At 42.5% G+C, this 227,271-nt stretch overlaps 6 protein-coding genes across 59 annotated transcripts; 1 reads left to right on the forward strand and 5 right to left on the reverse strand.

Annotated features, from left to right (window-relative positions):
- Positions 1-18,138: 18,138 nt before the first annotated feature.
- LOC110505660 (XK-related protein 6) lies at positions 18,139-27,959 on the reverse strand. The gene is made up of 7 exons (XM_036962916.2): positions 27,835-27,959; positions 26,710-26,825; positions 25,553-26,103; positions 24,898-25,347; positions 21,314-21,519; positions 20,808-21,225; positions 18,139-20,657 (listed from the first exon to the last, which is right to left on the reverse strand). Exons 3-7 carry the CDS (start codon positions 25,747-25,749, stop codon positions 20,165-20,167), a joined length of 1,764 nt encoding a protein of 587 aa, XP_036818811.1. The 5' UTR covers positions 25,750-26,103; positions 26,710-26,825; positions 27,835-27,959; the 3' UTR covers positions 18,139-20,164.
- A 1,260-nt stretch (positions 27,960-29,219) lies between these two features.
- LOC110505661 (bridge-like lipid transfer protein family member 1) lies at positions 29,220-119,641 on the reverse strand. 50 transcript variants are annotated; one of them, XM_090220926.1, is made up of 89 exons: positions 119,453-119,641; positions 105,842-105,971; positions 105,337-105,453; positions 105,054-105,132; positions 104,888-104,952; positions 104,484-104,740; positions 104,172-104,365; positions 103,969-104,048; positions 103,705-103,852; positions 103,420-103,576; positions 103,177-103,255; positions 102,249-102,340; positions 101,817-101,934; positions 92,485-92,640; positions 92,262-92,359; positions 87,953-88,146; positions 87,706-87,812; positions 86,804-87,015; positions 86,446-86,664; positions 86,154-86,291; positions 84,940-85,116; positions 84,740-84,868; positions 84,463-84,582; positions 79,395-79,714; positions 78,957-79,207; positions 78,518-78,752; positions 77,889-78,371; positions 77,449-77,722; positions 77,129-77,266; positions 73,722-73,792; positions 73,451-73,621; positions 73,098-73,218; positions 72,834-72,977; positions 72,544-72,674; positions 71,664-71,866; positions 71,283-71,480; positions 69,985-70,196; positions 69,541-69,843; positions 69,144-69,296; positions 68,744-68,990; positions 68,407-68,555; positions 68,034-68,238; positions 67,691-67,858; positions 67,381-67,571; positions 67,096-67,271; positions 64,436-65,021; positions 64,109-64,307; positions 63,723-63,989; positions 63,522-63,615; positions 61,942-61,992; positions 61,147-61,353; positions 60,623-60,858; positions 60,179-60,423; positions 57,374-57,479; positions 57,180-57,277; positions 56,872-57,060; positions 56,612-56,780; positions 56,294-56,505; positions 53,109-53,192; positions 51,979-52,177; positions 51,614-51,673; positions 51,196-51,419; positions 47,991-48,191; positions 47,288-47,418; positions 47,064-47,187; positions 46,825-46,937; positions 46,612-46,702; positions 46,174-46,227; positions 43,354-43,625; positions 42,968-43,183; positions 42,605-42,785; positions 42,229-42,418; positions 40,283-40,444; positions 39,983-40,122; positions 39,608-39,806; positions 39,288-39,491; positions 37,022-37,198; positions 36,690-36,830; positions 36,214-36,459; positions 35,194-35,347; positions 34,735-34,892; positions 34,327-34,516; positions 33,919-34,136; positions 33,527-33,778; positions 33,019-33,222; positions 32,718-32,912; positions 30,886-31,020; positions 30,483-30,642; positions 29,220-30,233 (listed from the first exon to the last, which is right to left on the reverse strand). In XM_090220926.1, exons 2-89 carry the CDS (start codon positions 105,936-105,938, stop codon positions 30,008-30,010), a joined length of 15,537 nt encoding a protein of 5,178 aa, XP_090077052.1. In that variant the 5' UTR covers positions 105,939-105,971; positions 119,453-119,641; the 3' UTR covers positions 29,220-30,007. The 50 variants fall into 50 exon arrangements, with proteins under 50 accessions (XP_090077052.1, XP_036818661.1, XP_036818663.1 ...); XM_036962766.2 differs by having other exon boundaries at positions 64,424-65,021; XM_036962768.2 differs by having other exon boundaries at positions 68,401-68,555.
- Positions 119,642-121,358: 1,717 nt separating this feature from the next.
- Positions 121,359-137,285, reverse strand: c9orf72 (C9orf72-SMCR8 complex subunit). 4 transcript variants are annotated; one of them, XM_021585039.3, is made up of 11 exons: positions 136,622-136,827; positions 136,368-136,500; positions 130,412-130,868; positions 129,412-129,507; positions 126,539-126,603; positions 125,733-125,805; positions 125,328-125,444; positions 124,767-125,002; positions 124,515-124,572; positions 124,281-124,390; positions 121,359-124,164 (listed from the first exon to the last, which is right to left on the reverse strand). In XM_021585039.3, the coding sequence occupies exons 2-11, from the start codon at positions 136,409-136,411 to the stop codon at positions 123,978-123,980; spliced, it is 1,443 nt and encodes a 480-aa protein (XP_021440714.3). In that variant the 5' UTR covers positions 136,412-136,500; positions 136,622-136,827; the 3' UTR covers positions 121,359-123,977. The 4 variants fall into 4 exon arrangements, with proteins under 4 accessions (XP_021440714.3, XP_021440713.3, XP_090077106.1 ...); XM_021585038.3 differs by lacking the exons at positions 136,368-136,500; positions 136,622-136,827 and adding an exon at positions 136,988-137,285; XM_090220980.1 differs by lacking the exons at positions 136,368-136,500; positions 136,622-136,827 and adding an exon at positions 136,988-137,271 and having other exon boundaries at positions 130,412-130,834.
- A 9,238-nt stretch (positions 137,286-146,523) lies between these two features.
- On the reverse strand, positions 146,524-184,432 carry LOC110505663 (leucine-rich repeat and immunoglobulin-like domain-containing nogo receptor-interacting protein 2). The gene is made up of 2 exons (XM_021585041.3): positions 183,880-184,432; positions 146,524-149,809 (listed from the first exon to the last, which is right to left on the reverse strand). Exon 2 carries the CDS (start codon positions 149,736-149,738, stop codon positions 147,903-147,905), a length of 1,836 nt encoding a protein of 611 aa, XP_021440716.3. The 5' UTR covers positions 149,739-149,809; positions 183,880-184,432; the 3' UTR covers positions 146,524-147,902.
- A 5,560-nt stretch (positions 184,433-189,992) lies between these two features.
- On the reverse strand, positions 189,993-200,684 carry eif4eb (eukaryotic translation initiation factor 4eb). Its single transcript, XM_021585046.3, has 7 exons — positions 200,495-200,684; positions 193,049-193,152; positions 192,374-192,469; positions 192,130-192,193; positions 191,845-191,958; positions 191,552-191,691; positions 189,993-191,347 (listed from the first exon to the last, which is right to left on the reverse strand). Exons 1-7 carry the CDS (start codon positions 200,567-200,569, stop codon positions 191,233-191,235), a joined length of 708 nt encoding a protein of 235 aa, XP_021440721.1. The 5' UTR covers positions 200,570-200,684; the 3' UTR covers positions 189,993-191,232.
- Positions 200,604-219,005, forward strand: metap1 (methionyl aminopeptidase 1). 2 transcript variants are annotated; one of them, XM_036962981.2, is made up of 13 exons: positions 200,615-200,726; positions 201,035-201,225; positions 202,540-202,591; positions 203,099-203,205; positions 203,470-203,530; positions 212,047-212,070; positions 213,350-213,441; positions 213,552-213,635; positions 213,766-213,904; positions 215,628-215,759; positions 217,241-217,384; positions 217,548-217,613; positions 217,752-219,005. In XM_036962981.2, the coding sequence occupies exons 2-13, from the start codon at positions 201,112-201,114 to the stop codon at positions 217,916-217,918; spliced, it is 1,182 nt and encodes a 393-aa protein (XP_036818876.1). In that variant the 5' UTR covers positions 200,615-200,726; positions 201,035-201,111; the 3' UTR covers positions 217,919-219,005. The 2 variants fall into 2 exon arrangements, with proteins under 2 accessions (XP_090077110.1, XP_036818876.1); XM_090220984.1 differs by lacking the exon at positions 212,047-212,070 and having other exon boundaries at positions 200,604-200,726.
- The last annotated feature ends 8,266 nt before the right edge of the window (positions 219,006-227,271 follow it).

Here is a 227,271-nt window from a genome sequence, read left to right on the forward strand (position 1 = left end):
GCCACATAACTCACCACGCACTATCAACTTGAGCTCTAGAACAGGTTTGTAAAGTTTCAGAGCTCTAGGTCTGACGGTTCTTTGATAGTTCGAATGAAGGTAACTATTGCAGGCTCTGTGTGTCTGTAAGCCACTCTGTATGTCACTCCATCCTTGCTGTGTGTGTGTGTGAGCTTTTCATGGAAATCTAATGGGAGAAATGACTGATTTACAGTTCATGGGGGTTACCTAGTCACATATATGAAGTTTTGGAAAGATGTGACTATTTTAACCCTTCGGCCCCAATTTAAGGCAATTCCGGTTGGCACAGGAAGCTAAAAGTAAACATATATCCTCATTGGGGTAGGCTTTTACAGCATTCTGAGTTTAAAGTCTTTACGTTAAGAACTGACTGATCTACACAGGCTTGAATGCACTATTTCTCACAAACTGCAGGTTGGGTATGGCAAAACAATTTTAGTGGGATATTAATCACTTCCGGTTGCTCCAGGAAGCTTAGAATCAACACAAGTAGTCCTCATAGTGTCCTGATGGATTGTCATCGAACACAGTTTGATTTGGCATTCATAACCCACATAGGCTTCAGGTTGAATTTAGGGGAGCAGGCAATGTATTCCTATGGGGAGAGATGTCATTGTAAACTGTTAGATGATAAAACCCTGTTTTCACTGTTAAGGGTTAATGCCAAACGGTCAAGGTTAGGCTTGCACAGATCGGGAGGTCCTTAGGAACATTCACGTGGTTGAATTGTCCTTCTAACCCTAACGGTTCCGCCACTGTCCCCCAAAAGCACCTGAAATTTAGGGACAGGCTTCATTTTTGGCCTACTTTTTTTCACGGTCGCTGCGCTCAGAGCGAGCTACAGTCAAGTGGGGCGTCTCGTTGAACTTGGCACGGCCTAGAGACTATGGTGATGGCATTTTTAGTGTTGATTTCAGTCTGTCATTTTGGTGATGGTTCATCACTGTTTAAACATATTGCAAATATACAAAAGTCAGCCAGCAAGTCACCGTCCATCAGTCAATTAGATATCATTCTGACACCAAATCCACTTTTTCCAACTCGTTTAGAAGCCAACTATCATATATTTCAGAGCAGGCCCATAATTCACAGTGCCTTCAGTTTAAATGATAATAAAAACGTAAAACACAAAGTTACGTTCTAGCTGCGGGTCCAGATCTGACATTATGTGTAGGCCTATGTGAGGTGACCCCAAATCCCAAGTTTCGGCTCGATAGGTCATTCGGTGCCACAGCAACAACCTTAATTGGTGCTGAAAATCAACTTTCTCCAACGTTGTGGTCCATCTTTATGGGCCGAGGCGGTTTCAATGCACCAGGTCTTGCGACTCTGGGACTTTTCTAAATGTCGTCATTTTCGTCATGGTCAAAATGAATTGAAGTTATTGCAAATGTACGAGGCTGTTTCTTGGTCTTAGAACCTTCTTGAGGCACATAACTCACCACGTACTATCAACTTGAGCTCGAGAACAGGTTTCTAAAGTTTCAGAGCTCTAGGTTAGACGGTTCTTTGATAGATCGAACAAAGGTAACTATTGCAGGTTCTGTGTGTCTGTAAGACCCACACTCTGTCACTTCGTCCTTGCTGTGTGTGTGTGTGAGAGCTTTTCTTGGAAATCTGATGGGAGACACGACTGATTTACAGTTCATGAGTGTTGCCTAATCACACATATGGAGTTTTGGAAAGATGTGACTATTTTAACCCTTCGAAACAGCCCCTATAACCCCAATTAATGGCACTTCCAGTTGGCACAGGAAGCTAAAAGTAAACATATCTACCCCCTCCTTGGGGTAGTCTCTTACAGAATGTTGAGTTTTAAGTCTTTACGTTAAGAACTGACTGATTTACAGAGGGTTGAATGAGTGTGTGTGATTTCAGAAAATCACAGAAATCTCGCAGAGCTCCGAAACTCACCTTAACGGATTATTCTGAACACGCCACAACTGGATCTGTAATTTTTTGAAAAAAAACAAACATTTCTTTGACCTTCACCAATTGTACATTGTACGATTTCTCGTAAATTACAATAGATAAATGTCTGGTTCTTTTTTTCCTGACACCGTAGGTTCATGTACTTTGACGTGAAGTGGTCAAATTAGCGCTTTATTTTTGTTTTTGACCTTTAATCCCAGAAAAATGGCCTTAACTCAAAAAGCGTTGAGGCCTCGACACCATCTTGTTTCTGGGCTAACAGCCCATTAGTCCAAACCTATGCTCACCAAGTTTTGTCTTCGAAGTCTTTTCCGTTTAGGAGAAATGGCCATGGTGGCCATTGGTGATGTTTTGTACATTTGCAATAAGATTCCAATTGCCATCTGGTGGAATTTACCCGGGACAGCGGAAAAAGGACCAACATTTGAAAATGAATGTCGGTTTCCCGGAAGATCTGGCCCCGATAAACGGCCCGCCGCCGTGTTTTACAAACATTCGTGGACGTTTAGTAAGGGACCGTACATTTGCAATATGGAGATTTTCATTGATCATACAGCAAATGCAGAAAAGTGCCCTTCATGTATGTAATGACTAATTTCCCGATTTTCTAGTTAGCTCCATTAGCTTAGCAGTTGTCATTTGATTTCCATTTTAAACCCTAGCCTGCAGGCTTTGCATATGGGAAATTCACTGGGACTTGTTTGACAATAACCACAGGTGTGTTTGTGTGTGTGTCACAGTGTGTGTGTGTCACAGTTTCACAGTATGTTTGTGTGTCACAGTGTGTGTGTGTCACAGTGTGTTTGTGTCACAGTGTGTGTGACACAGTGTGTGTGTTTGTCACAGTGACACCGTGTGTGTGTGTGTCCTGTGAGCCCTGCCAGATCACACCAGTGGTAATTCAGTATATTAAGGAGATTTCACAGACTTGTAAAATATCATAGTCCTCTCTGTTCTCCTTAGTAAGATGAAACACAAACTCGAAAATGACATTTGGACATGGGAGAGTGTCACGTTCTGACCTTTATTTCCTTTGTTTTGTCTTTATTTTAGTATGGTCAGGGCGTGAGTTGGGGTGGGCAGTCTATGTTTTGTGTTTCTATGTCTTTCTATTTCTGTGTTCGGCCTAGTATGGTTCTCAATCAGCGGCAGGTGTCGTTAGTTGTCTCTGATTGAGAATCATACATAGGTAGCGTGTTTTTCACTGTTGGTTTGTGGGTGATTGTTTCCTGTGTCAGTGTTTGTGACACATGGGACTGTTTCTGTTTGTTCACATGTATTGTTTTTGAGTTTTGTGTTCATGTTGAGTTTTTCTTATTAAAACATGTACACTTACCACGCCCCATCTTGGTCCGATCCTTGCTACACCTCTTCAGAGGAAGAAATCAGCCGTTACAGAGAGTCTCCCTCAGGGAGAGGAAGCTTTTCAGAAAATGTCATCTTGAAATACATGTATATTATACGTCTTTATAACAATATATTATAGCTAAAGGATTTATTGGTATATACTCCACAACCATAATTTGGTATTTTTCCATCACAAAGTTTGTTTGGACTTTTAGTTGAAGCATATGCACCTCCCCCGACTGCAGTCATCGACTTCCATCTGCTTTTGTAAGTCACCTTGAACACGGCCATATAAAGGCTTTATTGGTTTTAAAGCTAGAATAGTTAGTTGTTACATACATTTTTTTTAAACTTCTAAATGAATGACAGATACCCATTGATTCTTGAAGAATATAACTTATAAATGCCTCAAGGTTAGTCAAAATGTTACCCAAAATATAAGCTTGTTTTACTCCAATGCTTGTAAACAATGTAAACAAACACTTTATAGCCTCAAAACATTGTTAAAACTATAATTTTGATATCATGTATGGTTAGTCCTTGCATTCATAGCTCTATCTATGAATTTGAGTGGTCACATTTCTCCAGCCCCATCCATCAGCTTTGTACCAAAACAGAGGTGGGGTGATCGCTTTATATTTTCAACTAAGGACTCTAACCTTAGTGTGTACTCCACATGAATTTGGCCTCACTGACTCACTCACTCACTCTTAGAATGTTAGCGCTGCTGTACTTCCTCTTTAGCGTCGCCTCATTGGCTGCTTCGTTGGGAAAGACAGAAAGTGGCGGCGGTGTTGTTGGTGTCGTTTGACGGTTTCAGAGCTGACTATCTCAGACGGTTCCTTCTATCCAACCTAAAGCTTCTGTACTCACAGGGAGTCCTTGTGGAACAGATCACTAATGTCTTTATCACCAAGACCTTCCCCATCCAATACAGCCTGGTTATATACAGTGCCTTGCAAAAGTATTCGGCCCCCTTGAACTTTGCGACCTTTTGCCACATTTCAGGCTTCAAACATAAAGATATAAAACTGTATTTTTTTGTGAAGAATCAACAACAAGTGGGACACAATCATGAAGTGGAACGACATTTATTGGATGTTTCAAACTTTTTTAACAAATCAAAAACTGAAAAATTGGGCGTGCAAAATTATTCAGCCCCTTTACTTTCAGTGCAGCAAACTCTCTCCAGAAGTTCAGTGAGGATCTCTGAATGATCCAATGTTGACCTAAATGACTAATGATGATAAATACAATCCACCTGTGTGTAATCAAGTCTCCGTATAAATGCACCTGCACTGTGATAGTCTCAGAGGTCCGTTAAAAGCGCAGAGAGCATCATGAAGAACAAGGAACACACCAGGCAGGTCCGAGATACTGCCGGATTTGGATACAAAAAGATTTCCCAAGCTTTAAACATTCCAAGGAGCACTGTGCAAGCGATAATATTGAAATGGAAGGAGTATCAGACCACTGCAAATCTACCAAGACCTGGCCGTCCCTCTAAACTTTCAGCTCATACAAGGAGAAGACTGATCAGAGATGACGCCAAGAGGCCCATGATCACTCTGGATGAACTGCAGAGATCTACAGCTGAGGTGGGAGACTCTGTCCATAGGACAACAATCAGTCGTATATTGCACAAATCTGGCCTTTATGGAAGAGTGGCAAGAAGAAAGCCATTTCTTAAAGATATCCATAAAAAGTGTCGTTTAAAGTTTGCCACAAGCCACCTGGGAGACACACCAAACATGTGGAAGAAGGTGCTCTGGTCAGATGAAACCAAAATGGAACTTTTTGGCAACAATGCAAAACATTATGTTTGGCGTAAAAGCAACACAGCTCATCACCCCGAACACACCATGCCCACTGTCAAACATGGTGGTGGCAGCATCATGGTTTGGGCCTGCTTTTCTTCAGCAGGGACAGGGAAGATGGTTAAAATTGATGGCAAGATGGATGGAGCCAAATACAGGACCATTCTGGAAGAAAACCTGATGGAGTCTGCAAAAGACCTGAGACTGGGACGGAGATTTGTCTTCCAACAAGACAATGATCCAAAACATAAAACAAAATCTACAATGGAATGGTTCAAAAATAAACATATCCAGGTGTTAGAATGGCCAAGTCAAAGTCCAGACCTGAATCCAATCGAGAATCTGTGGAAAGAACTGAAAACTGCTGTTCACAAATGCTCTCCATCCAACCTCACTGAGCTCGAGCTGTTTTGCAAGGAGGAATGGGAAAAAATTTCAGTCTCTCGATGTGCAAAACAGATAGAGACATACCCCAAGCGACTTACAGCTGTAATCGCAGCAAAAGGTGGCGCTACAAAGTATTAACTTAAGGGGGCTGAATAATTTTGCACGCCCAATTTGTCAGTTTTTGATTTGTTAAAAAAGTTTGAAATATCCAATAAATGTCTTTCCACTTCATGATTGTGTCCCACTTGTTGTTGATTCTTCACAAAAAAATACAGTTTTATATCTTTATGTTTGAAGCCTGAAATGTGGCAAAAGGTCGCAAAGTTCAAGGGGGCCGAATACTTTCGCAAGGCACTGTATATATGACAGGACTGTATGCAGAGTCTCATGGTGTCGTAGCTAGCAATATGTTTGACTTCACCACCTTCAATGAGACCGACCCCTTCTGGTGGACGAAGCCACGGCACTCTGGGTACAAGAAGCCGTGGCACTCTGGGGAAGGTGCATCTGCGACAGCCTAAAATCAGACACTGATGTAGTTTTCCAACAGCAAGGCTCAGTGCAACATGACACACACCCTTGCTTTTCATTGGAATGTCAAAATAAACTCCCCCATATCACACACTCACAAACTGTAAATATATGTGTACATTGAACTATCAAATGGTGAGAGAGAGAGAGACTCAAATTTCACATTAATTTGTACATATCCACACTGTATACAATCACGTCAAAGTTCGTTTCAGTCACGTCTTTGGTCACGTTCGCTTGGGTCAAACAAAAACACTAATGATTGGTTGACAATAGAGCCTCCCACAATGCAGGGTGATGCTGCAGGGTGAAGTTGAGGAAGAGCAACTTCAAAAACTTGCAGTCGACTCACGTAATGACGTTTGATCACATGGTTATTGTAAAGCTCAGGCAGTCGTAATGTGGCACAAGTCTGACAATTTTTATCCACATAATGCAACACACTTTGAATGGCGGTGACCAACATTGGTCATCGACTCGACAAAATTGATCAACTCAAACATTGACAATATTACATTGCATTATATTGTGCTCAGTTCTGCTGATTTTTTTGTGTGTGTGTTAACAGGTAGATGACAATGTGGGTCTGCTGCTGTCAGAGCTGAAGCGGTTGGGGTTGTGGGGGCGTGTCAACGTCATCGTCACCAGCGACCAGGGAATGGCCCAGTATTACACTGATCGCATCATCAGACTGGACGAATGTCATCACCCTGACAACTACTCAGTAGTAGACCTAACCCTTGCTGCTATCATACCCAATGGAGCTATACACACACACATATACTCACTGTGAGTGAGAAGTTTATGACTAGTTAAAGGAGATTCTGGTTAATGTGTCAGCTGCTGGGGCTGCCACTGGCGCCAAACAACTGATCTCTGTCCCAGGCACGCTGCTTCCTGGCTGGGGAGGGCTGTGTCAACACCTCCCTAATGGTGGGACTGGTGGTGGAGGTACTGCTGGTTCTCACCACACTCACAGGTCAGTCTGCCTTATTGTTTTTTATTACATGCATTACATTATTATCATGTTTCTATTGAAATATGTTGTTTTTACTATAGCTGAAAGACAGGACATTTAAATGAGCACTACAGTCGTGGCCAAAAGTTTTGAGAATGACACAAATATTAATTTTCACAAAGTCTGCTGCCTCAGTTTGTATGATGGCAATTTGCATATACTCCAGAATGTTATGAAGAGTGATCAGATGAATTGCAATTAATTGCAAAGTCCCTCTTTGCCTTGCAAATGAACTGAATCTCAAAAAAACATTTTCACTGCATTTCAGCCCTGCCACAAAAAGACCAGCTGACATCATGTCAGTGATTCTCTCGTTTAAAAAAAATATGTTTTAAATGTTATATCCGTTATTTTACCAGGTAAGTTGACTAAGAACACGTTCTCATTTACAGCAACGACCTGGGGAATAGTTATAGGGGAAAGGAGGGGGATGAATGAGCCAATTGTAAACTGGGGATTATTAGGTGACCGTGATGGTTTGAGTGCCAGATTGGGAATTTAGCCAGGACACCAGGGTTAACACACCTACTCTTACAATAAGTGCCATGGGATCTTTAATGACCTCAGAGAGTCAGGACACCTGACCCTACACAGGGCAATGTCCCCAATCACTGCCCTGGGGCATTGGGATATTTTTTAGACTAGAGGAAAGAGTGCCTCTTACTGGCCCTCCAATACCACTTCCGGCAGCTTCTGGTCTCCCATCCAGGGACTGAACAGGACCTTCAGAAGCAAGCCAGCAGTGGTATGCAGGGTGGTATGCTGCTGGCATAGGTGTGAGTGTTGACGAGGACAAGGCTGGAGATCACTCTGTCATGCTGATTGAGTTCGAATAACAGACTGGAAGCTTCAAAAGGAGGGTGGTGCTTGGAATCATTGTTCTTCCTCTGTCAACCATGGTTGCCTGCAAGGAAACACATGCCGTCTTCATTGCTTTGCACATAAAGGGCTTCACAGGCAAGGATATTGCTGCCAGTAAGATTGCACCTAAATCAACCATTTATCGGATCATCAAGAACTTCAAGGAGAGCGGTTCAATTGTTGTGAAGAAGGCTTCAGGGCGCCCAAGAAAGTCCAGCAAGCGCTAGGTCCAGTAAGCGCTAAAGTTGATTCAGCTGTGGGATCGGGGCACCACCTGTACAGAGCTTGCTCAGGAATGGCATCAGGCAGGTGTGAGTGCATCTGCATGCACAGTGAGGTGAATACTTTTGGAGGATGGATGGCCTGGTGTCAAGAAGGGCAGCAAAGAAGCCACTTCTCTCCAGGAAAAACATCAGGGACAGACTGATATTCTGCTAAATGTACAGGGATTGGACTGCTGAGGACTGGGATAAAGTCATTTTCTCTGATGAATCCCCTTTCCGATTGTTTGGGGCATCCGGAAAAAAGCTTGTCCGGAGAAGACAAGGTGAGGGCTACCATCAGTCCTGTGTCATGTCAACAGTAAAGTATCATCCATCATGTGTTGGGTTGCTTCTCAGTGGGCTCACTCACAATTTTGCCTAAGAACACAGCCATGAATAAAGAATGGTACCAACACATCCTCTGAGAGCAACTTCTCCCAACCATCCAGGAACAGTTTGGTGACGAACAATGCCTTTTACAGCATGATGGAGCACCTTGCCATAATGCAAAAGTGATAACTAAGTGTCTCGGGGAACAAAACATCGATATTTTGGGTCCATGGCCAGGAAACTCCCCAGACCTTAATCCCATTGAGAACTTGTGGTCAATCCTCAAGAGGCGGGTGGATAAACAAAAACTCACAAATTCTGACAAACTCCAAGCATTGATTATGCAAGAATGGGCTGCCATCAGTCAGGATGTGGCCCAGAAGTTAATTGACAGCATGCCAGGGCGGATTGCAGAGGTCTTCATAAAGAAGTGTCAACACTGCAAATATTGACTCTTTGCATCAACTTCATGTAATTGTCAATAAAATTCTTTGACACTTATGAAATGCTTGTAATCAAACTTCAATGTTCCATAGTAACATCTGACAAAAATATTTAATGACACTGAAGTTGCAAACCTTGTGGAAATTAATATTTGTCATTCTCAAAACTTTTGGCCACGACTGTACTACCCTTCTCTCTCTCCCTCTCTTCTCTCTCTCTTCTCTCTCTTCCTCTCCCCTCTCCCCTCTCTCTTCCTCTCTCCTCTCTCTCTTCCTCTCCCCTCTCTCTCCTCTCTCTCTCTCTCAGGTTTGTTCAAGTTGTGGAGGCCACGGCGTCAGTCTGCCTCTCGTCCCTTCCAACACATCTCGATACAGGACGATGATGTTGATGATGCTGACCCTCTGCTAGACTAAATTAATCAATCACAGCTCTCATCCCGACTATACTGACCAACCACAGATCATAACAACAAACCATGCAACAAAACAAGCAACAAACCAAAGCTCACCACCATGCTCCCAACAACCAGTCAGAACTCAAATGGGAATAAATAGGGAATAGTGTCATTTCAGACACAGCCATACTCTTTTACAAGAGTTACAGAGCGGTAGTCAGATTTCAGATTTATACACTCCTCATTCTCTGTGGTACAATGCTTACAGTATGGAGTATTCAAATAAATATGTACACTATAAATAAACATATTGAACCATAAATAGATCAAACTAAAGAAATAAGACACTAAAGAGAACAGTCAATTAGTAGAAACAGACTGGGGTTACTTGAATTTGTCTGTATACAGAGAAACCATCTAATATGATATAACACGTGTTTATATATTTGAAGAAATGCTCTGTTAATTGTTTTGCAAGACAATCCTATAAAGAAGAATACACGTTTGCTAGGAGAGCTTCTGGTAAAGGGATGTACATTTGTATTTTGAAGGGTTTATTTCCTAAAGAGTACCGCTATATTGCAGAAGTAGCAGTAGTAATTGTTTGAACAGCAGTGATGGGTTTTGTTAGCTACTCTGTAGACTGCTGAGCCAGGGAGTGGAGTCAGAAACAGGACTGAAGCTATGTTTCTGCTGTTTATTAGTCAGTTAATTTGATTATATTTAGAAGTGTCATGTATTGTCATGTTGTGTCCTGTTCCTGTTCTTTCTCTTCACCCTGTCTCCCTCTGCTGGTCGTATTAGGTTACCTTTTCTTCCCCTCTTTCCCCCAGCTGTTCCTTGTCTTCTCTAACTACCTCGTTCACCCCTTTTCCCACCTGTTCCCTTTTTCCCTCTGATTAGGTCTCTATATCTCTCTCTGTTTCTGCTCCTGTCTTTGTCGGATTCTTGTTTGTGTTATTCATGCCTGAACCAGACTATCGTCATGATTGCTGCAACCTTGTCCTGTCCTGTCGGAATCTGCCGGTCCATCTGAGCCTACGTTTGTTTTGTTATTAAAGAAGCTCTGTTTACGTTAATTCGCTTTTGGGTCCTCATTCACGCACCGTAACAGAAGAATCCGACCAAGAATGGACCCAGCGACTTCGGATCCTCTCCACTCAGCCGTCGAGATCCAGGGAGCGATGCTAGGCAGACACGAGCGGGAATTGTCTGCTGCTCGACATGCCGTTGAGACCCTGGCCACCCAAGTCTCCAACCTCACAGAACAGGTTCACCATCTCCGCCTCGATCCACCGGCCACTTCCAGGGCTTTCGAATCTCCGGAGCCCAGAATCAATAACCCGCCGTGTTACTCTGGGGAGCCCACTGAATGCCGCTCGTTCCTCACCCAGTGTGATATTGTGTTTTCTCTCCAGCCCAACACTTACTCCAGGAGCACTGCTCGTGTCGCCCACGTCATATCTCTCCTTACTGGACGGGCTCGTGAGTGGGGCACGGCAATCTGGGAGGCAAGGGCTGAGTGTACTAACCAGTATCAGGACTTTAAGGAGGAGATGATACGGGTTTTTGATCGATCTGTTTTTGGGGAGGAGGCTTCCAGGGTCCTGTCTTCCCTATGTCAAGGTAATCGATCCATAACAGACTACTCTATTGAGTTTCGCACTCTTGCTGCCTCCAGTGGCTGGAACGAGCCGGCTTTGCTCGCTCGTTTTCTGGAGGGTCTCCGCGCAGAGGTAAAGGATGAGATTCTCTCCCGGGAGGTTCCTTCCAGCGTGGATTCCTTGATTGAAGTCGCTATTCGCATTGAGCGACGGGTTGATCTTCGTCACCGAGCTCGTGGAAAGGAGCTTGCGTTCTCCGTTGCCCCCCTCTCCGCATCACTACCATCTTCCTCTGCCGGCTCGGGTGCTGAGCCTATGCAGCTGGGAGGTATCCGCATCTCGACTAAGGAGAGGGAACGGAGAATCACCAACCGCCTCTGTCTCTATTGCGGTTCTGCTGGTCATTTTGTCACTTCATGTCCAGTAAAAGCCAGAGCTCATCAGTAAGCGGAGGGCTACTGGTGAGCGCTACTACTCCTATCTCTCCTTCAAGATCCTGCACTACCTTGTCGGTCCATCTACGCTGGACCGGTTCGTCAGCTTCCTGCAGTGCCTTAATAGACTCTGGGGCGGAGGGCTGTTTTATGGACGAGACCTGGGCTCGGGAACATGACATACCTCTCAGACAGTTAAGGGAGTCCACGGCCTTGTTCGCCCTGGATGGTAGTCCTCTCCCCAGGATTCAGCGTGAGACGCTACCTTTAACCCTCACTGTTTCTGGTAATCATAGCGAAACCATTTCTTTTTTAATTTTTCGTTCACCTTTTACACCTGTTGTTTTGGGCCATCCCTGGCTAGTTTGTCATAATCCTTCTATTAATTGGTCTAGTAATTCTATCCTCTCCTGGAAAGTCTCTTGTCACGTGAAATGTTTAATGTCTGCTATCCCTCCTGTTTCCTCTATCTCTTCTTCACAGGAGGAGCCTGGTGATTTGACAGGGGTGCCGGAGGAATATCACGATCTGCGCACGGTGTTCAGTCGGTCCAGGGCCACCACTCTTCCTCCACACCGGTCGTATGATTGTAGTATTGATCTCCTTCCGGGAACCACTCCCCCCCGGGGTAGACTATACTCTCTGTCGGCTCCCGAACGTAAGGCTCTCGAAGATTATTTGTCTGTAGCTCTTGCCGCCGGTACCATAGTCCCCTCCTCCTCTCCCGCCGGAGCGGGGTTTTTTTTTGTTAAGAAGAAGGACGGGTCCCTGCGCCCCTGCATAGATTATCGAGGGCTGAATGACATAACAGTGAAGAATCGTTATCCGCTTCCTCTTATGTCTTCAGCCTTCGAGATCCTGCAGGGAGCCAGGTTTTTCACTAAGTTGGACCTTCGTAACGCTTACCATCTCGTGCGCATCAGGGAGGGGGACGAGTGGAAGACGGCGTTTAACACTCCGTTAGGGCACTTTGAATACCGGGTTCTTCCTTTCGGCCTCGCTAACGCTCCAGCTGTCTTTCAGGCATTAGTCAATGATGTCCTGAGAGACATGCTGAACATCTTTGTTTTCGTTTACCTTGACGATATCCTGATTTTTTCACCGTCACTCCAGATTCATGTTCAGCACGTTCAACGTGTCCTCCAGCGCCTTTTAGAGAATTGTCTTTTTGTGAAGGCTGAGAAGTGCACTTTTCATGCCTCCTCCGTCACATTTCTCGGTTCTGTTATTTCCGCTGAAGGCATTAAGATGGAGCCCGCTAAGGTCCAAGCTGTCATTGATTGGCCCGTCCCTAAGTCACGCGTCGAGCTGCAGCGCTTTCTCGGCTTCGCGAACTTCTATCGTCGTTTCATCCGTAATTTCGGTCAGGTGGCAGCTCCTCTCACAGCCCTTACTTCTGTCAAGACGTGCTTTAAGTGGTCCGTTTCCGCCCAGGGAGCTTTTGATCTCCTCAAGAATCGTTTTACATCCGCACCTATCCTTGTTACACCTGACGTCTCTAGACAGTTCGTTGTCGAGGTTGACGCGTCAGAGGTGGGCGTGGGAGCCATTCTTTCTCAGCGCTCCCTCTCTGACGACAAGGTCCACCCTTGCGCGTATTTTTCTCATCGCCTGTCGCCGTCGGAACGTAACTATGATGTGGGAAACCGCGAACTGCTCGCCATCCGCTTAGCCCTAGGCGAATAGCGACAGTGGTTGGAGGGGGCGACCGTTCCTTTTGTCGTTTGGACTGACCATAGGAACCTTGAGTACATCCGTTCTGCCAAACGACTTAATGCGCGTCAGGCGCGCTGGGCGCTGTTTTTCGCTCGTTTCGAGTTCGTGATTTCTTATCGTCCGGGCTCTAAGAACACCATGCCTGATGCTTTATCTCGTCTCTTCAGTTCTTCAGTAGCCTCCACTGACCCCGAGGGGATTCTCCCTGAGGGGCGTGTTGTCGGGTTGACTGTCTGGGGAATTGAGAGGCAGGTAAAGCAAGCACTCACTCAAACTCCGTCGCCGCGCGCTTGTCCTAGGAACCTTCTTTTCGTTCCCGTTCCTACTCGTCTGGCCGTTCTTCAGTGGGCTCACTCTGCCAAGTTAGCCGGCCACCCTGGCGTTCGGGGTACGCTTGCTTCCATTCGCCAGCGTTTTTGGTGGCCCACCCGGGAGCATGACACGCGTCGCTTCGTGGCTGCTTGTTCGGTCTGCGCGCAGACTAAGTCCGGTAACTCCCCTCCTGCCGGCCGTCTCAGGCCGCTTCCCATTCCCTCTCGACCGTGGTCTCACATCGCCTTAGATTTTGTCACCGGACTGCCTTCGTCAGCGGGGAAGACTGTTATTCTTACGGGTGTCGACAGGTTCTCTAAGGCGGCTCATTTTATTCCCCTTGCTAAGCTTCCTTCTGCTAAAGAGACGGCACAAATCATCATCGAGAATGTTTTCAGAATTCATGGCCTTCCGTCAGACGTCGTTTCGGACAGAGGTCCGCAATTCACGTCTCAATTTTGGAGGGAGTTTTGCCGTTTGATTGGGGCTTCCGTCAGTCTCTCTTCCGGCTTTCACCCCCAGTCTAACGGTCAAGCAGAACGGGCCAATCAGACTATTGGTCGCATCTTACGCAGTCTTTCTTTTCGCAAACCTGCGTCTTGGTCAGAACAGCTCCCCTGGGCAGAATACGCCCACAACTCGCTTCCTTCGTCTGCGACCGGGCTATCTCCTTTTCAGAGTAGCCTCGGGTACCAGCCTCCGCTGTTCTCATCTCAGTTCGCCGAGTCCAGCGTCCCCTCCGCTCAGGCTTTTGTCCAACGTTGCGAGCGCACCTGGAAGAGGGTCAGGTCTGCACTTTGCCGTTATAGGGCGCAGACTGTGAGAGCTGCTAAGAAGCGTAGAACTAAGAGTCCTAGATATTGTCGCGGTCAGAGAGTTTGGCTCTCCACTCAGAACCTTCCCCTTAAGACCGCTTCTCGCAAGTTGACCCCGCGGTTCATTGGTCCGTTCCGTATTTCTCAGATCATTAATCCTGTCGCAGTGCGACTTCTTCTTCCGCGATATCTTCGTCGCGTCCACCCGGTCTTCCATGTCTCCTGTGTCAAGCCCGTTCTTCGCGCCCCCGCTCGTCTTCCCCCCCCCCCCCCATCCTTGTCGAGGGCGCACCCATCTACAGGGTCCGTAGGATTTTGGACATGCGTCCTCGGGGCCGTGGTCATCAGTACCTAGTAGATTGGGAGGGGTACGGTCCTGAGGAGAGGAGTTGGGTTCCCTCTCGGGACTTGCTGGACCGTTCGCTGATCGATGATTTCCTCCGTTGCCACCAGGTTTCCTCCTCGAGTGCGCCAGGAGGCGCTCGGTGAGTGGGGGGGTACTGTCATGTATTGTCATGTTGTGTCCTGTTCCTGTTCTTTCTCTTCACCCTGTCTCCCTCTGCTGGTCGTATTAGGTTACCTTTTCTTCCCCTCTTTCCCCCAGCTGTTCCTTGTCTTCTCTAACTACCTCGTTCACCCCTTTTCCCACCTGTTCCCTTTTTCCCTCTGATTAGGTCTCTATATCTCTCTCTGTTTCTGCTCCTGTCTTTGTCGGATTCTTGTTTGTGTTATTCATGCCTGAACCAGACTATCGTCATGTTTGCTGCAACCTTGTCCTGTCCTGTCGGAATCTGCCGGTCCATCTGAGCCTACGTTTGTTTTGTTATTAAAGAAGCTCTGTTTACGTTAATTCGCTCCTCTATCACGCACCGTAACAAGAAGTGTCTGTGTGTGCTGAGGTAAGCTATAGCTCTGGTACTGTATGGTTTCCTCTAGTGTTAAAAGGAGACAGACGAGCTATACTGTTCGATTCAGGTCCTTTATCTGAAAATAAGTTATTGAAGGAAAACAGTTTCAGTTTGTCTGATTCTCTGGTCAAGCCACTGTGTGTGCGTGTGCCCGCGTGTGTGTGTGTGTGTGAGTGAGTGAGTGAGTGAGTGAGTGAGAGTGTGAGTGAGTGAGAGTGTGAGAGAGAAAAAGAAGGGGAAAGAGTATGTGTCATTGGAACCACCAGGAAAAAAGAAAAGAACACAACCACACATGTCGGGTATGAATAGTTTATATATTCTTAATTTCAGTCACATTATAATGTATTAAAATGCAAAGATATAAAATTAAATAGATACTGACTCATGTAACATTTGTATATTTTTCTGATGAAACTACATGTTTTAAAATATGGGTTATCTTATCTCTTATTACCAATATCGCTATAGATACTACTACTATCTCTGTGGTATCTCATAGTATGTCTGAATTGTCACAGGTTAATAGTCTTTTCAGGAGGTAATGTTACAGTAATAATCCATCACACAGCATCAACTTTAGTGCAACAATCTCCAAACATTAGCATCAGAGGGGTATGTCACCAAGAAAGATCAATAAGTTAGCCTGTCAAACGTTGAACCCTCCAGAGGGGTATACTACAAAGCTAGATCAAGGAGTTAGCCGGTTAACTTGCCTGAATATTTTTTAAATACCTTTGTTTTTTTTGGGGGGGGGGGGGGTAAGCTTAAAATGGGGCAGACCCAGGACAACAACACAATATCAAAGTCCTATAAAACACTATTTTCATCATTCTCATTCAGTTTGGACATTCTAAATGGAAGAACATAAATCAGCAGTACATAACTAGAATCAATATTGCTAGGGGCAACAAGAGATATGTCCAAGCTGAGGGACATGGACACATCAACATTAGAAAAATGTAAACCCTCACCAAATAAAAACACTAATATATTTATTTTTTAAACTCCTTGAGATGAACCAACTATGTCGTTTTCAAGGGGGTCCTGTGAGTTCAAAGGAAGTAATGACTTATGTCATAACTTCTATATCACACCTGTACAATACATCCATGTTAAGTTTGGTTAAAGGTAGATTCAACAATATGACATCATCATTTCTGTTAACTGCAGAAATTCATTTTACTGTTGATTTCTGTAAGTAGGAAGTTGACCCATATGATGATGTCATATTGCAGTGTACCTTTAACCTGCTCTGTGCTTATAAGAGCTGGCTCCAGCTCAGCCTGATGCCCTGACTGACTTTATTTTTTATAAAACTAGTTTCTGATATGAACCTGGAACAATACAGCCTAATCTCTGAGCCGATTGCGTCTCAAACTTTGGCTACAAAGTTCAGACCCTTTACCTGCTGTTACTTTTGACCCAGAACAGAAACAGAGAGAGGTTAAAGGTCAAATGTAGAATGCTGAGTCCACTTGTGACTCCAAATGCAGACGCTCAAGTGTATTATTGCTTTTATAAATAAAGTTAATATATATTTGCACCATATGAAGTTCATATATGTTCATATATATTTGCCAAAAAAATAAGTTCATATTATGTTCATCTATATTTGCACCAAATAAAGTTCACATATGTACAGTACCAGTCAAAAGTTTGGACACACCTACTCATTACAGGGTTTTTCTTTATTTTGTACTATTTTCTACATTGTAGAATAATAGTTAAGAAATCAAAACTATGACATAACACATGGAATCATGTAATAACCAAAAAAGTGTTAAACAAATCAAAGTGTATTTTATATTTGAGATTCTTCAAAGTAGCCACCCTTTGGCTTGATTACAGCTGTGCACACTCTTGGCATTCTCTCAACCAGCTTCATGTCACCTGGAATGTTAATTTGTGGAATTTCTTTCCTTCTTAATGCATTTGAGAAAGTCAGTTGTGTTATGACAAAGTAGGGATGGTATACAGAAGATAGGCCTATTTGGTAAAACACCAAGTTCATATTATGGCAAGAACAGCTCAAATAAGCAAAGAGAAACGACATTCCTTCATTACTTTAAGACATGAAGGTCAGTCAATCTGGAAAATGTCAAGAAATTCTAACGTTTCTTCAAGTGCATTCGCAAAACCATCAAGCACAATGATGAAACTGGCTCTCATGAGGACCGCTACAGGAAAGGAAGACCCAGAGTTACATCTGCTACAGAGGATAAGTTCATTAGAGTTATCTGCACCTCTGAAGTTGAAGCCCAAATAAATGCTTCACAGAGTTCAAGTAACAGACACACCTCAACATCAACTGTTCAGAGGAGACTGCGTGAATCAGGCCTTCATGGTTGAATTGCTGCAAAGAAACCACTACTAAAGGACACCAATAAGAAGAGACTTGATTGGGCCAAGAAACATGAGCAATAGACATTAGACCGGTGGAAATTTGTCCTTTGGTCTGATGAGGTCAAATTTGAGATTTTTGGTTCCAACCGCCGTGTCTTTGTGAACGGATGGTATCCACATGTGTGGTTCCAACCATGAAACACGGAGGAGGTATGATGGTACTTTGCTGGTGACACTGCCAGTGATTTATTTAGAATTCAAGGCACACTTAACCAGAATGGCTACTACAGCATTCTGAAACGATAAGCCATCCCATCTGGTTTGTGCTTAGTGGGACTATCATTTGTTTTTCAACAGGACAATGACCCAACACACCTCCAGACTGTGTAAGGGCAATTTGACCAAAAATGAAGGTGATGGATTGCTGCATCAGATGTGCCTCCACAATCACCCAACATCAACCCAATTGAGTTGGACCGCATAGTGAAAGAAAAGCAGACAAGTGCTCAGCATATGTGGGAACTCCTTCAAGACAGTTGGAAAAGCATTCCAGGTGAAGCTGGTTGAGAGAATGCCAAGAGTGTGCAAAGCTGTCATCAAGGCAAAGGGTGGCTACTTTGAAGAATGTAAAATATAAACTATATTTTGATTTGTTTAAGAATTTGTTTGGTTACTACATGATTCCATATGTGTTATTTCATAGTTCTGACATCTTCACCATTACTCTACAATGTAGAAAATAGTAAAAATAAAGAAAAGCCCTGGAATGAGTAGGTGTGTCCAAACTTTTGACTGGTACTGTATATTCATATATATTTGCACCATATAAAGTTGATCGGTGGAAGGCTTAGTGTTGATTGGTGGAGGGATGGTCAGACGTAGTCAGGTAAAGGTCTCTGTCACCATGACGACCTCAGGGATGAGTTCATCAGAAAGAGAATCACATATCCGTATTCTACATGACAGAAAATCTTATCTGTTCTACACAATTCATGTCTATCTTAACGTTCTGTAATGTTGTGCCTTCCTGAGCAAACAAACAAGCAAACATAATTTACTATGACTCACAGATCAGGCACAACACACACAGTACACACACACATCTCTGTACATATAAATATATACACATTCAGTTAAAAATTAAAGAGACCACACACCCAGTTAACCAAACTAAAGAGAATAAACACCCAGTTAACCAAACTAAAGAGAATAAACACCCAGTTAACCAAACTAAAGAGAATACACACCCAGTTAACCAAACTATAGAGAATACACACCCAGTTAACCAAACTAAAGAGAATACACACCCAGTTAACCAAACTAAAGAGAATAAACACCCAGTTAACCAAACTAAAGAGAATACACACCCAGTTAACCAAACTATAGAGAATACACACCCAGTTAACCAAACTATAGAGAATACACACCCAGTTAACCAAACTAAAGAGAATAAACACCCAGTTAACCAAACTATAGAGAATACACACCCAGTTAACCAAACTAAAGAGAATACACACCCAGTTAAACAAACTAAAGAGAATACACACCCAGTTAACCAAACTAAAGAGAATACACACCCAGTTAACCAAACTAAAGAGAATACACACCCAGTTAACCAAACTATAGAGAATACACACCCAGTTAACCAAACTAAAGAGAATACACACCCAGTTAACCAAACTATAGAGAATACACACCCAGTTAACCAAACTATAGAGAATACACACCCAGTTAACCAAACTAAAGAGAATACACACCCAGTTAACCAAACTATAGAGAATAAACACCCAGTTAACCAAACTATAGAGAATACACACCCAGTTAACCAAACTAAAGAGAATACACACCCAGTTAACCAAACTAAAGAGAATAAACACCCAGTTAACCAAACTATAGAGAATACACACCCAGTTAACCAAACTAAAGAGAATACACACCGAGTTAACCAAACTAAAGAGAATACACACCCAGTTAACCAAACTAAAGAGAATACACACCCAGTTAGCCAAACTAAAGAGAATACACACCCAGTTAACCAAACTAAAGAGAATAAACACCCAGTTAACCAAACTAAAGAGAAAACACACCCAGTTAACCAAACTAAAGAGAATAAACTCCCAGTTAACCAAACTAAAGATATTAAACTCCCAGCTAACCAAACTAAAGAGAATGCACACCCAGTTAACCAAACTAAAGATAATAAACTCCCAGCTATAGGAGACAGCTTTCAGGCCGCTGTTTAAATTACATTCACATTTTTTCTAATTTCATATTATCTTTTAGTATTATTCATGAAGATGTGAAAATAACATGACATGCTGTCTTCTGTCACCATCCAGTATTCTCAGCAGAGTGAGGAATACAAAACAGAGATGAAGAGATAAAAACAGAGAGAAGAGTCACATTTGTGTGTATCAGTGTCGCTTCCGTCCCTCTCCTTGCCCCAACCTGAGCTTGAACCAGGGACCCTCTGAACAGATGGACAACCATCACCCACAAAGCATCGTTACCTGTTACTCCACAAAAGCTGTGGTCCTTGCATAGCAAGGGAAACAACTACTTCTAGGTCAGAGCGGATGAGGTCACCGGTTGAACACTACTAGCGAGCACCACTAAATAGCTAGCCATTTCACATCGGTTACATGTGCGCACTTGTAAATATGTGTGTTTGTCTATGTGTGTATGTGTCAGAAAGAAGACTCGTACTGCAGTAGTTCATAGAGCAGAGGTCTGTCCCTGTATCGTATGCCTGCAGCTGCAGGCGTCAGGTACTGTAGTAGGTTGATGGTCCTTCGCAGCCGTCTGTCCACGTAGTGAGCGTCCCAGGCTGGGTAACGTTTCCTGGGCATGTCAATCTTTATCAGAGGACCTTCGAAACGCCTCGAGGTGGGGGGCTCCAAACGCACCTGGAACACCGGCAGACAGCCTTCTGCGATGATGTCATCACTGTGAAACGGGGCAGCAAGGTGGGCTGGGGTGGGCGGAGCTGAAGGGGGCAAGGGGTTACCCCACAGCAGCTCATCACACCAGGTCGATGCCGGGGTGGGGTGTGTGTGTGAGGGGTGAAGAAGGCCGTAGTACAGAAGCATCACCAGTACTCCACCCGTAAAGGACAGGTAGACACCACACAACGCTGGAACCGCGTAGCTGTCTGTCTCTTCATGGTCACGATACACATACCTGTAACACATACGCACACACACACAACTGTTATGATATCCATGCACACACATTTGTCTCTGTACAATCATGAGAGATACACCTATTCGAAGATAAAACACATACTGTAGGTGTGTGCCTGTCTGTCTATCTGTCTGTCTGTCTACATACCACAGTCCAGTAAGCAGTGTGTTCTCAGCCAGTACCACAGAGTAGTAAGCCACCATGCGTCCCCTGGTGTGTCCCTCCTTGACGTTGAACCAACAGAAGATGTAGACGATGCCCACCACCATGTTAAACAAAACCTCCTCCCAGCGAGACATACAGAAGTCTGTTCCGCCATGCACCACCCACAGGGCCATGCCACACCAGTGGAGCACCACGAAGATGCCAAAGTACAGGTGGAAGAGGGATGCGAAGAGGGCGAGAGAGAGAACGCGGGAGGAGATGGTGAGGAGGCGCCAGAGAAGGTGGAGGAGGGCACCGCGATAACTCAGACTGCGCTGGTCGTCTCTGGAGTCGCGCAGGAGCTTGTGGTACGAGGCCAACACCCAGGATAGAGACAGAAGAGAGCCTAGACTAGATATACCTAGGGAGAGAGATGGAGTGACTCATCTTGATAGCTGTAATACCAGTTGACCAGTGAGTGTGTGTGTGTGAACTGTGTGTATACGTACACTGTAGAGTCTCAGCCCTGTTCTGCTGTATCATAATACAGAGCTGTAGTACTAGTTGAGGAGCTGACTCCAGGAAGGTCTCCAGTAGCCGCAGCATGTTGACGTCTGCGTACTCAAACATCATGGCCCAGTAGAACCTCCTCTGTGCCTCCTTATGCTCCTTCATACGGTGGGACTGGATACCCAGGTATAAAGTACGGATATACCTGGGGGTCAGAGGTCAATAATTATGGCAGAGAGTGAGAGAGACGGTTTGTGTAGAATTAATCAGATTAAACACTGAGTGCCCCAGGCTGTGCTTGTGGGGTGTGTGTGTGTGTCTGTGTTTCTCTTGTGTGTTTGTGTATGTGTGAGCATGTGCGTAGACATGCTCATACGACCATCTGGGCTGCATCATATGGGCTAATTTCATACGACATCAATAATTCACTGGTCACATACAGTAGAAATACATGCACGCACGCATTTCACCAGATAAACCTGCAAGATGCCGCATCACAACAGAGAGTTTAATTTGGCAATTTTTTTTGTCGCTATCCATCATTCCCCTTCCCCCTTCACTTCTGTTCTGCGTGTTCAAGCTCTTTTTTTCTGTCCATTCTACTCCCTCCCTCCATCTCACAGTGATCTAACTCAATCAGACTGAACCATTCCACACACACCACTCTTTGGGAAAGACTCTATTAGGGAGATTGTTACAAACGTACACACACACTAGCTCTTAAGCCCACTCAACATCTCCCTCAGGCACCTAGGCCATGAAAGATTAGTCTGACAGAGAGAGGGAGAGAAGGAGAGAGGGGGGAGCGGGGAGGGGGTACATACAGGATATCCGAGTGGAGTGGCATGCCTTCGACCTTTGGTGTTCAGTAAGGATGTTTTGATGTAGTGTTTTGCCAGTTTTATGGCTAACTAGCCTTGTGACTATCAGCTCCACTAGCTAGTTAGCTATCCAGCTAATTGTCTAGCTGTGTCAGACACAGACAGTGGAAGTGTAGAGAAAACACAAGAGAAGATGGAAATCGATTGAGCCCAAATAGGTTCAAACTGTTTTTACCGAATAAAAAAAAAAAGAAGCTTTATTCAGGTCAGTGCTGGTTCTGCATTTGTGCCCTTCCTTGCTAATTATATAGGCCATTAGTGTATGGTTTGAGTAGCCTAGCTAATACAGCCAATCACATCCTAAATATCACCTCCTTCACTGACTTCCAGTGTGTGTGCGTGCAATTTTTTGTGTGTGTTTGTGTGTCAGCGGCAGATACTCTTTCTTCTTTGTTCTCCACCTGTACACACACGGTGAGGTTAACACGTGATCTAGTACATGGACTTCATTTGATAGTAGAGAATGGGAGAGGAGAACAGAGGAGAGAAGAGGAGAAGGACCTAAATGGCCAAGTACTCCTTTTGTCTCCACCAGGCACAACCAGACTGGCCACCGCTCACAGCCTGGTTCCTAGCCACTGTGGTTCCGCATTGCTTGCTCTTTGGAGTTTTAGGCCGGGTATCTGTATAAGCCAAGGGGAAAATTGTGGTGTAGATATTGGGGGATGAACAGTAGACGGGTGGTCCTGGTGGTCCACCCCAGATTTTCTTTTTTACATTTTAAAACGCATTCTCTGCAATTCTACACAGTTTGAAATTACTTATTATGCCTCTCTTGAGTGGTATTTTGAGGGGTATATGGAGGGGTATTTTGAAAACACAGCACAAGTGGAAGGATAAGTAGAAGGCCACCTAACCCCCCCCCCAAAAAAAAATATATACATATAAATATATTCTTAGGAAACCAGCTAACTTCCTGCATTTCAACACCTTTTGTCATGGGGCAGAGAGAAAAATGTGCAGTTTTATAATGCTATTCTACACATGTTCTCATGAGTCTGAGAACATTTAGCAGTTTTAAAGCAAATTTCCTGCCATTCTACAATTCCTTCCATGTGGCAGAGACAAAAATGTGCTGTTTTCTAGTTTATCTCATGGTATTATTCACATTTTGACATTGTCACGCCCTGACCTTACAGAGCCTTTTTATGTCTCTATTTGGTTTGGTCAGGGTGTGATTTGGGTGGGCATTATATGTTCTTTATTTCTTTGTTTCTGGCCGAGTGTGGTTCCCAATCAGAGGCAGCTGTCTATCGTTGTCTCTGATTGGGGATCATACTTAGGCAGCCCTTTTTCCCACCTGTGATTGTGGGTAGTTGTCTATGTGTAGTGGCCTGCGAGCACTACGTAGCTTTACGTTTGTTATTTCTTGTTTTGTTGGAGACATTATAAATAAACTCAAATGTACGCTGACCACGCTGTGCCTTGGTCCATTCATTTCGACGAGCGTGACAGACACGAGGCAGAGAATTTTGCAGTTTTAAAGTAACTGTCCAGTGTAAATCTCACTTTTAAAAGTTAATAACTCATACCCAAATAATGATGTTGACTCATCCTATACTTGTATTTGTGGCCAAAGCATAAATTGGAGAAACAAACACTTAAAAAAAACCCCATCTCAAACAGTCCTTCAAAAATAATTCCTATTTCCTCATAGAGGATGATGTCATCCTCCTGAGTAGGCTGAGCTGGCCAATCAGCATTTTTAATGATTGGTATATGCCCACACCATTCTGTTGTTGGGGTACACCCACACCATTCCAAAGCAGAAAAGCTGTGTTTTAACATATTCATTTTCCTTCCAAATTAAAAAAAACCTCATATTGTAATTCATTCTAGGTCATATTTCATAGAAATCTGGAAACACTGGACAGTTAGACTTCGGGCAAATACACAAAAATAGTTCCTTTAAACTGTATAACCGATCAATGCACCATCACACCAGGTCATTTAATGCTTAAGAAAATAGCTGAATAAGATTTTGGCTACAGAAGTGGCATTTCGTACCAATCTCTGCAGCTTACGTCCAAAAACATATCCTGTGAAATGACAAGTTACTAGCTAGCTACAAGTGGCTAGCATAGCTAACTTTTTTGTGCCCCAAGTTCACAGTTAAAGCTAATTTCCTGCAATTCTACAAATTTTGACATTGCTTTTTGACATGTTCATATGCTATCTGGGGGCCCCACGACCCAATTAATAAAAATAAAAAAAGAAGTATTTTAAAGAAATTATTGGGGGGAATGAATCAACCTATTCTGAATATTGGGTAGGACATATTGGGTGGCAAATGTGTCCTACCCAATATGGTATAGGCACTTTGTGACAACTGCTGATGTAAAAAGTGCTTTATAAAATACATTTGATTGATTGAAGAAGAGAGGGGAGAACAGGGGGGCATGCTCTGTCCTTACCTCCAGACCTGCCCCAGCTGTAGAATGTGTATGGTGATCTGTCCTTACCTCCAGACCTGTCCCAGTTGTAGAATGTGTATGGTGATCTGTCCTTACCTCCAGACCTGTCCCAGTTGTAGAATGTGTATGGTGATCTGTCCTTACCTCCAGACCTGTCCCAGCTGTAGAATGTGTATGGTGATCTGTCCTTACCTCCAGACCTGTCCCAGTTGTAGAATGTGTATGGTGATCTGTCCTTACCTCCAGACCTGTCCCAGCTGTAGAATGTGTATGGTGATCTGTCCTTACCTCCAGACCTGTCCCAGTTGTAGAATGTGTATGGTGATCTGCCACAGCCAGACTGAGGCCACTCTGACCCGATCTGTTCCAGGATAAACCCCCCTGTGGCCGGTTGGCCCTTGCCTGGTCAGCTTTTCTCTCTCTCCTCCCCTGCTGCAGTCCACCGTCCCCAGCCAGGTGGTCAGACACTCTCCGCTGTAGTCCTGGATGAACCAGCGGAAGCTCAGTATCTGAACTACAATCGACGGCACCAGCACCAGGAAGAGCGTCAGGCCAAACCACAGATAGTCCTGTCTGTCATAGTAGTCTGCAGCGAGAAGCAGGTCTGTTCCCACATCCCAGAAGAAGACGAGGAGAGCCAGGATCAACCAGAGACAGTCCAGCCACAGTCCCTCCTCTGGTGGGCAGCGAGTCTCCCTCAAACTCCTACCACCTCCAACTCCGGTATCCCCGATCCTTCTATAATAATGATGATAATAATGGTAAAAGGCTCAAAATGAGAATAGCAGAGACAATTATCATAATTATTCTCTCTCTCTCTCTCTCTCTCTCTCTCTCTCTCTCTCTCTCACTCACTCACTCACTCACTCACTCACTCACTCACTCACTCACACTCTCTCTCTCTCTCTCTCTCTCTCTCTCTCTCTCTCTCTCTCTCACCCACCCAGTAGTGTCTTTCCCCAGCAGGTTTCCCAGACAGTTGGAGCGACAGCCCCAGTAGCAGACAGCAGAGTGACAGCAGAGGCAGATGTGGATAGCTGCAGAGTCCAGAGGCTGACAGTCTTCCTCTGTGTCTCCATCAAACACCCCCTCCCCCACTCCTTCCTCCATTTCTCCCCCTCCATCAGACTGCGCTGCCATGTTCCTCCCCTTTCCTCTCGTCCCGAACCAAAACACACCCTCCTCTGAACCCACGTCACTTCCAAAATACCTCCTGTCCCTCCCCAGCCGCGGTGTTTCTGTCTCTGACTCTCCCGGGGAGCCATCAGAGCCAGTCACCGCACGAAGGCGGCTGCCCCTCTCCCTCCTCCTTCTCTCCCTTCCTCCTCGCCCTCCTCTCTAGGAAACACTCTATCCCCTCTCCTACCAGGCGCTCCTTGCGACCAGTGGCAGCGGTTGAATCCGTTCCTATTCCTCTCCTCCTCCAGCCAATCTTCATCTCCCAGTCTCTCGCTCCCTCTGCATCTTCTACATGGCTGTACTCACCACGGTCATCTAGGGAGACAGTGGCTTGTTATGACGTAATGCAGCATCTCCCAGCTAAGAGACGTGTGTGTGTGTGTGCTGAGACATGAGTGTGTGAAAAGCCAGTGAATTAATCCTCATCTATGCGGAACTGTGGTAGCGTTTCAGCCTTCCCCAGCCTGTCTCTCAACCTGTCACACATACACCACAGCAGCCTATGAGCTGTCCGCTCCACCTCACTGCTTGAGCCCTCTGCGCTGCTCAGCTCAGGTCAGAACGCACTCACACACACACTCCGCCTCCTAGCGGCAAGACTAGACACAACATCTGCACATCTGTACATACACTCTCTCTACCAACCCCCCTCTCTTCCCTTCCTCAGCAGGCTTCAGGCCAATAGCTCAGCCAGCCTAATCACCCAGAACATATGTGTGTGTGTGTGTGCGTGAGCCCTGCCAGAGGAAGGAGAGGGGAGAATAGATGGAAATAGAGAGAGAGGAAGGAGAGGGGAGAAGAGATGGAGATAGAGGGAGTGAGGAAGGAAGAGGGTGTGGGAGATGGGAGAGATAGTGGGTAGGGGAGGAGCAATTATAAGGATTTAAGAAGAGGGGGATGAGAGAGGGATAAAGCACAAACCAGCCTCTTCACTCTTTCATTCTCTCCCTCTCTCTTTCTCTGTCCACTGGAGATTAGCCTCTATGTTGCCATGACTACCATCCCAGGGTGGCTGAAGGGGAGTCTGGTAATTTGGTCTGTGAAGGAAAGAGAGATGGAGAGAGAGCGAGGTAAATCAGTTGTAATTTGTTCTATAATCAATTCTCCTATTTCTCCATGTTTTTCCTAATGTGTATCAGATACAAACCACACTAGTCTACTGGCTACAGGGACTCTTATGCACGCTTTATATTAAATTGGACCGAGTGAGAGAGGAAGATGTACTGCTCACTTGAGATTAAAATAATAATAGTTTTTTAGAAGCGGGATTGTATGTGATTTTAATTGATGTGACACTTGGTGCTCTGCTTTGAAATGTAGTCATGTGGACTGTTAGATAACTAGTGTGTTTCTGAATGCAGACATCTTGGTTGGGTTTCCCAAATTCAACGTTTTTTTACGAAATTGTTGGTTACTAAAGTGCAATATTAGTAACCAGTTTCAAATAAGCTGATGAAAATATATGATAACGGTGCCCCATAATAACAAAAATGCGTCAGGACTGACAGTTTCAATATCGTTTATATATACTTTTTTACCAATTACATTTTTGTTTTGTTTTATTGTTATTGTTTGTGTGTGTAACCTAGGCATCTTGCCAGATTCTCTTACCTAATCTTGGGTTTGTGTGTGTGAGGCTGCAAAGGGCCAGGATTCCACTCTAGAATCATTGTTTCGACTGATCCTACAGTTTTGTTTCGGTACTGCAGTTTAACTGTTGCCCAGCTCAGAAAGACAATTTCCACAGATGGCCACATAGAGAAGTCAGATTTGAAAATTCCTAATAAGACACTTTAGTCATCACCTTTGTGCACAAAACATCCATTGAATTATTCAAATAATTGTAGCTGGCGCCAATTTTTTAAAATCATTCAAAGATATTAACGAACATATAAACATTTTATATTCATCCAATGTCTGCCATGTTTCTGGATGACGTCGTCGCTGCTGAGTGCTAGTGTGCATGTGACGTTGGTCCGTATAAACCGGATACAACCCGAACATAGACGGTCTATGAATCAGTATATGCGAACGTGAGTAAATTACCTTGAAAACAACGGTCCGACATCTTGGATCTTAATACACCTCAGAATTGTGATGTCAGTGTGCATGTGTGTGAAGGCTTCCCCCGGTGGTCAGGGGTATGTGTTGCATGCTGAGCTCTAGCAGGTCATACACCAGGCTGCTCTCCTTCAGCAGACTCACCAGCAGCTGCTCTCTTTCAGCAGTCCTACCAGCAGCTGCTCTCTTTCAGCAGTCTCACCAGCAGCTGCTCTCTTTCAGCAGTCTCACCAGCAGCTGCTCTCCATTTATTGGACCAGGTCTCTCTTGGAAAAGAGATGTTATCTTAATGAGAAAAAACTGTATAAATAAAAGGTTAAAAAAATAAAATAATTCAGCAGTCTCACTCACTGCTCTCCTCTAGCAGTCTCACCAGTGGCTGCTCTCCTTCAGCAGTCTCCGACAATGCTGAATAAATGTTTTGCCTGCGATACTGATGGTTATATCAAGACTAGTAAAGGCCAAGTGCACTACTTTTGTGAAAAAAATATTTTGATTTGTATTTTATTTGGAATATTTCAGAAAAATATTGTGGTCTGTCAAAAAGCAGTGTCACTTGCCGCATCATTTTTTCACACTTTGCTTTTTGAAAGACCAGTATCTTGAAAACTTGACTGCTGACATGCAAAACATTTTTGGGACTGTATCAGAGGCTTAATAAAAAAAGAATCATAATTGGTTAAAATTAGCCACAAGAGGTCTGGAGTACCCACAAGAGGTCTGGAGTATAGTAACCTTCCCATTGCTCGCACACACAGCAACCAGGTTAAAGCTTTTCTCTGTTGAGAAACACACAACTGTCACTTGACTCAAATCTAGAAAATCTGATAAATAACAGTGTACAAAACATTAAGAACATCTTCCTAATATTAAGTTGCAACTCAACCTTTTGGCCTAAGAACAGCCTCAATTCATCTGGGCATGGACTCTACAAGGTGTTGAAAGCATTCTACAGGGATGCTGGCCCATGTTGACTCCAAAGCTTCCCACAGTTGTGTCAAGTTGGTTGGATATCCTTTGAGTGGTGGACCTTTCTTGATACACATGGGAAACTGTTGTGTGAAAAACCCAGCAGTGTCTTGACACAAACGGTGCGCCTGGCACTGACTACCTTACCCCGTTTAAAGGCACTTAAATATTTTGTCTTGCCCATTCACCCTTCATGGCACACATACACAATGTCTCAATTATTATTATTATTAAAAATCCTTCTTTAACCTGTCTCCTCCCCTTCATCTACACTGATGGAAGTAGATTTAACAAGTGACATCAATAAGGGATCATAGACTGACCAGGTGAAATCTATGGTCATGGAAAGAAGTGTTCATAAGGTTTTGTACACTCATTGTATATGACAACGAAGTCAGATGTAAAATTGGATGGCAATGATTTTATTATATTCAGAAATCAACACTTAAGAAATTCACAGTCATTTTATATACACTGATCTATTGCACATATAAAAAAAAAAAAAACAGGCTTGACACACCCAGCTCACATGTGTTTTAGACTATACATTTCTGATCCCCATTAAATTAAGATACAAACCAAAAATAATTAACCATGGTTTAGCATTACAATACATTATATAAGTGGATTTAAACCATCCAATACTTTTTAGTTTTAATTTTCCAAAAACGGTTGTCATTGGGATGAATTTAGAAAAACTGACACTTAAAATGAGATTCCTCATTCCAACTTTACCATTGGAAACATAGAAAAGGCAATGATTTAGAAGTAACCCCCACACTCATCAGAAAAAAGGTAATGAACCATAAAAGAAGTATCATAAATGATGACTTCAACGTGTTTGTTCTGACAACAACCATATAAAGCATGTATATCATATAATTCATGTTGGGGTTTTTCAGGGTTATTATTTTAAGCTGCCAAATAATAAGACTTACTATTTTGTTCAAAATACACATAAAAACAGTGCACATTTTTCTGTCAAAACCCATAGTGGCATGCACCACAGTAAACATCTATGCTGAAATTCACACAGCTTAGCGGTAAATGTGCCTATGACGCTATCCACTGTACAGCAAGTCAAGGAACTATCCAGTGTTTTCCAGTTATCCAGTGTTTTGTTTGTTGACGATTTACTGTCTGACCTCCAGTTTTTAAAGTGTTGTGTTAGAAGGTATGGATGTTGGTGTTAGTGCTCTTCCTTGTCTCGTCCTATCTTCTCCTTCTTCTCTTTCTCGTCCTGCAGGGCCGTGCCCAGTTTTTTGATGAGGACAGAGAGGACCTTGTCCAGGGGGTCCATCACTCCCCTCTGGAGCCATTTGGGAATTGTAGTCCTTGCGTGGTGGAAGCCTAGCTTCTGGAGAATGTAGTCCACGCCGACAGGATCGATCTTCCGTCCCGTCCAGGAGATGAGCCTGTGGAAATGAATTATTAAGACTGTGTCAAGAAACCTCAGAGATGTATGACAAAAGGGTTTAGGGTTAGTGTATAGGCCTAAAAATGGGCTTATGGAGTAGTTGACATGCTCAGGTGAGGGGTTAAGGAGTCAAACACAGGGATCATATACACATACTACAAATGTATGCACTTACTGTACTGTTAGTTTGGATAAAAGTCTCTACATAGTGGCATATATTGGGTCTGAGGGAAGGGGTCTGGTTTACCTGAGTGTGGGCTCCAGCTGCCAGGTGTTGCACATGAATTCTCTCCAGTCCACCGTAGTGTAGTTGATGCCATCCTCCTTGTCTGTGGAGTTCTCATCATTAAGGGCCGTTGGGCTCTTCTGGCCAGGCCGAGTGACAAACATCCGGGGGTTGAAAAGGGCTTCAGACCAGGGAAGGGAGAGAGGGAAAGAAACTATAAAGAGTGCCTTGGTTCTCCTTTCTTTTGACTACTAGTTCTGAAATCAAACAGCACCTTCAACTGAAATTCTATTTTAGTTGTACCTTTGTTGCTCTTATTGTCTATATAAAGTTCAGTACTATTTATCTAATTTAAAGTACAGTTAATTGTTCTAGGTTGCGCAATGTAGTGTGCTGCTGCTGTTGACATTTCAGGTTCTCTCACCCTTCTCTTTCTCCTTCAGGTAGGCAGAGACCAGGTCATGCAGGAACATGATGAGCTCTGCGTCCATGGTGACACAGATGTGGTCGGTGAATTCAGTCACCAGGCTGCACTCCACCTTAGGCTTACTGTTGGAGTCTGAAACGGACGGGAAACAATAGTGTCGTTACCTTGCTTTCCAACAAAGATAGATATATATCTATATATATATATACACATATATACACACACACAAACGTATGTGGACACCTTCAAATTTGTGGAGTCTGCAATATCAGCCACACTGGTTGCTGACAGGTGTATAAAATTGAGCACACAGCCATGCAATCTCCATAGACAAACATTGACAGCAGAATGGCCTTACTGAAGAGCTCAGTGACTTTCTATGTGTCGCCGTCATAGGATACCACCTTTCCAACAAGTCAGTTTGTCAAATTTCTGCCCTGCTAGAACTGCCCCGGTCAACTGTAAGTGCTGTTATTTTTTGTGAAGTGGAAACGTCAAGGAGCAACAACGGCTCAGCGGTAGGCCACACAAGCTCACAGAACTGGACCGCCGGGTGCTGTCCTCGGTTGCAACACTCACTAACGAGTTCCAAACTGCCTCTGGAAGCAATGTCAGCACAACTATTGTTTGTCAGGAGCAGTTGTACACAAGCCTAAGATCACCATGCACAATGCAAAGATTCAGAGTGGTGTAAAGCTCACTGCCATTGGACTCTGGAGCAGTGGAAATGCGTTCTCTGGAGTGATGAATCTCGCTTCACCATCTGGCAGTCTGACGGATGAATCTGGGTTTGGTGGATGCCAGGAGAACGCTACCTGCCCCAATGCATAGTGCCAATTGTAAAGTCTGGTGGAGGAGGAATAATGGTCTGGGGATGTTCTTCATGGTTCGGGCTCAGCCCCTTAGTTCCAGTGAAGGGAAATCTTAACACTACAGCAAACAATAACATTCTAGACAATTCTTTACTTCCAACTTTGTGGCAACAGTTTGGGGAAGGCCCTTTCCTGTTTCAGCATGACAATCAAACACCTTTGGGATGAATTGGAACACTGACTGCGAGCCAGGCCTAGTCGCCCAACATTAGTGCCCGACCTCACTAATGCTTGTGGCTGAATGGAAGCAAGTCCCCGCAGCAATGTTCCAACATCTAGTTGAAATCCTTCCCAAAAGAGTAGAGGCTGTTATAGTAGCAAATAGGGGACCAACTCATTATTAATTCCCATTATTTTGGAACGTGATGTACGATGAGCAGGTGTCCACACATACTTTTGGTCATGTAGTGTCTCTCAGATACAGGTCAGACACTTCAGAACAAACTTCCTTTAGATATTTTGGGGACTGTTGTTCCATGCAGTGAATCTGTTATTCAATATGGGCTAATAAAGGCCTAACATAATTTTCAAGGGGTATTAAAATTCAAAATCAAATAGCTAAATGATCCTTGGGATGACCTTCTTAAAACAATTCCATATAGCTTAGTAGACCCCCCCCCTCGACTTAGACTCTTATGGGTTAAGTGCCTTTGAACAGGGTATGGTAGTAGGTGCCAGGCACACCGGTTTGAGTGTGTGAAGGACTGCAACGATGCTGGGTTTTACATTCAACAGTTTACCGTGTGTATCATGAACAGGCCACCACCCAAAGGATATCCAGCCAACTTTACACAACTACTGTGGGAAGCATTGGCGTCAACATTGGCCAGCATCCGTGTGGAACTCTTTCGACACCTTGTAGACTCAATGCCCTGACGAATTTAGGCTGTTCTGAGGGCAAGGGGGTGGTGCAACTCAATGTTTTGTACACTCAGTGTATAACTCAACTGAGCCTACCAGTCAAGGAGGGTTCCTCAGGATCCTGAAAGTTTTTGGAGCTGAAATTCAGCTGCATCCTAGGAAGGGCGAAGATTGTCTCCGTCTCGTGGTTGTAGCTGGAAGAGCCGCTGAAGCTGCTGAGCAGGCTTGAACTCTTGGCGGCCGCCCCGCTCTCTGGGTTGTTGGCGTGTACGTTGCGCAAGAGGTTCAGTTCTGGGGAACAGGATACATTAGAATGAGGCAGATGTCTTGAATAACATTGGGTCAAAGGAAACAATAGACCTTGAATTTGACATGGGTAGTATTTAGTACCCTTTACCCTCATTCCTCATGGCAGTTACGTAGTTGAACCACTCTTTGACCGTGGCTACTCCGTGAGGTGGGTTTTCGTGCCTGCGACGGGTGATTTTGGTGATGGTGGCCATGGGGCTCTCTAGCGCCCCGCAGGGTTTGGTTTCCATAGTGTTGTGACCCAGATTAAAAGCCAACGTCTGCACGATGTAGGTGGACTCATCAGTGGAGCCTGATTGGATAGAAAATAGGTTGAGGTTAGAGGTATTTTGGGCAACTTGCTTAGGGATGATGTGCCACTTCGTTTGTATGCCTATATGAATGTAATGTGGTTGTTCATTGTTCAATTCTTTTTAGTTTTCGATCATTAGATGTTTGATTTATTTTACCATTGAGGACCACTTTGGAAACAAAAGTATCAATTAAAACACTTAAGTCCTATCCTCTGGGAAGACACTGTACATATTGTTGTATAGTTTTTTACCCAAATAAATCCAAATTCCCCATCCCTCCTCTCAGTCTCTTGAAAGCCTTACCGTCCTCCAATATCTTCTGAGCCTCAGTCAAAAAAGCTATGTTGGGCTCTTCCAGGTGGAATAAGGCCCAGGACTTGGAGCGGAAGTTGGGCCCATGGAAGCAGGCCAGGGTCATGTGGTTGCCATGGAGACTAATGGAGCCACCCAGTTGCACTGCGTCTTCTGGAAGAGGCATCTGGAAGAGGGAGATGTGGCACCCGGCGATCACCTTCAGAACTCCAGGCCAGTGTCGATGGTGGGCCGCATCCATGTCTAGGAGAGAGGAAGGGAGAGATCCGTAAGGTGCAATGACAATAGAGGGGGAAAGGGACGGAAAGAGTGGATGAGCATTTAGATCGAAACCAGTCCATTTACTTGATGAACCCGGGAACCCAGTCATAATGGATACTTACACAGCTCTGCAGCACCTTTCTCAATGTTGATGACCGGCGCCTTGGGGGGCAGGTAGGGGACTGGACCCCATGTGGACAATGCTCGTTTGCTTGTGTCAAACTGCTGGGTGAAAAACTCCTGCAGCTTCATCCCAATCTTGATGAGGTCGGGGGTAGTGGAGCGCGAGATGATCACCTGGAAGATATCCCACTGCAAGTCCCCTTGGACAAATATCTTACTGGAGAGAGGGAGGGATAGGTAGAAAGAGAGGTAAAAAAAGAGGAAAAAAGAATGAGAAAGAGAAGAGGGGGAAGGGACAGAGGGAGAAAGGGGCCACAAATGAGAGAGAATGAGAACATACAAGAATGTAGCTTCCAGGGGGGTTATAGCTATTCATTTTCTCTGGTAGGCTCGGCTAGCTTATTTACCTTTTCTCTGATAGGCTTGTCTCCACAGTGCACAGGTTGACCTTCCACTCATCCTTAAGCTTCAGGTCTGCGTTGCTGAAGACGCCCATGAGGATGCTGGAGCCCATGTAGTCCACACGGGCCTCCGTGGAACCCATGGTGATCTGGATGTTATGGCTGGGCTGCTGGTTGGGGTGCTCCGAGATGTGGGCTTCAACAAACATGTGTTGTTAGGATCGGCAGAGGGATTTCAAGTTCTACTCGTTTGACAGGGATATTTAAGTTAGAGGTGGATGCATTTATCATTTAAAAACACCAAGACCCGAGGCCAGAGTTCAATCTTTGACATCCATAACAATGTATTTAGGAATTGCACAAAAACAGTACATGCCAGTGGCATAATACATGATTCCCCATCCCTGTACTTACAGACCATCTCCAGGGTGTTGACATCTATATTGCCCCCCACCACGCCGCCTTTAGAGTCCAGTTTGGAGCGGCCCAGACCCACGGACATGCTGATTTCTCTGTCTCTGTTACTACCCACTGACAGACGACCCTGACTCTTCAGCCCACTGGTGGTCCAACTAGAGGTAAACAAGAGCAAAGGGGGAAAAGTTAGTTCCACCCACCTCCTCATGAATAATCAACATCTGCTTTCTATGAGGCATGGTTTGTTTCAACAGAAATATTTCAATGTTCAGAATCATAGCTTTGGTAAGGGTTATATGTCAGATTGTGTTATGTTTTTATAGGTAGTCAGATATAGACATTAAGTCATATGCTGATATGAATTATAAGGAATAGACTTAAATCTGTGTCTGGGAAACTGGCTCCTAGTGTGTAGAGTATAGTGTGTTGAGTGGGAGGGGTAAAAGGAAGACATACGTGTTGTTGCCCATGACATTGCTCATGTTCATCTGAACGTTGAGCTGCTTCAGGTTGATGGCGAACACCACTAGTGTCTCCCACGGGGTCCCCTGGGGGCCGGCTGCCTTGCCGCTCTTATTGAACGATGGCGTGGACGTCTTGGTCACAGAATCTGCATGGGAGGGAAATACATTACCGTTCAAAAGTTTAAGGTCACTTAGAAATGTCCTTGTTTTTGAAAGAAAAGCCTTTTTTTTTACCATTAAAATAATACAACTGGCCTTATTTGGACTAGTTGAGTATCTGGAGCATCAGCATTTGTGGGTTCGATTACTGGCTCAAAATGGCCAGAAACAAAGGACTTTCTTCTGAAACTCGTCAGTCTATTCTTGTTCTGAGAAATGAAGGCTATTCCATGCGAGAAATTTCCAAGAAACTTCCTGCGGGGTTATAGCTATACATTTTCTACTCCCTTCATAAGAACAGCGCAAACTGTCTCTAACCAGAATAGAAAGAAGAGTGGGAGGCCCCGGTGCACAACTGAGCAAGAGGACAGGTACATTAGAGTGTCTAGTTTGAGAAACAGACGCCTCAAGTCCTCAACTGGCAGCTTCATTAAATAGTACCCGCAAAACACCAGTCTCAACGTCAACAGTGAAGAGGCGACTCCAGGATGCTGGCCTTCTCGGCAGATTTGCAAAGAAAAAACCATATCTCAGACTGGCCAATAAAAATAAAATATTAAGATGGGCAAAAGAACACAGACACTGGACAGAGGATCTCTGCCTAGAAGGGCAGCATTCCGGAGTCGCCTCTTCAGTGTTGACGTTGAGATTGGTGTTTTGCGGGCAAAGTTATTACGGACAAAGTTATTCCCAGTCTTAATGAGGGATAAAGTATTCATTCATCATTCTAACTGCATTTTAAGTCTAGCTTGTGAAAACAATCTCCATACTAAGCTAAAATAAACAACATTAACACAGTTTTAATTAGATAGTGTTCCTTGATGATGCTGAGCACTCATTTTTGAGTTGGTACCTCTTCTGGGGGCAGAGGAATCAGAGACACTCCTGGTGCGTCCAGGGGCCGGGGATTTGAGGTGGGAGGACAGGCCCCCGGGGGACATGTTGCTCCCAGTGGAGTGGTCTGAGAACACGTTGGGGGACTGGGGAATGTGCTGCCCAGTGCTACCGTCCCAGGTCCTCCAGTAGGCTTTACGGCTGGACTCTGGTGACAGGTGTTGGGCCATGTTTTCTACAGAGTCTGGGGTCGCTGGACCCGAGGCTGGAGGAGAGAAGCAGGTTCAGGTAAAGGGCATGTTCTGAAACAAACACAGGTTTGGGGAAAACATCCCTAAGGTTTTAAAGGGACTGACATTAACAGAGTCGGAGAGTGAGAGAAAACAGAGTAAATAGGAAATAAACCCAGTCAGAAGTAAACATTTTGATCATTTATTACACAAGGAAAATTACACTCACAGGGCGCAAAGGCCTATCGAGGAGTTGTGTTTCTACCTGTTGGCATGTTGATGGTCTGGTCTCCTAGGAAGAGGCGTCGGGCGATGCTGCGGCGGTACCAGGCTCTGGGGAAGGCCAGGATTTCACTCAGCCTCCGCATGTCATACTTGAAGGAGGCAGAGCCGATGTCACACACAGCTAAGAGAGAGAAAACATTCAAAGTTGGTCAGGAATACCAGTGTCTGTGGATTCAACCATCTTGGCAGGGGAATTGAAATGTCAAAATGGATCAGCTTCATTGTCAAGATATACATGACATTCCCATTTTGAAGACCAAAGATTGAGCTCAGGTTAGACAGTGTCCAACCATTAACCCCGTTCCAAGGCACCTGAGATATTGATGAGGGTGGTGTCCATCTTGCCCCCCTTGCCAGGTATAAAACTCTCGATAAAGGTTGGTCCTCCGGTGCGTCTCATTCTGGACAGGCTGACCTTGACGAACTCCAGGTTGATGCTGAGGGAATCCTTCCTCCCAGTCACAGAGGACGGCTCTTCATCCACTGTACCTTAAAGGAAAGAACAGCTATGAGGCGACACTTCATAGCGCTGTTTTAATGCTACACATTGAACTGATGGAAGACTGAACAAGCCTGCTGTGAAAGTACACTATCACTCTGAGGCATGCTGTACAGCGTAGTTGGTAGACTTCACTGCAATATAATGCACAGTACTAAACATAGGCTATAGAACAACATCGGCGGATGCGGTGGATTGAGACACCCGTATCCAATACAAAAAAAATATAGATATCCCTAGTTTAAACTGACAGATTTTTATGGGGAATGTATGATGCTAATTACAGTGTCTTCAGAAAGTATTCATATTCCTGGACTTATTCCACTTTAAAAAAAAGTTCTCACCCATCTACACACCAAAGTTTGGATAATTTATTGAAAAAGAAATACAGAAATATCTCATTCTCACCACTGAGTCAATACATGTTAGAATCACCTTTGGTGGTGACATACAGCTGAGAGTCTTTCTGGGCGAGTCTCTAAAGAGCTTTGCACACTTGGATTGTGCAATATTTGCAAATTATTTTTTTAATGTATTCTTCCAGCTCTGTCAAGTTGGTTGTTGATCCTTGCTAGACAGCCATTTTCAAGTCTTGCCATTGATTTTCAAGACGATTTAAGTCAAAAATGTAACTAGGCCACAGGAAAAGTCAATGTCATCTTGGTAAGCAACTCCAATATATATCTGGCCTTGGGTTATGGGTGAATTTGGCTCCCAGTGTCTGTTGGAAAGCAGACTGAACCAGGTTTTCCTCTAGGATTTTGCTTGAGCTTAGCTCTATTCCGTTTATTTTTATCTTAAAAAACTCCTAGTCCTTGCCAATGACAAGCATACCTATAACATGATGCAGCCACCACCATGCTTGAAAATATGAAGACTGGCACTCAGTAATGTGTTATGTTGGATTGGCCCCAAACATAAGAGTTTGTACACAGGACATAAAATTAATTTAAATGTTTTTGTTTTGCAGTTTTACTTTAACACGAACAGGATGAATGTTTTGGAATTTTTAAAATTCTGTACATGCTTCCTTCTTTTCACTCTGTCATTTAGGTTAGTATTGTAGAGTAACTACAATGTTGTTGATCCATCCTCAATTTTCTCCCATCACAGCCTTTCAACTAACTGTTTTAAAGCCACCACTGGCTTCATGGTGAAATCCCTGAGCGGTTTCCTTCCTCTCCGGCAACTGAGTTAGGAAGGATGCCTGTATCTTTGTAGTGACTGTCTATATTGATACACCATCCAAAGAGTAATTAATAACTTCACCATGCTCAAAGGGATATTTAATGTATGTTTTATTTATTTATTTTTAAACCTACGAATAAGTTCCCTCCTTTGCAAAGCATTGGAAAACCTCCCTGGTCTTTGTGGTTGAATGTGTTTGAAAGTCACTGCTTGACTGAGGGACCTTACAGATAATAGTATGTGTGGGGTACAGAGATGCTGTAGTCAAAAAGCACATTAAACACTATTATTGCACACAGAGTGAGTAACTTACACAGAGTGTAACTTATTATGTGACGTGTTAAGCACATTTTTCCTCCTGAAGTTAATTATGCTTGCCATAACAAAGGGATTCAATACTTATTGACTCAAGACACTTGTGCTTTTCATTTTTTATTAATTTGTAAAAGATTCTAAAAACATAATTCCACTTTGAAATGCTTGGGTATTGTGCGTAGGCCAGTGACACAAAATCTCAATTTGATTCATTTTAAATTTAGGCTGTAACAACAAAATGTGGAAAAAGTCAAGAGGTGGGAATACTTTGAGGGCACTGTCTATATTTTTTTAGGATTTTAGTTTTAGGTAAATAAATAATAAAAATCACCAGGAATTCAGTTAAGAATACGTTTCATTTAAAAAAAATCTGCTCCCAAGTATTACCATGAATAAATAAGGAAATGTGATCGTGTCTCAATGTAATAAAGGAATGAAATGGGCTTAGTTTCAGGTCAATGTTCCGGCACCCGACCATCCACTCAGAAAAAAAACCCCATTCAAATTGCTATAGAATATTAGAATATACATGAGAAATGTTGAAGTTGAGAAACTTTCCACTACACTTTTCCATACCTAGAGGTCCTGAGCCTGGTGCCTGCCCTGTAACAGCAGACTTCTGTTTCCCTGCCCCGTAAGGGTGGAACACGTAGAGGGAGAAGTCTGACATGCAGGCAGTGAAGCTGAGCCCTGAGGAGTTGCTGGGGGGGGCGGTGAGGTCTGACTGGCTGCTGCTGTGATGGGTCCGGCCCAGAGGGCTACCCAGAGATGGAGAGGGTCCTGGAGATTAGATCAAATAGGTTTTATTATGGACCAGATAGGCTTAGAAAACAAAATGAATCCACTCACACACCTAGAAGTTGCTTTACAGGTGCTTTGGGTGTTGCTATCTATACCTCCTTTGCCAGGGGGTGGTTTGAGGATGTGTTGGCTCAGGGGGGTGGAGGAGGGTGTATTTAGGCCGTCGGTAGGTTGGGTGCTGGATGGGATCTCCAGTTCACCGCGATTAGAGGAGAAGACCAGGTCTAGAGATGGCAGTTTCAGCATACACTCCACTCTGGACATGGGCAAGCAGCTGAAGCGGATCTGAGAGGGCTAGAGACATTGAGTCAGATTAGAATAGAATTTGAAAACGTCATTACTTTGAGTGTGGTGTCTCAGGGATTGGACATTACGACAGCAAAACATACTCATATTGTACAATGGAGAACAGAGTTACAAGAACTGAGCTATGGGGACCACAGTAAGGCGGGCAGACAGAGGTAGGTTACCTGTACTCTGACATAAACCACCACGTCCACAGGAAAGGAGGAGTAGGCAGAGGTGGATGAGGACACCAGGGATGTGGTGGACTCCTCCAGGGGCTCCACTGGATCAAACTGGCCTAAGTCCTCCTCCTGGGAGTTCAAATCTGAGACACACAGAGACAAAAAGGGGTCAGCTTTGAGCAACAGTTTTGTAAGTTGTTGATGTTTTAGGTCCAGCAAACATTTATGGATTTTTTGCACAATTAAAATCCAAAGAGGTGAGGTGAACAGGTGATCTATTTGCAATGGAATGACCCTACATACCAGTATAGTTCCTTTCCACCGGTGTGATGGGAATGGTCTCCAAGGCTTTCTCCAGGAAGTCCAGAAGACAAGGGCTTATGACCATCTCTTCTGGGAGGGTCTGGAGGGCCACCCAGGCATACAGCTTGGCTGTCTTCACCCCACCACTGCCCTTGCCTTTGGCTGCAGGGGAGACATGATCGGAGTTTGGACAGGGTCACATATACAAGGCCTACACCCACCAACATTGGTAAGAGAGTGAAAACACAAAGTGAAACAGATATTGGGACAGATTTAACAAATGTTTTTCGCTCCCAAGGAAATGAAACAAAAAAGGTAAGAAATAAGATCTTGTGCTTTCATTTACTTTTTGGGTCTACATGTTACAGTGTCAAGAAAAAGTGTGAACCCTTTGGAAATACCTGGATTTCTGCATAAATTGGTCATAAAATTGGATCTGATCTTCATCTAGGTCACAACAATATACAAACACAGTCTGCTTAAACTAATAAAAAACAATTATACGTTTTCATGTCTTTATTGAACACACCGTGTAAACATTCACAGTGCAGGGTGGAAAAAGTATGCAAACCCATGGATTTAATAACTGGTTGACCCTCAGCAATAACCTCAACCAAACATTTCTGTAGTTGCGGATCAGACCTGCAAAACGGTCAGGGAGAATTTTGGATCATTCCTCTTTACAAAACTGTTTCAGTTCAGCAATATTCTTGGGATGTCTGGTGTGAACTGCTCTCGAGGTCATGCCACAACATCTCAAATCGGGTTGAGGTCAGAACTCTGACTGGGCCACTCCAGTATTTTCTTCTGTTGAAGCCATTCTGTTGTTGATTTACTTCTGTGTTTTGGGTCATTGTCCTGTTGCATCACCCAACTTCTGTTGAGCTTCAATTGGAGGACAGATAGCCTAACATCCTCCTGGAAAATGTCTCGATAAACTTGGGAATTCATTTTTCTGTTGATAATAGCAAGCTGTCCAGGCCCTGAGGCAGTAAAGCAGCCCAAACCATGATGCTCCCTCCACCATACTTTACAGCTGGGATGATGTTTTGATGTTAGTGGGCTGTGACTTTTTTCTGTAAGTCTTTAGCTGACACTCTAGGATTAGAGATTAACCTCATTGAGCATTTTGCGCTGTGCTCTTGCAGTCATCTTTGCAGGACAGCCACTCCTAGGGAGAGTAGCAACAGTACTGAACTTTCTCCATTTATAGACAATTTGTCTTACCGTGGACTGATGAACATCCAAGACTTTTAGAGATACTTTTGTAACCCTTTTCAGCTTTATGCAAGTCAACAATTCTTAAGTCTTCTGAGATCTCTTTTGTTCGAGGCATGGTTCACATCACGTCTCATTGATTGGAGTCCAGGTTAGCCGACTGCTGACTCCAATTAGCTTTGAGAAGTCATTAGCCTAGGGGTTCACATACTTTCCCCAACCTACACTGTGAATGTTTAAACTATGTATTCAATGTAGACAAGAACAATACAATAATTTGTGTGTTATTAGTTTAAGCACACTATGTTTGTCTATTGTTGTGACTTAGCTGAAGATTAGATCAAATTTGATGACCAATTTACACAGAAATCCAGGTAATTCCAAAGGGTTCACATACTTTTTCTTGCCACTGTATGTTTTCTTTCCTCTGGAGAATATCTTTGCAACAGCGTTTAGAAAAACAGCCACTCTGCGTCTATCCACCCACCCCCTAAGTGTTTAAAACGGAATGAAATCAAACCGGATCTTAAAACATTCCAACACAGAAATCACCGGCGTCTTCAACATTCACAGATCAAAGCCTTGGACAAGACAAATTGAGCATGCACTAGATTTTAATGGGTGGGTTGATTAAGGATGTCTATGGGCACGATGGAGACGTGACGCTCTACTGCAGGTAAACACAGAAGGCGAAAGGGCATGCAGGTAATGATGAGAGCTCTCAGTACCTGATGGTAGAGGTGGGGATGGGGGAGGAAGGAGCGAGTTAGTCTTGCTTTGGCCAGCATTGGGAGGGTTGTGAGGGCCGCTATCATTCATACCATACAGCTTGGACTCTTTGGAGAGGGTGCGGGGAAGGGAGGATCCGCGTGAGGCATCAGGCGACTCGGTCTTTATGGTCTTGGAGTTGTAGTGCAACTGGGGTTGGAGGAAATTGAAAAATGGTTTTGCATCAGAATAGTTGAACTCTTAGGTCATCAACAGCAATATAGATCCTACCATTTAATGCATCCGATTGATGGGTCATTGTTTAAACTCATTATTTACACCATTCCATAGCTAGAGGGAAACAAATCAGTAATGGCTGAAAGCAAAATAACCGACCTTGACATCTACTCCCGGAATGTAAAAGACAGTGGTCTCCAGGTCACTGGATTTGGTCTGCAGAGAGGAGGGCACCTTCTTCCCGGCCAGGAGCTGGGTGGTGGAGGTATAGGTGGGCTGGAGCTTCTTCTTCTTGGGTGGAGATTCCTGGTCCAGACTCCTGGAGCTGCGATCACAACTCCTACAGTACAGGAGGAGTAGGAACACTTTGGTTACATAGCATTCTTTGACAAAGAAACTTTGGTAACACTTTACTTAAAGCCTGCAGCTATAATGCTTTATAACTTGTCTAGATTATAATATGGCATAGGTCTCTCTATATATCAAAATAGTTAGAAGATCCCTAGGGTTCAGGTGCCGTACCTTCTGAAGGAGACATCCTCGTTCTCCGGCTGCTGGGTAGTGGGGTGCAGGACACACTTGCCGCTGTCAATCTCCACGCGCACGTCCAGCTCAAAGTCGATGTTCCTCTCGGTGACCGAGCTCATGAGGCTGCGGTTGGTGGGCGTGCTGGGCCAGCGCTCACTGAACAGCTGGCTGACAGCGGCGAAGCCCGATGGCTTCCTGTGTGGTGGTTGGCTGTGACACAGAGAGGAAAGCAGGGTCATCAGCAGGCACAAAAACAGGAGGAATAAAATAATAAATAGTTTGAATTATTATTCTCCATTGAGCATGTTTTTTAGTCCAAGAGTAGGCTTAATCTGGGTCCAAGAAACAGGCCAAATAAACAGTAATGAGAGCGGACTCACACAGGCCTCCTGAAGTAGCAGGAAGGCCTCTCGCGGTCAAACTCTTCCTCCTTGTCGGAATCCTCTGAGGAAGAGGAGGAGAGCTCGTCGCGGCGCATGTCGTCGTGCTGGAAGGGAATGCCAGGTGAAAAGACAGCAGGGGTTGCAGGGGCACTGAACACTGAGTGGGGCCCTTCGCTAATGGATGGGAAATCATGAAGATGATGAAGATGAGGATGGAGTCGCTCATCAATGGTGATAGACAACAGATCCATTTCTGTCTCCTCCGGAAACTTCAGCAGAGGACAGATGGGAGGTGTTGAGAGGGGGACAGTTAGACTCTCTCAATTAGAAAAGGTCAAAAATGTTTAGTGATATAAACTCTGTAGCAGATAGCATCCTGCTCAAAGGAACTGTATGCACGTGTAGTACTAATTCATTTATCACGATTGTGGATAGAAAATTGTCATAACCAATGTGTGTGACTAACATCTACTCTAACTTAGCATATATACATACATACAGTACCAGTCAAAAGTTTGGACACACATACTCATTCAAGGGTTTTTCTTTATTTTGGCTATTTTCTACATTGTAGAATAATAGTGAAGACATCAAAACTAGGAAATAACACATATAGACTCATGTAGTAACCAAAAAAGTGTTAAACAAATCAATATACCTGGAGGTGTGTTTTGGGTCATTGTCCTGTTGAAAAGCAAATGATAGTCCCACTAAGTGCAAATCAGGAGGGATGAAGTATCATTGCAGAATGCTGTGGTAGCCATGCTGGTTAAGTGTGCCTTGAATTTTAAATAAAAATCACTGACAGTGTCAACAGCAAAACACCTCCAAACCTCCTCCTCCATGCTTCACGGTGGGAATCACACATGCGGAGATCATCCGTTCACCTACTCTGCGTCTCACAAAGACAAGACGGTTGGAACCAAAAAACTCAAATTTGACCTCAGACAAAAGGACAGATTTCCACCGGTCTAATGTCCATTGCCTGTGATTCTTGGCCCAAGCAAGTTTCTTCTTATTATTGGTGTCCTTTTGTAGTTTGTAGTTTCTTTGCATTAATTCAACCATGAAGGCCTGATTCACGCAGTCTCCTCTCTGAACAGTTGATGTTGAGATGCGTCTGTTACTTGAACTCTGAAGCATTTATTTGGGCTGCAATCTCAGGTGCAGTTAACTCTAATGAACTTAACTCTGGGTCTTCCTTTCCTGTGGTGGTCCTCATGAGAGCCAGTTTCATCATAGCGCTTGCTTGATGGTTTTTGTGACTGAAGACACTTTCAAAGTTCTTGAAATTTTCCAGATTGACTGACCTTCATGTCTTAAAGTAATGCTTTTTTGAGCTGTTCTTGCCATAATATGGACTTGGTATTTTACCAAATAGGGCTATCTTCTGTATACCACCCTGCCTTGTCACAACACAACTGATTGGCTCAAGTGCATTAGGAAGGAAAGAAATTCCACAAATGGCACACCTGTTAATTGAAATGCATTCCAAGTGACTACCTCATGAAGCTGGTTGAGAGAATGCAAAGTGTGTGCAAAGCTGTCATCAAGGCAAAGGGTGGCTACTTTGAAGAACCTCAAATATACACTTTTTTGGTTACTACATGATTCCATACGTGTTATTTCATAGTATTTCATGTCTTCACTATTATTCTGTAGAAAATAGTAAAAAATAAAGAAACCCTGGAATGAGTAGGCGTGTCCAAACATGACGCACGCACGCACACACACACACACACACACACACACACAGCCAATGTCATGACTATTGCTAGATATAATATATATTACTAGAGGAAACAATGTCCTGTAATACAGGTTGCTATGTGCAGTCAGTTTTTTCCCCCCACAGGAGGCTCAGAGATCATGCAATGCTCTGGGAGAGGACATAGGAGAGAGATACAGAGTGGGAGATAAAGAGGATGAAGAGGATGTTAGGATGAAGACACCTGGGTAGAAAGAAGCTGCAGGACAACATCTGGTTCCAGGACAGTGGATGAAACTGACAAACTCCCAAAACAGAAAACATTAAAAGCCCTCACAAAAGACAGTATTAGTCATAAACAACCACCAACTAAGAAAGAAAGAAAACTCAATGTCACCTCTAGTCATGGCTTTGATGCACACTTATTCTGAGGTTGGCCAACGTAAGGGTTTACAGTTTTAGGCTCAAACTATACATCCTAAGGTTTTGAAGTTGGCCATGCATAGCTGCGGTGATTAGGAAAAGACATCTGTGGTTGAAGGAAGTTGATTAGGAATTCCATAACATGGAACATGGAATTCCATAACAGGATGGGAAGGTGTGAATCAATTGTAATACTCAAATATAATTCTAACCACTTAGTACCTACATGCATAGCATACTATGCATGTATACTACAATGAACACGCATAGCCTATCCATATCTACGTAGCAGCAAAATATTGTCAATGACGTAGCAATGCAGTGAATAAATCGTTTTCTTTGTAACACATAACCAGAGGCAACGGCTGGTTGAAAGCCTTGTTATTCCGAGCATATTATTCCCTACTGACCATATTGCAATTAGAGTTGTATTTGAATGCGTAAAATGATTAACTAGAGTGCACTTGACTAGCTCATCTCTAGCTATTATAGATGGCAAGGAATGACTCAAACCAAGATATGACAATCAAGCATTGATTGATAGTTCTAGCCTATATCTCACCATCCTGTTTGGAATGTCCATGTTTTCAGTTTTAACCAATTTATTAGAAGAGAGGGAAAAAAAAACTGGTTATTTTGGGATTTTCATTTGTTCGGGATAGTTTTTTGGGGGATTTTACAAATACCTTGAAGACTTCTCCTGGACTGACCGGTCGGTTTGTAGAGTCCTGATTATTAATCTTCAGTTGAACAGAAAGAGAACAATGGAATCCATCCAGAAAATGAAAGTATGGCATGTTCAGGATGGGATTTTGCGCTCAAAAAAGGCACACTTAACTCTCCCTCAAGCTACAAGCAAGCGAAAAAGCTAATACTTAGCTTCCGCTGACATAGAGCGTTTCCACAATGTTTAGACACACACAGTCAAGAGGCCTGTCATAGTGATAAACAAACAAGGACATGGAAGATGAAATGATGCCATAACTCAGGGATGCACATCTCCAGTTCTCTTCAGCTGCTGTACAACTGCCACCTTGGAGAATTCAATTGTTTACAGCCCTATCTCAGGGTCTACATGGTAATAGCTACCATGAAGACTATTGTGGACTATTTCAATACACTACCATGTCCTGGATGTTGAAGGTGACTCTCGGTCCTGGGGAGGACGCATCAACTCTGATGTCCGGTAAGTCATCAACGTCTCCTATTCTGGAACTGAAAGGGAAATAAGAATAATAACAATCCAACCTATTGGAAATTCAATTCACTTCCTGAATTCCTGATTGATCCCACGACTGCTAGGTTCCGGCTGCAAGCGAAGATTCCTCTACCAGTACCTTTGGCGTTCAATCCTTTTGAGTGGAGGCCTCCCTGCTGCTGTAGAGATGCTCTTGGAACGGTTATAGCTGGGTTTGTATCCCAGACCCCACTTGTCCTTCAGAGACGCAGCCTGGTAGAAAAGCAATGATCAGGGCTCATCAGTCATGGTGTCCTTTCCATTTCAGCTCAGGTTAATGACATTTTAGACCGGAAAATGCCAGTTGAATAAAGGGTGGTATTAAATGAGTTGTCTCACCCTCATGCTGGAGCGTCGTAGTTTCTTGCGCACGTCTCTTCTGATGTCGTTGACGGCCACAGACTCCAGCTGCTGGTAGCGCTGGATCTCCTGGTTGATTGTGCCTTCACTTGCTCCCAGTTTCCTGTTGAAGGGTGGGGAATGGAAACATGATTGATCCTTGTTTTAGGTGATAAAATATACAACATGAGGTTATAATTGCATTTGACAGGAAGAACTCTTACTTGAGGTCATCAATGACTTTGGCCTGCTCGTTCAGCTCTCTGATGTCCACTATTCTTTTGTTTAACTTCCCCCTTCTGGGATCCAAGATCTGGTTGCCCACTGCCGTTTGCCGCCTGAGGTCTATGGTCTCCTGTGGAGTATAGAGGACAAATGACACCCTGTAATTCACATATTACACCACAGAATGTTTGGTTATTTATATAACCTAAATTACCAACATTAAATAACCTGAATTAGATTACACCTCCACCAACCGGGGTTACTGTATTACACCACAAAAAAAGTATTAAACCAAGCATGAATTATTACACCAAAGTTACATAGCTCACCACCTAATCCACATTTTATACTCACACCAATAATCAAGTTATACACACACATAAACAGCAGAGAAATACACAAAATGGAAGTCACCATCACCATAATCCTTGAGACCAATTGATGACCCAATTCTCAGAAAAGGAAGTAATCACAACATGTGTAACCAGGTGACAAGGGAACCAAAAGTGCTTAAACCCCACGAAGTCAATTGCTAAGTGATAGAATTTTGTTTTCCCTCTGAGATTACCACATTTCATGGTGTAACTTAGCAATTGAAATCTATTCTGCAGCTTGAAACATGGACGATAGAGTCTTCATGCCACCCTAAACGTGATTGTGGGGCCCAGAAGACAGGAGACTAGAGGGTGGGGCAGTACATACACATCCCCAGGATATGGGTCTGGGAGCCCTGGCCCTGTTCCCTCTGGACTGGGGAGGAGAATAGTCGCTTAGGTAGTCGGCTGGTACCGAGACGCTCTGGACACTGGGGCTTTTCAGGCCCAGGATGCTGTTTACTAGCCGCTTCCTGAACGTGAGCCTGGGACTGAGCCTTGGGCTGCTGCACTCTCCCTCTGGGCTCCCCTGCAAGCAACGGTAAGGATACACCCAAGGCAAGGTTCAACTGGGTGCATGGACTTAGGTAGCTTGGATAGCTTTTAGCGCTGTCACAGTGGCTGGATGGGGTTGACGTGGCTTGAACAGATATGCAAAGCCTTAACACTCACAGTGGATTTTTACATTTTTGACACAGACTTAGGGTGTTTACACACACAGAGCTACAATAATCTCTTACACAAACAGTCTTTTAAACCGTCTCGTGGTTGTACTGCAATAGAATCACAGGTATTAGCAAACTCTAACAGCGTATTAAACACACTCAGACTTACGCAACAATTCCAACTATTTTACGGAGTTACAGTTCATATAAGCAAATCAGTCAATTGAAATAAAAATTAAACCATGGATTTTATGATTGGAATACAGATATGCATCTGTTGGTCACAGATACACTATATATACAAAAGTATGTAGACACCCCTTCAAATTTGTGGATTTGGCCATTTCAGGCACACATGTCGCTGACAGAAGTATAATCGAGTACACAGCCATGCAATCTCCATAGACAAACATTGGCAGTAGAATGGCCTTACTGAAGAGCTCAGTGACATTCAACGTGGCACTGTCATAGGATGCCACCTTTCCAACAAGTCAGTTTGTCAAATTTCTGTCCTGCTAGAGCTGCCCTGGTCACCTGTAAGTGCTTTTATGGTGAAGTGGAAAAGTCTAGGAGCAACAACAGCTCAGCCGCAAAGTGGTAGGCCACGCAAGCTCACAGAACTGGACCGGCAAGTGCTGAAGTGCGTACAAATCTTCTGTCCTCGGTTGCAAGACTAACTACAGAGTTCAAACTGCTTCTGGAAGTAATGTTAGGAGTTTCATGAAATGGTTTTCCATGTCCGAGCAGCCGCAAACAAGCCTAAGATCACCATGCGCAATGCCAAGCGTCGGCTGGGGTGTGTAAAGATCACCGCCATTGGACTCTGGAACAGTGGAAATGTGTTCTCTGGAGTGATGAATCACGCTTCACCATCTGGCAGTCCGACGGACGAATCTGGGTATGGCTGATGTCAGGAGAACACTACCTGCCCCAATGCATAGTGCCAATTGTAAATTTTGGTAGGAGGAATAATGGTCTGGGGCTGTTTTTCATGGTTCGGGCTAGGCCCCTTAGTTCCAGTGAAGGGAAATCTTAACGCTACAGCATTCTTGACAATTTTTTGGCAACAGTTTGGAGAAGGCCATTTTCTATTTCAGCCTGCACAAAGCAAGGTCCATACAGAAATGGTTTGTAGAGATCGGTGTGGAAGAATTTGACTGGCCTGCATAGAGCCCTGACCTCAACCCCATCGAACACCTTTAGGATGAATTGGAAAGCCGACTGCGAGCCAGGCCTAATGCCCAACACCAGTGACCGACCTCACTAATGTTCTTGTGGCTGACTGGAAGCATGTCCCCGCAGCAATGTTCCAACATCTAGTGAAAAGCCTTCCAAGAAGAGTGGATGCTATTATAGCAGCAAAGGAGGGACCAACTTCATATTAATGCCCATGATTTTGGAATGAGATGTTTGACAAGCAGGTGTCCACATACTTTTGGTCAAGTAATTGTACCTTAAAAAAAGAAGTAGGAGTGTGGATTAGAAAACCAGTCACTATCTGGTGTGACCACCATTTGCCTCAAAGCAGCGCAACATCTCATTCGCATAGAGTTCATCAGGCTGTTGATTGTGGCCTGTGGAATGTTGTCCCAGTCCTCTTCAATGGCTGTGCGAAGTTGCTGGATAATGGCAGGAACTGGAACACGCTATCCAACACGTCAATCCAGAGCATCCCAAACATGCTCAATGGGTGACATGTCTGCTGAGTATGCAGGCCATGGAAGAACTGGGACATTTTTAGCTTCCAGGAATTGTGTACAAATCCTTGCGATATGGGGCCGTGCATTATCATGCTGAGTTGATGGCGGTGGATGAATGGCGCGACAATGGGCCTCAGGATCTCGTCACTGTATCTCTGTACATTCAAATTGACATCAATAAAATTAAATTGTGTTCATTGTCCGTAGCTTAAGTTTGTCCATACCATAACCCCAACGCCACCATGGGGAACTCTGTTCAAAGTTGACCACTCGCTCACACTACGCTGTATTCCATCTGCCCGCTACAGTTGAAACCAGGATTCATCCGTGACGAGCACACTTTTCCAGTGGCCATCGAAGGGGAGTATACGCCCACTGAAGTCGGTTACGACACTGAACTGCAGTCAGGTCAAAACCCCGGTGAGGACGATGAGCATGTAGATGAGCATCCCTGATATGGTTTCTGACAATTTTTGTAGAAATTCTTTGGTTGTGCAAAATTCTTTGGTTGTGCAAACTGGTTGTGCAAATAGTTTCATTATCTGTCCGGGTGGCTGGTCTCAGATGATCGTGCAGGTGAAGAAGCCGGATGTGGAGGTCCTGGGTTGGCATGGTTACACATGGTCTGCGGTTGTGAGGCCGGTTGGACGTACTGACAAATTCTATAAAACGATGTTGGATGAGGCTTATGGTAGTGCAATGAACATTCAATTCTCTGGCGACAGCTCTGGTGGACATACCTGCAGTCAGCATGGAAATTGCACGCTCCCTCAAAACATGAGACATCTGTGGCATTGTGTTGTGTGACAAAACTGCTTATTTTAGAGTGGCCTTTTATTGAACCCAGCACAAGGTGTACCTATGTAATGATCATGCTGTTTAATCAGCTTCTTGATATGCCACACCTATCAGGTAGATGGATTATCTTGGCAAAGGAGAAATGCTCACGAACAGGGATGTAAAGAAATTTGTGCGCATAATTTGAGAAATAAACTTTTTGTGTGTATGGAAAATGTCTGGGATCTTCCATTTCAGCTCATGAAACATGGGACCAACGCTTTACATGCTGTGTTTATGTTTTTGTTCAATATACAATTCACATGTTCAAAGTGATTTATACAAATATTCAGCATGGTTATCATGTTTAGGCAAAGACTGAAAGACTGACCATATGGATGGTGGGCGACATGGTGTCGGCCTCATCCTCATCAGAGTCCACCATGTTGATGGAGTTGAGGTCAGCGATGTCGTCCACGTCCTCCTCGCCAGTCAGCGAGGTCAGCGTGTTGCCCAGGGCGTTGAGCCGCTTGCCGATGTTGGGGTCCATGTGGACATCGATACCACACATCTTCCATAGCACGTTTAGTGCCCAGGTGCCCGCACTGCTGCTTTCTGAGGGTCGTAGTGGGAGAGATAATATTACCCTACACTAAATCCATCTATCACTCAATACAATACAAAGATCTTGTTCACAGAGAAGTAGAAAACAGCTGTGCTGTGTCTTGGATAACAGCTTGACAATGTTCACACGGACCCCTTTCATAATAAACACAAGGTTCGATGCTCATTATCAGCGCAGTACTTACCTGCTGACAGCTGGCCTGTGGTTCTGGAGCAGACTTCATATGTGCCATCAGGAACAACACCTACAACAGCAAAACAAACAAAATGACATCAAAAAGGGGAACAGCACAGTGTAGGGAACCACACTGCAAGAAGTAGGGCACAAATAGACCTTAATTAGGGTGGAATATCAAAAGGTATTGGTCCGTTTGATACACAATATTTGGGTGAAGCCCTTCCCTATGTAATTGTATCTACTTATTCTTAAACTTCAAAACTCAGCTTTCCCAGGCCCAGCTCTAAATACAGACAAGCCATCCTATTTTCATGCTTTTTTTCAATCCCAGTCTGTATGTAAAAGTCAACATCTCGCGGTCCAATCACTCACAGGCGTTCATGATCATGTCTCCTCGGATCTCAGGCTTCCAGTCGTCCCAGGACGTCTCAAAGCCCTCGGCGAAGCGGATGCAGAAGTTCTTGAAGTGGCCCTTGCTGACCAGCGACTCAGAGGAGCAAGCGGTGATCAGCGTGCTCTCGATGGTTAGCACCAGGGCCGAGCCTGTGTCAAAGTCAATGCTGTGGTTTGCCTGTGAGAACGGAGGTTTAAAGGTGGAGTAAGATGTTACAGTTAGGCCATCAGATAAGTCTAACACATGGATAATATTTAGGCTTAAGTGTCAGTCGTTTGTTGGAAAAAGTGGTAACATTTTATTTGACGGTCTGCCTATAAACACTATTAAATAGTTTAACAATTAAATGAAGTCGACACACACACACACACACACAAACACCCCAAATAATGTAAGAGGGGCGTTGCGCCACCTTGTTGTTCGCACTACACCACTATGTAAAAAAATGAATACAAATAATTCATATAATTTTTAATATATAATATAATTTTTAAAATATTTATTATATTATATTTGTTATCAAGGCCAGGCACCACACCCTAATAGTATTTTTGTTGCTTTAGATTGCAGGAAATGTCAATTAAAAGGTGTTTAAAAATGCACAAACCCCCTTAATAATATAACGGTTTACAAATGGTTAAAAACAATGTAATAATTGTTTATTGGCAGACCCTCAACAAAAGTAGGTTACTGAGAATAGGAAACGTGCCTGTGTGTAATGTTGAAAAACGCATTGCTCCTTGGAAACACCCATTTAGTTGCAGCCTGTTATAAAATTATGCAAAGTTGATGCAAGTGTGACATTGTGCGTGCCATACCACTCCATGATACATGAAAACAATAGAGCATCTGTTCCAATTGAAGGTAATCATTTAAGATTCTTGAAATGGTGAGAAGTTAAACCAGTCAAACCATTTCAAGCTTAAATGGAGTTATCCCAGTAGTATCAATAAAATGGTTGGTTGTAAACGGCCATAACCTGTTATGTCAGCATTGTATCAAGACTGCATCATAAACACTAATGACAGGTTGTTACAAGTAAAGCAGTAAGACCACTGAATAACATCACACAAGTGTTCAAAAGAGATTGAATAGGTTGTAAGGTTACTTTTCGTGCATATTTTTTCTGGCCTACAGATCTGCTGGCCCCAGCTTCAGAGCGGATGCCTTCGAAACCTGGTATATGTCCTTTCTATGGAGATAAGGGATAAAATTATAACTTTAACTAACTTGTAGGAGAACTCACCAGGGACAGTGGATGTAGTCATCAAATTCTAACTTTGATTAATCCCCAATATCTATTTTCCTATATCAGTCAGTCATTCACCAAGTCACAAAAGCAATCTTTAGCATTTATGAAGACATTTATCTCGGATACATTTTGTAATTTGCTGCGAATACAAAGTAGGTCACTGCACTGACAAACCTTTCCCCACCATTCCCATGTTTCCTACATTTCCAAGTTTATCAAGGTAGGTCTAATTACATATATACAGCTACATACTACTGCAGCGAGCTATATATTTATATACAGTGCCTTGCGAAAGTAAGCCCCCTTAAACTTTGCGACCTTTTGCCACGTTTCAGGCTTCAAACATAAAGATATAAAACTGTATTTTTTTGTGAAGAATCAACAACAAGAGGGACACAATCATGAAGTGGAACGACATTTATTGGATATTTCAAACTTTTTTAACAAATCAAAAACTTAAAAATTGGGCGTGCAAAAATATTCAGCCCCCTTAAGTTAATACTTTGTAGCGCCACCTTTTACTGCGATTACAGCTGTAAGTCGCTTGGGGTATGTCTCTATCAGTTTTGCACATTGAGAGACTGACATTTTTTCCCATTCCTCCTTGCAAAACAGCTCGAGCTCAGTGAGGTTGGATGGAGAGCATTTGTGAACAGCAGTTTTCAGTTCTTTCCACAGATTCTCGATTGGATTCAGGTCTGGACTTTGACTTGGCCATTCTAACACCTGGATATGTTTATTTTTGAACCATTCCATTGTAGATTTTGCTTTATGTTTTGGATCATTGTCTTGTTGGAAGACAAATCTCCATCCCAGTCTCAGGTCTTTTACAGACTCCATCAGGTTTTCTTCCAGAATGGTCCTGTATTTGGCTCCATCCATCTTCCCATCAATTTTAACCATCTTCCCTGTCCCTGCTAAAGAAAAGCAGGCCCAAACCATGATGCTGCCACCACCATGTTTGACAGTGGGGATGGTGTGTTCAGCTGTGTTGCTTTTACGCCAAACATAACATTTTGCATTGTTGCCCAAAAGTTCAATTTTGGTTTCATCTGACCAGAGCACCTTCTTCCACATGTTTGGTGTGTCTCCCAGGTGGCTTGTGGCACACTTTAAACAACACTTTTTATGGATATCTTTAAGAAATGGCATTCTTCTTGCCACTCTTCCATAAAGGCCAGATTTGTGCAATATACGACTGATTGTTGTCCTATGGACAGAGTCTCCCACCTCAGCTGTAGATCTCTGCAGTTCATCCAGAGTGATCATGGGCCTCTTGGCTGCATCTCTGATCAGTCTTCTCCTTGTATGAGCTGAAAGTTTAGAGGGACGGCCAAGTCTTGGTAGATTTGCAGTGGTCTGATACTCCTTCCATTTCAATATTATCGCTTGCACAGTGCTTCTTGGGATGTTTAAAGCTTGGGAAATATTTTTGTATCCAAATCCGTCTTTAAACTTCTTCACAACAGTATCTCGGACCTGCCTGGTGTGTTCCTTGTTCTTCATGATGCTCTCTGCGCTTTTAACGGACCTCTGAGACTATCACAGTGCAGGTGCATTTATACAGAGACTTGATTACACACAGGTGGATTGTATTTATCATCATTAGTCATTTAGGTCAACATTGGATCATTCAGAGATCCTCACTGAACTTCTGGAGAGAGTTTGCTGCACTGAAAGTAAAGGGGCTGAATAATTTTGCACGCCCAATTTTTCAGTTTTTGATTTGTTAAAAAAGTTTGAAATATCCAATAAATGTCGTTCCACTTCATGATTGTGTCCCACTTGTTGTTGATTCTTCACAAAAAAATACAGTTTTATATCTTTATGTTTGAAGCCTGAAATGTGGCAAAAGGTCGCAAAGTTCAAGGGGGCCGAATACTTTCGCAAGGCACTGTATACACTGAACAAAAATATAAACGCAACATGTAAAGTGTTGGTTCCATGTTTCATGAGAGGAAATAACAGACCCCAGAAAGCACAAAGAGCTTATTTCTCTGAAATGTTGGGCACTAATTTGTTTACATCCCTGTTAGTGAGCATTTCCCCTTTGCCAAGATAATCCATCCACCTGAAAGGTGTGGCATATCAAGAAGCTGAATAAACAGCATGATCATTAGACAGGTGCACCGTATGGCCACTCTAAAACGTGCAGTTTTGTCACACAACACAATGCCACAGATGTTTTGAGGCAGCGTGCAATTGGCTGACTGCAGGAATCTCCACCAGAGCTGTTGCAATAGAATTTAATGTTCATATCTCTACCATAAGCTGCCTCCAACATCGTTTTTGAGAATTTGGCAGTACACCCAACCAACCAGCTTCACAACTGCACACCACCTGTAACCACACCAGCCTAGGGCCACATCCGGCTTCTTCACCTGAGGGATCTTCTGAGACCAGCCACCCGGACAGCTAATGAAACTGAGGAGTATTCCCATCTGTAATAAAGCGCTTTTGTGGGGAAAAACTCATACTGACTGGTGTGCCAATGCCACCCATGGATGCGCCCCTGCCCAGTAATGTGAAATCCATAGGTTAGGAATTTAGGTAATGCATTTATTTAAATTGACTGATTTCCTTATATAGACTAACTCAGTAAAATCATTGAAATTGTTGCGTTTATATTTTTATTCAGTATAGCTAACTATATTTAAATAAAATCAATGAAGCTCAAATGAAGCATTGTGAGAATGGTTGAGAAAAAAACAAGACAATTTGGATCAGTTCTTTAGGGAATGAAATTACCTATGATTTGATGACTACTCACAGAGAGTGCCACTTTCAGACAATAAAATGTCTTTCAATTTAGCTCATATCAATATAAAACACACAAACAGTTCCAGGACAGGATCTGAAACAGAATTGATCTATGACAAAATGGGTCTAAGTGTATAAGACAAAATGGAGCACTGTCAGGGTTGGGGTAAAAAATATCCCACACCATTTTAACATGCCGCATTGCAAAGGTTTTCTCCTTAAAACATATATGCAATCTTTGGTTGCAAAAATCATTGTTCAGATCATCATTCTCCTCCTACCAGTGAGGTGTTGGTGATGGGCAGACAGATTCCCAGGTCGTTGACGGTGAGCTGCAGGAACAGGGTGCTGAAGGCCTGGGCAGAGGTCTGCTGGATGCCCGGCAGCTTGTCCACCACCTCCTTGGTGGCCATGTGAATGTCTTTGTTCAGTGCCAGACGCTGCTCATTCCAGTTGTCATAGGCCGCCTTGTAGTTCAACCAGAAGAGTACAGCTGCAATGAGAAGGGAAAAAGGGATGACGTTTCACTATAGAGGTTATATGATTTAGACATTTTTATTTTGAGAATTAGAAAACGTAGTCTATTATCAAGGCCTGACCTCTGTCAAAAGCCACAGGCTGGGCAAAAACGATTGGCCGGTTGAGTGTGATGAGGACCGCCTCTTTGTCTGAGGAGCCACTAATCTCCTCCTGAAGGGCGTTCCGTAAACCAATACGAGTGCGGAAGTAGGCCACCTGGTGAAAGTCTGAACCTGCCTCCTCATAAACCTGTGGGGAAAAAAAGGGTTATATCTAACAAAACCTGATTGCAGCAGCCAATAGAAACTAACACAACCTATATTGATTTTCTGTAGCCTACCTGGTGTTTGACTATCTGGCCCAGGGCGAGGTTCAGATCCACTTGGCACTTCCCAAACAGTTTGAGATAGCTGCTGCTGCCGCCGGCCTGGGCTTTACACTGGATCCTGTTGGAGAGTTCCAGCTCTATCAGCCCTGTCTCGAAGCGCACCGCTCTCATGGACGGAGTGGTGGCCGTCATCTGGATCCCCTGCAAACCACAAGTGTTCAGGAAAGTCAATTTATTTCATTTTCAAATGATTAGGCCACGTGACGATAGGTGGGTATATATGCATATTGCAGGACTTTTCTTGCTTCTCATACTGGTACCTTAAACATCAGACTGAGTGAGTAAAGCAGAATCTTGGGCTTGTCAGCATCTGTCGAGATGTCGTGCTCATTCCATAGAGGGATGGGCTGCTCTCCTCCTGCATAGACACAAACAAGCATTTACCCAAAGTGTCTAAGCAAAATACTGAAACAGAACAACTTTCAGTGTTCTTGTGTTATACAGCGGGACAGACCTGATACTTTCTGGATGACCTCGTTGACTTCCTTCATGAAAACCTTCTGCAGGAACACCAGGTGGTTCAAGAGGTCCGTTGTGAGGTTGTGCTCAAAAGAACCAATCTAGGTGAAGGGGGATGGAAATCAATGAAAATAACAAAGGCCTGCAAACTGAATATGCTCATAATTACCACATTTCAGGGCTCTACAGTGTGACCATTTTACTCGCATATGCGCCTAAATATTTTGCTGTGTGACCTGACATTTATATTTAGGAGCACCAGTGTACCTAGAAAAATTAAGGATTCTATCTTTATTAACACAAATATTTGTAATTGTTCCCCTAAATTTATTTGTGTGGGCCTACATTCTTCAACATAGGTGCACACGTGCTCCTTGCAAAAAAAGGTCAGCGTAGAGCCATGGCTGTATTGACAATGTTTCAATCCACAAGGATCTTCATCAGGTCAAACGGAGTGCTCACCACTCCAAATACACTGAGTATACAAAACATTAAGAACACCAGTGTCAAGAACTGCAACTCTGTTAGGGGATTCTTCAAAGTAGCCACCCTTTGCCTTGATGACAGCTTTACACACTTGGCATTCTCTCAACCAGCTTCACCTGGAAGGCTTATCCAACAGTCTTGAAGGAGTTCCCACAAATGCTGAGCACTTGTTGGCTGCTTTTCCTTCACTGTGAGGTCCAACTCATCCCAAACCATCTCAATTGGGTTGAGGTCGGGTGATTGTGGAGGCCAGGTCATCTGATGCAGCACTCCATCACTCCACTTCTTGGACAAATAGCCGCTACACAGCCTGGAGGTGTGTTGGGTCATTGTCCTGTTGAAAAACAAATGATAATCCCTCTAAGCACAAACCAGATGGGATGGCATATCGCTGCAGAATGCTGTGGTAGCCATGTTGTTTAAGTGTGCCTTTAAAATGAAATAAAATAAAAATTGTAACATTTTTTGGGCGGTTTTGGAGCAGTGGCTTCTTCCTTGCTGAGCGGCCTTTCAGGTTATGTTGATATAGGCCTAATTTTTACTGTGTATATAGATACTTTTGTACCCGTTTCCTCCAGCATCTTCACAAGGTTGATTTGCACTTTTCGCACCAAAGTACGTTCATCTCTAGGAGACAGAACGCGTCTCCTTCCTGAGTGGTATGACAGCTGTATGGTCCTATGGTGTTTTACTTGCGTACTATTGTTTGTACAGATGAATGTGGTACCTTCAGGCATACAGAAACTGCTCCCAAGGATGAACCAGACTTGTGGAGGTCTACAATTATTTTTCTGAGGTCTTGGCTGATTTCTTTTGATTTTCCCATGATGTCAAGCAAAGAGGCACTGAGTTTGAAGAAATACTTAGGTAATTAATATGGTCGAATCCGGAAACTATCATCTCGAAAAGACGTTTATTCTTTCAGTGAAATACTGAACCGTTCCGTATTTTATCTAACGGGTGGCATCCATAAGTCTAAATATTCCTGTTACATTGCACAACCTTCAATGTTATGTCATAATTACGTAAAATTCTGGCAAATTAGGCGCAAGAGAAGTGACACAATTTCACCTGGTTAATATTGCCTGCTAACCTGGATTTATTTGAGCTAAATACGCAGGTTTAAAAATATATACTTCTGTGTATTGATTTTAAGAAAGGCATTGATGTTTATGGTTAGGTACACATTGGAGCAAAGATACGCACTGCATCAATTATATGCAACGCAGGACACGCTAGATAAACTAGTAATATCATCAACCATGTGTAGTTAACTAGTGATTATGATTGATTGATTGTTTTTTATGAGATAATTTAATGCTAGCTAGCAACTTACCTTGGCTTACTGCATTCGCGTAACAGGCAGTCTCCTCGTGGAGTGCAATGTAATCAGGTGGTTAGAGCCTTGGACTAGTTAACTGTAAGGTTGCAAGATTGAATCCACCAAGCTGACAAGGTAAAAATCTGTCGTTCTGCCCCTGAACAAGGCAGTTAACCCACCGTTCCTAGGCCGTCATTGAAAATAAGAATGTGTTCTTAACTGACTTGCCTAGTTAAATAAAGATTAAATAAAGGTGAAAAAAAAGAAAAAAAGGCCAAATCGGTGGCCAAAAATACCGATTTCCGATTGTTATGAAAACGGTCTAATTAAATCGGCCATTCCGAATAATCGGTCGACCTCTAGTATGTATGTATGTAAGCATGTATGTATGCATGTACAACATACAAAGTTGCACAGAAAAAGCCATGTGTCAGACTTGCCAATAAAAAGAAAAGATCAAGATGGGCAAAACAGACACTGGACAGAGGAACTCTGCCTAGAAGGGCAGCATCCCAGAGTCGCCTCTTCACTGTTGACGTCGACTGGTGTTTGCGGGTACTATTTAATGAAGCTGCCAGTTGAGGACTTGTGAGGCGCCTGTTTCTCAAAATATACACTCTAATGTACTTGTCCTCTTGCTCAGTTGTGCACCGGGGCCTCCCACGCCTCTTTCTATTCTGGTTAGAGCAAGTTTGCGCTGTTCTGTGAAGGGAGTAATACACAGCGTTGTACGAGATCTTCAGTTTCTTGGCCATGGAATAGCCTTCATTTCTCAGAACAAGAATAGACTGACGAGTTTCAGAAGAAAGTTTTTTGTTTCTGGCCATTTTGAGCCTGTAATCGAACCCACAAATGCCGATGCTCCTTTGAAATTGCTTCTTTAATCAGAACGGTAATGTAATTAAATGTAATGTAATGTAATGTAATGTATGTATGTATATAAAGTATAGTCAGGAAAACTGGAGCTACTCTACTTGACTGTGGCAGCCTCACCTCAGCCACACAGCGCAGGTAATTCCCCTGGAGGTAGTTGCCCTGCTTCATGGGGATAGGGAAGTCGTCGGTGAAGTCCGAGTGGCCCTCGTGGTCCTCCATGATGTACTCTCCGGACATGGTGACTGGCGGGAGGTTGAGGCTGGCAGAGGGGGGCATGGCGGACATGGTGTCCACCGGAGACACCTTGGACTGAAAACATAGCTTGTGGTTGGGCAGCTCAAACGTGAACCTTGTCTGGGCTCCTGCACAGAGAACAAACAAGGATGAGTCCAATTGAAGTCCAATTCAAGTCCAATTGAAGTCAATAACTTTATCAATCAACGCAGAGGAAATTAAGAAAACATTGCCATATCACAAATAGTAACATCATGTACATACACAGTAATACAAATACAATATCCCATTACCTAAGTCAGGGGTTAAAGCTTGGTGCTACGCTACCTGTCATGCCGTGGCTCTTCATACGGCCCATCTTGTACTCAGCCTTGAGGGAGGGCAGCAGGGCCGCTCCTATGGTGATGCCGTCCATCATGGCACTGAACTTGAGGACGATGGGCTTCTTCTCCAGCCCCTCCGGCAGCTGGGGGAACTCGTTGGCCTCCACAGGAGTCTGGTTGATGCTGGACGCCTTGTCAGAGGGCTGAGGGGTGGGAGTATCCTCCCTGTTGGAGGGTGGCCTACAGAGAAAAGAACGTAGTTCAGAATGAAAACAAATATTGCTTAGTCCATGAAGGAGATACAGAGGAAAGGAAATGGTTTCATCTCTAAATGTTACGATTCACGGAAGTGCTTTCCTCTCATACAAGATCCTTTTGGTGAGGACCACACTGAACAAGCAGTTCTGCCTACTCAGCACCAATTCATGGCAGGGGCTCTCCTAGGAGATACCTTTTGATTTCAATGGGACTCAAAGTATATATAATGCAACTTATGAATAATCCAACCATTTCCTCCCTGAGACTCACACGTTGGATGGCTGGCGGATGAGGTCAGAGATCTGTTTGGAGAGCTGGTGGGAGCTGCGGACCATCATGCTGTGCAGCGTGGCTGGGTGCTGGGGGATGTTGATCATGATGGCGCCCACCTTGAACACAGCGGCGTTATTGTTCTTCAGGCCCCGCTGGGCGCTGTACAGGGCCTGGGACTTCGCTATGTTGCATTTCACAACTGTTCTGGAATGGTAGAGCAGAGTGTCAGCGTTCCAAATATGACTGTTTGACTACAGGTTAACACAGGACAACGTCGATAGAACAACAATGTACAAATATGACTGTTTGACTACAGGTTAACACAGGACAACGTCGATAGAGCAACAACAATGTACAAAAATGCTCGTTTTGGTCATGTTAGACAACAAGCACACTAAACATTAACAGGCACACAACGTCATCCATGTTATGGGGGCATAAGAACTACAGGGTTCTATATGACCTTGCATTACATTGCCAAAATTATCAACAAAAAAACAAACAAAATAATAATATTGATCACGATTACAGGAGGAATCGCTGTCATATGGCTGATCTATAAAGATGATCCCGCCATACACTTAAAGGAAGGGACACAGGAACAGAGGAGAAAAGGAGTGGGTGATTATCAGACTAACATGAAGAGGGAGAATAACATAACTAGAGCTGTACACTGACGAAACACTGCGTTACCACAGACTCGAGACAAAATGAAAGCTGTGCCTAAACTTAGTACTACAGTACTGTGGCATTGCTATGATGTGCCAAGGTGCAGTAGTTATAAACACATACAGAAACTCTTGTTTGGCAGTGCTGGTAGGAGATGTAGGGAAATCCTCCAGTCTATTCAAGACGATGGAAGAGAAAGCCAGGGAAAGTAAAAAGAAAAAAAAAAAAGAGAGCAAATGAGATAGACTATTCACGCATAGATATATGGAGACAACAGACTAGATTAGAATACTTATTCACCATCCTTCAACTGCCAAAAGTACTTCCAGTGTTGCCAGCCGAATATGTGCAGTCCTTTGAATATTTATAGGATTTGTTTAGAGTGAAGTAACTGTAGGAATTACTCACACAGTAGGTTGACATGCAATCAGTAGGCAGGTTTCCATTGAACAAGATTGATTTGACAAACGCAAATGTCTCAAAAAATAAAATCACTGCGACATGTGTAATGGAAACGGCAGATATGAGACATTTCTAAAGACAGACAACATTTTTATCCATTAGATAGGGGTGGATGTGATGGGCACGTGATGTGATCCCGCAACTATAAAGCGCCACTTTAATTCTACATTTTTACTGTCGGCAAAATCAAAATTTTCAACTACAAAAAAAAATATATGTTTCTTTGCAGGATAGGTATTGTCCTGACGAAACACTTCACTTCGCTTCTTCTCTGGTTGGCTGGCAAGTTTCACTATCCAATCATTTTAGATCTACAGGACTTCAAGTTTCAACATGGGACAGACTGTGGCGATACATTGGCATGAGAATTATTACAATATGACATTATTGCATTCTATCCACGCTGGCTTTCGCGGGCTATTTGAGACATGAAACAGATTGGTCTGACGTCATTACGTCGAGCTGTTTTTATTGACACAAGGGGTGCATTCGTAAATTCGCACTGGTCATTTACTCCAATTTCAGAGCACTCGCGTCTGAATGTACCAGATTGCAGAATAACTGATGTATTTACGAACTCTCAACACCCGTTGAATATGGCCATATATGGTCAGTAAACATTGACAAAACAGCGTAATTAAATTGTTACCAGCATCAGTTGCAGTCACCAACGCTCTGGATAACCAGCTCTGCTAGGGCGAGTAAAATGGTCAGAGTGAGGTGTTCTCTCATTTTTGTAGCGGGAAAGCTAGCCAACGTTAGCCAGTTAGCTTGGGTGCATGACTGCCGTTGTGAGGTTAGAACGCTCGGATCAACCCTACTCCTCGGCCAGAGCGTCCAGTCAGTGTGCGCTCTGAACGCTCCCAGAGCGGAACGCTCTGAATTTAAGAAAGCCCAGAGGGCACTCAGCTCACTCTGGCACTCCAGATTGGCTTTACAAACGCACCCAAGATAGTGAAATAGAAAAGCACCCAATTGTCTATTTTCTATATTGAGACAAATGTTAAATGTCGACAAAATTACTGGACAAGTCAAATCGAAACATAGCTACAGACACAGTGGGGTAGGGAACTCAAACGTTCATAATTCATCTTACTGGTTACCAAAATGACAGGCAAACAAATTAGAAACGGAGTGTATTTTAGGTTAATTAACAGACCAAATGCACAGTATCAAACTTCAATCCTCAATGTGACAATTCAAATTAAACAGTTATCAACTTAAATTGGAGCAGTCCTTACTGAATGTCTGGGGTTATACCCTCCAGGAGCACAATGTTAACTCCTCCTATGTGGGCTGATGCACAAGTCTCTGTCATCTTCTGGTGCAGTATGTCTGAAAAACAGATTTGGGAATTATAATCCAGATATGGCACTGAATAACGTAATACAAAGAGGCGGTGTATTGAACTAGTGACATAACCCAAGAGCTAAGAGCCTCACCCTTCATCTTCTCCTTAAGTGTGAAGCTGCCGTGGATCTTCTTTAGCTCTGCCTCCATGGTCAGGCCCCCGATGTCTGCCTCCAGGTGGGTGCGGTTCACAACGCCGATGCCAAACACGATGAGGGTGACGTGCTGTGGCTCACAGCTCACCAAGCTACGCCGTCGGCCCCCTGCTCCGAGCCCGGCCGGAGGCTTGTTGGTGGGGTCCTGCTGCTCGTTCTCAAACATCACCCTGCACAGGGGCTCCGAGGGGCTGCGGCCACCGTCTGTACAGCACACATAACGCACACACACAAAATGATTGAACGATGAGTGTGAGGCTTTCTTAAGAGCCTAGGGGGTAGGGGCAAGAAGTGGCTAAGTGGAGGGAGAGAGAGAGCCTTACCCGAGAGGCAGTTCTCAGGGGAGCTCTTCTCCAGGATACCGGTGGGGTCGGAGATGAGGGAGTAAAAGTTGAGCAGCTTGTACATGTTCTGCCAGCACTCTGCAGAGGGCTCGCTCTGCTCTGACACTGTGATGGAGTCTGAGTCGTCCATCTGGATGGTCATGTGGTCCGCCACATCCCGAGAGCCCTTCCGCGACACCTTGATCAATTGGATTGATTGAATTTATTAGATCCCAATTAAAACAGAGCATACATCATTTGATAGGTCACTTAGAAATATAGTCTATATGATTATTGTGAAATAAAGATACATACTGGTTGGTGTACCTTGGAGGTACGGCGCTCCGAGCGACCAAGCGTGTTGCGTCCCCGGGGCTCCCTCCTGCCCAGCGTGTCCAGTCCTGACTGGGGGCCGTTGGGCAGTTGACCCCCCCCTCCACCTCCCCCCCGCTTGCTCTTCTGAGCAGTGTTCCCGCCGCCGCCAACCCCACTCCGCCCGGCTCCGTTGACGCTTCCCCGCGAGCTGCGGCTAAAGTCAGAGGAGCGGAAGTGGCGGTAGGGCCGCACCTTAAAGGTGGGTGTGGGGGAGGCAGAGCCGGCGGTGTAGCGACTCAGCTTGATGTCTGTCTGTGTGGCCTTGATGTCGTCCACCATGGTGCTGAACTGGTGGATGAGGCGCACCAGGGCCATGTCCACACGCTGGCTGATGGCCTGGCAGGCGATGGTGAAGTCGCAGTGGAAGGTGTTGTAGTGGCGACGATTCAGGTCGTGAAAGGCGAGGGGAGCGGCGGCAGCCGTGGAGTTTGGCGGGCCAGTGCTGGTAGACTTCTCCATCACCACAGCGTTCAGGCTGAACGTCTCGATCAGCAGGGCAGGCTTGAACTCCAGCAGAGGGAGGTTTGGCATGCCCTGTCTGGAGAGGGAGAGAAGATTACCTTTACATGGCAGGATATCTTAGAGCAGGGATCATTAACTAGATTCAGCCACGGGCCAAGTTTTTCTTTTGTCAGAACATACTAAAAAATACATTTTTAGACTGCAAATTGACTGCAATAAGCACAAAAATGTATGCTATTTGTCTAAAACATAATCATTACAAAACATTGATTACATATGGGGACATTGCCCAGCGTAGGGTGCAGTCTTTTGGATGAGATGTTAAAATGGGTGTCCTGACTCTGTGGTCATTCAAAATCCCATGGCTTATTGGAAGAGTAAGGGTGTTCACCCCGGTGTCATGGCTAAATTCCCAACCTGGACACATTTCATCATGGCCACCTAATCATCCCTCTAACGGGCATATATCCCTCCTCACCTCTCTAGCTGATGTGATGAGCGGTCTGGTACAAAAATGGTCGCCGTGCATCACTGAGGTGGGTGCTACACATTGATGGTGGATGAAGTCAGTTTCCCCCTACTACAGTGTGTAAAGTGCCTTGAGAACCTCAGTTGGCAGAAAAGCCAATTATTATAAATTATTTGTATTCGATCAAGTCTCTCTATTATGCAAAAAAAAAAAGACCCCTTACTCAGTACTTTCTTGAAGCATCTTGGCAGCGATAACAGCCTCGAGTCTTCTTGGGTATGATGCTATAAGCTTGGCAAACCTGTTTTTGGGGAGTTTCTCCCATTCTTCTCTGCATATCCTGTCAAGCTCTGTCAGGTTGGATGGGGAGCATCGCTGCACAGCTATTTTCAGGTCACTCCAGAGATGTTCGATCGGGTTCAAGTCCGGGCCACTCAAGGACATTCAGAGACTTGTCCCGAAGCCCCTCTTTCGTTGTCTTGGCTGTGTGCTTAGGATTGCTGCCCTGTTGGATGGTGAACCTTTGACCCAGTCTAAGGTCCTGAGCGCTCTGAAGCAGGTCTGTACTTTGCTCTGATCATCTTTCCCTCGATCCTGACTAGTCATCCGGTCCCTGCCGCTGAAATACTTACACACAGCATGCTGCCACCACCATGCTTCACCATAGGGATTGGTGCCAGGATTCCTCCAGATGTGACGCTTGGCATTAAGGACAAAGAGTTCAACCTTGGTTTCATCAGACCAGAGAATATTGTTTCTGCCTTTTGGCAAACTCAAAGCGGGCTGTCATGTGCATTTTACTGAGGAGTGGCTTCCGTTTGGCCACTCTACCATAAAGGCCTGATTGGTGGAGTGCTGCAGAGATGGTTGTCCTTCTGGAAGGTTCTCCTACCAATACAGAGGAACTCTGAAGCTCTGTCAGAGTGACCATCGGGTCCTTGGTCACCTCACTGTCCAAGGCGCTTCTCCCCCAATTGCTCAGTTTGGCTGGGCAGTCAGCTCTAGGAAGAGTCTTGGTGGTTCCAAATGTTCATTTAAGAATGATGGAGGCCACTGTATTCTTGGGGACCTTCAATGCTGCAGAATGTTTTTGGTACCATTTTGGTACCAGATCTACGGACAATTCCTTCTACCTCATGGATTGGTTTTTGCTCTGACATGGACTGTCAACTGTAAGACCTTATCTAGACAGGTGTGCACATTTCTAAATCATGTCCAATCAATTGAATTTACCACAGGTGGACTCCAATCAAGTTGTAGAAACATCTCCATGATGATCAATGGAAACAGGATGCACCTGAGCTCAATTTCAAGTCACATTGCAAAGGGTCTGAATACTTATGTAAATAAGGTACCTCTGTTTAAAATGTTTTAATGTATTTGCTAAAATTTCTAAAAACCTGTTTTTGCCTTGTCATTATGGGGTACTGTGTGAAAATGTATATGGATTTTGGAATAAGACTAACGTAACAAAATGTGGAAAAAGTCGAGGGGTCTGAAAACTTTCCAAATGCACTGTATATATTTTTTTGCTCAAAAAACTTGGTGGCCAAATAAAACCACCCCTGTGCCAAATTCATCCCGAGGGCAACCAGCTGGGCAACCAGGTCTTAGAGATTGCACCTTTAAGACTATTGGGACTCGCTAAACATGATTTACATTAGATACTTGGTTTATTTACCTTTTCAACCGTTTATTTTTCCGCTCTTTGGATGTGTCAGAGTCCACAATGTCTGCTCTGAGACACTCCAAAGTGCCAGAGAAGGAGAGGTGCTCCCCGAAGTACATCTTGTAGCTGAGAGGAGTGGTGTCCTGGGCCTGGATCCCTGTGTGACTCAGTAGAGGCTTGAACACAACCTGTGTGTTGTGAAGGAGGGGAGAGAGAATCATCAGAATTATAACTCACTCACTCACTCACTCACTCACTCACTCACTCACTCACTCACTCACTCACTCACTCACTCACCTGGGCGTCTGCTAGCTGAACGGCGGCGGGACACTGGTTGCCCTCCTCAATGTCGGCCATCATTATGTCATCTTGGCTGGTGCTGTGCTGAGAGTGCTGAGACTGTGTTCCATCAAGAGTGTTCTGGTCGCTGGACAGCACCGTGTTGAAGTCTGACGCTGATGGGATGGTGTGGAGGTTACAGGTGATGCCTGAGGAGCAACAGAAAGACACTTAGGGTGACCTTATTTTTACAATTATTTTACTGTGAGCAATCAGGGTTGGTTACATCACCAACATTCCCAGAATATTCTCACAACATTCCCCCTACCTGTCTGCAGGATATTGTGCTGGGAGCGGTTGACAGGGGACTCCTGGGGTACAGCATTCCCTCCGCCCCGGTTGCCCACAGCGTTGGACATCCAGTTGTAGAAGCTGACGGAGGAGGGCTCAGACAGCAGGGGGTGTTCCGTCACCACATCTGGGCCCACACTGTTACCTAAAGGGGGGAGCAAACAATGTCATGTTGCAGTCCAATTCTATACCAATTCTCTATCATGATAGTTTGAAAAGGAATCAAAGTACTATAAAAATACGGTGGAAATTCCCTATAACCCATGCTTTAGGAGAATGTTCACACAAACCAAGTCAGAACCAGGATAATGTGAGCATACCTGTGCTTTTGGTGGTGGTTTCATTCCTCTGGGGTGTGCCCTCCAGCAGGTTGTGCAGGCTGGGGAAGCTGCCTGTCAGGTAGCTCAGCAGGCTCTCCTTACGGGGACTGTCCTTGGCAGTCATGCCGACACGACTCACATGGGCAGGAGAGTCAGCCGCTGTGTCCCCGCTGGTGTAGCTGAGGGACTGGTATGGGTGGGAACCCTGAAGAACATACACCAATATCATTAGTGTGAAAACAAATGCATTCCTATGGTATACTAATGAAAAGTGGTACCGCCCTGTCGCCCCTGTCCACCCATATAATCAATTATAATGGTACAAAGTTAAAGTAGACAATGCAGACAGAGGGGTGGATAGACATACCTTTACCTTTATTTTGAGGGCAGATTCACTGTGTGTGTGGGACTTGGAGAGCTTCCTCATGATCTCCACCCCGCTAACTGGTCCAGATTTGTCTCCTGTGGGCAGGGGGCGGCTGCATGCTCCCTCTAGCAGCATGGTGTGTTCACTCACTGTGGCTGGACAGCAGTTACAACCCATTGAACCAACATACTGCATGCATTATTACCGTCATCATTATAATCATTATCAAATTCATTAACACGTGGGGGGACTTTTCAATACAATTGGTTTAAAAAAAGTATATCTGTCATGTATTCATTTACCAGAAATGTCATCGTCCCAAAAAAAAAACATACGTTCCTACCTGCGTCAAACTCAAACTCAGCCCCATCAGCACTGGTGTCACTCTGCAGCGCAGCTCCGTTGTCCAGGCCCTGGCTCTGGTCCTGGAAGGTCTGCTGCTGGGGGGTCTCCTTGGGTTTGGGCAGCTGGTTGGGCCTCATCAGGCCGATGGCCTTGAAGCCCTGGGTCACCACAATAAACTTCATCCACTGCCGGGCCAGAGCCACCAGCCCCTTCTTCAGGGTCACCAGGGCAGGCAGCCCGTCATTCTAGTGAGGACAAGATCAGATGGATTTAATAGTTAATTAGGAGGTAAGTTAAGGTAGATCCATAAGAACTATTTCCAGCCCAGCACTAGCACACATGATTCAGTCAATCATGGTCCAGACTGAAGTTCTCAAGCCTCTAAACACACATCTCACCATGGTGGCCTCCTCTATCACAGTGTAGTCAGCCTGCTGTAGGTAGCGATGCAGGATGTTACACAGCAGACAGGAGGGGTTCTCGTGGAGGTAGCGTGCTCGCTTGGTCACCCTGTTGTACTTGCTCCGAAAGGGGATGTGGATACTCTTTTTCTGTACAGAACAAGGGAAAGAAAAGGAAATGTGTCTCATATAGAATAAGAATCACCGTTATTTGCCAAGGACATTTACATGTACCCTCCATTTGACCTTGTGAAATGGTGCTGACAGCAATAGACAAAATATACAGACAAAATATAGCCAGAGGAATATACACAATCACCATACAGTATATACAAAATATAGGACAATTAAATTGATAAAAGGCATTGGAACCCTCAATCTGTGCAGTACTGACCTCCAAGGCTTCAGTCATGATGCAGCCCATGACAGCACACACTCTCAAAGTGCCCTCCATGTCAAGCTTACGCAGAGAAGACTTGAGCTGGTCGATGGGGACCAACCAGGCGCCAATCGCTGGCGTCGCTGTGCTTAGGAGATTCAGCTGCCTGGAGATGGCCTGTGAGGGAGAGCGTACGTTGGTGGGGGCAGCGAAGCTGAACCAAATCTCCTTGATGGTGAGCTTCATGCTACTGGAGTCAGGGGGCGGGGGCATGAGGAGGAGGTCCTTCTTCAGGTCATCAGACTCCACCCCTTCATCCTGCAAGAGCAATCCACACAGCATAAGCCAATGAGAGAACAGGAGCAAGAAAGAAGCAAGTCTACATATTTTTTGTGAATTCTTTCTGTTACTGAAACGAGGTTGTACAACAGTTCAAAGTGACGGACGGTGATAAGTTACCTGATCGTCAGAGTCTGAGTTTCTGTTGGCATCAGAGTTGGGTCTTGTCGCGTCGTTAGGCAGATTGTCATCAGATACATCGGTGCTGTAGCCGCTGCCCGTCTGAGAACACGTTGAGCCGTTAGATTTGGACATGCCAATCTTCACGCCCGTACCCGACTGTCCCATGATGCCAAACGCACTGTACAGCACTGCACCCGACTGACGCCCACCTGCACACAGACAGGCACACAATCAGGCAACAGTGTTCAGTGATGGGGTTAATAACATAAATGTAATAACTTCAAATTAAGTTCATTCAAAGTGAATCTAAATGCCAATGTCTATTGGTGCCTTCAGAAAGTATTCATACCCCTCGACTTAGTTCACATTTAGTTACAGCCTGAATTAAAAAATTATTCTCACCCATCTACACACAATACCCCAAAATGACAATGTGAAAACATGTTTGTATAAATGTTTGCAAATTTTTTGAAAATTAAATACAGAAATATCTCATTTACATAAGTATTCACACCACATCAATAATTTGTAGAAGCACCTTTGGCAGTGATTACAGCTGGATTGTGCAACATCTTCTCATTTTTATTTTCAAAAGTCTTCAAGCTCTGTAAAAATTGATTGTTGATCATTGCCAGACTATTCAGGTCTTGCCATTGATTTTCAAGTGGATTTAGGTCAGAACTGTAACTCGGCCACTCAGGAACATTCACTGTCTTCTTGGTAACATGATGCAGTCAACACTATGCTTGAAAATAATGGATCTCAGTAATGTGTTGTATTTGCCCCAAACATAAGAGTTTGTATTGAGGACAAAAAGTGAATTGCTTTGCAGTACTACTTTAGTGCCTTGTTGCAAACAAGATGCACATTTTGGAATACTTTTATTCTGTACAGGCTCCCTTCTTTTCACTCTGTTAATTAGGTTAGTATTGTGGAGTAACTACAATGTTGTTCACAGCCTTTCAACTCTAACTGTTTTAAAGCCACCACTGGCCTCATGGTGAAATCCCGGAGCGGTTTCCTTCCTCTCTGGCAACTGAGTTAGGAAGGACGTCTGTATCTTTGCAGTGACTGTCTGTATTGATACACCATCCAAAGTGTAACTAAGAACTTCAACATGCTCAAAGGGTTAAGCACTATTTTACTCCTGAACTTATTTAGGCTTGACAAAACAAAGGGGTTGAATACTTTTAGCTTTTAATTTATTTGTAAACATTTCTAAACACATAATTCCACTGACATTATGGGGTATTGTATGTAGGCAAGTGTACATATATTTGGCAATGACACATTACCTTTGACAGTAAGGTTCTCGATGCCGCACTCAAACATTATCCAGCCCCACTTCTCCAAGGATGCGCCGGTCCGGGCCAGGTCTGCAGCCACCTGGTTCTCCGTCTCATCCACCAGGGAAAACTCATCCATTTCCTCCAGGCTGAACAGTACTTTGGACTTCTCAAAGGGGATGGCCGTGATTGCACATGTTCCTATGTCTAAACCACAGGACAGGAAAAAGGACAGGTCACAACTGTCTAACACGTAATATTTTATTAGGGCAGGGGTCTCCAACTCCAGTCATGGACAGCCTGCTGGGTGTGAAGGATGGTGTTCCAGCCTAGCACATGAAGGAAAAAAAAAAGCTGTAGAGCATAACATTGAAAATAGCAAATTCTTACCTGTGGAATCCAGGCCTCGTAGTTGGCTGTGGATGCGGTGGATGTTAAGCTTGGCAGCGATCTCCTTGCCCTTCTCGATGCCAGCGTTGGAGCGCAATGAGCCTGAGGACTGTGGCTGCATCTTGGTGGCCGATGCGTACTTTTCCAAGTTGACGGAGGGACGGCCATGCTCTGCTGTGTTGGGCGTCTCCTCCACTATGCCCCTATGAAGACCGACAGTAGGGTACGCACGTGTAATAATAATAGTAATAATAATTTGGTGGGTGCTTATATTTGTCCTATTTCATTGTTAAAAAATAATAATATCCTAACTCCCCCTAAGACACCATTGGAGTGGGGTGACGGCCAGGGTCTGCCATTATCAACAGCGACCCTGGAGCAATTAAGCAATAAAGCAGAGGGGGTGTGATATATGGCCAATATACCACGGCTAAGGGCTGTTCTTAGGCACGACGCCATGCGTCGTGTGGACAAAGTGTGTCTGGACAAAGTGTCTGGACAAAGGCCTTAGCCGTGGTATATTGGCCATATATCACAAACCACTGAGGTGCCTTATTGCTATTATAAACTGGTTACCAACGTAATTAGAGCAGTAAAAATAAATTATTTGTCATACCTGTGGTATATGGTCTGATATACCATGGCTGTCAGCCAATCAACATTCAGGGATCGAACCACCCAGTTTATAACTAGGTTCAAGTACCTTGCTTAAAGGCACAAAGATTTTTCAGCTCAGGGATTCGAACTTGCAACCTTTCAGTTACGGACCCATGACAACTACCTGCCGCCCGCAGGTGCGGTGAAACTGTGTGTGTGTGTGTGTGTGTGTGTGTGTGTGTGTCGTAAAGAGACCCGTGCAAGCTGGTGGAAGTGAGGTTACCTGTTCATGCGAAACTGTGTGGCGATCCTGTCGAAGCACAGAGCAACCAGGGAGACGTGTGTGATGTGGCTCTTACTGGAGTTGGAGGGAGAACACTCTTCTACCGAGGCCTGGAGCAGACACAGGTTCACCTGTACAGTCAGAGACAAAGATGTGTTGGACTTTTGAAAATCAACTCAGGAAAGGAGGTCAGCATTGGACTGCTGTCGACTCCTGATAAGTTCACTTCAAATTAGTGCGAACTCTGTTTAAGCCCAATACAATTTTCTTGGCACAATGACAATTCCTACCTTGGGAATTGACACGTTAGCTTGCAGGCCCTTGATCTTCACGTTGTCTGGTTTGACCGTCAGGTCCGTTTGGACATGGGGAGTGTTGAGGGAGCCTGTGGTACCCTCCGTCTTTGATAGCTTGTTCTCCTGCTTGGCTGAGCTCTATAGTGGGGGAAAAAAATGTCAAAACAAGACAAACTTAGGGTTCATCTAAAAATCGTACTCTATTCTCTTTATAGCGCTACTTCTGGACAGATTTGCCGATTGGTGAGGTTCACCTACGGATTCAGTTACTGTGGACTTGCTGATCTGATAGGCTTCATTGAGGACCTTCCCATGCAGGTCATCCAGAATGGCTGCAGGGTGACGGACACTGACGTAGTGGACCATGGACTCAATGTATCTGAAAGAACATACATTGTCACTGTCTTGAGCAATATACTATTCCTGCAATATGCCAAGGAGAGTGGTTGGGTACAGTTGCAGTGGGGAGACACTGATTGCAGATGGAAAGCTAATATGGTCAGTATTTTCTATGAGGAGCTGTTCTATAACATTACCTATAATGGTATTTCCATAAAAGCCTTTGGTGGCTATGGCATATTAGAATTTAGTATTAACCCAGTAGCTGTTACCTGTCCAGAGCTTCAGCCACCAGAGGGGTAAGCACCACATTGATGGCCCCCTTCACCTCCACGATGGCGGTGGTTCTGGTCTGGGAGAGGGGCTGCTCCATGGTCCAGTCCTCAGTGGTGGTGTCGTCTGTGTTCTCCATAGCCTTCTTATCCAGAGGTGTGTAGGGTTGGCTAAAGTCACATAGCGAGAGATGCAGTTACAGATGTGTGTGTGAAACACATGTCGCGCAGACCATAGAGATCCAAGTTAAGCAACATAAATTCTAAATACTTGTTTGTGTCTCCCATCAACGAAAGGCCTCTGTCAAGTAGAGAGCTAGCAGAGAGGCCTTGTTTCACCACCTACAACATAAGATGAAGGGTTATGAATTTAGGGTACACCATGGATGAACAAACACATACAGTAACACACAAAAACACATACACAGTCTATGAAATCTGCCATACTCAGACAGACCACAGTCCGGATCCGGACACAGAACAGGATCAATACGTACCGCAGGTCGATTTATACAGTACAAGTCAAAAGTTTGGACACACCTACTCATTCAAGGATTTTTATTTGTATTATTTTACTATCTACTACATTGTTGAATAATAGTGAAGACATCAAAACTATGAAATAACACCTACGGAATCATGCAGAAAACAAAAATAAATTGATAAACCAATCAAAATACATTTCATAATTGAGATTGTTCAAAGTAGCCACCCTTTGTCTTGATGACAGCTTTGCACACTCTTGGCATTTTCTCAACCAGCTTCATGAGGTAGTCACCTGGAATACATTTCAATTAACAGGTGTGCCTTGTTAAAAGTTCATTTGTGTAATTTCTTTCCTTCTTAATGTGTTTGAGCCAATCAGTTGTGTTGTGACAAGGTAGCCCTATTTGGTAAAAGACTAAGTCCATATTAGGGCAAGAACAACTCAAATAAGCAAAGAGAAACAACAGTCCATTACTTTAAGACATGGTCAGTCAATACGGAAAATATCAAGAACTTTGAAAGTTTCTTCAAAGGCAGTCGCAAAAACCATCAAGCGCTACGAAGAAACTGGTTCTCATGAGGACCGTCACAGGAAAGGAAGACCCAGAGTTACCTCTTCTGCAGAGGTTAAGTTTATCAGAGTTACCAGCCTCAGAAATTGCAGCCCAAATAAATACTTCAGTGTTCAACAGACATCAACGGTTCAGAGGAGACTGCGTGAATCAGGCCTTCATGGTCGGATTTCTGCAAAGACACCCCTACTAAAGGACACGAATAAGAAGAAGAGACTTGCTTGGGCCAAGAAACACAAGCAATGGACATTAGACCGGTGGAAATCTGTCCTTTGGTCTGATGAGGCCAAATTTTAGATTTTTGGTTCCAACCGCCATGTCTTTGTGAGACGCAGAGTAGGTGAACGGATGATCTCTGCATGTGTGGTTCCCACCATGAAGCATTGAGGAGGTGTGATGGTGCTTCGCTGGTGACACTGTCTGTAGGCCTCCTTGCTCAGAGACACGCCTTTTCAGTTCTGCCCACACATTTTCTATAAATTTGAGGTCAGGGCTTTGTGATGGCCACTCCAATACCTTGACTGTGATGTCCTTAAGCCATTTTCCCACAACTTTTGAAGAATGCTTGGGGTCATTGTCCATTTGGAAAACCCATTTGCAACCAAGCTTTAACTTCCTGACTGATGTCTTGAGATGTTGCTTCAATATATCCAGATAATTTTCGTCCCTCATGATGCCATCTATTTTGTGAAGTGCACCAGTCCCTCCTGCAGCAAAGCACCCAGACAACATGATGCTGCCACCCCCGTGCTTCACGGTTGGGATGGTGTTCTTCGGCTTGCAAGCCTCCCCCTTTTTCCTCCAAACATAACGATGGCCATTATGGCCAAACAGTTCTAGTTTTGTTTCATCAGACCAGAGGACATTTCTCCAAAAAGTACAATCTTTGTCCCCATTTGCAGTTGCAAACCGTAGTCTGGCTTTTTTATGGTGGTTTTGGAGCAGTGGCTTCTTCCTTGCTGAGCGGCCTTTCAGGTTATGTCGATATAGGACTAGTTTTACTGTGGATATAGATACTTTTGTACCTGTTTCCTCCAGCATCTTCACAAGGTCCTTTGCTGTTGTTCTGGGATGGATTTGCACCAAAGTTCATCTCTAGGAGACAGAACGTGTCTCCTTCCTGAGTAGTATGACGGCAGCGTGGTCCCATGGTGTTCATACTTGCCTACTATTGTTTGTACAGATGAACGTGGTACCTTCAGGCGTTTGGAAATTGCTCCCAAGGATGAACCAGACTTGTGGAGGTGTACAATTTATTTTCTGAAGTTTTGACTGATTTCTTTTGATTTTCCCATGATGTTAAGCAAAGAGGCACTGAGTTTGAAGGTAGGCCTTGAAATACATCCACAGGTACATCTCCAATTGACTCAAATTATGTCAATTAGCCACGCAGAAGCTTCTAAAGCCATGACATCATATTCTGTAATTTTCCAAGCTGTTTAAAGGCACAGTCAACTTAGTGTATGTAAACTTCTGACCCACTGGAATTGTGATACAGTGAATTAAAAAGGGAAATAATCTGTCTGTAAACAATTGTTGGAAAAATTAGTTGTAACAAAGTAGATGTCCTAACCGATTTGCTAAAACTATAGTTCGTTAATAAGACATTTGTGGAGTGGTTGAAAAACGAGTTTTAATGACTCCAACCTAAGAACATGAATAGACTTTGTTTCTGGCCATTTTGAGCCTTGTAATCGAACCCACAAATGCTGAAGCTCTAGATACACAACTAGTCTAAATAAGGCCAGTTTTATTGCTTCTTTAAGCAGTACAACAGTTTTCAGCTGTGCTAACATAATTGCAAAGAGTTTTCTAATGATCAATTAGCCTTTTAAAATGATCAACTTGGATTAGCTAACACAACGCGCCATTGGAACACAGGAGTGATGGTTGCTGATAATGGGCCTCTGTACGCCTATGTAGATATTCCATTTAAAAAAAAATCTGCCATTTCCAGCTCATTTACAACATTTACAATGTCTACCTTGTATTTCTGATAAATTTGATGTTATTTTAATGGACATTTTTTTTGTTGCTTTTCTTTCAATAACAGGGACATTTCTAAGTGACCCCAAACTTTTTGAACGGTAGTATGTGTGTATGTAAAAAAAAATGTTTTTAAGGAAATCAGTCAGGATTTGAACTTACTGCTCTTTATAGCTGTAAAAGTAGAAGGCACAAGGAGGAATTTCTAAATGTGGTAGAGCATGGGCTGTTTTCCTCACGTCATTCACTGATAGACCTTGTCAGAAATGTCCAGTTGAGCAACTAGAGCATGTTAGCTAGGTAGGTAAGATAGCTGGTTAGCCCATCTAAATCTTGTTGTTATCATGGCCAGATTACGTGCCCAGGGGCCTCGACCCCAAGGGGGCCCATAATGATTATGGTGAGTCACTGTGTAGGGTTGCAGGAAATGTGCTTCAAAACTGTAAAATGTTTTGTCTACCAACAAGACGGGTGTGAACAGTTTGTTGTAAAATGTTTTGGAAGGTGGGGGTTTGTTGCTATGCCGAAAAATGACAATATCCATCCGGACCCTTGCAACCTAGGAAATTTGCCTGACCGAACCTTCTCAAATAGTAGTTGAATACCGCTGATCTATATAGTGTGTGTTTCTTACCTTAAAGCTGGGAACAGAGAGCTGGTCGAAGGAGGCGGAGCTCTCCTCACTGGTGGGTGTGTCCAGGTCCAGGGGGCGATGCAGTGAGGACTTGGAGGTCCTCTTATTGGTGGGCTGCTTCTGAGACCAGTTGGACACCTGGGGTGTATTCAGAAGGATAAATGGTCAGAAGGTTGAATAGAGCAGACATAATTCCCCATTCTACCTGACAAATCATACAGGGGTGTCACATTGCCGTACGATACATGTCTTAATTTTCTGATCAAATCATATAATAATAATTAGTTCAGGGATAATACACTATTGTGTACCAGCCTTACCTGGTAGTGGGCCAGGTAGCTCTGGTAGCAGGCCATGACATGGGGCTGTCGAGTCACCAGGCCTGGCTCGGGAGTCTTCTCCACATCCACCGAGCACTCCTCCTCCAACCCCATGGCTGATACAAAGGAGGCCTGCGACTGGTGGCCGGGGATGGGGTGGGCTGGCAGCGGGGGCAGCATGGGGGGCATGGGCAGGGGCCTGGGCTCTGTGATGAGATCCCCATTCAACACATAGGTGAGAGGTCCCTCCACACTGTGGTAGATAGAACTTCGGCTGGAATCAGATTCACAACAGATTGGTTTAACTACTGTAATCATGCATCGTTTCCCTTTATTTTACTAAGTAAAATGACAACACATTCTCTAAGAAAGAAAAAGGTTAGGTAAGAGGGGAAAGGGTCGGACTGGAGGGGCAGTCATTTAGCAGGTACAGGTCCAACCTGTAGTTGTCCATGTGGTAGGGCTGCTGCTGGGGCTGATTCTGCATCTGCTGCTGCCTCCTCTTCTTCTTCCTACCAGGGTAGGTGCCTGGACCTTCGTCTGCACTGCTGATGGGCTCAAAGTCCTCTGTTGCTGAAAAGTAAGCCTCGCTGTCTGCCACCGACATGCTGGAGTCTGCTGAGCGATACTGGTGGAAGGTGCTGGAGTCTGCGGACGGCGTGAACGGGAAGGAGCTGTAGCTCCGGCGCTGGCGAGGAGAGTCCAGGACGTTCTCGTCGCTACGGGAGACCTCACTGCTGAACTGGACGCCAGAAAGGGGCGGCGGGGGCTTGTCGGTGAAGACTGCCGCCGACAGGCTCTTAGTGCTTCCCAGCCGGCCAGATTGCACGGAGGACTGGCGCTTGAGGGGTGAGCGGAGAGAGGAGTGCTCCTGGGCACTGTTGGGTGACACTGGGGTGCCCTCAGGGAGTTCTGTAAGAGTACTGTAAGGAGAGAAGGAGGGGTTGAGAATACCAAGATAATGCACTTTTGTCAGCTACTTCACTAGTATATGGGCTGTTGGTGAATTGTGAATGTGTGTAAACATTGTATTCATGTTGCACCCGTGCTGCATTCATCTGCTACTCACTCTGCAGTGCTCTTGCCGTTCATGGGGAGCATGCGTTCCTCAGTGCTAGGAGACGGGCTGTCCCTCTCTCCGGCCAGTAAGGGCAGTGCTGCGCTGGAGCAACTATTTTCCTCGGAAGAGGAGGCCGAACTGTGGGAGCGCAGAGGCACCTGCAGGCTCAGGTGTTGGCCCCGTATTCCGAGCTCAGGGGCCGGACTGGGGGTACAGGTGTCTCCCTTCACCCCCACACCCTTACCTACAAGAGGGAATACACAGTATGTCACTGTACTGTAGGTTGGGTGTGTTCCAGATACACAGATCAAAGCTAAAATGGAACAGAGCAGCAACCCTATAATTTAACACAACTATCACAGTGAACCAAGATATGACCTCCGTGTCAGTCTCCAATCCCAGTGAAAATGTTTTATTTATTTTGATAAATACATTGAAACACTCGTACCGTTAGACAGCTTGGCCGTCTCCTTGGTGACAATCCACTCTCCAGGCTGCAGCAGTGATTGGCCGTAGCACATGTCTGACTCAACACTGGAGGAGGAGAAGGCCAAGCTGCAGGAGGGGGTCATCTCCTCCAGATGGAAGAAGTCCAGACCCGTGTTGGTGCCCCCGTAGAAACGACAGCCCCCCAGGCAACCACACTTGTTCCTGCTGCGCTTGTTGCGACCAGTCTCATCTGGCCACAGGAACCATAGCCTGGGAGGAAAGGAAAGCGAGAGAGAGCACTCATGTCTCTGATCTGATGTATGCATGTGTGTCTGTCTAGTCTATGTCTGTGATTGCTACTGGTGACGGCAAGACCAATTTTCTCTAGGGATCCATTTCTCCCAAATTTCTTTGGGATCAATAAAGTGTATTAATTCCTTCCTTCCTCCATTCCTACCTCTTGGTGTGAGCATCATGGAGCTCCAGGAATTGCCTCTGCACCTCGTACTTGGCCGGGTGGTCCGCAGCCAGTGCCACGTCAGCCGTGATCAGGGCGAAGTTGACCGAGCCAGCCTCCAACCAGAAGGATCTCCGCAGTACAGCAGGCTGGCCCAGCCCTAAGCCCTGACCTGGAGAGGGTCCTGGCCGGACCCCGTCTGACTGGGGCTGCTGCTGTTCGATGTACTGGTGGATATGGACATCCTGCACCACAGCACTGATCCCTTCTCCCACCGCCTGGTTGTGCAGGTTGCAGTTGGCCAGTCGGATGGCACCCGTCTAGGTAAAGGCAGAATTGGAGCAGTATTTCTCAACTCCTGTCCTCAAGCCTGAGAACATGTGCCCTCAGGCCTGGAGGGAAGCTAAAGTCATTCCGCTACAACAACAAAAAAGTAAAGCCCCCTTACTGGCTCAAATAGGCAACCAACCCTTAGTAAACATCTTGGAAAAAAATTGTGTTTGACCAGATACAATGCTATTTTACAGTAAACAAATTGACAACAGAATTTCAGCATGCTTATAGGGAAGGACACTCAACAAGCACAGCACTTACACAAATGACTGATGATCGGCTGAGAGAAATGGATGATAAAATGATTGTGGGTGTTGCCTTGTTAGACTTCAGTGCAGCATTTTACATTATTGATCATAGTCCGCTGCTGTTAAAATGTATGTGTTATGGCTGTACACCCCCTGTTATAATGTGGATAAAGAGTTACTTGTCTAATAGAACACAGAGGGTGTTCTTTAATGGAACCCTATCAATTATAATCCAGTTAGAATCAAGAATTTCCCAGGGTAGCTGTTTAGGCCCCTTGTTTTTTTCAATTTTTATTAACGACATGCCACTGACTTTCAGTAAAGCCAGAGTTTCTATGTATGCGGATGACTCAACACTATACACGTCAGCTACTACAGCGACTGAAATGACTGTAACACTCAAATAAAATCAAAGTTTATTGGTTACGTGCGCTGAATGCAACAGGTGTAGGTAGACCTTACAGTGAAATGCTTACTTACAGGCTCTAACCAATAGAGCAAAAAAGGTAGTAGGTGAACAATAGGTAATTAACAGAAATAAAACAGTAAAAAGGCAAGCTATATACAGTAGCGAGGCTATAAAAGTAGCGAAGCTACATACAGACACCGGTTAGTCAGGCTGATTGAGGTAGTATGTACATGTAGCTATGGTTAAAGTGACTATGCATACATGATGAACAGAGAGTAACAGTAGCGTAAAAGAGGGGTTGGCGGGTGGCGGGACACAGTGCAGATAGCCCGTTTAGCTAATGTGCGGGAGCACTGGTTGGTCGGCCCAATTGAGGTAGTATGTACATGAATGTATAGTTAAAGTGACGATGCATATATGATAAACAGAGAGTAGCAGCAGCGTAAAAAGAGGGGTTGGGGGGGACACAATGCTAATAGTCTGGGTAGCCATTTGATTACCTGTTCAGGAGTCTTATGGCTTGGGGGTAAAAACTGTTGAGAAGCCTTTTTGTCCTAGACTTGCCATGTGGTAGTAGAGAGAACAGTCTATGACTGGGGTGGCTGGGGTCTTTGACAATTGTTAGGGCCTTCCTCTGACACCGCCTGGTGTAGAGGTCCTGGGTGGCAGGCAGCTTAACCCCAGTGATGTACTGGGCCGTATGCACTACCCTCTGTAGTGCCTTGCGGTCAGAGGCCGAGCAATTGCCGTACCAGGCAGTGATGCAACCAGTCGAGATGCTCTCGATGTTGCAGCTGAAGAACCTTTTGAGGATCTTTTTAGTTTCCTGAGGGGGAATAGGCTTTGTCGTGCCCTCTTCACGACTGTCTTGGTGTGTTTGGACCATAATAGTTTGTTGCTGATGTGGACACCAAGGGACTTGAAGCTCTCAACCTGCTCCACTACAGCCAATGTCAATGAGAATGGGGGCGTGCTCGGTCCTCTTTTTCCTGTAGTCCACAATCATCTCCTTAGTCTTGGTTACGTTGAGGAATAGGTTGTTATTCTGGCACCACCCGGTCAGGTCTTTGACCTCCGCCCTATAGGCTGTCTCGTCGTTGTCGGTGATCAGGCCTACCATTGTTGTGTCGTCTGCAAACTTAATGATGGTGTTGGGGTCATGCCTGGCCATGCAGTCGTGGGTGAACAGGGACTACAGAAGGGAACTGAGCATGCACCCCTGAGGAGCTCCAGTGTTGAGGATCAGCATGCCAGATGTGTTGCTACCTACTCTCACCACCTGGGGGTGGCCCGTCAGGAAGTCCAGGATTCAGTTGCAGAGGGAGGTGTTTAGTAACAGGATCCTTAGCTTAGTGATGGGCTTTGAGGGTACTATGTTGTTGAACGCTGAGCTGTAGTCAATTAATAGCATTCTCACATAGGTATTCCTTTTGTCCAGGTGGGAAAGGACAGTGTTGAGTGCAATAGAGATTGCATCAGCTGTGGATCTGTTTGGTCGGTATGCAAATTGGAGTGAGTCTAGGATTTCTGGGATAATGGTGTTGATGTGAGCAATTACCAACCTTTCAAAGCACTTCATGGCTATGGACGTGACTGCTACGGGTATGTAGTCATTTAGGCAGGTTGCCTTTGGGTTCTTGGGCACAGGGACCATGGTGGTCTGCTTGAAACATGTTGGTATTATAGACTCAATCAGGGACATGTTAAAAATGTCAGTGAAGACACCTGCCAGTTGGTCAGCACATGCCCAGAGCACACGTCCTGGTAATCCGTCTGGCCCCGCAGCCTTGTGTATGTTGACCGGTTTAAAGGTCTTACTCACGTCAGCTATGGAGAGCGTGATCACACAGTTGTCCGGAACAGCTGATGCTCTCATACATGCTTCAGTGTTGCTGGTCTCGAAGCGAGCATAGAAGTGATTTAGCTCGTCTGGTAGGCTCATATCACTGGGCAGCTCGCGGCTGTGCTTCCCTTTGTAGTCTGTAATAGTTTGCAAGTCCTGCCAAATAAGACGAGCGTCGGAGCCGGTGTAGTATGATTCAATCTTAGTCCTGTATCGATGCTTTGCCTGTTTGATGGTTCGTCACTGGCGCTTCCTGTTTTCATTTTTGCTTGTAAGCAGGAATCAGGAGGATAGAGTATGGGTCGGATTTACCAAATGGATGGCGAGGGAGAGCTTTGTAAGCGTCTCTGTGTGTGGAGTACAGGTGATCTAGAATTTTCTTCCCTCGTTGCACATTTAACATGTTGATAGAAATTTGGTAGAACCGATTTAAGTTTCCCTCCACTAGGAGCTCCGCCTCTGGGTGAGTGGTTTACTGTTTGCTTATTTCCTTATACAGCTGACTCAGTGCGGTCTTAGAGCCAGCATCTGTCTGTGGTGGTAAATAAACAGCCACAAAAATTATAGCTGAAAACTCTAGGCAAGTAGTGTGGCCTGCAATTTATCACAATATACTCTACTTCATGTGAGCAAAATCTAGAGACTTCCTTAGATTTCGTGCACCAGCTGTTGTTTACAAATATGCACAGACCGCCCCCTCTTGTCTTACCGGAGTGTGCTATTCTATCTTGCCGGTGTAGCGTATATCCCGCTAGCTGAATATCCATGTCGTCATTCAGCCACGATTCCGTGAAACATAGGATATTACAGTTTTTTATGTTCCTTTGGTAGGATATTCGTGATCATACCTCGTCTAATTTATTGTCCAATGATTGCACGTTGGCGAGTAGTATTGACGGTAATGGCAGCTTTCCCACTCGCCTTCTCCGGGTCCTGACCAGGCATCTGGCTCTTCGTCCTCTGTACCTGTGTCGCTTCCTCTTGCAAATAACGGGGATGTTGGCCCTGTGGGGCGTTTGGCAAATATCATGTGCGTCCTGCTTGTTGTAGAAAAAATCTCAGTCTAATCCGAGGTGAGTGATCGCTCTCCTGATAGCCAGAAGATATTTTGTTGCAGTTGCAGAAACATTATGTACAAAATAAGTTACAAATAACGCAACCCCCCACATAATAGCACAATTGGCTGGGAGCCTGTAAAACTGCTGCCATTTCATCCAAATTTTATCCAAACACTCAACAAAGAGCTGCAGTTAGTCTCAGAGTGGGTGGCAAGGAATAAGTTAGCCCTAAATATTTAAAAAACTGAAAGCATTGTATTTGGAACAAAACACTCACTAAACCTGAACTAAATCTTGTAATAAATAAATGTGGAAATTGAACAAGCTGAGATGACTAAACTGCTCTTGGAGTAACACTAGGTTGTAAACTGTCATGGTCAAAATATATTGATGCAGTAGTAGCTAAGATGGGGAGAAGTCTGTCTTTAATAAAGCAATGCTCTGCCTTCTTAACACTACTATCAACAAGGCAGGTCCGACAGGCCCTAGTTTTGTCGCACCTAGACTACTGTTAAGTCGTGTGGTGAGGTGCACGGCTGGTCCTTGGATGTACACAGAGAGCTAATATTAATAATATGCATGTCAATCTCTCCTGGCTGAAAGTGGAGGAGAGATTGACTTCATCACTACTTTTATTTATGAGAGGTATTGACATGATGAATGCACCGAGCTGTCCGTCTCAACTACTGGCAAACTACGTCTCAACTACTCGGACACCCCACAAGTGGTCTCTTCACAGTCCCCAAGTCCAGAACAGACTATGGGAGGCACACAGTACTACATAGAGCCATGACTACATGGAACTCTATTTCACATCAAGTAACTGATGCAAGCAGTAAAATTTGATTTACATTTTTTTTTTTAAGATTAAAAAACACCTTATGGGACAGCAGGGACTGTGAAGCAACACAAACATTGGCACAGACACACGCGCACACACACACACTTAGTACTGTAGATATGTCGTAGTGGTGGAGTAAGGGCCTGAGGGCACACAGTGTGTTGTGAAATCTGTGAATGTATGGATTTGTGAATGTATTGTTTTAAAATTGTATAAACTGCCTTAATTTTGCTGGACCCCAGGAAGAGTAGCTGCTGTTTTGGCAGCAGCTAATGGGGATCTATAATAAATACAAACATTACACACTTTTGTTCTAGAGTGGAAGACTTGTGTTACCTTGATGTTGGCTGCACAGCTGTGCTCCACTATGAAGAGGTCAGCCCCATCCACAGCCAGACGGGTCATGGTGTACTTGAGCTCCTCAGACGTCCGACAGTGTCCAGGCAGGCAGGACATCTACGAAAGTAGAGAACAGAATAGTTACAATGGTTAATTATTGCCTTCGGAGGTCAGACTCACATTTTTACACAAATATACAAAACCAGTAGATTTGACAAACTACAGATTTTCAAGTGTGTGATTTCCATGCGCAGAAAAAGTGGGAACGTATTACCTTGGAGTCACACACACGGCGGTCCACCCCGTGCTGGCAGATGACAGAGGGCTTGGGCTGCTCCAGCTGGAACTCCCGGGAGAAGACGTGGAACATGTACGTCTCACCCCACTCCATCACACTGGCCAGCTGAGGAACAACACATTCATTAGATATACACAAAATGGAAAATGCGTACACACACACACACACACACAAACCTGTGGCACGGTGACTCTCCCCGTGAGGGCACCAGCCTGCATGTCTATGAGCCAGGCGTACTCCAGGGTGTCTGTGCCTAGAGGCAGCCCCTGGGCTGAGAACATGGCGTGGGCACGCATCTGCAGGCCAGACAGACTCAGGTGGCCATCCCTCAGAACACCATCAGACGTGGGCCGCTGTGTGGACACAGGAAATAATATTAATAATTTTTTGCAGTGTAAAGACAGATGGAATTAGCTTCAAATATGCATATCACAGAAACTAACATTTTGTGGTTCTACATTAAGCATGCACATGTACAGGTAACAAAATAAAGGAAACACTTGAGTAAATGAGGGATACAAAGTATATTGAAAGCAGGTGCTTTCAAACTGTGGTTCCTAAGTTAATAAAGCAATTAACATCCCTTCATGCTCAGTTGCCAATTATTTTGCTTACCATGGCTAGAAGAGATCTAGGGGGTTTAAATGGGGTGTGTATGTGTGAGTGTATGTGTGTGTGTCTCAGTCACCAGATCTCAACCCAATTGAACACTTATGGGAGATTCTGGAGTGGCGCCTGAGACAGCGTTTTCCACCACTATCTACAAAACAACGATGGCATTTCTCATGGAAGAATGGTGACACATCCCTCCAATAGAGTTCCAGACACCTGTAGAATCTATGCCAAGGTGCATTGAAGCTGTTCTGGTGCCCAACGCCCTATTAAGACACTATGTTGGGGTTTCCTTTATTTTGGCAGTTACCTGTACATCTATCATACACCCATCACATGCACACATCACAAAAATACCTCTTAGAATGGCTATTTTCTGCAGTTTGACTGTCAAATGGTAGTATTGTGCTTCTGTGCCATTCACATTTTTAGCCAGTTGATCGACATTCACTGTACTCTCAAAAAACTGAGCAACAACAAAACTCAGCTGTCTATTATCCTCAGCAGAAGTCAGTTCTGAAGGTCATTGCATGAGGGAAGAGATTACCAGGGCATTTCAGGTAAAGCTCTAAGCTCTTAGCTCTGAGGCTCCTGTAATAACAAACCCAGGGCTACTGCTTAAGCATTCAATCATAAACCATGATTGCGTCATATCTACACCAATCCAATGCTTTTAAATCCTTGTGAACATGAACAAGTGCACCCTTTGGAGAGAAGGTGGAGGGTTACTGTATGAATCTATCCCTAAAGATGGTCCCATCGATTGTGGTCGACTCACCTGGTAGTTGTCACTGATGAAGATATGAGCCGGGGAGAGCACAAGCTGGAGCATGGTCTCCTTATAGCCCTTCTTCATCTCAAAACAGAGCCTCTCTAAGAACCCAGAGGGGCCCTCAGGACTGTCGCTGCCGCAGTGCTGTCCAGACAAGTGGAAAGAGTTAGAAGAATGGATGTGTTTAGGGGCATCTCCAGTCCTAGAACTGGAGCAAAGTGGTGCTAGTAGACCCATAAAGTGTTATTTGTTGATAAAAATGGGTGGTTGTTGGATGGGTGGGTGGGGGAGGATTTACCATGGGCAGGCGTCCGTGCACCTTGTAGAGGTTGATGAGGACGGTGATGTCCCAGGGACGCAGGGCCAGGGGGTGAAGGGTGGCAGCAACCCTCTCGTCATCGTCCAGGCCCAGTGGAGACCAGCCCAGGATGGAGGAGGTGGACAGGTAGGACAGCACAGGGCTGGACACCGCCTCCTCAAAGTCTGTGTACATGTCGTCCTCACCAAAGTAGTTCTCCTGCAGAAAGGAGGAGGGAAGGGTGGATGGATCAATCTTATGACTCATCCCTCAGATTTACTCAAATTTCCCATTTACCATTCCTGGGAAAGTTTTAGGATGAGTCACTGGAGTCTGTGTGTTGTGTCCCTGACTGTACCTTGATGGAGACGAGGGCCTTGAGCAGGGGCCCGTAGAGGATGATCTGGGAGTCGGGGGACATCTCCATCTCCACGTGGAGCCTGTCAGGGGTCAGCTCCGAGGGGTCTGTGATAACTCTACTGTTAGGGGCAGAGCGGCGAGGCGGTTGGGGTACAGACGAGTGCTCAGGGGGGCGCAAGGACGACAGCATGGCATCCTCCATCTCCGACACTGCAGGGAAGGAGAAACACTTGCATACATAAGCATAGAGTAAGACCATATAAACTAGCAGTCACCAAACAGTGGATTGCGATTGACTGGTCTATCTCCAAGGCATTCCTAGTCGATCACAAAACATTTATTGAAAAAAAAATCAGCTGGACGAAGGTGTCCCCTTTTGGTCAGTCTTAGCGAAGGGGGAGAGCTGAGGGACGATCAGACCGTGAGAGGCAGACCCTCTGATGCTCTCCCTCCACTGAGACTGATCAGATGCAGGCACCATCAGTCCAGTAAAATAAAGCAAATTGTTTAAATTCATGCTCAAGTCATGCAACAAATTATGCTATATTTCCAGTGTGATCATATACTTCAAATTTTGAAATATAATTTTAAAATGGCCTAAGAAGATTAACATTGGCAGGGTAATTCAAGCATAGCCAATATGCAGTGATAATGAACTGGGCCTATTGCCTACAAACCTCATTGCTACAGAACTGGTTTTAATAGGTTCATGTTGCATAGGCATACGTGTTTTAAGTGATGTTTTTAAAACATTCTGAGCAGTAGATCTCGGCTCAGCGGTAGACTCAGAAAATGATCTTGGTTCAGAAATATTGGTGACAACAGATCTAAACAGACATATGAACAGTATACACATATTAACACAGACATGAACTTAAAACAAAGGAGGCATCTGTTTACAGGACTGCTTGAGCTGTTCGTCTGATTTCTGAGGATAGATAGGGTGCCAGGTGTAATCAATGATGAGCAGGAAGTTTGGGACAGTCCAACAGTCCACCCAGCCAGCCCTGGAGAACAAGAAACAAATAATTTACTTATTTCTCAATTAAACAAGCATCACAAGGCACAACCACACAATTTGTTAGTAAATGATGGGTAAATACTAGTGGAATACTGTAAAATAAAAGAGCTAGTGGGTCTAACTCACTCTGCATGGGTGATGTTCCTCCAGCGAGACTTGTTGAGTTTGGGTGGGCCGCTATGGCTCTGACTCTGGCTCTCCACAGGCATGCACATGTCAGGGGACAACTTGCTGTTCTGGTAGTCCTTGGCCAGGGTGAGCAGCGGGTACCTGCTGGGGTGGCAGTCTGGCAGGGACAGCCGTAGGTCTGTGTCTTCAGCCTGGGGTTTACACAGAGACGCAGACTTATGAGTGCCCACATGGGTTAAGTACAGTAAATGCGTCAGCATGCTTCAGTTAGGCTGGTGGCTAGGCAAACCGAATGAGTGTGCTCACGGACTCCCTTGCCGCGAAAAAGCGGCAATAGTACTGTTTGCCCATTTTGAGATTTTATTTAAAAACATTTATTTTTAATTTTTAAATCACCTTTATTTAACCAGGTAGACCAGTTGAGAACAAGTTCTCATTTACAACTGCGACCTGGCCAAGATAAAGCAAAGCAGTGCGACAAAAAAACAACACAGAGTTACACATGGAATAAACAAAAGGACAGTCAATAACAAAACAGAAAAATCTATATACAGTGTGTGCAAATGGCGTGAGGAGGTATGGCAATAAATAGGCCATAGTAGCGAAGTAATTACAATTTATCAAATTAATACGAGTGATATATGTGCAGATGATGATGTGCAAGTAGATTTACTAGTGTGCAAAATATAATTTTTTTTACAGATGGACTGTGTACAGCTGCAGCGATCGGTAAGCTGCTCAGATTGCCGAAGCTTAAAGTTAGCGAGGGAGATAAGTCTCCCAACTTCAGTGATTTTTGAAATTCGTTCCAGTCATTGGCAGCAGAGAACTGGAAGGGAAGGCAGCCAAAGGAGGAGTTGGCTTTGGGGATGACCAGTGAGATATACCTGCTGGAGCATGTGTTACGGGTGGGTGTTATGGTGACCAGTGAGCTGAGATAAGGCGGAGCTTTACCTAGCAAAGACTTATAGATGACCTGGAGCCAGTGGGTCTGGCAACGAATATGTAGCGAGGGCCAGCCAACGAGAACATACAGGTCACAGTGGTGGGTGGTATATGGGGCTTTGGTGACAAAACGGATGGCACTGTGATAGACTGTATCCAATTTGTTGAGTAGTGTTGGAGGCTATTTTGTAAATGATGTCGCCGAAGTCGAGGATGGTCAGTTTTACGAGGGTATGTTTGGCAGCATGAGAATGGTAGGCTTTGTTGCGAAACAGGATTCTAGATTTAATTTTGGATTCTAGATTTAATTTTGGATTGGAGATGCTTAATAGGAGTCTGGAAGGAGAGTTTACAGTCTAGCCAGACACCTAGGTATTTGTAGTTGTCCAGAACCGTCCAGAGTAGTGATGCTAGTCGGGCGGGTGCGGGCAGCGATCGGTTGAAGAGCATGCATTTAGTTTTACTAGCGTTTAAGAGCAGTTGGAGGCCACAGAAGGAGTGTTGTATGGCGTTGAAGCTCATCTTGAGTTTTGTTAACACAGTGTCCAAAGAAGGGCCAGAGGTATACAGAATGCTGTCGTCTGCGTAGAGGTGGATCAGAGAATAACCAGCCGCAAGAGTGATATCATTGATGTATAGAGAGAAAAGAGTCGGCCCGAGAATTGAACCCTGTGGCACCACCATAGAGACTGCCTGAGGTCCGCACAACAGGCCCTCCGATTTGACACACTGAACTCTGTCTGAGAAGTAGTTGGTGAACCAGACGAGGCAGTCATTAGAGAAACCAAGGCTGTTGAGTCTGCCGATAAGAATACGGTGATTGACAGAGTCGAAAGCCTTGGCCAGGTTGATGAAGGCGGCTGCACAGTAATGTATTTTATCAATGGCGGATATGATATCGTTTAGGACCTTGAGAGTGGCTGAGGTGCACCCATGACCAGCTCTGAAACCAGATTGCATAGCGGAGAAGGTACGGTGGGATTCGAAATGGTCATTTATCGGTTTGTTAACTTGGCTTTCGAAGACTTTAGAAAGGCAGGGCAGGATGGATATAGGTCTGTAACAGTTTGGGTCAAGAGTCTAGAGTGGCGGATAATTTTAGAAAGAGGGTCCAGATTGTCTAGCCCAGCTGATTTGTACGGGTCCAGGTTTTGCAGCTATTTCAGAACATCTGCTATCTGGATTTGGGTGAAGGAGAAGCTGGGGATCCTTGGGCAAGTAGCTGCAGGGGGTGCGGAGCTGTTGGCCAGGGTTGGGGTAGCCAGGAGGAAAGCATGACCAGCTGAGATGAAATGCTTATTGAAATTCTCAATTATTGTGGATTTATCGGTAGTGACAGTGTTTCCTAGCCTCAGTGCAGTGGGCAGCTGGGAGGAGGTGCTCTTATTCTCCATGGACTTTACAGTGTCCCAGAACTTTATGGAGTTAAAGCTACAGGATGCACATTTCTGTTTGAAAAGCCAGCCTTTGCTTTCCTAACTGACTGTGTATTTGTTCCGGACTTCCCTGAAAAGTTGCATATCTTGGGGACTATTCGATGCTAGTGCAGTACGCCACAGGATGTTTTTGTGCTGGTCGAGGGCAGTCAGGTCTGGAGTGAACCAAGGGCTATATCTGTTCTTAGTTCTACATTTTTTGAACGGGGCATGCTTATTCAAGATGGTGAGGAAATTACTTTTAAAAAGAACAACCAGGCATCCTCTACTGACGGGATGAGGTCAATATCCTTCCAGGATATCCGGGCCAGGTCGATTAGAAAGGCCTGCTCGCAGAAGTGTTTTAGGGAGCATTTGACAGTGATGAGGGGTGGTCGTTTGACCGCGGACACATAACGGATGCAGGCAGTGATCACTGAGATCCTGATTGAAAACAGCAGAGGTGTATTTGGAGGGCAAGTTAGTCAGGAGATGCCGTAGCCATTATAGACTTACTCAAAATAGTCCGAATTAATCAAAGATAACTCAAGAAATCGGTCATTTGGCCTCCCGAGTGGTGCAGTGGTCTAAGGCACTGGGTTCGAGTCCAGGCTCTGTCGCAGTCGACCGGGAGGCCCATGTGGCGGCGCACAATTTGCCCAGCGCCGTCCGGGTTAGGGAAGGGTTTGGCCGGCAGGGATGTCCTTGTCCCATCATGCACTAGCGCCTCCTGTGGCGGGCCGGGCGCAGTGCATGTTGACACAGTCGCCAGGTGTACGGGGTTTCCTCCGACACATTGGTGCAGCTGGCTTCCGGGTTAAGTAGGCATTGTGTCAAGAAGCAGTGCGGCTTGGTTGGGTTGTGTTTCAGTGGACGCATAGCTCTCGACCGTCGCCTCTCCCGAACCCGTACGTTTTTTTTTTATACAAATTGTACGTCTAAGAAGTTTGTTGCAGTATTTCTCATTAAAAAAACTGCAGGAAAACAAGTTGTCTTTCATTGAATGACAAAATACTTAATTGAAGAATCCCTACAGTACACCAATCACAGATGAATGGGCGTAGACTTCAGCTCCCGAACTTTGGCTGAAAAAAAACTAAACTTATCAAAGTCCAAAACAAACTAAAACATTACAAAAAGTTGTCATAATATATGCACAAACTCTTCCGAACGGTTTCGGCTGGGAGCATGCGGAAGCCTTAAGGCAGGGGTTCTCAAAGTGGGGTCCGCAGAGGTACTGCAGGGGGTCCGCAATCTCTGTTGTTAACCCTGTTCAACATGAGTCTGGGAGGCTCACAGGGACATTGGTATCCACAGTAGTCCTATACTCCATCAATTATACATTTTTCAACTCAATACTTCTTGTATACCTGCTGTAATTTAAGCTTTAAAATGCACTATAATTTAAGCTTTAAAACTGCTGAGTTCTTTGCCGTATGGACAAATGTGTAGAATTGCAGAATATTGGCTTTAAAGCTGCCAAATAAATCTGTAGATTGCAGGACATTTGATTGAAAACTGAAAAACGTTCTGTCCAATGCTAAGAGGCAGGCCTTTAAAATAATTCCCAGGGCCCCAAGACTTGGTTTGTCCGGACATGCACTGCCGAAGTCATAGCCAAACTCCTTGTAATTTTATCTCACTCGTTTTGTTTTCTGATTATGAGGGGGTCCATTATATATTTGCTATCACAAAAGGGGTCCCAGGAGTGACTGATATGGCGCCAACAGAGATGGTCGCCTCGCTTCGCGTTATTAGGAAACTATGCAGTATTTTGTTTTTTTATGGATTATAAGCATTTCGCTACACTCGCATTAACATCAGCTAACCATGTGACCAATAACATTTGATGAGCCAAAAAGTTTGAGAACCCCTGCTGTAAGGGTATTCCATACTTCACATGATCAGGAAATCATGAAAAATCCCATCTGCTATTAACTACTCACCCTCAGACAGAACTTTGTATTACAGGTGGTAGGGACATACTCATTAAAAGGCAATGTGAAATCAATGATCAGAGTCTCCCCACAAGCAGCCAGGTACACTGAAAGACAAAGGGATAATATCAAAAGTGCAGCCAAAGTGTAAACGTTCACTAAATGAACTATTTTGTTTACTCCTTGCGAATTATTGAGTTTGTTCATCATTGAATTCCAACAGCTCTCTCACCATTCTCCTGTTGCTTGGTGGAGCAGTCGATCCAGTTGTGCTGGTTGGCAGCCCAGATCATCTCAAACTGATGGAAGAGGACCTTGAACTTCCAGGCGTAAGGGACAAATGAGTAGATATCTGGGGCGCTGTCGCTGGCCCAGTCCCCGATCAGGTCTGGACATGGACAGAAACAAACCAAATACATGACGTTAAAGGGATAACCCACCATAGAAATGATGGTATGGGCATACTGATTCTATATATTTAAGCAATAAGGAATTCCTCAACCACGCTCACAAATTGGGGAAGACAAACATTCTATCCCATTGAACCCTATTATTAAAAAAAGCCAACTTGGCTGTAGATTTTTTGTTATACAGAAATAACAGAACTTGCATATTTTTATTTAATTTAACTAGGCAAGTCAGTTAAGAACAAATTCTTATTTACAATGACGGCCTACCCCAGCCAAACCCTGACAACGCTGGGCCAATTGTGCACCACCCTATGGAACACCCATTCACGGCCGGATGTGATACAGTCTGGATTTGAACCAAGGACTGTAGTGACGCCTCTTGCAGTGAGATGCAGTTCCTTAGACCGCTGCGCCACTCGGGAGCCCTGATAAGCTGCTGTGTTGTTCAATGTACATGTAACCAGGTCAAAAATCTCTATCTACAGTTTGTAATGTTCCTAAGTAGGTAAATAGAGCCTGCAAAAAGAGCCATATGGCTTCAGGCTACCCGGACAACCCGGGTAGCCTATGTGGGAGAGTGGGAAATGTGGGGACCCAGTGTCCAAGAATCCTACACATAGCTGTGTGTGTAAAATATTTAATCACAGGTCTGACATTTAACTTAAATTTGTATAGTCCATTTGTAACTCAACTCAATACTTGTAGCTGTATAGTCTGTTTGTAAAGCCACTCACTACTTGTAGCTGTATAGTCCATTTGTAACGCCACTCACTACTTGTAGCTGTATAGTCCATTTGTAACGCCACTCACTACTTGTAGCTGTATAGTCTGTTTGTAAAGCCACTCACTACTTGTAGCTGTATAGTCTGTTTGTAACTCCACTCACTACTTGTAGCTGTATAGTCCATTTGTAACGCCACTCACTACTTGTAGCTGTATAGTCTGTTTGTAACTCCACTCACTACTTGTAGCTGTATAGTCTGTTTGTAACTCCACTCACTACTTGTAGCTGTATAGTCTGTTTGTAACTCCACTCACTACTTGTAGCTGTATAGTCTGTTTGTAACTCCACTCAGTGTAACTCCACTCCTTTCTTCCTTCAAATACCAAATACCATGGCGCAAAACGTTTTTTCTCCTCCGTCTCCATGCACGCAGGGCCCTTGCAAGTTGCCAGAGCAACCTGACACACAGCTTTGAGCTAGAAACGCAATCTCTACCAGGTTGAACATGGTGAGATTGTAACTCCTAAATTGATAGTGCAGTTTGCTTCAGGGATTTTACAACTATTTCACATGCTGATATTGACTGGTATTATTGTGTGTAGCTACGCTTTCTAGCTAGCTACCTTCCTACCTAGTTAGCCAGCCAGCCTTTCTAGAGAGAGAATTTGCATTGAGGTTTTTTGTCATCGACTCTGCAGATTTACAAAATATTTACTTTGCTCCCTAACTTATTATAACCATGAAATGGAAAACATTTTCACAACATACAGTGGGGCAAAAAAGTATTTAGTCAGCCACCAATTGTGCAAGTTCTCCCACTTAAAAAGATGAGGCCTGTAATTTTCATCATAGGTACACTTCAACTATGACAGACAAAATGAGAAAAAAAATCCAGAAAATCACATTATAGGATTTTTAATGAATTATTTGCAAATTATGGTGGAAAATAAGAATTTGGTCACCTACAAACAAGCAAGATTTCTGGCTCTCACAGACCTGTAACTTCTTCTTTAAAACTTCTTGCTCCTTCCTACCTGAGACGCAGATGTCTCATCTAGACACCTGGAAATGCAAATGCGCTACGCTAAATGCTAAATGTACTCGTTAAAACTCAAACGTTCATTAAAACACACATGCAGGGTATTGAATTAAAGCTACACTCGTTGTGAATCTAGCGAACAAATCAGATTTTTAAAATGCTTTTCGGCGAAAGCATGAGAAGCTATTATCTGATAGCATGCAACACCCCAATATACCTGAAGGGGACGTAAACAAAAGAATTAGCTACACAAAACGCAGCAATAAAATATAAAACATTCATTACCTTTGATGATATTCTTTGTTGGCACTCCTATATGTTCCATAAACATCACAATTGGGTATTTTTCCCGATTAAATCCGTCCATGTATGCCCAAAATATCCATTTGTATAGCCTGTCTGGTTCAGGAAAAAAACTCCCTTCCAACATGCAACGTCATTTTTAAAAATTATATAAGTTGCCTATATTCTTTGACAAAACACTTCAACCTACTTTTGTAACCCAACTTTAGGTATTTGTAAACGTTAATAAGCGATCAAATTGATCACTGGGCGATCTGTATTCAATAGCAGCTACTCAAGAAAACGATGTCCTTTGTCTCTCTTCCAAAATCGATTGCTGTATGCTGGACGAAATGAAGGATCTATTCGTCATCACACAAAGGATTTTTGTCAATGAAAATGAAGCTTTTGGCGACATCGTGTGGAAGTTGTAGGAACTGCAAGCTCCCTGCTATATATTTTTGCTTGAAATAAACAATTCAGAGACTGGCGGATGAATACTTTTCTGTGGTTTTTGTGACCAGGTTTTTCTTGGGATTTCGCTTGCTGTTCACGTTCTGTTATAGTCACAGACATTATTTAACCAGTTTTAGAAACTTCAGAGTGTTTTCTATCCACACATACTAATCATATGCATATACTATATTCCTGGCATGAGTAGCAGGACGCTGAAATGTTGCGCGATTTTTAACAGAATGTTCGAAAAGGTAGGGGGTAGACTGAAGAGGAGGCTCCTCTGTCCTCCACTCGTTACCTCTATTAATGTTACCTGTTTGAACTTGTTATCAGTATAAAAGACACCTGTCCACAACCTCAAACAGCCACACTCCAAACTCCACTATAGCCAAGACCAAAGAGCTGTCAAAGGACACCAGAAACAAAATTATAGACCTGCACCGGGCTGGGAAGACTGAATCTACAATAGGTAAGCAGCTTGGTTTGAAGAAATCAACTGTGGGAGCAATTATTAGGAAATGGAAGACATAGAAGACCACTGATAATCTCCCTGGATCTGGGGCTCCACGCAAGATCTCACCCCGGGGGGTCAAAATGATCACAAGAACGGTGAGCAAAAATCCCAGAACCACACAGAACCACCTAGTGAATGACCTGCAGAGAGCTGGGACCAAAGTAACAAAGCCTACCATCAGTAACACAATACGCCGCCAGGGACTCAAATCCTGCAGTGCCAGACGTGTCCCCCTGCTTAAGCCAGTACATGTCCAGGCCCGTCTGAAGTTTGCTAGAGAGCATTTGGATGATCCAGAAGAAGATTGGGAGAATGTCATATGGTCAGATGAAACCAAAATATAACTTTTTGGTAAAAACTTTACTCGTCGTGTTTGGAGGACAAAGAATGCTGAGTTGCATCCAAAGAACACCATACCTACTGTGAAGCATGGGGGTGGAAACATCATGCTTTGGGGCTTTTTTTCTGCAAAGGGACTAGGACGACTGATCCGTGTAAAGGAAAGAATGAATGGGGCCATGTATCGTGACATTTTGAGTGAAAACCTCCTTCCATCAGCAAGGGCATTGAAGATGAAACCTGGCTGGGTCTTTCAGCATGACAATGATCCCAAACACACCGCCCAGGCAACGAAGGAGTGGCTTCGTAAGAAGCATTTCAAGGTCCTGGAGTGGCCTAGCCAGTCTCCAGATCTCAACCCCATAGAAAATCTTTGGAGGGAGTTGAAAGTCCATGTTGCCCAGCAACAGCCCCAAAGCATCACTGCTCTAGAGGAGATATGCATGGAGGAATGGGCCAAAATACCAGCAACAGTGTGTGAAAACCTTGTGAAGACTTACAGAAAACGTTTGACCACTGTCATTGCCAACAAAGGGTATATAACAAAGTATTGAGATAAACTTTTGTTATTGACCAAATACTTATTTTCCACCATAATTTGCAAATAAATTTATTGAAAATCCTACAATGTGATTTTCTGGATTTTTTCTCTCTCATTTTGTCTGTCATAGTTGAAGTGTACCTATGATGAAAATTCATTTTTAAGTAGGAGAACTTGCACAATTGGTGGCTGACTAAATACTTTTTTGCCCCACTGTATATTGTTCTCAGTTGTGTTATTTAACAATGTAAATCACAAGGAATTGGTGGTTTTGAATGGATTATTCCTTTAAGGGCAGATCTGTACAGTGCATTCAGAAAGTATTCAGAATGCCTTTTTCCACATTTTGTTACGTTACAGCCTTATTCTAAAATGTATTAAATAAATAAAAAATCCTCAATCTACACACAATACCCCATAATGACAACGTGAAAACAGGTTTAGAAGTTCTAGAAAATTAAGGGGAAAAAAAAGAAATACCTTATTTACATAAGTATTTAGACCCTTTGCTATGAGACTCGAAATTGAGCTCAGGTGCATCCTGTTTTCATTGATCATCCTTAAGATGTTTCCACAACTTGGGAGTCCACATGTGATAAATGCAATTGATTGGACATGATTCGGAAAGGCACACACCTGTCTATAAGGTCCCAGATTTGGCAGTGCATGTCAGAGCAAAAACCACGCAATAAGGTCGAAGAAATTGTCCGTTGAGCTCCAAGACAGGATTGTGTCGAGGCACAGATCTGAGGAAGGTTACTAAAACAATCCTGCCACATTGAAGGTCCCCAAAAACACTGTGGCCTCCATCATTCTTAACCAGTTGCATCTCTAGGGGCGCTATTTCATTTTTGGATAAAAAACGTTCCCGTTTTAAGCGCGATATTTTGTCACGAAAAGATGCTCGACTATGCATATTCTTGACAGTTTTGGAAAGAAAACACTCTGAAGTTTCAGAATCTGCAAATATTTTGTCTGTAAGTGCCCCAGAACTCATTCTACAGGCGAAACCAAGATTATACGTCAAACAGGAAATGAGCAGAATTTCTGAAGCTCTGTTTTCTAATGTCTCCTTATATGGCTGTGAATGCGACAGGAATAAGCTTAGACCTTCTGCCGTTTCCCCAAGATGTCGGCAGCATTGTGACGTATTTGTAGGCATATCATTGGAAGATTGGCCATAAGAGACTACATTTTCCAGGGGTCCGCCCGGTGTCCTTTGTCTAAATTTGTGCGTAATCTTCAGGTGCGGGCATTTTCTCCTGGGATTCAGGAGAGAAAGCACACTTCCACGAACGATATATCATCGAAGAGATATGTGAAAAACACCATGAGGATTGATTCTAAACAACGTTTGCCATGTTTTCAGTCGATATTATGGAGTTAATTTGGAAAAAAGTTCGCGTTTTGAGGACTGAATTTTCGTGATGTACAAAACGGAGCTATTTCTAATACACAAAGAATCTTTTTGGAAAAACTGAGCATCTGCTATCTAACTGAGAGTCTCCTCATTGAAAACATCTGAAGTTCTTCAAAGGTAAATGATTTTATTTGAAGGCTTTTATGTTTTTGTTGAAATGTTGCGTGCTGGATGCTAACGCTAATGCTAACGCTAAATGCTAACGCTAAATGCTACGCTAGCTAGCTACTTTTACACAAATGATTGTTTTCCAATGGTTGAGAAGCATATTTTGAAAATCTGAGATGACAGTGTTGTTTACAAAAGGCTAAGCTTGAGAGATAGCATATTTATTTCATTTCATTTGCGATTTTCATGAATAGTTAACGTTGTGTTATGCTAATGAGCTTGCTGATAGATTTACACAATCCTGGATAGCTAAACGTGACGCAGAAAACGGAGCGATTTGTCCTAAACAAATAATCTTTCAGGAAAAACTGAACATTTGCTATCTGAGAGTCTCCTCATTGAAAACATCTGAAGTTCTTCAAAGGTAAATGATTTTATTTGAATGCTTTTCTGTTTTTTTGTGTAAATGTTGCCAGCTGAATGCTAATGCTAAATGCTACGCTAAATGCTACGTTAGCCATCAATACTGTTACACAAATGCTTGTTTTGCAATGGTTGAGAAGCATATTTTGAAAATCTGAGATGACAGTGTTGTTAACAAAAGGCTAAGCTTGAGAGCTAGCATATTTATTTCATTTCATTTGCGATTTTCATGAATAGTTAACGTTGCGTTATGGTAATGAGCTTGAGTCTGTATTCACGATCCCGGATCCGGGATGGGGAGATCAGAAAGGTTAAATGGAAGAAGTTTGGAACCATCAAGACTCTGCCTAGAGCTGACCGCCCGGCCAAACTGAGCAATCGGGGGAGAAGGTCCTTGGTCAGGGAGGTGACCAAGAACCCGATGGTCACTGACAAAGCTCTAGAGTTCCTCTTTAGAGATGGGAGAACCTTCCAGAAGGACAACTATCTTTGCAGCCCTCCACCAATCAGGCCTTTATGGTAGTGGCCAGACAGAAGCCACTTCTCAGTAAAATGCACATAACCTTCAGGTGCTAAAAGCCATCTGAAGTAGAGGTCGACCGATTATGATTTTTCAACGCCGATACCGATTATTGGAGGATCAAAAAAGCCGATACCGATTAAATCGGCCGATTTATAAAAAATAAAAAAGTATTTGTAATAATGACAATTACAACAATACTGAATGAACACTTATTTTAACTTAATATAATACATCAATAAAATCAATTTAGCCTCAAATAAAATGAAACATGTTCAATTTGGTTTAAATAATGCAAAAACAAAGTGTTGGAGAAGAAAGTAAAAGTGTAATATGTGCCATGTAAAAAAGCGTGCCATGTAAAAAAACGTCTAAGTTCCTTGCTCAGAACATGAGAACATATGAAAGCTGGGGTTCCTTTTTTAACAGGAGTCTTCAATATTCCCAGGTAAAAAGTTTTAAGTTGTAGATATTATAGGACAATTTCTCTTTATACGATTTATATTTCATATACCTTTGACTATTGGATGTTCTTAAAGGCACTTTAGTATTGCCAGTGTAACAGTATAGCGTCCATCCCTCTCCTCGCCCCTACCTGGGCTCGAACCAGGAACACATCGACAACAGCCACCCTCGAAGCAGGACCTCAGACAACGGTTCACAGGACAACAACCCTAAGCACACAGCCAAGACAACAAAGGGCTGGCTTTAGAACAAGTCTCAGAATGTCCTTGTGTGGCCCAGCCAGAGCCCGGACTTGAACCCAATCGAACATCTCTGGAGAGACCTGAAAATAGCTGTGCCGCGACGATCCCTATCCAACCTGACACAGCTTGACAGGATATGCAGAGAACAATGGGAGAAACTCCCCAACTACAGGTGTGCCAAGCTTTCAGCGTCATACCCAAGAAGACTCGAGGCTGTTATCGCTGCCAAGGTGCTTCAAGAAAGTACTGAGTAAAGGGTCTGAATACTTATGTAAATGTGATGTTTCAGTTCTAAATTCTAAAATATATTTAGATTTGTTTAACATTGTTTTGTTACTATATGATTCCATATGTGTTATTTCATAGTTTTGATGTCTTCACTATTATTCTACAATGTAAAAAATAGTACAAATAATGAAAAAACCTGGAATTAGTAGGTGTGTCCAAACTTTTGAATGGTACTGTTCAGTCGTGGCCAAAAGTTGAGAATGACACAAATAATAGCTTTCAAAGTTTGCTGCTTCAGTGTCTTTAGATATTTTTGTCAGATGGTACTATGGAATACTGAAGTATAATTACAAGCATTTCATAAGTGTCAAAGGCTTTTATTGACAATTACATGAAGTTGATGCAAAGAGTCAATATTTGCATTGTTGTTTGCATCCTTCTTTTTCAAGACCTCTGTAATCCGTCCTGGCATGCTGTCAATTAACTTCTGGGCCACATCCTGACTGATGGCGGCCCATTCTTGCATAATCAATGCTTGGAGTTTGTCAGAATTTGTGTGTTTTTGTTTGTCCACCCGCCTCTTGAGGATTGACCACAAGTTCTCAATGGGATTAAGGTCTGGTGAGCTTCCTGGCCATGGACCCAAAATATTGATGTTTTGTTCCCTGAGACACTTAGTTATCACTTTTGCATTATGGCAAGGTGCTCCATCATGCTGGAAAAGGCATTGTGCGTCACCAAACTGTTCCTGGATGTTTGGGAGAAGTTGCTCTCAGAGGATGTGTTGGTACCATTCTTCATTCATGGCTGTGTTCTTAGGCAAAATTGTGAGTGAGCCCACTGAGAAGCAACCCCACACATGAATGGTCTCAGGATGCTTTACTGTTGGCATGACACAGGACTGATGGTAGCTCTCACCTTGTCTTCTCCGGACAGGTTTTTTTCCGGATGCCCCAAACAATCGGAAATGGGATTCATCAAAGAGAAAAATAAATTACTTTACCCCAGTCCTCAGCAGTCCAATCCCTGTACCTTTTGCAGAATATCAGTCTGTCCCTGATATTTTTCCTAGAGAAAAATGGCTTCTTTGCTGCCCTTCATGACACCAGGCCATCCTCCAAAAGTCTTCGCCTCACTGTGCGTACAGATGCACTCACACCTGCCTGCTGCCATTCTTGAGCAAGCTCTGTACTGGTGGTGCCCCGATCCCGCAGCTGAATCAACTTTAGGAGACGGTCCTGGCGCTTCCTGGACTTTCTTTGGTGCCCTGTAGCCTTCTTCACAACAATTGAACCGCTCTCCTTGAAGTTCTTGATGATCCGATAAATGGTTGATTTACGTACAATCTTACTGGCAGCAATATCCTTGCCTGTAAAGCCCTTTTTATGCAAAGCAATGATGACTGCACGTGTTTCCTTGCAGGCAACCATGGTTGACAGAGAAAGAACAATGATTCCAAGCACCACCCTTCTTTTGAAGCTTCCAGACTGTTATTCAAACTCAATCAGCATGACAGAGTGATCTCCAGCCTTGTCCTCGTCAACACTCACACCAGTGTTAACGAGAGAATCACTGACATGTCGTCAGCTGGTCCTTTTATGGCAGGGCTGAAATGCAGTGGAAATGTTTTTTGGGGGATTCAGTTCATTTGCATGGCAAAGAGGGACTTTGCAATTAATTGCAATTCATCTGATCACTCTTCATAACATTCTGGAGTATATGCAAATTGCCATCATACAAACTGAGGCAGCAGACATTGTGAAAATTAATATTTGTGTCATTCTCAAAACTTTTGGCCACGACTATGTGTAGAATACATGTGTCTATAGACTGAGAGGAAAGGGTGGTCTTACCCGTGAAGAAGTTCTTCTGGGCGTAAATGAAGTGATAGGTGGCCTTGTACACCTCTATCTCACAGTTCCAGGACTGGGGCATGTTCCATACACAGGGATAGCTGGCAATCACATGGAACTGAGGGGACATGTAAAGGTAATAGTTTTTTGGATGGGCTGTGTCTGATTAATTTTTTTACTGTCTTTTTTGACATTTATGAATGTGTTATTAAATGTGTTTCTATGGGCTATAGTAGTAAAGGCCACATTTTTGTATAGAATTTTTTATACCCAAAGGGGTCCTAAAATTCTAAATCAAATAGTGAAATGATACATGGTATGAATTTGAATCCCCAAAATCACTCTGTTGCAGTACAAAACTTGTATTGGAAATTCAGGCTATGGCTTGTGGTAGAATAGGACCCCTACAGATTCCTATTGTACAGTACTTACAGCCAGCATCTCAGCCTCCAGTAGGGTCCTGTACTGCATGCTGGTGGTGGTGTCAACATGGAGCAGCTGACCTTTGATTGTGGGAGAGTAGCCTGGGGAGAGAGAGAAGAGAACGAATGCTCACAGACAGTCCAAGTTTGAACTTTATTGATGGTAATATTGATTAATGAGTCAGGATTAATGCATGCTTTCACGGCATCCCTCCTCTGTCTTACGCTGTAACCATAGACCTAATGACTATTGGTGTGCCGAGTAGTCGGATAAAACAAGAATTGTAACGGATATGGGCAATTGTCCTGATACGATTATGATCCAAGTATTTTTTGTTATTATCCGTGATCGGAAAGTAAGTCATTTTCGGGTGCCAGCGCGCATCTTTCAATCAAATACAAGGTGCTAGGTGGTCTAAATAACTAAACTGGCTAGTTTAGCTAAACTGGCTAGTCTGTAAAGAGAAGGGCGGGCTCTACGTTGACCCTGCTGCTCTGATTGAATAGAGCGAAGCTGTATTTCACCCGACCACTTCTACTTGCATGTTTCGGTTTGATAATTTATTGATGCTGCCTTCTGTTAGCCTCCTATGGGTAGGACATTTGCTCAAGCTATCAATGTGCAGCATAGTATCTAACAAGGAGGCAGAGGGTAGGGAGAAAAGATGACTGAGTGACAGCAAACTGCCTTCTGCAAGTTAAGGTCAGACACACACACTGCTCCTAATCTGCAGTTTATTTTGCAGGGAGATTGGTATTTTGACTACATCTATCTAGGCATATTTAAACACTTCCGTGCTTTCAGATCACGAATATCATCCGATCCTAATATCAACTGTTAATTATGGATACGATTACGAATATGGTCAGGTCGGCACACCCCTACTAAAGACACACACTTTCTTCTAACCTGTTGTTTCTCTCAGTGTCCCACTCACCAGACTCCCCCACAGTCATGGGGATATTCACTTCCAGATAAGAGCCTGCTCCGACATTCACGTGGACAGCATTGGTTTCCTAAGAGCAAAAAAATCCAGAGCGCATAATGTGAGAAACACATGATCCCATTGTGGAATGGATTATAATAGTTTAGAGCTATTTAGATCTGGCATTATCTAATACAAAGAGCTTTTTAAAAAAATGAGAGAGGAGAGAGAGTGAGAAGCCTGATCTCCTAGTACCCTGTTTTTGGTGAAGAGCAGGTCTATTGTGGCATCTGCAATGATGTTCATGCGCAGCTCAAAGGCTAGGATCTGTCTGGGTGTGCCAGGCTGAGCCACCTCCGTAACACCCAAGGACTGGTAGTCTGCCGGGAGGAAGAACTTCCACAGGCAGTCCCTGCATACAGAAATATAAATATTAGTAATTATATTCCTATGGTCTCTGCACACAGGAGGGAATGCTGTTGAGTCTGGTGAACAGCCAATTATGTTTTATGTAGTAGTATAGTTAGTTTGTGTGTGTACCTCTGCCTGTCTGCCCAGGGTCCATAGTTGAAGTCAGTTCCTTTTCCACAGACTATGTCCAGACCCCAGCAGGGAGGCAGATCTTGCAGTTTGGTGCCCTCTCCACACAGCTCTGGATCCCCACTCTCCTGTTCCTCTGGGACCAGGCCTGACAATACACACACAAGAATATGAATTACTAATGACTTTACATGTATAAAAAAATCTATTCAGGACTCTTCGATCCTGGCAAACAGACCAGAATTCTACACAATATGGTCGTACCTGGTTCATCCTGGTAATAGTAGATGTCCACGTCATTAGACTGCATGACCACAAATCCTTCTCCCATCAGTCTGGGCGGCCTATGGAGGACAACAGAGGTTGTATTCTTTAGGATTAAGAGGCTAGGTTTTAGGGTCGATGGTCAGCTCACTTATCGTTCAGCGGGCCTATGTAATGGGGTTTAGGGTCAAAGGTCAACTTACTCGTCGTTCTGCATGCCCAGGTAGCGTGGGCTGGGTACGAGCATGACGCGGACATTCTCCAGAGAGCCCTTGACGATGTGCATGTATTGGTCCAGGTGGCTGGAGGGGGGTTTGGTGGCGTAGGTCAGGAAGGCATCCTCAAAATTCACACATATCGTCTGTGGGAGGTGGTGGTTCCCAAATGCTAAGCGACCCTGGAGAAATGCACACGATACAATGATGAGAATTAAACATAAGTGCACTTTCAGATAACCTAACTATTGACTAGCGTGTGTGATGTCTCAGATGAAGCTAAGCTAACGGGAAACTTACTGTGCTGATGTTGACTTTGATGACGGGGATGAGGGATCTCCAAGATGACGACGGGTCAGGAGTCTCTGCTTTGATGTTAACACTATCCAGGCTCTTTTCTCGTTCCTCTCTTCCTCTCTCCTCATCTTTTTTGGGAGGTATGAGGGTGGGGTCCAACCCGAAGGTCTCCTGTAGCCGTGCGTAGAGGTCTGTGCGGTTGTAAACGTGGAACTCAAATCCATTTACGGTCACGTAGAGCCTGGTCTCAGCCTTGGGGTCTGGAGAAGAGAAGAACAAGATCTGTAACATTGATATGATGGTCAAGAAGAGTACAAGCCATTTGAGTTATTGCGGCCTCCCACCACTCCTACACCTATGGACTTGTTTCCCATATCAAAACAATGTATCTTGAACAATCCACTGACCGTGCTGTTTCTGCTTAGGGTTATACATTTTCCACCAGCGGAATATAAGGAAACCATCTTGTATTCTGTAACACAAAATACATTGAAGGTAGAATAAAAAATAGCATTAGAATATAAGCATGTATTGTACAGAGAGTAGAATACATAACACTGTAAAAGTAAGCACCTGATGGACATGTCTTCGTTGATGAAGTACACATCTCTGAACATGACCTTCCCCGACAGCACCGAGAAGGAGAAGGAGCCTGTGGAGAGAGAGAGGACAGACAGTCAGACAGTGATGCTAAAACTGATGCAAGTAGGTCACAGAGTCACACTGAATTTCAGACACGCAAACATTAGATTCTTCACACTGAATTCCATAAATAAGGCACCTGGTAGCCAAGTCTCGTGCAAGGTTCATAATTCACGCATCTGCAAGCTTGTTTCATTACATTATTTACACTCACCAATGTGAATGTAGCCATTCTTGTAGAGTCTGTTGATGATGAGGGTTAAGATGAGGCCAATGTTACGGGAGTTGTAGTAGGTCAGGTAGATGATCCATCCACAGGACAGAATGGTGGCTGGAAGAGAAAACAGAGCGTCACTGATGTCCCACCATCCTTAGTTCGGGAGGAAATGTTTGGTACTGTCGTAACGACTTCATTAAGGTTGTCACAAAAGTGACACAATAGCTGGTCCACGTCCTGCCATGACTCAAGTGAAAGACGGGTTACCATTAAGAATGGAATTACACCCCTGGTTACCACTGACTCAGAAGGTTTAAACTATGTCTCATATTGTTATGATAGTGTTAAATGAGGCTTCACTCCTGTATACTTGGAGTTAAGTGCTCCCCATTCATCAACTCTAATTTGAGAAATGGGTGTGATTCACTGCAGCCAGCCCTCTCTCTAACTCAGGTATTTTTCCACCCGCACTCTTAGTCTAGAAAATTTCCTCAACACTTACCCACAAGTAGCCACACAAAATTGGAGTCATGCTTGGTGAGGAAATCATCTAAGTCTCCAAAACTAGGGAAGGTGCTGTCGTTGGCTTTGGCATCCATGACTACAGCTGCGGCTCAGTATGACAACCAGCACTGAAACAGACCAAATGGTATCATAAGATGAGTTTACTGATTATCCCAGCAGAAAGCCAAATAACTCAAGTGTTTCAAAATCAATTACTCTGGGAAAACGCCAGACATAACACATTTCTCTTCTAGCACTAACGCAGATTCTACTAGTCAATGAATCATCAAATGCCTTTGCTTGGTTGAATTAGGTGTGCTGCTACAAAAATGAACAAACGTGTGCAATAGCTGAGGGACCCTGAGTAACGGATTGAAAAAGCCTAACTAGTTGCCAACATTGTTAAAAGAATTGCATGACATGTTAGTAAAGGGTCATTCCATTTGATTTCAATCACTTTTTGAATGGACCACTTTTGATTTGAATTAAACTTTCATACTTATTTGCTTATGGTAGAAATGGTCAGAAAGTGACTTTTTGGACTTCAATGCAAAAACATTTTAGGAGATAGAGGTGCTCAGGTGACCCATTTTGCATACACCACCTTGCCATGAGACATCCCAGGTCTTCATCACTGGAAAAGATATACAGTTGAGTGTGATATAATTTAAAAGCTTACAAGCAGGGTTGTCAAACTATTTTATTGTTAAAAATCTTTTATCCTTTAATTTAAATTGTAAAAAAAAATAAAAAAAATAAAAATAAAAAAAAAAGGTAAAATCCAAATGTTTTCATTTTCACATTATGTTGTAGTTTGACTAGAGTTGGGTGGTATCCCGATTGTCATACCATTTCTGTACTATATGGTATTACCGGAAATGCACACAAGGGGCGCTATTTCTAAAATAATATGTATGGTTTTCTTGGACGCACAAAATAATTTAGGCAACAGGGATCTTGATCCAGGAGTGGATTGAATGTCTCTAGTCTGTGTACCAGTCTTCTTAGCTAACATTCCACTCCATGTAATTGCCAAACACTGGCCTTTAGGCAATCTCAACGTTCAATATGCAGCTGGATTTACGACAGAGTTGCTCATTGGTTGTTGGAAATTACATAAACATTTTCCAGGACAACACATACAGCCTGAAAAATAGAATTAGAAATTATAACAAAGTCAAAAACAAACATTTAGCTGTTAGCTAGGCAAGTTGTTGTATTGTGAGGCTTAAAATCAAAGCAGAGGTTTTGTGGTTGGATTTGCAATATGTATTTAGTTTGAGAACAACCTTTTTTTTTTTTTTTTTTACAATTTTACCCCTTTTTCTCCCCAATTTCGTAGTATCCAATTGTGTAGTAGCTACTATCTTGTCTCATCGCTACAACTCCCGTACGGGCTCGGGAGAGACGAAGGTTGAAAGTAATGCGTCCTCCGATACACAACCAACCAAGCCGCTGCTTCTTTAACACAGCGCACATCCAACCCGGAAGCCAGCCGCACCAATGCGCCGGAGGAAACACTGTGCACCTGGCCACCTTGGCTAGCGTACACTGCGCCCAGCCCGCCACAGGAGTCGCTGGTGCGCGATGAGACAAGGACACCCCTACCGACCAAGCCCTCCCTAACCCGGGCGACGCTAGGCCAATTGTGCGTCGCCCCACGGACCTCCCGGTCGCGGCCGGTTACGACAGAGCCTGGGCGCGAACCCAGGACTCTGATGGCACAGCTGGCGCTGCAGTACAGCGCCCTTAACCACTGCGCCACCCGGGAGGCCCAAAGTTTGAGAACAACTTTTGACAGACTGGTATTGTCTGGACAAAAAAACAAAATGTTTGCTTAGCAATTGCTTACAAACGTGTTCTGTTGAGGAAAAAAAAAGTATAGATTCCAAATATTTGGATAATTGTTGTGAATGGAGGATAGCTGTGAGGGCTATCGAATCAGAATCAACTCCTCTGTCCTCCTCGAGCAAATTAATGATTGAATGTTCATATTTGAAGATGGCAGAAAGGCCAGTCTCTTTGGCAATGACAAGGAGTGCAATATTAGCTAAAGAAGCTGGTACTCAGGCTAGAATGTTTGCTGTAACCAAGAAGTTTGATCTAGACATATTGCCACTTAGCTAGCAAGTTAACAAACCAAATGCATAGCTGGAGCCCTGAGCTGGATTTAATTTATTTGAAACATTTTAGATTTCTCATAGTTATACTTAAGTCACTGCTTATAACTAACTATGGGTTAAACACAGACCCCCACGAGGTGGTGATTTTCAAAAAACGATATTCAAATATACCATTTATACCAAGGTATCGCCCAAGCCTAAATTTGACCCTATTTGACATATTCTGAGGTGCTTGTTTTATGCCCGCCATCAGTTGAGACAGCATACTCTTGAATACAGGGTAGGTATAGGGCTGTGGCGATCACGAAATTTCATCAGCCGGTGATTGTCAAGCAAATAACTGACGGTCTTAACTAACATAAACACATAATCTCCTGGCTTCCACTAATGCAGACCTTTGGAACATCTACATTTTAAAGTCTAATAAATCCATGTAATTTAGTCTACACCATCACAATAAATGCATTATTTATTTTAGACAGGTCTAAAGGAACATGTGAAGAAAATGTAGTCTATATTTCAGAAGAACAGAATAGCATACTCCGAGTTGTCCTTATGTGAGGCCCTGAGCTGGCTATGCCAAATGGCTAGGGGCTACACTAGTTCATTTAGCAGAAAAGATTTGCTTAGAATTCCATGGCGTCATTTTATGGTATGAAGAATACAATTGAACAAAGCTGAATAAAATAAAGGATATTTTCTCCAAACGATTTGAGGGAGTGCGCACATGCAGGTATTCTGTGTTGAGCGGTTCACAAAGAAACAGGTACTGAACAGGTATGTGCTTGATTTAGCATTAGTAATGTAACTTTAGTTGTGATACAAACATTGGGCTATATGTTTTGATTTTTAATACATTGTAAGGCTGCATGATGCAACTAATGATGATTTGTTTTTTGCGCAGGCTGTACACACTTCATCAGTCACTCATTCACAATTTGACAAGCACTTGATAATGCCTCAAGTTTCATGGCGGCATCCCATTTGTGTGGTCATAATGCACTATAAAAAAATCCATGCCTTTAGTGGCCAGTGGCCGTTGTGCCCTTCACCCTGAGCACTGCACACTCAATAACGTGATTGGGTCTTTCTCACAGGCTACAAGTGAAGACAGACTCATCGGGAATGCAAATGCATGCATCCTTATCCAATTCTGAGGTGCATACTGAAGATATTGGAAGAACTGTCCACATTTACTTTTTCGTCAGCCAACAAGATGAGTAGGCCTAACAAACAGCAAAACATTAGCCCATGTCACTCTACTATCCCCCATAGTACAAAGGTTGACCTACTCCATTCTATGCGAGAAATAAATATTACCAACATAGTCTAGGATAGTTGTGGGATGCGATAGAGCCCAAATTAATACAACCACTAGCACTAAAAATGTTTTTTTAAGCAATTTGGCCGACGCAACAGATCAGAACGTTTAGCCTAAAATATTGATAGCCTAATAGTTTATTTCTTCACATTACAAGCACAGCAATGCACAAGTTATAGTAGGCTATATGCAAATGTTCCATTACCAGGAAAACACCATCATCAAAAGTGACCGCAAATGCAATTATGCATGCATTGCTTATATTATAAAAGGTGCATTTTTATGGTGAAAATGATCTTCCCCAAACTTCAAACTCACACGCTGCTTATGTATGCCAGTTAGGCTCTACACCCCTTGTAAAGCGGATTAATGTGCTTAAGAAGTTATTTGGCCACTTTAGTTGATACAAACCGTATCAAAATATATAGGCCTATGGGCAAGGCCATATGAAGTGTGAGACTTTGATTTGAAAAATTTGCTAAAAGAAAGTATTTGTTTATTTTTCTGGGGATCATTCACAAGCAACAATACATAACTCACAAGCTAACATTGTCACCCATCAGACTATTCTTGATTTCATCTTATTTTTACATAGACTAAATAATAAACTCAGCAAAAAAAGAAAACGTCCTCTCGCTGTCAACTGCGTTTATTTTCAGCAAACTTAACATGTGTAAATATTTGTATGAACATAACAAGATTCAACAACAGAAACAAGTCTCTCACCGTTGCAGGTTGCTATAGACCACCCTCTGCCCCCAGCTGTGCCCTGGACACCATTAATGAATTGATTTGCCCCCCCCCCCCCTTTTTTGTAGAATTGTCTGTCTCCCTCCCTCTCTCTCTCTCTCTCTGTCGTGGTTATAATGGATAGTTCAGTGACATTCATTCGTTTCGTTATAGAATGGATGTTTCGGCGGTTGTCGTTCTTCACGTTCAATTCCTAGCTGCAGACTAGTAATTCATATCAAAGACTTGTTCTTATTCTGTCGGTATCGATAGTCTAAGAGTTTAACCACGTGGTATGGTTAAAAAATTCAGCAATGGTCTACAACCTTTGTCCTCTCCTAATGGAGAAAAACATGGTCTGCTGATAATTTCTCAAAGTTGGGTTTTATTCAGAATTGCAGAAAAGGGGCTGTCCCAGGATGCCTGACCCTAACTGGGCTCAGGGGCGGTCCTCTGATTTAGTTCAAATCATAAGGGAATTGTATTTTCCTTCATTAAACAGTCCAAAATCATATTACACAATTTTACAAACAGTATCATACTCACTCATCTTATACAACAATTAGATGTAAACCTCATATCTGAGGCTATTATATAAACAGCGTTATGGTAATGTGGCCACACCGTCTCCCAAGAGCTTCCCCAAGTTGTAACAAACGGACCAGTTCGCAGCTGGATTCTTCACCGATCTTTTATACTTTCTCCGAAACATGAAATTTGTTCGTACCTCAAATTCTGAGGTGAGAGAAATTCCTTTGTGCTTTATGAAAATTTACTCTGCCTCTTATACTATGTGGCAGGGTCTTCTCAGGAATTTACGACCTCTCTCGAACCACAGCAACCTAGTTGAAGGAGGCAAGGGGGAGGCAATGAGAGGGGGATGGGGCTTGCTATACCCAAAGAGGGCAATGTCATGACACACTCTAAACCCAAACTGCTACAGACCTTTATCCATCCTACCCTGCCTTTCTAAGGTCTTTGAAAGCCTAGTTAACAAACAGATTACCGACCATTTAGAATCTCACCGTACCTTCTCCGCTATGCAATCTGGTTTCAGAGCTGGTCATGGGTGCAACTCAGCCACGCTCAAGGTCCTAAACGATATAACCTCCATCAATAAGAGACATTACAGTGCAACCATATTCATCGACCTGGCTAAGGCTTTCGACTCTGTCAATCACAACATTATTATTGGCAAACTCAACAGCCTTGGTTCCTCAAATGATTGCCTCGCTTGGTTCACCAACTACACCAGAAACAAAATTGTAGACCTGCACCAGGCTGGGAAGACTGAATATGCAATAGGAAAGCAGCTTGGTTTGAACAGATTAACTGTGGGAGCAATTATTAGTAAATGGAAGACATACAAGACCACTGATAATCTCCCTCGATCTGGGGCTCCACGCAAGATCTCACCTGTGGGGTCACAATGATCACAAGAACGGTGAGCAAAAATCCCAGAACCACACGGGGGGACCTAGTGAATGAACAGCAGAGAGCTGGGACCAAAGTAACAAAGCCTACCTACCATCAGTAACACACTACGCCGCCAGGGACTCAAATCCTGCAGTGCCAGACGCGTCCCCCTGCTTAAGCCAGTACATGTCCAGGCCCGTCTGAAGTTTGCTAGAGAGCATTTGGATGATCCAGAAGAAGATTGGGAGAATGTCATATGGTCAGATGAAACCAAAATATAACCTTTTGGTAAAAACTCAACTCATCGTGTTTGGAGGACAAAGAATTCTGAGTTGCATACCTACTGTGAAGCATGGGGGTGGAAACCAAAGGGACTAGGACGACTGATCCGTGTAAAGGAAAGAATGAATGGGGCCATGAGATTTTGAGTGAAAACCTCCTTCCATCAGCAAGGGCATTGAAGATGAAACGTGGCTGGGTCTTTCAGCATGACAATGATCCAAAACACACCGCCAGGGCAACGAAGGAGTGGCTTCGTAAGAAGCATTTCAAGGTCCTGGAGTGGCCTAGCCAGTCTTCAGATCTCAACCCCATAGAAAATCTTTGGAGGGAGTTGAAAGTCCGTGTTGCCCTGCAATAGCCCCAAAGCATCACTGCTCTAGAGGAGATCTGCATGGAGGAATGGGCCAAAATACTAGCAACAGTGTGTGAAAACCTTGTGAAGACTTACAGAAAATGTTTGACCTCTGTCATTGCCAACAAAGGGTATATAACAAAGTATTGAGATAAACTTTTGTTATTGACCAAATACTTATTTTCCACCATAATTTGCAAATAAATTTATTGAAAATCCTACAATGTGATTTTCTGGATATTTTTTCTCATTTTGTCTGTCATAGTATAAGTGTACCTATGATGAAAATTACAGGCCTCTCATCTTTTTAAGTGGGAGAACTTGCACAATTGGTGGCTGACTAAATACTTTTTTGCCCCACTGTATTACTGATGCTCTCACTGCTGGTGATTGTCTGATCCACCTCTATGCAGACGACAGCATTCTGTATACCTCTGGCCCTTCTTTGGACGCTGTGTTAACTAACCTCCAAATGAGCTTCAATGCCATACAACTCTCCTTCTGTGGTCTCCAACTGCTCTTAAACGCTAGTAAAAACTAAATGCATGCTCTTCAACCGATCACTGCCCGCACCTGCCCACCCGTCCAGCATCACTACTCTGGACGGTTCTGACTTAGAATATGTGGACAACTACAGACTCACATTAAACATCTCCAATCCAAAATTAAATCTAAAATCGGCTTCCTACTTCGCAACAAAACATACTTCACTCATGCTGCCAACATACCCTCGTAAAACTGACCATCCTACCGATCCTTGACTTCGGCAATGTCATTTACAAAATAGCCTCCAACACTCTACTCAACAAATTGGATGCAGTCTATCACAGTGCCATCCATTTTGTCACCAAAGCCCCATATACTACCCACCACTGCAACCTGTATGCCCTCGTTGGCTGGCCCTCGCTTCATACTCGTCTCCAAACACACTGGCTCCAGGTCATCTAAAAGTCTCTGCTAGGTAAAACCCCAACTTATCTCAGCTCACTGGTCACCATAGCAGCACCCACCCGTAGCACGCGCTCCAGCAGGTATATCTCACTGGTCACCCCCAAAGCCAATTCTTCATTTGGCTGCCTCTCCTTCCAGTTCTCTGCTGCCAATGACTGGAACGAACTGCAAAAATCTCTGAAGCTGGGGACTCTTACGTCCCTCACTAGCTTTAATCACCAGCTGTCAGGGCAGCTCACAGATCACTGCACCTGTACATAGCTCATCTGTAAATAGCCCATCCAATCTACCTCATCCCCATACTGTATATATTTATCTTGCTCCTTTGCACCCTAGTATCTCTACTTGCACATTCATATTCTGCACATCTACCATTCCAGACTTTAATTGCTATATTGTAATTACTTCACCACCATGGCCTATTTATTGCCTTACCTCTCTTATCCTACCTCATTTGCACATGCTGTATATAGATTTTCTACTGTATTATTGATTGTATGTTTGTTTAATCCATGTGTAACTCTGTGTTGTTGTATGTGTCAAACTGCTTTGCTTTTTCTTGGCCAGGTCACAGTTACAAATGAGAACTTGTTCTCAACTAGCCTACCTTGAAGGACCGCGTTAATGCAGCTGGTGGCCACACCAGATACCGACTGTTACTTTTGATTTTGACCCCACCTTTGTTCAGGGACACATTATTCCATTTCTGTTAGTCACATTTATTTATTTATTTTATTTCACCCTTAAATAAGGGTGAAATAAAATAAATAAATAAATGTGACTAACAGAAATGGAATAATGTGTCCCTGAACAAAGGTGGGGTCAAAATCAAAAGTAACAGTCAGTATCTGGTGTGGCCACCAGCTGCATTAAGTACTGCAGTGCATCTCCTCCTCACGGACTGCACCAGATTTGCCAGTTCTTGCTGTGAGATGTTACCCCACTCTTCCACCAAGGCACCTGCAAGTTCCCGGACATTTCTGGGGGGAATGGCCCTAGCCCTCACCCTCCGATCCAACAGGTCCCAGACGTGCTCAATGGGATTGAGATCTGGGCTCTCGCTGGCCATGGCAGAACACTGACATTCCTGCCTTGCAGGAAATCACGCACAGAATGAGCAGTATGGCTGGTGGCAATGTCATGCTGGAGGGTCATGTCAAGATGAGCATGCAGGAAGGGTACCACATGAGGGAGGAGGTCGTCTTCCCTGTAATGCACAACATTGAGATTGCCTGCAATGACAACAAGCTCAGTCCGATGTGACACACCGCCCCAGATCATGACGGACCCTCCACCTCGATCCCACTCCAGAGTACAGGCCTCGGTGTAACGCTCATTCCTTCGACGATAAACGCAAATCCGACCATCACCCCTGGTGAGACAAAACCGCGATTCGTCAGTGAAGAGCACTTTTTGCCAATCCTGTCTGGTCCAGCAACGGTAGGTTTGTGCCCATAGGCGATGTTGTTGCCGGTGATGTCTGGTGAGGACCTGCCTTACAACAGGCCTACAAGCCCTCAGTTCAGCCTCTCTCAGCCTATTGTGGACAGTCTGAGCACTGATGGAGGGATTGTGCGTTCCTGGTGTAACTCGGGCATTTGTTGTTGCCATCCTGTTCCTGTGCAGGTGCTGTTACACATGGTCTGCCACTGCAAGGATGATCAGCTGTCCGTCCTGTCTCCCTGTAGCGCTGTCTTAGGCGTCTCACAGTATGAACATTGCAATTTATTACCCTGGCCACGTCTGCAGTCCCCATGCCTCCTTGCAGCATGCATAAGGCACATTCACGCAGATGAGCAGGGACCCTGGGCATCTTTCTTTTGGTATTTTTCAGAGCCAGTAGAAAGGCCTCTTTAGTGTCCTAAGTTTTCATAACTTTGACCTTAATTGCCTACCTTCTGTAAGCTGTTAGTGTCTTAACGACCGTTCCACAGGTGCATGTTCATTAATTATTAATGGTTCATTGAACAAGCATGAGAAATAGTGTTTAAACCCTTTACAATAAAGATCTGTGAAGTTATTTGGATTTTTACGAATGATCTTTGAAAGACACGGTCCTAAAAAAGGGGTGTTTCTTTTTTCCCCTTAGTTTATGTGTGAAATTAGTTTTTTCCCTGAGTTTATATGTGTGAAATTAGTTTTGATTTAGAATGGACCGTTATCATGCACCTGTATCGAAACAGGGGCATCGGAGGAAAAAATACGTCATCTATGCACTTAAATAACGAATAGAGGACGAGGTAGGCTATACTCCTGTTGTAAATATAAGCAATTACTTAATATTAGGAAAGTTGAAAAATAAATATAGTAGGCCTAGCCTATAGAAAGCTGATTCTCCTCTTTTTAGTAGAGGCCATCACTCTGTTCTCACCAATTGCATAGCCTATAGAAATGTTGTGCAACATAAGCTCGTGGGCTCTCATGAAGTGTTTAATTCGATTTTCGATTACATTTGCATTGATGTCAGAGTGATTAGAGGGACAATAGAGTGCTGAGTACCAGGTAGTTAGCAAGTTTAGTAGGCTACTAATGACCATCAGCAGCATCAGAGATTGGAGAGAGCCTAATTAACGTGATTAAGCTGTCATGTGGAATTTGACTGCCTTCATGACTCAAGACCGCCGGTGTGGCAGTAATACAGTCACAGCAACAGCCCTAGGTGAGTGTCATTTCAATCATAGAAATATAATTCATTTTGTGGACATATCCCTTCAGAATACTGCAATTTAACTGGTACATTTAAATATAATTGTAATTATAATTTTTACTTCCAATTACTACCACAAAGGTGGCTGCCGGTCCATCCACCATAGAATGTCAACTTAATAGAAATGTCTATTAATTTATATTCAATAAGTTATTTATCTACACTGTTCAACCAATCCAGTAAATTCCCACCATTTACACTCATGGGAATTGGCCTACATTGATAAGGATAAATTCAAATATTTCTTACATTAGAAATATGAAATGCATAACGATTGTACCAATTGGAAGGGAACAGTTGAGATAATGGTGAAATTATTAGACCAAAGGTGAGTACGACAGTTCACCTGACAAGACTGAATCCAAACATTACACTGTTGATTTTATGTGCATTTTACATTTACTGTACTTTTCCGCATTTGTTGATAATGAAATCTAAAAATACTCTGGATTCAGTAACATGATAGGACCATTCCTGGAAAAAGTGAAGTAGCTGCAACATAAGACTAAAACATTAGAAGAGTTTAAGTGAGAGGATTAACATGTGTCTCCAAGTGGCCACACATCTCTTCAAAGTGCACAGTTCCTAAGCAATTTGAATGCACTTTTATGACTCAAAGAAGAGTCTTCAACTATAAGGTACTTTTTCCCCCTTAAAAAAAATAAATAAAAATATCCTAGCTGTTAAACTATAGCAAGGACACTTGTATTTGTTTAGTCTGGAACACAACCCTGCTTCCCCGCCATCACACAATTACTGTCGTTCTTTACTCCATACAAAAACAGCCAATTATAAATCACAATCCAGAGAAGGTGGGCATGATTTGAAAGCTTGTTTTATTGCCAACATGACTAGCTAAGTTATAAAATACAAGCTTACAGTGTTAAGCTTTCACAAGGCAATTCAACTTTTTTTATTTTTTCGCATAGAAAGTAGTCATGAGTGCATTCATGAGCATATGCCGCAGCTCATTTTCTTCAAAATAAACAAACATTTGCTCATTCTGTTCAGAACAACCCCAGGGTATGAAAACGTAAACTTGTAACTGTACATCAAAACAGAGATCACAAATGTTGACACTGTGTATGACATGAGATTTATGATTTGGAAATGTTTAGTGTACATTTGGACTCGCGGGTGTTTGGCTTACTTGTATGAGATCAAAGCGTTAATTATAATCCTCAACATCTGATCTTTCAAAATACATAAAGTCAGCTTAATTTACAGCATTTCCCTCACTCAAAACAAAACATTTGCACAATTACTAGGAGGGATGGAGGCAACTTCTTGTCACGCGGTGCTCAAGTTCCTAACGGCTGCCAGTCAAACCCCATAATGCACTGTGAAGTGCAGAGCCAGAACGTTGATGTCATGTACAGCATCTAACATTTTCAATCTGTATACGAGTGTAAAGAGTTCAAATCCAAAAGTGGAAGTAGAGTCATAGGCTCCCTTTCATTCCCCTGAAAACCAGAACATCCAGTTGCTGGGGACTCAGCTGAGGCTAAGTTACAACATATTCAAAAATGAAAAGAATCTGAGTTTAAACGCTTTTAGATAATTTATGTGAACGCGGCAATTAGCAGTTGAAACAATTACAAAAGTGTCCTCCTCACCACTGTTAAGGTAAAAAGCTGAGGGATTGGGCTGGAGAAATCTAACCATTCAGATTCATAGATAGAGCTATGGATGCAAGGACTGACCATCCATGATAACAAAATTATTAGTTTCAACCATGTTTTGATGGTATACAGTGTTTGTTTACATTTACTTTGTTTACAAGCATTGGAGTAAAACAAGCTTATATTTTGGGTTCATGAGACATTCATAAGAAGTTATTTTGATAAATCAATGAATACATCATTCATATATCATTTAAAAAAATGTAGCAACTGCAGATTGACCCTTTAAAAAAAAGGTACAAATATTTTCTATATTTTTGAAACTCTAGAAATTACAAAATAGTTTGACAACCCGGTTTGTAAGCTTTTAAATGATAATCAAACTCAACCGTTTATATTTTCCAGTATAAAAAGTTTTGTTCAAGAAGTGTTTGAAATCAGATGCAACGACCCTAAAATGACCAGACATAGCCTAGTCTGCAGCCCTTGTGGTTCAGGTGTAAGCTTGCTCTCCAACAATACTTGAAGAGTATTGTTTAACTTGGACACTTCCAAGTATTGATTGAATGGCGCCCAGTTTCTCAGGCAGGTCATGTTGAGTGGGGCAAGAGTGAAATCTCTTAGCTACCTGTGTGTGAGTAATGCTTGTGCGTTGAGCCTGGTGTGGTAGTAGTCCAGTTGTTATGCAGAAAAAGAGGTCAGTAGTTGTGAACACACACAAGCAAATCCCTACCTAATCCACCTTAGATCATGCTGTGTAGAAGAAGGGGGGGGGGATGCACGGGACATAAGCACTGCCGTTCATAAACACTCCTGTTTGTGTGTGTTAGTCCGGTTGTGTGAAACCAGGCTTGTCTGATGAAGAGAGAGTTTTTCCTGAAGGTTCAGAGTGATCGTACACCTAATACTACAGGAAGTTGATGAATCAGATCTGAGTAAAGTGATAGGAAGCATGCCATGGTAGTAGATTATGAGCAACAGTTATGACAAAAATAGAATACTATCTAGGTCCTGCCAGGCACACTATCTGGAAATCTACTTTTTCAACCTAGGACATCACCTGACAATGTTATTTCCTTGTGTCGGTGAGGCTCATCATGTTGGCCCAGTATGCTTAAGCAGTGTCATACAGACAGCAAAAGAGGATTCATTCTTTGAATCTTTCAAGGCATGCTCAGACATGTTGCAGGAGAAAATTGGATGTTTGATAACAGCACAATCAGTGAAGCAACCATAATGACAAATAGTTTTGTACTAACTAGCCACGTGATAGTCATACATTTGAGTATTTCTATTTGTTTACAAGTTAGTAGGTAGGAAGTTAGTTGGAGGCAAGCTAGCTTCATCAGCCAGCTAGATAAGTGGCTTTCAGAACAACAAGTGAACCTTGCACTCTCGCTAGTGCAGCGTATCCCAAACTCGATCCTTAGGACCCAAAGGGGTGCACGTTTTGGTATTTGCCCAAGTACTACACAGCCGATTCAAATATTGAAATCATCGAGCTTTGATTATTTGAATCAACTCTGTTGTGCTCAGGCAAAAAACAAAACGTGCTAAGTTACCCAGGACCGAATTGGGTTCATTTAACCTTGCACTAGCGACTTATTCCATCACCATTTTCATAGATTGCAATAAATACAGCTACCTGCTGTTCACGACCATGTTTAGCCTGGGACCCAGCCTATCCAGATGGATAGTATTTAACGACCAGGTGAAGGCCCCCCGGCTAACCCGTGATGAATGTTCTGAAAACGTATTTACTTAGTTAGCTAGTAGCTAACGTTAGCTATATTTATTTGTTGTGGGCACGAGCGTTAGCTTGTACGGCCTTCCGCAAACAATTCATTTGAGATTTGCAGTATTCTCAGGTCATTAACTTAAACTATGAACAAAACGCATAAATATGGGGAAATTTGATGTAAACCGACAGACAATTGCTGCGCCACGTCTGCCTCGTAACATTTTTTTGACAGCCTTGGTTCCCCACCGCTTCAGGTAAGATAATGACGTTAGCTAGCTACTGTAGTATGTTACAACAGGCCGCACCCAACGACTTCGTATTCTTTATTATTATAGAAAGTCTAAGGACAAAAAGAAAACACAAACCTTAATACGTTGTATGACATTAGATTTCATTTTGCGCCAATTCTTCGGGATTTACTATTCCTTTGTTCTTTTAGACATCCTTAGCAGCTCTCCAAAATATCTGCATGACAGCAAACTAGTTGACAGTTCTTCCTTTCGCAGACACCAAACCCAACATTCGACCAATGGGTAAATCGTGGGCGATAAATCAACCAATTGAGACAAGGGATTTGACAAAGTACAACCCACTTTGAAGATTGATATTAATTTCAGCGTATCAACTGTAATGTTTTTATTATTATGCACGACCTGAGTACTATCTAATGCAGGGTTTCCCAACTGGCGGCCCAAGAACCGAATTTGCAAAATAAATAAAAATACAACTTTTGTGGAATATCATTTTTGGATATAATACTGTAAAAAAAACAGAATCAGCTCCAATTTATTTTTAAATTAGGAAATATGTTCCCAAATAGTCCTAGGCATAAGAGACATGTGATTGTATATAAATAATAATTGATTGGATTTTTATATAAAAATCCAAAAAGTGCTCTATATATATATATATATATATATATATATATATATATATATAGCACTTTCTACCAGCTGAGGTACTCAAATTGCTTAACATAGTAGGGGGAAACTCCCCTCATCCACCATCACGATGTGTAGCACACACTTCAGTGATGCATGGCAATCATTTTTTGTTCCAGAACGCTCACCATACATCAATCAGGTGGCGAGGTAAGGAGTGATATATGTCATTTAGGAATGAGGGGGATGATTAGGTGGCTAGGTTGGGAATTTAGTCATGAGACCAGGGTGAACACCCCAATATTGTAGTGGCGGGTATAATCAGGTATAACCGCTTATTTTTCAGTGTAGCCACTGATACTTATCAAAGTAGTGAAGGTATACGCGTATCAATCAATAGGGCAGATAGAACAGATCGGAATGTTTAGCTTAACATGTTGATAAACTAGTATGTCTTAATTAGTCGCGGAAATGTATACACGGCAGTAGGTCTAAGCGTCAACGTTCCAAAATGCAATTTGCGGGAAAATACCGTTCTAAAATTCGCACCGCACATGCAAGTGGTTTCAAGGACAGAGATGGAAATATCCGTTAGAAAGAGGGGGGATTTAAAGATGCAACAACTATCATGGGTTGCTAATATGATTAGGATAATGCCTTTGGCTGCTAGACAATGAAATAAAGTTGAAATTAAACCAATATAACAGGGGAACGCAAAAAAATAATTTCCTCCACGTTTCTATAGTGGGATTTTGGCTATAGGCTATTTTGAATCTAGTTGATGATCCCTGATCTAATGCGTTTATGTATGAAATGTTTGAACTATACCCACTTCTCCAGGCACCCCTACTCTTACAATAAGTACCATGGGATTTTGAATGACCACAGTCAGGACACCTGTTTTAACGTCCCATCCGAAAGACGGCACCCTAAGCAAGGCAATGTCCTCAAATGTAATCAAAGTTTCTTGCGGTCAATCTGGCCCCCCAGCTATCTGATCAAGAAAAAAATTGGCCCGCGGCTGAATCTAGTTGATGATCCCTGATCTAATGCGATTATGTATGAAATGTTTGATCTTACAATCACAATGTATTTTTACATTGTCTTATGTAATGTACTGTTTACAGCACATTTGGAAAGTATTCAGACCCCTTGACCTTTTTCACATTTTGTTAAATTATAGCCTTATTCTAAAATTGTATTAAATTGTTTTTCCTCAATCTACACACAATACCCCCTAATAAGTGAAACAGGTTAAACATTTTTGCAAATGTATTAAAAATAACAAGGATGCCTTATTTACATAAGTAAAATCATTTAGACATCGTTTCTATGCACATTCTGTAAGACCAGTAAATGTGTAAACTAATTTGAGTAAATATGCATACCATTTTGTATTGACACATTTATTTATCATCATCATGGATGCATTGACAAATGTTAGAATAAAATTTGAACACTGCATCAGCATGAAGGCCAGTGGGGTGAACAATATTAAGGTTTCATTGGCATACGCCATAAACCACATCTGCCAATGAAAGTTGGTGAGAAAATAAGTTAAGGCCACCTGAATCAAAGTTGATGAGTCAAAGATGCTATACGATAAAACATTAAGATGCATTTAGAATCATGTCATCAAATGGCAACTATATGATAACAAGTATGGTAAGACATGATACCGATATGATATGGCCTGGTGTATCACATTATACCTCATAAGTTAAGTTAATAATTCATTCTATACACATCAAGATGTACATGTGAAAAACAATTACTAAAAATAACCTGTCTCTTGTCAACAATCAGCATGCATGCTCAGACCTACAGTACATATCCGTAATTGCAATGTGCTCAAATTCAAGACTACAGACCATATCCCATGCAAATGGTTCATTATAACAAAACCAGGGGGTGTATTGACCATACGTGCATCAGATGAAGTTGTTCCTCTTGTAATTATCATTTTGCCAACCTAAAGCTCTACAATTGGCTACCATGTAAGCGTGAAGTATTGGCACTGAAAAGGGCAATTATGGTTCATAACCTAGACATGGCTGTTCTAGTCTGTCAGTCAACAGAGACTACATTAACTCTGGATTTCCTCTATGTAATTAAACATGTTGTACAATCAGTGTGCTAACATTGATATGAAAGGTATCCAAACATTCAAGTTTCATAAATAAAGAAGCCCCGCCAAGTGCTCGTTGTACCACACAGACACTGAAGACACCAGACTCACACTTTCAATAAGACATTGAGTGTTTGGACTTTTAAATGGGACAGAGATCCTCCAAAAATTCAACATCTGAAATGTGGACCTTTGGAAATTCTGTATTGTTTTTGCACATTTCAAACACTGTTTAGTGGACAGAAAATCTCTCCCTAATAAAAAGGCAGCTTTTGGACAAATCACATGTAAATGTCTTACCCATTTCAAGACGTGATAGTTACGTTTTATTAGTCATATGTACAGGATACGCATGGTATACGTCAAGGTTATTATAGTTTTGTAGTTTAATGTTATTTCTATTGTTTTTAATTTGAAATTCAGTTTAGTTTGTTAGATGAGACTTGGTTTACTAGTTTTTCTTTAGTTTGTTTGATAAAAAACAGGAGCCGTTTGTGTTGTAGGTCTATAGTTAGTTTGGGGGGGGGTCACTTCTTGCGGGGGGGGGGGGGGGACAGTAATACGTAACGTGACAGACCTAACATCTTTGTATCACAATGGCCACCATTGAGGCCACCTCCATATTGAAATAGTACATTTTCTTCTTAACAAGTAAACTTAATTGGCTGATCCCACCCGATCACCCGGCTATCATGACTCCAACCGGTTCATCAAGAGGGATCAAGTCTATGGCCCAGGACCGAGATTTGGAAACCCTTCACTAGAGGACTCCATACAACTCCATGTCCAGGAGATAGGTTTAAATTATAAATCAATCCTAATGTGACTTGGATTTAAAAGGATAAACACCAAGACTGGTGCAAGAATTATGGTGGAAGGAAACTCTTGCCCATGTTAACACAAATCCAATGCTTTTTAAAATTTAGTAGCAGATATAAGAATCGAGTACCTTTACCTGACAGAAAGGAAAAAACAAATGAAGTCATGGCACATTTGACATGTTATGTTTATGTAATATTAAACATGTATCACTGACTAAGCCCTTCAAATAGGTTAATAAAAATGGCTGCAACAGCAAAAACATAAGCAACACATTCACAAATCTATCAGTTCAAAGCCAGCCAGCTTGTGTGTGTTTCTGCTCCGCCAAACAAGATTCTGGTTCATCTTCAAGAAGACTGCGTTCCACAGAGGTGGTCGTTCGGTTTCTCAAGCCTGATGACAGTTGCCCAAGGACAAAGAATATTCTCTCCACGAACTCTTGGGATGCAGGGGCAGAAACCAGATCCAGTGCCACAGCTTAGGATAAACAGCCATCCTTGCTAGAGGTGACTTTCTCACTCTCTCCCCCAGTAGTAGTAGATTGCAAGTGAGAAGGCACGGCACCACATCAGACAGCAACTAGCTGTCAGTCTGAAGTTTGTCGTTGTAGATTGTGAACGGCTCCAACTTTACAAGCTGTTCTAGCTTAGCCCAGTCCGACTCTGCTCTTGCCCTCAGATTTCTTCCCTGTTAGCTAGTGATAGCAATGCACAAACTAAGCCTATTTGAAACGTCAGCATCTACTGGCAGTACTTAACCACCATATTCAGAAGCTCAAAAACCCCATTAGAAAAAAAGGTTCCATCGTATTAGATTTGTTTAGAAGGGGAAATAAACAAATAATTTATGATGGCTTCCATTTTAGTTCGTTTTGCAGTCAATTATACGTTATTATTTGTTTACTATATTGTTTTTACAATTTTAGTTTACTATAATAACCTTGGTATACACCGTCCAATGAAATGCTTACCTGCAGGTTCCTTATTGACAATGCTACAATAATAAGAAATAATTAAAGATAAGAAACAAACATAAGTCATGAGGATAAGAGTAAAAGAGTCAAAAACTCATGAGCACGTCTCGCTCCTGTACACTGGTGTAGAATGGCTTCCCAAATACAAAGGAGTGCAGTCCAGCCCTCAGCTTCTCAGCAAAAGCCATGACAATATTCAGGTCGCCTTCCACCATCAGGTCGAGGTCTGTCTTCAAGCTGCGCAAGGAGCGGAAAGGCTTCTTTCCCTTTTGCCTGAGGGTGGGGAATTCAAACATAAAAAAAGTTATATTACACGGTGTCCTGCTGTGCTGGGACAAAAGTCCTATTGAAACCAATTACATCTGCTTCCATAGCGGGAGGTAACTTACGTTTCATCTTCAATGTATTTGAGTAGCGTGAGAGCCTTCCTGTGAAGGATCAGCAAGAACTGGGCTAAGTAAGTACTTCGCAGATTGAGGCCTGGCTTCAGCATGAACACCTGGGAACAACACCGAGAATCAACTATTATTGTTGGCCCTGATAAGCCAACAAAAGGCAGACATATGAGGAGACCATTTTTCAGCACCACAAATATTGTTGCTTCCTTTTTTCTGGTGTCTTACCTCATCTATAAATAACTTCACCAGAGTGTCTTTATGCATAACATCCTGAAAAATATTTCTGAGAAAAGAGTAGAGCTTTTAGTGGTCACAAAAACAGAATTAACATCCACATCTTTCATGAATGTTAATGTAAACAAGACATACAAATTTGATACATATGAAATAAATCAATCAATGCTGTTAAGGCATCTAAATAAACACAGGTAATTCCAATTTAATTGGAATAACAGAACAGGAGAGAAGAAAGCATACAGGTTGGGGGTGAAGGACTCATCGGTGTGAATGACAGCGTCGGGGGCGATGTCATCCTCGCTGGCTGCCTTCCAGAGTGTGCTGAGCTCCGAGCGCATGTAGAGGCGCTGGTTGTACGTGTGCTCATGGCAGGGTGGCATCTGCTTCACCGTGTTGATGTCCACGTCGATGTGCGTGGTCGGGTAGGGCGAGTACAGCACCTGGCGGAAGGGCAAGACGAAGCTGCCCGTGGAGTCCTTGGTTTGGAGAAAGGAGGGGGAGAGTAATGAGGGGGATCACAATGCCAAACTGGCAGTCTGTTGAGCTATGACCTTTTGTTCATTTTTTGAGGCCTTGGTTTGAAATAAAATACTTACTTTGCATGACTATTAATTTGCATGCACTTACAATGGGATAATCAAGATGTGAGAAAACAAAATTAAGTAACCCTCATTGAACACATTGGACCGAAGATTGTTTTTAGTGCGTTAGTGCTAAAAAAATACACACAACAATTGCCTGCACATCCACTGGCTCTCCAGGACCAGCATTAGAGAACTGTAATTTAGAGTGATGTGGTACCTTGAGGAGGCCTTGTACAAACAGTCCTGTGTCGTACTTGAAAGAGGAGTCAGCTTTACAGAGCCGAGAGCACTTCCTCTCAGCAGGGGTGAGGAAAAGGCTCAGTGTTCGCACTATCTAGAGCACAAGAAAACACAAATATCAATGTGGAATACCTCACAACACATCCGCATTTTAGTGAGGGAGAGAGGATTTGGATGAGAGTGTGGGTGTGTGCGCGTGTTAACCTGTAATGTCAGATTTTGTATGCAGCAATTTTTTTGTAGATACAATAACATATGCAGACATGCCTGTGTATAGAACATTTTTATACAACTACTGTATGCATGAGTGTGAATGCATATGCTGATACAGTAGCCAATGTATGTATGTGTTAAGCACAGAGTATTGGCAGCCTGTCAGTACCTTGTTGACTTTGTCTGGGTTGCTTCCGACCACCATGGAGCAGCCACACGTTTGGAGATGAGAACTGATGGCCCTGAGAGACGAAGGCAATTTCATTTGTGTGTATTTTTTAAAATTAATGACAAGGAAGTGATTTGATATTAATTTAGCACAATGAGAACATGAGCAACATTAAAATGTATTAAAATGTGTCCACGTGTTTGTCATAAAAACATTACTTTAATATAGGTCTCTAAAGTGACATAAGTGTTTCCTGACTACTGCAAGAACACTTAAAAGCTGAGTAAATAAATTATGACTTGCAGTGTATTTGTCATCGCCACAGGCAGTTAAGATAATGATGTTTAGACAGATTTGTCAAGGGGTGCATAACTGCATTCCGCTGATAACTACAATCTCATCACAAATATAGTGTGCAAGGTAAGCAATGTGTACCTAATGGACCTGCCCAGTTTGGATAAAAAGGAGAGAAAAGCTGTTAACCTGAAGGAGAGTAAAACATTTTTTTTTAACCCTGTGACTATCCCACAAAAAGAAAAGCAGGGGCACTCAAGGTTGTTTCTTGATAATGCGCAGGGTTTTCCACTTGTTGGCAACATTAGTTAATAGAGATTACTCAGAGCTCAATTTAGTCAACACTGCATTGCAGTATTTATACTTTTCCTATGGTTAAATAGTCACAGAATGGTTCTGGGTACTGTAAAAAAAATATATATAATAAAATTTAAAAAACAGGTAAACAACTTACAGGCAGATGCTTCCAATTTTCAGAATGAAGCAGATAAGCCTACAATAAAAGTGCTTACTTATGCAGGAAATCTTCATGGCAGCTGTCTCCAATGTCGTCATCATTTAGGATGGTGTCCTTGATCTAACACAGTTGGAACAAACAAGAGTTATTTGGTGAAATAGTCCTCAATATGAAAAACAAGATAAAAATGTTTGCCTACTGTAACAGTGGTGAGACAGAGAGTAGTTATTGCCCAAATTTGAGTAGTCTAATCCTCAAATTATTGTGGAATTGTGTGTGACTGCACATCTCATTGATGAACATCAAAAATATAATTAAAGCTTCAGTGGAGCCTCATTGGTTAGAACCTTCAGCTTTCTTTTCCACAGAAATTGTGGAGGCTTTGAAGTTTTAGTTTCATTTTCAACTGGGGTTTTTGCCTGGTAATGAAAGCTGTGCAAGACTTAACATATCAGTGAAACTAGATGGATATCATTCTTGGATACCCATGTGATAATGTGACAGTGAACTGCAGGCATAATAGTCTCCTTCTCATGGACATACAGTGGGGTCAGAAATTATTGACAGCTTTGATAAAGATGAGCAAAAATGACTATAAAAAAATACAGTATAGCTAAAAATGTGTATGCTCAAAACAAGGGGGGGGGGATTACACTGCTCAAAAAAATAAAGGGAACACTAAAATAAGATCTGAATGAATGAAATATTCTTATTAAATACTTTTTTATTTACATAGTTGAATGTGCTGACAACAAAAATCACAAAAATTATCAATGGAAATCAAATTTATCAACCCATGGAGGTCTGGATTTGGAGTCACACAAAATTAAAGTGGAAAACCACACTACAGGCTGATCCAACTTTGATGTAATGTCCTTAAAACAATTCAAAATTAGGCTCAGTAGTGTGTGTGGCCTCCACGTGCCTGTATGACCTCCCTACAACGCCTGGGCATGCTCCTGATGAGGTGGCAGATGGTCTCCTGAGGGATCTCCTCCCAGACCTGGACTAAAGCATCCGCCAACTCCTGGACAGTCTGTGGTGGATGGAGCGAGACATGATGTCCCAGATGTGCTCAATTGGATTCAGGTCTGTGGAACGGGCGGGCCAGTCCATAGCATCAATGCCTTCCTCTTGCAGGAACTGATGACACACTCCAGCCACATGAGGTCTAGCATTGTCTTGCATTAGGAGGAACCCAGGGCCAACCGCACCAGCATATGGTCTCACAAGGGGTCTGAGGATCTCATCCCGGTACCTAATGGCAGTCAGGCTACCTCTGGCAAGCACATTTAGGACTGTGCGGCCCCCCAAAGAAATGCCACCCCACACCATGACTGACCCACCGCCAAACCGGTTATGCTGGAGGATGTTGCAGGCAGCAGAACGTTCTCCACGGCATCTCCAGACTGTCACATGTGCTCAGTGTGAACCTGCTTTCATCTGTGAAGAGCACAGGGCACCAGTGGCGAATTTGCTAATCTTGGTGTTCTCTGGAAAATGCCAAACGCCCTGCACGGTGTTGGGCTGTAAGCACAACCCCCACCTCTGGACGTCGGGCCATCATACCACCCTCATGGAGTCTGTTTCTGACCGTTTGAGCAAACACATGCACATTTGTGGCCTGCTGGAGGTCATTTTGCAGGGCTCTGGCAGTGCTCCTCCTTGCACAATGGCGGAGGTAGCGGTCCTGCTGCTGGGTTGTTGCCCTCCTCCAGGTCTCCTGATGTACTGGCCTGTCTCCTGGTAGCGCCTCCATGCTCTGGACACTACGCTGACAGACACAGCAAACCTTTTTGCCACAGCTCGCATTGATGTGCCATCCTGGATGAACTGCACTACCTGAGCCACTTGTGTAGGTTGTAGACTCCGTCTCATGCTACCACTAGAGTGAAAGCACCGCCAGCATTCAAGTGACCAAAACATCAGCCAGGAAGCATAGGAACTGAGAAGTGGTCTGTAGTCACCACCTGCAGAACCACTCCTTTATTGGGGGTGTCTTGCTAATTGCCTATAATTTCCACCTGTTGTCTATTCCATTTGCACAACAGCATGTGAAATTGTCAATCAGTGTTGCTTCCTAAGTGGACAGTTTGATTTCACAGAAGTGTGATTAACTTGGAGTTACATTGTGTTGTTTTAAGTGTTCCCTTTATTTTTTTGAGCAGTGTATATTATACTAACATAATTGCTCAGAGAAGAGATTTTGTTTTACAAGTAATAATCTTTCTCAAAAAGGTAGGGGTAAAAATGATTGACACCCGTTTTCAATACCTCACCTTGCGAGGATAACAGCATGGAGCCTTTTTCTAAAATGTTTTATGAGTTGGAGAACACATTGGGAGGGATCTTAGACCATTCCTCCATACAGAATTCTTCCAGATACTTAATATCCTTTGTCCATGCGTATGAGAAAGGTCCAGTTTGGTCTACGCTTGTGTTATTTCACACTCTCATCAGTTGTTAGCCAGCCCCCCTGCCCAGGTCTGATTGAAAACCTGTTGAAGAGGACAGTCCAGTCCATTAACCCAGATGTAGGATATCAAGGATCTGGAAGGAGAAATTGTCTAAGATCCATCCCAATGTGTTCTCCAACTCAAAGCATTTTATAAAAAGGCTCAGTGCCGTTATCCTTGCAAGGTGAGGTATTGAAGACAGGGGTGTCAATAGTTCAAAATCTCAGAAATTGTATTAGTAAAAAAAATATTTCCCTTTTTTTTGAGCATACAATATAGTATACAGTATTTTAATTATTCATTTTATTCAGTAATTTTTGCTAATCTTCATCAATGTTGTCAATTTCAGACCCCACTAACTGTTAAAAGCAAAGTTGCAACATAAATGGGCCTGCAGAGTATAATGAGCTTTACTATATTTTTTGCACGATGAAAGTGTTGCCAAATGTGCACGATGGCTTCTGATACTCACATCTATGTCCTCTGGGACACTGTGTGTCTTCATGGAGGACAGCAGCTCCATGATGGGGACAATCTCTGATGTCAGCACAGAAATTATGTTGTAACCCTGTATGTCAATGACAAATACCAGCATGGCAGGCTAGGTGATTCAGGTGATAGTACTGGCCTATATTGATATATCAATTTCCCTAGTGATGAATTGAGAAACACTGCCTTTGTTACGCCCCTGAAAACAGGGGAGAAATAATCACGAGAGTGATACGGTGTTGTATTCTCAATTCAACTTTTAGTTCATTTCAAAAAAGTAACACATTACAAAACAGAAAAACCATTATACAAATAGCACAGCAGAATATCTTATTAGCAACGCACATGTTCATTCACAATCGACATAAAAATGGCAGCTACTCTCAGTACGATGCTATTCTTCGCTACAACCGAGCAGGGCTAATATTACTCTCTTCTAACTTCCTCAAGACATTTCTAAGACACACTTTAAACACTCTTGACATGTTAGCAAGTTATTACATTTAAATTACTCTTCTTTATCATCAATAACGTACGTGAAAACAGGGGAGAAATAATCACGAGTGATACGGTGTTGTATTCTCAATTCAACTTTTAGTTCAATGAGAAAAGACCGATTTCCCCAGGAATATGGGTGGAGACCAGAGCAATCGATCTCCGGCTCATAGATTAAGAGCATTTCGTAGATCACAGATTAACACTTTTAGGCACCACAAAATAAAGTAATCAATATAACGTTTACACATTACTCACAATTCGTACCCTTTGTACGCTTGACGGATTTGAACTTTAACACAATTATATGAATATTATCAATCTCTGTCTACTAATACTGAATGCATCTTTATAACCTTAGATGTTTTAAGATCCTCACATACTATGAACTTAATTATACTTTTTAATGTATAACAGGCTATGAATATTTCCTTTAACCTGTCACACCTTAAGGGGGTGGCCTAGTAGGGGATAGACTTGGAACTTACTTTCTGCATCCAGATGCGTCCCTTGCGGATTATGTGTTTGAGCCTCTCCACACAGACAGTGTGCAGGGGCAGGTAGAAGGCCAGCTCTGTCTGTGGAAGAATAATGGACAGGGCACACGTGTTCTTGTCACCCTTCAGCTCGCCGTCAAAGATCAGCGAGACAATGATGACGCCCTTCTCAGCTAGGACAAAGAACTTGACGTCCACCGCTCCACACTCGGCGCTGCGCAGAATCTCCCCGTTCAGCGTGTGATTGGCCAGGAAGGTGACTTCACCGTCACTCAGCAACAGCGGCTGCTCACACCTGGGAGCCCAGATGTGGCGCACTCGCGGGCCTAGGATGTTGTCCCAGTAGGCAAAGGTGGCGGCGAGGAGAGGGCATTCTCCTTCGACAGTCACCTCTGTCTTAGCCACTGCGGGCGACTGAGGTGGGCCAGAAGACATGTTGTTACTGTACCTGGGGGTGGGTTGGAAGACCAGAAAGGTGGAACGTAGATCACACCTGGCTGGTAGAATTATACATCTATTTATTGTTCAAGCTATCTTATAGGAAGAGAAAATAGATATTAAACAAATTGGTGTGTATTTTCCAGTGTTGTGTTCGGGAGCAAATCGAGTCAGAGTCAAGACCATGTTTGTAATTGTCAAACCACCATAATAAGAGTTCAAAATGTCCAGTATTTCTGTGTTCATATTTCAGATCATATGGATTCTATATAGTGAAACAATGCATGCTGAGGGAAAATAGAGCCACTCTATGAATTATTATTAACCCAAGCAGGGAACAATAATTATAATTACTTTCAATGATGTTCTGATTTAATCTCTTTAGTTTTGTTGGAAAGGTTTAACACTAAAAAGAAAAAAAAATACCCAATCAGGATTTTTCTGTGCTGGTCTCTGGGGAGATAAATCTAGCTATCCAAGTCAGCCAATGGCTAAGCCATCAAATCAAATATTTTGTCACATATGCCAAATACAACAGGTGTAAACCTTAAGTGAAATGCTCAACTGTATTAGGTACTTTTTTTTGGAGTGACAGTAGAATCAACCAATCACATTGACTTAATAAGTGGGACCGTTTTTACAAAATGCACAGAAACTTCTACCTTCTTGAAGGCCAATAGGTCATTGGGCAATAGCGCGCATCAGTTTTCACAAGGTCTAGCTAGCTAGTTTGCAGCGGCTGCAGCAGGTGTTATCAAAGAGGATGTTGTTGCTAATTTGTTAGCTTCTCCCTTTTCAAGAATAACTTTCAAAAATAAGTTAAGTTTAATGATCATCATCTGGTGAGTGGAACTGGATTTTTTTACTGCAGCATGCTTGCCGTTAGACATCTATTTGAAAATACCTTGTGTGCATGTGAAACATTGTTGCATTTAAAGTGGAACGGACAGCATTTTAGCAATATGAAACCTTACTCAAATCTGTTCATATACACCCCCAGAAAGAAGGACACTTTAAAATGGTCTGACAAGCGACCACTTAGTCATTTTCATAAATTCCTAGAATGTTTGGGAAGGCATTTGTGAAAATTCTATAGCAATATAGAGTGGGAAAGTGGCCATGCATTTGGACAATTAATAGACACTGCAGCAAATAAAACCGAATAAAAAAAACTCAGACCGGTGCGCTGTAGCCAATCAGAGTGACAGTAGACCATTACAAAACAAGCCATTTGCCACCCGCAGCTGCCTTCATTCACTTTGAACTGAACTGTGTGTTTACAGGCAGTTGAACAGCGCGACTTTAGATCATTAGAACGCATTCGCCAAAAGCCACAAAATACACCCGAATGGATTTCTGCAAATATGTAAAACACCACAGGAGTCCTCTTACATTTTGGAACTTTACAGTCCTAGTGACCAAACAACCATGAAAAGGTAGACTCTCTGTCCCTCTTATGAGAAAGCCAGAGCAAGATAAGCTCAAATCTATATGAAGGAACATTAGATAAACACTCCCAAACTTTTTCGTCTAGTTGGCCGTCAAAATTGCAATGATAAACCATAGGGAATTGTAACCTACTCTTCCTTCTGTAGCTTGCCTGCCAATGCATGCTTGTCCCAAACAACCACCCAAGCTAACTGGCTAAAGTTGACTAGCTTGCTACTCCCAGACACAAATGAGAACACCTCACTCTGACCATTTTACTCAGCGCAGTAGAGCTGGTTAGGCTGCTTACATGTTATCTACAGCGTTCTTGACTAACTATAACTTCCCCCCCCCCCCCCCCTACGTTTACTGATATTGGTCATATTCAGCAGGTGTTCCGCGTTCGTAAATTCATCAGTTCTGCGCTCTGGCACACAGACGAGTGCTCCGAAATCGAAGTAGATAGTCAGTGAATTTGCAAACGCAAGAGATATGCTTACTATATAATAGTTGTACAAGTTCTTGCTAAATAACCAAATGAAACCTGCTTCTCTAGCAGTGTATAGCCACCAAAAAACAATAAGGGGAAAAAGTCAGTCACTCAACCACCCACTCCTGCAATGGCATGTCATCCTCCTAGCAGCTAGCAAGCTAACATTAGGCTCTGTGTTTTTAGCATGCTACATAAATAGATACTTTAGCCTATTAGCCACATTATGACTGATTTGTGATCATTGCCCTTGCTAGTTTGAACGTATTGACATTCCCAGCCTTGGTTACATTTGTCAGTTTTTGTCCAGAACATTGAGTCATTGAAACAGTGCATCCCGAATGGAGGCAGCAAACAAACTGATAAATACTTTTTGGACTACCAAGAAATGTATTGATGAATATTAATCATGCATTGAACTGTATTAATCTATTCTGCCAACAATGCCTTAGCGTACGTCATGGAACGTTGAGTCAAATAGAACCTATTTTTAAAACCTCTTGACTGATATTATGATTGTCTGTTTGTTTCATATCTGCAAAGCAGTTCAAATGCTGTCAGTTTTACTTTAAGTCACTGGTTACTGTGTGCCAACTGTTTTATGCAACGGGAGTAATAGTTGTACATTTTGATTGGGAAACGCCTAATGGCTGTGTTTTTGTATTCTTATGATCGGGATCTACTGGCTTATTATGGACTGCTTATCCTTTAACATCATACTGTGTGTGACTGCTGTCTTTCCACCGGCCCTATACAGTGGTGTAGTGGTGCCTGGAGAAGTGGGTATACTCAAATTTTGCCAAAAAAGTTCCCAAATGGCCCGCCCAGCAAAAGGCACCCTGTGTGAAAAATCAAGTTCTTGTTATGGTTTTCCAGATTTTCACCCCCCCTCCCAACAACAAAAAAAGTACACTTTATTTAATAGAAAATACAATTTTGATGGTCTAAGTCCACAACAATGCTGAAACCACATAAATCTGATTGGGTGGGCCTGTCAGGGTCTGGCTCCCTATTGGGTGGGCCTCTGTCCACCCGGGCCCATCCACTGCCTCATTGCCTGCATCCGTAATGGGTCAGCGGTCAAACGACCTCCACTCATCACTGTCAAACGCTCCCTGAAACACATGCCTTTCTAATCGACTTGGCCGGGGTATCCTGGAAGGATATTGATCTCATCCCGTCAGTAGAGGATGCCCGGTTATTTTTTTTTAAATGCCTTCCTAACCATCTTAAATAAGCATGCCCCATTCAAAAATTTAGAACCAGGAACAGATATAGCCCTTGGTTCTCCCCAGACCTGACTGCCCTTAACCAACACAAAAACATCCTATGGCGTTCTGCATTAGCATCAAACAGCCCCCGTGATATGCAGCTGTTCAGGGAAGCTAGAAACCATTATACACAGGCAGTTAGAAAAGCCAAGACTAGCTTTTTCAAGCAGAAATTTGCTTCCTGCAACACTAACTCAAAAAAGTTCTGGGACACTGTAAAGTCCATGGAGAATAAGAACACCGCCTCCCAGCTGCCCACATTATGACTGATTTGTGATCATTGCCCTTGTTAGTTTGAACGTATTGACATTCCCAGCCTTGGTTACATTTGTCAGTTTTTGTCCAGAACATTGAGTCATTGAAACATGTGTTTCCCAGCTGCCCACTGCACTGAAGATAGGAAACACTGTCACCACTGATAAATCCACTATAATTGAGAATTTCAATAAGCATTTTTCTACAGCTGGCCATGCTTTCCACCTGGCTACTCCTACCCCGGTCAACAGCACTGCACCCCCCACAGCAACTCGCCCAAGCCTTCCCCATTTCTCCTTCTCCCAAATCCAGTCAGCTGATGTTCTGAAAGAGCTGCAAAATCTGGACCCCTACAAATCAGCCAGGCTAGACAATCTGGACCCTTCCTTTCTAAAATTATCTGCCAAAATTGTTGCCACCCCTATTACTAGCCTATTCAACCTCTCTTTCGTGTCATCTGAGATTCCCAAAGATTGGAAAGCAGCTGCGGTCATCCCCCTCTTCAAAGGGGGGGACACTCTTGACCCAAACTGCTACAGACCTATATCTATCCTACCCTGCCGTTCTAAGGTCTTCGAAAGCCAAGTCAACAAACAGATTATTTAGAATCTCACCATACCTTCTCTGCTATGCAATCTGGTTTCAGAACTGGTCATGGGTGCACCTCAGCCACGCTCAAGGTCCTAAACGATATCTTAACCGCCATCGATAAGAAACATTACTGTGCAGCCGTATTCATTGATCTGACCAAGGCTTTCAACTCTGTCAATCACCACATCCTCATCGGCAGACTTGACAGCCTTGGTTTCTCAAATGATTGCCTCGCCTGGTTCACCAACTACTTCTCAGACAGAGTTCAGTGTGTCAAATCGGAGGGCCTGTTGTCCAGACCTCTGGCAGCCTCTATGGGGGTGCCACAGGGTTCAATTATCGGGCCGACTCTTTTCTCTGTATATATCAATGATGTCGCTCTCGCTCCAATCCAAAGTTAAATCTAGAATCGGCTTTCTATTTCACAACAAAGCCTCCTTCACTCATGCTGCCAAACTTACCCTCGTAAAACTGACTATCCTACCGATCCTTGACGTTGTCATTTACAAAATAGCCTCCAACACTCTACTCAGCAAATTGGATGCAGTCTGTCACCAAAGCCCCATATACTACCCACCACTGCGATCTGTATGCTCTCGTTGGCTGGTCCTCGCTACATATTCGTCACCAAACCCACTGGCTCCAGGTCATCTATAAGTCTTTGCTAGGTAAAGCTCCACCTTATCTCAGCTCACTGGTCACCATAGCAACACCCACCGTGCTCCTGCAGGTATATTTCACTGATCATCCCCAAAGCCAATACCTCCTTTGGCCGCCTTTCCTTCCAGTTCTCTGCTGCTAATGACTGGAACTAATTGCAAAAAAAAAAAAAAAAACACTGAAGTTGGAGACTTATCTCCCTCACTAACTTTAAGCGTCAGCTGTCAGAGCAGCTTACCGATGCTGCAGCTGTACACAGCCCATCTGTAAATAGCTCATCCAACCAACTACCTACCTCATCCCCATATTTGTTTTTCTGCTCTTTTGCACACCAGTATTTATACTTGCACATCCTCATCTGCACATCTATCACTCCAGTGTAAATTGCTACATTGTAATTACTTCGCCACTATTGGCCTATTTATTGCCTTACCTCCTTACTTCATTTGCACATACTGTACACAGATTTTTCTATTCTGTAATTGACTGTACGTTTGTTTATCCCATGTGTAACTCTGTTTTTGTCGCACTGCTTTGCTTCATCCTGGCCAGTTCACAGTTGTAAATGAAAACTTGTTCTCAACTGGCCTACCTGGTTAAATAAAGGTGAAATAATACAAAATAAATCTGCCTTCTCCCTAGTTTTCAGCCATTAGCTTCGCCCACGACTGGCTCGTGTGAACTACAATCCCGACGCAGTGTTTTAACGTCTAGAAACGTCAATAATCATTGCTTGCGATACGGCTTTCGAAACATATGGCCCTTAACCTATATCCGCGAGAACGAATCCTTCAAATAAAATAGATACACTTACTGTAGCAGTTTTGTACAGCTCCATACAGCTATGGGTGCCTCCATCCAACAAAACTACACAGCCAGGTGCATGCTAGATGGCTAACTAGCACAAGTGGTCACTTCTTGACTTGTCTATTTTCTGTAAACAAGCGCTGTAACATGGAGATATAGCCTTAGTGGGAACATGAACCATATCACGGTGTGTATCAATGTAACCTTTGTTTTCTTCTTGCTGATATGAAAGATAAGGTCCTTATACATCCAAAACCTTACCGTGGCGTAAACTACGTCTATTAATGTTCAGATTGAGTGTCGCGGCTCTTAACCAAACTCCCACAGAAGACGTCGTTGTCCAATGAGCTATGTTTAATGGAACTGAGAGTCATGGTCAAGGTTAATGTTTTCTGGGGTTTAAATCATGTGAAACATAAAAGGAGAACTACACATCTTAATACAGAGCCATTAGCTGACTCATTACTAGTTAGTTAGGCGTATGTGTGCATTACAAGCAGTAGCTAGCTAGCTAGCCAAGCTGTAACGTTAGTACATATAATGTTGGTAAACGTGCTGTAAATAGAAACTGGCATGTCCGAAAACATTTTCAATTATATCTGCATTTAAAAGAGAGGCTTTACTCACCAAAGTCTCAATGTATTTGGTTTGTAGCTCGCATAAATAGTGTGGTATGACGGCAAAAACATATGTTAAAAGTGCACTCTGCCACCTACTGTGTGGGGGTGCAAACGGGGGAACGTTAAGCAGAGAGGAAGAGAAAGGCCCAATTCAGCGGAAAATCTTTCTCCCACCCATTGTTAGGGCGGAGAGACATGTATCTTGTCAGTATATCCATACTTTTGCTTTAACAGAAAAACACGGAGAAATAGAATCACTTCCTCATTCGTCAACACTACATTATATGTCGTGAAGGCACACTGCCGTCTAGCGAAATATTATGGGTATCTAAGATAGATGATGTAATTTTACATGCAAAACAAATAAATAATATTGAAGGTTGATTCATACACTGAGAATACCAAACATTAGGAACACCTTCCTAATATTGAGTTGCACCCCCCTCCCTCTGGGCATGGACTCCACAAGGTTTCGAAAGCGTTCTACAAGGATGCTGGCCCATGTTTACTCCAATCTTACCCATAGTTATGTAAAATTGTCTTGATGTTCTTTGGTGGATCATTATTGATACTCATGGGAAACTGTTTGAAAAAATGAAAAACCCAGTAGCGTTGCAGTTCCTACTACCATACCTCATTCAAAGGCACATAAATCTTTTGTCTTGCCCATTCTCATCTGAAGATGATACATTCTCAATCGCACTCCACACTTCCCTTTCCCACCTGGACCAAAGGAACACCTATGTGAGAATGCTGTTCATTGACTACAGCTCAGCGTTCAACACCATAGTGCCCACAAAGCTCATCACTAAGCTAAGGAACCTGGGACTAAACACCTCCCTCTGCAACTGGATCCTGACAGGCCGCCCCCAGGTGGTAAGGCAAGGCAACAATACGTCTGCCACGCTGATCCTCAACACTGGGGCCCCTCAGGGGTGTGTATTTAGTCCTCTCCTGTACTCCCTGTTCACCCACGACTGCGTGGCCAAACACGACTCCAACACCATCATTAAGTTTGCTGACGACGCAACAGTGGTAGGCCTGATCACCAACAACGATGAGACATCGGGAGGAGGTCAGAGAACTGGCAGTGTGGTGCTAGGACAACAACCTCTCCCTCAATGTGAGTAAGACAAAGGAGCTGATCGTGAACTACAGGAAAAGATGGGCCCAACAGGCCCCCATTAACATCAATGGGGCTGTAGTGGAGCAGATCGAAAGTTTCAAGTTCCTTGGTGTCTACATCACCAACAAACTATAATGGTCCAAACACACTACGACAGTCGTGAAGAGGGCACGACAAAGCCTTTTCTCCCTCAGGAGACTGAAAAGATTTGGCATGGTTCCCCAGATCCTCAAAAAGTTCTACAGCTGCACCATCTAGAGGATCCTGCCTGACTGGTTGCATCACCGCCTGGTATGGCAACTGCTCGGCATCTGCCGTAAGGCGCTACAGAGGGTAGTGCATATGGCCCAGTACATCACTGGGACCAAGCTTCCTGAAATCCAGGACCTATATAATAGGCGGTGTCAGAGGAAAGCCCGTAAAATTGTCGGAGACCCCAGTCACCCAAGTCATAGACTGTTTTCTCTGCTACCGCACGGCCAGTGGTACCAGAGCGCCAAGTTTAGGACCAAAAGGCTCCTTAACAGCATCTACCCCCAAGCCATAAGACTGCTGAACAATTAATCAAATGGCCACCAGACTATTACATTAACCCCACCCTCTCCATTTGTTTTGTACACTGCTGCTACTCGCTGTTTATTATCTATTGATAGTCACTTCGGCCTTACCTAGATGTACAAATTACCTCAACTAACCTGTACACTGCACACTGACTCGGTATCGGTACCCCCTGTATATATCCTCTTTATTGTTATGTTATTGTGTTACTTTTTATTTAAAAAAATGTTACTTTAGTCTATTTGGTAAATATTTTCTTAACTCTTCTTGAACTGCACTGTTGGTTAAGGGCTTGTAAGTAAGCATTTCACAGTAAGGTCTACACTTGTTGTATTCGGCGCATGTGACAAATAATGTTTGATTTGATTTTGACATACACTATCCATTTTCTCCAGGCTTAAAAATCATTCTTTAACCTGTCTCCTTGAAAGGAATTTAACAAGTGACATCAGTAAGAGATCATAGCTTTCACCTGTATTCACCTGGTCAGATCTATGTCCTGGAAAGAGAAGGAGTTCTTAATGTTTTGTGTAGTGCGTACAGACAGTATATCAATGGGGCCAAGCTTCCTGCCATCCAGGACCTCAATACCAGGAGGAAGGCCTGAAGAATTGTCAAAGACTCCAGCCACCCTAGTCATAGACTGTACTCTCTGCTACCGCATGGTAAGCGGTACTGGAGAGCCAAGTCTAGGTCCAAGAGGCTTCTAAACAGCTTCTACCACCAAGCCATAAGACTCCTGAACATCTAATCAAATGGCTACCCAGACTATTTACATTATCCCTCCCCCACCCTCTTTTACACTACTGCTACTCTGTTTATTATCTATGCATAGTCACTTTAATAACTCTACCTACATGTACATATTACCTCAATTACCTCGACTAACCGGTGCCCCCGCATATTGACTCTGTACCAGTACCCCCTGTATATAGCCTCGCTATTGTTATTTGACTGCTGCTCTTTAATTCTTTGTTACTTTTATTTCTTTTTTTTGTTGGTATTTTTCTTATAACTGCATTGTTGGTTAAGGGCTTGTAAGTAAGCATTTCACTGTAAGGTAACCTGTTGTATTCGGCGCATATAACAAATAAAATTCGATTTGATACTTTTGACTCGACTTGCACCTGATATGCAAATAATTACTGCATAGATGAGGTAAAGGAGTTAGCGCACATTAAACATATCTGATCAAACAAAGTGGATATCTGTCAAATCCATCATGATTTATGTATTATGACATGCCCACAATGTGGTTGCTTAAGTCCAATTTTGATATATTTGGTTGTTTTTGCTGCATAACATGTAGAAGTGGCCCCTTTTAAGGTTTAGAACTGACTGCTAAATGCTAACTCCCGTTCATATAAGCTAGTTAGCATAGCTAGCATACATACATCGGTGGTACTAGTCAGTCATTTTTAACTGTATTAATGCAGTTGATTGGTAATGATGACATAAACACATATTAGGGTTGACATCCATGCAAGCATTATACTCAGATCTTTACCTCAACATAGTGTGAAATACACGTATAAACAATGGCCTAAATGTAGGTTAATTTTGCTGTGGGACAATGAGGAGACTTGGGATCTTTCCCCACGAACCTTTCCCATGGCAATTCCATTTTATTGTTGTATGTTTTTATTTAACCTTTATTTAACTAAGCAAGTCAGTTAAGAACAAATTCTTATTTACAATGACGGCCTACACCGGCCAAACCCTAACCACGACAACGCTGGGCCAATTGTGCGCTGCCCTATGGGACTCCCGATCATGGCCGGTTGGGACACAGCCCGGAATCGAAACCAGGGTCTGTAGTGACACCTCTAGCACTGTGATGCAGTGCCTTAGACTGCTGTGCCTCTCGGGAGCCCCATTGTTTTGGTCTTGGCTGAGTTTTATTGACCTCTACCGCATCTATGAGCAGCAGGAATTAGGGTTGCATTGAGTGAGGCAGCGATGAGTTTGTTTTGAACAAAGGTCATTTAATTATGCCTCCAGCCAGGGCCATTTAAAATTACATTATAAATCCCTTTTAACAATGTAGGATAATCTTACCCTCCCCAATCCATTATGGGGGGAAATGTGCAACTGACATTGTATTACTGAGTGTCTAGGGGAGCAATTCATCCACTCCTCTGCCCATGCCCTCTTTACCACCCTCTTTCTCGTAAAACAAACTACACTGGACTGTAGACCATCAACACTTTCACTTAAAATGATTGTGATTGGATTAGTTAAAACAATCTCATGGTATCCTTGATTATGTCGCAAGTTGACAGATAAAAGTCTAAAATGAGGCAGGCTGCACAAATCACATCAACACTTTTTCCTTCAAGTGATGATAGGCAACTTTGCTCAGACTTTTCAAGAGGGCTCAACTGCCACATTTCAAAGGAGGAACTGTGGGTCGTAGGCACAATTATAACCCAGAGCCCTTCTCACTATGATTCCAAATGAGGCACGCACAAGCATCTCTGTAGTGGTTGGAAAAAGAGAACTTCAAAGAGTCCCGTCTCAGCTGAACTGAATCCCTTTTCGACAGCTGCACTTCGACGCCATACTGGAAAAACAAACAAGCCAATAAACTGGATTTTAGATAAGACTATCAGAGAGACAAAGATCAGTGACACACAGCAGGCCATCTCTCAGGCATCATCTTGGGTTAGAATATTTGAAAGACCAATATCAACACCCATGAATAGACGGGTGATGAGTGGATGGCATTTATTCTGTGTTTCTCAATGTCTCAATGTATTTAATATTGGGAAATGTACTTTGTCCGCTACCAATGTACAGTAAAGCACTCACATAGGCGATGCATAGCAGCCATTATGTACCAGTATGTTGGGTATCACAGGGGAGAGATGAACTGCGAATTCTGTCAATTTTAAGTGCAGGATAATTGGAAGAGTGCATTTTAGGTACATGATAATTGAATGGCCATTGAAGCACTGAACGTGGGGCTAGATTGGGAATCATGTTGAGGGTTAACAGTAACACCACTATTCCTGCAATACATGTCATGGGATCTTTATAATGAGGGCTTGAGTTTGGTCGCTCCTGAACGACAGCATATTTCACAGGGCCGTGTCTCCATCACTAGCCTGGGCCGCTGATCCCAGCATCTGTCTGATTTAGCCAGGGGGTCTCCCATCCAAGCACCGACTAGGCCCAGCCCTGCTTTAGCTTCAGCTGTGGGATGCATGGACATGAGTGGAATGGTTGTATTCAATGAAAACCTCATCCCACACAGATAAACAATTTAAATGCTAATATTTGTCTTTGACTTGAGGTAATATTAGGAGTTTAAAGGTAAAACCTTCCATTGCTGATAACTGGTGCCTTATCTCCTCTTGCATACTTTTTAATTTAGTCAGTAATTGTGTTTCGACCTAAAGGCCATAAGCATTACTTCTCGCTAATTAGCCTTCATGACACCTTTAAGTGCCTCTATGACCTCTCCATCAGCTAAAGGGCTTGACATCGACCTCACTGCCTGGACTGACAAGCAACCACTTACCAAAATAAAGGTCTAGCTGTTTTGTTTCTTCAACCTATCCTCAAAGTTATTGGCCCTCTTATTGCAACCAAATATACTTATTTCATAAAACTGAACACATCTGTGTTTTAGCAAGAGGAATCATGTAAAGAAAAGGATATACCAGCTCAAACAAACATCAGTAGATCAATGGGCCTATTTAAAGCACACTTTCAAGATAGATCTAAGGAGAATTAAAGCTTTAATTAATCAGAACCTTGCATTGTGATTTTCTTCCTCTATGATTTAATATCTGCAGTAGGAGAAGGGTGCAAAAAGTCACACTCGCTAATTAATCATTCATACATTAAAACTTGGAGACGAACTGCAGCGCAGCTTTAAATGATTTCATAATACATTGATATTAATTTCATAATTATGTTAATTTCGTACTCATCTCCAGTCTCTCTCTCGCCCTTTGTCCTTTTAAGTAAGATATATCCTAGTGTTCTAAAAGCTGTCACACTGTGATGCGTATCTAAATATGCACCCATTGTTCAGTTGCCTATAGGGTTATGTTATCACACAGCCAGGGCATGTTCGTATCCAAGCCCAGAGGACATCCCTAATGTGATTGTAGTCCTCTGCAATCGAGCACAAATCACATCCCTAGCCTCAGGCGCTCTCTCTCTCTCTCTCTCTCTCTCTCTATATATATATATATATATATATATATATATATATGTGTGTGTGTGTGTGTGTGTGTGTGTGTGTGTGTGTGTGTGTGTGTAATGCTCAGGGGGGTCCTATACTCTTGGAGCCCAAAGTAATTAGTAAGGGGGAATCATCCTGATTTGAATATGCTTAAGGAGTAAGAACCAGGGCTTGATGACATCATAGTGGACTCTCCCTCCAATGCTTTCCTTGTGTGTAAATCCACATTCTGATAAACAACGTCAATGTATGATGCGATGCTCTTCGATCCTTTTATTGCTCTCATCTTTCACAGTATGCATCTTACTGACACTTGCCACAAGCCTTGTTTTAATGGGGAATTGCACAGGAAAGCAGTGAGGTTTGTGATCTAGACCCTTTGTGGGGTTAAGCAGGAAGCTCAAGCTAATGGCGTGCTTGGGGTCTCATTCTAAGTACAGCTGAGGACGTAATTCTGCCAGGCTGCATGCTATTAAACCAGTTTAATGATAGGACAGATAAAAGATTTCTGCCTAAATATACATAACCAAACATAATTATTTTTTATGATTTCTTTCCTATTCAACAAAAGTGGGACAATAGCTAGGTCTTGAAATGACTGAAAGGCTTTCTAAAGACAATACAAGTCAAAAGCTTGGACACACCTAATCATTGAAGGGTTTTTCTTTATTTTATACTATTTTTACTAATAATAGTGAAGACATCAAAACTATGAAAAAACACATACGGAATCATGTAGTAACCAACAAAGTGTTAACAAATCAAAATATATTTTAGATTTGAGATTCTTCAAAGTAGCCACCCTTTGCCTTGATGACAGCTTTGCACACTCTTGGCATTCTCTCAACCAGCTTCACATGGAATGCTTTCCCAACAGTTCCCACATATGCTGAGCACTTGTTGAATCCTTTTCCTTCACTGCGGTCAAACTCATCCCAAACTCCTCCCAAACCATCTCAATTCGGTTGAGGTTGGGTGATTGTGGAGGTCATCTGATGCAGCATTCCATCACTCTCTATGGTCAAAAAGCCCTTACACAGCCTGGAGGTGTGTTTTGGGGTCATTGTCTTGTTGAGAAACAAATGATAGTCCCACTAAGTGCGAACCAGATGGGATGGCGTATTGCTGCAGAATGCTGTGGTAGCCAAGTGTACCTTGAATTCTAAATAAATCACAGATTGTGTCACCAGCAAAGCACCCCCACACCGCCTCCTCCATGCTTCACGGTGGGAACCACACATGCAGAGATAATCCATTCACCTACTCTGTGTCTCACAAAGACACAACGGTTGGAACCAAAAATCTCAGATTTGGACTCACCAGACCAAAGGACAAATTTCCACCAGTCTAATGTTCATTGCTCATGTTTCTTGGCCCAAGCAAGTCTCGTCCTCTTATTGGTGTCCTTTAGTAGTGGTTTCTTTGCAGAAATTCGACCCTGAAGGCCTGATTTACACAGTCTCCTCTGACCAGTTAATGTTGATGTGTCTGTTCCTTAAACTCTGTGAAGCATTTATTTGGGCTGCAATTTCTGTGGCTGGTAACTCTAATGAACTTATCCTCTGCAAAGGAGGTAACTCTGGGTCTTCCTTTCCTGTGGCCGTCCTCATGAGAGCCAGTTTCATAATAGCACTTGATGGTTTTTGCAACTGCACTTGAAGAAACTTTCAAAGTTCTTGGAAATTTCCAGATTGACTGACCTTCATGTCTTAAAATAATGATGGACTGTCATTTCTCTTTGCTTATTGGAGCTGTTCTTGCCATAATATGGACTTGGTCTTTTACCAAGTAGGACTATCTTCTGTATACCACCCCTACCTTGTTAAAGCACAACTGATTGGCTCAAACGCATTAAGAAGGAAAGAAATTCCACAAATTAACTTTTAACAAGGCATACCTGTTAATTGAAATTCATTCCAGGTGACTACCTCATGAAGCTGGTTGAGAGAATGCCAAGAGTGTGCAAAGCTGTCATCAAGCAAAGGGTGGCTACTTTGAAGAATCTAAAATCAGTTTTTGGTTACTACATGTATTATTTCATAGTTTTGATGTCTTCACTATTATTATTCAATGTAGAAAATAGTAAAACAAAAAAAAAAGAAAAACCCTTAAATGAGTAGGTGTGTCCAAACTTTTGACAAGTACTGTATAGTAACAATGAAATTATAAAACACTTACTGTAAAATTTCAGATTTCTTACAACTGTAAATAAATAAATACATAGTGACAGTACAATTAACCAATATTGGCACTATTTGAGGGGCACAGAGACACCATTCAAATGTGTGCAGACTCATTACAACTTCAGCTTTAAGGACTAAGTGATTTCTTCCGTCTATGATCAAGAGAAAGTGTTATTGTTTCCATTCTATTAAATCATTTTTTTTTCATGTTGAGAGCTCTAAATGCTCTAAATGTTGAGAATATCACAGTAGCTGGATCCGCTAGACTGTTACCGTTCATATGCCGTCTCACAGGCTGGCCTCACTCTGTCTTTCCTAGTTATCACAGCCATAAACCCCGCAAATTTCTACAATGTATCTTCTTAAAATGTGATTTTAAACCTAACCTTAACCACACTGCCTACCCCAAACCTTAATTTAAGTCCAAAAAGCAACAAAAACAAAAATCATGAATTGATTGAATCACTCCCTATGCAAATGTAGGCTGTGAAACCTGACACTTTCCATACAGCTCCAGTAGGAGAGTGAAAGGGAAGGCACAGGACCCTACAGCATTCACAGTGCGCTTTTGTACACACAAATGTCAATCAGAACCGGTCCAAAAATGCTCAAAATCTTTAATAACAGCATGGATGCCATTCGTGTTGTAGGTGATATTATTTGGTCTGTCTCTTTTTAAAAAAGCTTTAAGAAGTGGTTTTGAATGTTTCCCTGCATTATTTTCTATTAAATTTCACTGCAGGCACAATATGCTCGCTATAATCCATGTAGACACCAAGTTTAATCATAGGCATAAAATAAAGCTAATAACAATGTTTCCTCCCCAGATAGCAAAGCACGCTTAGCACCAATCATTAAAGCACTGATTACCAAATCCTCTTCATCTAGAGAAATGGCCTACGGAAATTAGAGTAATATTATCCATGTGGTATTTCTTTCTCCCCATTGTTTACTGGAGCCCTCTTTCTTTCCCAAGTTGTGGAGAAACCACTGTAACAAAAGTGATAAAAGCCCATCGGTGGGACTTTGATCTTGTCTTCTTGAATATTCCCTGTGCCGACTCCAAAGATAGAACTACTTTTAGCCATTAACGTGATAGCATCAAGTGCACCCTTCACAGATCTCTGTAAAGAGAAGGGTGCTGAACGAAGACATCAGGAGCAGCTACATTTATCAGATTTTCAGGAGAGATTCAGGCTCGTCGGGTATAGTAGGTGTGGTTTAAGAAGTGTTGAATTAAACATCTGGTGGGAAATGAAAATATTCCCATTTGTCACCTTTCCTTGGCCTGCGTCATAGGCTACAACCAATCTATATCCTTGCTACAACACACCATGTTGGTTTCTAGTTCACATTTTTCTAAGGAGTCTGCACATCTGTGGTTTGCTATTACAAATGTTTGAGACATCAAGTAAAATTGTAAAAATTAAAGTAAAAAGTACTGATATGACATTGGAAATGACAAAATTACCACATAAAGCTGTATGATTACGATTTATTTCCGTTTGAAAATATACCCATAAATTTATCATATGAAAACATTTATACAACCTTTAACATTGTATCACACATATTGACACGCACATCCCTGCATTTACAAAGAGTTGCCCTTAATACATCCTTAATATATATATATATATTTTTTTTACAGTTAAAACATATCAACAAAAACACCACAACCTTCAAATGTCATCAATTAAATACCCAGAAACCCCTTTTAGCCCATGGGAGGCCTCAGGACATGCCAGCTTGAAGCATTGGGATAAAGAAATTAAGAGGGGATACAATACAACACATAACTCAACAGGGCTGAGATTTGTCCTGTTCCAAGGGGGACATTGGTCAGTAAATCTTTGCTATTGTGTCTAGTCTTGTCACTGACCGTTTTTTTATGTTACATCAGGGGAATTTGCTGACAGGAAAATCTGCCATTGATTTACAAGGTAATAAAAGGGGATTTAACATACAAATTTTATCACCTGTGGTCTTTTTCCAAGCAATAACCAACATTTTCAGCTGCTACTATTTCTTCAGCAAGACGTTGTCTTGTGTTTTTCTAGTGATTTGAGCTGAAATCCCACTTAAAGTTGTAAATATCGTGTGTATAAATGTTCCTTGAGTTGAAGGTTGATTTGCTAAAATCCCTCTATGCCTATCTTGAGGTGGTACAAAGGGAAACAATGACCTAGTTGAAAATATATGCAACAGGTCTCTTGGATAATGTTTGGAGGGATTTGCATGTGCATACAAACATACGTTATTTTACTGAACAGTGACAATACTGTTGTTACAATGAATTAACAAATACAAAGGCAGGTCAAACAACTTTGGACCCTATTATCCTGGATGATTACCCTGTCACACAACAAAGGCAGTACACATACACGCACGCGCACACACACTCACACCTGCAGCTCAGATGGTTATTAGACACAATTTACTCCAGACATGGCAGAGCAATGATAGCTCCACTGTCATCGCAACTTCTCCCGTCGCTCCAAGAGACTTCCTTTCTCACCTTGGTGTCACGCGAGTCTACAACATCATTAGTCATTACATCACCATCTAGAACATGCCCAGCGGTGTATCACTGCATCACTGTCATATTGATATGTGGATTATATAGTATTATATCCAGTGTATTGTATGATTACATCATTTTATATAAACACGTCCACAGTATCATTGATAACTTTTCTATCAACATGTCCACTGAATCACTAGATCATCTTCATATCAACACCACTACATCGGTACATCACTTCCATTTTCACGACTCCACTGTATCAAATAAATATTTGCAAATGAGATGCACTGTATTTTGTTTGTTACTATCACATGAGTTGGTCCGTTTGTTCAATTAAATCATTTTCATGTTGACTCGTCTGGGCCCGCTTGTCTCAGTTGCCTCAGCTGCTGTCCCGTTCGATTTGCGGGGAACGTACTCCATGTCAAAGTTGCTCTTGTGCCTTCCCTTCCCACGACTCCATGCAAACAGGAGCAGGAAACAGAAAATGACCACGCCCAGGAAGGACAGGCAGCCCATTGCTGTGGAGATGATGATGGTCTTCAGGTCTATGGGGTTTGTCATATTGTACAGGACGGTCCCGTTGGCCCAGGTCCCGTTGGAGTCTGCCAAGAGTCCAATCTTGTTGGCGTAGAGCGATGTGTCGCTGATGCCCAGGCTCTTCACTGCCAGCGAGGCCGACAGGCTGGCGTTGCCCGCCGCATTGCTGGCCACACACAGGTACACGCCACTATCGTGCAGCTCTGCAGCCTTGATCTCCAGGGTGCCGTCGGTATGGACCGTCACTCTACCGGTGCTTTTCACTGTGACATACTGTCTGTGTGGCGTCACCCAGGCCATGGAGGGCCGAGGAGCCCCGTCTGCAATGCAGTTGAGCCGAACAGGCTTCCCCTCATCTGCCAGCAGCAGCTGGGTGGTGTTGGGCCCAATCCGGGGCTTGGTGCAGATCACATACCGTGTCACCAGTGGCTCCTTGAGGTCCAGCAGGGGTTTCCCACGGAGGCGCTCAGGGGCACTGCACTCGGGCTGGGGGTCAGGGAGCTGCAGAAAGGGTGGTTTCCGGCCACTCAGCAGCCATAGGAGCCGGCAGTCGCACACCAGTGGGTTCCCCCCTATGAGCAGCGTCTGCAGGCTGTCAGGGGACTTGAACACAGCTCGCTCCACTGAGTCCAGCTGATTGTGGGACACGTCCAACACATGTAGTGCTGGGAGGCCCAGGAAGGCCAGGGGTTCAATGTAAACCAGTTGAGCTCCTCGCAGGTGCAACTCCTGCAGTCGCGGAAGCTGGTCTAGCACCCCTTGCTGGATGTGCTGGATGTGGCAGAAGGACAGGTTGAGGTGCGTGAGGTAGGGCAGGTTGCGTAGAGCATGGCCGGGGAAGGAAGACAAGTTGGTATTGGTGACAGAGAGCGTGGTGAGGTTGAGGCTGTGTAGTGACAGAGCGGGTAAGACTTCCAACCAGGGCCAGTAGTCGATCTCCAGGTGGCGAAGACGGGGAAGTCTCTTGAAGGAATAGGGCTTCAGGGTGCCGATGCCCAAGTGGCGCAGGCGGAGCTCCACCAGGCTGTGCAGGTGACCCAGGGCGTCGGTGGGCACCACAGTCAGGTTGCAGCGCTCCAGGGTGAGGCTCTGTAGGCCCAGCAGGCCAGTGAAGGCCCTCTGGGAGATGAACACCAGCTCATTGTCGCCTACCTCCAGGGACATCAGCCTCCGAAGGTCCTGGAAGCCATGGTCCAGCAGCACCACCAGCCTGTTGTGGCTGAGGTCCAGACTTGTGAGGTTGGCCAGGCCGGAGAGCACGCCGGCAGGGACCAGCTGGAGGAGGTTGCTGTGGAAGTTCAGCGAGCGCAGGGAGAGCTGAAATTTGAAGGAGCCCGGTTCGACCACGCCAATCAGGTTATCGCTGAGGTCCAGATCCTCCAGTTGTAGGAAGGAGGAGAAGTTGTCTGGGGTGATGCTCCGCAGCTTGTTCTTGCTCAGGTCCAGAAGCCGGGTCTCGATGGGGATGCCCTCAGGGATGGTGGGCAGGCGCTTGCGATGGCAGCTGACTGACTTGGTCTGGGCGGAGCAATCACAGCGGGCAGGGCAGCCCATGGCGCAGCTAGCCAGCAGTAGCAGCAGAGCCCCACCCAGAAGAGGGTGGCAGTGGTACAGGGCGGAGCGCCGCATAACTTTTACCCACGCTGCCCTCTGTTACGACACAGCTTCGTATCCATGCAGACCACCATCACTGTATAGCCCTGCAACACAAAAACACACACAGGGAGGAGTGCATTAGAATACCTAACATGAATTATCCTGCAAAATAGCACTGTTAGTTATACAAAGCTTTACTGCCAACAAAGCTTTACCCTGATGCTATCTTTCCCCCACCATGCATCACTCTGTTTTCCATTTCTTGCTCTCTCTCCGTCCTTTCTCAACCTTTCTTTCCCATCACACTATCCACACTTTTCTTCTTTTATGAGCAGTATTTTTTTCTGCCAAAAGGAATTAAACTTAAATTTAAATCAAATCAAACTTAATTTAAAGTGCATTAAAACACCAATACACTTTACGGAAAATGGGCAATAACATTGAGCTGCACCAGCTGTCAGAGCAGCTCACAGATTACTGCACCTGTACATAGCCCATATATAATTTAGCCCAAACAACTACTTCTTTCCCTACTGTATATATTTTATTTATTTATTTTGCTCCTTTGCACCCCATTATTTTTATTTCTACTTTGTACATTCTTCCATTGCAAATCTACCATTCCAGTGTTTTACTTGCTATATTGTATTTACTTTGCCACCATGGCCTTTTTTTTGCCTTTACCTCCCTTATCTCACCTCATTTGCTTACATCGTATATAGACTTGTTTCTACTGTATTATTGACTGTATGTTTGTTTTACTCCATGTGTAACTCTGTGTCGTTGTATGTGTCAAACTGCTTTGCTTTATCTTGGTCAGGTCGCAATTGCAAATGAGAACTTGTTCTCAACTTGCCTACCTGGTTAAATAAAGGTGTTCTCAACTTGCCTACCTGGTTAAATAAAGGTTTTCTCAACTTGCCTACCTGGTTAAATAAAGTTAAAATAAACAAATAAATAAAAAAGTGGGACAGCTGATGCAAAATGTAAATACTAATCAATGTGTAAGCAAAAGGTTGAAGGGTATCTAGTGTGTTAAAAAACAAGGAGCAAGTTGTTCTAAGGCTTGTGGCCTAGATTGACCCTGGTCACATCATAAAGACTAGGCAGAAACCCTATTGGATGCAAGGAGGTGGGTGACAGGTGTTGACCCAGGGGCAATTCTGTTCCCCCAGGAGCCGCACTTTTAAATAGAGAAGGATGGGAAAACCCCTCCTATAGAAAACAGGTTGTTGGCATAGCAGATGGTCTGAGACGTTTACCTGAACGTCTCTGTTTTGTATTCTGTTAACCTTGCCTATTATGGATCATAGTCTGGCTATTCTGTCCTGTTACACATTTTTTTAAAGAATAAAGCATAGGCTGTATAGCAAAACACTGTAACGCAGTTTAGGATTGGTAGCAGCACACATTGTCAAATCATTGCAAACAAGCACAAAACACTGCAGAGGTGAGCATAAATACAGATATATGTGTATATGCTGCTGCTGAGGTGAGTAACAATTTTATTTACCGTTATTTAACTAGGCAAGTCAGTTAAGAACAAGTTCTTATTTTCAATGACAGCCTAGGAACAGTGGGTTAACTGCCTGTTCAGGGGCAGAACACCAGATTTGTACCTTGTCAGCTTGGGGATTTGAACTTGCAACCTTCCAGTTACTAGTCCAAAGCTCTAACCACTAGGCTACACTGCCGCCCAATCACTAAATAGATGGGCCGAGTATATACATACATACATACATACGTACGTCATACACACAGCACTCACCCCTCTCCCCGACTCTGAACAGCTGCACTCTGGTGTCTTCCCTCCCATTCTTCTCCCTTTCCCACACTATATATCTGCTGCTGCTTCTCTACTGTTCTCTCATCTTCTGGTCCTAATTTTTCACACCCCTTCCTCCCTCCTTTTTTCTCTTTCTCTCTCTCGTCGTCATTGCTCGTCGTCATTGCCTGGGAGAAGCCCCATACTCTCCATTTTCCATTCCCCGCAGGCTGTGTTTTATCGATCGTGACACAGATCAGATGCCAGGAATGTATCCTTTTAACAAAGAGCAGGCTGTTGCCATAGCAACCACAAACCCTCCCTCCCATCCCCTCTTTGTGGTCTGCCAATCAAATTAATGAAAAAGAATAAAGGAAAAAACATTATTTGAATATATTTAAAATAGTTGCTTCATTAACTTGTAAGCATCAAGTTTACAGTCTCTCAACTGTCAGCCTGCCTGGCTATTTGTCGAGCTGTCTGATTGCCTATCCCTCTGTTGGTCTCTGGGTATCTATCTACCTTTCTTAAAGTCTGTCTGGGTCTTCTTATTGGTCTGCCTTTACCTATCTGGTACCTGTCTGTCTGTCTCTCTTGAGACTGTGTATGTGTGTGTGTCTGTCTGTGTGCCAATTAGTATTTCCGACAATCTGTCAGTGAGTCTAAGTCTGTCTCTGGATCTGTTCAACTACCTGTCTCTATCAGTCTATCAAGTTACCAGTCTATACATCTCACTGCTGGTGTATCTATTGGTCTGTACAGAATGTCGTGTCAATTAGTCAGTCTTTCTAACAGGATGCCAGTGTGCTTGGTCTGGTCTGGCACATCCTGACTCCCTTGGAGCTGTGCCATACTTTTAGAGCCCGTTGGACCACCAGACTTGTTGGACAGTGGAAAACATACCTGAGAAGGCAGGGTAAGAAGAGAAGGGTAAGGAGTCATTCAGTAGGGCAGACCCACAGGGTATAGAGCTTTTTGGGATTATGTTTAGAATTGGATTAGAGACGCAGTGAAACTGTAGAAAATCTGACAGGCGAATGAGAGCCTAGGGGAGACGCATGAGTCACGGTGGGAGAGAGAGAGGAGAGAGAGAGAGAGAAATGCAGACAAAGATAACAGGAAATATGTAAAGAATGGAGGCAGTGCAAAGCCTGTGGTAGATTGGATGAAAGCTTAATTTGCTTGCTGAGTTCATTGGAGTTTTATAATGTGATTCATTCCAGCAACACAAGTGTAATGAATTTTATAAGAACCTGCAGATACTTCTAGATTCTGAATTATATTACACTATATATATGTATATATATCACACAAAGGTATGTGGACACCCCTTCAAATTGAGGGATTTAGCTATCATAGCCAAACCCATTGCTGACAGGTGTATAACATCGAGCACACAGTCATGCAATCTCTATAGACAAACATTGGCAGTAGAATGGCCTTACTGAAGAGCTCAGTGACTTTCAACATGGCCCTGTGCCACCTTTCCAACAAGTCAGTTAATCAAATTTCTGCCCTGCTAGAGCTGCCCCGGTCAACTGTACGGGCTGTTATTGTGAAGTTGAAACATCTAGGAGAAACAACGGCTCAACAGCGAAGTAGTAGGCCACACAAGCTAACAGAACAGCACCCCGAAGTGTTGAAGTACGTAAAAATTATCTGTCCTCGGTTGCAACACTCACTAACGAGTTCCAAACTGACTCTGAAAGCAACGTCAGCACAATAACTGTTCATCGTGAGATTCATGAAATGGGTATGAATCACGGTTTTTCATGGTTCGGGCTAGGCACCCTAGTTCCAGTGAAGGGAAATCTTAATGCTACAGCATACAATGACATTCTAGACTATTCTGTGCTTCCAACTTTGAGGTAACAGTTTGGGGAAGCATGACAATGCCCCAGTGCACAAAACGAGGTCCATGCAGAAATGGTTTGTCGAGATCGGTGTGGAAGAACTTGACTGGCCTGCACAGATCCCTGACCTCAACCCCATTGAACACATTTGGGATGAATTGGAACGCCAACTGCGAGCCAGGCCTAATCGCCATACATCAATGTCCGACCTCACTAATGCTCTTGGCTGAATGGAAGCAAGTCCCCGCTGCAATGTTCCAACATCTAGTTGAAAGCCTTCCCAGAAGAGTAGTGGCTGTTATAGCAGCAAATAGGAGGCTGAATTTGGAATGAGATGTTTGACAAGCAGGTGCCCACATATTTTTGTTCATGTAGATTATATGAGTGCACACTCACTGACTGTGTTATTGCACAGAGACAAATCATGCCCACTTACACTACTGGTCAAAAGTTTTTTTCTTTACTTTTTACTTTTTTCTATTTTGTAGAATAATAGTGAAGACATCAAAACTATGAAATAACACATATGGAATCATGTAGTAACCAAAAAAAGTGTTAAACAAATCCAAATATATTTATATTTGAGATTCTTCAAATAGCCACACTTTGCCTTGATGACAGATTTGCACACGCTTGGCATTCTCTCAACCAGCTTCACCTGGAATGCTTTTCTAACAGTCTTGAAGGAATTCCCACATATGCTGAGCACTTGTTGGCTGCTTTTCCTTCACTCTGCAGTCCAACTCACCCCAAACCATCTGAATTTGGTTGAGGTCGGGCCAGGTCATCTGATGCAGCACTCCACCACTCTCCTTTTTGGTCAAATAGCCCTTACACAGCCTGTTGGGTCATTGTCCTGTTGAAAAACAAATTATAGTTCTACTAAGCGCAAACCAGATGGGATGGCGTATCGCCGCATAATGCTGTGGTAGTCATGCTGGTTAAGTGTGCCTTGAATTCTAAATGAATCACAGACAGTGTCACCAGCAAAGCACCCCACACCATAACACCTCCCCCTGCATGCTTTACGGTGGGAAATACACATGCGGAGATCATCCGTTCACCCACACCACATCTCACAAAGTCACAGCGGCTGGAACCAAAAATCTCACATTTGGACTACAGACAAAAGGACAGATTTCCACCAGTCTAATGTCCGTTGCTCGTGTTTTCTGGCCCAAGCAAGTCTCGTCTTCTTATTGGTGTCCTTTAGTAGTGGTTTCTTTGCAGCAATCGACCATGAAGGGCTGATCACAGTTTCCTCTGAACAGTTGATTTTGAGAAGTGTCTGTTACTGGAACTCTGTGAAGCATTTTTTTGGGCTGCGATCTGAGGTGCAGTCAACTCTAATGAACTTATCTTCAGCAGCAGAGGTAACAATTGGTCTTCCTTTCCTGTGGTGGTCTCATTAGAGCCAGTTTCATCATAGAGCTTGATGGTTTTTGCGACTTTACTTGAAGAAAAAATACATTTCTTTGCAGCGATTTGACAATGAAGGCCTGATTCACCCATTCTCCTATGAACAGTTGATGTTGAATGACCTTCATGTCTTGAAGTAATGATGGATTGTCATTTCTCTTTGCTTATTTGAGCTGATCTTGCCATAATATGGACTTGGTCTTTTACCAAATAGGGCTATCTTCTGTGTACCAACCCAACTTTGTCACAACACAACTGATTGGCTCAAAACACATTAAAGGAAACAAATTCCACAAATTAACTTTTAACAATGCACACCTGTTAATTTAAATGCATTCCAGGTGACTACCTCATGAAGCTGGTTGAGAGAATGCCAAGTGTGTGCAAAGCTGTCATCAAGGCAAAGGGTGGCTATTTGAAGAATCTCAGTGTGCACTCATACAATCTACATGAACAAAAGTATTTGGGCACCTGATTATCTCATTCCAAAATCATGGGCATTAATATGGAGTCGGCCTCCTATTTGCTGCCACAACAGCCTCGACTCTTCTGGGAAGGCTTTGGAACATTGCGGCGGGGACTTGCTTCCATTCAGCCAAGGGTGGCTACTTGAAGAATCTCAAATATAAAATATATTTTGATTTGTTTAACACTTTTTTTGGTTACTACATGATTCCATATGTGTTATTTATTTCATAGTTTTGATGTTTTCACTATTATTATACAATGTAGAAAATAGTAAAAATAATGAAAAAACCTTGAATGAGTAGGTGTTCTAAAACTTTTGACCGGTAGTGTAGTTCAATTTTACATTTTTGATCACAATTATTTGTTTCAATGTTCATACAAGCAGTATACGACATACTCTCAGAACTTCATCTCCATTTTCAAAATCAACAATCCATTTCCACTCAATTCCAGATCAGTTATATGACCAGCCAATTAGTGTTGTTGTTTTTTCTCTTTCTGACACAAGTGCACAATGCATGATAGCACAAGGAGACCCAATTAGTTCATTAGAATGAATGTTCACCAGCCATGCTTAATTATTGATTTTACAAGTAATTATTTTGGAGATTATTATTCATTTTATTGATGTGCCTGGGACTTGCTGGAGGGTATTTATTAGACCCATGTTCTGCCTTGCGTGTAGCTACAGTTCTGGCCCCAAAGAAATGCAGCAATGTGGTATCATCATACACAGTGGGGCGACTTCCTGCTTACAATAATACAATTTAAATCTGATAAGACTGACACTGTTAGCTCTTCCCATGTTGGACATGCCTCAAGAGAGGGTGCAAATCTGGAGAAGCCAATAGCAACCATCTTGGCAGATTTGAAGTTTAGATTTGAAGTTTGTTCTTGTTGTTCATCCCATTCAGTGGTGGAAAAAGTACCCAATTGTCATACTTGAGTAAAAGTAAAGATACCTTAATAGAAATTACTCAAGTAAAAGGGAAAGTCACCCAGTAAAATACTACTTGAGTAAAAGTCTAAAAGTATTGGCTTTAAATATACTTACGTATCAAAACTTAAAGTAAAAGTATAGGGGGCCTCCCGGGTGGCGCAGTGGTTAAGGGTGCTGTACTGCAGCCATCAGAGTCCCTGGGTTCGCGCCCAGGCTCTGTCATAACCAGCCGTGACCGGGAGGTCCGTGGGGCGACACACAATTGACCTAGCGTGGTTAGGGAGGGCTTGGTCAGTAGGCATGTCTCACCAAGGTTGCCAGGTGCACGGTGTAGTGGGTTGTGTATCGGAGGACGCATGACTTTCAACCTTCGTCTCTCCCGAGCCCGTACGGGATTTGTAGTGATGAGACAAGATAGTAGCTACTACAACAATTGGATACCACGAAATTGTGGAGAAAAAGGTATAAATTATTTCAAATTTGTTTAATTTATAGGGACATAATATACAATATATACAAACAAAGCATGTGTATAGTGAGTCCGCCAGATCAGAGGCAGTAGGGATGACCAGGATGTTATCTTGATAAGTATGTAGACCATTTTCCTGTGCTGCTAAGCATTCAAAATGTAACGAGTACTTTTGGGTTTCAGGGAAAATGTATGGAGTAAAAAGTACATAATGTTCTTTAGGAATGTAGTGAAATAAAAATGTATATATAGTTAAGTTAAGATACCCCCAAAAAACTACTTAATTAGTACTTTCAAGTGTTTTTATTTAAGTACTTTAATCCACTGATCCCATGAATGATGTCATATCGCTAAGTCTATCTTTTTACTCAGTAAAACTGAGGTCCAATATATAGCTCTAGTCTCAACTGTAGCTATGAACAGCTTTCTTATTTGGTTAACCCTGGCTTTTGCTATAATGTATTTGCCTTAAACAGTTATTGTGGCCATGTACTGCAGAGCACACAATATTTATACAACAGTACTGTCTCTTAATGTTAAGTTAAGCCCAATGGTTCCGTTTAGTTAATTTCCTACCATAATAGTGACATTTATAATGAGATTATTGCACATGAGTGAGTTCACATGTATGCATTTTAGCACAGCGACGTGAGCACAACCAACATGTTCTGCATGATAACACACATTCGCCTGGCTGACTTGGAGTGAGACATCATTGGGTTAGCCATAATAATTGCTCGACTTTTGGGGGAGGAGACAGGTTAAAGAAGGATTTTTAAGCCTTGAGACAATTGAAACATGGATTGTGTATATGTACAATTCATTGGGTGAATGGGCCAGACAAATGATTTAAGTGCCTTTGAACGGGGTATGCTGGTGGGTGCCAGGCGCACCCGTTTGTGTCAAGAACTGTAACAATGCTGGGTTTTTCACACTCAGCAGTTTTCAGCGTGTATCAAGAATGGTCCACCACCCAAAGGACATCCAGCCAACATGACACAACTGTAGGAAGCATTGGAGTCAACATGGGGCAGCATCCCTGTGGAATGCAGTCGACACCTTGTAGAGTCCATGCTCGAAGAATCGAGGCAGTTCTAAGGGCAAAAGGGGGGGTCCTAATGTTTGGTATACGCAGTGTATATTCTGCAGAGACAATGCATAAAAAAAACCTGACTTATACAGTTATAAATACAAGAATATATATATATATATATATATATATATATATATATATATATATAAGAATGTATATATATATAAGATTCTTATTCTTATATATATATATATATACACACAGACACACACACACACACACAGTTGGTATATATATATATAGTCGGAAGTTAATATATGCCTTAGCCAAATACATTTAAACTCAGTTTTTCACAATTCCTGACATTTAATCCTAGTAAACATTCCCTGTCTTAGGTCAGGTAGGATCACCACTTTATTTTAAGAATGTGAAATGTCAGAATAAAAGTAGTGAGAATTATTTATTTCAGCTTTTATTTCTTTCATCACATTCCCAGTAGGTTAGAAGTGTACATACAGTCAATTAGTATTTGATAGCATTGCCTTTAAATTGTTTAACTTGGGTCAAATGTTTCAGGTAACCTTCCACAAGCTTCCCACAATAAGTTGGGTGAATTTTGGCCCATTCCTCCTGACAGAGCTGGTGTAACTGAGTCAGGTTTGTAGGCCTCCTTGCTCGCACACACTTTTTCAGTTCTGCCCACAAATGTTCTATAGGATTGAGGTCAGGGCTTTGTGATGGCCACTGCAATACCTTGACTTTGTTGTCCTTAAGCCATTTTGCCACAACTTTGGAAGTATGCTTGGGGTCATTGTCCATTTGGAAAACCCATTTGCGACTAAGCTTTAACTTCCTAACTGATGTCTTGAGATGTTCCTTCAATATATCCACATAATTTTCGTCCCTCATGATGCCATCTATTTTGTGAAGTACACCAGTCCCTCCTGCAGCAAAGCACCCCCACAACATGATGCTGCCATCCCTGTGCTTCACGGTTGGGATGTTATTCTTCGGCTTGCAAGCCTCCCCCTTTTTCCTCCAAACATAACGATGGTCATTATGGCCAAACAGTTCTATTTTTGTTTCATCAGAACAGAGGTCAATTCTTCAATAAGTACGATCTTTGTCCCCATGTGCAGTTGCAAACCGTAGTCTGGCTTTTTTATGGCGGCTTTGGAGCAGTGGCTTGATGTCAATTAGCCTATCAGAAGCTTCTAAAGCCATGACATAATTTTCTGGAATTTTCAAGCTGTTTAAAGGCACAGTCAACTTATTGTATGTAAACTTCTGACCCACTGGAATGATGACACAATGAATTATAAGTGAAATAATCTGCTGTAAACAATTGTTGGAAAAATAACTTGTGTCATGCACAAAGTAGATGTCCTAACCGACTTTCCAAAACTATAGTTTGTTAACAAGAAATTTGTGGAGTGGTTGAAAAACAAGTTTTAATGACTCCAACCTAAGCGTATGTAAACTTCCGCCTTCAACTATGTGTGTGTGTACAGTCGTGGCCAAAAGTTTTGAGAATGACACAAAAAAAAAATTGAGAATGACACATTAATGACACATTGAGAATGACACATTCATTTTCAAAGTCTGCTGCCTCAGTTGGTATGATGGCAATTTGCATATACTCCAGAATGTTATGAAGAGTGATCAGATGAATTGCAAATATTTGCAGTCCCTCTTTGCCATGCAAATGAACTGAATCCCCCAAAAACATTTCCACTGCTTTCAGCCCTGCCACAAAAGGACCAGCTGACATCATGTCAGTGATTCTCTCATTAACACAGGTGTGAGTGTTGACGAGGACAAGGCTGGTGATCACTCTGTCATGCTGATTGAGTTAGAATAACAGACTGGAAGCTTCAAAAGGAGGGTGGTGCTTGGAATCATTGTTCTTCCTCTGTCAAAAATCGTTACCTGCAAGGAAACCCGTGCCATCATCATTGCTTTGCACAAAAAGGGCTTCACAGGCAAGGATATTGCTGCCAGTAAGATTGTACCTAAATCAACCATTTATCGGATCATCAAGAACTTCAAGGAGAGCGGTTCAATTGTTGTGAAGAAGGCTTCAGGACGCCCAAGAAAGTCCAGCAAGCACCAGGACCATCTCCTGAAGTTGATTCAGCTGCGGGATCGGGGCACCACCAGTACAGAGCTTGCTCAGGAATGGCAGCATGCCAGGGCGGATTGCAGAGGACTTGAAAAAGAAGTGTCAACACTACAAATATTGACTCTTTGCATCAACTTCATGTAATTGTCAATAAAAGCCTTTGACACTTATGAAATGTTGTAATTATACTTCAGTATTTCATAGTAACATCTGAAAAAAATATCTAGACACTGAAGCAGCAAACTTTGTGGAAATTAATATTTGTGTCATTCTCAAAACTTTTGGCCACAACTGTATGTATATATATATATATATATATATATATATATATATATATATATATATATACAGTTGAAGTCAGAAGTTTACATACACTTAGGTTGGAGTCATTAACTAGTTTTTCAACCACTCCACAAATGTCTTGTTAAACTATACATTTTGTAAGTCGGTTAGGACGTCTACTTTGTGCATGACACAAATTATTTTCCCAACAATTGTTTACAGACAGATTATTTCACTTATAACTCACTGTATCACAATTGAAGTGAGTCAGAAGTCTACATACATTAAGTTGACAGCTTGTAAAATTCCAGAAAACTATGTCATGGCTTTAAAAGCTTCATAGGCTAATTGGCATCATTTGAGTCAATTGGAGGTGTACCTGTGGGTGTATTTCAAGGCCTACCTTCAAACGCAGTGCCTCTTTGCTTGACATCATGGGAAAATCAAAAGAAATCAGCCAAGACCTCAGAAAAATAATTGTAGACCTCCACAAGTCTGGTTCATCCTTGGGAACAATTTCCAAATGACTGAAGGTACCGCGTTCATCTGTACAAACAATAGTATGCAAGTATAAACACCATGGGACCACGCAGCCGTCATACCGCTCAGGAAGGAGAAGCGTTCTGTCTCCTAGAGATGAACGTACTTTGGTACGAAATGTGAAAATCAATCCCAGAACAACAGAAAAGGACCTTGTGAAGATGCTGGAGGAAACGGGTACAAAATTATCTATATCCACAGTGAAACGAGTCCTATATCGACACAACCCGGAAGGCTGCTCAGCAAGGAAGAAGCCACTGCTCCAAAACCGCCATAAAAAAGCCAGACTACGGTTTACAACTGCACATGGGGACAAAGATCGTACTTATTGGAGAAATGTCCTCTGGTCTGATGAAACAAAAATAGAACTGTTTGGCCATATTGACCATCACTATGTTTGGAGGAAAAAGGGGACGCTTGCAAGCCGAAGAACACCATCCCAACTGGGAAGCACAGGGGTGGCAGCATCATGTTGTCTGGATGCTTTGCTGCAGGAGGGACTGGTGCACTTCACAAAATAGATGGCATCATGAGGGACGAAAATTATCTGGATATATTGAAGCAACGTCTCAAGACATCAGTCAGGAAGTTAAAGCTTGGTCGCAAATGGGTTTTCCAAATGGACAATGACCCCAAGCATACTTCCAAAGTTGTGGCAAAATGGCATAAGGACAACAAGGTCAAGGTATTGGAGTGTCCATCACAAAGCCCTGACCTCAATCCCATAGAGAGTTTGTGTGCAGAACTGAAAAAGTGTGTTCGAGCAAGGAGGCCTACAAACCTGACTCAGTTACACCAGCTCTGTCAGGAGGAATGGGCCAAAATTCACCCAACTTATTGTGGGAAGCTTGTGGAAGGCTAACCAAAATGTTTGACCGAAGTTAAACAATTTAAAGGCAATGATACCAAATACTATTTGAGTGTATGTAAACTTCTGACCCATTGAATGTGATGAAAGAAATAAAAGCTGAAATAAATCACTCTCTACTATTATTCTGACATTTGACATTCTTAAAATAAAGTGGTGATCCTAACTTACCTAAGACAGGGAATTATTACTAGGATTAAAATGTCAGGAATTGTGAAACTGAGTTTAAATGTATTTGGCTAAAGTGCATGTAAACTTCTGAAATCAACTGTATTTATATGTAATATATATATATATATACACACTGCTCAAAAAAATAAAGGGAACACTTAAACAACGCAATGTAACTCCAAGTCAATCACACTTCTGTGAAATCAAACTGTCCACTTAGGAAGCAACACTGATTGACAATAAATTTCACATGCTGTTGTGCAAATGGAATAGACAACAGGTGGAAATTATAGGCAATTAGCAAGACACCCTCAATAAAGGAGTGGTTCTGCAGGTGGTGACCACAGACCACTTCTCAGTTCCTATCCTTCCTGGCTGATGTTTTGGTCACTTTTGAATGCCGGCGGTGTTTTCACTCTAGTGGTAGCATGAGACAGAGTCTACAACCCACACAAGTGGCTCAGGTAGTGCAGCTCATCCAGGATGGCACATCAATGCGAGCTGTGGCAAGAAGGTTTGCTGTGTCTGTCAGCGTAGTGTCCAGAGCATGGAGGCGCTACCAGGAGACAGGCCAGTACATCAGGAGACGTGGAGGAGGCCGTAGGAGGGCAACAACCCAGCAGCAGGACCGCTACCTCCGCCTTTGTGCAAGGAGGAGCAGGAGGAGCACTGCCAGAGCCCTGCCAAATGACCTCCAGCAGGCCACAAATGTGCATGTGTCTGCTCAAACGGTCAGAAACAGACTCCATGAGGGTGGTATGAGGGCCCGACGTCCAGAGGTGGGGTTGTGCTTACAGCCCAACACCGTGCAGGACGTTTGGCATTTGCCAGAGAACACCAAGATTGGCAAATTCGCCACTGGCGCCCTGTGCTCTTCACAGAAGAAAGCAGGTTCACACTGAGCACATGTGACAGATGTGACAGAGTCTGGAGACGCCGTGGAGAACGTTCTGCTGCCTGCAACATCCTCCAACATGACCGGTTTGGCGGTGGGTCAGTCATGGTGTGGGGTGGCATTTCTTTGGGGGGCCACAGAGGTAGCCTGAATCCCATTAGGTACCGAGATGAGATCCTCAGACCCCTTGTGAGATCATATGCTGGTGCGGTTGGCCCTGGGTTCCTCCTAATGCAAGACAATGCTAGACCTCATGTGGCTGGAGTGTGTCATCAGTTCCTGTAAGAGGAAGGCATTGATGCTATGGATTGGCCCGCCCGTTCCCCAGACCTGAATCCAATTGAGCACATCTGGGACATCATGTCTCGCTCCATCCACCAACGCCAGATTGCACCACAGACTGTCCAGGATTTGACGGATGCTTTAGTCCAGGTCTGGGAGGAGATCCCTCAGGAGACCATCCGCCACCTCATCAGGAGCATGCCCAGGTGTTGTAGGGAGGTCATACAGGCACGTGGAGGCCACACACACTACTGAGCCTCATTTTGACTTGGTTTAAGGACATTACATCAAAGTTGGATCAGCCTGTAGTGTGGTTTTCCACTTTAATTTTGAGTGTGACTGCAAATCCAGACCTCCATGGGTTGATAAATTTGATTTCCATTGATCATTTTTGTGTGATTTTGTTGTCAGCACATTCAACTATGTAAAGAAAAAAGTATTAGGATGTGATCTAGGATGTGTTATTTTAGTGTTCCCTTTATTTTTTTGAGCAGTGTATATACAGTTGTATATATACACAACTGTGTATATATATATATATATATATACACTTTGCTTGTGTACATATGAGACCACATAGGCATACTGTAATTTTTGCTTCGGAAATTGCAAACATCAATTTAAATGTCCTGCAGAGTGCACAATCACGTAACTAAACAAAAATAAAAAACTATACTATGGAACAAAGAAATTATATAAAGAATGATAGTAAAAAGCTCTGGAGTACTTTAAATAAATTCTAGGCAAGAAAGCAAACTCGGCTCCATCTTTCATTGAGGCAGATGGCTTGTTTATAACAAAACCCTTTGATATTGCCAACCACTTTAATCACTTTTTTTGTTGACAAGATTAGCAAATTTAGGTATGACATACAGAAAACAAAATGTTGAGAGTTCATATTCATGCATAATGAACCAAATAATGAAAGACAAGCACTGTAGTTTTGAGTTCCACAAAGTGGGTGTGGAAGAAGTTAATTTATTTTTGCTATCTATAAATAAGGACAAACCACCTGGTACTGACAACCTGGATGGTAAATTGCTGAGGTTGGTAGTGGAATATATTGTGACTCCTGTTTGCCACATCTTCAATTTAAGCCTAGAAGACATGGAGGGAGGCAAAGGTCTTTCCGGTACCCAAGAATAGCAGATTATGTTTGATGTGGACCCCAGGAAGAGAAGCTGATGCTTTTGTAGCGGCTAATGGGGATCCTAATAAATACCAAACGTCATCCTGGTTATTATAGCGCTGCTGAGATTTTATAGTTAATCTGTACGCTTCTGTGCTAATTGGTGCTTATGCATTCGCAACAATTAAACAGCTCCTTTCTGCAACACTGGGCCTGCCTGCTCTCAAGCATTGTGTTGTAGAACAATCAACTCAACAGCCACTCTCTCTCTCCTACAGCCCTGTAGATTATACAAGGTCTGTTGCAGGCGGCTTACAATGATCCTAGTTTTTTTTATTCAAAAACACAAAGCAAATATTTGTCTGTTGTTGTTTTCTCGAGTGGATGGGTGAATAGGGGTTTTGAGCAAATTTCCTTAAAAAGGGAACTTCATGCTCAAAAGCATGCAATGCATTAAACAGACATAAGCACTGCAAAAGTGCTCAGGGATGCTTAGTCTACCAACACATGTTGACATGGGTGGGGTATACTGTGACATAACCACCTGTATTACCTGATGCAAGTAATTATGTCATGCAGTAGATCATACAGGGAGCTTGCATGATAGTTTTGCTATGTGTATTCTCTCCAGAGAGCGATTAGGATAATTATAAAATAAACCAGGCTGTGTGTAATGTATGGTTGGAAAGATTGTTTTTTTTTAGGTTCCAGCAACAGGAAAATAAAAGATTTTCCAGGGCGTGTTGACTGGCATTACATTTTTCCGACGATCTTGTCCGGATGTTCTGTTGAATGCCAGATTTATTTCCTTGTTTGTAAATCAAGTGTGACTTGAAGGACACTGCGTATTAGGTTTCGCTCTAATTTTAGTCTCAGGAGGTAGAACTCATCCATTTTTCATGGTGTATACCGCCACTGTTTCACAGAGCCCACTTTCTTTCTAACCCACTTGAGGCTTTTAAAAAAGACTGTCACACAGAAAGTTTTTCCACCTTTCTATATAAAACACAGAGTATTGATTCATACACTGATAACAGAGCTATGTAGCATTAAACAGCACTATAAAGGATATAAAAGTCCTAACATGATGGTTAGCTTTTATGAATATTGCCATTTGCAGCCTGAAACAGCAGTGGAATGTGGTAATATTTTGCCTTCTTAAAGGCTTTGTGTCAGCAACTGTCAACATAAACTGACACAGAAAGGTGTCAGAAAGGGACCATTTCAAAGGTTAAGTGTCAGCCTCTATCCAGAGGCTATAACAAATAAAACAACTACTTAAAGTGCACTCTCTCCTTGTTGTAAACATTTTATGGTTCCCACAAAGCTCTGGGGAAACATTTGTATATGCCCACGTGGAAGGGTCTTGCAGTTATGTGGTGCCATATACCATATTGATCCAAAATATTGACCACCCAAGTTCTGGGTTATGAGATTCAACAGTGGATTTCAGAGTAAATGAGAACAAGGGAAGCTTGCCGGAGCCGTAAAATATGTCATGGCTTGTTCATCCAATATTCATTGTTCCAACTGTTCCAAATGTTATTCAAATGTTACCGTGCATCTGCAAAAAAGATAGCTCAGATGTGCGAGTGCCTTTCGAGTTTCCAACTCGTCATAAATGTAAAATTCCTGGCAGTGAATGTCTTGAGTGCAGTGATTCCACAAACCAAGTTATATTTGTTGATCAAAATATGACTCTCTGATGGTGAATGTAGATTTAATGAATCTGGAATGGATAAATAATTACATCCATTAAATGCATTATTCCATGTAGTCTATTTCATTGTCACGAAGGCTTGAAAAAGCAATTATAGCACGTCATTCATGTAAAATCCATGGATATTCATCTTTTGATCAAAATGTTGGATTGAGATTCATTGAAGTTCCAATGCAGCTGTTTTTATCTCAATATTAAATCATTTCTGGGTAACAAGGAAGTACCCTACTGTGATTATTTTAAATCAAAATGGTCAAAAATAAAGAGAACGTCTGGGAGTGGTCTGAGTGGGGAGTGGAAAACTGAAAAGTAGCTGTTAATGGCAGAAAGGTTTGGAACTCTCTTTCTTATTGGTCTATTAACTAATTTACCGCCTGGTGATGACACCAGGCAGGCCAAAACCATCCTAACAAAACAGGCTGATATTTCAGGCGGTCTTTTCAAATAGCTCCAAGGGCATTATCATCATTTTCACAGTATTATTCCAAACACAGTGTGGAAATATGTATAAAAACACAGGAGAATCCCATTTTTGTCTGCACTGGGCCATTCAAGCATTAGTTTTCATCTGAAAGAACTACAGAAGATGCTAACAACCCTCTTTGAATTGTCACAATGGCTACCAGATAACAACAGGAAGTCCTTTGGAGCGACTGGCCCTGCTTCCCGGCATGCTCTTGTTTTATTCCTGAAGAGCCAGTTAGCATCCCTTCCTCTTCCATCAGACTCATGCCAAGGGATTAAGCAGTCCTCACTGGCACTGAATCATATCAAAGGATTAACACTCTCCCGTCATCAAATCATACCAAGGGATTAGCAGTTTATACTGTTAGTCACAGAATTTGGCTTCCATTATTCTCTGTGTGAAAACCACATTGAGTGGAGAAAGACCACCACTTCTGTCATTTCTCTGTCACTGCTTGGCAAGGTAATACACAACTTTAAGATAAATGTTTCAGTTCCACTTCACTTGAAGTGGATGAATGCCCACAATATTCTGTTGTATGACCTGTAAAGCTGTTATGTAATTTGACACAAGGATTTAGCCCTACTGCATGTTATTGGCCTACAGGTATGACTGACGTAAAACTGAAGCAAGACGTTTAAATAAAGAATGGAAAATCCCTAAACTCTTTTCCAGAGTTGGGGAGTAACGGAATACATGTAAGGGATTACAAAAAAAACGTTAACTAATCGGTTACCCACAAAAATATTGTAATCAGATAACAGATACTTTTGAAATACTTGATTACTTCGATGATTAGTTTTACATTCAGAAAGGATGTTTACTGAAAAAGACACTTCTCTGTTCTCAATGATATTCAAATCAGCATTGAAAACAAAGCGCAAGTTTAGATTTGTCCACCTGAGCAAGTCTGACCACAAGTCAGACACCACTATGATGACACACCAAATGTGTTTGATGGATTGCGGGAAAATAGCTTTTGTAGGCTCCAGTCCAAGCTATGTCTTCCAATGGTGCGACTGCTGTCGGCATCCAAAGATTACTGAACTTGAATAAACACTTGAAGTTTAGGATGACAGTGGTGTGTGTAGTCTACGGCGATACGGCTATCACTTATTATTGATATCTACATAGTGCATTGATGTGAATCACACTGCTGCTCTCTCATTTAGCTATTTGCGGTTGTTGTGGATGGCTGTCCACACATCTAAATATGTATTTGAGCCCAATAATGGTTGAATTCAAGAAGTTTAAGCTGCCTATCAATCATTGTTTTTGAAACCAGTGGACAGCCAGTGAAAAATGCACTCTTGCAACAGCTGCACAGTGAAGATCCCAGCCTATGGAATAAAAGTGGGGCTTTTATGAATAAATCTAATTAAAGCTCATTAAAAAAATCCATAGGCCTAATGGAGACATGCTAAAACTCACACACTTTTGATGGACTTAAAAGCGGCAATCTGTAGTTGTAAAATACATTTTTGGACAAATAAATTATAAATATAGTACCCGTTAAAAGTTTGGACACAGCTACTCACTCCAGGCTTTTTCTTCATTTTTTAAAAAACTATTTTCTACATTGTAGAATAATAGTGGAGACATCAAAACTATAAAATAACACATATGGAATCATGTAGTAACCAAAAAAGTGTTAATTAAATCAAAATATATTGTATATCTGTGATTCTTCAAAGTAGCCACCCTTTGCTTTGATGACAGCTTTGCACATGCTTGGCATTCTCTCAACCAGCTTCATGAGGTTGGAATGCATTTCAATTAACAGGTGTGCATTGTTAAAAGTTAATTTGTGGAATTTCTTTCCCTAAATGTGTATGAGCCAATCACTTGTGTTGTGACAAGGTTGGGTTGGTACACAGAAGATAGCCCTATTTGGTAAAAGACAAAGTCCATACTTTGGCAAGATCAGCTCAAATAAGCAAAGAGAAATGACAATCCATCATTACTTCAAGACATGAAGGTCATTCAACATCAACTGTTCATAGGAGAATGGGTGAATCAGGCCTTCATTGTCGAATCACTGCAAAGAAATGTATTTTTTCTTCAAGTAAAGTCGCAAAAACCATCAAGCTCTATGATGAAACTGGCTCTAATGAGACCACCACAGGAAAGGAAGACCAATTGTTACCTCTGCTGCTGAAGATAAGTTCATTAGAGTTGACTGCACCTCAGATCGCAGCCCAAATAAATGCTTCACAGAGTTTAAAGAACAGACACATCTCAACATCAACTGTTCAGAGGAGACTGCGTGAAACAGGACTTCATTGTTGAATTGCTGCAAAGAAACCACTACTAAAGGACACCAATAAGAAGAGACTGCTTGGGCCAAGAAACATGAGCACTGGACATTAGACCGGTGGAAATCTGTCCTTTGGTCTGAGTTCAAATGTGAGATTTTTGGTTCCAACCGCCGTGTCTTTGTGAGACACCGAGTAGGTGAACGGATGATCTCCGTATGTGTGGTTCACACCGTGAAGCATGGAGGAGGTGGTGTGATGGTGCTTTGCTGGTGACACTGTGAGTGATTTATTTCGAATTCTAGGCACTCTTAACCAGCATGGCTACCACATCATTCAGCAGCGATATGCCATCCCGTTTGCGCTTAGTGGGGCTATAATTTGTTTTTCCAAAGGACAATGACCCAAAAACACACCTCCAGGCTGTGTAGGGGCTATTTTACCAAGAAGGGGAGTGATGGTGCTGCATCAGATGACCTGGCCTCCACTACAACCTGACCTCAACCAAATTGAGATGGTTTGGGATGAGTTGGACCGGAGAGTGAAGGAAAAACAGTCAACAAGTGATCAGCATATGTGGGAACTCCTTCAAGACTGTTGAAAAAGCATTCCAGGTGAAGCTTGTTGAGAGAATGCCTTAAGGTAATGATGGACTGTCATTTCTCTTTGGTTATTTGAGCTTTTTTCTTGCCATAATATGGACTTGGTCTTTTACTAAATAGCGCTATCTTCTGTATACCACCCCTACCTTGTCACAACACAACCAATTGGCTCAAACGAAGGAAAGAAATTCCACAAATTAACAAGGCACACCTGTTGCATTCCAAGTGACTACCTCAATAAACTAATTGAGATAATGTCAAGAATGTGCAAAACTGTCAAAGCAAAGGGTGGCTACTTTGAATAATCTCAAATATAAAATATATTTTGACTTGCTTCACACTGTTTTTTAGTTACTACATGATTCCATGTGTCATTTTTTATGTTGCTGTCTTCACTATGATTCTACAATGTAGAAAAAGTAAAAATAAAGAACATGGTTAAAACCATTTTGATATCTTGGATGGTCAGTCCTTGCATCCATAGCTATCTATTAATATGAGAGTGGTTTCATTTCTCCAGGCCCATCCCTCAGCTTTTTACCAAAACAGAGGCAGGGTGTCCACTTAGTTATTGTTTCATCTGTGGATTTGCCCTTTAAACAGCTGCTGCATATTATCAAGATGTCAAAGTGTCACTAACAAAAAGGTAAACAATAGGCCTATAGCAAATGCAGTATATGGCATTCATTTTTCACATGTAAATAGGACTTCTCAGTCGTGCTCAAAGCATGCCATTCCATGAGCGCAGCATTTATTTTTCAATGAGCCCAATCAGTCCTCCATGACAACAAAATCATAAACAACAGAGTAGGGCTGGCTAATAAGTCCTTAGTTTTGGGGTTATGCGCAGGTAAAACAATTTGGCTAATCTATACTTCCATATTTCCAAGTCCTATTCTTGAAGATCAAGGGGTATAACATTTATTGGAATAACTGGAATTCTAAGAGACTTTGGTTTTACATGTAACAATTTAATTTAATAATATTATTATATGTAGTAGAAAGCTATGGGTTAGAAGAGACCTACATAACCAACCCATAAAGTAAAATTTAACATCCATATATGGCCAGCTATGTAAACTTTAACATTGATTTATCCTGTACTAGATATTGTTTAATTGGTAACATACATGTTTGTCTTCTTCTAATGCCTCTTAAGGGGAAAGAAATGACAGAGTTTGGGTAATCCAAAGTTACGCTTCTGATTTTTCAATTTTGGACAGGTAACCTGTAACTAACAGATAACATTTAGAAAGTAACCTACCCAACTCTGCCCTTTTCAACCTATTGTGCCAACCTGAATCGTAACAGTTCTGGCTCAGATCTGTTCATTTCATATGGTCCTTTCTCGTATGGTTTCATAAACTATTACTGCATCTGACTGTCACTGTAAATGTGTGTCTTAAGATAAAGAAAAAACACCAATTACCACAAATCCAGATTTCCACCAGCAAGCCAGAAAACAAGCCTGGTTTCACTGTGCCTGAAAAAGAACTGTTTGCTTTACAGTGAGTGCGCTGTCTGTTTCATTTACTGTAATATGATCAAATTACTTGTTGCTTGTCAAATATATCTGGTATTCACAAGATGTAGATTTGCATGGTAAATAGGATTCCTAAAAATATAATACGCATTAACTGTGGTAGCCATCTCGTTCGCCATGTACAGTATTTGTAGTCATCTTATAAAGTAATCTAGCAGCTAATTAGTTCCTCCTGATTAAGTTTTGGAAGATGGTAAATTAAGTCATGCAGATGATTATTCAAAAAGTTGGCTAGGGTCCGTTATGAGTTCTATCACGTTGGTCTTCTTTTGCAATGACTCAGTCATCTCTCTCTCTCTCCACAGAATTGTGTTTAATGCGAATGATCCAAGAACGAGCTATTGAAAATGTTGAGGTGTGAAAAAAAAAATGGATTGAGACGTGACAGGCACAGTTGTTATACAACACCAGCTGCCACGACCATCATCTGTCATCTATTATGTCATTATTATGACAGTGTTATGTGGGCTTTATGACCCACAAATAGTGTTTTGATACATAAAAATAAAGCGTTTGTTTTTCTCTGTCTTTTTTTCTAAACCACTACCAGCCCCAAGTTAAATATAATTTACAAGTAAAGTGAACTATCCCTTTAAGGGTGTGCTGGGCACTATAAACCTTTAGATTGGGGAAAAGACACACAACACTGCAGTGGATACATATCAGATGCTGGTATGCTAATTAATCCCCAAAGCAGCTGACAATCCAAGTGACAAGGAATGCCAACACATTTCACAAGAATAGGGAAAAGTACTTGCAACACTCCCTCTTCAAATTCTCACTGTCTCAACAGTAGCTTCCAGCTCACTTGCTCATTATTGCAATGCAATGCTCATAAATGTGTTCTGCCAAAACTCTCTCTCAAAGCATTCTCCCTGTTCTTGCTTGTCAAATACTCACTTTCCACAGATTTACTCTACTCCACTGTCCCCAAAGCTCGTTCTCTCTCCCAACAGTAACTCTGAATTCAGTCAACACTCCAAATATTTTATTTTCTCATTATTTTTTCCTCGAATCTCTCTCCAGTATTACTTGGACCCAAATTTTACCTCAGATTAATCAGCTTGGAGAATAATGATTAACATTGAATATTTATTCTGTTTGCAGAGAGTTTGGGGGGGAAAACCTCTCTCGGGCAGCACCTATATAACAGTAAACGGTGGTGATGTGCAACAGAGAACTTGCCTCTGGGCAAAAAGTGCCGAGTCAAATTTGTTTCCGTGTTATTACAACTTACTTTATCAACCTAATTGCATTACATCAACGTAGCTAGTTCAGTGAATTTACGTGGAGTTTGTCTAATTTTTATATCAACAACAAGTCAACAATAGGATTTCAAGGGTTGGTTTATAATGTATTCATCGTTACATACAGGTGGTTCAAAGAAACGTTATTTCCTGTTATGGCCCTCGGATCAAATAAACAGCAAGTAAAATGAAATAGGTCACAGGGATTATAGGGCATGAAAAGTCTCTGTAACAGACTAGTGTCGTCATTCTTTAAAAAAAAACACAGAAGCTGCAGATTTGCCTGTCATCAACCCACACAGCCCATGGCAAGGACTGTGCTCTTGGACTTTATGTCAGGCCAGGCCAGTGAGTTCGCTCAACAAATGCTGTTGAGTAAAACTCGTGAGCTATGAAGGTCAAATCTTGATTTGAAATGTAGGTTATGGCCTGTAGAGCTGTCATGAATGACATAATGCCTGTCATACTGTTGCCAAACAAGCACTTGGTATGTGTGCTACCACCACAGCACAGCAGGTAAATTCTGTTGGCACTGCAGTTAGCTTCCTGCCTCGGGAACTTAATGTTGCCGGTTGAGTAACCAACTACTTACATAATTTGCTTCAATATGAAGTTGAATAACAACCTACAGAACACTGCCTGTATAGCTAACTAGGTCTTTCCTTGCCAAGCCATGCATGTTACTTAGGCGTGACAGTGAACAAATATGGCTGGGAGGACTTCGCCAAAGCCCAAACAGATTTGGACCTCCATGCTATAAAGTTTATGAGAAAAATCTAGAACCTGGGAAATCATGACCTCTGGAAGCACCCTCCAGAACGTTCAGTGCCTTCAGAAAGTATTTACACTCCTTGAGATGTTTTGTAACTGGCCTACACACCATATCCCATAACATCAAAGTGGAATTATGTTTTTTGAAATGTTTACAAATTAATTTAAAATGAAAAGCTGAAATGTTTTCAGTCATTAAGTATTCAACTCCTTTGATAGGGCAAGCCTAAATAAGTATAACAATATTCTAAAACATGCATCCTATTTGCAACAAGCCACTAAAGTAATACTGCAAAAATGTGGCAAAGTAATACACTTTTTGTGCTGAATACAAAGTGTTGTATTTGGATTTGACATAACCTAACATAACACATTACTAAGTACAACTCTCCATATTTTCAAGCAAGGTGCCCGGCTGCATCATGTTATGGTCATGTTTGTAATCATTAAGGACTGGGGAGATTTTCAGGATAAGAAATTATCGTAATGGAAAAATCCTAGAGGAAAACCTGGTTCAGTCTGCTTTCCAACAGGCACTGGGAGATGAATTCACCTTTCAACAGGACAATAACCTAAAACACAAGGCCAAATGAATGTTCCTGAGTGGCCGAGTTACAGTTTTGGCTTAAATCTGCTTGAACATCTATGGCAAGACCTGAAAATGGTTGTCTAGCAATGATCAACAACCAATATGACAGAGCTTGAAGAATTTTGAAAATAATAAAATCGGCAAATGTTGCACAATCCAGGTGTGGAAAGCTCTTACAGACTTACCCAGAAAGACTCACGGCTGTAATCACTGCCAACGGTGATTCTAACATGTATTGACTTGGGGTTGAATAATTATCTAATAAAGATACAGTACCAGCTAAAAGTTTGGACACCTACTCATTCAGGAGTTTTAATTAATTTTTTACTATTTTCTACATGGTAGAATAATAGTGAAGACATCAAAACAAAAAAAATTACATTATGGAATCATGTAGTAACCAAAAAAGTGTTAAACAAATCAAAATATATTTTAGGTTCTTTGAAGTAGCCACCCTTTGCCTTGATAACAGCTTTGCACACTCTTGGCATTCTCTCAACAAGCCTTACCTGGAATGATTTTCCTTCAGTAGTGGTTTCTTTGCAGCAATTCGACCATGAAAGCCTGATTCACGCAGTCTCCACTGAACAGCTTATGTTGAGATGTGTGTTACTTGAACTCTGTGAAGCATTTATTTAGGCAGCCATTTCTGAGGCTGGTAACGCTAATGAACTTATCCGCCGCAGCAGAGGTAGCCCTGGGTATTCCTTTCCTGTGGCGGTCTTCATAAACTCAGAAGCGGTGGGTGGTGTGCAGGCCTTCGAAGTCCGACCAGGAGGCCGCTCAGTCTACCTCTTCTGCAGTGACGTTGTTTTGGTTCGGCTTCTGAGATTAGATCCAATGTCCTTGGTGGTGGTCCGAACAAAGGATCCGCTTCGGGAAAGTCGTATTCCTCATCGTAAGTTTGGTAAGTTGACGTTGCTCTTATATCCAATAGTTCTTCCCGGCTGTATGTAACAACACGTAAGATTTTCTGAGCTAACAATGTAATAAATAATAGAGGAAAAAACAAAGGATACTGCATAGTTTCCTAAGGACAAAGTGAGGCGACCATCTCTGTCAGCGCCATCTTGATGTCTTCACTATTATTCTACAATGTAGAAAATAGTAAAAAGAAAAGAAAAACCTTTGAATAAGTAACTTTTGAATGGTACTGTGTGTGATATATATATATATATATATATACACACACACACACAAACACACTACCAGTATATATATATATATACAGTGCCTTGCGAAAGTATTCGGCCCCCTTGAACTTTGCGACCTTTTGCCACATTTCAGGCTTCAAACATAAAGATATAAAACTGTATTTTTTTGTGAAGAATCAACAACAAGTGGGACACAATCATGAAGTGGAACGACATTTATTGGATATTTCAAACTTTTTTAACAAATCAAAAACTGAAAAAGTTAATACTTTGTAGCGCCACCTTTTGCTGCGATTACAGCTGTAAGTCGCTTGGGGTATGTCTCTATCTGTTTTGCACATCGAGAGACTGAATTTTTTTCTCATTCCTCCTTGCAAAACAGCTCGAGCTCAGTGAGGTTGGATGGAGAGCATTTGTGAACAGCAGTTTTCAGTTCTTTCCACAGATTCTCGATTGGATTCAGGTCTGGACTTTGACTTGGCCATTCTAACACCTGGATATGTTTATTTTTGAACCATTCCATTGTAGATTTTGCTTTATGTTTTGGATCATTGTCTTGTTGGAAGACAAATCTCCGTCCCAGTCTCAGGTCTTTTGCAGACTCCATCAGGTTTTCTTCCAGAATGGTCCTGTATTTGGCTCCATCCATCTTCCCATCAATTTTAACCATCTTCCCTGTCCCTGCTGAAGAAAAGCAGGCCCAATCCATGATGCTGCCACCACCATGTTTGACAGTGGGGATGGTGTGTTCAGCTGTGTTGCTTTTACGCCAAACATAACGTTTTGCATTGTTGCCAAAAAGTTCAATTTTGGTTTCATCTGACCAGAGCACCTTCTTCCACATGTTTGGTGTGTCTCCCAGGTGGCTTGTGGCAAACTTTAAACGACACTTTTTATGGATATCTTTAAGAAATGGCTTTCTTCTTGCCACTCTTCCATAAAGGCCAGATTTGTGCAATATACGACTGATTGTTGTCCTATGGACAGAGTCTCCCGCCTCAGCTGTAGATCTCTGCAGTTCATCCAGAGTGATCATGGGCCTCTTGGCTGCATCTCTGATTAGTCTTCTCCTTGTATGAGCTGAAAGTTTAGAGGGACGGCCAGGTCTTGGTAGATTTGCAGTGGTCTGATACTCCTTCCATTTCAATATTATCGCTTGCACAGTGCTCCTTGGGATGTTTACAGCTTGGGAAATCTTTTTGTATCCAAATCCGGCTTTAAACTTCTTCACAACAGTATCTCGGACCTGCCTGGTGTGTTCCTTGTTCTTCATGATGCTCTCTGCGCTTTTGACGGACCTCTGAGACTATCACAGTGCAGGTGCATTTATACGAAGACTTGATTACACACAGGTGAATTGTATTTATCATCATTAGTCATTTAGGTCAACATTGGATCATTCAGAGATCCTCACTGAACTTCTGGAGAGAGTTTGCTGCACTGAAAGCAAAGGGGCTGAATAATTTTGCACGCCCAATTTTTCAGTTTTTGATTTGTTAAAAAAGTTTGAAATATTCAATAAATGTCGTTCCACTTCATGATTGTGTCCAACTTGTTGTTGATTCTTCACAAAAAAATACAGTTTTATATCTTTATGTTTGAAGCCTGAAATGTGGCAAAAGGTTGCAGAGTTCAAGGGGGCCGAATACTTTCGCAAGGCACTGTATATATATAATACAGTTGAAGTCGGAAGTTAACCTACACCTTAGCCAAATACATTTAAACTCAGTAAAAATTCCCTGTCTTAGGTCAGGTAAGATCACCACTTTATTTTAATGTGAAATGTCAAAATAAGAGTTGAGAGAATGATTTATTTCAGCTTTTATTTCTTTCACCACATTCCCAGTGGGTTAGAAGTTTACATACACTCAATTAGTATTTGGTATCATTGCCTTTAAATTGTTTAACTCGGGTTGCCTTCCACAAGCTTCCCACAATAAGTTGGGTGAATTTTGGCCCATTCCTCCTGACAGAGCTGGTGTAACCGAGTCAGGTTTGTAGGCCTCCTTGCTCGCACACACTTTTTCAGTTCTGCCCACAAAGTTTCTATAGGATTGAGGTCAGGGCTTTGTGATGGCCACTCCTTGACTTTGTTGTCCTTAAGCCATTTTGCCACAACTTTGGAAGTATGCTTTGGGTCATTGTCCATTTGGAAGACCCATTTGCAACCAAGCTTTAACTTAACTGATTTAACTGATGTCTTGAGATGGTGCTTCAATATATCCACATAATTTTCCTACTTCATGATGTCATCTATTTTGTGAAGTGCACCAGTCTCTCCAGCAGCAAAGCACCCCCACAACATGATGCTGCCACCCCAGTGCTTCACGGTTGGGATGGTGTTCTTCAGCTTGCAAGCCTCCCCCTTTCCCCTCCAAACATAACAATGGTCATTATGGCCAAACAGTTCTATTTTTGTTTCATCAGACCAGAGGACATTTCTCCAAAAAGTACGATCTTTGTCCCTATGTGCAGTTGCAAACCTTAGTCTGGCTTTTTATTTACCCGTTTCCTCCAGCATCTTCACAAGGTCCTTTGCTGTTGTTCTGGGATTGATTTGCACATTTTTGCACCAAAGTACATTCATGGTCCCATGGTGTTTATATTGCACACTATTGTTTGTACAGATGAACATGGTACCTTCAGGAGTTTGGAAATTGCACCTAAGGATGAACCAGACTTGTGGAGGTCTACAATTATTTTTCTGAGGTCTTGGCTAATTTCTTTTGATTTTCCCATGATGTCAAGCAAAGAGACACTAGTTTGAAGGTAGGCCTTGAAATACATCCACAGGTACCCCTCCAATTGTCTCAAATTATGTAAATTAGCCTATCAGAAGCTTCTAAAGCCATGACACCATTTTCTGGAATTTCAGTGAATTATAAGTGAAATAATCTGTCTGTATATACAGTGGGGAAAAGTAGTATTTGATACACTGCCGATTTTGCAGGTTTTCCTACTTACAAATCATGTAGAGGTCTGTGATTTTTATCATATCATTTATCATCACTTCTACTGTGAGAGACGGAATCTAAAACAAAAATCCAGAAAATCACATTGTATGATTTTTAAGTAATTAATTAGCATTTTATTGCATGACATAAGTATTTGATCACCTACCAACCAGTAAGAATTCCGGCTCTCACAGACCTGTTAGATTTTCTTTAAGAAGCCCTCCTGTTCTCCACTCATTACCTGTATTAACTGCACCTGTTTGAACTTGTTACCTGTACAAAAGACACCTGTCCACACACTCAAACAGACTCCAACCTCTTCACAATGGCCAAGACCAGAGAGCTGTGTAAGGACATCAGGGAAAATTGTAGACCTGCACAAGGCTGGGATGGGCTACAGGACAATAGGCAAGCAGCTTGGTGAGAAGGCAACAACTGTTGCCGCAATTATTAGAAAATGGAAGGAGTTCAAGATGACGGTCAACACCCTCGGTCTGGGGCTCCATGCAAGATCTCACCTTATGTGGCATCAATGATCACGAGGAAGGTGAGGGATCAGCCCAGAACTACACGGCAGGACCTGGTCAATGACCTGAAGAGAGCTGGGACCACAGTCTCAAAGAAAACCATTAGTAACACTCTACGCCGTCATGGATTAAAATTCTGCAGCGCACGCAAGGTCCCCCTGCTCAAGCCAGCGCATGTCCAGGCCCATCTGAAGTTTGCCAATGACCATCTGGATGATCCAGAGGAGGAATGGGAGAAGGTCATGTGGTCTGATGAGACAAAAATAGAGCTTTTTGGTCTAAACTTCACTCGCCGTGTTTGGAGGAAGAAGAAGGATGAGTACAACCCCAAGAACACCATCCCAACCGTGAAGCATGGAGGTGGAAACATTATTCTTTGGGGATGCTTTTCTGCAAAGGGGACAGGACGACTGCACCGTATTGAGGGGAGGATGGATGGGGCCATGTATCACGATATCTTGGCCAACAACCTCCTTCCCTCAGTAAGAGCATTGAAGATGGGTCGTGGCTGGGTCTTCCAGCATGACAACAACCCGAAACACACAGCCAAGGCAACTAAGGAGTGGCTCCGTAAGAAGCATCTCAAGGTCCTGGAGTGGCCTAGCCAGTCTCCAGACCTGAACCCAATAGAAAATCTTTGGAGGGAGCTGAAAGTCCGTATTGCCCAGCGACAGCCCCGAAACCTGAAGGATCTGGAGAAGATCTGTATGGAGGAGTGGGCCAAAATCCCTGCTGCAGTGTGTGCAAACCTGGTCAAGAACTACAGGAAACGTATGATCTCTGTAATTGCAAACAAAGGTTTCTGTATCAAATATTAAGTTCTGCTTTTCTTATGTATCAAATACTTATGTCATGCAATAAAATGATAATGAATTACTTAAAAATCCTTCAATGTGATTTTCTGGATTTTTGTTTTAGATTCCACTTCGCACAGTTGAAGTGTACCTATGATAAAAATTACAGACCTCTTCATGATTTGTAAGTAGGAAAACCTGCAGTGCATCAAATACTTGATGCTTGAAATACTTGATACTTGCTAAAAAGTATTTAGTCAGCCACCAATTGTGCAAGTTTTCCCACTTAAAAAGATGAGAGAGGCCTGTAATTTTCATCATAGGTACACTTCAACTAAAAAATCTAGAAAATCACATTGTAGGATTTTTAATGAGTTTATTTGCAAATTATGGTGGAAAATAAGTATTTGGTCACCTACAAACAAGCAAGATTTCTGGCTCTCACAGACCTGTAACTTCTTCTTTAAGAGGCTCCTCTGTCCTCCACTCGTTACTTGTATTAATGTTACCTGTTTGAACTTGTTATCAGTATAAAAGACACCTGTCCACAACCTCAAACAGTCACACTCCAAACTCCACTATGGCCAAGACCAAAGAGCTGTCAAAGGATACCAGAAACAAAATTGTAGACCTGCACCAGGCTGTGAAGACTGAATCTACAATAGGTAAGCAGCTTGGTTTGAAGAAATCAACTGTGGGAGCAATTATTAGGAAATGGAAGACATACAAGACCACTGATAATCTCCCTCGATCTGGGGCTCCACGCAAGATCTCACCCCGTGGGGTCAAAATTATCACAAGAACAGCGAGCAAAAATCCCAGAACCACACGGGGGGACCTAGGGAATGACCTGCAGAGAGCTGGGACCAAAGTAACAAAGCCTACCATCAGTAACACACTACGCCGCCAGGGACTCAAATCCTGCAGTGCCAGACGTGTCCCCCTGCTTAAGCCAGTACATGTCCAGGCCCGTCTGAAATTTGCTAGAGAGCATTTGGATGATCCAGAAGAAGATTGGGAGAATGTCATATGGTCAGATGAAACCATAATAGAACTTTTTGGTAAAAACTCAACTCGTTGTGTTTGGAGGACAAAGAATGCTGAGTTGCATCCAAAGAACACCATACCTACTGTGAAGCATGGGGGTGGAAACATCATGCTTTGGGGCTGTTTTTCTGCAAAGGGACCAGGACGACTGATCCGTGTAAAGGAAAGAATGAATTCGGGCCATGTATCGTGAGATTTTGAGTGAAAAACCTCCTTCCATCAGCAAGGGCATTGAAGATGAAACGTGGCTGGGTTTTTCAGCATGACAATGATCCGAAACACACCGCCCGGGCAACGAAGGAGTGGCTTCGTAAGAAGCATTTCAAGGTCCTGGAGTGGCCTAGCCAGTCTCCAGATCTCAACCCCATAGAAAATCTTTGGAGGGAGTTGAAAGTCTGTGTTGCCCAGCAACAGCCCCAAAACATCACTGCTCTAGAGGAGATCTGCATGGAGGAATGGGCCAAAATACCAGAAACAGTGTGTGAAAACCTTGTGAAGACTTACAGAAAATGTTTGACCTCTGTCATTGCCAACAAAGGGTATATAACAAAGTATTGAGATAAACTTTTGTTATTGACCAAATACTTATTTTCCACCATAATTTGCAAATAAATTCATTAAAAATCCTAAAATTAGATTTTCTGGATTGTTTTTCTCATTTTGTCTATCATAGTTGAAGTGTACCTATGATGAAAATTACAGGCCTCTCATCTTTTTAAGTGGGAGAACTTGCACAATTGGTGGCTGACTAAATACTTTTTTGCCCCACTGTATATATATATATATTTTTAAAAATGGTAGAATTTTTCTTCCACTTTGACATTAAAGTATTTAATTTGTTGACAAAAATGTACATATTAATGTACATTTTAATCCCACTTTGTAAAGTCAAGGGGTATGAATACTTTCTCAAGGCACGCTATGTCACTTCATGAGCTCTTATTCCATAACAATGAGAAGTTGTTCTATAGAGGAGCATGAAGAAAAGTAAAACACATATCCTGTCTCACATCTCCAATACATTGCTAGGTGATTTCAGTGTTGACAGTATTAAAATAGAACAACTCATGTACAAAAACACTAATACAAACAAGCTACAACATGAAATCACATTTATCCCATTCAGACCTTAGAGAGCTAAAACTACATCTCCCATAAAGTAACACTAGTATAAGTCGCAGCTCAGCTAACCATCTGCATCACATAAGGACATGCTGAAAGTTACATGTTTCAATAGTCTCACTCCCTTATAACAATACCTATAGCATTAACCTTAGGATGCTTTATTTATTGAATGTTTTGGACTTCTACACAGGAGTAATCTGCGACACATACCTTTCTCTCTCAGTGTTCTCAGACTGAGGAGACGGGAGCTACAGGTAGTACCAGGGTGTTAGTAGGTTATGTAAGCATCCAGATTAAATCAAATAAATGTAATGAAATAAACACTGAAGTTGTTAATATCATCCAGCTACTGTAGCTGCCTCCTTAACATTAACAGGCAGTACTTGTAGCGCAACAAATGAAAATAGAAAACCAAATGAAAGTACCTGGCGATCAAAGCGATCTGACTCCCCCTTCTGTCATTCCTGTTCACGGGCCTGAGCCACTGACCCTTAACCGGGGAGTTCTGTTTTGCGTTGTGTACTATTCTAATAATTTGAAGTTTTATGGAAGTGAAACTGAAATTGGAAGAGAGAAAAAAGACTAAATATGCCTCTATTCCTTTCTTGCTTCTTAATTTTGGAAGAAATTAATTAATTCAAGACTATTACTGTCTTTCTTACTATTTGAGTCAACAACTCACCACATTTTATACACTGCAGTGCTAGTTAGCTGTAGCTCATGCTTTCAGTGCGAGATTCATTCTTTGATCCTTTGATTGGGTGGACACAACATGTCAGTTCATGCTGCAAGAGCTCTGATAGGTTGGAGGATGTCCTCTGGAAGTTGTCATAATTACTGTGGAAGTCTATTGAAGGGGGTGAGAACAATAAGCTTTCTAGGTTTTGTATTGAAGTCAATGCACCCAGAAGAAGATGGAAGCTAGCGGTCTTCCGGCTACACGATCTGGCTACACAATCTGCCAAGTCCCTGACGAATGATCCATGTGGTGGGAAATATTAACATATTGAGCATCTAGCAGTGGGGTTACAGCAACACCATCCTAGATGGGTTATTAAAAATGAAATAAGAGTGGGCCTCCCGAGTGGCGCAGCAGTCTAAGGCACTGCATCGCAGCGCTAAAAGGCATTACTACAGACCCGGGTTTCATTCCCGGGTTGTGCCACAAACGGGTGCCTGCAGGCTGACCCCGGTAGCCAGTTGAACGGTGTTTCCTCTGACACATTGGTGTGGCTGGCTTCCAGGTTAAGCTGGCAGGTGGTAAGGAGCGCGGTTAGGCGGGTCATGTTTCGGAGGACACATGACTCCAACTTCGCCTCTCCTGAGGCTATTGGGGAGTTGCAGCGATGAGACAAGATCGAAAATATAAACTTGAAATAAGAAATCTTAGTCTGTGAGCGATCTGCTCAAGGCAGAAGATTTAGCTCACTGGAAAGTATCTTCCATATTCAGTTGTGTGTGTATTCTGTACCAATTCAGGTTTCATGGCAGTCCAACTGATGTCAGTGGCACTATGGGTAGCGTACCTGCCGGTGAGAGACAAAATAGGCCCTTCGTGCGTACGAGTATGGCCTTGCTCTTGTAAATCATCCGCACAAAAGTGTTTCTGAGTCAAACTATTTACCGCAGACAGGAGAACCTTGAGTTTTTTTTAAAGAACGCCTACAGAAGACATCTGCAATTCTAATTATCCCAGACTAAAGACACTACAGAGAAGCCTAGTCTCCCTGTCAGAACTACAAACCCAGTCGCCAATAACAGCCAAACACCTCAGCTTGCCGCAGAGGAAGGTGAGTGGCACAACTACTCCAGAGAACTGTGCCACGTAGCATGCCATCCATATTCACTGTACGAGAGAGGGAAATGCTTAAGTGTGTTGACAGTTATCATTATTCTCATCAATCTGCTACCCCCTTGAATACAGGTCATATCCTTTCTCTGATGTGGCTGTAGACCTTTCTCAAAAGAAATATTTTGCAAACTGCATCTCTTGAATAAATGGCTGCAGAGAGAGGAGCATGAAAACAATGAGAGAACAATATGGACCCCCCATCCCCCCTCACAAGAGATAGTTCTTTGCTCCTCTCTGCTCCCCTCGGTCTCAGGGGAACAAACACACCCGACAGGTTGCTGTGGTAACGCCTCACATACACTCTCACATCCATGCCCGCGCACTGCCTCTTTACTGGAAACTGGGCTCCTCTCCCCCTCCATTAGCAGCTCCAGCAGACAGACAGAATAGACAGAAAGCAGGTCCAGGCTGGAGACCTCTTCAGTAGCATAGTGCATTTATAATTCAGATGGACACCTCATGTTGAAGGTCAGGGGAGATGTGTATAAAGTTATTGGTTTCGCGAGCACTCATCCGCAGGGCTACATCCACAATATCTTACCTTATCCACAAGCCTACAAAAGTGTGCTCATCCACTTGGAAGAAATACATACCCTCAGCTCACCTTGTCAGTACAGCTCAATAGATAAACGACAAGTCCCTGATCTATAAGTCTCATCCATTCAGTTCACCTCTTCCGCAGTTCTCATCCATGACGTGTTTCATCATGTTTCTCAACAATGCAGTACACATCTACATAAGTCATCCCATCCAGTTCATCTCATCCACAGACCTCAGTCATGTCGTCAACCTTATGCACACTTTATCCATTCATTTCATTTTCAATTGTATCCCCCACTATCACACGGGCATATACATACACTAGCACAAAACTCACCTCATCCACAGAGCTATCCGCTCGTTCAACCTCATCCACACTCCTCACCCACTGATAATCTCACACAGCCTCCACCTCATCGACTAATTTCAATTCACCCAGTTTCCTCTCGCCCCTATATTACTCATCCACATTCCCCATCCACAACAGAATAAGACTACGCCTTTTCAGGGGGTTTTCAAACAAGAGAATGATGAAATCTACTACTCTCTACTACTGGCTATACAGTATGTGCAAGAGAAGACAGACTTTGAAGGGTCATGCCAGTGAAATCTTCACTATGTTAGAAATGTCCGTTACAGATTTGAAACAAGTGCAGTTGGTAAGATTTCTCCCCTCTGGAAAAAAATACAATTCCTTAATAATATAGCATATTCTCAGTGACAGCTATAGTTTGAGGTGTCTCGATTCTTACCTTAAAGTGCTGCTCCTCATTTCAAAATCCATATTCCAGATTAGCTCACAGATGGGGCATGCAGCCAAGCTGACACTTACACGCACACACAATCTAACGCACACACACACACTGCCTCGGAGTGCCCGCTCAATCCTCTGTGCGTCCCTTCCAATCTGCCCTTCATTGAAACAATATCCTTTTATCTCCCTCTCTCTTTGATTACTGCGCATTTCATCCCCACATTCGCACTCCTGCCTCCCACTGTTCTAACGAAGCATCTCGAAAGCCCTGTATGACACTGGACCAGGCAGGCGAATCTGGGGAGATGAACTGAGATGAGGCTGAGAGAGGCTCTTCACTGGTGTGAGCTCCTTTGTTGAGAAGTGGCAGCGGTTCAGTTATCCCCCTCGCTCTACTGATCCTCCCCCCTCTTCACTCTACTCTTGCACATCACCTGTGAGCAGCCTTACCTTTGCGCTCTGAATGGGTGAATAAAAACCTACAGTAGGGCTTTTACTCCTCCCCTCCCTCTTACATAGCCTCACTCTCTCTTAGCTTCTCTCTGACATCTGCTCAAACAGGTTTTTTACTCCTCTCCCTGGCTATCCCTTTCACCCCTTCCCATCTTGAGCTCTTCCATTCAATTTCTCGTTATTTTCTACTTTCTCTGACATCCTCCTCTAACTATATCTCTGGGGACATTTGACTGGTATGTTCACAGTACAAAGAGGAGTCATGATTGCTGTGGTAATAGAGGGGTGTGCTATTGATTCAGTTTGCTTCATTAGCATGTACAGTTGAAGTCGGAAGTTTAAATACACCTTAGCCAAAAACATTTAAACTCAGTTTTTCACAATTCCTGACATTTAATCCTAGTACAAATTCCCTGTCTTAGGTCAGTTGGGATCACCATTTTATTTTAAGAATGTGAAATGTAAGAATAATAGAAGTGAGAATGACTTGTTTAAGCTTTTATTCCTTTTTTATTTTATTTCTGTAACTGAGTCAGGTTTGTAGGCCTCCTTGCTCGCACACGCTTTTAAGTTCTGCCCACAAATGATCTATAGAATTGAGGTCAGGGCTTTGTGATGGCCACTCCAATACCTTGATTTTGTTGTCCTTAAGCCATTTTGACACAACTTTGGAAGTATGCTTGGGGTCATTGTCCATTTGGAAGACCCATTTGAGACCAAGCTTTAACTTCCTGACTGATGTCTTAAGATGGTGCTTCAACATAGCCACATCATTTTCCATCCTCATAATGCCATCTATTTTGTGAAGCGCAACAGTACCTCCTGCAGCAAAGCACCCCCACAACATGATGCTGCCATCCCCGTGCATCACAGTTGGGATGGTGTTCTTCGGCTTGCAAGCCTCCCCCTTTTTCCTCCAAACATAACGATGTGCAGTTGCAAACCGTAGTCTGGCTTTTTTTTATGGCGGTTTTGGAGCAGTGGCTTCTTCTTTGCTGAGCGGCCTTTCAGGTTATGTTGATATAGGACTCGTTTTACTGTGGATATAGATACTTTTGTATCTGTTTCCTCCAGCATCTTCACAAGGTCCTTTGCTGTTGTTCTGGGATTGATTTGCACTTTTCGCATCAAAGTATGTTCATCTCTAGGAGACAGAATGCGTCTCCTTCCTGACCGGTATGACGGCTGCGTGGTCCCATGGTGTTTATACTTGCGTACTATTGTTGTACAGATGAACGTGGTACCTTCAGGAATTTCGAAATTGCTCCCAAGGATGAACCAGACTTGTGAAGGTCTAAAAAAAAATTTCTGAGGTCTTGGCTGATTTCTTTTGATTTTCCCATGATGTCAAGCAAAGAGGCACTGAGTTTGAAGGTAGGCCTTGAAATACATCCACAGGTACAACTCCAATTGACTCAAATGATGTCAATTAGCCTATCAGAAGCTTCTAAAGCCATGACATCATTTTCTGGAATTTTCCAAGCTGTTTAAAGGCAGTCAACTTAGTTTATGTAAACATCTGACCCACTGGAATTGAGATACAGTGAATTATAAGTGAAATAATCTGTCTGTAAACAATTGTTGGAAAAATTACTTTGGACATCTACTTTGTGCATGACACATCAGACTTGCCAAAACTATAATTTGTTAACAAGACATTTGTGGAGTGGTTGAAAAACAAGTTTTAATGACTCCAACCTAAGTGTATGTAAACTTCCGACTTCAACTGTACCTGTGGCTTGAGCTTCTCTGTGGGTTAGCTACCCTACTGTAACTAGCTCTCTGCTTCTCCCTGAGGTGACAGACTGCCTTCGCTGCCTCCCTCTGAGCCAGCTGATACGGAGGGTTGAAAAGGGAGACCAAAATAGATGCAACACCCCACTGCCCTAGACTTAAGGAAATGGCAGAACTATGACATCCATGCTGCCTTGTGAAGGAAGCATTTAAAAAAATTACACCATCTAAGCTATTCTATAATTCAGGAAAATGCATGGCATGCATGATTTTCTATAAGTAGCGTATAACCTAAATTCTGTTCAGTAATTACATTTAAATATATATTTTTTTAATCAAGTAAACATTTTATCCCTACTGATTTGCAATTTTATACATAGCATACAATACCAATGCAGGTCTTCAATTAGCAGTTCAACAACAATGTACAGTTCCATAAAATAACATTCATGCCACAACATAATAAGCAATATAATTATATCCAGCTTTAATCAAGTCAGAGCACAAATCATCCATACAATTACATTACTGAACACTGCCCTGGTGTTGCCAGCCCTATGCTCAAAGCAACTCAGCTATCACAGTTCTGGTATTACCCACAGTGAACTAGTGTTGCAGTCTAGTAATTATTCTAATAAACCTAAATGGTGAGCTCTAATCCCGATGGTCCCCATTAAGATGTAATTGCTTTGCAGATGTTAGGTATTCTCCCCCACACTTCTACTCTTTTGGCTCAGCACCCTCTACCCAGAGCCATACACCTGCCTCTACCAATTGGATATAGTATATTTCCATTGTCACCTGTCTGCCCATTGTGCTGCCAGTTGGCATGAAAGATTAAATGGAAACTGTTAAATCAGTCTGTTATTTAGTAGCCTGGTGAATTGAAAACTGTGTAGATCAATACAAAAATAAAGAAATGTATAGACCTATCTCTGGGGATGTGTGTCAGTCATTTACTTCCTTTGAGGAATCGTGGTCTTGTGGAGGATAGGCTAGGAGCTCTGTATGCACACATGTACAGGGCATTTGGAAAGTATTCAGACCCCTTAACTTTTTCCCACATAGTTACAGCCTTATTCTAAAATTGATACAATTATTTTCCCCCATCATACATCTACCCACAATACCCCATAAATTACAAAGTGAAAACAGGTTTTTAGAATTTTTTGCAAATGTATAAATACAAAAACAAATGAAATACCTTATTTACATAACAATTCAGACCCTTTGCTATGAGACTAGAAATTGAGCTCAGGTGCATCCTGTTTTCATTGATCATCCTTGAGATGTTTCTACAACTTGATTGGAGTCCACCTGTAGTAAATTCAATTGATTGGACATGATTTGGAAAGGCACACACCTGTCTATACAAGGTCCCACAATTGACAGTGCATGTCAGAGCAAAAACCAAGCCATGAGGTGGAAGGAATTGTCCGTAGAGCGCTAAGATTATATTGATTCACAGCTCTGGGAAACGGTACCCAAGAAAACAGTGGCCTCCATCTTTCTTAAATGGAAGAAGTTTGGAACCACCAAGACTCTTCCTAGAGCTGGCCGCCCGGCCAAACTGAGCAATTTGGGGAGAAGGGCCTTGGTCAGGGAGGTGACCAAGAACCCAATGGTCACTCTGACAGAGCTCCAGAGTTCCTCTGTGGAGATGGGGGAACCTTCCAGAAGGACAACCATCTCTGCAGCACTCTACCAATCAGGCCTTTATGGTAGAGCGGCCAGATGGAAGCCACTCCTCAGTAAAAGGCACATGAAAGCCTGCTTAGAGTTTGCCAAAAAGGCATCTAATGGACTCTCAGAGCATGAGAAACAAGGTTTTCTGGTTTGATGAAACCAATAATGAATTATTTAGACTGAATGCCAAACATCACATCTGGAGTAAACCTAGCACCAACCCTATGATGAAGAATGGTGGTGGCAGCATCATGCTGTGGGGATGTTTTTCAGCAGCAAGGACTGGGAGACTAGTCAGGATCGAGGGAAAGATAAACGGAACAAAGTACAGGGAGAGATCCTTGATAAAAACCTGCTCCAGAGCGCTCAAGACCTCAGACTGGGTGAAGGTTCACCTTCCAACAGGACAATGACCCTAAGCACACAGCCAAGACAACGCAGGAGTGGCTTTGGGACAAGTCTCTGAATGTCCGTGAGTGGCCCAGCCAGAGCCTAAACTTGAACCCGATCTATCATCTCCGGAGAGACCTGAAAATAGCTGTGCAACGACGTTGCCCATCCAACCTGATATAGATTGAGAAGATCTGCAGAGAAGAACAGGAGAAATACCACAAACACAGGTGTGCCAAGCTTGTATCGTCATACCCAAGAGGACTCGAGGCTGTAATCGCTGCCAAAAGGTGTTTCAACAAAGTACTGAGTAAAGGGTCTGATTACTTATGTAAATGTGATCTCCGTTTTTTTATTTAAATATAAATTACGGAAAAACTTTTTGCTTTGTCATTATGGCGCACTGTATGTAGATTGATGAGGGGAAAAAACAACTTGTGAAGAAGGCTGTAACCTAAAATACATGTGGAAAAAGTCCAGAGGTCTGAATACTTTCTGATTGCACTGTATGTGGTGAGTCTATAAAGTCATTACCTATGGAATCAGGTAACTGCCAAAGGAAACAAGTAAATGAGGGATAAAGTATATTGAAAGCAGGTGAGTTAATTAAGCAATTAGGCTCATGGGTAAAAATGTCCAGTTGCCCATTATTTTGCTTATCATGGCTAGAAGAAGAGATCTCAGTGAATTTGAAAGAGGGGTCTCAAAGGAGCATAGGGGGTTTAGAGTGAGTGTGTCAGTCAGCAGAGATTCTGGAGCGGCGTCTCAGACAGCGTTTTTTTACCACCATCAACAAAACACTAAATTATGGAATTTCTCGTGGAAGAATGGTGGTGTCGCATCGCATCCCTCCAAGAGAGTTCCAGACACTTGTAGAATCTACAGTATGCCAAAGCGCATTGAAGCTGTTCTGACAGCTTGTGGTGACCAAACACCCTATTAAGACACTATGTTGGGGTTTCCTTTATTTTGGCAGTTACCTGTATTCCACTAGTAGGCGGTGTATGTGTTAACCATTTTCTCAGATGATTTCAGCTCATTAGATCTCCCATATGTTTCATGTGTATGTCTAAGTCAAAGGCATTATACTAAATCCTTAAGTGCGTCTCTGATTATCCTTTCTATTCCCATAATCTCATATAACAAATCTTGCCATTGATCTTTACACTAGTGGGAGTGAAATGAAAGCTCAGACCAGACCCTCTGTAAAATGATCAGCTGTCATCCTCGCCACTATAGCCTACAATACAAGTACAGAATGGAATAGAATACTTCAACTCTTTAAAAGGGAATTTTTCTTGTGCATGTATGCTAATATCCGCAGTACTGACAGTAATGCCAAAGTACTAGGATTAATGAAATGTTTATGTACTGCTTTGGAATGAAGTATATGGTTTACTAATGGGTTTTGAAGTCCTCCTTATGTAGGTACCCTTGAAATAAAGTGTGGGTTTGTTTTTGTTGGCCTTTGTAATGTATGTCAAATAAGTCTCCATGTCAAAATAACACCTCTGGACAAGACCGTTCCCACCGTGGGAACAATGTTCTAAATTGTAGCCATGCCCATTTGTGATTAGTAACCTTGCCAATTGACTTTTAGGCTTTCTGCCATCACTGGACCTGGTATACATTTTTTAGGTCTAGTTTTATGTTGTGGATTTTGGTCTGTGGAGAACTGACAACCAAGGTCCCATACCGGCTGGTGAAATAAGTACCTATTCCAATGACTGCCTGCGCTTCAAAATGGGGTCACAGCACCCTCAAGAGGGAAGAGATGAAACTTCATGGTGACTTCAAATGAGTAAATCACTGACCCTCACTGTAAAGCAATTGGATAATACTTAAAACTCAAGTGTAAAACTCAGTTTATTAATGCATTGCAAATAAAATAACCAAATTCATAAAATATTGTATGAATGTTGAAGAGCGGTTATGAAAAGTAAGTAATAAGAATGAAACATGCCTGAAATAATGGCAACTCATACTTTTATGAAATGGGAAGTATTTGAAAGCTCTGATTTGGTGACATGACAATGTTATATGTTGCCATTGTTGTAGGCTGTCATGATATGCTGCAACCGGTGATATACTGTAGGTACTGTAGGTGTAGCTACTATAATATTTCTTATGGCTTTATACATTATTCAGCTCTACATGAAGTCCCTAGGGGCTACAGGATGGTTGTTTCTGGATGGGGCCAAAGAGCTATGGCAATTACAAGTGGCATAGAAAGAGATTATTTCCTGTTGGTTCCTGGGGTTGAAATGGCATATATTATATCATACTATATATAATATTATAAAAAATCATCCAAAGTCACAGAATAACTTTAAAGAATCATTAGTGCCGTTTCCATTGCAGGCAGAAGATCAAAACAAATCACTAAAAAATGTTAACTTTGCAAAAAAAGCATCACTGTAAGTCAAATGTAAGACCATTTCTAACAAGAAATGTACAAATAACAAAGTTGCAAAAAGTACTCCACAATATAAAAACAGATGCTATTGAATTGCAAACCCAAAGTTTTAATCATGTTAACACAGACTAATTGATTCATGACATGATCAAAAAGTCTTGATTACATCCACTTGAAGTTTAGGGCCATAGCACAGAACAACTCTAAAAATAGCTAAAAAGCGAATTGGTATAATAAATTAAAACGGCGTAACATAATTAAGGATAACAGCAATTACAATGCTGTATAAGGGCAGAGAAATGTTGACTTTTTAAATGTCAAATTAATTCCCTGCCATTAAATAAATCAACAAAATCATTTTCTTTATAAGAGCACTCTGAACATCTTACATTTCTATGAAAGGTATTCATTTGCGTTTTGAGGTTTGCATGTTCACCTGTGTGGCTATGGCAGGTGTCTTTGTGTGTGGGTTTCCAGAGAAAGTAGTGTGTCCGTGTTGTGAAAGTGTTTCCTGATTTTAGGTCCAGGACGGTTCTGTAGAAGTTTTTGTATATAGTCGTGAGTTTTTCCAAGATTGTGTCACGCAGTCATTGTAGCTATGTAAATAAATGCACCCACAAAGAAATGTAGTAGACCCCAAAAAATGTAATAGACAAGGCGCCTGGAGCATTTTCAGACCACAAACTTGTTTTTGGTGGTCGAGCCGCTCTTGGTGGAGGTGTCAGAGTGTGACTGGTAGCCAATGGTCATCTTCATGGGGATTCCCAAGCGCTCCTTATACACTCTCCTGTTGTCACACAGATGGCCATATTTGAAGGGAGGTGGTAGCAACAAACTTTTTGGTATTGGATCTTAGTAATTTAACCAAACCCAAAATAATTTACAAATACCAAGACTATACACTTTTTTGTAAATCAGCACATTTTCCCGAGTCCTGATCAAAGTTGGAGTGATAACTAACAAACATTGACTTCACATTGATCTAACTTACCCGATGTGTGTTATGGCTTCCCTGTTGTCAAAGTCTGCCGTCCAGATGGCGATTTTGTCTCCTTTCGAGCGAATATTGACTACTGCTCCGCACACTTCGTCACTATAGTCATCAAAAGTCTCCCCAACAAGGCAGAGAAGCTGGACAGGTGAAGTGTCAGGAAAAATATGGATCCACACATTAACATTTCAGTGGCATCACAGAATTCCTTAATCCAGCCACACAGGGAGAAGGTCAAGGTTGCATTTCATTCCAAATTGTCTGCACGCCCACACACACACACACAAACTCACGGTTTCTAGCCAGAAGCGGTCCAGGTCTTGTCTCCTCTGCTGCTTGCTGAGAGTGATCAGCCAGCGCCCTCCGCGCTTGTTCCGCTCATCCTCCCACATGGGCTCAATGCCATCCTGTCACACCAGAGGAGAGACACAGCTTTACTTGCATTAACAAGGCCATGGCTGAACAGTCCTAAACAACTTTCTTCCAGGTACAATTCTTAATTAAGTTGCAAAGATACTATGTAGTAACATGGAATAAAATTAGTTCCTTGTCTGCTTTTTGAAATGCAACAAACCTACCTTAAAGAGAGAGTAGTCGCATCCAGATATCAGATTGCTTGACAACTGAATATGATTATAGAGACTGAAATGACAAGATAATTTCGTAAGTACAATAGACAATTGCAGTGTATTATTGACAACTGAATGCTATCAAGATGATGAATGAAGACTAATTTTGGTATAATCTCAAATCATCCTTTTCATATTAATTCAACCCTTGTCATCACAAAACAAGATCAACTTTAGTCTTATTGATTCTTACGCCCAGAAATCTTCAACAGTGTCAAACGTGGAGATGAGGCAGAGGTTCGCCTGCCATGTTTTGGTCTTATCATTTTTGAAGAACCAAAGTGACCATCTGTTGGGCCAAAACAGAAATGGGATTTACATAAGGTAAACACTGGCTAATTAAACGCATGCTAAACAAATGTAATCAACAGCCCATAAGCCTCAAAGCAAATTAGGACCTTATGGATGATGGGGAAAACATTGACACAGTTCATTGCTTTGTGACATTCATTCAATGTAAAATCCTTAGGCAGTTCAACTGCGCTTGACTGCAATAAGAAAGGGCAATGCATGGTTGGTAATCACACACAGACAGCCTCAGCTTGTGGTGGTATGAACACTCATAAGCCAAAGTCACCTCTTTAGGTTTGGGTCATGATACTACCAATGTGAATTCACCATGCCTGAGACCTGGGGGGGCGCAAACTCAAAGTGGTAACACACAATATTGAATTGGTGCTTTGCATTGGCAGCTGTGCAACACTGCAAACGGATGGGATCTATGTAATACTTTACATCAGATGAATACCCACCACTCTTACAGAAAACAACTCCCCGGAGGCCTTTTGCAGGAAAAGTTTCCTTACCACGGAGCAGCAGCCTGTAATGAACAAGGGTTTTTAAAGAGCAGTAGCCTGGGTCAGCTTACTTGTTCTGGAGGGGGTGTTTGATATAGCTCTCAGGGTTCACTATCTCCTGACCAGTCTCTGCTTCTTCTCCTCCTTCAGCATGTTGGGGATTTAAATTTTTCTCCTAGTGGAAAACAATTAGAAAGAAGTAAGAAGCGTGATCTTGCAGGACTGTCATGCCTTGGGTCATTGTCATGTTTTTTTTGTAGTTTATTTTATACAAAGCTGGGTTGATAGTGAGTATAGGTAACAATCAATGAAACGTGATGTTTGAAAGCTTTTCCTCATGACCTCGGTTGGAAGTTTTTTTTGCAACATATTGTAATAAAAAAAAAAAACTTTATATAGACACTAATCACATAGATGGTCCAACATGATTTAAAATCAATGAAATAAACTGTTTGTTTTTGCTAGGGTGGAAATATGGACAAGCATAAACTTTTGCACCAGCCATAATGATTGGGCAAGTTGGTGAACTGTCTATCATCTAGATCTGGACAACAAAAGGGGGCTTAAAGCTTCCCCTCTTGGGTTCTTAGCTGAAGGTATAGACCACAGCTGGCTCCATGTGAACTACAATCCCGACCCTCTGTTTTAATGTTTAGAAACGTTATAATGCTCACTTGCAATACAAATTTGGAAACATAAAGCCCTTAACTTACACATCACACCAAAATAATTTCACAAATAGAAAATACACACCTCACCGGTTTTAACATAGTTCAAGCTGACAGTATTTTTCTGCCATTGTTCTTCCGTTACACACGTGTTCGAAGACATTTCAATTAGAGGTTGACCGATTAAATAGGGCAGACTTCAAGTTTTCATAACAATCGGTAATCTGCATTTTTGGACACCGATCATGGCAGATTACATTGCACTCCACGAGGAGACTGCATGGCAGGCTGACTACCTGTTATGCGAGTGCAGCAAGGAGCCAAGGTAAGGTGCTAGCAATAAACGTATCTTATAAAAAACAATCTTAACATAATCACTAGTGAACTACACATGGTTGATGATATTACTAGTTTATCTTCTTACAGCTGACATCCCGCTAACGGGATTGATATGACAACAGCCAGTGAAAGTGCAGGGCGCTAAATTCAAACAACAGAAATCTCATAATTAAATTTCCTCAAATATACAAGTATTTTACACCATTTTAAAGATAAACGTATTGTTAATCCCACAACAGTGTCAGATTTCAAAAAGGCTTTACGACAAAAGTACACCAAACGATTATGTTAGGTCAGCACCTAGTCACAGAAAAACAGCCATTTTTCAAAGAGAGGAGTCACAAAAGGCAGAAAGAGATAAAATTAATCACTAACCTTTGATGATCTTCATCAGATGACACTCATAGGACTTCATGTTACACAATACATGTATGTTTTGTTCGATAAAGTTCATATTTATATAAAAAAATCTCAGTTTACATTGGCGCGTTTTGTTCAGAAATGCATGGTCTCAAACAAACATCCGGTGAAAGTGCAGAGCCACATCAAATTACAGAAATACTCATCATAAACATTGATCTAATATACAAGTGTTTAACATACATTTAAAGATAAACTTCTCCTTAACCTCTCTAGGGTAGGTGAGACGCTAACGTCCCACCAGGCCAACATCCGGTGAAACTGCAGAGAGCTAACATTCTAAATACACCATTTGTTATAGTAAACATTCTTGTAAATACATGTATCTTACATCATTTAAAAGAGAAACATCTTAATCCAGCCGCTGTGTCAGATTTCAAAAACGCTTTACTGCGAAAGCAAACCATGCGATTTTCTGAGGACAGCTCCCCGCACACACAAGTATTACTAGCATTTTCCAACCAAGCATTAGTCACGAAAGTCAGAAATAACAATAAAATAAATTGCTTACCTTTGAAGATCTTCCTCTGGTGGCAAAGCCAAGTGTCCTGACTACACAGTGAACTACACAGTGAATGTTCGTTTTGTTTGATAACATCCATTTATATAGCCTAAGTCGAAACATTTGTAAACCGCTTGCGTCGTGATTTCCGTCTCATTCAACTTTGGACGAAGCGTTCGTGGTAATTACACACACTAAACAAATGGTTTCATTGCAATCCTCTGGTTGTTACTAACACAACTATACGTGATGGTTATTTTCCCGGGACGTATTGACCGAAACAAACCGATTTGAAGACACCAATCAATGACCTCATTGCGCATCAATGGTAGGACCGGTCTATCGTTGATTGACTGTATTTTGGCCCAATGATCATCTTGAAATCTAGCTTGGAAGATAGCCAATGAGCTGAGGTAAACGGCAATATGTAATGGTTATACGTTCGAAGACCAGCCTTTGTCGTAAACTCTGGCGTAAAAGAGGTTCATTCGCCATTGCAAATCTTACTTGACGGAGCCACAAGTGTTACGCATTGGAGTTCAAATTATGGCGAATAAATCAGAAAAAGCTAAAACAAAGTCTAGATATACAGATTTAAGCCAAATTATAGAGGAAATTGATAGAGAAAGCGAGTAAATTGTTATTTATATATATATATATATATATATATATATATATATATATATATATATATATATATTATTTTGGTGTGTGTTAGAATAGCATTTATGTATATAGTTCTTTCCTTCACAATGTATCACTGTACCAATTCGGCCACTTGGGTACATTTGGTTACATTTGTGGGGGACACCTGGATGACTTCATGCTCAATGTCATGTAGCTCGCTCATTTTTGAAGTTATCTGTCTAAAACTTTGCTCAGCTATTGTTGCCATCTTATGTTCTTCATTAAAATCATCCCCAGCATCCTATCTGTATGTTTGCCTGTTCTTGGTCATTTGTAAGATGATGCAGCAACAACAAAAAACGTATGTTTATTTATTTGTATTTTCTTCTACCAGATCTATTGTGTTATATTCTCCTTCATTCAATTCACATTTCCACAAAATTCGGAGTGTTTCTGGGGCGGCAGGGTAGCCTAGTGGTTAGAGCGTTGGACTAGTAACCGGAACAAGGTAAAAATCTGTCGTTCTGCCCCTGAACAGGCAGTTAACCCACTGTTCCTAGGCCGTGATTGAAAATAAGAATTTGTTCTTAACTGACTTGCCTAGTAAAATAAAGGTAAAAAAAACAATGATACCAAGAATATGCATATCCTTGCTTCTGGGCCTGAGCTACAGGCAGTTAGATTAGGGTACGTCTTTAGGCGGAAATTGAGAAGAAGGAGGGTACCCCAAAGAAGTTAATGCAACTGCTGTGTTAGATTTCAAAAAGGCTTTACGGCAAAAGCACACAACGCGATTATGTTAGGTCTGCGCCTAGCCACAAAAACCATACAGCCATTTTCCAGTCAAGGAGAGGGCTCAAAAAAGCATTAAAATTAACCACTTACCTTTGATGATCTTGATCTGGTGGCACTCCCAGGTCTCCATGTTATACAATAGATGTTTGTTTTGTTCGATAAGGTCCCTCTTTATGTCCAAAAACCTCAGTTTAGTTGGTGCGTTTAGTTCAGAAATCCAAAGGCACAATATGCGCACTCTCAACATCAAGATGAAAAGTCAAAAAAGTACAATAAAAGTTAGTAGAAACATGTTAAACGATGTTTCAAATCAATCCTCAGGTTGTTTTTGTCATAAATAATATTTCAACCGGACAAAAGCTTTGTCAATAGAAAAGGAGAAACAAGAAATGCGCGCTCCCAATCATGCGCAGGACTCATGGCGGGAATTTTACACTGGCCTCTCATTGAAAGTGCTGTATCTCCCTCATTTTTCAGAGTAAAAGCCTGAAACAATGCCTGAAGACTGGCCACGTGTAGAGGAAGCCATAGATATCGTGAACTGGGTCCTAAGTCTTTGTATAGTGGATAGGCTTTCAATGGAAAAACAGCCTTTCAAAATAATAGTACTTTCTGGTTGGATTTTCCTCAGGTTTTCGTCTGCCATATCAGTTCTCTTATACTCACAGACATTATTTTAACAGTTGTGGAAACTTTAAAGTGTTTTCTACCCAAATCTACTAATTATATGCATATCCTAGCTTCTGGGCCTAAGTAGCAGGCAGTTTAATTTGGGCACGCATTTCATCCAAAATTCTGAATGCTGCCCCATACCCTAGTGAAGTTAACCCACTGTTCCTGGCCCGTCATTGAAAATAAGAATTTGTTCTTAACTGACTTGCCTAGTAAAAAAAAAAATATATATATATATATATATAAAGATTTGGGAAACAATTGTATCAATTTTTGGGGGCTGGTACCCCAGTAGCTCAGCTACTTTAATAATTTCAGTGGTGCCTTTATTGTGCTTTGCCGTTTCCTTAACACTGAACAAGGCCATGTTTTGCAAGGCGTCTAGGTTGTCTGGGAGCCTTGCTTGCAGCTCCTTGCTTAAAGCAACAATGTAGTTGATGCACTGTCTCCGAATGACCTTTTCGTCCTCTGGCGCAAGACTGAGTTGGTACACCGTGCTCTCGAAAAGGTACCCAAGGTATGGTGATGGACTGAGATGTCCATCAATGGCATCCTTCAGGACCGCAATTTTTGCCATAGGGTTGACTACTCTGCTGAAAATTTATGTTAAGAGGTGTACCAGACTGTCCAAAAGCTTGACAGGATCTGTTTGTTCTCCCTCAACTGACTTCACTGCAACTTGTACTTCGGACAGGATTGATTTCAAGCATGTCAGATAGACATAGTTGGTCTTGTCCATGTGGTGGAGCACATACGCCATGTAGTAATGCTCACTGGCCTTGGTCAACTCAAAGTGGAGTTTCAGTTCTTCCCACTGGCTCAATCGATAGCCAACGTGTGGCACACACTTTGGTGCTCTGCAGGGGTTTCTGGCCACAATTAAATGGTGGCACACGCTGCTTTGTATGCCTCGCACCATTTTTGGGAAATCGAAAACCAGATGTAGGTTTCCCTGATTAAGTAATCAACACTCCTAGGGATGGTTTCTTTGGATACTGCACTGACAGCCAATTGTAAAGACTGGCACACACAGCTGATGAGTACCAAATTGGGCAATGCACATTCTTCCTTTAAATCTTGTGAACCCTGTTGTGCACCCCAGTCATCACGGACGCATTGTCAGTGCCAATACCCTGAAGATTCTCTTTTTTAAGGTTACACTTCTCAAGAAACTCAACTACCGCCTTTGCTATTGATCTGGCTTCACCCCATCCAATTCAACCAACCCGAAAAATGTGGACACAATGGTTATTTCTTTAGCTCTGAAATACCAAATCACCACACCCAGGTATTTCGAGACACTGACATCAGTGTACTCATCCAAAAGAAGACTGAACTTCTCATCCCCCAAATCTGATGTTACCCTTTTGAGAAAATAAGGAGCCAGTACTCCCCTAATCATTTCTGTGCACTTGCTGCGGTGCATTTGGAAGTTTGTTGCTGTCATAGAATCTGAAAAGGCAGCTTTGCAAGCCATACCTAAATGGTTGCATGCTAGCAGGGAACAATGCTCCGCAATGGCCATTGCCATAGTAGCTTCTACGCTTTTGCAGTTATCCACTTTCTTAACCAACTGTGGTAATGTAGACTGTGTTGTGGGGTTGTACGGTTTTGATTTATTTATTTATATGCTTTGCAGTAGCACAATGTTTATTGATGTCATACATTTTTGCAAGGATATCTGATTTGCAGTACGCACAGTATGCTCGACAATCATCCCCAATTACTGGCTTCAGCCACCCTTTAAATTCAGGTGCAGACTCCCACTCTTCTATACTTCTGGCTGTACAATTTTGATTGAGACATTATTGATGTTGTAAGTTCTGTTCAAGATCAAACATTCGTGACCAACTATATTCATTGGGTTTGTCTCGTCGAACACATACTACTGCTGCTGCAGTCAGCCAACCAGTGTTGCCAACTAATTTTCTGGGTAAGTTGCTAGAGGCAGGTTGATTTGTTGCTAAAAGACGTTGTGATGTCATTGCGTGATAACTTAAACTGCGTCATTACGTAGAATACACAATAACGTTACTCAAATTGACTGGCCATCTCAGCGAAAAATATGATTTGATTTGTTCAGGTACAGACTCCCACTTTTTTCTGTACAATTTTGATTGAAACTTGTTGATTGATGTTGTAAGTTCTGTTCAAGATCAAACTTTCGTGACCAACTATATTAATTGGGTTTGGCTCGTCATGATTTGCAATTTGCTGAAATTGCTGCTGTCCTGCTGCTGCCTGTGCACGAGCTGAGCGCCTGCTGCTGACGTCACTCACAATGCACTTTTGCAGACAGGCACGTGTGTTGTGACAGAAAGTGGTTTGTCATTTAGAGGGGAAATGCGTGCATTTTAGCGTTTGAGTCACTTTTCAAAAGTTGCAAATACATTTTTAAAAGTAGCTAAATTTGTTGCTAGGTGCTGAATGAAAAAAAAAGTTGCCAGGGTAGTCTGAAAATTGCTAAACTGGCATCACTGGACAGGTCTCATTGCCAAAAATGGCAACGCACATATTGTGACGTAGAACAAAAGGCAGGGAATAGAACGTTCGGAAGGCTAAAATGCCCTAAAATAAGGCCTGTTTTTTCGTGATTACTTAAACTACCGCAAGCAGCTGGGACATATGGTAATATTATTAAACTGGGCTCCACGGCGGATGCAATGAAAAAGCTTTTAATCAGAAAAAAAGCATTGTTAAATGTCATGTGTCCAGCCTACGATGGGGCAATTGGAGATCTAATTTGACTATTGAAACAATGTTGCAAATGTCGGAGAGACAGACAGCAACGTTTATACAAATCTCTGCTGTTAAACTAAATGTTAGTCTAAAAGCAATGTGAGATAATGTCAAGATGCTTTTTATAGTGGATATCAAGTTTATAATTTTCCTGGCTGGGCTGACGAGACAGTGAATTGCCCAGTCAGATGGATCAGAGTAAATAGGCATTTTAAGGTCATAGATTTAGCCGGTGGTAACTTGTGGAATAGACACCGGCTGGAATGCGTTTTTAATCAATCAGCATTCAGGATTAGACCCACCAGTTGTATATTACCTGTATAGCGCACTGTGATTTTATTAGGAAACCAGCTAGAGATAGCTAGCCTGAAGTGGGATAAAAAGTCCCAAGAAAGCACAAGCTGACAACTACCTAGCGAGTTATACCATGTTTAGTGCACTACTTATTTTATTAAAACATTTATGACCGAGCATATTTAACAGCTGTCACACCGTTTACCGAGCTTGGTAGCAAGCCAGATACTAGCTATTATTAAGGCTATTCACATAACCTAGCGAACATTCCCCTCTCACTTTGCCATGCTTCTTGGGTCGTGGCACAAAAAGTTTCTACAACCGAAAATATGACCATAAACATGCATTTAATTCTAAGTTATTAGATTTCAGCTACTAATACCATATTTGGAGTATTAGTGTATATTTTTAGGAAACGGATTCCAACTTCATTAAATATTTTGGCCGGTAAAGGTACTCACCGGTTCCGCGGTCGCCATCTTATGATTCTTCGCGTAAACGTTGACATTCATTGGACTGACTTGGGGTGTAATCATTAGTCCAAACAGTTGCAAACAGTTTCGTTTTGCAACGAAAGCGATAGTTTCTTTTGAATGAATTCAGGTAGCTCCCTCCCGGGTTCGTTCCGTTTAGTTCTATTTGGTTCCTAGTGAATCCACCCCGTTCAACGTGACAGGTCCTCTTTGGGCATAGGTTAAAAAAAAAAGTTTATTGAAATAAGTAATTTAAATATTATTTGCCTACATTTTATTAGTGTAATTGTCAATTAAACACGTAATAATAGTCATAAAAGAGGTGGATAAAAAAATGTAATATAAATATAATTGTATTGTGTAAACTAATCAGATATGCTATTACTCGTGCGCACTGTCAATACACAATCGTATTGTAAACGCTAACTATTTTTTATGGTGAACACACAAATATACTTTATTTCAGCATATAAAATAGCTAGCCAAGGTCAGAACTACATGTTGAATTTCTCATAATTATGTGCACAGGCAGCGCTCGCGAGGTTCTCTCCAGCTGACAGATCGTCCAGTCCACTCCCCAGTCTCCACCCCTCCAGACTGCAGGCATGGCGGCTATCGAGGCTCGGGAATGCGAAACTGAAGGCTGTAGCAGCAAGGCCAAACTTCAATGTCCAACCTGCATCAAGCTCGGGATCCAAGGCTCATACTTCTGCTCTCAGGTAACATTCATTTTCTAATTCATTCAGTTAGAGAGGGGTCTGACATGATACACAGCGGCCCAGCAATACATAATTCATCACGAGGTAACATAACGGCCCTGATTGAGTTTCCTCACACACCCCTTTAGCTAGCCTAGCACATGAAGCTAACTTACAAACAATTTTCTGCATAAAACCCTAACGTTAGCTAAAAAGTAACGGTTTGCAAATAGATTATCTAGGAGGTCAACAACTAATGTTATAATCATGTATGAAAAATGCTTGTTAAAGTTGTCTTTATGGGTTTACTAGTAAGTTAGTTGCTAGCTAGCTACTAGCTAACGTTAAGTCTGTGTTTGTTCATCTGAACATCAAGTTTGCGAAGTCTAGCAAATTAACGTTAGCTGGCTAGATAGCTCTTCCTTGTTTGGCTATTTAACCATTTAATTCATTTTAACAAACAATGTCATTGAGCAAGTTAGGCTAACTGAGGCATGCGTTCAACACGCTGATGTGACGTTAACTAGCTATATTCATTCATTTGATTTATCTGCCCCTGGCCTGGCTGTAAACCACCTGTGGCTTGCTTGTGTGAAACGTTGAGCAACTTTGAACGTTAAATGAATGCATACCATTACCAATGGGTAACTAAGGGTATGTTAGAATGGGATACGATCATTGAAATTGCCAAGGATGCAGGGGCCAAGTGGCAGTTTAGCTGTGTACCACTAGAGATAAGGATAAAAGGCAGTGTAATTAGTTTTAAGCTTAAACTTCTCTGGCAGTGTAGGCCTAGATTCATTTTTGTCTGATACAGATGGGTAGGTGGATCTGCTGCGACGTTCCACACAGGTAGCTCTGTCAGGGCCTCTATCCCACCCAGAGCCATGAGGCTAGTTGCATTCCAAGGGATATTTTAACCCCACTACTCTCTCCTTATTCTATTGGTCATAAAAAAAATCCATTCATTGAACAACCAAGAGATTAGTCATGGTCAAATGGCCATTGACCTAGTTTTGAAAGAAAGTTATATCTTAGCCTTGTATGTCTTACCAGTTCGACTAGCCTAAATGGCAGCGTTCCTCAATGACACTGTTGGAAACTAAAGTGGCTTATGTCATGTGTGAAATTCAGAGCTCATTGGTTTCACTCCATCTGCCTTTAATATTGAGCAGGGATGCACAACTCCCAGTTAATTAGAGGAATTGATGAGGAATTGATTCCGCAATTAGGGCCAGTGAAAAACCAACAATCAGCAGACACTGCTGCCATTAACACCTGTACACCCCTGGTGTACTGAGTCATGTATTTCTCTCCCCATGTCCTCTCATTCAGGAGTGCTTCAAAGGGAGCTGGGCCACTCACAAGCAGCTGCACAAAAAAGCAAGTATGTATCCTCAGCAATATTCTATCACATAGGCTTACTCCCTTCCAAATCATTTTTCAAATAGACAGAAATGTCCCTTCATGGCGTTTGTCATTGTTCCCATTCTTACATATCATCTGAAAGCATAGAATAGGTGAAAGCCCACATAATTGCCCAAACTTTTCCATCCTCTATTTTTTATGGTGGAATAGAGCAATGGTGTAGCCATTCAAAATGGATGATACACTGCAATCAGTACAAGCCATTAGAGCAGGGGCGGACAACCTGAGAGGGCAGCAACACAACTGATTGAACTAAACAATGTCACCATTAAAGGCAATTATTTATTTTGTTAGTAGATTTGGGCATTTTACTGCTTGGCTGGAACAAAAACGTGTACCCACACTTGGCCCTCGTAGGCTAAGCGTGCCCACCCCTGCCTTAGATGTTCACGTATACACTCAAGACTAACTGTGATCTTTCACAATGGTGCCAAATCAGATGACCTAAATTACATTGTTTTTGCAGAGGAGGATAACCAGGATGAGGCAAAGAACTGCGTGGAGACCGACACCAACACAGACCCATGGCCTGGCTACCGCTACACGGGCAGACTACGCCCTCACTACCCACTCGTAAGAACACCTTTCTGGTACATTTCTAAATGGTGCTAATGTGCTGATATGAGCTTTTATGTAGGATATTTTTTTCTTGGCTACATAGTAGTTCATCTAATGTCCACATAACATGATTAATAGATGTAAACCACACAAGCTTTGTGTAAGTTTACTCATTAGCTCCCGGGAGCTGTGTAATCATGTCTGTAATCGCTCTTCTTGTTGGTTGCTTCTGTGAGCTCCATATAATCAATCTCTGTTGTCATTGGTTCCCCCATGTAGACTCCGATGAGGACTGTCCCCAGTGACATCCAAAGACCTGACTATGCTGATCATCCACTAGGTAACGCTACACCTCTTAGACTGAAACAGCCTTCAGTTGCTTTTAATTGTTATGAAATCCTTTGGTGTCTATTTGGAAAATCTTCCCAAAGCTAGTATTATTTGTTGTGAGTTGTGTTGATATTGAAACATTTACACTTTATCCAAGTCAAATTTACACTGTCAATATTAGAGGTCAGCCGATTATGATTTTTCAACGCCGATACCGAATATTGGAGGACCAAATATGCCGATACCAATTAATCGGCCAATTTTTTTATATATATTAGAAATAATGACAATTACAACAATACTGAATGAACAATGAACACTTATTTTAACTGCATATATACATAAAATCAATTTAGTCTCAAATAAATAATGAAACATGCTCAATTTGGTTGAAATATTTCAAAAACCGTGTTGGAGAAGAAAGTAAAAGTGCAATCAATATGTGCCATGTAAAAAAGCTAACGTTTAAGTTCCTTGCTCAGAACATATGAAAGCTGGTGGTTCAATATTCCCAGTAAAGAAATGTTAGGCTGCTGTTATTATAGGAATTATGACGTGTCAACTATTTCTCTCTACCATTTGTATTTCATATACCTTTGACTATTGGATGTTCTAATAGGCACTTTAATATTGCCAGCCTAATCTCAGGAGTTGATATGCTTGAAGTCATAAACAGAGCTGTGATCAAGCATTGCTAAGAGCTGCTGGCAAACACAGTAAGCATTCATTCAAACATTACGAGCCTGCTGCTTCCTACCACCACTCAGTCAGACTGCTCTATCAAATCATAGTTAATTATAATGAACACAGAAATACGAGCCTTTGGTCATTAATATGGTCAAATCCGGAAACTATAATTTAGAAAATAGAACTAGTATTCTTTCAGTGAAATACGGAACCGTTCCGTATTTTGTCAAACGGGTGTCAACCCGAAGTCTAAATATTGCTGTTACATTGCACAACCTTCAATGTTATGTCATAATTTTGTAAAATTCTGGCAAAATTAGTTAGTAACGAGCCAGGCGGCCCAAACTGTTGCATATACCCTGACTCTGCGTACAATAAATTCAAGAGAAGTGACGCAATTTCCCTAGTTAATATTGCCCGCTAACATGATTTTCTTAACTAAATATGCAGGTTTAAAAAACGATACTTCTGTGTATTGATTTTAAGAAAGGCAAAAGATGTTTATGGTTGGGTACATTCACGCAATGATTGTGCTTTTTTTGTGAATGTGCCTTTGTTAAATCATCCCCCGTTTGGCGAAGTAGGCTGTGATTCGATGATAAATTAACAGGCACCGCATTGATAATATGCAGGACAAGCTAGTTAACCTAGTAATATCAACTATGTGTAGTTAACTAGTGATTCTGTTAAGATTGATTGTTTTCATAAGATAAGTTTAATGCTAGCTAGCAACCTACCTTGGCTCCTTGCTGCACTCGCGTAACAGGTTGTCAGCCTGCCACGCAGTTTCCTCGTGGAATGCAATGTAATCTGCCATAATCGGCATCCAAAAATGCTGATTACTGATTGTTATGGAAACGTGAAATCGGCCCTAATTAACCGGCCATGCCGATTAATCGGTCGACCTCTAGTCAATACCCAGTACTATACCTAGAAAGTGTTGTCGTGAAACCATCATTTTGACTTCGATACCAGGTTTTGTATCACAATACTCAATACCATCACAATACTCGAAACAAAAAATGATACCATGGGTGACCTACCGGGGAACAGTGGGTTCGCTGCCTTGTTCAGGGGCAGAACGACCGATTTTTACCTTGTCAACTCAGGGATTCGATCCAGCAATCTTTCGGGTTACTGGCCCAACGCTCTAACCACTAGGCTACCTGCTGCCCCAATATCATTACATTCAATGTTTTTTTTACGTCAACATTTTTCAGACAGCCATGGAACAATTATACATTCATACAATTAATTGTACTTTGTTTTTACCAATCTAACAAGATGGTATATCTCTTATCAAGATGTATGTAGCCTATATACAGGTGAATGCATATTCAATAGGACTGTGCATGCATTGCGTTATTGAGCTTGTGCTGGGGGTTACAGATGACAATGTTTCCCTTCGATTTGTGACTTATTTTTATCAACAATATTTGCGTAGAAGTTTATTTTTTAATTTTATTTTTAACCCCTTTTTCTCCCCAATTTCGTGGTATCCAATTGTTTTAGTAGCTACTATCTTGTCTCATCGCTACAACTCCCGTACGGGCTCGGGAGAGACGAAGGTTGAAAGTCATGCGTCCTCCGATACACAACCCAACCAAGCTGCACTGCTTCTTACCACAACGCGCATCCAACCCGGAAGCCAGCCGCACCAATGTGTCGGAGGAAACACCGTGCACCTGGCAACCTTGGTTAGTGCGCGTCCTGGCCCCCCACAGGAGTCGCTGGTGCGCGATGAGACAAGGACATCCCTACCTGCCAAACCCTCCCTAACCCGGACGACGCTAGGCCAATTGTGCGTCGCCCCACGGACCTCCCGGTCGCGGCCGGCTGCGACAGAGCCTGGGCGCGAACCTAGAGTCTCTGATGGCACAGTCTGCCTACAGGCAAAGTCTGCCTATAAAGCTGGAAGCTACTGATATCTTCTTGCGTTGTAAAGTGTTCAAGCTTGTATGAACATTGTTTTGCGAACAGTAATTAACAGTTTCAACATTTCTACATGCAGTGTTGCATTATTCAAGTGTGTTAACTTCAGTGCGGCATGAGTGGGGAGCTAACATGATGCAGCCTAGACTCCCAGTAAGTGGAGAAAGCACAGTGCGCACTTTAATAAGAGGTCGGCTGCGCTGATTAACAGACTTGTTCCGTGAGACACATTTGACAGAAGTGCCCAAAGTAAAGACAAATCTAGTGCCAAACCGTTTTTCATGATCTAGTATCAAAAAAGACCGGAACAACGCTTCCCAGAAAAGTATTGTTTCTATGTTTAACATCTCACCTGACATACAATATCAGTCATAGAAAATGGGTTACTAGATTCCACTAAAGCTGGTTATTCATGGTGTAACCATGGGAACCTCTAGGCTGAGCATCCATTCTGTCCATAAATTCATAGTGTTTGGTTCTAGGAGCGTTTAGAGCGCACACTGGATGCTCTGGCTGAGGAGTAGGGTTGATCTGAGCGTTCTGATATCACAATGGCGGTCAAGCACCCAAGCTAACATTAAGTAGCTTGCTAGCTACTTCGAGACACAAATGAGAGAACACATCACTTTGACCACCATAGCTGATTAGGCTGTTTTAATGTTATCTAGAATGTTGGTGACTAACTGTGCTGCTGGAAACAATGTTTTTTTTGCGGACATTTACTGACACCAGTCAACAATGGGTGTTGCGTGTTCGTAAATTCATAAACTATTCTACACTCAAACACGAGTCCTCTGAAATCAGAGTGAATTTTACGAACGCACCATCTGACTGCTGATTCAGGGTGTGGATTCGACTCCAAAATAATAGATTCCTTGACTCCCATTTCTGGGGCTGCGGTCCAAATACTTAATACACACCCTCGCATTACGGGGAATCCCCATCGCCATCTTGGACGGTGATCCAAATGATTAGCCAAGCAAGGGAAATTTGCAACGTAAGCCCCTCAGTCCTTGTTTTTAGTTGGCTTTGCGAGTGTGCAATTATGTTCACTCCGGGGCCTGAAACTCCCCATAATTCCGTTTACAACGATTGTACACCCGCTAAGAAAAGTCTGCGAAAACTTAAACAACATCAATAGAGAAGTCAACATACAAGTGTAAGTTAAAACCAATGCAAATAAATTAGAAATTGTGCTTCTAATGCACTGAGCTATACTACACGCAACAGCCCGAACACACATTAGCGTTTTTCATAGCGAAGAGAAAGAGGAGCAAAGGAGAGGGGCAGACAGACAGTCAGAACCACGCGCGTAGGCTATCTCTTGGAAATCTATCTGCCTAAATTCACCAAAAGTATATATTAGGCTATTAATGGCTAAACTATTCTTCATAGCGCCAGTGAATTGAAGTTGAACATCAGTTTAATTAGGCCTTCGTCATCAGATCAGTCTGACATTTTAGTTGCAGCCCCATCTAGGGTTGCACATTTTATTCAGAGGTAGAAACTTTCCATGGGAATTAACAGGAATATACAGCAATTAATATTAATACCTTTTAAATGTAGATGTGTGTTGCATTAGATATATTTATCATATGAAGACGACAACATAACTTTTACCTTATAACAATTGCACATGATTAAATCCTCACAATAGCAATTTAGTTCCGAATTGAACTTTAATTAATTGAGTTGGCTCTTGACATGGGATGATTTCCCTGAACAACAAAAGGGAATATTGAATGATCCATCGCATGTCCCAAAAAAGTTTTCAACATCTGTAAAATGATAGTCGAGAAGCTAACGCTTTGGTTGTCTTCTCAGGCTTCCATGTCTTCTCCCTGGACCTCCTCAATGTCCACCTCTTGGACATCAGACTCTGAGGCCTCATCTTCACTGTCATTTTCCAACCTTGTTGAGGATGGCTCGTTGTCAGGCTCAGAAAGCCTCATTTGCCCGGATGGCCACCAATTGTTCAACCCTTATATTGTTCACCCTGTTGCGTGCTTTGGTGTGTGTGTTCCCAAACAAGGACCAGTTGCGCTCTGAGGGGGTGGGATTTTGAGGATGATGGAGGAAACAAGGGAAAGAGCCTCAGATGCACAAAGTCTCTTCCACCAGGTGATTGATGAGATATGTTGGCATGACTGCCATATTGCATCTCCATCCCAAAGCCCTTGCCTGGAACTGTACTTCGCCAGACTGCCAAGAACCTTGCTCTCGTCCAGGCCAAGGGGGTGAGAGACAGTAGTGATGACACCATGGGCCTTGTTGATCTCTGCACCAGACAGGATGCTCTTCCCAGCATACTTTGGGTCCAACATGTACGCTGCGGCGTGTATGGTCTTCAGGCAGAAATCTTCACGCCTTTTGATGCATTTCAGAACTGCAGTTTCCTCTGCTTGGAGCAACAGTGAAGTGGGCAGGGCAGTACGGATTTCTTCTTACATCTGCAAGCAGAGTCTGAACATCAGACAGGATGGCATTGTCTTCCTCAATCCGTGCAGTGGCTACTGCTACTGGTTTCAGGACTTTCAGGCTGCTTACCACTCTCAAAATGCATCATCCAGGAGGATCCTCTTGATGGGTTTGTCCATATCGACAGACTGTGATATGGCCATTTCTTGGAGAGACTCCTTCCCCTCCAGGAGGCTATCAAACATGATAACACCACCCCAACGGGTGTTGCTGGGCAGCTTCAATGTGGGGCTATTATTATTCTCACTTTGCTTGGTGAGGTAGATTGCTGCTATAACTTGATGACCCTTCACATACTTAACCATTTCCAAGGCTCTCTTGTAGAGTGTATTCATTGTTTTCAGTGCCATGATGTCCTTGAGGTTCAGATTCAAGGAGATGTAGTTCATTATTCCTTGCCCACAAACATTCAACCACCCATCAGAGATGATTGCAATACAGTCTGCTTTCTCTATGACTTGCTTGACCTTCATTTGAACTCTTTTGAATTCTGTATCCAGCAAATTAGTAAATCAAGCATGTCTGGATGGGGGGGTGTATGCTGGGTGAAGAACATTGAGAAATCTCTTCCAGTACACGTTGCCTGTGAGCATCAGCGGTGAACCAGTTGCATATACAGCTCGAGCAAGACATCCATCAGCATTTCTCTGACCATGTTCTTCCATTGAGTCAAAAAAAAGTCTGATTTCAGGAGGACCACGAGCTGTTATCGATAAGGTGTCTGATTCATCATTTTCACCTCAAATAGAAGTAGAGGGACTTTTGTCAGAGGTTGCTTGTTGTGAGCGCTTAGCGAACTTTATGCACTTGGCCAGATGATTCTGCATCTTTGTTGCATTCTTCACATATGATTTGGCACAGTATTTGCAAAGGTACACAGCTTTTCCTTCTACATTAGCTGCAGTGAAATGTCTCCACACATCAGATTGTGCCCGTGGCATTTTCCTGTAAAGATTTGAAGAAAATGAGTTAAAAAAATAAAAATAAAATTCTGTGTACAGATAAATAGTTAAGCAGTTAGATTAAACTCCTTTGTAAGATACATGTTTTAAAATGGAACATGTATGGAAACAGGTGAATTAACACTCAGTTAGCAGGCTCAAGCAAGCTAAAATCCACATGGTAGCAAAAACTAACTAGCAGGAATTGTTAGAAATGATTTAAACACGCTTTGCTGTAGGCTACTATTTACTAGTTAACAAAAAATAATGTATGTCAGAAAATATATTCACCCCACCCAGTATTGTAATCAAAACTTACCAGAAAGCATGTAGTCCTTGACTCAGACAGTGTAGTAGTGTGGGCGTAATAGCATCTCATTGGTGTGCAAGATCTTGAGAATCAGCTGTGATAGAAGAATGCACTGTGCATGTATAGGGTTGCAATTCCATTGAATTGGGGATAGTTTAAACAAAATGACACAAGACATTGCCTTGTGTATCCCACAATAAAGGTTCACTGTTATAAGCTAAGTTTTTGATGAATTTAAGCTAAATTTAAGCTAAATTCCTGCATGCACAGTGCATTCTAACTTCTCATGGAAAATGTACTCAAAATTCCTGAAATTGACCAGAAAGTTTCCGAACCTTTGCAACCCTAGCCACATTGTGTAAGGCCAGCCAAAAGAGCGCCATTTTGCTGGTGATTTCAATGTTGGAACATGATATGATGGGAACTCCATGCATTAATTTAGCTATGATCCCACAACCTTTCTAAAGATGCAATAAGTACTCTCATTTCGACTTGTGTTACAATACCTACACTACCGTTCAAAAGTTTGGCATCACTTCGAAATGTCCTTGTTTTTGAAAGAATAGCAAAAAATGTTGTCCATTAAAATAACATCAAATTGATCAGATGTACAGTGTAGACGTTATTAATGTTGTAAATGACTTTTGCTCCATATACACAACTAGTCTAAAGAAGGCCAGTTTTATTGCTTCTTTAGTCAGTACAACAGTTTTCAACAAAATTGCAAAAGGGTTTTATAATGATCAATTAGTCATTTATAATGATAAACTTGGATTAGCTAACAACATGCCATTGGAACACAGGAGTGAAGGTTGCTGATAATGGGACTGTACGCCTATGTAGATATTCCATAAAAAATCTGCTGTTTCCAGCTACAATAGTAATTTACTACATTAACAATGTCTAAACTGTTTCTGATCAATTTTATGTTATTTTAATGGACAAAAAAATGGCTTTTCTTTAAAAAACAAGGGCATTTCTAAGTGACCCCAAACAATAGTTTATGTATTTCTCTACTGAAGCAGCGAAGTCTGAGAGTAAGTAAGTAGTAGCTAGTGCACAGTGAATTCCAGTTCAGTTTCTCTGGATGGCAAGGGGCTTGAACATTTTCCTCCATAGCCAAATGATCCTGGCAAAATGTTGCTAGGCAACCATGCAAACTTCCATAAATAGAAATGACTATGTATGGAATCTGATTGGAATGGTGACTCCGGCCAACTACTGCATAACATATATTTGACCATTCAGTTAGCCAGCACTAAGCGTGCGTGTTTTCGTGAATTAATAACTTTACTCATAATCCATTTCACATCAGTCACTTCCCAGTTCTGATGATCTCTGCATTGCAGTGTTCTCAAAATTAGAATGTAACCTAGATTTCTGGGCACTTCGAAATGTAAAAATCTAGACCTCATACAGCTTGGCTGGGTTAAATATAACCATAAGCAGCACAACTGTCGATTTGCTTTGCTGTCCTTTCCCAGAATTAATCGCCAGACAGTCTGTTGGAGCTAGGAACAGAAGCATATTGCTACACCTATGCGAGCAATACAATTTGGTTTGAGTCTGCCACAGTGCTGTTCATTGTTAATGGCATCAAATCGCTTCCTGTCGTCCTGAGTCTAGTCTACGGTGTGACCCTGGCTAGTGAGATGGCATAATTGATTTACCCCTAGGCTTTCTCTGTTGGTTCAGAGTACAAACAACCCATTGTTGAACTGCAACTCAGTATTGTACACATGCACATTAATATTTCATCTCAGCAAACAAGTAAACGGGATGAATTTCTTTGTGTATGTTACAGTAGATGGCTGTTGTAGCAGGTGCCTTTTGTCTTTTTGCTAGCTTCTTAGCAAGGTTTTGGGTCTACAGCACTTGAACTCTGTCCAGTTAAATTCTCCTACTCAATCCATTAAACGAGAACTTTACCCTATAATAACGTTTTACCTCTGCTTAATCTGTAGACAAACTAGCTTAAACAATGGCATTCCTTTATACATTTGCTACCTTCTGAAAAAAGCGTATTCGTCTTGGTCGATCCCATGGTCATTCCCACTTGTCTGGCTATGTATGCAAGTGCTTTTGAGTGTTTGTGAGTTTAAGAGGGGGTGTATGTGTGCTCGCATGTTTGAGTGGGAGAGGTAGGTGTCTGAAGCTCTTTTCTACTCATCACTTCAGCAGCAGAAGTGGGTCTTATGGCAGGTACGTCCTACCCCACCCACAACAATCCCTTATTCCCCCCCCCCATCTGTGCAGCACATAACCACACACTGTCGCTCCTCTTGTTGTATGTTTATTTTGTTTGTCTCCATCTGCGAACACCAGGCAGGAAACGGAACCATGGTCAAAGATATTGTGTTTCTGCATGGCATTGTTTTCATTCATCTTTTGCTGCTGCATTTGAGCTATGGTCTGTATTTTATCATAGTGATGGGGGTTTTGTATAGTAATTGTGTTGTCTCTGCTAAGTGGTTGATAAACATACTGATGTGGTTGTGGCTCATGCTTCAGTGATGTTGCCTACACCGATTATGACGCTCATGTCAGTGCTGTGGTCTATACATTGTATGTAAACATTGTTTGGTGTTGTGATCTGATAACCAGATAAAAACTGTACAAGAAGAATGACATGGGCCTTTTCAATGAAAATAGTCTAACCATGTGGCTCAACCAGAATAACTGTATGCCTATGTCAATAAAAAGGCCCCCATGCCATAGAATTATGTAGCTCTGAAATATTTCCATAGGAGTAAACAATATAGGGAATTCCACCCAGCTGGATAAGGATCCTTTCAGCTCTACAGGTTTTTAGTGTAAGGGGCAGAGGTTGATTTGGAGCGCTGCAGAATTGAGGCGGCTTCAGGAAGTCTGCAGATCAATATTATCATGCCCCTTGGTCGACTTGTGTAGAACTGCATCCTTGTGACGTGCTGTGATATAGTGTATTATTTTTCTTTCATATAGCCAGGTTAGGTGAGGACGTTTGGTGTCTACTTTAATTTAATGGAGTGAATCTATTCTGTGAGGATGTGGGCTTCAAAAGTTGCGTTTTACATAGGCAGCCCAATTCTGATATTTTATTGTTGTAAGTCTATGCTAGTAGATACCATAGACTTCCAGTCGTTGCGCTAACGCTAGTTAGCATTGCCTTGCAAACTACCTCGAACTTCCTTCATACTGGAGACGCAAAAATGATATCCACTAGTTCAATGGAATATGGGGAAGTAGACAAAGGGCCTCATTTACCGAAGTATCCCTTTTAAGCTCTTTCCAGTAGCATAACTACTTTTTTGAGCAGATGCATGAAGTGGTTGAGTCAGTAGACTTGTAGTCCGTTTTGCGTGAAAGTCGGACTGGGCTGAGTGATGTTCGTTGACTCAGTTTAATGGAAAGCTGATCAGGGTGAGTTGGTGTATGGATACAATAGTGATGTTAAAATGAGGCCAGTATGCCTATTCTTTTCGCTTGTTTTTTTTTTAAGGCATGTCTGAGTCGGAGCAGTCTTTGAAGGGCACTTCACAGATCAAGATCCTTCCTGCCGAAGACATTGAAGGCATGAGAGTTGTGTCTACGGTAAATTATTCAATTGTTTTTTAATCTTTCGCCTTTGCAGTTAATAACATACTCAAACAGTTTTAAAAACAGTGGTTTTGAAATGCAAAGCTTATTTCTGTCTTTTGTAGCTGGCCCGAGAGGTGCTTGACATTGCCGCCCTGATGGTGAAACCTGGCATGACCACGGAAGAGATTGACCACACTGTGCACCTGGTAAAGACACTAGCCTCCTTTTCCCTCTTTCCCATCCACTCACTTTCTCCTGTCGCTCTCTTCCTTTTTCACTCTTTCCTCCTCTCTCCCTCGTCTTGAACGTTGACGTGTAAGTACTTCCTTCCTCCAGGCCTGCACAGCCAGAAACTGTTACCCCTCCCCTCTCAACTACTACAACTTTCCCAAGTCCTGCTGCACGTCAGTCAATGAGGTCATCTGCCACGGCATCCCAGACAGGAGACGTCTGGTGGATGGGGATATCCTCAACGGTAGGTTTCCCAAGGGCAAAAAGTGGCTTCCCCATCTGTCCCTTTACCGTTACTTACTTGAATTGACTGGACAGGTGAAATATAAATCCCCAGTTGGCATCCTCCATAGTCTTTCACCTAATTTGTGTTTTCAGATCATTGAGTATGATGTGGTTTAAATAGGTGAGTGAGACTTTAGACTATTGAGATGCACATAGAGAACGGGCTAGTTCCCATTAGACAGACTGCCAAAGAGCTCTTGCTGACATCATGGTTTGACAAGAGAAATGGTTTTTATTAGTATTCAGCAAGAGTCTATAGGACTTCAGCCAAAATGTAGCCTGTGTCCTATATATGTCTGCTAACGGGACTATTCTCAAGAGAAAGATCCCATGAGACACTGCCAAAAAAACTGACTTACAGCATGGTTTGACAAGACAAGTGGTCTCATGAGCATGATAGTGCCCAAGTATTTATCCCTCTGTTACAAAGTGTGACTGAAATTGATTTAATTGTGATTTTTTTTCTATTGTCTACACAAATATTTCAAAGTGAAAATGTCAGTGTCAAAGTGAAAATTAAATTATATGAATGCTAACAAATTAATAAAAATTAACAACTTCAATATCTTGGTTGTATAAGTATTCACCCCCTTTGTTATGGCAACCCAAAAATGTTTAATGACTTCCCCTGGACCCCATTTATAAAGCATCTGTAAGGTCCCTAAGTCGTGTTTTGAATTTCCAGCACAGATTTAATCTATAATACCAGGGAGCTTTTCCAGTGCCTCGCTTCATACAGATTGGTAGGTGGGTAAAACATAAAAAGCAGACACTGAATATCCCTTTAAGTAGGCTCAAGTTAGCACTTAATCAGTGGATGTTGTATGAAACGACCCAGACACTACAAAGATGGTTGTCCTTCCTAACCCAACCCAAGCCTTGCATGACCCGACATCATACATAGAGCCTGTTTTTTTAATCAATAACTAGGGTATGGGCAGGGCTCGGGTATCACTAAATTAATCACTACCATTTTGAAACGGAGCCATTTGCTCATGCTCTGCTGCACAGTACACCAGGCACTGGGAGAGGAATTCACCTTTCAGCAGGACAATAACCCAAAACAGAAGGCCTTATATATATATATATATATATAAGGCCTTCTGTTTTGGGTTATTGTCCTGCTGAAAGGTGAATTCCTCTCCCAGTGCCTGGTGTACTGTGCAGCAGAGCATGAGCAAATGGCTCCGTTTCAAAATGGTAGTCTCTTTGGTAGGCATCTCAGTGTATATATATATATATATATATATATATATACACTGAGATGCCTACCAAAGAGACATCATGTTTCCATGTAGCCTAGTTAGTTTTGACTTAAACTTGCTTGAAAATCTATGGCAAGTCTTGAAAATGACCATTTAGCAGTTATCCCACATCCAACTTGACAGAACTTGAAGAATTGTGTAAAGAATAATGGGAAAATATTGCACAATCCAGGTGTGCAAAGCTTTTAAATACTTCAGAAAAGAGTCAAAAGCTGTAATGTCAGCCAAAGGTGTTTTTTTTTAGATATATAGATAGATGTATATATGTGGTATGTGTGTGTATATGTATGTATGTATGTATGTATAGATATATATACATACATATATATATCTATCTATCTATGATAAAGCATTAATTTATTATAGGCACTGTATATATTTCTGCTAATGTTCAGCATTCCCCCCCCCCCCGTGCAGTGGATATTACTGTGTACCACAATGGATTCCACGGAGATCTCAACGAGACCTTCTTTGTCGGAGAGGCAGATGAAGGGGCGAAAAAGCTTGTCCAGACCACCTTTGAATGCCTTATGCAAGCCATCGACTCAGGTAGGATCTCTTACCTGATGCCAGATAAACTAGTTTTTTTTATATATATATATATAATTGTGGATGACCGGCTCGAATAGGTCTTGTGTAGCAAAATTATAAAATGTGTTTTTTACATTGAGTAAAAGTAGAGACTAGAAAATGGTATGTCATATACTGCAGTTGATAAACAATGGGAAAGTAATTGTACTTTTTAAAGTTGATAAACTTGTAACCTCACTTTTGAGAAAATGTCCCTTGAATGTTTTGGTACATCTACTGGAGAGCTCTTCTTTGTCTACACCCATTCAGAATCGTTCACAACATTTTAAGCTTTAAGGATTCACATGTGAGGCTATGTACTAAACAACCAAAGATTTCAAGACTAAAGGCTGAAACTACGGGAGTGTTGGGAAATTTAATCTGGAGTGCCAGTGTGCTCTGGGCGTTCAGAAACCCAGTGTTGTCAGATTGTTTGTAAATTGAGAGCATTTCTCTCGGGGTGTTTAGAGCACACATTGGACACTCTGGATGAAACTTTGGGTTGATCTGAGCTTTCTGACCTAACAGCAGTCAAGCACCCAAGCTAACTGGCTAATGTTGGCTAACTACTTTCAGATACAAATGAGAGAACAGCTCACTCTGACCATTTTACTCGCCCTAGCAGAGCTGGTTATCCAGAGCGTTGGTGACTGCAACTGTGACGCTGGCAACTATTTAATTACACATTTTTTGCCCAAGTTTACTGACACCGAACATATTCGTTGGGTGTTGAGCGTTTGTAAATTTGTCAGTTATTCTGCACTCTGGCACACTCGGGAGAGTGCTCAGAAATCGGAGTAGATAGCGAGAGTAAATTTACCAGCTACGTCTATCGACAGTTGTCACAGTGATCATAAACATTCTATTGAAATAGTTTCTTGACAGGTGTTTTTATACAACAGCCTTCTGTGTGTTCTCTTTTTGACTCAGTCTGCATATTTGCAATCAAAACGCCAGAATTTCCTTAGCTATCATACTCTAATTCCACTGATTTCAAAACTTGGTCCTCCAGAAAGTGGGGAGCAACAGGTATGCAGTTCTACCTAATATGAAAAGCCCTGTTTGGAAAGGATTACCTACACATACTGGCCAGGTCATATTATAGATAGAAGCATGCTACATGGCAGGCCAATCCAAACTCATCTCTCGGCATGTTCAGCCCACTCATTGTCTCAGCCAACCATGGCTAGCTGGAAGGTTGCGGCTTTTTCCCATGGCTAAACCAACTAGGCTCGTAATTTAACAATTTTATTTGTATTTACAGATGACATACAAGTTTGTTTTAATGCACATGAAAGTTCACATGTTCCAGAAGGCATTTCTGACCAAATGCATTTTGATAAATAAAGTTTGCATTCAAATGACGCTCCTGTGAAGTAGTGACACGTGACATATGCCTAGTTTCCTGGAACGAGTCTCAATTAGGTCACTATCACAATGTCCCCCTCTTCCTTCTCTAGTAAAGCCTGGTATCCGCTACAGGGAGCTCGGTAACATCATCCAGAAACATGCCCAGGCTAACGGCTTCTCTGTGGTGCGGAGCTACTGTGGCCATGGCATCCACAAACTGTTCCACACTGCTCCTAACGTGCCCCACTATGCCAGTGAGTACCCCTTCGTCTCCTTCCACCAATACGCTTGTGAAATTGACGTCCTTTTCTCAGATAACACAGTAGCCTACTTCAAGTTTTATAGGTCACGTACACGTTAATCCTCAAAGGATTTTGGGGGAAGATGTATAAATTGGTGGGTTTCCTTTCTTTGCAGAAAACAAAGCGGTCGGAGTGATGAAACCTGGCCATGTATTCACCATCGAGCCCATGATCTGTGAAGGTAAGGGTTCTCAGACATGACAGCAGGTTTGGGGTATAATTTTGTTTGTGTGCTTAATGTAATGGTTGGTAATTGTATACCTGTGTTTTAATACTGTACTTGTGTGCTTAACACTGGCTACCTGTGTGTTCTGTGTAGGTGGTTGGCAGGACGAGACGTGGCCTGATGGCTGGACAGCTGTGACTCGGGATGGGAAGCGTTCCGCCCAGTTTGAGCACACCTTGCTTGTGACGGAGACGGGCTGTGACATTCTGACACGCCGGCTGGACGACAACGGGCGTCCCCACTTCCTCAACCAAATCTAAATGGGGGGAGGGATACAGCAACGAAATGACTGTCTCGTGTGCAGCTCACTTTGATCCCCAATGTCATATCACACATACACGCCTCTAACCTGAGGCACGCCGCCTGCCCCCCCCCCCCTCCGGAGGCTGTCCCTGCCGCGGCCTGGCTCTCACCGTTCCACGAATTTAGTGTTGTTCTCCAAGATTTACGGGAAGTACTTGAATACATCTGATATCAACTGTGTGGATTGTTTTAATGAGGCTGTTTTAAAAAATAAATGTCTCATCAGGAGATGAAAAGTAAAAATAAAGAAGTGTATTTATGCGCAGTAGCAGGTTTAATTTTTACCTTGATTGTGAGCTTTGATTCTGTTGACATATTTGACTGCAGAGGTGTGGAAAGGGTCATGCTTCAGTTTGACTCCTTGACCTCTAGACATGTGCCACCTTACTGTGTTGCCTAATTGACAGCAAGGCAGCTGGGTCCTATTGACTGGCCAGAGAGGGGAGCTGTTGAGCTCAGTGTTCTGCTAAAGTGTGTAGTGCAGGTCTATTCAAACCTGGGTCCTGAGGTCTGCAGCACTGCTGGTTTTCTTTTCTCTCTCTCTCTAGTGAACTAGTTGATTTAGGTTCATTGATTGACCAGAATCTCCTTGCCAGGTCTGGTTTGAATCGGGAGGAAAGCCTGCAGTGCGGTGGACCCCAAGGTCTGGATTGGAATTGCCCTGGTGTAGCGCGTTGAGCCTTAATCTGTGTGAATTAAGAATAACCATGCCAGATAATGTCTAGGCAGCATGTCTGTTATTCCTCAATCCAGTCAATCAATATTTACCTTGATATACTGTTGAGCAACACTCTTGAGTCTCCATTTTAATCCAATCTTTCCAGTTTCTCTGCCAGCTTTTTATTTCTTCTATGATGGGAGTAATAAACAGCTGTTCTGTAGTTGTGTGTGTGTGTGCGTATATGCTTTTGTGTTTGAGTGTGGTGAGGACTGTATAAATGCCAAAGGCTCTATTGCAGCAGAAGTCTGGGTTTACTACAGACCTGTGAATTAATACCCTTTTTCAGAGTACTGTATTAAAATAGTAATAACATAATCATTGAAGTATTGATTGTTTTGCATTAGCTCAAAGTTAAGCGTTTCTTGTTTTGTACTTCTATGATGTGCACATTAAGAGAATCTGACTGCAAATGACATGATACTCGTTCACTAGATGCTTTCTCCCAATGCTAGGCTCAATTATCCTGGCAACGGGGTTCAAATTAATTTGACCAGTAAGACAATCCTTTGAGTATCCTTTGATTTAATGTATTCAATTGAAATGGAGAAATAAGGAGTGATGTTATGGTTTTCAGAGCCGCCTCTTGAAATCTAAAATTTCAGGACAACACGAATACTGCAGGACCGAGGAAAGGAGAAAGATTTACATTTGTTGTGATTTTTGTGCAATGCCTTAAAATTTCCCAGCGTGCATTATACTGAAGCCCTCTGATCCGTTCGAAGGGTGATGTGTGGGTCACAATCATCCACCTTCAGCTTATTGTTCATGTACTCACTGACCAGTTTAGGAACACCCTCCACACTTGTATTTCTTATGGAAAGCAAATGCAAAGCATGACCTCAGTGCAATCAAATGATAGACATCTACACAGAGCTTTTGGCTCTCACTAACACACTAGACCCATCCCAGTTCCTGTCCAAGTTCATCCTGTCACCAGTTGGAATGGGTGAATGGAGATCTTTTGCCCGCCTGCTGACAAGCCTTCAGGGCCGCACTCTGGAACAGTCACTTACACAGCTGTAACCTTGCTATCGTGCCACTATGGCCATTAGGTGTAACATAGATAATACATGCTACAATTGAGATTACAACACTTAGCTGCAGTGGTGGAAAATGTACCCAATTTTCAAAAGTAAAGATACCTTAATAAAAAATGACTGAAGTGAAAGTCACCCAGTAAAATACTACTTGAGGACAAGTCTAAACATATTTGGTTTGAAATATACTTAAGTATCTAAAGTAAAAGTATAAATCATTTCAAATTCCTTATACCAGTCAGCATTTTCTTGTTTATTTTAATTTACGGATAGCCAGGGGCAAGCCCCAACACTGACATAATTTACAAATAAAGCATGTGTTTAGTGAGTCCGTCAAATCAGAGGCAGTAGGGATGACCAGGAATGTTCTCTTGATAAGTGTGTGAATTTGATCATTTCCCTGTCCTGCTAAGCATTCAAAATGTAACGAGTACTTTTGGGTGTCATGGAAAAAAGTATATACTTTTCTTTAGGAATGTAGTAAAGTACAGATACCCCCCAAAACTACTTAAGTAGTATTTTTACTTGATTACTTTACACCACTGCTTAGTTGAGCATTTGTTGACATTGTTTTTTATTTTTTTTTATCATAAAATTGAGAAAAGCACTGTGCACTCTTTCTACACATTGTCTGTAAAATTGTCATAAATTCCCCAAACACTCAAGGGTGGTCTGTAAAGGTAGAATCCACTTCCTCACCATGATCCCCATGTTGCACACACATATGAAGGAATAATCCAAACTCCTTGGCCACTTTAAACTGGGTTGAGGTCAATCCCAATGATCCTGGTCACCTCAGCTGCTTTGCATCCCTTGATGGCAGCCAGGCCCAACGCGCCAAGGCCGTCTCCACCTGTAAGGACATCATTGGGTATGCAAATCACCAAAAGAGACTAGGTGAGAGTTTTGTCCTGCTATAAACAATCAGTTGAATCAGTTGTGTTCATAAGAAAATATTCTGCTTTTCCAAAATGGCATGCTGTTTTCAAAACTTTTAGAAACGTTTTTTCCTGAAGGAGAGACACTATCATCAGGAAATCCAGTGACACCTTAGCTATGTTAATTGCTGCCCTGTAGCCTGTGGAAATCCCACATCCCTGCCTTCTCGTCCACCTTGGCCAGCGAGATGTCTGCCACCACCATGTACTCAGAGAAAGAAAGTGCTGCAGCCCATGAAGTGGGCCAGACTTATCCCCTAACGGGAGAATTGACTGAATGAACCCAGCCTATTTCTACAATTTATCGTCTTAAAATCTGATTTTAACCCTAACCTTAACCATACTGCTAACCTTATGCCTAACCTTAAATTAAGACCAAAACCACATCTTTGTTTTCATGAATTATTATGATGTAGCTGTTTCGACTTTGTGGCTGTGGCAACTAGTGACAACCAGATGTAGTGGCTAGAGGTTGTCTCTGATTTTGTTGGCTGTGCCCGGAACACTCACCTGATCTTTTGACCAGGTTAGTCTTGTGATTTTTACAGAACTTGCACTCTCCACACAGGGAGGTACAGGAGGATCACAGTATCCCCTAAAAACACACACAATAAATAACTTGTTAAAGCCCTGTATGTATTATATCAGGATATTTAAATACAATTATTGAAAGCTCTTGGAATGTGAGCAATAGGAGGTAACAATATCCTTCTGTTCTCTGACTCACTCAGTATGATCAGAGATCTGTATATAATGATGAGATGCTCACATCTCCGCCCTAACAATGGGAGTCGTCGTCCCAAAGGCGGGAAGGCTGGCGACAAGCTTAGATCCAAAATAAACCCATAGAAACTTATTGGGTTTATTTTGGTGAGTGAAATCTCTCGCTTCGCCGCTACCTCTCTGGTATGACTACCTGGTTTGAATTTTGTGATACCATCTTCAACGCTTTCCATCGTCCCAGCACCTTCACGACAGGGAAACCCCCCTCTGGGTTTGAGCCACTCAGTGTTCAGGAATCTGTATGGCAGATCCCAGAGGCAACCATTTGCAACACATTCAGGGTATTTTAATTCGGCCAATTTAGGAGATGATTCAACTTTACCATTGTCCACTTAGGTAATTACAATAACCAGTGTTTTCAAGGGCAATCATGAAACCACCCCCCATAAATGTCAATGATGTTAGTAATTTAAGATTAACTGGACTCTTGCCCTATGATTTCTGGTCACCCACTCAACTCTCCCCCCTCCCAGAACTTGTCCCATCTTCATGGTAATCTCTTACTGTAAGGAGCACTGCAACATGGCAAGCTAAATCAATTGAATCGAAAGTAATTGAAAGAAAGCAGTTAATAATACTAAGTGTGCTATTGTGACCAAGGTATAAGGTACACCAGTGGTTCCATGCTATAGTACATGACCTTGTGACCTTTATCTTGATGCGCACTTCCTCCACGGAGAGGGGCTTCCCAGCCTAGCATGCAACTGCGGCCCGGCATCGGATCACAGCAGTTCACTGTCACATGGCCAGACAAGATGCATCTCATTTCAATCAACACATTTGATAGAAAGAAACACACATTTGACAAATCAAACCTTGTTTACTTTGTTTAAACTTGGCCACCAATTTCATGCCAAGGAATCATGTTTGGCTTAGCACTCAAAGATGTATTTCCCCCCAGACACATACAGTATATCCAATTTATAAACAGTAGTTTTTCCATTGCCACGGATTGTGTGGAAATAATTGCAACAGTGGACTGTCTCCTCTCCCAAAACGACAGATTGCTCAATCCCTGGATTTCTGCCTTTCTTTTCATTTGAAAAACAATAATCATACTCTTTATAGTTTAGCAATATTCTACATGACCTTTGATACATTGGAATATAACACATGGCCTCATAGTACAGTTTTTTTGGGGAAGACATGGCTGCTGAGTGAGAATACAGCACACAAAATGGCACACCATCTTATAAACACTGGCTGAGCTGGAGAGCCTAAAGATCTGTCTCCCTGCTTGTGTCTGACTGCACTATCTGTGGCAAAGGAAAAACTACTGTTTATATATTGAATATTCTGTATGCGCTTTGAGTGCTAAGCCAAACATGATTCCTTGGCATGAAATTGGTGGCCAAGTTCAAACAAAGTGAACAAGGTTTGATTTGTCAAATGTGTGTTTCTTTCTATCAAATGTGTAGATTGAAATGAGTAAGGAGTTGCATCTTGTCTGGCCATGTGACAGTGAACTGCTGCTGTGGGGAGGACAGCTCATAATAACGGCTGGAATGAAATGAAAACCATGCATTTGATACCATTCCATCCACTCCATTACAGCCATTATTATGAGCCGTTCTCCCCTCAGCTGCCACCGCTGGACGACACAGATAGTTTTGTTGACATATCACCTTTAGAAGAATATGGAACAATTAAAATGCCTTCAGAAAGTATTCACACCCCTTGACTTTTTCCACATTTTGTTGTGTTAAAGCCTGAATTTAAAATTGATTAAATATGGATTTTATTTTGTCGCTGGCCTGCACACAATACCACATCATGTGAAAGTAGAATAATGTTTTTCGAAATGTTTTACAAGTTAATAAAGCACTTAAAGCTAAACTGTCTTGAGTCAACTATTTAGAACCAATTTCCTTAACAAGTCACATAATAAGGTGCATGGACTCACTCTGTGTGCAATAATAGTGTTTAACATTACTTTTGAATGACTACCTCATCTCTGTGCCTGCGCCACACATACAGTACAATTATCTGTAATGTCCCTAGGTTGAGCAGTTAACACAGATTCAACAACAAAGACCAATAAGGTTTTCCAATGCCTCGCAAAGAAGGGCACCTATTAGTAGATGGGTAAAATAATAAATAAGAAGACATTGAATATCCCTTTGAGCATGGGATTAATTACACTTTGGATGGTGTATCAATACACCCAGTCACTACAAAGTTACAGGCATACTTCCTAACTCAGTTGCCAGAGAGGAAGGAAACCGCTCAGAGATTTCACCATGAGGCCAATGGTAACTTTAAAACAGTTACAGAATGTAATGGCTGTGATAGGAGAATATTCAGGATGGATCAATAACATTGTAGTTACTCCACAATCCTATCCTAATCGACAGAGTGAAAAGAAGGATGCATGTACAGAATAAAAAGATTCCAAAACATGCATCCTGTTTGCAACAAGGCACTATAGACATTTTGCAAAAAAATGTGGCAAAGCAATTAACTGTTTGTCCTCAATACAAAGTCTTATGGTTGAGGAAAATCCAATACAACACATTAGTGAGTACCTTCACATTTTCAAGCATAGCGGTGGCTGCATCATGTAATACTTGGGACTGGGGGGAGGTTCAGGATTTTAAAAAATTACGGAATGGAGCTAAGCACAGGCAAAATCTTAGTGGAAAACCTGGTTGTCTGCTTTACACCAGACACTGGGAGAAGAATTCACCTTTCAGCAGGACAATTACCTAAAACACAAGGCCAAATATTCACTGGAGTAACTTACCAAGAAGACAGTGACTGTTCCTGAGTGGCCAAGTTACAGTTTGACTTAAATCTACTTGAAAATCAATGGGAAGACCTGAAAATGGTTGTATAGCTATGATCAACAACCAATTAGACAGAGCTTACAGAATTTTGAAAATAATAATGGACAAATGTTGCACAATTCAGGTATGGAATGCTCTTAGAGATTTACCCAGAAACACACACAGCTGTAATCACTGCCAAAGGCGATTCAAGCATGTATTGACTCAGGCAGTTGAATACTTACCTAATCAAGATATATTTCATTTTTCATATTATTATAATTTTTTTTTACAAATGTTTAGAATTTTTCTTCCACTTTGAAATTATTTTGTGTAGATCGTTGACAGAAATATGACAATTAAATCCATTTTAATCCCACTTTGTAACACCACAAAATGTTGAAAAAGTCTAGAGGTGTGAATACTTTCTGAAGGCAATTTACATGAGAATATAATATACACACTAACCTTTCCTGCAGTTGCCATTTTCCCTCTCATTCAGAGGTAAAAATGTTAGGGCAAAGTAGAGGTCTTATCAGCCACAGTGGGACCAATCAAAATGCAGCAACCAAGCAGTCATATGCTCACCATGTCCCAATTCTCTACAGTGGTGCTGGTGCCTGAGTGCCTCTCCTCAACTCCTTTCTTTTAGGTTATTGATATAACAGTTCTGAATGGGTGAAAACAATACAGTGGATGGATACCTATGCTAACCAGGGCGTATTGCTCTCACATTATCTAATAGTTTATTACAAAGTTAAGGATACAAGGGAAGGAAACCATGTAAGGCTATTGGGACACACACACTCAGACCCTTAAGTGAATGTATACTGAACACAAACATAAATGCAACATGTAAAGTGTTGGTCCCATGTTTCATTAACTGAAATAAAAGATCCCCAAAAAGTTCCATACACACAAAAAGCTTTTATCTCTCAAATGTGAACAAATTCATTTACATCCCTGTCAGTGAGCATGTTTCCTTTGTCAAGATAAGGGCAAACAAGATGAGGTAATACTGATGTATCTGTTTATTGTTAATTGACCTTAACCCTCTCTCTTTTAGATGGTTGCCGATGCCTCTGAAGAGGCAGAAGGCAGATGAGTTGAAACAGAAGCAGCAGCAAGATGCTCCATGGGAGGCATGGAGGAGCGCATGAGGGAGAAGGTGCAGAAGGTCAGCGCCATACTGCGCCTCAAGATAAGCTGGGGTGGATGAGCTGAGAAACTACAAGGTCTCTCAACGCCAAGAATACAGTTGCGGTGCCTTTGTGATCAACTCCAACAAGGACAAGTCCTGGGTTATGGAGGAACTGGTGGAGAACCTTGACAAAGAGTCCCTCCATTGCGTCCAATATTATCAATCTGGGGATTATGAAAAGCCACAAGATCATTGTGATAGTGTCGAGAAACTTTGTTGACAGTATGTGGTGTTGCTTTGAGTTGCATGTGGCTCAGTCCTGGTTTCTACTTGAGGGCAACCCCAACATCATACTGGAAGACATAGAGAAGGAGAGGACCAAGAAAGTTGTTGGGCTCCATAGGTACCTCAAAGGAACACTTACCTGAAATGTAGGGACAACCCCTTTAGCTAAATAAGACTCCAAAAAGTGACAAAAAATTGGCATTTATAAAATTGTAACTAAACTGCCTGTTTCCATCACAGCTTTCTTTTAATATACGGTATGACTTTCCTCGCATAAAAACTGTGGATGGAAACAGGGTTAGTGTGTGCAATTTCAACTTGGCTGTGTTACTCTGCAGTATGCTTGTGATCACATGCGGTCTGTGTAATCACTGTGATCTCTGTGTGTTTGATCCAAGATGCTTCTGTAACTTTTCATCTGTGTGAGTTTGATTCAGGTAATTTGTGTCACTTCAGTGTCTGAGTTTGATTTATCACTCTGTGGTTTTTATTCAGGTCTGATAGCAGAAATGTGTTAAACAAATGTTTAATGCCGGAATCAATCGTACCCCGTTTGAAGTCACATAGAGAATTATAAATAGGACTACAGAATATCATCAAATGTAGGAACAAGCTGATGCCTGACTTAATATTATTAATAACTAGAGTACACTGTCTGATTCGGTAACAACGAAAGAAACAACTGGGTCACTTTCTGTCACTCCTTGACAAACACAATCACTTAAATGACAATAGAATAATCTGGAGAAGAATTGGTGAGAAGCAGTGTTGTTGAAACATGTTTCTGTGTGAAAATGTGTTTGAGCAGACATTACACTGATAAAGGGTATTAAAAAGGCCTGGATACCAAACAAAATATAAAACTTTACGATTATCATTGTTGTTACAACGGTTACTATCATTAAGCCTACAGTATGCTGCATACTATTGAGTATTCACCCCTACTAATAACTATTGTGATATAGTGAATGATTGGTTTATCAAACCATATTTTACAGTTTTGCTGTTTATTCTGCTGACCAGCAAAAAAATATGTGCAGTTGGATGGTTGACCCTCTTACTGAAACAAGCATTTCCGTCCATTGTTGAGGGAAGTGTGCCACAGGGAGGAGGAGAGAGGATCATGGCTGAAGGGAACACATTTGCCAACAACATACTTACGATTAGCCTACCAGGCTGCCACACTGGAATTTGGACTGCCACACTGGAATTTGTCCTCCCAAGGTACTCCAACCTTTACAAATAATGGCAATCTGTTGGGCACAGGGAAACACGGTCATTCTATAGGAAAAACCGCACCCTCAGATAACGAGACATACCTGGGCACAATCACAGTTAGGTGACGCATGTCACACTGTGTAGAAATGTATTCTCAAACCACCTGTGGGCCATATGTTGACACCCCTGTATGACAGTATGACCCCCAAAGAATACTTCATTAGAAATAAATCTAATTACGTTGGTATCCAGGCACTCCGCATTGTGCATAAGAACATTCCTTAGCTATGGTATATTGGCCATATACTACACCCCCTCGGGCCTTATTGCTTAATTATACACGTGATTTCAGGACTCGTTACAGACAACATACAAAATGATAAAAAATGGCTATATTCTGTAAATAATTATTTGTCAGCTGT

This window comes from Oncorhynchus mykiss, chromosome 25 (assembly GCF_057628025.1).
Source record: "Oncorhynchus mykiss isolate SJ-2025 chromosome 25, ASM5762802v1, whole genome shotgun sequence".
NCBI classification, from domain to species: domain Eukaryota; kingdom Metazoa; phylum Chordata; class Actinopteri; order Salmoniformes; family Salmonidae; genus Oncorhynchus; species Oncorhynchus mykiss.

Bases quoted from the DNA above. Each gene is read 5' to 3' on its own strand.
- LOC110505660 (XM_036962916.2), bottom strand. From the start codon at position 25,749: ATGGCAGCGCAGTCTGATGGAGGGGGAGAAATGGAGGAAGGAGTGGGG. The intron at 25,348-25,552 runs GTGGGTGAGAGA...TCATTATTATAG, and splicing joins CTGGGGAAAGACACTACTGG to AAGGATCGGGGATACCGGAG. The intron at 21,226-21,313 runs GTACGTATACAC...CTCTCTCCCTAG, and splicing joins CAGGGCTGAGACTCTACAGT to GTATATCTAGTCTAGGCTCT.
- LOC110505661 (XM_021585036.3), bottom strand. From the start codon at position 105,938: ATGGATGCCAAAGCCAACGACAGCACCTTCCCTAGTTTTGGAGACTTA. The intron at 56,781-56,871 runs GTAGGCTACAGA...TTTTCCCCACAG, and splicing joins GCCAGATAGTCAAACACCAG to GTTTATGAGGAGGCAGGTTC. The intron at 40,445-42,228 runs GTACTGAGAGCT...TCTCCCCTGCAG, and splicing joins ATCCCCACCTCTACCATCAG to CCAAAGGCAAGGGCAGTGGT.
- eif4eb (XM_021585046.3), bottom strand. From the start codon at position 200,569: ATGATTACACCCCAAGTCAGTCCAATGAATGTCAACGTTTACGCGAAG. The intron at 191,959-192,129 runs GTAGGTTTGTTG...CTGGTGTGACAG, and splicing joins GCGACTACTCTCTCTTTAAG to GATGGCATTGAGCCCATGTG. The intron at 191,692-191,844 runs GTGAGTTTGTGT...TCACCTGTCCAG, and splicing joins ACCGCTTCTGGCTAGAAACC to CTTCTCTGCCTTGTTGGGGA.
- LOC110505663 (XM_021585041.3), bottom strand. From the start codon at position 149,738: ATGCGGCGCTCCGCCCTGTACCACTGCCACCCTCTTCTGGGTGGGGCT.
- c9orf72 (XM_021585038.3), bottom strand. From the start codon at position 137,049: ATGTTTTTGCCGTCATACCACACTATTTATGCGAGCTACAAACCAAAT. The intron at 125,445-125,732 runs GTACTGACAGGC...CTTGTGCTCTAG, and splicing joins ACCCAGACAAAGTCAACAAG to ATAGTGCGAACACTGAGCCT. The intron at 124,165-124,280 runs GTAAGTTACCTC...CCCCACCCTCAG, and splicing joins AAATACATTGAAGATGAAAC to GCAAAAGGGAAAGAAGCCTT.
- metap1 (XM_036962981.2), top strand. From the start codon at position 201,112: ATGGCGGCTATCGAGGCTCGGGAATGCGAAACTGAAGGCTGTAGCAGC. The intron at 213,636-213,765 runs GTAAAGACACTA...TCCTTCCTCCAG, and splicing joins TTGACCACACTGTGCACCTG to GCCTGCACAGCCAGAAACTG. The intron at 217,614-217,751 runs GTAAGGGTTCTC...TGTTCTGTGTAG, and splicing joins CGAGCCCATGATCTGTGAAG to GTGGTTGGCAGGACGAGACG.